The sequence below is a fragment of the Microcebus murinus genome, chromosome 3, assembly GCF_040939455.1.
Source record: "Microcebus murinus isolate Inina chromosome 3, M.murinus_Inina_mat1.0, whole genome shotgun sequence".
NCBI lineage: Eukaryota > Metazoa > Chordata > Mammalia > Primates > Cheirogaleidae > Microcebus > Microcebus murinus.
In genome coordinates, this window is record NC_134106.1 from 12,618,416 (window position 1) to 12,906,773 (window position 288,358).

Genomic DNA, 288,358 nt, shown 5'->3' on the forward strand with positions numbered 1-288,358 from the left:
GAGGCGGGTGTGCAAGTCCAGACGGGCTGCCTTGTAAAAGGATCAAAGCCCCGTGAGATCCCTCTGCCAAAGCTCTTGCAGCGTGTGACAGGAACCCAGGTGAAAGATGGGTGGGAGTAGAAATTGAAAGAGACCCCTGGATAATTTCCTGAGGAAACTCACCTGTTTGGCAATGGCTTTGCTCTGCAAGTTTTCCTCCTGCATCCACATGTCCTCATCAACTCAAACTCAAAGGAAAGTGTGATGGTTGTGAAATTGAAAAGCAACTCTTGGCATATGCAGATAACTCAAATTCAAAATGAGAGGTTATGCAGTGCTGTTTGGCGCCTGCATCGCCATGTTGGGCTCTGGGCCCCCATTTGCCCGGCTCTCAGGCATGACTCTGGTCTCCATCCTATCCGAACAACACCTCACAACCCATTTGATAATGATTCTGCTGCTGTTTTAGCATTCCTCTCTGCCCCCAACATCTGCATTCAGCCTTTTGCCTCCAATCTTTCCTGCTTGTTATGGCCAGCTAGGTTTGCTTAACGCAAACCTCTTGCCCTTTACTGCCTCTGCTCAAACACTTTCAGTGAGGGTCCATTGCCTACAGAATTAAATACTAATTCTAATCCTGAATGTCCACAGTCTGGCCAAGCGCAACACAGCTCTAAGTACTGGTCAGCAGTTTGGCCAATGCATACTGCACTTCTCCACTGCACCAGGCATCGGCAAGGTGTGAGAACTGCCGAACACAATTTTTCATCACCCTCCGTCCTACAACCTGCAGTGCAAGCCAAATCATTTCCATCCATCAAAGCCTGTAGGGGTGTTCTCTCCTTGGAGAACTTGGGTTGGAATTCTCTCACGACACCTGTGCTGTGTCTGTCTGTGTTCTCGCCAACGTCCCAACACCTTAGACGATGAGTCAGTCCTAGCTGAATGCTCTCATCTTCCTCTGATGGTCTATTAATAGCACCTGGTTCAATTTGTGGTAAAAAGTGTATATTCCCTGAGTCTCTCCTGTGTTTCTGGAACTACTACAAAATGTCATAGTCTGGCACTATCAAAAAGGGCTCCACCCCTCTGGTCTCTCCCCGGTTGAAAGGAAAAGAAATGGATTGTCCTCCTCACACACACATTTTATTTCTAATAAATCGCTTTTCAGTCTTTACGCTGATTTTCTTAATGTTTAACATTTCTTAAAGGAAAAAGCTCTTAGGCTCTCCTACTATTTTTTCCCCCTCACTGTAGATTCTGAACTCAGAATGCTACCAATCAGACAACAACTGTTACTCTTTTGGTATAGGTCCTTCAAGCTTTTTATCCTAATAGCTCAGAAACTGCATAGAGGATACACATTTCCATTTTGCTTGCTTTATTTAACATTACGCCATGATTTTCCTGCCCACAATATTTTCCAGGAATATTTTACTCACTGTCCTTTTTGTTCTCATAAGCAACAGTGTGATGAACATCTTTGTGTACAAAATACCTTTCTTATATTTATGATTATTTCCTAAAGATGTAATTGCTGAGTTGAAATTGCTGGGGCAAAAGAGCATAAGGTCTTTAAGACTCTAAATTCATACCTTGGCTTTGCTTTTCAATGTGTGTTTAAGGGGAACGTCATGCATAATGGTGACGGCTCAGCATAGATCCGAGGGGGCCTCCAAATTCTGCCATCTCGCCCTAAGTTATTTCATGGCTATGTTAATGTTTGCCTTCGCCATCCTCTCAATTTCAAGAAAAACTACAAAACACTAAAACTGGATTGAGAGCCAGCCTCTCCCTCTCACTTATGAAGTGTGCCTTCTTGATGTAAAAGGGTGAAAACCTTAAATCTGTCTCTGGAAAAACACGCAATGAAATTGGAGACGGTGGGACCCCAGACCCAGAGGCATCTTCAGATGGATGTGTTTTTCCAGTGCTCCGGGAGGACTGCAGACCTTAACAAAATACAATCAAGACCAACTCCACGCAGTTTACGTTCTTAGCCAAAAGCGCTTTGTTTCTCTATTACTGAGATAGAAACATGCAGATGCAAAACACAGACTGTCCTTGCTTTGAGCTCTAAAACAGCGATTTGTGTTGAAGGTCATCTTGCTTAGAGAGAGGGAAAAAAACGACGGATGTTTGGCAGGGAGGCAGGTGAGGCTGGTGCATGTCTGCCAAGGGCCCGCAATATGGGTGGCCTGGGGGAGCTGCCACCCAGCCCCGGAACAGGTCACGGCCCTGGCTGCTGAGGAAAGAAGAAGGAGGAGAACGGTGTGAATGAAATGAAAATGAAAAAGTTATCCTCTGAACCCTCTGAATCATGAAATTAGAGCCCTCCTAAAAAATTTTAATATTATAAGAAAGCACCTGGACCCTTGAAGTAGCGTAGCTTATTCTGTCTACACAACCCTCCCAAGAATAGGGTCTTTATTCTAAAAGTGGCATGTTTGAGGGGGCAATCATCAGCCCCATTCCAGACTTTGCAGGGAGCAGGGGCTGATTGGTAACCTCTCTGGTTCTAAGCAGCTTCAATGTGACTAACTCGGGGTGGGGAGCATAGTAGGGAAGAGTCCCTTCCTTCTCCCCACGCACCACAAACAGGAAATTCTGCAGGGAGTGGGAGCCCAGAAGGCAGGGATGACGCCTTTGGCCAGTTAGAAGGTTCAAGAAAGGCCACACATCTGTCTCTGGCTCTGACCTCGCGTCAGGCTCTGACGTGTCTTTATCTGTCCACATCTCCTCCCCACAGTCCTGCAAACGTCACACATCCAACATGTCCAGAGATGAACTTTCCTCCTGGGATGGCTTTTCCTCCTGCATTCTTTATCTCAGTCCATGGCTTTATGATGGGCCTCTTGACTCAACCCAGAAACCCAGGGGTTGCTCACCTCCTCTTCATGCCACCCAGCTTGTCAGCTCTCTTCCCGACATCTTTGTCTCTCCTTCTACTTCCAGTTGCCAGGCTCAGGCTGCTTCATTTCTTTGCAAAAGTCCCCTTTGGTTTCCCCCTGCAGTCTCTTCCCATCTCCCTGCCCCATCCTCTGTCCTGCTTTCATTGCCCTGCCCATTGCCCACCCTACAGCCGGCACCATCTTCCTGTAACAATCTCATCGGATTACTGCTCCGCTTCAAATAATTCAGGAGATTCCTGGTGTTCCCAGAAGGTCCAATCTCATAGCACAGCAAGCAGAGCCCTGCCTGGATTTCCTATGTCTTTTACATTCTACCTAAAATTGTATGTTCTGCTCATAATATATTTACCAAATACGCCAGGCTCTTTCAAACCTCCATCCTTTGAAATAGGTAATCCTTTTACCTGAAATGCCTTCTTCCATACTTTTTCACATAGCTGAGTCCACTGCCAGACTTATCCAAAAGATAAGGATCCCAAAAGAGCCTGTGCAGACCCCTGTGGTAGCATTTGTCAGCTACTGTTGTACTGACCACTCTCTAAGCCAGGTGTCCTCAAACTATGGCCTGCGGGCCACATGCCACCCGCTGAGGACATTTATCCTGCCCTCCGGGTGTTTTTGCCATCGCTGCCTGTCCTGCTTAGCAGCCGACTCGTCCCGGGACCACAGTGTGCACTCTCCAATGGTCTGAGGGACAGTGAACTGGCCCCCTGTTTAAAAAGTCTGAGGACCCCTGCTCTAAGCCTATCTTCCTCACTGCAGCGTGAGCTCCCCGAGGATAGGAATCGTTTCTTCCACATTTGCATTTCCCAAGAGTCTTAACTGGTTCTAGGCATGCAGTACATATTTAGTGAATCGAATGAAAGAATTTATTGTTAAGATACACAGTGGGAAAAAACTATGTGCTCTTGACAGCTCTTTGGCTGACCTATATTACTTGGGCCTTAGGTTCTCTCTATAAGAATACACTTCCCTAAGTTTTATAGCTATTTGAAAGCTGGGAATAGTTTGTGTGTAGATTTGTATATGAGTGTGTGCATGTGTGTGCGTGTGCATGTGTGGACACATGTGCCTGTGTAACCACATGTCCTAGGTTGTACTGATAATGGACATTGTCTGTTTGGGGGATAGTCTCATGATAGAGTGTTTAGGAAATAGAAGTGAATGCTTCATGACAAGCACACTTTCTGTGAAATGTGACACATCCTATGAAATAAGATCAAATTCAAATACAGTCGCTTCAGAATGAAGAATTTTGATTTGTAACCTGAGCCCATTGATGAATGTGATTCTGATGTGCAAAGCAGTATCAATTTGCAGTTTCTTTAGACTAGGTCTTGCCTGTTACATGAATTAATATTTAGGCTCACAGGATGACATCTCCAATACTGTATATTTAACAATTCAATTAGTCATTCCCAAGTGAAGCATTCTAATTGATTATTTTCCAGTCTCTGTTGGTGATAAAGATAATGGATGTTTTTGTGGAGTAAATTGGCTTCTTTGCCTAATATCTGTTTCTTGATGTCATTGCCCAGCAAACAAATGGTGAAGTGTATGGCTATAAATAGCATGATGGTTGACAGAGGAAAAAAAATACATCTGTGTTTCCTGACAGTGCAAATTTCACACTGTTTTAATTACCACAAACGTTCACTCCTATCTCGGAGAGCTGGGCAGGAAACCGGGAATAACTGAACATCCGTAGACACTGCTGCGACCTGCAGTCTGGGAAGCAGAGACCCCAGCGTGGCCCGGGGCGCTGCGAGGTCCGCTGGGTGCTCAAAGCGCAGGAGGTAAACGTGGGCCTTCTGAGAATCGGCCGGATGAAACTTGGAATCGTGTCCTGCTCTGTGTGCTCTTGATGCTCCGCATAAAAGGACAGACACCTGTCTCCCCGAAAAAAAACAGTTTGAATTTGAAAAAAACAAAAAGCAAAATGAAAGCACAGAGGGTTGGGATTTTGCTGTTCAGGCAAACACCTACACGCTTTCACAGTTCACACTTTAGGCCATGTTCGAAAAATAATAGGGATAAGTTTACCTTAAGATATTTTCTGAATGTTAGACTTTCTGTCTCCCTCCACTGAGTACTAAGGCTTTTTCTCTCCAGTGGCAACATCTCTTTCCATTTTCTCAACAATCGCCTGTCTTCCCTTCCACCACTCCCACTTTGCCCCATTACCTGGAACACCCCCCCCCCCCCGCAAACTCTGGAACCTTTCTGGCTCTCCTGGAATCCCACTTCCCATGAGAATGGTATGATAACATATTTGCTCCAGCACTAGAGATCCTATTCTTGGGCCTATGGCATATTTTGAATAGGGAGTGAGAAATCTCTGGCTCAAGCCCAGAAATGTGTACAATACTTTGCAGTAATGGGAAAGGCACACACGGGTGCAGGCATGTATACTGTGCTCCAACATCTTGTACACTTTTTCCCACATGAGGATAAATCTCATCGGATTTAAATCCAATCAAATTGGAAATGACAGTATCTTATGATTATTCAGAGAAGTTTCAAGGCTTAAGTAGGTGGTAGAGAAGAGGAAATTTTCATTTCCCATTACGATCATGATGTAATCTCTCATACAGAGTAGGAGGTGGGCCTCTAAGGCTTAGAAGAGGTCCAGGAGGGACCAAAGAACCCAGCCAGTGTGGCAGCTCTATAGATAGAGAGGAAGCAGTCTTTCTCACCTAGCAAAGAATAGGCACTCAAGAAATATTAACTGGGGCCGGGCGCGGTGGCTCACGCCTGTAATCCTAGCACTCTGGGAGGCCGAGGCGGGTGGATTGCTCAAGGTCAGGAGTTCAAAACCAGCCTGAACAAGAATGAGACCCCGTCTCTACTATAAATAGAAAGAAAATTAATTGGCCAACTAATACATACAGAAAAAATTAGCCGGGCATGGTGGCACATGCCTGTAGTCCCAGCTACTCGGGAGGCTGAGGCAGTAGGATCACTTGAGCCCAGGAGTCTGAGGTTGCTGTGAGCTAGGCTGCCGCCATGGCACTCACTCTAGCCTGGGCAACAAAGTGAGACTCTGTCTCAAAAAAAAAAAAAAAAAAAGAAAGAAATATTAATTGATTGAACAAATGAATGTCCAAGCTAAACAAACACCACAAAAGAGTGCAGTACAGGTTAAAAACAATAATACTCAAAGTTTTAGTTGGAAGTAAGCTTAATAAACATCACCAATGCGATATGGCAACCTAAGTCCATACTAGGACATCATGCTTTAGTACCATAGAAATGTCGTTCATACTAAGGAAATTGCTCCGTGTCCTACTCAGCTCTGTGTGTTTCAGTAAGCTTAAGCATCCTGGTGAACATCTTGTAGGAGACAAGCTCTTAGAAGTCCAAGAAGTCAACCCTAAAATCACAGTAATGGAAGTCACAGTCACACGACATCACTTTGACATAAAGAATTGCACGTGGAGGCTGAAGAGTCACAGGGTGGAGAGTGCTAGCTATCAATTTATTGTCTCTCAGTTCCAGATTTCTTCTTTTCACCTGCGCTTTGAAAACAGGGCTGGGCCCTTTCAATATTTTTCTCTTGCCAGCTGACAAAGCAAATGGATGTTAAATTTTTCCATCAGAGAGCAGCAAAGAGACATTAAAGGAGGGAAGTCTTGCTTCCTGGTCCCAGCGCCAAACTCCTGCCTTAGGGTGGCTTCCATAGCAGCGGGCTTCTGCGCCACACACAGCCTCTGCATGCACGGACGCCAGCAGCTCCCAGGGCTAGAAACCCCTGGCACTCCCAGCCTCAGATGGTTTTGTAGCAAAATGCCGCTCATGAGACACCTCCCCATGAACGGCTTCCCCGGCACCCAAGAGAGCAGTTTCCAGCAAATTTTTGCTTGTGTGGCTACACAGCGACTTCTTCTGTCTTGTGAGCCCTGGCTTCTCCAAAACGGTCCAGAACTCAGCTCTGGGGAACCTCTTGCTTCCATCCTAGTCCTGGGCATAATGGCCTCTCCTCATATTTGCTAGTCCCATGTCCTTTAATTTTCTCTTTACTTTTTCCTAGCCAGTCCTTCCCTACAGTTAATAATTCCTCCTAACAGGTTTTCCCTGTTCACATTGCTGTGTGGTTTTGCTCCACTGATTAGACCTTGACTGACACACCCAGCAACAGTACCTTGAGGACGGGACAGAATTTAGATAAGCAAAGAGGAAGGAGACCGGGATATTGAAGTTAAAATGGAAACATTAAGAGCCACATTTTTCATGTTTATATGACTTTGTCAGGATGAGAGACTAACAATAAATACTCTTAACCCGATTATACATTCTTTGAGGCAAAATTTATGTCTGATTCTTCCACAAGGCATATAATATTCTAATGCTTGATAAAAGACCAAAATCTTCTGGTCATTGGCTGGTCTATCAATTTAACCATAACTGAGATCTGAGGAGAAAGACCAGTCACTTTGGAAATAATAATAAATTAGTAATAAAATAATAATAACATTAAAAAAATTAAGTAAATATTATGTGCCAGGATTTATATACAACTGAGTGTGTAAGTAAGAACCTTTAAGGCCTCTATAAGGTAAATATTATTATATCTGAAGCACAGAAATGTCATGTAACTTGTCTAAGTTCAAACAACTATTATAAGTGGCCACACCAGGTTTTAAACCAAAGCAGTCTGTCTCCAGAGCAACTGTCTTTGGTTACTACATAATGCAACTTTCCAACTATACTTAGAGTTGTGGTTATACACCACAGCAATAAAGATCTTTCCTTTTAACATTCTAGGAAAGCCGAAGATGGTGGTCTTTGTGCATTAGCACAGAGCCCCTTTTCTTTGTAAATAGAAATGCTCTCTATTGAGATTCAGAAAAAGGATGGATTTCACAACTCTCCTGTTTGTATATTGGGGATTGAAACCCCCTGTATATTAATTGATATACCTTCTTAGAGAGGTCCCAGGGCTCCTAGCCTCCAGGATATTTATCACTTTATCCCCATTTTTAAGGGATTCCAGCCGTGAATATTTGGATCCCATTAAACAGATCCAGAGAATAGTAGGCAGAGCTCTTCTTCTGGAGCAAAGGTTCTTGTTGGATCCCCTGAAATGGCCACTTCTCCTTCCATTGAAGACCTGCCCTGATTGCCTTGTCACGTGACCAAGTCGCCGTAAATCCACGCTGGCTCACACCCATGTTTTCCATCTCAGCATGATGTGCTTTTATCCTGGGGAATTTGGTATCTAGGGCCCATCTTCTCCTACCTGGATACAATTGCTCCACAAGACCCCACTTTGGCTACTAATGCTTTTTTTTTTTTTTTTTTTTTTTTTTTTTTTTTTTTTTTGAGACAGAGTCTCGCTTTGTTATCCAGGCTAGAGTGAGTGCCGTGGCGTCAGCCTAGCTCACAGCAACCTCAAACTCCTGGGCTCAAGCAATCCTCCTGCCTCAGCCTCCCACGTAGCTGGGACTACAGGCATGTGCCACCATGCCCGGCTAATTTTTTATATATATATCAGTTGGCCAATTAATTTCTTTCTATTTATAGTAGAGACGGGGTCTCGCTCTTGCTCAGGCTGGTTTTGAACTCCTGACCTTTGAGCAATCCGCCCGCCTCGGCCTCCCAAGAGCTAGGATTACAGGCGTGAGCCACAGCGCCCGGCCTACTAATGCTTTTTAATTGCTTTGACCTATAAAATCCTGGATGTATTCTTTCTTTCACCTGAAATATTTATTTTCCCCTCTCCTTCTCATCCTTCATGACCCTGCTCAGATAGGATATCCTTTAGGAGGCATTCTCCAGCCCCTCAGAAGGAATAAAGTTCTCTGCTCTGCCCCGAGGACACTTGGCTCCCACTTCTGTGTTGGACTTCATTGCGTTGCACCTCCAGAGTGCAGACCGGAAGCTCGAGGAAGGCAGAAGATTACCATATCCCTATCTGTATTGCCATAGCCTGACGTGATGACCAAGACTGCAAATAAATAGGTGCTCAAAACCTATTTATTACTTAAATAAATAAATGGACAAGTGAATGGATTGGGGCCTGTCGCAGTCCATCCAGGATTTGTGGACTTGGGCAAATCACGTCACCTCCTTTATCATCTTTAAAATGAGTCCATGTGATTAAATGATGCCAAAGGTTCCTTCCAATTCTGCCACATTATAGGTATGTGATTCAATACCCACTTTTATGTGTTGTCCCTGAGTTTGACTAAGAAACTTTTATACATCCAATTTTTTTTTTTTATGATTTCAAATATTATGTACAACCTCAACTCTAAGATGTCAGGTAGAGGAACTCTGTCCATCTCCTCTTCAAAAGATTCATGGGTTCAAATACCAATGACATTCCTCTGACTGTGGGCAGAAGGGTCCACCATACCCTGTAAGAGAAAATTAACCATGTAAGCATCTTTCAGGGCATTCAGCCTGTTAGCCACAGCTTTGAAAGTTTTGACATCAACCTGTAAATCCAAGACGAGGGGTGAAACTGGCTTATTTGATACAGCTATAAACACCTACAACAGGTTGTCTTCATGCTCCTCGAGGAGTCTGGAGAGGGACCAGCTGCTCTGTCACTGCCCTTACTTAAATGTTTAGCTTAAACTTAAATAGAAAGCTTTAAGCTACAAAATCCAGCTGAAGCCCTGTCTTTTTTGTTGCACAGTGAGCCTAAGAAAGCAGACAAGAGTTTCTTAAAAGCTATAGAGGTTTGAGACATTTGTAAAAAGGACCAAATTATTATACAATTTTATGAGGAAATACAGTTGGAAAGGAGGCTGCATTCCTAGGCACTCCTGTATGTTATACACCTGGAGCAGGCAACCCAGACCCCCTAAGTCCTGGTATCTTAGGCACAATTGGAATTACATCTCTGGAGATCTTCTATCAGTGAGAGGAGATCTCCACTGTGGTTTCTTCCTTAATTTGAGACCAGTTATTGCATTATTTTAATTTTAACCTAATGAAAGTATGAAATGATTCTTTTTCTGGGGAGAACAATCTTTCTTTGTGTTTGATCGAGAAGTTAAATGTATAGTTCATAGAATAATCCTGCTACCTAGGAGGGAATTCTCTGCTCTTGAATTAGAACCTGGGTAACAGCCTCTCCCATGTCCAGATGCCAGGCTTTGCACAACTACAAATTATTGGCTGACTGATGCCAAGGGACACAACGCCCCCAACTGGCCACACGGAAGAAGCGAGTTGAAAATAATGATGAAGAAATTAAGAGTGTGTGTATTGACTTCCCTTTCTAGATGAAGAAATAGGCCCAGAGAGGTTAAGTAGCTAGCCCAGACTCACAAAACTAGTAAGCCTAATTCTAAGTGTGCATGTTTGTGTGTGTGTGTGTGTGTGTGTGTAAAACACAGATTACATTTAAAATTACAAAGTCCTAGACAGCTGTCTGTTCATTTATTTCAAAGATGAAGAAAGTTGAGGTAACACATGCAGTGCTCAAAGTCATATGTCATAAAAGAAGAACTAAAACCTAAGTCTCTTTAGCAATGGCACATTGGTTTCTGTAAATTACCCCACTAGGCAAAGACAATACGGCAAGTCTGCAGACAAACTGGCTTTCCCACTTTGGGACTATACGACCAATGAACCATCTGTATGTCGCCAATGAAATAGGCTCCGAGAAGACAGTAACCACACTGTCTTCATTGTATGATGGGCAAGCCAGGATGATGTGTGTATTGCCTATGTATCAGGACTTAGCAAATGTTACGTTCCTCCTTCCTTGAATAGAGTCATTCAATATTTTAATACTATTATTATTATCATTATGAAACTATTAATAATTCATGTACATGGTAAAAAATTTCAAAAGGTTCAGAGAGTTAGTGTAAGGAAAGGCAATTCTCTCCCCAAGGCCCTTCCTCAGTGGTAATCATTTTTAACCTTTTCTGACTTCTATTATTCTAGTAGTTAGTGTTATAATTCTAAATATTATGATTGTAGTTCTATTCATTTATTTATTGACTTAGTTGCTATAAACGATGTACTTCAACTTCTGTTTCTTATACCACCAACTTTTGGCAGTCTTTTCATTCATATGGTAGGATGAGAAAATTGTCACCCCCCCAGTCCCCCCACCCGCTATCTCTTATCCATTTAGCATTTTCCATAGTCAAATACGACAGCTCTGCAATTACTTTTACATTGTCAAGGTTTACAACATAATTACATTCTATCTGCTACTGTAATTAAATCTTTCAGTTTTTGTCTATAGGTTTATGCTATACATGTACACCAATAAACATTATTTTAAATGTTTTATTATATTAATATTATTCACTGTTACACCAAGTATTGTATTTGGACTAAGAAGGAAAGAAAATAGAATTCTTTGTCACTAGTAAAGTATAGTTAATAAAAGAATGATTCAAGTAACATATTCAGAGTGATTCTTTTTTCCTTTGCTTTATTAAATACTTCAAAATATCTCATATTTTATTTTGCTTTATGTTTGGTTCTTAAATTTGTAATACAGCTTTGTGTTTCTCCTAGTATTTCCGGGTGCTTTTTTTCTTGATTATCAAAGAAACATATCCCTTATTTATAACCTAAAAAATACATATTTTAAATCAGACATATTAATTATCTAATGGTCCCATTTGGACTGATTGCTTTCTTAACTGGTACATTGCACTCTAACCAGGATTATTATTATTATTATTATTTTTTAAATTTACTCCTGAACCAGTTTTATTTACTGTTTCTTGAATCTCATGTCTTCTTTTCTGATGTGTATGTGTTTATGGTATTGCTGCAATATACCCTCAAGTATTTTATCTCCAGAAATAGTGGATGAAAAGTGACTTTCTGAGTTTTTGCATATGTGAAAATGCCTTTATTCCATAATGTTTTAGGAATTCTCCATTTGCTTCTAATGATGATAATAAACTGATAATCAGCTAATAAACTGATTATCAGGTTTTGGCTTAATTTTTTTCAGTTCTTTTTAATTCAATTTTTTCTCTCTCTCTCCTTCTCTCTTCCTATAAGCATCTAAGCATGTCCCCTGAACATGGACAACACACAAACTTTCATAATACTATGTATTAATAGATCAAAGTGGGTCACGTTACGTTCATTCTGCTGGACCTTCAGTGGTCGTGGCAACCTAAGGACTTTGGCTCTGGAAATGTTTATTCTATGATTTAGTTGAACAATCTCCCTTTTTCTTTTCTCTCTCTCTCTCTCTTTTTTTTTTTTTCTGGAACATCTATTAGTTGTATTGTGGTTACCCTGGATTGGTCGTACCTTTTAATTTTTTTTCTTTCATTTACCTCTTTTTGACTTTTGTTCTACTTTTTGTGAGAAATTCCTGATTTTTGTCTTTCTGCCAATCATGTTTTTTCAAATAAATTTTTAATTTTTACTTATTTTCCAAGTGTTCTTCTTTTAGTGATTTTCATTTTGAAATACTTTTAATGTTATCTGAAATTCCTCTAACAATAATCATTCTATTTTTACATTCTCTTTTGTTCTCTGGATTGACTTTATTTCTTCTTCAAGACATGAGTTATTTTCATTTCTTATCTTGTTTCCCCCTGCCATTCCAGCTCTTGGGAGACATTTATGAAGGAAGAATTCACTGATTAGTACAGATAGCTGCAATGGGCTTCCTCCAGGGTTCTGTTGATTTGTTCTCCCAGCAAACCTTTTTCCCGACTGGGGGAACTGATGGTGAACTCTGTGTGTGTGTGTGTGTGTGTGTGTGTGTGTGTGTGTGTGTATGTGTGTGTGTGCGCACGTGTGTGTTGACTGGCAAGATTTAGATTAAATGTTGCGAGCAGACTGCTCTTTCCTGCCCCTTCCCACCTGCCACTAGCCTGTGATACAGGAAGAGTCTTACTCTGAGGGCAGCTCTATGTAGCACTTGACATGCAGGGCTTCCCCAGCAAGTGTTCAGTTTCTGCAGAATGGAGTATGGAGGGCTCTCTGCCTGGAGGAAAGTCACTGCAGGCTGCTCCGTATAGACTGGGCAGTTCAGATGGTCCATAGAGTCTTTTTATTGAATAGCATAGATACCACTCCTTCACTCTTGATTTTCCTTATGCACTGACTTCCAGTTTTGAACCTGTTTAGGGTTCCATTATTTCAAACAACTCCTACCTCTCAAGTTGTTTTATTCTCTGTTTTGGTCATCCACTTTCTCCACTGTGGGTTAGCCAATTTATTTGAATTAATCTGCTTTTCATCTCTTAGAAATTTGGTAAATTTCCCAGTATTCTAGTGTATCTATTTTGGTTCTCTATATTATTATGATTTTATGCTCTGATGTTTGTTTTTTCTGTTATTCCAACAGAAAATGGGAAGGGAGAGGAGGTTAATATGTATATTCAGGTCTCCATCATGAAATAGAAACCCCCAATTCTTAAAAAAATGACTGTAATCTTTTGAAGGAATTATATAAAGTCTTTGGCATTTTCTCATAGTTCTCTGTCTTAGTCTACTCAGGCTGCCAGAGCACAATATCACAGAGTAGGTGCCTTAAACAACATAGATTTATTTCTCAAAGTCTAGAGATTGGAAAGTCCAAGATCAAGGTGCCAGATGATTTGGTTCCTGATGAGGGCCCTCTTCCTGGCTTTCAGACGACTGCCTTGTCATCGTTTCCTTACATGATGGTAAGGAGAGAGAGAGAAAGAGAGAAAAAGAAAGAGAGAGTGAGAGAGAGAGAAAGAGGGAATCTTCTTATAACTCCACAGTCCCACGGGGTTAGGGCCCCACCCTTAGGACCTCATTTAACCTTAATTTTGAGGAGACATAATTTACTACATAGCAGCCACTAATTAGTTTATTATGAGGAAAGAACATTTTAAAATATGGGTTATAGTATTTAATCCCAAAGTGATGCTACATTTGGAAAAGACCTAAATTATAGTACCAAAAACATGTCTGAGTATAAACTACTGAGATCAGTTAAAACCAGTGATTTTTAAAAACGGAATATATAACCTAGAAGACAAAGAACCCAGCACAAGAAAATACAGATGGAGTCAGTTACACACACACACATGCACACAGCCATGTGCCACACACACACTCTCTCTTCTCTCCCCGGGGCTGACAGGCTTCTCTAAACCACTGCATGCAATGTCAAACCCATTTCTTTGGCTGCACACATTTGCAGCGAGATCTTGTTAGGCCTTATCTTATTGGCAAAGGCTTACGGCAATTAAAATGGCATTGGCAATCTTCTGATCTGCCCTTATATAATAGAAAATTCAGATTAAGGAAAGATTATGCTGGTGGGGGAGATGATCTTACAACGGGAAGGGCTTTTTGAAGACAGCTTGTTCAGTTCGCCAACCGACACATACTTTCTGTCTGTAACATCCTGCTTAATGGTCTTTTCTTGATCATCTCCAGTAACGAGAATCTCGGAACCTCCAGGGGCAGCATTTCTTTCTTCAGACAGCGCATTTAAAAGGCCTTTAAGCATAACCCTGATCCAGCTTTTTGTCCCTCCCAGTCGTGTGTACTAGCCATCTCCTTTTCTATGTATAGTACAAGTTGAAACCACTGTCATGTGGAGGAGGAATGTGATTTTTTTTTATATGTTTAACAGGGCAGGTAAGAAAAAGATCTTTTTCATATCAGAGAGTTGTCACTTCCCTATCTAAAGACGCTTGCATTCCTCAAGCAGGTCTTTTACAAAATGCAAGCTTGTTAAGTGAAAGCTTTAAAAATAATTCCATTACCCACCTTACAAAGACAGAGTGACAGCTTATCATTAGAAAAAGAAAGTCTTCACGGATGATGCACAACTTGCAAAGATGCGATTTCACCCATTATCAAAGGAGACGTACAGTAACATCCCACCAAGAGAGCTGTGCTTGCTGGTGGCCCACATCACTTTCATGGCCTCTGCTAGTAGATGAGATTCACCGCGAATATGCCTCAAAGACTGTTAAAGAACGTCTATGGGTGGGAAGAGTTTGGTGTCTTGAAATGCCACTTCTCGTCCTATAAAGAGAGTTCTGGACCACATGTACTCACCAGCAAATTGGTATTAATGGATCAACACCTAAGTGGACATATAGGAGTAACACTTATCGGGTGTTGGGAGGGTGGCAGGGGGGAGGAGGGGATGGGTGTATACAACCACAATGAGTAAGATGTGCAATGTTTGGGGGATGGACACGCTTGAAGCTCTTACTCGAGGAGGGGGGAAGGCATGGACAATATATGTAACCTTAACACTTGTATCCCCATAATACACTAAAATAAAAAAAAAGAGAGAGAGAAAGTTCTGGAAAGTTCTGGAAAGTTCTGGAAAGGAGCATGGCTAGCCCGTGCCGCAGTTCCTGGTACAAATTCACACCAAGGCTATGTGTCCATTGAGGGTCTCCCTGTCTGCCCTTGGGGTATGTCTGAAATGCATTAAAAAAAAGTCCACAGACCACAGGGCTGGGATGTCCTTTGAGTTATCACCTCCAATTCCCTCATCAGATAGGGAATTAGATGCTCAGAGTCATTCAGGAGGTTGGTGGCAGAGAATACACTATAATCTGAGGCTCCTGGTCCCTGGTCCAGAGATGTGTTTTTCTCTTTTACTCTCCTGTTGCAGCCGGAGTTTCTTCCTGACCTGGCACCCATGCCCGGTCTGACCCTCTCCTGAGACTCCCCGCTGTTCATCCTGCCCCAGCTGCGTGGGCTCCTTACCGTCCTCGACACACTCCACCTCAGGGCGGCTGCACTTCCCACCTGTCGGCCAGGTGTGCTCTCCCCGCCCCTCCCCCACTTCATTTAGGCCTCTGTTTAGATGTCACCTCTCAGGAAGATCTTCCCTGATTATTTTATTGAACACAAACTCCCCGTCTCACTGTCACTGTTTATCTCCTTTCCCGGATTCACTGATCTTCACAGCATTTACCAGTGTCCTGGCATGACAGTAGGTATCGAAATATGTATATATGTTGTATATGTATGTCCCCAAGAAGTGTAAGTTCCATGAAGACAGGGACCTTGTGAGTTTGTCCACTGCTATATCCCTAGCCATCTAGCTGGTGCAAATATATAGTTCTGAAGGCATAATTAAAAACCGTCTTTGAAAGCCCCTGCTGCTGTTTGCAGGGTGAGTCAAGCCAGAGTTCAGACGGCACGGCACACCGCCCCACCCCTGGGAGCTCGGTTCGGAATCTGCTGCCACCGCAGATGGTGCGGCTTCCTTGTCACTGATACCCTTTTCCAATTTATACTTGAACTCATGTATTCACTGAGCCCCTAGTATCTTGTGATAATAACTATTCAAGCCACTGGGAAATGACAGTTTGAAGTTCTTTACCTTTTAACGCAAAGTCCCGGGGCACCAAATGTAAGAACAGATAACTACGACTCACTTTGTAAATTCAGAGGCCGAAGATTAACAGTATATTAAGAGATATAAGAACACTGAGGGGAGGAGCCTAATTTGGCCTGGGAACTGACCCCTGGTGAATGAGAAGGAAAGGTTGACCGGGAAAGAGCACCCTCAGGTGGGGGCAATGGCACTGGGCAAAGCCAGAAGCAGCTGAAGAAACCAGACTCGGGAGGAGGCAACCCAGAAGGTGACAGGGAAGGATGAGTCATCAGCGCCGACAGTCATCGATGCTTAGAACGTTGGAGACACTTGCTGTCATAGGAGCCATAGGAGCTGCGGCCGAGCACCTTTCATTCTCGCTGTATGCACAACCACAAGCAGACAGGGACGGGGGCCCTTCATATCCGGCCCACGACCCCATACACTCAAGGAATGTTTGCTAAATTACGTAATGAATACAATAACTGATGTAAAGGCGCATTTCAATAGTAGAGTAAGCACAGGGGACTGGGCACCAGGCAGCCTAGGATGCTGACGCCAGCTGCATCTGTTTAGGCATAGCCCATCCTCCATCTGCACCTTCAATTAATCACCAAATCATTAATAAAGAGGGTAAAACAAATCAGTTCCAAGAGACCTTCCAACTCTGACATCCTAGAATATCATAAAGTATTCTCTTAGGCTATTTTCTTCTTGCCACTGGCCCGTGTTAATTGATTTTAGAAGCACCATTGTGTTTGCTGCCTTAGGAAAATTGCTCTTTGCCACAGTCATGGCCAAGGTCCTTTCAAATAACCAACATGCCAGACCACAATAAGACCCCATTTATCCCCAGGTCCATTTCCCAGCAATCTGACTCATTCAGGACCTTTTGATCCTGAACTCATCAAAAGGGTCCCCTGAGTCCCCACATTAGCTGCCAGAAAGTCCCTGCACTAAAGATTGTGTGCACTGCTGCTCGTGCCTCTCTCAAAGCCTCGTAGAGTCTGGGTTCTTGTTTTCCATCCATTACTCAAGCGCGCCGTTTCCCCTGCTAGAAGTTGTCTTCCAGTTTGTTCTTCCAGGTATCCTCCTGCATGTTCTTCGAGCTTATCTCAAACTTCCATGGCTCCTAAGCTGCTCCCACACCCTCCTGCTGCCCACAGAGTCCGTTGTTCTGGCTTCCAGTTGGCACCGTCCTCGCAGCCTTCGCCGTTCTGTACTGTGGCTACGCCGATCGAGTGTTCGAGCCCGTCGACGTCAGTGCCAGGCTTGCGTTACTCCATGCCCCAGGACAGAGCCTGGCACCAAGCAGGCATGCAGGGAGTCTTTTCCAGAGACTGCTAGCGATCCGGTTTCCTGGACCTTGGCAAAAGAAGCACAGCACCCAGGAAGTGGATGGTTGAAGAAGGCATTCGGGAGAGACAGATTTGCGAGTCCTAAGCAAAATCACAGGGGGCATCTCGAGGTATCGAAGGAAGGGACGAAAGACCTAAAACCAGATACAGAACTGCATCACTGTTCAGGATGCTAATGGGTATTTAGAATGACATCTCTGAGTGATTCTGAAAATTGCGTCGTTCTGTATGGCAGATGGGAATTCAGAATTTCTGGAAATGTCAAATTCATTTCAGAAAGACGTCTATTAAAAAGAGATCACTATGCTTGCTTGGTGTTTGACAAGCTCAACTTCAGTTATCTGGAAAAGGCCAAGATGCCAGACGAATGAGACATTATCTCAAATCATAAACTGACAGGATTGATTAAATGCTGTCGCGTGCCCAGCACTGTACAGTTTGCATCATGATGAGTCCAAGGCTGGACTCTGACGGAAGCAGAGACAAAGCCGGCAGCGCCAAAACGGTCAGGGTGCCAGTTGGCACCCAGCTGACTGGCACAGATCATAGGGTCTTATAGGCCCTTGGCGGGGGAAGAGGTCAGGCCAGTCTGCAAGAGACAGGGAAGGAAGACTTCCTGCAGGACGTAGGAGCTGGGCCAACCCTTGCAGACTGGGGGAGATCAAGAGTGGGCAAGGGGACGAGAAGGTTCTCTGGCTGACGGAGGCCACTCAGGCGAAGGACGTGGGGTGGAACCAAGAGTAAGTGACACCCGCAGAGTTCGGTAGAGTGGCAGGTAGAATACCATCACACAGAGCATCAGGGTATGGGACTGCGGACAGCTGCACAGAAGTATCCAGATCTAGTCATAGCAGGCAGGACAACGAAACAAACGAGCCGACAGGGCAGTGAGGCTATTACCTGGTCTAGTCTCCACCATATGGTCACGTGTGCTTCGAGCGAGGGTGAGGGCGAAGGTGCCAATGGCTGGAATCCCCCACCTCTCTTTGTCGCCTCCTCCAACGGCATCCTGAGAAGCAGGCAGCAGAGTGCACAGACTGCATTCCGCAGAGCGACTGGCTCTGGCCTTCCTCTCTGGGATCCTCCTCTGAATGCTTCATTTCAGAAAGGTCCGATTCGTTCATTTCACAGATGGAGAAACTAAGGCTTAGAGGAACAAGGTGACACAACGTGATTGATGGAGCTGAGACTGGAACCCTGGATGGCAGTCCCTAACTTCCAGTTTAGGGTCCCTGTTATCCTGTACCTTCCCATTTCCCCCTGTGCTTGCACACAATCTGCCCGTATCCCAGCAGGGTGGAGAGAGATGCGATATCTACAGACGTGCAAGGAGGGTGAAGGAAGTCACTTAGGGAGGTGAGGCCTGCCAGGACCACCAGCATTGGAAAGGTGATGCCATCTGTAGGCCTGAAAGCACAAAATGAGGGGTGGTCCGCCCCGCAATCCGAGAGCTGTAGCAACGGGAGAGGGATGGCCACAGCCGAGGGTAGAAGAACACAGGCAGCCTCACACCTGCAGCCCCGAGGTGGCGGCAGTGGGGGTGATAAAGACCCTGCTGTCACTCTCTTGGTGCTCACTAACTTCCTGACCCATCCAACTAGAAGCCTGCAGGCAAGAAAGTCAAACAGAACAGTGGTGTCCATCCCCAGGGAATACAGCAGAGACAGGAAGGTACAGAATCCATCTGGAGGGACAAATGGGGTGATTCATGGAGCAGTTCTGTGATGGTCCTGTCCACCAGCCTCACACCCGCACTCCTTGTTCCTGAGGCCAATGACAGGCTCTTCTTCCCTTCGTCCCCAGTGAGTGCATAAGGCTGGACACAGGAGAGGAAAGGTGACCTGCAGGAAACTCCCACAGACTTGCTGACCAAGAGCAAAGCCAGTGGGAGACAGGTTCACAATGCATAAATTTCTTCCAGGTCCAAGGACACAGAAGCAGTGAAAGAACACACTACACCCCTGGGTTAGGCCAAGGTATGGTAAAGTTCCAGAAAAGGCATAAATGACTTATCTACCTTCTTGGATGAGTAAATAAATAAAGCAAGGGCAGTGACAATAGTGACCCTGAGGACCTAAACCCCCTAAGCACAACTCCAGTGGCTTCTGCACTGGAACAGAAGGTTCATGTCCTCCTCTGCCTTCCCCACTTTTCACAGCCCTCAGAACACCAAACTTCCAACTGACCATACTTCCAAAGCTGACCATGCCCACATTTAGCTCACGCTCTAAGGACAATATCTCCCTCTCCCAGGGCCAGAAGATCCTGGAGGCATCCCGGATCTGCTCAGAAGAGCAGGAATGCATATTAAATGATGTCAGTGCCCCATCGATTGATTTTGTAATATGGCCTAAAAAAATTCTGGTAGCTACCTCCAGCAACATTGCCAAATAGGGATGGGTCATTAATAGAGAGTTTGACTTTGGCAAAATGAAGGCCAAGTAGAGACACCTTTGCCCATGCGGGGTGATCTGCACCTCTCAGCATTTGCTACTGAAAACACAGTGTCACTGAATGTCTTTTCAACAATCAGCTTCACACAAATCGTGTCTCTAAATGCTGTGTTCACCCAATCTGAATACAACATGAATTTCTGGGAGTTCACGGCATTTCGTTCCTTTCCAAAACCTCTCTATGGACCAGCAACCTCCCTCTGAGCTGCAGGCTGAAACAGGATCTCCTCTCAGACCTTACTGGAAGCTTCACATTGAGTCTGTGGGAAACAGTCACCCAGTACACCAGTTCAAAGTTGGCAAAAACATACTACAAGCAGCATGTGCCCATGCTCCTTATACTATGCCTTGGTCTGCTAAGCATTTTAGAGCCTGGGTTCAAGCGTTGACTTCCCTTTTATGGAATAAGTTCTGTCCTCCCACTGCATCTCAATAACAGGTGTTGGTGACAGTCCCTTCTGCCCGTGTCAGCCAGCCTCAGGGTCAGGGATTGGGTCTTTCATGCTCACACTGAGCTTTGGGCTTGGAACACACCAGGGAGGTGGGAAGTGCTTATCGAGGCAAAATGAAGGCCAAGTAGAGGCCTCTTTGCCTATGTGGACTGCTGTGCACCTCTCAGCATTTTCTACTGAAAACACACTGCCACTGAATGTCTCTCCAACCACCAGCTTCACACAAACCGTGTCTCTAAATGCTGTGTTCTTCCAAGGCAAGAAGTTTGAGTTCTCTAAAAATCAACCTTGGAATCCTACTTCCTTCTTCTTTTCTCTAATATTCCATCAGCAAGTCATGTTGCCTGAAATTTTGAGTCCCGTATTTCCAAACCAATTGCTCCTCGCACTATCCTCCACTGCTACCCCATCACCTCTCATCTGAGTTATTGCAACAGCCCCCAAATCCGTATCCCTGTGTTCAGCCTTGTCCTGACTCCACATGGAGCCAGGAAATCCTTTTAAGACTTCAGACACATCTTGTCCCTCCTCCCACCAGTGGCCTCCCCTTCTTACTCAGAGTGAAATACAATGTCACAGAGACCTACAGGACCCTTTATGATCTGGTCCTTTGTCCTTCCTCTCTGCCCTGCTTAGACACCAGCCACACTGGCCTCCACAGAGCTGAGCACCTGCCACCTCTGGGCCTTTGCACTTGCTTTTTCTTCTGCTTGGAATTCTTTTCTCCAAAATACCCACATACTTTGTTTCCCCTTTTCTTTCTAATTTCGCTCAAATGCCACCTCATCAGACAGGGCTCTTCTGATCATCTGTGCAAAATAAGACCTTCATGGAACTCTGCATTCCTCTCCTATTGATTCATTTTTATTCTTGGCACTTATCACCAGGATACTTTATATATTTATTTATTCATTTGGTGTTTACTAATCCTTTATGTATTTGTTTACCTTTTTACTATTTCCCACCCCACCCTACCTCCTGCCAGCCTCCAGATATTAGTTCTGTAAGTGCATTGACTGTAGTAGTGCCAGTGAGAAATTATCTGAGACTAAATGACGATGGTCACTGGGGAGATGGTGACAAAGGAGAAACAGGGATACTTTGAAGGGAAAAATGATAGAGGTTTGGGGACAAGTTTTTATTACTTAATAACTTCATTTATTCACTTCCTTTTCCTGAGCTCCTCCTGCTGGGCTCTTCCACATCCACTGGAAATGCAAGGATATGAACATCCTGAGAAGCTGCATTTGTTTTGTGACTCCCAGGAGCCAGCCATAATATTAGGAAGTGTAGACATCATTGCATCTGATGTTCAGAAAATCCCTGTGAGTAGGTGCTGTCCTTCCCACTCTAGAGTTAAAAAAAACTGGAGCTCCAAGACAGAGGGAAAACAGCTTGCTGAAGCCACACAGCAAGGCTGAGCTGGGGTCAAAAATTGTGGATTCTCGTGGATTGTGAAGCTGTGGATTCTAAGCCTGTGCTCTTTCTACTGCATCAGAGGTGACTAGGACATGGTTTACGTCGCCGAAGGGGTCAGGGTCTAGGGAGCTGAAAGTGGAGCCAGACATGACTCAAGGTTGTAACAGCAGCACACCCGAAGCCTCTGGAAACGAAAGGAAGAAAGAAAGGAGAAGGGAACCTCAAGATGTTTCAATAGTTGACTTTGAAGAATTTTCTTGCCACCAACTTTGTGAAAAGGCGTGCCCTGAGGGTCTGGCTTTTCTCATCTGCTGGGAGTATTGACAAAGTACTTCCCCAAAGTCCTTTCCCTCTCTAATCTGATGGTAAACTATGAGGAAACTGAATTCCAGTGGGCTGATTAGCAATGGGAAGTGAATAGGGGGAGGTTCATCTGGTCTTCTTTGATCTTTTTGCTTTTCTTCAATAGATGTTTCTTCCATTGCTTTCCTGTTCAACTCTAAAGTGCAAGACATAGAATCAAGAAGTTGGGGTCAAGAGAATAAGTTATTATATCAAAAAGACACTTGTACCCAAATGTTTATTCCAGGACAATTGACAATTGCAAAGATGTGGAATCAACCTAAGTGCCCATCAATTAACGAGTGGATAAATGTGACACACACACACACACACACACACACACACACACACACCATGGAGTACTACTCAGCATAAAAAGGAATGAAATAATGTCATTTACAGCAACATGGATGGAACTGGAGACCATTATCCTAAGTGAAGTATCTCAGCAATGGAAAAACAAACACCACATGTTTTCACCAATAAGCGTGAGCTAAACGATGGGTACACACGATCATAAAATGGTGTAAAGGACACTGGAAACTAAGAAGGGGAGAGTGGGAGAGGTGGTGAGAGAGAAAAATCTTACGTATCAGGTACAATGTACACTATTCTGGTGACAGACACACCAAAAGCCCTGACTACAGCATGATACAATTCATCCATGTAACAAGAACACTTGTACTCCCTAATATTTAAAAATAAAAATTATTTTTAAAAAGGTTGGAGTCTTCAGAGAGTATCTATGGGGAATTGGGAATCCAAGGGGAAAACCTCAGCAAGGCCTTTTTCTCTGGGGCCTATGACATCACTCACATCTCCCTGGAGTTTGAAGAGATGTCAAACATTATCCAGACAGAGAGAGGCTCCGTTGTGGCAGACAGAATGCTCGTGTGTATTAGTCTGTTTGTGCTGCTATAACAAAATGCCTGAGACTGGGTAATTTATAAACAATCTCACAGTTCTGGGAGCTGGAAGTCCAAGACTAAGGCTCTAGCAGGTCTCTGGAGAAGGCTTGCTCCTCATAGATGGCACTGTCGAGGTGTCTTCACATGGCAGAAGGGACAGAGGGGCAAAGAAATCCTAAGCTCGCTCCCTCCAGCCCTTTTATAAGACATCAATCTCATGTCTCTTGGCCTAATCCCCTCTGAAAGGCCCCACCTCTTAATGCTTTTGCACTGGGGATTAGATTTCAACATGAATTTTGGAGGGGACACAACATCCCAACCAGAGCACCATGGGTAAAGGATGGCAGCCTGGCCCTCTGTCCTCAGCCTTGGCAAGGGGACCGGAGGAGGCAGGAGATGGCAGTGGGGGCAGAGGTGGGTGGGAGGAAGCACACGCTTCTCCAGCTGGCATCCTGTGCCTTCCAGCCGGTTCCGAGCTGGCAAATGGGAAAGCCAGCACCCACCGTAGCCGGAGGCTGAGCTATTATACACGTCCGGGCAAAAGTAAAATTGGGGCATGGAATGGACTTCTGTTGAGGCAGGACTTTCAAAGTGTTTGGTGTCTACACCGATAGTTTCTGTTGGCACAAATGAGGTCTGTTCAGTTGAAGTTGAACCTGTCCGTAAACTCCCTTTCCTCCCACTTGCTTTCTTTGTCTCTCTCTTTCCTTATACTTTACTGAACAATGTCAAGAAATAGTACATTTATTTTTACCCAGTTCCCAGTGAAAATAAATTAGACTCTTGGCAGTGGTGTGCTCAAGTCAGCTCCTGAGCCGATTACTAAATTTTCAGAAATTTTGTGAGCTGATTATTAAACACAGCCATTATTAAAAATTAAATTACATAACTTACGATTTAATGATAGTGAAATAAACAGTCATAGATAGTCAAAATCATCACTTTCTAGTTATTTTTCTACAGTTAACTATTATCTATGCTCGAGACTACTTATATCACTGTATCTGGATGGTGAAAATACTATATAGTAGTGTGCAGAATCTTCCCGACTTTGTGTTCAGTGAAGTTACCTTGGTGGCTTTAAATTGGTTGAAAGTATTTACACCATGAAAATATCCACATATTACAGATCAGGGCTTGCTTTATTGCCTTGATAATTGTTTAGATGTAGGAGAGTGATGGATAAAATGTTAAAAAAAAAGCAAAGCAAATTTTAAAGTATGCCATGTCTGTAGTGGTGACATTGTGAATAACACACACACACACAAATTGAAGAAATATTATTTTAGTGTTCCAAAACAATTATCTGAGTCAACAAAGGAGTTGCTCACACCATTGACTAACAAGATTCTAACATACATCTTCATTATTTCACTTTCATCTTGTTCATTAACTAAAATGAGAATACCAACTAATATCCATGTCTAAACTACATGCATTCTTTGTCAATAGGTATCATAAGTTGACAACATATAGAACAGTTTGGCAAAAATAAATGAAAGTGTGTCACTTCTCTGTGACTCCTTTCCCCTTCCTGAACCCACCAAGCTTCCTGTTCTTACATTACAGCTCCTGCAAGCAAACAATCTGATTTTCAGTCTTGCCTGCTCTAGAGCATCACATAAGCAGAACCACACACTATGCACCCTTGTCTCTGGCTTCTTCCAGTCGACACGGTGTCTTGGGATTCACCCCCACTGTCACCTGCATCCATAGTTTGTTCCTTTTTATTGCTGAGTAATATTCCATTGCATGGACCTACCACAGTTTGCATGTTCATCTGTCAATAGTCACTTGGACTATTTTCAGTTTTTAATTATCACCAATAAAGATACAAAAAAAATCTAAGGAAAGCATCCTGTGAGCATCAATTGTCTATATGGAATTTATAATAAAGGATGTTATCTTTAAATAGTTGTTAATTGTGTACTACCCATACTTTATATTAGTAAAATCCATAATCTATCTATCCATCATCTATCTATATGCAAATTATATACATAAACATTTTTTTTTCTGGAAAAGTGGTTGGTAAATATTTACCAGCATACACTGGCTCTTGGGGTCATCATTTCCTTGATAGAAATATGAAGGCTTTTATATAATGTCACTATTTGTGACATTGGGCCCCCAGAGTAGATGCTATAGTTAAGTTATTTGAAGACTATGTTAATATTCCATAATATTATCAGATTATATTAAAGTACTTATGAGTTTTATTTCCAATACTTTTTACTCCCTTCCTAACATAGTTGCCATTTCTTATCTCCATATAAAAATTTCTGACTTTGGTCTTTGACATGAGGACTCCTAGCAGGGTAGAAACAGGGACATGGTAGGCGCCAGGAGGTAGAGCTCAGAAAGGATGGAGCAGGCCAGGAGAAGTGCCTTCCAGGAACAGCTCTCACTTTCTCACTTGAAGGCTTGGCTGTCCCAGGTATGAGATTCCATGCCAGGACAAGCAAGTGGACATTTTAAAGACTAGACTCTTGGAAACTCCCTTGCTCCAACCTAGTTTACCTCTATGTGGTATGCATTAAGCACTCTATAAATTCAGAGTCAACAATGAGTCAACATAAGACTGAGCAATCAAAAGTAGCTGCTACATAGTGAGAGCACACGCTATACCTTACTAAGTGCTTAAGGCTTCATATACAATAACTTTCACCTTAAACAGCTCTCTGCAGCTGTTATTATCTGACTCCATTTTACAGATAAGTAAACTGAAGAGCAAAGGTGTTAAGTAACTTAATACCCAACCCAACATTTGTCAGATCCAATTGTTAGCTGGCTTTCATTTACGGGCCTCTCTGATTCTGACACCTGTCTTCTCGCCCCAGTACTATCATGAGGGAGGCAGCATGAGAGAACTGGTACCCAAGGGATGGTGGTGTGTGTGTGTACCCATACCCTGTGGTTTGTAGGTGGCTATTAAGAAAAAGTCAGCACAGCTAGAGGCTCTTCTCAGGTATCAGAAAGACACAAAGAACCTGTTTTCTTCCAGCCAGCTTCCCCATCAGTACAGAAACAAAACATCTTAGGGAGAAGCTTAAGAAGCTTATGTGGCCATATTGTGCCTGAATTTGCTGGACTTTGACAAGGGAGGGTGTCCCAAAGCTTCCTAAACAATCCACTATAGCACTGGGTGGAACTCTAGTTGAGCGTCCCAGTTTATATCTTCAACAAACTCTTAAGGGACAAGAATAACAATAAAATTAATAACAGCAAATATTGAGGTAGTGTAGCTCATGTGCCAGGCACTATTCTAAGTACTTTATGAATATTAAATTAGTAACATTATCCTCAAAATAACTCTAGTACATTGTGACAGAGGCTGCTGGCTGATTTCTGTAATCCATCTGCCCCGTCTTCCTGAGCACACAGCTGAGACTCCATTTCCCAGCCTCCTCTGGGGTTGGGCATGTCATGTGACTTGGCACTGGCCAATGGAATGGGAGCAGAAGGTACATTGGCCTCTTCATGGAGGCACAAGCCATGGACCTCTCATGTTTCCCCTCCACATTCTTCTCCCTCAGAGGGTCTCTGGAAATCAAGTGTCACAATTGATAGAATGACTATTGGCCTGAGTCCCTTCAGTGACTGAAACAAAACCCTCAGCTCATCTGAAACTACCCTGGCCTATTTTATGAGTAAAAGATAAAGTTCTTTTACCTTGAGCTAATGCATGTTTGAATTTGTTACCACAAGTTAACCTAGTCTAGACAAATTTTACACTATTATTATTGTCATCATCCTACAGATGAGCAAACTGAGACACAGGTGACTTGCCCAAGATCACATACAAGTACAGGTGAAATTTAAACCCAGGCAGTCTGGCCCTAGAGTCCATCCATGCCCTTAACCATGTTACTATATGTAATGCCCTTAATCCTTACACTACACGTGCCCTTATGGAATGGAAAAGTGGTTTGTAAGAACACAGGTTTTGGGAGTGGGGTGGAGTGCCACCAGGTGTCTCATGCCCCGTGAATGTCTAGCTTGCATGGGTCAGTAAATCCAGTTGCTAAGAAGAAGAGTCTTCCCCAAGGCCCATCAGCTAGGTAATCAAACGAGTCAGAGTAGGATCCATGTTTCCTGATCCCCAAGTCTTTCTGCTGCACCATCTAGCTACAAAACATAACACAATATGTATCACTACGAATCTGCTGGCTCCACTAACAGCATAGCATTTTTTAACCTCCAGTTTTACAGCTGGGGGAATTGAGTCTTAGAGAGGTGAATTCACCTGCCCAGGGTCACCCAGTTAACAAGTGGGGTAGAGCTGGGGTTCGGATCCCATCCTGAGAGCTGTTCTTCTAACCAACACCCAATACCACTTGACCAGAGAGAAGCAGTGTGGTGTGAGAACCGGGAATACCAGCCCTGTACACTCAGAGTAGAAGGTGAGTCGTGAAGGGGGATTTAAAATGAAGCACACTCGCTCTCATTTGAGGGCAGTAATATCGTTCACAGCGGCCACACAATTTCCAGGGCATTTGCACAAGCGTTCCTTATCTTCCCTGGCCCTGGAGTGTCCCCTCTTGCCATCCACTCTGTCTGGGCACTCACCTGTCCCCTTCTGGCCCGTCCACTGAGCCTGCTGCAGGGCCAGGGCTGGACCTCATTCACCAGGGAAGTCCCAGAGCCCGGAGCTGTGAACAGGAGCGCAGGAAAGGTAGAGTGTAGAAGGGAAGAAGGAGGGACAGGCATCTTCATCCTCATTTTACAGGTGGGGAAACTGACGCTCATGGTCTTGAAAGGACCTCACAGCTGGCCATAGCTTCTTCCCTGAGTCACTGGGCTTGTCCCTTGCAGCCCAGATTCTGTGGGTCAATAATCGAGAAAACGGGGAAAGCTGGAGGAACCTGGGTTGGTGACTGGCACGAAGGGGCCTCCCAAGACACCGCCACCCCCAGGGCCTGGCATGAAGGAGGGTCACACTCCAGCTCCGCAGAGACTCTCCAGGGCTCAGCCCACCTGCTGCCCCGCAAGGCTGGTGGCAGAGCAGCGGGCAGGGAGTGACCGGGGTCCCCAGTCCCAGGCCCTCCCGCTCCTCCCCAGACAGGCGGTTCCCTTCACGGAGAAGCGCTGTTCTGCAGTGCTTGGGTCCCGGGTCCCCGCGGAGTGGCCGCGCCCCCGCCGCTCCTTCCTTTGTCCCGGCCGCGGTCACGGGTCCAGGGCGGCTGGGCGCGGGCAGTGGCCCGCGGGCGCGGCGTGGCCGGTGCAGCAGCGCCACCTAGGGGCCGGCCGGGGAGCCGCGCGGGGAGCGCTCCGCCGGGATCCGTGGGCAGCCTCGTGGCCTTGGGCAAGTCGCTGCTCCAGCCCTGGCCTCGGTTTCCCAGATTAGCGCGGAAGTGATAACCATGCCCGCCCCTGTCAGCTGTCCTCCCTTGTGATGTTTTAATCCCCAAGTTCGATGATCCTACAGCAGCTGACAGGCAAGGAGGGAAACTGAGGCTCTGAGGGGTGAAGTAACTTAAGGAACTTAAGTTCACCTAAGGAACACAACAGGTCTGGGGGCAGAACCGAGGATCAAAACCAGGTGCATTTGGCTAAATGCATTTAGCCCCTTGCTGCACTGCCCTGGGGGAGGGCAGTGTCTCCTGGTGTAGGAAAATGGCTGTGGGACAGCTTGTCTTTCTGCTTGTCCTCTGCTACCTGCTTTCTCTACGACCTTGGCCAAGTCATGTGGCCTCTTTGAACCTCTACTGTCTCTCTTAACCTTGGGGGTCATCCCAAGGCCTTCTTTTGTCTCTGCTCACAGGGAAGCGTGTGCCAACTGTGGGAAGGTTTCTAAGTTAAAATTCAGTCCAAGCAGGTAAATCAGACGGTATGAGTCATAGTCAGGATCAAAAAGAAAGGGCCTCCCTCCAAAAGAGAGCTCGCTCCATAAACTTGTCAAATTATCCTCCCCACAAACGCAGCTCCCTAAGCCTCCAGGCAGAGGCAAACTTCCTTTAGACCCTGGCTTTGAGGCCGCAGCCTGTGTCATTATCTCCATTTTACAGCTGAGAAAATTGAGGCACAAAGAAGCTTAAACGTTTTCTCAGAGCTGCAGTCCTAGGAGAACCACGACCTGTGGCATTGCACCACTGCCTTGCTGCTGTGCTACGGGGACCCCTTTCTGGTCAGGGATGCTCCCCAGGGGACCCTGGAACGGTCTGAAGCACCAGACCACCAAGCCCCAGTGGAGGTTGCCCCAGCCTGAGGCAGAAGGAGGTGAGAGGGTTTGTTCTGGAAAAGAGAAGATCCAGAGGCACAGGAATCCCGTCTCTAAATGCAAGGCTGACACATGCCTGGACAAGCAGAAGGATGGGGCAAAGGGGGTACGTGGAGGCGGCAGAGAGGCTGGGTTTTAGCAAAAAGAGCAGCGGAAGCTGAGACAGGTGAAGACACCCTGCTGCCGAGTGGCATGTGTGGTCATCTCCTCCCACAGTTGCCCTGTGTCCACCCCGTCTCGCTAAGGCCAGCCTCCTGGCAGTTCCATGGGCATCTCTGGCACCCCTGTTTACCCTGTTCTCAAAGGCATGCTGACAGTAAACCTGTAGCTGCTGAGACCTGTGAGAATATCTTGCCTCCCTCCCCTGCAAGGCGGGGTTGGCTTTGATGCACCCTGCAGCCCGGGCCCCCTTGGGACATGCTGGGCCCGTCACTGGTACAGGCTTCTGCAATGCTTCTCAGCTCTGAGACTCCCACATCACGTCGGGTAAACAAAGAGACCTTATTCCTTACAACCCAGCGGCCTAACTCATGCAGCCCACATCCATTTGTCCTTTCCCAGCGCCATGTCTTGAGGATAAGACTTGTCCCTAGATACTTTAAGCCTCTTGAGATCCTGGGTGGTTTTGCTCATTTTCTACCCTGCTCCTACCCCAGCACAATGCTGACAATGAGAGAATTTTCTAGAAACATTTTTGAAATGATAGCACCATTCTCTTTGGGCTTCAATTCTTCCCTTTGGTGTGTAGTTACTCTAGGGCCTCAATGCTGCTAACATTGGTTGAGGAATACCATGTGCCAGACCCTCTGCCAGAACCAGGTGATACACTGAGAAGTCGTCCCCATGCACCTGTACAGGTGGATTGCAGGAATCCCATTGCACATGGAACTGGTAGGAACTATTTCACCTGCTTGGGAATGTGTACAAATACATCTAATTTTTCCAGTTAATCATCTGACCTCCATTTGCCCACCTTAGTAGGATGTTCTTTATCTCTCTCTCAAAGCCAACTGTTGTCCCCCCTCTAGCTGTCCTACAACCTCTCAAAAAAACTCTTTTACTCTGGTCAAAGGGATTGGTCCTGCTTCAAATGCTAGATGAAGAGAGAGCTGAGTCCAGTCAGCTGCAGATGGACTTCCAAGGGACAGTGGCCCTGGACAGACTGAGTGCACAGTTTCTGTGATGCCCTTACTGGCCTGATCCTGCCTGGCCCAGTGCTCCCAGGCTTACAGCTCTTATAGTTTCTGCCCAAGCTCAGTCATTGTAACTAAATGTCATCTCCTCGGCCACCAAGGCTGGGTCCAGAGGGGTTCCATCCATCCTCAGCCACATGTCCTGCAAGATTTCACCTTTCCCTCACAACACACCTGGCATCGAGCCTGGGCCACCAGGATCCTCCTACAATCCTGAAAATTGACTGAGTAGGGGCTGCCTCATTTTCCCAGAGAGGATCTAGTAAGAGTAAATCCCCAAACAGAAGTTAAAATCCCAGGTTCTTTCTTTCCAGAAGGTTCTTTGGCCCTTGTGAAAATGTGTCCGCTGCTTTTTCATTAGTCAATTCTACTGACCAAGAATGTCAGGGAGGGGAAGCTTGGTAAGCCAGAAAATGTCCTCAAACTCCCTTCTCCCAGAGCAGTGGACGATAACTTACCTAGTTTTTACCTAACCAAAGGAAGCTGGTTGGGCAACCCAGGCAGAGAAGAGCCCTGGGCCATCTAGATAGAAAAGACCTGCCACTCTTCCCACCAAAATAAATAAACAAACAGTGAGCTTTGCTTCCCAGACAGGCTGTCACAGCAGACAGAAAAGTGTGGGGCAGCAGGCGGAGAGTCTTGTCCAAGGTCACACAGCTGGTGTGTGGGAGAGCTGGGATTGCAGCCTAGCTCTGCCTGGCTCTCAAATCTGTGTTTCTTTCATTATTATTCTTTCTCGTGGGGGAGTTTTGCCATCCCAAGTATGACCCACACTTTCAGCCTGTTGGAGATCTGGTGTTTTTAATTCTAGTACTATTTAAAGGACAGCTCTCTGCCCCACCCCATCCCCTCCACTCCCCCAAACTCTGGCAGATGTGTATTAGAGCCAATGGATCAGGTTTTGCTCCCTGATTTCCAAAAAAAAGTCTGTGGGCTTTGGTGGGAATTGTATCACCACCAACTGACCAGGTATACCCAAACTGGCTATTCAGTGAAACCAGCGAGACCCTCGACTTCCGTTCTCTGCACTGACGGATCCAATGGGAGAACTGATCCACCGTCTTCTTTGGAGGGTGTCCACATTTCTGCAGGGTGAATGGGCAAAATGTGGTGGGCCTTGCCAAAAAACCAGAGGTACATGATCCCCAAAACAAATTTGAATCACTCCCTCCATCATGCAGTTAAGAAGACTGGGGCCCAGGGAGGAAGGGTGATTTTCCTGGGGGCACCTAGAAATGTCAATGAAGCCAGGATTAGAAAAAAGAAATTGTATATATCACAGAACCTCTTTGATTAAGCAGTGCCCTCTCCAGATACTGTCTTTTGAATACATTGTCGCTGAGTAATATGTAGGACACAAACTAATGTCACTAATTTGTAAATAAGGACACTGGGACCCATGTGGTTGGAATGTCTTATTTAAGGACACTCGGTTGATGGTGGAGCCAGCATTAGACTCCACATCTCTTAGCAGAAAGTTGTTTATTATCATTGTTTTTCCTGGCCAGGAGTGAAGTGCTAAGAAGGTTTTCAGCCTTGCAGATGAGGCTGCCTCCTGACTCTTTCAAGAATGATGTTTCGGTACTATTATACTTCAAAGGAGCTTAGACCCCCAGGCACTGGCTCAGCAAGAACCCAACTTGCCCCATGCCTCAGTCCCACTTGCCTTGTGATTATAGATTGTGGCAAGGGAGAAAAAACTCAGGTTTGTTGTCATAAAGACTTAGTTTTAAACCCTGACCCCATATCTGACCATTTACATGATCTTAGCCACATTTCTCCAAACCAGAGTGTTGTTTCCAGTTCTCAGAAGCTAACAAATGTCTTTGGGTTTTGGCCTTTGCTGCTTAATGTCAGTTGCAATGGCTCCATGCAATGGGATTTGACTGTGCATATTTAGGCCTGCAGTTTGATGTCAAACCCAAGGTGCTGTCCTCTGGGTATGATATGTTTGGCCCACTAGGCACAGAGCCCAGGTTGGCATTGTTCCTAATTGTCACTGGGTACAGGGGTCTCTTCCTCCTGGCTGGCAATGAATGGATCAGGCCCTCATTAATTTAGATCTAAAGAGGCACATTAATTGTTCCCAGTAGGACAATTCCATTGGTCCAAACTTAAGATGACTGCTCAGCTATGAAGGCTACCACCTTGCCCCTGGCTTCAGTTAATGCCATTGATCCCTGGAGCCTTCTGGCCTGTGAGCTACCTGGATGCTATGCCTAGGTGGGGTTGAGTGCACCATACCATGCTCCTTTAGTACTAGGTCACCTGTACTCATGAACATTCTTTAAAAAAAAAAAAAAAAAACAGACATTTTCCGGACCTACATCAGTGAAAGTGTTAGTGTAGGCATAACGAGAAAAAGAGTCCAAAGAGCTGCTTCAATCTCTGTCCTTTGGGGTCCAGATTATTATTGCCCAGTGCAATTGCATCAAATGGTTCCTGCTGCCTACAAGATATGTACAAGACATCCCTTTCTGAATGCATCAATCTGCTCATCTGTGCAGTTGAACCTGAGAATGTCAGACCTAAGCACACTCTAAGGGTTCAAGCAGTGAAGTCTCCTCATTCTGCACAAGGCAAGCCGAAGCCGCAGAGGTGCAGTCACTTGCCTGAGTAGCTCCGGCAAGGCTCAGAGCCAGCTGTCCGGACTCCTGATTAGCCCCCTTTTCACCAGAGCACACTGGAGGGGAGGAGCGAACAGGTCTTCGCAAGCCCTGTTGGCAAAAATGGAATAGCGACCAGAATAGAGCAGAGAAGCTTGAACCAATTAGAAAAGGGACTGAGATGATGGCTCACGCTGTGGAGAGCTGGTCCCTCTGTAGTCAGGGGCTGCAGTGTTCACACACCGCCTTCTGCCACTGACTTGCTGGCTTCCTGCTCACGAAGCCATTGCAAGCCCCGGGGAGAGAGAACAGGTATGAGTTAATCATACCCAAGGAATCATGTATAATCTGTGTTCTTTCTGCTTCTGCCTTGTGAATGGAGGGTCAGAAAGGGCAGAAGCAGAGAGAAGGAGACGTGATATCATCCTTCCCCTGCCCTCTGCTCACTGCCTGCTTCTGTTGCCTGAGAGCCGAGGACCCTTTTAAAACTCAAATAAGGAAAACCCAGTGTGGTAGCTACCGGCTACTGAGGAAGGCCGATGACAGGCCTGCCAGAGCCAGTGGGATTTTTAAAGACATTTACAGCATTCCATTTACAATGTCAACAACAACAACAACAAATAGAAAAAAAAAAAAACTTCAATAAAAGGAGTGGAAGACTTGTACATTAAAAATTACAAAATTTTGCTTACAGAAATTAAAGAGTTAAATAAATGTGAAAACATTCTCTGTTTATGGATTAGACAACTTAATATTGTTAAGATGACAATTCTCCCCAAATTGACCTCTAGCTTCACTACAATTCCCACCAAAGTTCCAGTAGGTGCTTTTGCGGAACCTGAAGTGTATATGGAAATGCAAAGTACACGTAATAACCAGACGATTTTGAGAAAGAACAAAATGGTAAGACTTTCACTTTCTAATTCCAAAACTTTTATAAGGCTACAGTAATCAAGACCGTGTAGCACTCATAAAGACAGGCATAGTTCTAGATATAAATCAGTGGAATAGGAACTGAGGGTACAGAAAAAGACATTATGCTTTCAGTCAACTGATTTTTGACAAAGATGCAATGGCAATTCTTGGGGAAAGGACAGTCTATTTGAGAAATGATGATGGAACAATTGGATACGCACATAAAAGATGAACTTGGACCTTCATCGCAAACCATATGCAAAACTTAACTCTAAATGGATCATATATTTATAGGCAGGAGCTCAAACAATACAAACTTTTGGAAGAAAACATAGAAGAGCACATGAAAAGACATTCAGCATGAATCATCATTGGAGGCTTGCAAATACAACTGCACACCACTAGAATGGCTGTAACCTAGAAGACAGGCAATGGTGAGGTCACAGGCAAATTGGAAGGAAGAATGACACTTCAGCTTGGAGAAGAAACTGAGAGGATAAACAAGTGATGGACACTAGTGATTAACGACAAAGGAACTACATGGTACTTATTTTTTTTTTAACTTTACACAGTTAAAGAAAGTATCTACATAAATGAGAGAATTTAAAAAGTGTTGTGGCTAGCTATTTAAAAACAAATTCTGCTTTTTTTAAGGGAAGATAAGTATAAATTCTTTCATTCTGATTTAATCTCAAATTAGAGCATGGACCTTGAAATTTATAAAGCATATCAGCCAATTAAAGTAGGCAGATGCTTCTCTGTATTGAGCTTGTAAAGATAAGCATCTAATTACAAAAGTGCCACTGATGTGTTTAATAAACACCTTCGCATATGACTTTTCAATGTGGAGGGAAGGCAGGCTGCATTATATATGAAATAGACTAGGCAAGGCCTATCCCATGCGCTGATAGGAATCAGAGTAGAATAGCTAGGAAAGTCATTTGTTGAGCCTTTGTTTATGTTCCTTTGGGGAAAGGTCATCCTTTCTTAATTCAAGTAGAACTTTTGATATCCTGATCCTGGGTGTCAGTATGAGAAAAGTCTTGGCTGAGCCTTGGTCCCTCTTGAGCAAGGCAGGATGCTTGAACTTCAAACACCCATGCGCTCTGTCATCTTAGCCCCTTTATTGATTGTCCAGAAGCAAGTTTAATGAAGACGGAATGCCTCCTGTAAACAAATCATTATCCCTGATCAAGGAAGTGTAAACAGAACCTGGCCTGGGAAAGAGGCTTTTTGTCTCTCCCTACCACAGACATGTGAAACGTCTGGACTCTGGGGATTTACCGGAATCTGGAGTCAATAAGGAAACTTCCTGGAGCACCGGGCAAAGACCCCAGAACCAGAGACGCCGAGAGCCCCACCAGTATCTTCAACATCAGATCTTATTCTAAAAATTGAAAAGATGGAATTAAAACAGATGGAATTGAAGCTTGTTTAAAAAAAATATTGTAAGTTCATCTTAATTATAGTACAAAAACATTTACTACCTCAATATTTTAAATTATAGGACCTAAAGGTTACAGAGTAGGATTTAATTTACTTACCAAAAAAAAAAAAAAAATCAACATTTTACTTTCCCTATGCCCTTAGACAAATCATTAGGACCTTTTGATTCTTAATTTATAATACAGTCTCTATTTGTTTTATAAGATTTGTTTTGTTCTTATTTTTCTGATGAAGATAAAACTGCTTATATAATGATTAAAGTGCCAGGTAAATATAAAACGTTTAGCACATAGTGGGTTCCCAGTAAGTTGTAGCTCTTAGCAGTGTTGTCATAATGATCCTGATTGTCATTGTCCTCACCATGTCACACCTCTGTAGAGGGAAGGATACAAGAATGTCCTAATTATTAATGATGATAAAAAGGATGTACCTCCTTGAGGAAAAGTAATGTAAGCCTAGAAAAGTCTCTTGGAAAGCTCATAATTTTCCTTCCCATTTCGTCACTCTCGTTGTCATTCTCACACGCATGGACTCCAGCAGTATTTCTCGCACATTAAGGGTCTCAGCCACTCCTGAGCATTTTACGCATTAAACCCACCTTTCCCCCCTAGACCTGTCCACCAGTTGCCTGACAAACACCTTGCGGCTGCACCCTCCCCTTGCAGTGGTGAATAGTCAGGACGAGGGTGCGACGCTGCAGACATGCTTTCTCTGTGCCCCAGACTCAGGGAATGGCACAGTGCCCTCAGCTATGCTTGAACACCTCCAGTAACAAGAAGCTCACTACACACCCCAAGGAAGCCCGTTCCCTGACTGAGAAGCTCTGGTGATTTGGAAGTTGGGTGTAGGCGTTCCTATAAGAAGCATTAAGAGAACACAGATTGGTGCACTCTTTTTGGAGGACAAGTTATCAATATACATCAAGAGCTGTAAAATGGTTCGTACTCTTCAATCAGCTAATTTTTGCTCATTCGGTAAGCTAATTCCGTTCTTGGAAATTCATGCTACCAAAAGAATCCAAAATAGTTGGGAAAAAAATGTTATATTTTTGGATGTTAAAATGGCAACAGTATTTATAAGAGCTTAGTATTAATGAATATATGCATAATTAAGGATTTCAGTCGGCCTAACTCTTGCTTAGGCAGCATGTGCGTAGACGTTAAAAGGAGACGTCTAGAGTAATGTGTTTTCACCTTAACTCCCCAGTAGAACGCCTCAGACCAATGAATGAGAGACTCAGGGGATAACTATAATACTCCTTATGGAACAATAGCTCCTAGCTCTTTTTCTTCTTCTTCTTCTTTTTTTTTTTTTTTTCCAAAAACAGCTCTTCTTGTTGGACACCGTAGCTATGGGCATACTTCACAGCCTCTCTTCCTTCAGCATCTGTGCCCGTCCAAGTGGCAGGTTAAGACCAAGGTGAGAGATCTGGGAGCATGTCTGTCTCTGAGAATCAGCATCTAGATCCTTCCAGATCTGGTGCATCTGTCTGTTTGTTCATTTATTGAGCATTAAAAAAATTCCTGCCCTACTGTGCGACTTCAGGTACACAGCAGCATTCTTGGATGGGCGCTTGTCTGGAGTCTGACCTCAGGCAATGAGGAAGTAGAAGGCAGGATTCATCCGGAATCCAACCATTTCTCACCACTCCTGCTGCGAGTGCCCCAGTCCAAGCCACCACCACCTCTTACCTGGATGACTGCGGTGGCCTCCGAAGTCCCCTTGCCGCTTTCCTTCTTCCCCTTACCCCACCTCACAGGCTGGGCTCAAAGACATTAGAGTGTTCTCTTGAAAATGAAATTCATGCTAAAAAGAGGTACTTTTTACCTCTGCTCAAAACTCTGCAGCGACTCGCCATTTCACTCAGAGTAAAGGTCCCGGCTCCTGCGATGACCAGGAAGGCGCAGGCAGGCGGCTCTGCCCTGACCCAGCCCTCAATCCTCATTCTCCCACCTCCTGCCTTGCGTCCACCGTCCTCCAGCTCCAAACCTCGCCCCTCCCTCGCCCTGCAGCCCAGCAGGTCTCTCCTGCCGCAGGGGCCTTGGGTGGCCACTGCTCTCCCTCCCCTCCCCTCGTTCCTTACAATTCCAGTCTAGGGCACTTTTTTCTGCTGCCCATTTCGGAGTGTCGAGTTAGCTGCAGCCTCAGTACAGGAGACAACAGGGCGGTCTGGAGGTTAGACATGTTAAGAAACACTAGTCTGTTCATTAAGGAGTTCCTAGTCTGCTTCTACCTGAAGCCAAACATCTGGACGGAATATGCAAAAGCCAGCCCGCGTATTTGGGTGTTCCTCACATGGCAGCGTTTGCCAGAAGAATGCAGACCATCTGGTGACTGTTGCAGTTTTCACTTTTTATCCTTGGGTTAAGGTTCGGTTACTTTAAATTCAACAAACGTTTGTTTACACCAACATTTTACTAGACCCTGTGTTGGTGGCAGAGGATATAGAGACTAACGATTGCCACCGCGGAGGAACTCGAAGGCTAGACAGTGGGTGACGAGGTCACAAGTAATTATACCGAGGGCAGAAAGTGCTGGGTGGAGGCTCTGGAACCAGAGTTGCCTCATAGAAGGGTCCCAGACAGCCAGGTCACGGGAAACCATTGAGCTGGAACTTGGGAAGTAGCAGCCTCACAAGGCAATGGGACAGAGCCTAAACTCCCTGGTCCAGTCTCTAGAGTGTGGAAGCAGTCCTGGGTTATCCAAGGCTAGAGTGGATGGTGAGGAAAAGAATCTGAGGTCCAGGGTGTAGGGGTGATGCTATACTTATCAGCTAATGAGAGTATGTGCATGCAATTTTTAAAAATTCAGATTAATCCATGGGCTACTCAAATATAGGACTTGTTTACTGCTTCTGAAAATAGATCCTTCCACCACTCTCTCTGCTGGGTAAACATTCACTCACTGCTCGAGATCCAGCTTAACTTCCCCCACTCTCCAAGAGAAGTCTTTTCAGACTGTGGGTACCTGTCTGCAGCCACCTCTCAGCAGCTGAGCTCTGCCATGGTTTGCACCACACCGTGCTCTGCTGGTCTGTGCCCAGGACTCACGCAGATGAGATGGATGAGAATGCACGCCCCCTCCCCTCCCTGGATGCCTCGAAGCCCACCATCCTTCACACTCCAACATGGAGCCTTCCTTAGATGCTCTCTAGGAAGCCAGTCCTGGAGGGACAATTTGGAAAGGATCATAAGGACCCCGAGGGCTGGGGTGGGGAGGAACATTGCCTGGGGAAAATAGTGACAAGCCCTTTGGCTTTCTTTACACAGGGACATGGGGGACCCAAGAGAAACATTTTCTAGCATGCAACAATTTTTCCAAGGACCTATCATGAAGCAGGATTTCAGGGTCCTTGGGAGAGCTCTCTTTTATTGCACACCTTCCATTAACCCCATGTTGCTCTGTTTTTGTTTTCTCTTGCCTCCTCCTTTTTTATTCCTCATTAATTTAACCCTGCCTTTCTTTTTCTCTTTCTTTCTAGCTACCCATCTTAGTTCCTATGTCTTAGGCAGGCCTGAGCTCCTGCAGCCAAAGAGAAGCAAGAGGAAGTACCATTACTATGGGCTTAGCTTTGTGCTAAGTGGGTTCCGCACATTGATTTAATGCTCACCAGGGCAGATTTTCTTGTTCTTATTTTGCAGATGAGAACTATGAGGATGAAGAGATCAAAGAATGTTTCCAAGATCACAAGCCAAGTGAAGGGTCTCTACATCATTCTTTGAGTGCCAGCTGTATACTAGGTCCTGTGCAAACCCCAGGGGTCCAAAGATAAACAGGACATTTGCAGTCAAGGTCTCCTAATCCAGCAGCCGCAGAGATCCTGTGACTCTGCTGAGATTTTGCTGTAGCAGGTTGCCTGGCACAATCAAATCACAATCTGGGAAAAAAACACATAGCAAGTTGAAGTTTATAGGGAGTTATAGATGAAGCAAGAATGGGAAAATGTTGGTAAGTGTTTAAGTTCAGTGATAGGTACCTGGAGATTCACTGTACTACTTTCTTTTCATAGTTAACGTTTGAAAAACTCCATGTCATGTGGCTTATAATTGTGTCTTTTCAGAAATAAAGACTTTCAAGTTCAAAATGGAGCATCCCTTCTTAGAAATTAAGCACCCAGGACAGGGGTCCTGTACACTCTGTTCTTGCTCTCTGGCTTACACAGGGTCTATGGGCAAGCATGGCCTTGGAGAAAGGAGACCACATGTCATGAGCAACACACACCCCATCTGCCTGTGGACACAGTTGGAAGGAGAAGCTCTGTCCAACTGGGACATTATGAGGTACTCAATCCTGTTTTTCCAAGCCTTCTGTGACATACAGCCCCGTAATATGAAAAATAGAGACATTTATGGCTCGATACTTTACAGACAGCCGTTGTATGCAATATCTTTGATGATTATTTTAGAAGACACTAGAAAAACATTATATACTCCTAGACACACGAGCCATTGTTCTTCTAAGAAACCATTCTCCACGATATCGGAGTCTTCATTTTGGAGAAAGCAGTAGAATAATGAATTTCCTACCAGGTTGCTTTGTGCAAGAAAAAAGAGCTTGACTGGAACCAAAATAGATGATTCTACTTCCCATCTGCTCTGAGCAGGCTTTTCTTCCTGGTCCTTTGAGCTCTTTGGCCGTGATGGCTTGTTGGTAGCATGGCTTGTTGGTACCATCTCTACACTGGCAGTAGCAACAGGCAGGGGCCTGTGCTGGTGCCAGACCTCTTCCCACCCCAAATGCTGCCATGCGACAGTCTCAGACAGCTGCCCTCTGGATCTGTCTGCATTTAGAACATGGGTTTAGCTGCTGCCCCAGTGCTCCTGGGTCTGGCCATACTCAGCTTTCTTGGTGGGTCAATTCTGTCAGACCATCGGGAGTCGGGCGATGGTGCCAGTCTGTCAGTTCGGAGCTTTTCCTTGAGCACATTCTACATGCCGAGGCCGGTGCTAGGAGCCAGGGTGTGGGGGAAGGAGGGGAACAAAGAGGAGCGTGACTTCATCCGTCCATGTGGGAGCTGGAGCGACAGAAATAACAGCTCAGGCTGAACACATTCAAAAGCATTTTGCCGGCGGCTCAGTCCCACTTCGGTGAGTGATCCTGCTCCCCACCCAGCCACCCGGACCGCAGACAGGGATTCATCCTGGGTGGCTCCTGCCTTTTTCTCCCCACATATCATCCGTCACTAAGTCCCCTAGATTAGTCTCCCTCCCACCCTGCCAGCCTGTGCCACCCAGCGCCCTCTCTCCTGACCCCTCCCTGAGTCTTGCACGCTGTCCTGTTCCACTCTGAGGCCAGATGGTGGCTCACAGCACTTTCCTTTTCTTTCTTTCTTTCTTTTTTTTTTTTTTTTTTTTTGAGACAGAGTCTCACTTTGTTGCCCAGGCTAAGTGCCGTGGCGTCAGCCTAGCTCACAGCAACCTCAAACTCCTGGGCTCAGGCAATCCTCTTGCCTCAGCCTCCCAAGTAGCTGGGACTACGGGCATTCGCCACCATACCCGGCTCATTTTTTCTATATATATTAGTTGGCCAATTAATTTCTTTCTATTGATAGTAGAGACGGGGTCTCGCTCATGCTCAGGCTGGTTTCGAACTCCTGACCTCGAGCAATCCGCCCGCCTCAGCCTCCCAGAGTGCTAGGATTACAGGCCTGAGCCACCGTGCCTGGCCAGCACTTTCCTTTTCAAGGCTTGTCAATGAATCTCCGTGAATCAATGAATCTTCCTTCAGAGCAAGCCTGTCCAGTCTTCTGAAATCAGCTGCTGTCCATGCTGCAAGCTCAGGGACATTTCCTGTCACACTCCCCACTGCTCTCCTTCCAGGGTCAAAGCAGGCGCCTCGCTGCTTGCAGGATTCAGGTCTCATTTTCCTGAAGCCTCCCCTGACTCTGTCTAGAGTGTGTCTTCCTTTTTCCAAATCCTGCCTGCCCTTCACATCTTGCTCAGATGCCACCCCCTACATGAAGCCTTCCCTGATCTGCCAGTCTAAAGGCCATCTTTTTTTTTTCTTTAAATCCCTTTAAGACTGCTGTTTGTAGAAGCATTGTGGCTAGAGGGGAAGGTTTATATTAATATTAAACAGGCATGGCCTTGACATTTGATTAAGCCGCTAAATACCCGTGTGCTTTTAAGGAGTGAACATCTCGAGCCTCAGTGTTTTTATCTGTGAAACCGAGAATGACCATACCACCTACTTTGTTGTGAGGATCAGAGCTAATATGTGCAAAGCACTTCCACAGCACACACAGTAGGTGCTTTGTAAAGAGCAGGTATTGCTGTTGTCATGGATGCCACCATCATGTAGTACCTTCTAGTTACCTGGGCGTGGGCCACGGCTCCTACAGTCGGACACCCGAGTCCATCCTATAGGGCAGCTGCCCAGGGCCTGCCCCCTGGTGGGTGACGAGGGACCATGCCTGCTGGGGAGAGGGGGTCTAATCTGGACCTCGGAGGGCACAGGGCGGTCACAGAGAAGAGCCGGCCCAGGACCGACACTATCAAAGGCCCGCGGCCCCACCAGGACCCACCCGCTTGTTTTGTTAAAACAAAGGGAAGGGTTTCCTTGAAAATTCCACTCTCCCCCCCCATCTCCCTCTCGGCTGCTTCTGCGGCCACACATGTTTCCGATGAATCCACATACAAATGAATTTCGGCCGACAAATAACTCGATACAGCTCTTTGGTGGGAGAGATTCCATCAGGATGAGGTCATGGTTTGGCAACAGTAAAATTAAAAATAACCCAGAACCCCCCGCCGCCCAGCCTGGCACCGGCCCAGGACAGTGCATTTGGGAACCATTATCGGGTTTATCGGGGTAAGGTATCACAGAAAACCTGCTTCTGTTTATAGACCATTTTATTATTCCGTTTTGACATTTCCCTTTTTTCTTCAACCTTTCTCCCCCTTAAGCAAATATCTATTAGACCGAGTTGAAATGTGATCCAACCAAATATACTCTTTTTCAACTTCGGGCTAGAGCAGGTCTGACTCGAAGCAGAAATGCTTAAGTGAAAAGTTATGATTTACTTTCTTTCTAAAGGGAAACAGTGTCGGGAGGAGAATTTTATGTGACAAGGTAACTCACAGGCGCACAGCGCAGGGGCTGGCAGCTGACACAGCTTTCCTGGGAAAGTGCTGGCTGGTGCTCGGCAGGCCGGGCCCCGTCCCCACGCAGAGTCCCTGTGGCAGACTGGGACTGGCACGCCAGCCGAGCCAGAATGGGCTTGAAAATGACCACATCCCAGACTGGACTGTAGGTGTGTGGACGGTCAGGACGGGAAGAGAACATGGAGATAATGTCCATCCTCACCACCTCATTCTTACTGTTGGGTAAACTGAGGCCCCCAGGGCTGCTGTGCCTTGCGCAGGGTAATCGTGCCCAGGTGTGGTATTGGAGGGCTTGAGCCTGAGACTGTGAAGACATGAATTTGAGAACCAGCTCTGCCACGTGATGTCAGGCAAGACGTTGTTTTGTGCCTAAACTACACCATCCGTAAAATGAGATGTTAGAAAGTTCTAGTGTTCTATAGCACCGTAGGATGACTATAGTTAATGATAATCTGGGTTATAGTTTCAAATAGCTAGAAGGAGGATATTGAATGTTCCCAACATAAAGAAATGATAAATCTTTGACATAATGGATATGCTAATTACCCTGGTCTCAGTGCTGTACTGTATATGTATCAAAACATCACTGGGTATCCCATAAATATGTACAATTATTACGTGTCAATTAAAAGATAAAATAAAGTTCTAAAAGTGGGATAGTAATTACTGCCCTGCTTATATCAAACAGTTTCGGAAGGGTCTCTGTGTGCTACCCCTGTCCCAGGCTTTCACACGGCTCATCCGTACTCTCCGTAGTCCTGCCGGTTGGGTGCAATAATGTGATCCCGTTCTCAAGATGAGGGACATTAGGTAGCATGAGGGAATTATGCTGCTGCAAGAGAATAGAGACTTGACTTGAACCTGGAGTGTTCAATTCCGGAGCCTGTGCACTTAACCATGACGTTGTCTTGTCTCTGTGACCAATTAAATCAGAACCCAGATGCAAAGGTGAAAGGTAAGATCTGGGGTGAGCCGTAGCAGAGACCCGGGTCTCCTGACGGATGTTTCCGGATCCTTCTTCTCCAGGATGGAGGACTGCCGCAATTTCTGCAGAGGGAGGCTGTCGGCTGCTTTCCGGCACTTTCTGTCAGGCCTGGGCAGCAGATTAAATTATGAAAGGGAAAGATGGTTTGAATTCTCTTTGAATGCATCAAAGGGCAGACCTGAAAGGAATGTTTGCTGGTGAAGGTTGGGGGCGCGAGAGGCAGGGCCTCCCCTGAAGGCTGACGTGTATAACAGCATTTCACAGCACAGCTGGGAGGTCGTGAAGTCCCCGCCGCCGCTGAGTCAGGCTCCTACCCCTGCAAGTGCGGCCCTCCCTTCTCCCACCTTCCCCTGCATGTCTGGCTGTTCCCAGGCACCGTGTCCTCCAGGCCAGCCCTCCACCAGAGCCTGCAGTATCGGGCCCACCTTCCTCATTAGCTCCACGCCTTTCTCCCTTTTGCTGCGTGTGTCCTGCTCCCCCCACCCATACATGTGTGTGCATGTGTGTGTGTGTGCATGCGTGACTGTCATTTGTTGTTGTCCTTGTTGTTGTTGATGCTATGTTCCAACTTGGAATGCACCAAGCTTTTGCTTCCCTTAGAGCTGTTGCCTCCACCCAGAACACTCCATCCTCCCCTCTTTGTCTGGCTAACAGCTCCCTCTTCGGATCTTGGTTCAAATGTCCTTCCTCAGTCATAATTAATGTCTCCTAGCTCTCAGTCTCAATTAACCTCTGCCCCGGAACTGTTTCTTTTTGTTTGTGTCCTTCCGGCACTTTGTGCTCACGTATGTATTTATTTTTTATCTATTGCTTTGTCTAGACCAGGGATCAACAAGCTATTCATCAGTGTAGTAAACTGTTTATTACGCCCAACACTGCTCCCTAGTTAAGGGTGATTTCTACAATTTAAATGGTTATTTTTCAAATGTCTATATATAATAAGCACCTACATAAAAGCCTCGGTTTTCCTTCTTGGCCCTGCAACATCTAAAATATGAATATTTATGTTTATCCTTTAAGATAAAATTTGCTGACCCTGCTCTACACTGTAAGCTCCAGGAGAGCAGAGACCAGGTCTCTTTTATCTGCCCTGCATACTCCAGTGCCTGGCACATAGTGGGTCTTCAATAAATATTGGTCTAGTGAAATAATCAATGAATTCTCCGTTCCTCCTAGTCCCCCCAGGAGAAGGCAGTGAGTTCAGTAGGGAGAATCCATGTTGCATCCAAAAGTCTTGTTTGAATGCCAACTCTCCGTACTAGCTGTGGGACTCTGGATTAGTCAGCCCATTGGAACCTCACTTCCCTCCTCCTTTAAATGAAGTTAATAATTGAAGGAATTAAATAAGCTAATAAATATGTAGGTATTTGACAAAATGTAAAGACGATATAAAAAGTATTAAAATTTTATATAAAAGTATACAATTTTATATAAAAAGTAATATAAAATTATTATCAGGATGATTGATGCTATTGTACCAAATAGCAATCCATTGCCCCTGGGCTCCACATCCACTTTTCATTGCTTGCTCTGTGATAAAAGAGGGGGAGGGACCTTGTGCATGTCTCCTTTGCCAGTGTGTGCAATGTTTAGCTCTCTCAGTAGAGGGCGCTAAAGGGACACACACTAGGAGGAAGGGCTTCTTTCTTGATTCTGCTGTGCCATTTTTTGTTTCTAGTGTGCTGTTTCTTGTTCCTACCATACAACTGCCAGCATCGCATTTAGGGGACATCCACTGGTGCTCACACCCATCAAGTTCTGGTGGCATCCCTGTGAACAATGTCCTGTGGATTTCAGCGGTGCCCCTGTGGTGTATCCTCAGGGGTTCTCTCAGGCAGGCAGGACCCGGCTTCCCAGCCCTGCCTGCACCTGGCGGTTTCCAGCTAGCTGGTCACGGGTGTGGCTCACCGCCGGCCAGCTTTGGCTCACACTCACCCCAGAGGTGCAGTTCCTGTTTTCCAATTCTGTCTGTGGGTCTCTGCCCACTACCTCAGTCTACCTATCCTGGGAGGGGTATCTCTTTTTGCCATTTTCCCTCAGCCTGGTGTCTATGGACCAGTTCTGACCTGGGACAGCCCAGCGAACTCCCACGCCATCCTGTGACCTGCAAACCCCACCTTGTTCAAAGAGGTGAATCCATCCTGGGAGAGGCCGTCTGCCCTTCAAGCTTGTTTCTACAAGTTTATTCTGATACTCTCCATCAGTCTTAGGGACTTTCGTACAGTACCCTTTACTCCTTTATAGATTAACTATAACTGTTGTATATCAATAGCTATTAATTCCTTATATTAACTTTTCTCTGTTTCATTAACTGTATGGTTTCTGTTTCCTAATTCCTGACTGATACAGAATTGTTATTAGGAGTGGTCTCAGGAGATAGAGACACAAAGATGGGATTTTGAATTGGTTTGGTTGTGTTTTTAACTTTGAGTGTAGTGCTATGTTTTGTATTTTGTATTTTTTGCCAATAGGAAGCGAGATGTTAGTAATCAATGACATGCCATGGCTACTCGATTTATTGAGCTATCACCTGTGGTTGAAGGTGATGAAATGCCCACTGAAGACACACCTCTGGAGCTCAAGTGGCTACGCTGCTTGACCATGTGGCAGTCATGACGGCCACGTGGACGGTGATGTGGGATGGAATCTTCTGAGGGAACTTGAGAAATTACAGGGAAAAACACGACAAAGTTCTGGTTCTCTTAACTATCAGCTCAAGTCACAAATTGGGGATCAGAGAGCTTTCAAGACAACCCTAAAATATGCTTTTATTTCCTATATAGCCACAAGGATAATATTGCTAAAAATCAATAAAAATTTATTGTGTAAGTTGCTGAATTACAATGACAGTTGAATTCAGAGTCTTTCCAAATTTCTCATGTTAGGACATTAATTGGGAAAGGTTAGGATACTAAACCTTGGAATGAAAACATCTCATTGGACCATGATGAAACTGACAATCATAAACTTCCAAGTTTCTCTGGGTTTTCCTTGCTAATAAAATTAGTTTGCCCTGCTGTGTCTTAGGAGACTAGCCTTCTTTTCCCCGAAAAACCTTATTATAATCTTATCTGGGGTAAATACCTTAATAATGGATGATCAATCTTTTCAAAACCTACTACAACCACTGCCTGTTGCCACTAGACCCATAGCTAGGGCTGTATCTCTATTTGCTCCAGAGATACAGTTACATACTAAGGCCCAGGTATAAATAGCTTAGCATCAAAAAGGGTTGACATTGTGTTAGTAAATATCAGCAGAAACCCAGGGAATATGAGCGGCAGTGGATCATTTGAATGTTAAACCAAAGAAGGTACAATATAACAATAGACTGGGCCAAATTCTTTGTTCCTAGATATTCCAGATAATATGGTTGCTCATGCATCTACAGGTGGCTCTAATGGTTTACTTGATTTGTTGACCAAAACTTGGTCTCAAAATGGGCACTATTAGGGGTTGGTAAACTTCAGTTTGTGGGCAGATGCCTGCTTTTATAAGTAAAGTTTTATTGGAACACAGACACACATAACCATTTGAATATTGTCTATGGGTGTTTTCACCTACAACAAGAGTTCAGTAATTGTAACAGAGACCATATGGCCTATAAGCCTAAAATACTTACTCTGTGACCCTTCAGAAATGGTTTATTGACCCCTGGGCTACATTTTAATGAGGATGGGATGCCATAGTTTCCTATAGATTTTGTACTGAGTCTATTATGTGTGATCTGGACACCCATTTCCCAGCTATGTTCTGTGAGGAGGCCTAGAATATAATTCCTTCACTAAGATACTGACAAATGCGTTAGTAAGGGGAGCACCTCCCTCCTTGAAAACTCATGTTTACTGTCATTTAAAGGCCAGTTATGAATGGAGGGAATGTCACCACTGTAATGAGCTCTCTGATTTGAGTGAGGATGTAGGACTCTTGTGGAAACCAAGGGCATATGGCTGCACTTAACTGCCAAGGACAAGGTGGACCCCTCTACCATAAAGGGCAGCAGGATGCTCAGAATGCTTTGGCCCAGAGATCTGTGGTAGTGGCAGAGATGTAGTACAGCACCAGGTATTGCTTGGTGTGCAAGAGAGGAAAAGCTCTATTATGTCTGATTGCAAAGAAAGAAAAATAAAAGAAAGAAAAAAAAAAAAAAGGAAAAAGAAAACTTGACTTTCATTGCCATAGTGGGTGTTCATGGACTTTCATTAAGTTCTCATCCAGCTTCCAGACCTAAGTTAATTTACAGCTCCAGAAACTATTGATTGGAAAAAAAACAGGTATCCTTGAGAAAAGAACCTAAACTATTATTACTTCAAGTGCATCCCATAAATCTTCCTCCATGCATTTCTGAAAGGAACTGTGGCCATTTACTAGAGTGACTGTGCATATGTGAAATAGGAATATTCAGATTTCTGACAATTATTAGGCACTGGTTCTGAATTGATGCTAATTTCTGGGGATCCCCACAGCAACTGTGTCTCAACAGTTTAAAAAGGGCACTTATGATGAATAGGTGATTGATGGAGTCTTAGATCAAGTCTAACTCTCATTGGGCTTAATCGGTCCAGGATCTATCATGTGATTATTTCTCTTTTCTTGAATCTATAGTTGCCATAGACATATTTGGCAACTGGTGAATCCCCACGTTGGCTGTCTAACCCAAAGGATGAAGATGATTATGGTAGGAAGTGCTAAGTAGAAGGACCTGGAACTTCTCCTCCCTACCAAGACGGTAAATCAGAAGCAATACTGCACACCTGCAGAGATTAAGGACACCATCAAAGACCTGGGAGAAGAGAGGTGGCATTACCCATTACATATCCACTTAACTCAGCAATTTTGCCTCTACTGAACTCAGGTGGATCTTAGAGAACAACTGGATTATGTAAACTTAATCAGGTGTTGACTGCAACTTCAGCTGTTGTCCTCGTTATTGGAGGAAATCAACACAGATCCTAGCACTTGATATAAGTCTACTGAAGTAGATCATTCATTTATCTCTATATTAATTTGCAAGGAGCACTACGGCCAACTGACGTTACCTAGCAGTATGCCATCACAGTCTTGCCTTGAGGCTATGTTGGTTCTCCAGTCCACAGCATCATTTGACATTCCACAACACATCATACATATCCACTATACTGACAGCCTTCTATTGATTAGATCATATGAGCAGAAAGTGATAAGTATTTTAGATGCCTTAGGAAGACATATGTAAACTAATGAGTAGAGACAAACCCCGTGAGAATTCACAGGTCCACTATCTTAGACTCAATAAATTTTCTTTAACTATTATGGACCATGTGAAAATATCTCCTCAAAGGTAAAAAAGAAGTTGATGGACCTCATACTACCTAGGATGAAAAAGGAGGTTCAAATTTTAAAAGGCCACTTTGGATCATGGAGGCAGTCCACACAGTTTGATTGTGCTATATTGACCTATCATCAGAAGGCTGGGCGGCTACCAGATCTGAGAGTGGAAAAGAGCAGCGGGAAACTCATCAGCAAGTTCAGTTTGCCACAAGAGCTGTGCTACCACTTGTTCCTGATGATCCAACAGACCCAAGGATATTTGAAGTGTCTATGGGAAAATAGTGAATCTGTGTAGAACCTCTGGAAAACAGCTACAGGAGAATCACAGCACAGACTTCCAGAATTTGGGAACAGACCTTTTCCCTCTTCTGCATATAATTACTGTTCTTTTGAGAAACAGCTTCTGGCTTGCTACTGGATTTGGTTGAGACTGATTAACCAGCCATTGGATATCAGGAGACGAGAGACCTGAGTGTCCCACCATCAATTAAGTATTGTCTGGCATACCTAGCCACACGTTGGTCATGCACACAGCAATCTAATAACAAATGGAGACTGTATATGGTAGAAAGCCTGGGTAGGTCTAGAAGGCAAAATTAGGCTGCATGACCAGGCAGGTGGCCCAGACTCTTTCAAAATCGACTCCATTGCATTATCTTCTCTCTCTCAACTCGTGACTATGGCCTCCTGGAGTGTTTCTTATGATAAGTTGACTAAGGAGGAGACAATCCAAGACTGGTTTCCATATGTGTCCACACATGATGCTGGAACCACTCTAAAGTAGATGGCTGAAGCCCCACAGCCTCACTCAGGTGACTCTGAGACAGTGGGGAGGGAAATCCCCCCAGTGGGGGGAACATAGAGCAGCACATTTGGTTGTCCACGATGCCAGAAGTGAGCATTTTACACTGATTCATAAACAGTTGCCAACAGCTTAGCTGGAATGAAGACAGAAACAGGTGACAAGAAAGTTGGAAAAAAAGGTATGTGAATAGGCCGCTAAGAATCCACACAAGCTGTACAGTTGTCTCCCAGATGAATGTCTATGAAGGGCAACCCACTGGGAAGGGGGCTTTTAACAGCTGAGTGGAAGGGGACATGAGGCTATAAGAAAAGCAATTTGGTTTTCAGGCTCCAAAGACCCCACTGCCCACCCAAGAGAGTCAAGAACACCATTGGAAGCCCTGGGATGGTGGACCAGTGACAGAGCAACAGTTCCCCATTCCTGCAGACAAGGGACTCCAGTCTTCCATGTCCTGGTTGGTGACTCTGCATTACGAAGCACCCACCTTGGACAGGGCCTCTGTGAGTTGGCAGGAGAGGAGTGGTCTGCAATAGAAAGGAAATATAGAAAATTTGGGGCCTCATCTTCTCCCCCTAGAAGACTATAACTCTTCTAGGAAGCAAGACACAGAGATCCATGTGGAAAGGGAAACCAAAAATAATAACAACAAAAACAACAACAAACCCTCAGGAAGGCAGCTGCACTGGAGCAATAGGAAAATGAGCAACATAAAAACAGCTAGAACTGCAGCACTATGATGCTCAGGGGAGAAACAATTAGGGGATGGAGGAGAAGGAAAGCATTCCCGGAGGGAAGGGGGGGGGCTTTGGCTGGAGCTGGAGGGGTGCCTGGGTTTGAGGAGGCCAGGACAAGGCGGTGGGAGTGGGTGCCAGGGAGGAGCAGGCTTTAGATCAAGAGCAAAGGCCAGGCCACAGGTCAGGGATCCCGAGATCCGCAGAGCTTGACAAATGCCCCACAGATGTCTAAGGCAGCTCTGGGTCCCCACAGGGCACTGACTCCCAACAAAGTACAACCGAATGGTCTTCAGCCTGTGCCCAGTGTCTGGATTTAGGAAAATTCAGCCTCAGAATAGGAATCACTGCAGCTGCAAGTTAACCTCCCCCTTGTCAATTCTAGTTTCTTGTCTGAGGTGACTGCATTTTGAGAACAGCTGCCCTTTTCAGGAGAGAAGCTTCTCCCACCCATAGGGGTGTGGCCAACACTCACACCAATAGCTTGAACTCCATTTTAATAAGATGCAATAGCATTTTGACCAGGGGTTCTGCTCATGCCTTAGGCTCAGCCTGCCTCCCTGCCTGCAGATGGGAGATATTCACTGGGCAACCTGTAAGTTGCCTTTGAGCTCTGAGAGTTTAGGATTCCAGTGCCCATGTCCTTTAGCGCCAGTGCATACAAGGTGCCCTCTTGGAGAGTCTGGGAGACAGGGAGCTGGGGAGGGGTGCCAAGCTCTCTCAGAAGAGATCACTCATATGAAATCAGCATGGAAAGAAAAATCAGGGGGCTCTTTTTGAGTTTGTTTGTTTGTCTGGACCCTGGCAGTCACAGCATGGCCTTACTCTGGGCTTCTGACCGTTTGTATTAGTTGGTTAGTCAAAAAGGCTGCTAAAAGAACTGCAACTCTCGCAGAGCACAGTGCCTGGGAAGAGAAGGGTATGTGTTGTATTTGTACCCTGACTTGGGTACATTAAAAGCGACTCTGGGTCTATCCTCTGGGAGCTGAGCTGCTGTCCAGCTGGAGGGAGTCCAACAAGGACTCAATGGGACGGACGGGCTGAGGAGGCCAGCTGACATCCCCACGAGGAGATTCCCTTTCATTCTGTCCCCAGATGATCTGATAGATATTTTTAGTAATAAAGGAAGCTCCTTATAGCAGTATGCCATTTTGGAGACAGCTGAAAACAGGCAAGGATCTGGCTTTTAGCAGTAGGCGGGCCACCATCACAAACCGCAGGGAAAAGCCCAGGATGGCAGTGGCGCTGGACAGCACATCATGTGAGGGGGAACCAAAGAAAAAGTGTAGACAGGGCTTAAGCACCGTCCTCGGACGTCTGAGAGCAGAGGGTAACCTTGCTTGGTGTGGCTCCAGTGTATATCCTTTCTAGGATATAACACAGAGTAAATGAATGTTTGCATGAATGCATGAGTCGGTCTCAAAGTCAGATCTAGAATTAAACAAACACAAGGTAAGAACAAGAGGTATTTTGGCTGAATATAAACATTACAAGTCAATGTCAAACAGTTAATTAACCAGTGTCCCTTTAGAGGCCTAGGGTCCCCACCACTGTGCTGTGCAGACATCAGCAAAATGACCTCCTAAGAATGTCATCTAAGGGCATTTCTGACCAGCATAAAACCCAGGGAACACATGCCAAGCTGTCACTATCTGGATTTATGCTGATTAAGTTGTGAGATATATATGTGTGGTGGCCACTTGGGGTGACGTTACCCACATATCAAAGTGGGTAAAGGAGCTCCTCCTTTGTGGACCCATCTCTGAATTTCGTGGATGTAACTTTGTTCTATCAGTACCCCAAGCTGCCTCCTTAAGTAAAGCACAGATGTGTGAAAAGAAATAAGAGAAGACACAGAAAGCCTGGGTGACTGCCACAAGGCTAAATTGGATATGTCATGAAATGATAGAATAAAGATGAAATATTCCTTATTATTTGCAAATTTTAACTAAATCTATTAAAAATATTTAATTACAGCTATAAAAGTTGTCATCAAAATGGCCTACCCTAATATGAACATAAAAAGAGAAGATGCATGAAATCTTCATTAGTTAATTAAAATTTCTTAATTTAATGAAGTGTCATTCCGATAGATTAAGTAAATATGGTATGCCCTGTAGTTTACAAATGAAACCCCCCAAATAAGAAATAACTTAAAAGAATAACATTCTTCCTTTGTTTTGTTCATTCATTCAATGCTCTCACTTTAGCTTAATATGATATGCATGCTATTGAATGTCAGAGCTGGAAGGATCCAGAACAAAGGATGAAATTCAATAAACATCATTGTATGCATTGATGATCATCTACTCAAGTGTTCAACCATGGCACAACCATGGCACACCCAGAGGAAAAAGCACTCTGTGCCAAAAACACTTGCATTTTACTAAGGATGAAAGACTTTGTCTACAAAGATATTGCTGTAATGGCAGCATTATAGACATTATCTGACATATTTGGATGAGTTCCTCAGTGTAGCTGCCAATGACTCTGCGTTAAGCTGAGCCTAGGGTGTAAGAATGAGGAGGATCTGATGCCTGCCTTCCCCGGTTACTGTGTGGCAATGAGCCCTCACAGATTGCAAAGTAAGTTTAGAAACATTACTTCGTTAACCAATGAAAGTCCCAGCCCAGGGCTTGCTGGAGATTAATGCAATCATGTTGGCTCCCGTGGGAAGGTGGGCCAACCTCAGGAACGCAGCAAGAGGCATTATTCTGACCTGGGGCGGTGTGGCCTGCTACCTAGCCAGTATGTCGAGATGTAAAGGATTCTCTTTTCTTCTCCCGTGCAAACCTGCACCTTATTGAGGCGATGGTTGTATACACCACCTCAGCTGAAGTGTCTGCTGGATCCATTCGTCAAACATCACACATCAACTGAAGTCCCCACTTCCCAACCCTCTGTTCATGTCTCCTCACCACCTCATGAAGTTGTCTCTTCCCCTTTCTCTATGATATATCCGTATCTAGCCCGTTGATACCCCAGACTCCAAGAGATTACTTAGGGCCATAGCAGCTGCCCAAACCCAGCACGTTGAGAAGAACACCAGGACATGAGTGATGAGAACCATGTAGAACTGGAGACTGGGAGAGCACCAGTATAACTGATCTCTCACTTCCCAACAACACCAGGATGAGTCGCCATGGAGCCTGGCTTACTGTGGGGCACGTCTACCTTTCAACCTTTGCACATTAGTTGTTCAGACACCCATGTTCAAAATATGACCCATGTTTCCAAGTCCAGTTTATGGATCATAGGCTCTAGGGAGGTGGCTCTGACAGCCGTATCTTTGCATCATCAAGTCTCCCATTCTTTAGGGAGTTACAATCTCAGAGCTGCTGGGAAGTTCCCATAACTTCTCGACCAGTAGTTTTCAAAACATGAAGTTCAATGTCTTTGCTCTCTCGTGTTTCACGGAGATTTGGCAGTTAGTTAGGGATCCAAGCCCATCATCCCCACCACTCAAACCACTTCCATTTTTCTTTGTTTTACCTGCTGGAACCCTAGGTAACATTTTGCTTGAACAAAGGCTTTTTTAGGCAAAAATGTTGAAAATCAAAGATCTAGGCCAGCATTTCCTAAGAGAAACCATATAGATGAATATTAAAAATGCAAATTCCTTGGCTCTCTGCAAAGAAATTCTGATCAGCAGTTCTGGAATAGGACCCAGAAATCTGCTTTGTAGGAAGCTTTTCAGAGGATTTTAACACAGACATTGCAAGGGGAACTTTGCAAGGCTCTTAAGCAGGATTTTCTGGTGTGGTGGAAGTGTTCTCTGTCTGTGTTGTCCACTAGAGTAGCCATGACTTGTGGCCAGTGAGAATTTGAAACCTGGCTTGTATGACTGAGCAATTGAATTTAGAATTTCACTTGATTTTACCTAATTTAAATTTAATTAGCTATAGGTACTTGGTGGCTACTATCCTATATGGCATAGGTCCAACATTTTCTCTGTGACTCTGCCCTGTGGCATCCTTAATAGGCAGATACACTTTCTTTTCTTGTTCAGAGACCTTTTGGGATATGTTAGACCATTCCCAGGTTAAGAAGCATTAATTAATGTGCTTATATTACATTTATTAATATTTTGTATCTTGGAATATACAGATAAACAAATCAGAGTCCCTTTCTTTAAAAGCCTCAGAATCCAGTGAGGAAGATTCCAAAGAAATGGGCAGGTCCACTTACATCAAAGGAAGCAGAGAGATTCTGATCATGGCATACTTATTTTCATTCATTTTGGATCCTTAGGTTTCTAATCTCCATGCCGGTTTATTATCAGGTAAGTTTCAGCTTCTGTAATTAGAACCACTGTGTGATTATGAAGGGTCAAAATCCTCATTCTGGACTCATGTTGAACTCCCTTAGGAAACGCATCCAACCTCCCTGTACCTCACTTTCCTCATTTGTAAAATGAGATAATATGATTACCTACCCCCACTCATTGTTGTGAGGGGTAATTGGGATAATGCATGCCAAGTGGATAACATGCTGTCTACAGTGAGTGAATGCCCATAAAAATTCAGTTTTCTACAGCTCAGTGGTTGAGATCACATGCTTTGGAGCTCAGCTGCCTGCTTTAGAATCCCGGATCCTCCACTTACAGCTCTGAGAACTTGGAGAACTTAACTCACCATCTTTGTGCTGTTAAAAAAAATCATATTAAATGACACTTGTTGAAGATGATAAGACTGACTTTGTTCCTGGGGCAGAACTACCGCAGTAGGCAGAAGAGATTGGCCTCACTCTGAATGTGTCGGTAGATAGACAGTTACTTAGGGGGATTCTGGCTAAACCTAACAGAATTCTTGCTGGAGGCAGGCCAGGGTGACCAGACATCACCTGGGCGATGGCAGAGGGTAAGTAATCTGATACGATATCGAAGGTGATCAGAAATCGAAGGTTGGGGTTCTGATTAAACTGACTTAGCAGGATTCTTGCTAGAATCGAACAATGCAGAGAAAAACATGGAAGTCCAAAGTCAGAACTAGGTAAGCAGAGAGTTCAGAAGGAGTCCAAGTAGGGTTTGGTCAAGCACATAATCTTTATCAGAATCTCAATTTCCTCTTCTGTAAAAATGGGATTTATTAGATAGTAGGGATCACATGGAGAGGTTAATATACGTAATTCACGTCCTGGGTCTAACTCGTGGTAGGTGCTATATAAGCATTTGTCTTTAATTATTCTCTTATTCTTAACTGCTGGTTTGCTCTCTTCGAGCCATATTTTCCAAGTCATCCTCCAATCTAGTGGCCACAATAATCACTAAAGGCATAAATTTGCCCATGTCACTTTTCAGTTTAACATCTTTTCATATCTTCCTGTCACCCTTATATATCCTTTTACCAGATAGTCCAGCTTCACCTCTCACTGGGTTCCTACCATTTAACCTCTTCCCACCCTCCATAAAACAAAACAAAACAATGTGCTCCAGCCCTGAGGACTGTTTTTGCACATGCTGCTACCTCTGTCTGAAAGTCACCTCTCATTCTCCCTGCTTTGGACCTTTTCCCACATTCTTCAAAGCTTAGTTCAGCTTCCACAGCCTGGGCGAATTCTTTGACTTCCCCCCAACCTGCCCCAGGCTAGGTTAGGTTTCCCATATCCTTCCTATTACATGACTTTGTGTTTATCTCTAGTATAATCATTATCAAATTGAACCATACTTTTGTCCCACCTCCCAACTAGCACGCAAATCCTCTTTCATAACCATATTCTTGGCAACCAGCACATGATCTTATAGGGAGTATCAGCAACTCAGTAACTACACAGCGAATGCACAAGGGACTGAGGTCAGGAGAAGAAATGAAAGATGTTTCCACTGAGAGCTTCCTCCTTTTAGCCTGGATCTTCACCGACAACCGCAGGAATTCAGAGACGCTAATTTGACAACCCTTTGAGAAAATGGTGCACAGAAAACAGTATCTCTGCACACACAGCCTTGCTATCTTGAGGCTACGAGATGAGTTAATAACAGGTAGTTTAAGTCAACATGCCATGTATGGCTGTTTCTCAGACAACCTAGCTCTGTCTAAGGCTAGAATGGGACATTTATTAAAAACACTAGCAAAGTCTGTCAAAGTGAGACCTTTCATATCCATAATTCCTACCATCTGTAACATCTTATGTTACATAAGATCCCCTATTACCAGTAGCAGTGTTAATCCATCATCTGTCTTAAATATTTTTAGATGTTCTATATATACTCTACTTAGCTCCCCTTTCTGTTTTTCTAAGTGTATGTTTTTTACTTGCCACAATTAATTTTATGCTGGCTTTATCATAGTAAGGGACTATCCGAAATCTTTTGGGAATGACTTTTCAGAAGTAGAATAGGGTGTAATAATAATTTATATTGAAACCAAAGAACAAAATTACATGCGTGTTAATTAAGGAGAGGCAATCAAGTTTTCCCCACTCGTCATATAATATTACAAATATAATCCTCTTACGGAGTTATTACTTCTACCTAGATAAGAAGTTACTCGGTAAGATCAGTGTTATTATTTGTAATAAGAAGAAAGAAGACAGTACATTTTCAGGAAATTACTAATGCGAACGATTTCAGAATGCGTCTGTACTGTCTATTCTTATTTAATACTAAGGAGCTATTTACTCTTTGCATTCTAGTTTTACATAAAGAAATTCTTGGCCAAATACATGTGAACAATTATTTACCATTTTTTAAATAAAAAGAAAATTTTAGAACTATTCTTCTATTTCTTACAAAATGATAATGCTATTCTATACGCCCTAGAATTGTCTGCCTTGTGAAACATTGAGCTTCCTCTTAGTACAAGATTAAAAGCAAAAACTGGAAATCATGCCTCAAAGATCCTTAAAAAATAAAACACTGCCATTGGCAAAATTGAAAAATGGAGGTGATTTCATGTGTAGCATACGATACAGGTGCCCACGCCAGAATCCCTTGGGCTACCTTGGGTGTCAGCTGCAGCTGTGATGGACAGTCCCACGTGCACTGTCAGTGGCCTGCTGTCACAGTCCTTATATTGAAGTAAGGAGGTGGGGCCTTTGAGAGGTGATTAGGTCATGAGGGTGGGGCTCTCAGTGGTGGGATTAGTGCCCTCATAAAAGAGGCCCGAGGGAGCTCCTTTACCTCTTTGCCATTTTCCATGTGATATTAGAGTGAGAAGGCCTTCCCCAGACACTGAAAACACTGGTGCTTTCATCTTGGACTGACCAACCTCCAGAACTGTAAGAAATAAATTTCTGTTGTTTATAAGTCACCCAGTCTATGGTATTTTGTTACAACAGCCTGAATGGCATATGTGCATTGTTCTGCTCATGCACAAGTGGATCTCAGAAAGACAGGATGCCTATACCCACCAGGGTCAAGAAATAGGGGCTGAGAAGCAGTGGATAAATGCCCTAGTAGCAGTCGTTCAGAGGTGATGCTTTGGAGTTTCTACATGGTTCCTCAGAGGGTTTTGAGTGGACTGAGCCCTGGTTACCCACAGAAGTAACTTGCTCAATAATGCATCTATCAAGTGGTCCTCCTTCTCTCGCTCCTTCCCTCTGTCCTCTTGCCCCTGCTTCCTGGGTTCATCTCTTAAATAAACCACCTGTGCCTAAGTCCTAGTATGAGGCTATATTTTGGGGGGAATTCAAACTAAATTGTTAGGTTACAAAGAAAACCATGGTGAATTCCAAAATGGTTAGGGATGTATAGATCACACATTCTGATCATGACACAATAATGCTAACGTTAATGACAAAATTACAATGCGAAACCCAACAAAATCCTCAACTACTTGGATATTTAAAATCACTCTTAAATAAATGATACACAGAGTATAAAATAGCCTATTAAAAAGGATAATGAAGTGTAGCTAAAGGTATTGCCACAGAAAAACACATTTCCTGAGATTTTCCATGAACAGTGAAAAAAGCACTAAATAATCCACATAAGAAGTTACACAAATAGGAAATAAGAAAGCTCATAAATAAAAATAAAGTTAAAAAAGTAGGAAATAAAAATAAAAATTACTACAGCAGACATATTAATAATTACAACTATCAACTATTGATTTGTTACTGTATGCAGGAACCTCATGACATTTTTGTAATTAACATTTTACAGGTGATTACATTAAGGCACAAATAAAATTGCCCAAGATTGCACATTTAATAAATCATGGGACCTGAATGAAAACCCAGGGTGTCTCAAGTTATAGCCTCTTCCTCTCTAACATACTTACTGCTATTTAATGGCTACTTCTTACAACACACACACACACACACACACACACACACACACAGACATGAGTGCACATATACATATATACAAATAGTTAAATCCCTTATTTGTTTAATCAAGATAATAAAAAAGGAGGACAAATTTAAAAAATATTAGTTCCAAGGAACTGGATATAATCTGAGATAAAGAGAAAATAACAAAAATTAAAAAGGAATAATTTATAAAAGTTTTTACTATTTTAAAATATGGATAAATTAAATCATTTTTTGTAAAATTATAAATCATTAAAAATCAAAAGAAATGTGTACACTATATGAACAAGGTTCACAAATACAAAACAATTTGAGAATATGCACTGATAATACCTCTCCAAAAAAAATGAGGTTGAAAAGATTCCTTGTTTCAGATCTTCAAACAACATATAGTTCTATAGTTGTTTTTTTAATGAGAGAATTGATAGAAAACAATAAATCTCTCTGATTCTTTTAAAGAAGTAGCATAAACTCTGTAACAAAGATTGTGAACCTGTACACAGGCACAACAGAGTAGTCTCTCTGTTAATGTTGATAAAAATACTATATAAAGCTAAACCAAAGAGAAGCCAGTAGTATAAACAACTACACACAAAAAATTACATAGCATACTATATAGAAATCATCTCAGGATATAATAATGGTTCAACATTAAGAAATTTTTCCAAAACTATTTTTGATAATATTTTATCACACAGGAAGAAAAGTAAACGTGATCTTCTCATTAGAAACTTAAAAGGACATTTGGGTAAAATATTATTAATTTGCATAACAAAAAAATTTTGTAGGCTTACTATGGGCTGGATATTATTGGATGACGGTGACAGGGTAGTTAGCAACACAGAGAAGGACCCGACTTTATGAAGTTTATAGTCTGGCAGGAAAAGTTAATAATAATAGAGCAATTATAAGTAGGATGTGTGTCAATGAAAGGAAAAATGTAGTGGGTCATGCAACAGATACCTAGAAAGGATATAAAAATCTAAGGATTCAAAATGGGGCTTCCTAAGAAAGTGGTATTTAAGCTAATACAAGAAGATAGGGAAGGAGTTAGATAGTTGGAGGACTTTGGTGAAGGGTGAATTGTACTTGAATGCTTCCAGAAAATTGAAAAGGAGGGAGAGCTTCCTAACTTATTCTATGAGGTCAGCACTACTCTGATACCAAAACCAGAGAAACATACCACAAGAAAGTGACCAACATCTCTCATAAATATAGATGCAAAAATTATTGAAAAATTTTAAGAAAATCAAATAGAAAAACATATAAAAAGAATAACAAATTATGACTGAGTTTTACCTCGTTAATACAAGTATGGTTTAACATTCAAAAATCAATCAATATAATTTACCATATTAGTACACTAAGAAAGAAAAAAGATATGATCCTCTTAATAAAATTATAAAAAGTATTTTACAATAACCAGCATACATTCCTGACAAAGACTCAGCAAAACGAAAAGGAGATTTCTCAACCTGATAAAAGGCCTCCACATAAAACCCACAGATAACATCACCCTTAATGATGAAAGACTAAACATGTCCCCTAAATTCAGGCACTAGAGAGCAATGCCCACCCTCACCACTTCCATTCAATATCATGCTGGAGGTTTTCATTAGGGTTAGAGGTTAAAAATAAATAAAAGGATTCCAATTAAAAAGCAAAAAGTACAACTGTCTTTATTCACAGATCATGTATGTAGAACATCTTGAGAAAATTAAAGAAGACCTAAGCAAATGGAGGGATTTACCATCTTTGTGGGTCAGAAGATTCAATATTGTTAACATGCCCACTCTTCCCAAACTAGCATATATATTCTAAGTAACCTCACTAAAAATCTCAGAAGGATAATTTTTGGTAGAAATTGACAAACTGATTCCGAAATTTATATGGAAATGGAAAGGATCTAGAACAGCCAAAACTAAATTGAATAAGAACAAAATTGAAGGATTTGTATTACCTGAGTTCAAGATTTATTATAAAGTGACATTAATCAAGACAGTGTGGTATTAATGCTGAGTTAGACAAATAGGCCAATGGACTTGAATAGAATCTGGATTTAGATCCACACATACATAGTAAATTTATATTTGACAAAGGTGCAAAAGCAATTCAGTGGAGAAAAGACTGTCTTTTCAAGAGCTATGTTGGGGCTGGGCAGAGTGGCTCATGCCTATAATCCCAGCACTTTTAGGGGCTGAGATGGGAGGATTGCTTGAGGCCAAGAGTTCAAGACCAGCCTGGGCTACATAGTGAGACCCTGTCTCTACAAAAAAAATAAATAAATAAAAATTAGCTGAACATGGTGGTGAGCCTCTGTAGCTCTAGTTATTTGGGAGGCTGATGTGGGAGGATCACTGGAACCCAGGAGTTCAAGGCTGAAGTCAGCTATGATTATGCCACTGCACTCTAGCCTGGACAACAGAGTGAGATCCTGTCTCTAAAAATTTCTAAAAACCCAGTTATGTAGGAACTATTGGAATCTGTATGAAAATAATGGCATTCAAACCATTCCTAATATCAAATACAAACACTAACTCAAATAAATTATGGACCTAAATGTAAAATCTAAAATGCTAACATTTTTAGAATAAAACCTAGGGAAATATATTAGTGACTTTGGGTTAGACAAAATTTCTTAAATGCAACATCAAAAGTGCAATTCATAACAGAACAAGAATTGATAAATTGGACTTCATCAAAATCAAGAAAGTCTGCTTTTCTAAAACTACTTTAAAGAGAATGAAATGACAATTACAGACTGGGAGAAAATGTTTGAAAATTATATGTCTGATAAGTGAATTATATTAATTACACCAAAATAACTCTTAACCCAACAATAAGAAAACAATAAAGACAATAACAAAAGCAAAAAATATGAACAGACCCATCATCAAATAACCAGATATATGGATACCAAATAAAGCACATGAAAATATACTAAACATCGTTAGTGTTCAGGAAAATGCAAATTAAAGCCACAATGAGATATCACCTCAATTTATTAGAATGACTAAATTTAAAAAGGCTGGTTGCACCAATTGGTGGTGAGGATTTGTGGGCAACTGGAACATTCATACACTGTTAGTGGAAATTTAAAATGGTGAAGTCACTTTGGAAAACAGTTTGATAGTTTCTTAAATTATTTTAAATAGTTAAAATATTTTTGCTGTATGATCCAGCCATGGTATTCCAAGTAAATGAAGCATTTGTCCACACAAACACTTATGAAGGGGTGTTCATAACAGCTGTATTTGTGATAGCCAAACAAGTCAAATGTTCGATGAATGGATAAACTATTATGGATGCAATTGAATACTATTCAACAGTAAAAAGGAATAAACTATTGATATATTCAACAACATAGATGAATTCTGAAATGTCGACAATGAGTGTATGAAGACAAAAAATAATATATGCTGTATTGTTCTATTTATAAATATTCCATGAAATAAAAATTAATCTATAATGACAGCAAGCAGATCAGTGATTGCTTTAGGATGATGGGTTAGAGTGGGGGGGAAGTACTACCAAAGGGTGTGACGAAACATACAGTAAGTATAAGTTTATTATAATGATTGTGGTGATGCTTTCACATTGTGTGTGAGTGGGGGGGTCAAAACTAACAAATGTATAAAATAGATTCAGTATAATGTTTGTCAATTAAACTTCAAAGCTGTTTAAAAAGTAGACTAAAATAAATTGGATTGATAATATAGAAAAAAACAAATGCTATGTATAATGTCTATGTGTGTGTGTGTGTGTGTGTGTGTGTGTGTGTATACACCCTCACCACACTCATATACACACAACACACTGGCCTGGAAAGATGCTCATTATATATTTTAAATGAAAAATCAGGTTACACAATTGTATATAGTATGACCTTATTTTCATAAAAATAAGAATGATTCTATTCTCTGTAAACAAAAAATAGATTAAAAGATACCAAAATATTAAAACTTTAAGAAAATGAGAAACAACTATTTTTTAAAAAGATATTTTCTATACATCACTTACATGAAGCCTAAAGCTATTTATTCTAGGCTATTGGATGGGATCAATTCTTGAACGTGCCTTTGGTCCAGTGGCTAATCTTCCATTACCTTATTTGGTGCACCAGAAATTCATAGTTGTTGGCCCAGGACTTTGAAGGTGGTTGGATTTCACAGTAAGCAAAGAGAACTGATCTATAAATAAATGCACTTTCCACAGTGAAATCATATCTCCTCATTATCTCCTTATGTACTAGTGTGTTTATATCTCTCTCTCTCTTGTTAAGGACAATTTCTACCTTCTTAGACCAACCATCCCAAATGCTATGCCACCTGGTACACCTGGTAGTCACACCTCCGTGTCCATATAATCATGATTGCATTGGACTTTGACTCCATGATATATCAAGGACTTTAGAGGTGGATTAATTCTGACCCTCTGAGAATCTTAGTGTGGTCCAGATAGCTTTCAGCATTTAAGGCTGCTTACTCTTGCCTCCAACCTTGAGTTTGAGTAGTGCCAAGTAGATCAGTGATGAACATTTGTGATTAAGTTTCATTATTCTCTTGCCTAAATGTGTCATAAAATAATAGTCCATATCTGAGACCTACTTTAGCTTGAATGCCTTGGGGAAATGTTTCTACTGTAATAACCTATTGACATTGTATTGACAGATCCTGGGGAGATTTATTTAGGTGAGAGTAGCAGAGCTAAGGATAACCAAATACAATGGCAGGAGCAACCAGGACCTGATGGATTCTGGATGGCCTAGTGCATGGCTGTCACGGCTCATGCTTCCTACTGTGAGAACACAAAAAAGATGCTTCTTCTTCCAGGTTTTCACAGCCCATGCCAGGATCATGGCTTGGGGAGTAGAGCAAGAGGCAGACTACAGCCCTTATTGTAATGGCATCTATCTTGAACCATACATTGTGGTTCTGAGCTAGAGTCCTTGGCAAACTGAAGATGCCACCAGAGGAAGAATAGCAGGCAGAACTACATGTTTCCAAAAGCATATGAGGTCATCCTGCTTGGGGTGGTGGGATGGCCTGGGCTTCAGCTCTGGGCAAGAGGAGGAAATGCATTTAAATATGCCCCAAGCATGTATTGAGTGTCATGCATCCCATTATGTGATGTGACTAGAGAGATTAGAGAGAGAAATTAGATAAAGATACTGACTTTAAGTAATCCATTGTCCAGTGAGCAAGCTATAAATAAACACATAGGTAAAATATACTATGCTGGACATCCATATATAAGATGTAAATAAATATTATATTTAATATATTATATTTTAAGAAATATAAATATTATATACTATGTATATGGATGGAATGTTTATCATAATGTTTTGCATCTGTGTGTTTATTTTTTTATGTGTTTAATTATCCAATATCACCTTTAATAGAACGTTAAAATACTCTATATTATATATATATGGTGGGACACATAGGAAAGAGTAATTAACTTTTGGCTGGGCATAGAAAGGTTCAAAGAAGAAGAAACATTTGGGAAATTTCGTGAAGGATGAATAGAATTTCACAAGGCAGATGAGAAGAAATAAAATTTCATGTGGAAGAGGCAACATTATTAGCAACCTATAAATATGAAAAAATAGATGATATGTTAAAGAACTGTGAACAGTTTCATAGCATGTGAAAATGTGATTCATGTTTGGCGGAAGGTGAGTGAGATGGGAGAATTAAGTACAGATTATCTCACAGAAGGAAGGCCTTGCAACTCAAGCCATTAGGTTTGACTTAGCATTGTTTCTGCAGAGTGCTAATGTCCATAAGAAATTACAGATGTTCTGTGAAATACAACAGTCTATAGACAAATACATTTCAGAATTGATATATCATATGGTCCACCCTCCCATGGAGATTTATAATGTATAAAAAATATGATAGTAAAAAAATAAGTAAATAAAATTAACTCTTTAACCTTGTTTCACAAATACTTGAAAACTGACACCTTCTCTCCTCACCCCGACCCCCTCATTGAATGTCAATTAACGTCTCTGTGAACATTTGTCAGAAAACCTGCTGAAGACATGGATATGGTCAGATGTATGCCACAGAAACGTTGGCTGTGTGGAGAATGGACTGAAGGAGGAACAGTAAAGGCCAGGTGATCTTTTAGGGAGGACATGATGGTTGGAGGAAATAAAACCGACTAGGAAAAGTTAATATATTTTGAGAGATCTTTAGAAAGAATACATGTTAGGACTGGAGGTGTGGGGCTAAAGAAGAAGGAAGAGCCATTCCTATGACTTTGGCTTGAATCTAAAAACACCATGAATATGAAAACTCAAGAAGATTCTTGGGCATTTCCAAAACTACTTTTTGCCCATCTTATGTGACATTCAGAAGTCCCAGGAAGAAGAAAAATGCTTTTCCAGCTACCTGATAGCTTCACTTTTGGAAGGAACATATTATCTTTGATAACCAGAGTTCTAGAGACAAAGTTGAATCGACTGATAGGGCTTATAAAGGCAAGGATAAATGGCGGTGCAGTGTTAGGGCAAGATGCCTAGATCGCTATCCAAGGTGCTGAATTGATTTGTCTGGTTAATCTGAAACTCTGCTCCTGGTGCTCTTCTGCCTCTGAGTGTGTCAAACACAGCTCTCTGACAGAATAGCAGCCTTGTCCATGCCATCACCCCCAAATGTCATTTGACTAGCGTGTTGGCTGCATGCCCTTGCCAGCACTAGCTAACTTTGACTTTTGATCAGGACAAGAGCCTGATTTCTCATCTGGACTCCTGGCAGATGGGCCACAAGCTGCAAGCTCTACGTGTCCACAGAGGTTAAAATCATCCTGGCAGGTAGGTAAATACTTCCTCCAGGAATAAAACTGACCAGCCAAGGGAGTACATAATTTATTATTGTGAATTGTTGGTGAGCTTTAGAAATTAATTCTCAGAGTTTCATTTCAGCACACCAGGTTTCAGGACCCCGAAGTTTCTCTTTTGCAGGCAGCTTCTATTGGCCACTGGCCTATACTGAGCCCAGCCTTCTAAAGGACATATTTTGTGCCCTGAAGCACTCAAAATCTGGTGGGAAAACAGACACACATCTCAAATATTATAAAGTGGCCTATATCTAGTTTAAATAAATGAAATGCATGAGGGACCCAGAAGAGAGAGGATTAGCAGGGGATGAAGTAGTTATGAGAAGCTTCATGGAGGGCGTAGACAATGACCAGGGTGTACAGGTGGAATTCAGATAAACTTAGAGGAAGAGGCTGTGCATTAATGGCAGCATCATGGGAATGGAAATCCATGTGGGAGATAGTAAATACTCACCTGGCTCAGCCTAGGGCTCTCTACCTTTTCTGTGCACAGTGTAGCTCAGGCATCCTCAAACTACAGCCCGCGAGCCACATGCAAGCCGCCTAGCACATTTATCCAGCCCTCCTGGTGTTTTTGCCACCACTGCCTGTCCTGCTTAGCAGCCGACTCATCCCAGGCCCACAGTGCACACTCTCCAAAGGTCTGATGGACAATGAACTGGCCCCCTGTTTAAAAAGTTTGAGGACCCCTGTAGCTCATCCTCCCCACCCAGATTCACATATAAAACCACCACTCTTGTATCCTTCCCCACAGTGATTGTATTTTTTCTCTCATACAAAACAAATATCCTTTTCAAATATGTTGACATTTGGAAGAAAATAATTTGATAGCCTCTACCAAATACTTTTGACAAAAAAGAGACATGTTCGTAAAGGTGTAAGGAGCCTCTTAAAACTTCTGGTTCTCAAATCACAGCCCTGACAAGCTTAGCACTTAGGTGGCTTAGGAATGGTTCATAAAATATAGTTTTCAACTTGAAACAAAGCCTGTCATGATACAAACAAGGAAAATTTTAAAATAAACAAAAATGCAGGCAGAGAGGAAGAAGAATCTGAAAGTGTGAGATTTGATTGGGAAAACTGGAAGATTTCATAGAGAAAACAATTTTTAAAGTAAGTTTTCAGAAACTGTCCCTTGAAAACACTCTTTTAAAATTAATTTGTGAGATATATCTAAAATTGTACATAGTACAATTTCAAACAGTATTCCGATGGAGGTATTTTGCGCAATGTATTTTCAGGGCATCCATTTCTCACAGTTCTGGGATTTCCAGACTTTGGTGTAAGAGAAATAGGCAGGGGAAGAGCTACAGAACCACAGCCATAGCCTTGGAAACTTGATGGGACCATGGCAAAAAAAGTTGCCTTCTTTGGAGTTTGACTTCTGAGCTGAAGCAGCGTGGCCAAGACCTCCCTTTATTTACTCTGTGAGAGGTACCATGCAGGTGATGAGATCAGCACAGTTTTAGACTAGTCGTCACCAGTATTTGAATATTGATAGATTAATGTATTAATATTTAATGCATTTGAATAGTTTAAATCAATCAATATTATTTAGTATTAATCAGTCACTTAAGTTGTGATGGCCAAATATAATCTAGATCTTTCAAACAGCAAACATCTAGGAATTCTACCTACTCATTGATAAGCCAAAGTGTGAAATCAGGTGTAAATATGGATTGCAAATATTCACCAGGTTTCAGGAGCTCTTCATTCCTATCATTTCAAGAGAACCCTAAATAAATAACAGCCAACTTTGAAGGGTATGAAGCCAGTATGAAGGGTATTCTGAATCATACACCCCTCAGTTCCTTATGAGCTGTTTTCTTTTTGATAACCACAGACATACTCTCCTTTTCATTTTTCATGTCTGTTGACTCTCAACATTCATTTAATTAGGGACATGTACACACACTCAGAGGCCCCTTTCCTTCTCTCTCCTTCCAGTTTTTGTCTGTTTAAATTTGTCCAGTTGACAATTTATAGAAAAATTCCCATTTCTATTTATTTCCCTTTGTGCCCCCAAGTAATCCTAATGACTGTGCCTTTTGCACAGGGCATCATTGGAAAGTCTCTCTTGGGGATTCTGTCCCATTGAGAGCAAACACAATTAGGTCTCAGGCGATCAGCTTCAGAACTGCATGGATTAAAAGTAATTTACTAGAAAAGCCTCAATGATGAATAGTTAAAAGAGTTGTTTTAGTGCTTACATTGTGTGAAAAACGTACTTATGTGGAATAGGTTATTTGCTGATCTTGCCAAATCTATAAAGTGCTACTGCACTCAAAAGAAAATAAAAGAACATTTATTAGGGTTTCTCAGCATCCCTGGACAAGCAGGTCTCATGCATTTCTAGGTATCAATCATGTCTCTTTTCCTTTTCTGCCTTTTGTATAATGAAGGGCCTTTGCTAAAATGAGTAAGAGACACCTGGTACCAACAATAGCACATTTTGAGCATTAAATGTTCTATTTGAAGAAACTGAGGTATAGAAAGGCGAAGGGCAGCTGGTGTGATTTCCTCAGAGCAGGTATTTAGTAAATATCTATGTGGACTAATAATCATCATGTGTTTGTCACCCACTCAACCTTGAACATCATATAAAGTAGAGGGGTATTTTTAAATATATGTACCAAACTTTAATTTTCATTTCACACTCAAAACTTCTGTACAAAAAGAGGCAAAGCAGGCAAAAAAAAAATTACAATGACTTCAGCAAACAACATATAACAACTTTAAAACAGCTTCCGATGTGCAACAGCCTTTATAGATGTAGTAGGAAAACCGGGTTCCAGGGTTTGGGGCTCTTTAAGATGAAATTCCAATGTTTATTATTAACATTTAAAAAAATTCAGCTGTCCAGGATATGACATTGAATGAGATGTTTCTGAATTCTACTGCACAATTGGATCCCAAGATTGAGTAGACTTTTCTTTTGGAAAAGCAGGAAATTATTTTTACTTCAATGTGATGATGCATCAAAAACCTCAGGTTATCATTAATGACTTGACATAATGGTGATGACTAAGAGCAAATGTGGATGAACATGATATTAATTAATGAATAAAAGGTAACCTGCAAACCTTCCTTTCTGGTTCTTAACACTCCAGTCCTAAAGGGTTAGCACAACTTAAAATATTGATTTCTACTCGTTTTTTTTTTTTTTATTACTCATTCCTAGTGGCACATGAAGGGTTTCTGAGAACAGAGTTCTAATGCCAAAGTAGCAAGGTAACTGAGAAACATAATTTTCACTTTGCTGCTTGCCCCCAAATAAATATCTGAGTTATGGAAAACACTGTTCATTTAAAAACCATGAGACCTCAAATATGAAATATAGTTAACATTGACATTGACACTGTCGCTAGCACTTTCCCCTAAACCACCCATAAGTCTTGGACACGTGTGCTTGCAGCACGAGAAAAAACAACCCGTGATTGTTCAAGGACTCCTGATGCCTGGCGGACAGTCTGTTAAAAGAATTTGTCTCCCACAGTAGCTCTGGAGTGGACCCAAGGCCCATCCCCTGTTCGTGATCACAGACATTCAGTTAACTTGTCCTCTCGACAACCAGAAGCAACAATTCCCACCCTGGGCTTTTCAGTGTCCACGTACTGCTAAGTCTTGGCTTTGAGACAAGCTGGCCTGGCCAGCAGCCCCTCGTGTATGTTTGGTCCCATTGGATAGAATGTCTAATTTAAAATTATAACTGTGCTTAACTATTTACTCTGAGATAAATATATTTAATGACTTGACCGATTATCCTGAACATTTCCTCACTTAGCCGGCCGAGAGGCAGCTATGGTATAGACACATGACTTGAGTCCTGCGAGCCCTGTGCTGCATGGCAAGCCCTTCCTCCCTTCTAGCCTTAATCTCTGCACCTGCTAAAGGAAGAATATGGAACCAGTGATGACAAACATTGTGTGCTTCTATATTTCTAGTCTTGACAATTGTTGCTCAGCATAACACAGGGCTGCCGAATAGAACATTTCTTAAGCTAATTACTTAGTAACTTTGCTCACCTGGTGTTGCCAGCTTGTCTGGATTCCTCTAGGACATCAGAATCCCTAGGTTTGAAAAGGTCCTGAAGGCCACCTGACATACTTCTGTTCTGACAAGAACCTCCACCCATGCAGCTGTACTTCTTGAGCTTGAAAATCTCCAAGGAAAAGAGCCTTTCCTTTCTCTGTTGACCGACGCTTAGATATAGGGAATCTTTCCTGCCACTTGGCTGCATTTCTTTGTTCAAACAAAACAAAACAACTATTTGTCCCTTTCTCTTCGAGGATCCAAGGGAATTTCAGCTGGTCACTCAAGTCTAGAAAACAATGGCATCTTGCAGCTCATTTCTGGGACATTGCAAATGATGCCAAATCCTGGTGTTCCCCATTCCAACTTCCAAGATTATCATTCACTAACTATCTGGGTGACTTTTTCCTTCTAGTGAAAATAGGCAACTAATGATATAGGCCAATTGCAGATTGATGTACAAGCATGGAATCCCATCCCTTAGCATGTGTTCACAGGCCACTTGGTAAAAAGGAAGAGCATGGAGTTAAGAGTGAAGCACCTTGGGAGCCATCCTGTGTGACCACATCCTCTGGTCCCATTTTCCCACTGGAGGTCAGAATAGAAGATTTTCAAGATTCTATTCTAAGCTCTGATCTACATTCGGAATTACTGCAGATCTTTTAATATTGTTAATCAACAACACAAGGTGGGGCGATGTTTAGTGGACCGTACTTACTAAGGAAGAAGGGTAGAGTCAGTCATTTTATTGGCTCTGAGTCTTACTGGGTTGACACAGATTGTCTGTTTTAATTGCCCATGCTATACATGAGGAAGTTGAGATTCAGAGAGCTTACACAAATTTCCCACAATCACACTATGTATCATTAGTAGGGCCAGGACTAAATCCAGGTACTCAGACCGGAGCTTTTATAGTGCAATGATTCAGCAGAAGAGTTAGGGAAGAGTTGCCTTTTAAATATCAGGGAACCAGACCTCATGGATTCTTTTTCCCTCTACATGCCTCCAGTTTTCTGGTAACTAATGAGGTGCCCGAGACCTCTGTTCCCATTGAATGGTCCACAGAGAACAGGGCTCCTAGTAGGAGGGGCTGTGCACTCAGCGCTCTTCAGGCACATGGACAGTTGGCAAACTTACCTATAATTTCAAAGCCAGAGTTCCATTTCCCTGTCCCTGTAGGCAGAGGGTTAAAGCAGGGAGATGGCTGTCCTGTTGCCTGAGTGCCCCTCCTCTAACCTGTGCCCCATCTCCAAGACAACCACCGCCATCCGTCCAGCTGCTACAGTAACCTATCTATTCCTGATGCTCTCCCAGTAACTGATGAAAATACAGGCGGTTTTCCTCTTGCAAAATTAAAAGGGAATGTTAGAGGGTATAAATCCAGACAGAAAGGGAATATGCTGATTAATAAAACACGTGCAAACAGAAAAGTTGCACATGTGGTTTGCAGTCTGAGGACAGTGAGGGGATGTGCTGAATTCAAAACACTTGGGCTTGCCTCTCCACATGCATTTTTCTTTTCTTGGATTCCACTCTCCCTCTGTCAGGATAACAGTTGTGTTTCTTGTAGCTGAGCCGACACAGGAAATCAAATACTTTGTGTTTCTATAAACTATACTTCCCAGAGAGATAACACATCTAGAATTAAAACACTACCACAACCTATTAGGAATTTCTGATTGTTACAGGTGTCATTAAAGGACTCCGGTAGCAAAGATCAAAGCCTCCAAATTTTGCCTTTGGAGAAGGGGGTTTCATTTCAGACATCAAAGGTAAGGCTCTCAAGTCAATTTATGCTCTTCTGGGTTGAGTCAGTCAGGATACAAATTAAGGTCCATATATTTCAGTGACAAGAAGGAAACGGTTATGTAAATACGCAAGTATTAACATCAATCTGTATTAAATTATGTAAACATATACATCTTCTGAGGTCAGCACATAGATCCTCTTCTTGGAGCAGAGCTCTACTGGAGCATGGCTCGAATCTGTTTGGAAGTCGATTCATCATTCAAGTGCTTTGTAGTGAACCTGGATGGGGAGAGAATGACAGGGGTTAGCGTGCAAACAGCACTCTGCGAAAGTTTCAATAAAGACTCACTGGCCCATCTTTACCTCGGAAAACAACTGATATTTATAAATCAAATGCAGTTAGACAAAGAGCCACACTTCAATGCTCACAGTATTCTCAGACAGATTGAATATTTTATTCTTCTTTCCAGAGAAATTTTGTATTAGCGTTAATAAAACAAGCAGATTTTTTTTAATGGAGTCAAAGAATTATGCAGAGGAAGTAGAAGCAACCTCCTTTTCCAAGGAGGTAGACTTCACATGACCTAGTGCAGAGTCTGGACTGTTGAGGCTACCCTACTGAGTCCCGAATTTCAAAACTGGGGTTTGCAAAGCAACATTCCTGTGAGCTTGAATGTTTATTTCTCTCTACTTTCGTGGTGGCGCTTAACCTCATTGTCACCACAAGGGGGCAGAAATGCAGGTTAAACAAACGGACAAAAGTTGTGTAATCTGCAGCCTCCCATTAATTAACCTGGTGGAGAAATCCTTCAGGCAAAGGAAGGAAAAGGTAATTAACATGTAATAAAACTTTGACCATGTCCTAGGCATTCCGTGTACGTTTTTATCTTGCTCACAGTACCTCTTTGAAGGCAAGGTTATTGCCTTCATTTTACAGATGAGAAAACTGAGATTTGGAGAGGTTAAACGACCCACTCCAGATCACAAAGCTAACGATTCAAGACTTGGCTAAACAATTTGTGATTTCCGATGCAAACCTAGATCTGGCTATTTCGAAAACCTGTGCTCTTCTAACTTCATCCCAGTGTCTTCAGGAGATACAAATTCCGACCACTCAGAGGAGACCCACAACCTAACGCAGTGCTTTGCTTGATTCAATGAAGCTGATAAGTTCAAAAAAAATTCAGAAGTTAAAGTCCTCTTACTGTACATAGAAAGCCAGCCTGGTGTAACATGGACTGGTGGTTTACTGGCAGGCTCCGTAAGGCTCTTAAGTTAATAACACATCTGTTTTGAAGGATGATGACTTAGCAGCTCAGCAAGATGGCATCAACCTCATGTGTCTGGTTTGTTCATTTCATGTGTGTCTCAGTTTCTTTTATTTATTTATTTTTTAAAGGCTGGTCAAGTGGAGCAGTGGGAGTGAGCTTCATTTATTAAATGGAGATGAGAGATGACTTGTGATGATTAAGTGAGACAATGTGATTGTAAGTGGAGTATCAAATTAGAGTGTTGCACAGGGGCAGAGGATTATTGATCCGTTCCACTTATATTTATTAAACACTTACTGCATCCACAGCACTGAGTGGAATTGAGGGAAATCAGACATGAATAAGACGACAGGGACCATGCACCTTCCAGATTGCAGTCCAGTGCTGGAATGATTTACACAGCAGTATGATTCAACAAATTCGTGTAGATGTGGCATAGCCAAAAAATAAGAAGCCCCTCTCTGAAGTGAACTAAACACATGCATCCGTGGGGAGTGAGCTGCTGCCGGGGCAAAACTTGTTAGCAGTGAGGAGCTGGAGCACGCCACAGCTGGCCACATATTTAGGCATCCAGACAGTGGATTCTCAGTTATGGCTAATGCATTTGTGAATCGCCTAGGGAGCTTTTGAACAAATAAACAAACAATCACAAAGTGGCTGCCTGAGCCCCAGGCCCAGAAACTGGATCCATTTGGTCTGGGTCAGAGTGTTTTCAAAAGCTGCCCACACACCCCTCATGTGCACTCAGGTTTGGGGACCACTGGTGAAGGGGCCATGAGATCCTGGAAGCCTCTTGCTCTGGGGTATTTCCAGCGACCACAAAGCAGTGTGGCAGAGAATTAGGCCCATGACCTTTGGGGTCACCCAGCTTTGGGTTTAGTCCTAGGTTGGCTATTTACAGTGTGACCTTTGACAAGTTATTCGCCTTCTCTATTGTTTTATCCATCCAAAAGAGGATGATAAAAATGATGCTGACCTCAACAGGTTCTTACACAGGTTATAAGGTTAGAATATGCAGAGGGTTAAGCCTGGTCTTCTACTCGTTGGTCTCCAACAGCATCTAAATCTGCAATAGACCTGAAGGGCTGGCTGCCCCAGTGCGTCTACTGCAGAGCGGAAGCTCACCTGAGGGCATTCAGCAGCCCCTCCACGCTGTCTGGGGCCTGTTCCTTCAACACCTTTATGCAGCCTTTCATCTAAAGGGAGAAAGCACAGTCTTCTGTTAATATTTTGGTCATACTGCACATGCTAATATCCATCCATAATAACACCTGCCCATAATCACATTATTTCTGCTCGTAGAAGTCAAGCACAGAAATGACCAACTGGCTTTCCTGTGCCCTCGGGTTAGTAAGTTGCTCCTTTGGGCTTCTAGAGGGTTCTGTATGATCACAATCATTATTAATTCATACTATATTGCAATTGTATATTCTCCCTGCCAGACATTTAAGGACAAAGACTTGAGGCTTTGATCTTGTCTTGTTCTCCACAATCGAGTGCAGGGCTTTCCCTCTACTTGGTGCTTAGTAGAGATTTACTGAAAGTACTACACATCTAATAATTTTATGCCATCCTTCTGCCCAGAATGCTTTCTCTCCTTCCCTTGTCTGACTGGCAAATTACTTATATTAGGACTTAGCTGAAGATCAGCGACTCCAGGAAGCCTCTTCTGACCTCACTACCCTCACTAGATAGAAGTAACAAACACCTCTTTGTGTTCCCAAGACTACTCTGGCATTTGCCAGAGAACCCTGGGGAGTTTAGTGTCAGGATTAATTTGTCTCCCTCACTAGACCAGGAACTCCTGGAGGTTTAGGTCTGTGTCTCAACCATCTTTAAGGGGACTCATAAAGGGCAATTTTTAAGACTGTGAACCTCACGGAGGCTAAATGCCCAGGTTTGCTCCATGCTTGCTTGTTTGGTATCTGCATGAACCTAGTCAAGTATCCCAGCTTTTGTGCCCTTGGATACAACTTACTCATAATTTGGGAAGTGCAAGAAAACTAAATCTATATAGATCATATTATATGATGCATATCCTGCAGTCTTTTTTGGCAAGGCAAGAATCCTTCTGCAAAGAAGACAGTCATTCATTTTAAACTCAGATGTTCATGTGCTGTCTGTGTTGGATTTGGTTACATTAAGGGCCTCTCTTATAATGATCTCTGAGAAACATTTTCTGTGGTTATACTTCTAGTATGTCAAAAGTTATATCCGTAAGGACCAAGAGAAGCTGATAGACTGATGGAGGCAGCCCGGACACAGGGTCGAGAATCATCTGGGGCTCACATATAGGCTTGTCAAGAAAGAACGTCATGGCCAATTAGAGATGTCTGTCATGGGTACAGGATTGGGAGATGCCACAAGCATGCCAGGGACACGTGCCACCCCAGGCCTGGGATGCAGAGATTTCTGTCCTTCTCTTATAGTCCATTATCACAGTGTAAAAAGTATTCTTGTAAACCCTGTTTAAGAGGCAGTGAAAACACAGATGTGAAGAGGGGTGGAAGAGTAGTAGGTGCGGTTTGGGCATTTCTAGTTTCACCCCAGGATGAGTAGAGCCGTGAGAGTGAGTAATGAGCTGCCGCCAGGGTTGCAGGTAAGGCAGGATCCAGCGAGGGTTTAACAGCATGCCAGGGAGCTGGGGGCCTTTGCCTGCAGAAAACTCGCTAGGTAGGTGTCAGACAATCCAGTGATGTGGTCCACATGGAAAAGGACCAGAAGGAAGTGAGAATGGAGAGGGGGGCCAGTGGGAGCCGCTGGGGGTATTAGGCATGGGAGGCACAGTGGTCTAGGCAGAGGGTGGGAGAGATGGGGGTGAGCAGAGGGTGACTACATAGGGCTTGGGAACTTAGGATATAGGGGTAAAGAAGACAATCCTTAGAACTGTTCCCAAGGACAGTTCTAGGCTCTGGTCTATGAGACAGGGTTGGAGAATGGTGAAACACCGGAGACAGAAACCTGGGAGGAGGAATAGCTTTGTAGGAAAAGGAGAACCTTTGGTGTGGGGCTGGCCATAGTTCACGTGTCCACAGGAAATGGAGTCTGGAATTCTGGGTGAAGTCTGGGATGGGGACAGAGGTTAAGGAGCAATTCCTTATTGGGTCATTTCATAAGACACCAAGGAAATCTTCTGAAAACACTGCCTCACCCTAACCTGCCTGTGCTGGCACCCAAGATCAGCAGCTGTTCCCTGCATGGCCCATAGCCCTCTGGGCCTCATGACTGCTTCGGGGACTCCCTTCCTTCCCTGTGTCCATTGAGGGAAATCCCGCACCTTCCTCAGGGTCCACCTCAAACACCACCCTCTGTGTCTGCTTCTCAGCAGCATGAGTTTCTCCCCTCTGGGTTTCCCCTGGGTTTCCAGAGCTTTCTGCATCCCACGGTTGGCCCTTTGCATGTGCTTAAACAATGCCTCTTCCAGGGCCTCACATAGACACTTGTGTTTTCACAGTTGATGCCGGTGCCCTGATGATTTATAAGCCCACTTGCCTATAACTGCTGGCTTATAAGCAGACTGGTATCTGGAAGGAGTCCCTTTATGTCATCAAAAAAAAAAAAAAAAAAAAGAAAGAAATGATCCATCTTGATATGTTCTGTGCTTGGTAAACCTGAAACTTTCTTAGAGGAACACGCAACCTTCAATATGAACAAACCTTTCTTAGTGAGACCTGCACGAACAAAAATAGACTTCATCAAGACTATGTGCAAAGATTGAAGAAGATAAACTGTTTATGACCTCAATAGAAAGACTCAGTAAATGACATGTAAAGTCAAGGTTTTTAAAGGTTAAGGATACAAGGCATAATTGTACCCAGTGTATTTTTAATTATTGACTCTGTGACAAGTTAACAAATGGCTATGGTAAATGAGAATATCTTATGAGTACCAGGTAATAAACTCAATCTGTATTCAAACAATATTTATAGTTATTCACAGAGTTATTTATACTCGATCTATAGTATGAAAATGTTAAAACTTCACAAAGGATACAATAAAATTATTTATTGGTATAAAAAAATGCCCATAATATATTGTTATGCAAATAAAATATGTTTCAGAGTAGCATGCATAACAGGGCCCTGATTTGTTAGGTACATTTACACACACATTCACACAAACATCTATATAACAGGAAGGCACATATGTATCCTGACATATTAACAGTGGTCATCTCTTTATGGTGAGGTTATTACAGATACATGTAATTTTCTATCTCTCTCTATATATATATTTTAGGAGACAGAGTCTCACTCTATCATCCAGGCAGGAGTGCAGTGGCACAATCATAGCTCACTGCAGCCTCAAACTCCTGGGCTCTAGTGATTCTCCTGCCTCAGCCTCCCGAGTAGCTGGGACTACAGGTGCATGCTACCATGCCTGGCTAAAAATTTTTAAAATTCTTTCTAGAGTTGGGGTCTTGGTATGTTGTCTAGGCTGGCCTCAAACTTCTGGCCTCAACTGATCCTCTTGCCTTGGCTTCCCAAACTGCTGGGATTACAAGTGTGAGCCACCATGCCCAGCCTAGTTCCTATATTTTGATATTCTACATTTTAAAAGCTTTTTATAATAAATATTTACATTCTTGGCAAGTTGAAATAATTAAAATAAAAACCATGAATAGTCTATGAAGAACTCTGCCGCTAGGGACTCAGAACCTCAAAATGAGCAATCCGAGTTACATTTCTCATTGCTAATGTGTCCTGCATTCTTCAGACTCATGGTGCTCCAGGCATGCGGACTCTTTCCTGCACAGTGTGTGAGCATCAAGATGCTGCTCTGTGCAGATGAGTGGACACAGAGAGTGTCACCCAGATTTAGCCAGGTCAGCATAAGATAGCACCACAGAGGTCCTATTCTGCACTTGAAAGGCTTTAGCTTGACACATGGGGGCCACTATCAGGTTGGTGCTGCAGGCGCACCCTGGGCTAACAGAAGGTGTGCGTTGTCCCACAACCAACAGGGCACCTGCACACCAAGACCATGTGTTTTTCCATCCGATAAAGGGCTGATAACAAGAATCTATACAGAACTTACGAAAATCAACAAGAAAAAATCAAATAGCCCCATTGGTAAGTGTGCAAAGGACATGCACAGAAACTTGTTGAAAGAAGATAGACTAATGGCCAGCAAACATATAAAAAAGTGCTCAACATCTCTAATCATTAAGGAAATGCAAACCAAAACCACAATGAGGTATCAACTCAGAGAGATTGGCCTCTATCAAAAAGTCCCGAAATAACAGATGCTGGCGTGGATGTGGAGAGATAGGAGCACTCTTACACTGCTGGTGGGACTGCAAACGGTACAACCCCTATGGAAAGTAATTTGGAGATACCTCAAAGAGCTAAAAATAGAAACACCATTTGATCCAGCAATCCCGCTACTCGGCATTTATCCAAAGGAAAAAAAGACATTCTATAATAAAGACATCTGCACTCGAATGTTTATAGCAGCACCATTTACAATTGCAAAATGTGGAAACAAATGCCTATCAATACACGAGTGGATTAATAAAATGTGATATATGGATATCTTGGACTACTACTCAACTACAAAAAACAATGGTGATCTAGCACTTCTTATATATCCTAGATAGAGATTGAGCCCATCCTTTGAAGTGAGGCATCACAAGGATAGAAAAACAAGCACCACATCAAACTGGTACTAAATGATCAACACTAATGGTGCGCGCATGATAGTAATACTCACTGGGTGCCAGTCAAGTGGGGGGGGGAGAAGGTGGAGGGGGTGTGTGTGGGGGGTAAATTCACAGCTAATGGAAACGGGGCACACTGTATGGGGGAAGGACACACTTGTAGCCCTGGCTTGAGCGAGGCAAATGCATTTCATGTAACCAAAATGTTTGTACCCCCATAATATCCTGAATTAAAATAAATAAAATAAAATAAAATAAATTAAAAAAAGATCATGTGTTTTCCAATTATTTTCATTCATTCCCTCAGTAAAAACTCTGCAGGGCATCTACTGAGTGCCACCCACTATGTCTCAGGTAGTGTGCTAGGCAGCACGGCGGACACTGAGTGTATAGATCACGGTCTCCTTTCTTGTCAAAAAACTCTGTGGGAGAGTCAGAAAATACAAAAACAAAACGGTAAGTACACTGGGGACCAGAGGAGCAGAGACGCTGGACACACGCATGAAATGTGGTCCTAGAACACATGCACATGTGAAGAGTGTCTGAAAGGAACCCACCGTCAGAGAGGAAGAGGAAGGGCACTCTGGGCAGGGGAAAGGGCTCACACATATTCACCTGACAGGAAAGGCATGGAAATCGGGTGAGCAGCCGGTGGGGAGTGACAGGAGAGGGAGTTAGAGGTCATTTGGGATTTGGACATGGTGTCCTGTAACCCAGTATCTCCCAACTCTCTTCACCTTAAGATGCATGTAAAAAAGAAACGATCTATTTGTATAGCAAATAGGTAATGAAGGGGCAGCTTGCAGCTCAGTGGCTGTCATCCACTCCTCTCCCCTAGAGGCTGCGGGGATCAGCACTGCTCCACTGCAGGGATCCGCATCGCTGCGCTCCTGCTACGATTCTGAGGCTGGGTGTCCTGTCCTAAGCACATGCCGAAGTCTGGGCTTCTTCCCCTCAGGAGAGCTGCCACTATGGGCTCTGTGTCCCACAGAGATCGGGCACTGTGGGGACGGAGCCCAGAGGGAGAGAAGCAGGGGCTGTTAGGCAACATTCGAGTGCTCGTATCTGGAAAGCACATTTCACAGCTATTCTTACGTCAATCTTGGACGTCTTGCAGAAAGCTCCGACGGGGTGGACGTGGTCGTAGAGGATGATGACTCCCACCATAACCCTCATGCAGAACATCAGCGTCTCCTCGCTTGTAAACCTACTCCTGTACTCCCTGGAAGAGAGAGCAAACGGCGAGACGTCACTTCCTTGTCGGAGCATGTGCAGTTTCGGCTCCACAACTGGCTACTTTAGACACCTCCAATCCTCTCCTGAGAACAATTCCAGACCTGTAACAAGCAGTTAACATGCTCTTGAAGAAACCCGTGATGATAATTCTCCTTCCATCTATTCAACCAGCCATTCAGGGCAAAAACAGGGAAATTAAAGGGCAGTCAATTCTCTTCTCTCCGCCCTTCAGTGGGCCAGCTGGTCCAGTACATCACTCCCCCGCCCATCAATCTCGAATGTTTTATAGCATGTCCCTCTGGCTGTCCAAGATTATAGAGAGTAATGGCTTCATTACAGAGAAAAAGAACCAGGCTCATTTCTACAGAGCAGCTATCCTGTCTCCGGTCACAGTAACTTCCTTTGTTCAGACACAGGCTGCAGATTGAATTGGATTGACAAAGACACCTAAAAGAAATTATGTACCATTCACTGAACTGAGAGTATTTGTGAGGTCTGTATCTTGTTCACTTACCTCGACAGGGTCCCAGATGATTCCGGTAATTCAGACCAATTCTGGAGGCTTTCTTAGTGACTACTTCATTATGAATCGACCCCACTATGAAGATGACTACTCTTTCTGCCTTGGAATAAATCTTAGCTTTGGCATAAGTGAAATATTTGAAATTAATGCCATCGTGCATTGGAACACAGGATCAGATTTTATAAGGCGCTCTTGATGCCTCTGGACTTCCCAAACACTCTGCGGAATAGACGGCGTGTGGGAACGTCATGAGACTGGAAACCGAGGCTCAGGAGGTCAGGCTGGGTGTTTGCAGGCATCGAAGGGGCTACAGACGTAAGCGGAACCCAGGCTTCTGAGTGCAGATTTCCCCAGAACCACGCCGCTTCGTCCTCAGTGAGCTCAACTGTTTTTAAACCTAGCAACTAGTAACTAGTTTAGGTACAAGGAAATGGGAGGGAGCGAGAGAGCGAAAGACCCCTATTATCACAGTCTTACCACTTCTACTCTTGGTTCTAAATCTTCTCTCAAATCTTTTGTATAATAGATTTGTCACGGTACCCAGCCATTTAGCACATTCCCCCTTTTGCTCCTTGTACATCTTCTAAGAATATCTTTGATTTGAGTCTTGGTTCATATATGCTATGCAATCTTTGAGAGGTCAGTTGACCAGTTTGGGCCTCAGTTTGTTTCTTCCAGTATAAAATGGGGATAATGACACCTGACACCAGGAGTTATTTTTGAAATTAAAGCAGGTAATATACATGTCAGCTTTAGTGTGGTGATCCAATGGTACTCATCATCATCATCATCATCACCATCTTAACAGACCCTGGCTGGGTGAACTCTCAACCACAAATATATGTCTGATTTAACTTACGGAGTTTCCAGCATGACTTTACAGACACTTGTCATGGTACTGAGGCAGTCTGTGGTGTTCTCTATTGGCAGGGTTTTGTTCTAAAGGGGAAACACAAAATGTATGTTAGCCCTGCTAGTGGCTCTTCATGCAATTAAGAGAAAAAAAGCACCTTATTGCTCTGCTCCACTTACTTCGGAGACAAAGTGCATTGTGGCATTGCTAAGGGTTTTCAGCATTGGCGTGGCTTCTGCATAGAAGAGGGACATTCGATTGGCCATCTCGTTATTGACTTCGTTCTCAATGTCTAGCTGATGAAAATAAGAAGAGGAGATGCAATTATAAAGAGAAAGTCAAAATCCCCCATCACTCTCCTCTGGAAATTAAATTACAGACAGGGACTCTGTCTTCTCTCAGTGCTCTGCCTGATGCAGAAATCAAAAGAGCCATGGGGAAGGGTGCAAAGGCCGAGGACACCAGGGACTCACATGCATGTTGTTGATGCGGTTGCGACTTATTGTTCTTCTGTAGTAGCTGAAGTCATTCTGAATAGCCGGGTTCCTCATCTGAAATTCAGAAGAAGGGGAAGAAGGTCATCTCTCAGCATCAGGTGGGGACGTGATTAGAAGCCCAGACACTAGATTTTGTAAAATATGGCATGACTTCTCTTTGTTACACAAAAGTCAAAGCAACTTCTGGTTAAAAATAAGGACCTACAGCTTCGTTATTTTAAAATATGCCCTGTTTTTTACCATAGACTAGGTTTCAGGGAAAGTATGTTTGTTCTCAATGAGGAACAGACACTCTGTTTTCTCTGATTTCATTTGGCAGATTTTGTATTTCCATATACAAATCATCATCTTAAATTACTTTCACCACATGGAATGCAAATTCTCACCACATTATATGTCCCGCTAGGGAAGGAGGGGCTACATCTTACTCATTTCTCTATCCACCCACCCCACAGCATTAACAGAGTAGCTGTAAACAGTAGGTACTCAGAACAAGTTTGTTGAATATTCAGCCTAACCTTTAGTTCATCGAATCGAAGGGTAAAATGTAAAATTTCCGCAAACTCCTTGGCCAGGGCCTGCTCCCGTTCCAGGTGTTGGGTTGGTGTGTAGGGTGGGCAGGTCAGAGATTCCAATAAACTCTGAAGAGCTTTTTCTGAAAGCCAAAGGGATAAATAGATACGCTGGAGGTGGCCTTCAAAAAAGACAACCCTCGTGTCAGTTGACAATCTCAGGATAAGCTGCTTGGGTCTTTACTCTGCATGTCTTTCCCGATAACTGTGTGAGACGTGCCGCATGTGGGTGAGGCAGAGAGGAGACCCCATGCCCAAGCAGGCTGCCTCCCCTCTGAGAAGACTCCCACGGCCACAGTGTTTTGTGAATGTGTCTCTGAGCTCAGCAGGACCCTCGCATATTTAGTAGTCCCAGTTCCTGACACTGTGAGAAAACCACAAACATGTAGTTCTGGATCATGTGTGTGAGACAGCCATTCATGATACAAGATGAGCTGACATAGCAGCCCTAAACATGTGGGTTAGATTACTTGCTTTGCAGGGAAAGACTTCTTATCCTATTTTAGCTTTTCTCTGCATCTACATTCTCACCTAATCCCAGCAATATTCTTCTGCAAACCTACTGCCATATTTATCTCTATTATTATTCTTGCAGCAGTTTCACTACCCCCACTTGTCTATTTCTAAACATCCCCTATAGTTTTTTCTTCAATGTATTTTTCATGGCACAGAATCATTTAAGCAATCATCAGTAGCAGGAGTTGGCAAAGTGTGGTCCAAATCTGGTCCACCACTTGTTTTTGTAAATAAAGTTTTATTAAAACATAGACATGCTCATTCCTTTGTGTATTGACGAGGGCCACTTCTGTGCTGCAATGGCTGAGTTGAGTAGTTGTAAAAAAGAAAGGACAGACCACAAGTCTAAATATTAATATCTACTACCGGGCACTTTACAGAAAAGTTTGCTGATGCCTGCTCTACATAGCTCTTACATGCCTCATACAGCATCTTTACAAGGGGCGTCTCTAGCCATTTTAAAACATTTCCATCTATGGGAACACACTGTCTTCTGAGTCCGGCTGTTCTATGTAGGCCTGCCCTGGTTGATAAATCTTTTCCCTTCTGTTGAGCTAAAATTTGTCTGTTCATTGGATCCAGACATACCCACTGAGGAAACGTAAAGAGAACTTGCTCCCTATCCTACCTGAGAGTCTTCAGAATCCCTCTCTCCTTGTGAAATTGGTTTGGTTAATTCAGCAACTTCCCTTGGTATCAGCTTCTAGTCCTCTCAACATCCTAGTCATTATTCCTCAAAACATTTCAATGTCTTTGTTTTCCTATTAAACCGTGGCACTCATTTTACAGAAAAAGTACAGCAGAGCGTGACTACCCCCTTCCTCATTCTGGATGTACTATTTTAACTCATGACACCTCATACAGCTTTACTGTTGGGGACAGTCATTGTATCATATTGCTGGCCACGCTGAGCCTACTGTCAACCAGACTTGGCATTACTCTTACTTCTACAAAACCATCCTGTACCTGTACAGTTTTGATTCTTTTTTTTTTAAGCTTATGGAAAGAATGTTTTCCTTGTGTTTTACTATATTAAATTTATTGCATGACTCCAGCCAACTAAGTTCTTTTTGGGTCAGCAGGTAACCTCTGTCTTCTGCCTTCTCTGCTATTTCAGAAATGTGATCAGCTTACAGTAAAACTATTAAGATTTAGACGCAGATGAGAATAAGACCAAAGGGACATCCACTACTAGAGACACTCTAAATGTGCCAATAACTTCAGGAGAAGAAACTTTGCAGTAGATTGAAAGAAATAAAAGTGACAAGAGTTGTCCGTGAATGGCCTCTGTTAGTCACAGTGGGTTGATGTGGGGCATTTACCGATATGCTGAGATCTTCCTGCTACCATTTCAAACACCAACATAGAACTTCACATGTGGACATGGACACTATAAACGCATACTCACCTAGTCTTATGGAAAACTCGTAAAATCTCTTTAGCCTTACAACTAGAGGACACACTGCATTCCAAGCTTTTTCTTGAAGTTGAATATCATTTGGATTTTGAATTGCCTACAAAAACATAGTTAGCACTGTCTGATTATAAAGAAGCAATACCCTCCACATCAAAATGATTTTATGTAGTTAAAAAAATACAATCCCTGCTGTGCTTTGCTAATGTGTACTATTTAAATCAACATTGGTTCATTGGACTGTCCCCCAAGATGCTCATTTCAAATGGAAATTTTAGCACTTGAACATAAGCAAGTGGCTCTATGATTAGATACCATGTCATCTTGTTTCTGTTATCTCGAATACAAAAAGATGCACTTCTAGATTGGAACAAACTCAGCCCTCACCATCACCATTTGATTCTTCTAAAGTAGAGTTAGTGCTCATTATAAAGTGCCAATTCTATAGATATTTTCTTTTCTCTATAATATGTATTACCTTCCTGCCGGTCTGTAATGTTACCTAAATTACCCTAAATTAAATGGTGACCCCTAAGGAGAAAAACCACCTTTTAATAGACTGCTACATTCTCAGAAATGCTGTCTCATCTGGGTTTCAGCAGCTTGAGGATGATGACAGTAGTGGTGTTCTTTTCAGAAAGATGGGGGCAGTAGCAGTAGTGTGTGTGTATGTGTGTGCATATGTGTGTGTGCATAGGTGTGTGCTATTTCCACAAACCTAATGCTTTCAAACAAAAGGAGTGTGGAGTTTCTTGCTTTTAAGGCATTGTGAAGTCTCAAAAATTAACCTGATGATTTTTTTTTGTTTTCTTTTTCATTTATTTTTTTAAATCTCAGGAGACATTTAGGACGACAGACCTGTAGTCTACTGAAAGCAAGGTGGTTTTGGCTGTTGTGGGTGACACTGGTGGAACCTGCCAAAATCATTACAAAATGTTGGAAAGCACATGTCAACCCAGACTTCTTGATTCATATTTCAACTGCTGTTTATAGACTTTATATATATGTGTTTCCCTTAAATGAAGTCATATACTGACATGCTATTGTTTTAATGTGAGTCCTGTAATATCAAATGTATGTCTGAGAAGAAAATAACTAATATCTGACATGATCTATAGCACTATGTGCTCAGATTAATGCACTAGAACAAAAGGGACCACTCATACATTTTTTTTTTAAGGGCACATTACCCTCCTTATTCTTCCTAGTACTCTAGGAAATACTGGGACTATTACTTAATCTTGCTGTGTGTGTGCATGTGTGGTTTCCCTCCTCCCAGGGTGTTGTCAGTGCAGTATTCTCATTGGCATACATCTCGGATCTCTGGCCCGGCGCCTTTGTACGCCTGCAGATCTGCGAGGATGCTCTCAGAATCCTGAAGGACAGCGCTGATCTGGTTCCAGATTTCTCTCTCTCCTTCTGTAGGCTGGGCATCTGCGCAGCAGAGAAACCAAGAGACCCAGAGAGCTGGTGTTTACAGATAGGCTAGGAAGAGGAAGCATGTTCAGTTCTAACTGCTGGACAATCTCACCTTATTCCTCCAGTTTCGACATCTACCATTTAACCTAATAGGCTGCCACGGTGCTAGGAACGGAAAACTAACACAACTTCTGCCCATAACTCAGTTAAAAATAGTCAACGATCTTTCCATGCACATTAAAACAAGCATGTTGGAATTACTGTAGGCTCTCTCATTTATTTACGTACAACACATTTTTGTGCACACCTGCTATATGTAAAGCAGCGTGCTGGGTAATAGAAAGAATAAACATTATCTTTTGGGGTCTGCCTTTTTGTCTTTTTATTATTTCTTTAAAGATTAACATTTATATTGTTGTAAAATATGCATAAAACATATTATATTATAAACATAAAATTTGCCATCTTAACCATTTTTAAGTACACAGTTCAGTGGTATTAAATATTCATAATGTTGTGCAACCATCATTACCATCATCTTCAAAATTTCATCTTGAAAAACTAAAACTCTGGATTGGATCTGCTTTTTTGAAACAATTCCAACACTATATTTTATTTAACCCAATATGTCAAGAATATTATCATTTCATTAAGTAACCAACATGGGTCTGATTTTAACAGGGGAAGTGACTGAATATTTCTGTTATGATTGAAAATCTGTGACTCTGAGTATAGATGGGAAAAACAGCTCCCCTCCTCTTTCCATACAAAAATATATGCTGAAAAATTAGGTAATTTACCCTTCAGAGCCATGACAGAGGCATATCATTCATGAACATTGGGTATGTAGAAAGCACTGAGATTTCTCGTCGAACGTGATCTCATGCTCAAAAGTTTTCACAAAGACATTCACGGAGTTCATTTTAAAGACACCTATTCTGTTATCTTTGGTCTTGATCATATTATCCACAAAAACAAGTGACACATTCAAGCTTAAATAAATGAAGGCAATATTCTAACAGCCACAGAAGCACCACTTAGCTCTTCAGTGAATTCTCACTTGATTACATCCCTGGAGCCTGTACGTGTTTTTATACCCAAGAGTATTCCATGGAGGCTAGTGGGTGGAGGGAGAGAGGTGGTAAAAACTGGGTTTTATTTATCTCACAGTTCCTATAAAACAGGTTGGTTGCCTGGACTAGTAAGGAAGTTCATCGCTCTATCTAAAACAAAGGCTCGTGGAGCTGTCATCTCATAAAACTCTGTATTCAAATATCCAAATCCTAAGGCACTGAATGCGCTCAGCAGACTTTGCTAATGGGGGTGAGGGAAGAGTATGGTCTAACACTCCCCCGATCACATCCCAGTTTTGACTAATCTTTGTAAGCGTACAAAGGGCTGATCTCACAAAAGAGTAGCCATTTGCGTGTTACTCTGGGTATAAAAGACAGAATGCACAAGGCCAGTGTCAGGAAAGAGAAGCACTGGCCGTGCTGACCAGGTGTTCAGGAAGGCTGGGATCAAAGCAGGGGCTGAGGCAGGTGGCTCAGTCACCTGTGCTGCACCTGTACTCCATGGCTAGAGCCTCGAGAAGTGAAGCCCATGGAGATTTCTAAACTAGTTTACTCATCATGATGTCCTAACACCTAAGAAATTGTTAGGAAATGAATGGAGAAATTCATCATTCTATAGTAATTCTCTTTAAAAAAAAAAAAAAAAGAAAGAAAAAGAAAGAAAGAAAGAACATCATAGGCCCTCATAGGTTATCAGGAAACTTTGCAACTTTGCAAACTCTACCTTCAAGGAACCAGACAATTTCAGCTAGGGGCTAAGGAGGCACTGAAGGGCACTGCATCAGGATTCAGAGATGGAGGTGAGTGTGGTCTGGGAGGAGTGGAGAAGTTAAACCTTAGGGATGGGACTTGAGCAGGTCGATGGAAGGCAGAAGCAAGAGCGGCATGGGAAAAGGTTTGGCAGCTCAACAAAGCACAACTGGGCCAAGGAGAGGAAAGGACTTGCCAAGCTGGAAGACAGTCTACTAGGAAACAGTAGGGAAAAAGAAACTTATTACAGATTGAGCATCCCAAATCCAAAAATCTGAAATCCAAAATGTCCCAAAATATGGAAGTTTTTGAGCGCTGATATTATGCTCCAAAGAAATGCTCATTGGAGCATTTCAGATTTTGGAATTTTGGGATTTGGTATGCTCAATCAGTAAGAATAATGCAAATATTTCAAAATCTGAAAAAATCCAAAATCCAAAACGTTTCTGGTCCCAAGTATTTTGGATAAGGGATACTCACCCTTCACTCCTTGATCTTTTCATACCCATTCACTGCTTCCCTCAAACGTTTGGAGCATTTTCTCAGGTATAATATTATCCACAATATTAATCATTTTATATTTATCTTCTCCTGCTTTCCCAAACTTTTCTCTAATTGATACAGGCATCCTCAACAGAAACTTAAAAACCCACACACTTAAGATGGCTATAATTGGAGAAAGTGTTTCAGTGGAACAGAATCCCAGGGAAAGGCTGGCAGTTTCCAGGTTAAAAAAGTGTCAAGGAAGAAAACAAAAGAAAAAAAAATGCAAATCAAAGAACCTAGGAAACAAATAACAATCAAACACTCATTATCTCTTTCCCCTTTTGATGAATGTATCAAAAAATCACAAGCTAAACAAAAACAAACTCTTAAAGAAATATCTATTTGGAGAAGAAGAAAAGCGACCTAGAGTCCGTGACCAGGATTCTGAGGGTTAAGACTATTTGGATAGAATTGTAAAACAGCAGATGAAAGGAGAAGGCACTTGGGGGCCAGAAGAGAAAGCCTCTAATCTTGACTGTCACCTGGCTCCAGCATAGCAAGTCACCACTTGATAAGTTTTAGACGAAACAGAATTAAAACTAAATGGAGAAGAAGAGGAAAGCTGGAAAACAAACAAATAAGCAAATCCTGTTGATGATTACTCAAACACAAAAGGAGAAAGATTTCAAGTCAGTTTTTAAAATAGAGGTTATTCTTAAATGCTTCAGAAATAAGACTCTTTCTGCTAAGGTGGCCCCAAAATGGTGTTGGGACTAGAAACAGGCAAGCTTCACCCTCCATCTCAAGGGAAGGGACACTTTCTAGTACAAATGGACATGAACAGTTATATGACCACGGAGAGGCAACATGGGGCTGGTGCCACTTCAATCCCAGAGCAGGCAGAGCTGGGGGCTATGGTGGAGGGGTACCTTGCACCCCACTGCACACCTCTCCTGCCAACCTGGGTGATCTGGGAGACAGGACTCTCAGTCCCCAGCTTCCCTCTCTGGGAAATTGCTTCTTTTGGCAGATTTCCTGGTGTCCTATTGCAAATGTTTCTTGTGTGGTTTACCAGTGGTGGCATGGAGTGGGAGAAACCCAATCCATCAGTAGTTTCTTCACCTGGGCTTAAAAATGCATTGGCTCATTTTCTTCCATAATGTGTTGGTCTTACTGGATGTCCAACTTCTTCTTCCTTCCCTGTCATGGAACTGATGCCGGTTCCTCTTCCAGCTATAATTAGGCCCTTAGTGCTGGCAGCACGGTCCCCGCCTTCTGGGCCAGAGTGCAGTAAGACTCTCAGGGGACTCAGATCACAAGTGAAGTCAGCCTCCAAGGTGGACAGTGACCCCTGGAAGAAACTCTAGTCCGTCCATCTGTCTCTCTCTCTTTTCAAATGGGAAAAGGGCTGTGTAACCCCAGGTGACACTGAACATTGGCCCAAGTCCCTATGGAAAATTCCATGATTCATCCTACTTTCACCCCTTAGCTTAATGATCAGACAGGCAGAACTCATTAATAACAATCTTAATCTGTAGGACTCTGGCCATATTTGTTTCATTTGACATTATATTTCCACGATCTAACACAGTGCCAGGCACATAGTAGCTGCTCAAGAAAAATTCGCTGAATAAACATTTGAACACATTCTATATATATATATACTTCTCACACTGTGTTTTGTGATGGTTTTCCTGCTTGTCTTTGAATTCTGAGGTCTTTTGAGATAGCTGTTGGCACAGAATGGAAAAACAAGGACCACATGTACTCACCACCAAATTGGTATTAACTGATCAACACTTAAGTGCACGTACAGTAATAACATTCATTGGGTGTCAGGCAAGTGGGAGGGGGATGTGGGGGTGGGTATATTCACACCTAATGGGTGTGGTGCACACCATCTGGAGGATGGACACACTTGAAGCTCTGACTTGGATGGGGCAAAGGCAATATATGTAACCTAAATATTTGTATCACCGTAATAAGCTGCAATAATTATAATAAATAAATAAATAAAGTCTTATTACTTCTAGATCCTTTCCTCTGTCTCTTCCCCCTAAATGATTTTTATATGGTGACATCTCTCCCTGATACCATTAAGATATATGTATTCACCTATAATAAAATTGGCTATTCACACCTTCACCAACATTTGTTTTTAAATCATCCATTATTCATCTATGGCCTCAATGTCTCCTCAGTGTGGTTAATACACTAAGAGGGTATTTGTTGAGTCTGGAACAGTGAAAAATTGCACTTATGTTTACTCTTTGAATTCTAAAACTGTTACCATTTTGTCTTCTGGGAAATCCCTTTGAGAGACTTGAGTCTACACTTTTGGCATTCTCTATATTCAGATCCAAGCGGTGACCATGTTTTTAAAATTTATTGTGTTTTCAGATGTCAGAGAAAGACATCTTGAATGGGACCTTGAAGAATTAGTGATTGAAAAGGTTACTATATTTAACCTATCAGCAGTCCCTTAAAGCATTTGTTGAGTGAACAGGAACTCTGAACTATTGGCTTTGCTTTTCTATTTTTAACACAAAGATTGACCTTTAGTCAAAGAAAGGTACAAACATACGCACACACATACACACACCAATAATCTTACCGATGAAAACGGTTTTTATTTCCACTTGCAGCCAGTAAATTCTTTAGGAATGTTTCTTCTAAGAACCACATTGTAATTGTAAACTTCTATCATTGCCAATTATTTCATTGAGATGGAGGAGAATGGTTACATAAAGCTGGGGTTACTCCCGCCTAACAATGAAGCTGTTAAAAATCCTGGTGATTTACACAGGCAATTTCAGAAACCAATACTTCTAGAAGCCCTGGAACAAGTGTATCCAGGCCATTATCCCCACGATGATTTAAAGCTCTGTTGTGAATTTGCTATTGCAGAAAGTATGAAAATGTATCATGTGCCCTGCGACCTTGCACAGACGGAGCTATTGTCAAGAACTCACTAAATTCCAAGTGTTCAGAGTTTTTTAATAGAAAAAAAAACAGCTTCTTCTCATCAATTAAAATGGTTAAATAGCATTAATTCTGTTTGCAGGAAATACATCGCTCCTCCTGTGGCTCCATTTGCTAGTGATGGTGAGTGTGAGTTGGGACACTTTGGTGTCACTAGAGGCAGGGTGGAAGCTTGCCTTGCGGAGCACTGGGATATTTATTTAAAGCAAATGCTTGGCATTCCACTGCACTAATGGAGAGGAAAGTGGCTGTGTTTATCAGGAAGGTCTTTGGAGAACTCACCACAGGGCACAACAGCCAGCCTCAAAGGGAGAAGAGCCTTCAAATCAAAGTGTTCTTATCTTTGCAGATCAGCCAAGGACTCAGCCTATCTTCAAAAGCACCAGGAACGCCCTTACCCTTTCCTAACAAGCTATTTAGGACTGTATGGAAAATGTGACAGAGAATCAAATCGACCTAAGATAATGTGAGAAGACAAAATTTAGGTGGAGATGTTTTTGATTTGATTTTGAAGGAAGTCCTGCCATTTCATCAGTAAGATATACAGCTACCCCTGTGCCCCAATGACTGCTACATAAACACTGAAGAAAGGTCCAGCAAGAAGGATCTGCCTAAAGCCATAAATTAACTCTATGCCTCTCCTCCCCACCCACTTCCTCACTCCTTCATTCCCTCTCCCCTTCAGGATAAACCAAGAAACATAAATAATTGCCTATTATTAACATTTGGGGCTGGGAAAGGGTAATGATTTACAGCAGAATACTAACTGCTTATGGAAACAGCATAAAATTGCAATGGTCCATTGGAAAATATGTGTGACTAGGCTGACATATTTATTCATACAGGACATTAGTCATCTCACATCAGAGCCCAAAGCCCTTTCCTATGGAACAACCACGCCAGGGTTGAAAAGAGCTGGAGGTCAAGGCTTTTGAAGGGCTGTCTATTTCACTCACTTGCAATGGGATCCCTGTGGTAGGGGCATTCCAAAGATGGCATTACAGCCAGCTTTGCCACCCATTCTGTCTTGACAGAATGTGGCATTTGTCAAAGCTGATTGCAATGTGCACTTGCATTTTAGTGCAGGTACATTATGCCTTGATAATAAAAACACAAATTTTAATAAGTGGAGTAATCAGGCAAAGAAGCAAAATGGTATATTCTGGGAAAATAGAATAGTGTCTGCATTAACCAGGAGAAAAAAAGAATTGGATCTTCCAAAGGAATCTTCTTTATTTATTTTATTTTTTTTTTTTGAGACAGAGTCTTGCTTGTTGCCCAGGCTAGAGTGAGTGCCATGGCGTCAGCCTAGCTCACAGCAACCTCAAACTCCTGGGCTCAAGCAATCCTGCTGCCTCAGCCTCCCAAGTAGCTGGGACTACAGGCATGTGCCACCATGCCCAGCTAATTTTATATATATATATTAGTTGGCCAATTAATTTCTTTCTATTTATAGTAGAGACGGGGTCTCGCTCTTGCTCAGGCTGGTTTCGAACTCCTGACCTTGAGCAATCCGCCCGCCTCAGCCTCCCAGAGTGCTAGGATTACAGGCGTGAGCCACTGCGCCCGGCTTCTTTATTTTTTTAATAACAGCTTTGTTGAGATTTAATTCACATACTACACAATTCACCCATTTAAAATGTATAATTCAGTGGTTTTCAATATATTCCCAGTGCTAGGTAACCATCACCACAATAGTTTTACAACATTTATATTACTGTTCCCCCTACCCTGCCCAGCAAAAAAAAAAAAAAAAAAAGACCTTGTACCTGTTACTATGGCCACTCTCCATTTCTCTCCAACACTCTCCCCACCTCCCAGGCCTAGAGTCTACAGATTTGCCTATTCTAGACATTTTACATACATAGAATCTATAGTATGTGATCTTTGTGACTGGCTTCTTTCAATTAGCACAGTGATTTCAAAGTTCATATCAGTACTTCATTTTTCATTGCTCAATAACATCCCATCAAATGGGTATACCACATTTTGTCTGCCCATCCATTAGGTGATGGGTATTTGGGTTGTTCCCGCTTTTCAGCTATTATGAATCATGCTGCTATGACCGTTCATGTATAAGTTCTCATGTGGACATGTATTTTCATTTCTCTCGGCTATAAACTTAGGAGTGGAAGAGCTAGGTCATACAGTAACTTTATGTTTAACCTTGTGAGGAGCTTCCAGACTGTTTTTCAAAGCATATGTACCATTTTACATTCACATCCTCACCAATACTTTTTATTATCTCCTCTTTTGATTAGAACAATCCTAGTGGGTGTAAAATGATATCTCATTGTTTTTTTATCTGTATTTCCCTCATGACTAATGATAGTGATCCTCTTTTCATGTACTTATCGGCCATTTGTTTATCTTCTTGGGAGGAATGTCTACTCAGATCCCAAATGAATCATTAATAGGTCAAATTATTTGCTGATAGAAAAAAAGAAGAATTTCTTTGAAACAAGGTACTCTTGCAAAGGTTTTAGTCTACTTGAATTTCTATCGATCTTGGAGACCTCCCACTCCAAGCTTTTGGGTCCTGGAACTCAAAAAGGCTGCATGGCTTAGCACCCCTGTCCTAAACACTGGGGTGGGCTAGTGCCCCACTTGGATGTGTTACTTAAAGTTTCCCAAGCTGGCTGATCATTAGAAATACCTGGAAATGTGAGGAAAAGCAGATTCTAAGAGTAAACCACAAAAATTAGAAATTGTGGGTGAGGCTCAGGTAGCCATATAAAAAGAAGTTTCACTAGATGTTTGAATGATCATTGCCATATGGGAATCATGAGAACTATTATACTTCACTGGAAGATGAATGCCAGGTGCCCAGGTTGGGTGCCATGCGGCAATCTAACCGAGTAATCCTGGACAGAGCTTCAGGCAGACTTCTTCCTTACACTGTCCTTAAAACCATCACTCATGAAAGGTCAGGGACTTGCGTTAATCTTTCATTCCTCCCCTGTCTCCCAGCCCTCAAAGAGGAAATGGAGACATGGTGAGGCGGTAGAGTGAGAAAAAGAAAAAAGCAGAGGGAAGAAAAACAACAATGAAAAAAAAAAGGTGTTAAGTGGTTGTGGAGAAATGTGAGCATAAAGTGGAGAACTTGCTGCAAAGGCCAAACAAGAATTTCAATCAGATCTACTCAATGCCAAAACCTAAGGACAGATGTGTCTACTTTTGTATTATGTTTTGACCTGGCTTAATTATATCTATTTGACCCAGTTCAATTATATCCCATCACTGACTTCAAAAAGAATATTCAACACTCAAAGCAGAGGTGCCAAATGCATTTATGCTGTTACTACACGCTGTTCAGCTTTCCTTCCTCCCTCCACCCCTTCCTCCTTAACTCTTCACACTCCAGACTCTGCAGGCAAAGCAACAAATCTCGGATCTGCCCTCCCAGTGGCTGCCGCCAGGGATTAGGCAGCTCATTGCCCCTTTCCAAGCCTTATCCTTCCCGAATGTTCTGCAGCACTGAATCCATTTACACTCCCTCCTCCTGGAGCACCTGTGCTCTCCGGACTGCCTGGATTTAGCCTGCTCCAGTCTGTGCCCTCGGGTGACCAGCATCTGCTACTGAAGTTCATTGTGTGCTCAATGCTCCGTGCTCTACATAGGCTAAGTGCTGCACCACCCAAGTGAGTGGAGCTCACTCCCTGCCTTCAGGAATCTCAGTCTAGCAAGGCATCCTTCTTCCTGTCCAGGTGGCCTCTCTCGTGGATCCTCGGGCTGCTCAAGCCTTCTTTAGGCAAAGCACGCCCCTTGCTGCCATCTGCCCAGCTCTGTCTGCCCTCCAGCTTTCCCTCAGGGATGCCAGCGACTCTCTTTGGAGATGAGCCCTGATTGCGGACATCCAGCCCGAGCTTCTCAGCCTGGCGGCCGCGCCTGCCACTGCCGCACCCAAGCCAGGCTTCCACGTCGGTCCCCATTTCTCTCCAACAAGCATTTGGTGCTCTGTCTAAATCAAACCTCTTGCTGTTCTTCAGACATGCCCTTCCTATTCCAGTCCCTGCTTTTAATTATACTGTTTCCATCTGTTGGAAAACTCTCTCCATCTGTGTGCTATAGAAAAACCACTCATTCTTTAAAGCCTATTCCAAATCCCACCTCTTACAAGAAGACTTCTCTGATTCTTTCTACGGTCTTCTGTTTCGAGAAACCAGGTGTACACTTTTTCCTTGTCTACTCCCATGCCACACCGTGCCTCCCTGGAGTCATTTGTTTTATTTTGTCTTGGACTGTGCGCCTGTATTGTCCTCCACTCTAGCCTGGGTCTTCATTAGGCCGCGACTGCTCTCACTTAGCTCTGCACCCCTGATGTCTCGTGGCTTACGTGTATGGTTGTGATCCTACTCAACACAGCCTTACTGGATGGAGCTGAAATCTGCAGGTGCAAGGAGAGGCCATGACAGCAGCCCACCTTCCTGATCCTTCCAGCCCATCAGCAATCTTTCTTGAAAACCACTTTAGGAAACAGGGTTTTCAGGATTAAGAGATCAAAATCAAATTTTTTCTATGCGATGACTTAGTTTGTGGACAACGAAGACGTCCCTCTCTCGTCAGGGATAGAATGATGCTGTGGCCCCTCTAGGAAGCTGCTGGTGACAAGCGCTTCAGGGAAGCAAAGCAGCAGGACGAGGACAGCCAAAGACACCTGTGCTCCCTGGTCACTCCTGTGTGACGTCAACCCAATTATTTACCTTCTCAGAGTCTCAGTAGAATAAAGGTGATCTTCACTTTAGAATCAATGAGGAAATAAACAACATTTTATATATATTTTTATTTATTTAAATTTAATTAATTAATTTATTTAGAGATAGAATCTCACTGTGTCTCCCACGCTGGAGTGCAGTGGTGGTGTGATTACAGCTCACTGCAACCCAGAACTCCTGGGCTCAAGTAATTCTCCCACCTTAGCCTCCCCAGTGGCAGGGACTGTAGGCACATGCCACCACACCTCACTGATTTCTCAAGAAAATTTTTTAGCAATGGGCTCTTACTATGTTGCCCAGCCTGGTCTTGAAATTTTGCGCTCAAGTGATAACTCATGACTCTGCCTCCTGAGTTGTTCGGATTATAGTTGTGAGCCACCATACCAGGCAGTTTTTATAAATTTATAGTTTTATATTTTCCTTAAATATTATAGCTCTAGCCCTAGTAATGAATCATCAGATATGGGGATTCAGTCCTCACTTCTTCCTTTAGAAGAAACTATAATATATCGACAAATGAAGTTTTTATACCATAAACTATTATCACAATTCAAGATTTCTAAGTGCTTTATTTAACCACCATGACCTTTCTTTAAATAAAATGCTAATAAAATGTCCAAAGAACGAGACTGGTCAGGACATCGAGCTCTGGTCACAAGAGGAAAGGAACAGAGGCCCCTCTCCGCCCATCCCTGGCTGCTGTCGTGGCGGGGGACGGGTCCCCAGGCACAGCCTCCGAAATCTGGAACCCCGTAGGCCGCTAGTTGAAAACTACTGTTCTAAATCCCTGTAAAATTTACTTTTGTCATTTTAAGGCTTTTTGAGATTAGACCTGACCGATAACTCAACACTGGTCTTTGTGGAAGCATGGAAAGCCAAGTATCCAAGAACAGCTTGCTTAATAGGCAAGTGGAGTCCCTGAACTCTGGGAGGCACACGTGAGCGTGCACAGGTACGCGTGGGATTCAGGGCTCCCAGAAAGAACAAGCATGTAACTCTCTTAGGTGCTTACATCCCCGACACTTGTGAATGAGTGGGGTATTTCACCACTACTTTGGCCTTTGTACATGCTGAATGCAGCAACGTAAAATGCATGTGACAAGAAATGGAAGGGAGCAATGAAAAACGTAAATAGTAAAATAAGGGTTTATCACTATAGACAATTTAGTTTGTAAAAAAGTTTTAAAGTTATTAATCATTCTTTTAAAAACAACTACATATACACACATACATATATACACATATACACATATGCATTTTAGAGACATTTCTTTCAAAATATCAAATCAATCTGGCTATAGCTGCAGCCCTTACCAAACCAAACCAAGCTAAGCCAAATAGCAGCAGCAGCAACAAGACAGCCCAATGAGTTAAATCCGAAGTGAGGCATCTTTCATTGAACTTAATGTAGATTAAATTTTTTTCAGAACGTATGAGCCTTGGGGACACCTTTACTTTTCTTTTTTTTTTTTTTTTGAGACAGAGTCTTGCTTTATTGCCCAGGCTAGAGTGAATGCCGTGGCGTCAGCCTAGCTCACAGCAACCTCAAACTCCTGGGCTCAAGCAATCCTACTGCCTGAGCCTCCCAAGTAGCTGGGACTACAGGCATGTGCCACCATGCCCGGCTAATTTTTTCTATATATATTAGTTGGCCAATTAATTTCTTTCTATTTATAGTAGAGACGGGGTCTCGCTCTTGCTCAGGCTGGTTTCGAACTCCTGACACTGAGCAATCCGCCCGCCTCGGCCTCCCAGAGTGCTAGGATTATAGGTGTGAGCCACCTTGCCCAGCCACTTTTCAAGCAGCTATTTTGAACACACATAAGACGCTAAAAAGATACACCTAGGGGAACTTTCACCTTTCAGTCTAGTGCATCTTGGAAGGGTCTTCTAGAATTTACTTAGCAAATCTTTGTTAGAAGGTTTCATCTATATGTAAGGAAATTCTAACTATTATTTATAATATAGGTAAAATACTTGAAAAAGTAAAATTAAAAGCAGATTAAAAGGTGCAACAGATAGTGAATGCTAGGGAAAAGGGCATTTAACTGTGCTTGCTGTTGTGGAATTATATTAATAATAAAAAAGAGAGAATACAAAAGTAAAAGTGGAAACATAAGCTTAATTTGATTAAGAATGAATGTGCCACTTATTTGTAAATATGTTTAATCAACAAATAAGAAAGAATTTCTGGGCCTATTCAGTCATGATTCTTAAGCCACTTTAACTGGAAAAAAAAGTTAAGAGTTTTTGATAAAAGAAACATAACCTTTTGGATAAAAGGGATATATCTCAAAAATCCTGAAATGGTTCATACAATCAAATAATATGTAAAGAACAAATGGAAATGACTAAAAAAATCCTTAAGCCTTATTTCTGGTATTAATCATTTTTTCTTTCATATATAGTGATAATCTGTATAAATTACTGTTTATTACTTTCATTTGCAATATGAAACAATAATTCATAAAAGTCTTTAGAAAAAATACATGATGATGATTTATGCTAGGCCTACAAAAGCTGATCACTTCTAAAATCAAAGAAAACCACAGATACATTAAAAATATTTTCCATTATGTTTCTAAAACAATAGAAAAATAAAGAAGTAAAATGACATTAGAAATAATCTCAGAAAGAAATGCACAGTGGCATTTGGATATAGTTTAAAATATCATATAAAATGTTTATAACTTCTTTATCAATAAGCTATAAAGAATGTGAAAAGTTTCCATTATTATGTTATCATTTTTGGCACTTACTTTCAAAATCCAGGAAAAAATGCGGATAGTTTTCAATTTCTCTGGTAAGGACTTTGAGCAGGTTTCCCATCCCAGCAAACCTAGGAAAGACAACACAAAACCAAATGTCATTAGAAAGATAAAAAATAGACTTACACGAACAGCACTGGAATCCCTATAGCTACCTCTGAAGAGGAGAAAGCATGTACCTCCATCCCAGAGGATGGGTAATAACACAGCAAGTCATTTCTGAATTCATGGCAAATAAATATCCTTGAGGCACTGGGTCTCTAAAACCTAGGGACATCTGGCCTAAACCATACAAAGTATGACAGCGATAAAAGTGTCACAAGCTTTCCATTGACGCGGAACATACCATGTCAATAAACAAGTACAACACAGTGGGAATTATTAAAATATCTGTCCAGAAAGGTAAGTTTCTTAAAGCTCACGAGGAATGGAGTTTAGACAACAGAGATTTACAGTTGCCGGGATTCTTTTAACATGTATAGGAGGAGCAATTTTTCAAAGGTCTACCTCACAGGAAAGTTAGAGACTCTCGTAATTTAGCATTTATTTCAATGGTCACGAGATTGGGTACTTCACATGAAGCATAAAAATGAGAAGGCATAATATCCAAAAAGTTACTCTCAATGAAACTGCAGCCTAAGACATTTGCAAAGGTGAGTCAAATCAGAGAGAAATACAAATTGGTTACATATCTGCCAGTCACAACCTGAAAAAAAATAGTTAAAATGTAAATATTTTTAAAGTAAACAGCAAAATTTCTACTGCTTTCAGCTCTAGATGTCAAACTACCTTTTTAGAGAAGTCACTGATCTACCAATTCATTCAACAGGTATTTGCGGAACAGCACTTAGATGTCGGGCACTGAGCTTTCGGGAAAGCATTCATTCCTCTAACTCTGCTATACGTGAACTCTCGTGACCCAGGTACCTCAGCTTGTGAAGGACCAATTTGAAATTTCACTGGACCAGTGCAAGGGAACTGCAGGGCTGCAGTTTTCTGTGCTTATAGCTTCCAACAGCTTTTATGTTGATACAATGAATTTTTTAAAAATATACCACTCTAAGAAAGATGTGGTGAGACAACAGAGATGACTCTGTGCACAAGAATATGTAGCAAGTGGTGGAATCTGGCCTCTGGAATCCTCTGCTGAGAAGATACTCCTGCATTTGCAGATGTGCTCCACTGTATAACTCACTAATGGAAAACCAGAGAACAGACTCTTAAAGCAAGGGTCCTCAAACTTTTTAAACAGACCCTCAGATAGTTGGAGGGCCGTTGGAGAGTGCGGCACACATTCCACACATGCGCACTGTGGGCCTGGGATGAGTCCACTGCTAAGCAGGACAGGCAGCGGCGGCAAAAGCACCTGGTGGGCCGGATAAATGTCCTTGGTGGGCCGCATGTGGCCCGTGGACCGTAGTTCGAGGACCCCTGGATAAAGAGTTTAACCTGAGTCACACTGCCTGAGCCTAATCCCAGCTGTTTCCTGCTGCCTGGTATCCAGGACAAGCAACTTCACCTCTGTAAGCCTCAGTTTCCTCACCTGTAAAATGAATTTCTAAAAAGTATCTGTTTCATCAAGTTGTGAGAATTTATGAGATAAAAATGTAAAATGCTTACCACAGCACTTACAGGAAGTGTCAAGAAATGTTACGTGCTCTTACTAATTATTGATGGTGGTGGTGACAGTTACCACCACCACCATCATTGTCATGATTGTCCTAATAGCCTTCACATGCTCACTTAGGATTAGCTTTTGGAGGATGGATTAGATAGACTGTATGTGGCTCTAAGAAAGATAACTAAGACTTATGGAGAAATAACAAAGAAAAATTTTCTAACCACTGGAGCTGTCTGAATATTGAGTGGTTTTTCTCGTGGCATAGAGAGCTTTCTCTCACTGGTGATGTCGAAGTAGAAATATGCTATATCAGCACTTAACAATGTTATAAAAATGAGTTGTGTGTTGGGCAGAAGGTTGGACTAGATACTTCTTAGACATCTCCCACCTTGAGGTATATGAATATTTTTAGACACACACATGTGTGCACACACACATATACACAAATGGGAGGCAAACACCATATTTTTCTCTTCCAAAAGAATCTTCTCTGTCCCTTTTGTCATTTTTCCTTTTCTCCCCTGCCTTTATGCACGTTTCCTTTCAAGATATAAGATATTTCTGAGCAAAGCCCTGGTGAGGTATGTTATGCCAAATTAAACCTTGGATGGGGTATATTCAGCCCCTGCCACTGAGCAGCACCCACAGACCCTCCTGGGTCTCTAGGAAAGAACCTATTTCCAGCTGAATGGACCAGTCCAGCTTAGACCTGGAGGCACTTCTTGTAGGAAGACGATTTTACTGTTTAGTAGCATCCCTGACTTTCATACAAAGTGCCTTCATGGAAGTTAAATATTCTTAATTTCCACAGTTTTGTGCTATGAATGTATCACAAGAGACCTGCATGGATTCAGCCTCTTCCTAAAATTCTCTCTTATGTGTGAATTTACTGACAGAGCGCCTGGGTGAAAAATATGCCAAGCCTTATGAAATTCATAACAGACTAAAACAAACATACATGGAAATATATCCAAATATTAGCTGTAGAATTCGATCTCTTTAAAAGGTTATCTGAGTGGATTGGCTGATATGGTCAAGTATTTTGGAACGTCATTCTAACATCAACCAAGGTCCATTACTTGGAACTTCCAGGATTCTGGATAAATCACTTCTCAAACAGGAATGTCTGGAACAATGACTATGGGACATTATGCATAATAATATTAGAGTTCAAGTCTAGTCCTATGGAACCTAGAAAATGTGTTTCAAATCCAATACAGGCTCCCCAAATTAGTACAGAGATATTTAACCTCATCTTCTTCATGGTAAAAACTTGGATGCCTTTTCCAAGGTCAGTAAGAATTATGGGAGTATCTTCTGGTCTAGGGAAGTCTGCAAAGTGACTTGGTACATCACTGCATAAAAGGCCACCAGGTAGGGACCACGGTTACTTTTAACTGGACCCAGAGTTCCACTTGGAAAGGTTCCTCACCCATGTTCTTCAAGACACAGACTCTCCAATCTTTTCAAGCAGCTCCTAAGTGAATGCAAAATAGATTGCCATGTACCATAGTACTAGGGAGATGCCTTAGTTAATTAATAGAGATTATCTTTTATTATTTTATCTCATTCAATAAAAGAGTGTCAGACAAGTTATTATACACTATTAGAGAATGCAAACACATACTGGAAGTGGGGGGAATAGAAGAACAAAAAATAGAACAGTAAGGCGATGGTAGACAGGCAAGAAGTGCAGGAGTTACAGGCTGCCCAGGCCGGCTGTCGGAGACAATGCATCAGTGTGGAGGTGAGTTTCTGGAAGCCAAAGCAAAGAGGCAAGAAAACGGTCTCTTTCAAAATTTGGTATTCAGAAAATAAAATGGGAAAAGGAAACATAGCTGAGAGAGTGAATACAAAGAAAAACCTCTTCTGGCTAAGAGAAGAGGATGCTCTGCATCGAAAGTCAAACCTGAGGACAAGCTGAGTCTCAGCGCTCCTGTGGGCAAAGCAGTGGTTTAGCCGAGAAATGGGTGGCAGAGCAGTCTGGCAGGGGGTGTACTCTGGAAAGCTGGGAGTTCTGGTTTCTACATTCCATTCAGAAATTCCATGGCTACATGCCTAATGCAGCTGCCACGTTTGTCTCATTGGATGCCAGCTACCTGCCACATTTCCCTGTGGTGTGGGAAAATAGGGCTATGTCAATCCAGCGGGAGCTCTGAGCCTTAAGTCAGAGGACCTTAACTCGAATTTCTTAAAATGATGCTAATTCTTGGCAGTTTCCATTCATAAGGAAGCTGCTTATTTAAGTTCAGGGCATAGGAAAGGTCTTTTCAACAATAAGGGGGGAAGGAGAATGATTTGAAAGAGAGAAGCAAAAAAAAAAAAAAAAAACACAGGTGCAAAAATACTAAAATCTTAGAAATAGAATCCATAAAGGAGGATGATAACAGGTATTCCAGGCATAAAACAGTCCAAGTAGTAATTTGTAGAGCATTATTATTTGTAGAGTTTATTACAGTATTATTTGTAGAGTTTATTATTTAAAACTAGTATATTGTTTATGTCATAGAGTTTAAGCTTAATTTAAACACACACACACAGACTTTCTTGGCATCTTCAGAGATTATTTGTAAAGTGAAGTCCTCCTGGGAAATGATGTAGTTTCACTGGTGTATATGATGGCTCCAACATCTAAGTTCCTTTGTGGAGGGAGAATAAGGTAGAGGTGGAGCTAGGACCGAGAGTATAGGACGAGTATTCCAAATCCCAAAACCTGAAATCTGAAATGCTCCAAAATCTCAAACTTTTTGAGCATGAATAAATATGCCATTCAAAGGAAGTGCATTCAAAGGATTTTAGATTTTTGGATTTGGGATGCTTAACCAGTAAACATAACGCAAATATTTCAAAATCTGAAAAAAATCTGAAATCTCAAACACTTCTGTTCCCAAGCGTTTTAGATAAAGGGTACTCAACATTTACAAGGTCTTGGTTACCAGAAGAAGAGACAGGAAAGGACACACCAGTTGGATACGTAGTCGTGAAGGGATGGGGCCCCCAAAATACTGTCTGAGCCCCTTACTTGGGATGTACCCTGCTTTGAAGAATGGCACTGGAAGGCCGTCCTCCTTGTATCTGTGCCCACTCTGGACAAGCTCTGACTCTTATAAGCACCAGTCTTCCATGCCTGGATTTTCCAGGACTCTGCTCCTTCTCCACCAAAATAAAGGTGGGTGGGTCACTGGGTCCTGGGCATGGTGGCTTCAGCTCTTGGCTGGGTCTATTTTCCCATGGCATTGCAAGCTGTGACTGACTTAGAAAGATTAAGACAGTTTTGAGAAACTAAAGCATGGAGTAGAGGTTAAAATAACAATATGGTCAACTGATATTTTCAAAAGATGCATAGTGTGGGTAGTAAATGAATCAGATCATAGAAAAACGTGCTTGAAAGAGCCTCACAAACATAAGGCACCATCTAACCGACCCGTTATTCTAGAGCTAGTCATTGTAGCTGTGAGTCTGGGGTTCCTCATCTGCAAAACAGTAACATTACAGAATCTTCTGCATGCTCCTCTTGCAAGGACTAACTGAACGAGTCTGAAAACACCGTGCATGCTATAAAATGCTGTGCAAATATTAGCTATAATTATTCAACATTACAACTCATCTTATGGTTTCAGATAGGCAGGACATCAAATAAATGTACGCCACATCTCCAGAATCACATGACTCGCATTTATCTTTACCTTTCAGGTTCGATCTCCCAGGATCCATGATCCTTTATATTCATCTCTTTCACACTGAGCTATAATCAGGTAAACACTTATAGGTATTAATAGTTAAAAGAGGTTTTTCTATATGCAAGACACTGTAGTTTAGATACATTTTCTTGGTTTATATTCAAAATATACCTGAGGGAAGATTTTTTTTAGGGATTGGAAAACTTAAAATTATTAAAATTAAGCATAGAATCTGACTGAAGAAAATATAAGTTCTTATGAAAGAAAACTAAATTTTCAAAAGAATAATATTCATATAATTCTGTGATAATTAGAGATTGGGGTCTTCAGATAATTCTATATACATACCCATTTTCAATGCAAAATTCTCAAGCATAAACAAGTGAATTTGTAAATATTACTAGCAAGGACACTCTTTTTAGTAAATGCTCAATATGACCATCAAAGATTTTAATTTTTAACCAAACAGCTGTATTCTGTTTACCCTATTTTAATAAATAAAGGATAAAGGCTAAGGAAAACACAAACATCTAATGAAGAAAACCCAACGTGATTCATAAAATATTAATACCTCTATCAAAAAGAAATAAAATGCCAAAGAGCAAAGAGTTAACACATGGATTTGCCAGTGTCCTAAAGAAAAGGGGGCTTGGGATCGCCATCCACTCCGGTCCCAAGAGGTCTGGGACCAAATCTGGTTCACCTTCTTCAACACTGACTCTCTTAGTGACATGACCTACCTGAATAAAAGGACAAAGCAATGCCTATCCCAGAAAAAGGTAATCCCATAATAGTTTGGTGGCAAGTTTCTTCTTCCTTTTTCAGTTTTCTCACAAAAATGTCATGCTTAACAATTACCCTGAGAGAATTAATTAATCACTTGTTGTATACCTGCAATATACAAGGTGCTTGGGAGCAGGGGGTACAGTGAGGGAAGCCATGCTTAGTGCTCAGGTGATGCACATTCTATTTAGGGGGACAGCACATCTTTAATTAAACCATGTAATCTCTCTAAAAGTACATAGCAAATTCCTGATAAACAGTAGCTGCTCAAAGATGTTAACTGGATGTGAAAGTAATAGTAAGTACCTGGTACATATTAAGTACCAATCAGAGTGATTATAGTTATTATTCATACCTGTGAGAGAAATAAGAACATCAGCGTTTTATTGAGTGCCCACTGTGTGCCTGGCACCACACTTGCAGCATTTACACACTTTATTTCATTCAAACCCTACAGCAACCTTCAGGTAGCTGTGACTATTATATCTTTCACATTGATTGGAGGGGAAAAAGAGGCTCAAAATGGCTAACCATCTTCCCAAAGACTACAAGAGGATACAAGATAGAGTCACATTTGACTTTGAAAGTCTGCGAATTCAAAGTCTATGTTCCTTTCCGCACAGAAGGAGACCTAGGGCTCCAGACCCCTAGAAAGTCCCTCGTGGGGACTTCACAGGGTGGTCTGCTGAGAGCACTTGTAGGATATCGTACTGTTGAATGCAGACGCTTATTATTCTGGGGAGAGTCTAGAGCTTCCCTTAGATTCCAAAGGGGCTTGCTCTCCACTGGTGCTGCTCCAAGGCAGGTAGATGGGGCAGAGGTGGTTCTCCAGGGATTGAGAGAAGAAAGAAAACCACATGGGGTGAAGACTTCTGGAAAAGTTTGCTTCATAGAAGAAGTGAGCTACCACCCAGACCTGAAGGATATTGGGGATTTGGGTTGGCTGAGAGAAGCTCTCCCGCTGGGGGAGGTCAGGAGTGTGAAGGGAACAAAAGGGACAAGTTGGGTGACTCATCAAGTCCTTCACAAACAGAAGATCTATTCCTCAAGATTCATTTACTACACTAGTATTTTGAAGTAAGTCTTTTTATTTTTTTCCCCTAAATAGTCTAGAAGAAGGGTGTTTCTCTAGTCACTTTAGGAGTGGTGGCTCTGCCTCTGCAGGCCGCCCGCATGTCCTTGCCAAGGGAGGCACTCATCGTCAGGGGTGACAATTTTGGATGTGCACATGGTCTTTCCTATGACCACTTTCCTGGCTCTCGGCTCAAAACTACTTCTACGGGAGGTGGCTCCAAGGCCACTCAGTGGGAAACAATGACTCTCTTAAAGGAACGATTCTCTGGTAACATTTCCAGTTTGAAAAAAGGGGAGAGAATTAGAACACACACACTTCTTTCCCTTGTTTGGAACTCTATTTTCGTTTAAAAAGAAAGAAATTAAATGATAGCTGCCTTCCCAGAGTTAAAAAAAACAAAACAAAACAAAAAAAACAAGTGAAATCAAACAGGTCTTGTTTTAAAAAGATGTGACCATAGTTTATGGAGAAAAAAAATTTTTTTTTCTGTAATCAAGACACAACAAACAACGGAGGCACAGGGTGTACTCAAAATTTCAATGCCCAGTTTTCATGATTAGCTAACAAGCTCCTAGAAGATTTCTTTTTTGGCTATGACTATTTGAAAGGACAATTCCTAAGCCAATACCACTTTTTATCAATAAAGAACAGAAGGTGAGAAAATAAATAAGTAAATAAATAAATAAAACAGCAGCCCCTCCAGAGTTTATATTCTACTATTTTTCCTTAAGGTCTACGTAAGACAATAGTATTTGTCTTAGGCCTTAAGTTTTCTTAGCATTTTAAATGACCCAACAGAACCTTCCAGAATCTACAATAATTAGTAACTGGTGATAGGACTTTAAGCAATTAAAGACTCACATTACCTATAACTCAATGTTTTGGGAATTAAGAAGTCCTGGCAGATCCGATTATTTTGGGCAACACACCATATAAACCACAGAATGATCATGACATTCATTTCACAGATTTTACAGATAAGAACTCCATGACACAGATGTACTAAGTTTCTTCCCAAGATCTTCCAGGTGAGTCCTGGTAGTCCCACTACACTCCTAAATTTCATCAGAATACACTCCACATCAGAACTGGGCTCATCTTTTTAAATCCCTTATTTTACAATAAAAGACTGCCCAAGGACCCACAGCACATTAGGGCCAAAGAAGGGATTAGAATAGAGGTATTGTGGCTCTCAATCTCGTGCTCTGTCCACTAACACAAAAAGCAAGTGGGACGTCAACTCCATTTTAAGACGTAAAAATACAAGGTGAACTGCTGTCAGTAGGCGTTGCCACTCCCTGTTGGAAGGGCCTCGCTGCATTGAACTGAGAATGCCCACTGCTCCATGAGGACACCCTCACAGGTGGTTCAGAACCATCTTGGACACTTCTCTCCCTCCCCACCTGGAATCTCCTGATTGAGACGCTCAGCAGAGCTTGCTTCGTCCTGCAAGCAACCTCTGATCCTCAGACTCCACTCATTTCCGCACCACTGGCAGAGCCATCTTTCTAAACAGGAACCTGATTTTGTTTCATCCTTGCTCGATACGCTTCCATGGCTCCCCAGTGCCTAAAGGATAAAATTTGTCCAAAGGCGTGCACAGAAAGCCTGGCCTCTGCTGTCCTCCTCCGGCCCCTCTCTCCCTCCCTTCCTGCCACACGCTTCTGCTTAACATTTTTAATGAGCTGCAGGTCAGAAGGGATGAGGGCATTTCCTATATTACACTATTTTCATTTTTACAACAACCATATGAGGTAGGAACTGTTAATATCACAATTTTTAGAGAGAAAGACATAATCTTAGAGATTTAGAAACTTCCAGATGCTCGCAAGTGATAGAGCAGGGTCTGGAATTCAGGTCTATCTGACCTCTAAGCACTGGCTCCTCATAGCCGCAGTCTGCAGCACATTTCCTGGAAATCGGGATCTTCAGATGGAACCCCCCCACCCCTCGCCTTCTCGACCTTTCTATTCCATGCCAACCAAAATAAAACCCACTCCCTTGAGTGAGCTGCTCTTTTCTGTCACCTAACACGCTGTGTTTGCCATGTACAATGCCTATCAGAGCAAATCATAATTATATACAAGATCTCCTTGAGCAGGGCTGTTTTCACACCTCGCTGTATTGCCAGCCCTCGGAGCCAGGCCCGGAGTGTAGGAAGCATTGGAAAAGAAAGTCCTTAGGATTGTTCTATCCATCTGTCCATCCGCCCATCTGTTATCAAGCATCAGCCCCTCCAAGGTAAAATGAGAAAAATAAAGCCTACATGAAGAGCCTTTTGGAAAGCTGGTTATTCAAACATTTCTATGTTGCAGAGTGTTTTTATTTATTTTATAAAATGATGGTGACAGCTGTATTCTAAACTCACAAAGTTTACTGTGAAATTTTACCAGTTGATGACATCTAGAAGTCAAGGAACTACTTGCCTAGTCAGTGACTTGCCCAGGAGTGGGAGCCGAGCTACAAGTGCGACCTGGTCTCTTCAGGCCCGGGCCGGCGCCTTCGGGGCACCCGCTACCTGCTCACTTATTGTCCCCAGAATTCTCACCTCCTGCCTACAATGAGACCCCAACATTTTCCCAGAAGAGGGCAGGGAAGCAGTCCAGTGCTGGCCTTACCAATGTTTCTGGGACTGGAGGCGACTTTAGGAAGGTGCTCATGATAATCTACCTTTCAAGCTGATCAACGAGGTTCAGAATTGGAGAAACCCTGACAGGTGGCCAGGACGGCCACTGCTGTCAGTGACGCCAGCAGCTTCCAGACTCTCCACGCTGCTCTGCAAGCTGGCAACAGCGCTGGCTCCTCCCATGCTCTCCATCAGATGGCATCCAGGGGGTGGCCCTGACACACCCAGTACCCAGACACACTTTCTCCTGGTGACCGCAGAGCCCCTTATACAACATTTATACTACCAGACTGTTTTGAATTATAAGCAAGAAAAGCTGCCAGCTTCCAGTCAGCCATCAACCTATAATATATCAGATACAAAATATGTGGTGTTAAAAAAATATTAATACTTCTCAACTAAAGCAAAGTATTTTCTTAAATGATATAAGCAGCTGCTTTTCTGGGGGTAAAAATGTACCAGTGGAATGAAGTAGCTCAGCTTATAAGTTTCAGGAGCCTGAATTTGCTGAACAAGGTTAGCAGCTTTTGGTAGCTGGGCTGAGCCACAGGCCCCTGCTCCATCTGCCATTTCTGCAATGAAGTCATGAGGTTTTCTGTTCCGTTGTCGAACGTGTTGCCAAGAATCCAACAGATGATTTCATTCCAAGATGAAGGAGGAAAACTGAAGTGGAGTGAGTCTATTAAGCACTTTCATCTGACAATAAAAATGAGTTAATGGCTAAAATGTGTTTTCAAAACGTTTTAACACTACAAGTAATGGCACTCAAATGGGAAAATGCCTTGAATATTCTCATCGATCATTAATACCATGGTGTCCCTCAAAAGGGCTTGGCATTCCCTGTGGAATACAAGCTGCTAGAGTCCAATTGTAAGGCAATCCATGGGAATTCTCAAAAAAAAAAAAAAAGAGTACAGGTTTAAAATAGCTCCTTCAATATCTCAGTTCAGTTTTTTAAAATAGACTATTAGCTCATCATAGCTAATTTTCCCATAAACATCAATATCACAGCAGCAAAAGTATCCAAGAAATTAGATTTTTTTTTTTAGGGAATGTGTATTCCCCCGATTTCACATGCCAGTGAATATGGAAGCAATCAAACTGGGACTTAGCTCCGGCCCAGCCCAGCGCTGGGAAGTCATTAGTGGATTTGTTCCCTGTCACTTGTGAAATCAAGAACACACTTATGAGCAAACGGCTTGGTGAGTCTGCTTCTCACCTACGAGGCTGACGGTCTCAGCCCACCCGGGCGACTTCTGCCCAATTTCAAAGGGAAAGAGACCCCAGGGACACAAGCGCTTGTCTTGGAAATGACGTTCACTGTTTTGTAATGTCGGGCAGGCGGTGGTCCCACCTCTCTTGCATGGCTTCAACTTCAGGCTAGAAAATGAATGGGAACGCCTAAGAAGCTACCTCAAATTTGGGCTGCTCTGACAGTCAGTGAATTAGATTAACAGACTGTCAGTTCTCTTGGATTGTAAACCTCTGAGTTCTCCAGAATTCTTTCCCGGGTATTTAAATAAACAACAGCCAGGACCTCTTGCTCAGACAGAAGGGCTGCAGTGGCTTGCCACATGCACAGTTGATCACGCCCTCCTCCCTGAGACGCTTGGGACCTGCTTCCTTGCTCACTCTCATCCCCCTGCGTGCTCCTCCTTACGTTTCTACTTTCTCCACCTGACTTTTACCTGCTGGTCTCCGTGTTCCTTCTTCATGCCATTTCTCACCCTCTCTGCTGAGACCCTCCTGAGTCCAACTTCCACCCATATGCTGATGACCCATACTTCTGTCCCCAGCTCCAGGACCGTAAATCTAGGTGAAGAGCCCATGAGTACAGCAACCCTCACTTTCTTCCCTTCCCCCAAATCCTCCTCCTCCTCCCTAGTCCAACGAAAAGCACCATCATCCAATTGCATGAGCCCAAAACCTGAGCATCATCTGATGTTTTTCCACCTGCCTCTCCCCTTAGATCCATTCTCCCACCAAACCCTCAGTTTAGCTTTCCACACCTCCCCTCATCCCCTCCTCTTCCCCTGGGCCTTCCTCTCAGTGCCATTGGTCCTCATCACCCCCAGTCCATGCCCTCATCTCTCCCTCTCCCCTCCCTCCACGCCCCACTGGATACTTTAGGCCCTCAGATCATTCACCCATCTCAGAACACGTTACTGAGAATGTCTTGTATAAAATGAATGCTGGTGAATTAAATCTCTTCCATTCTGTTATTGTCCAACAGAAACAAAAAAAAAAAAAGAAAAAAAAGGGGGGCATCCTCTTTATCTCTTCCATGGGCAACTGCATCATGCATTTGTTCTTGAAGTTTCTCTGCCTCTATAGTTCTCTGTCAGGCAGTAAAATACAACCCAGCAGGCCAAGGCACAGGGAGGGGAGGTGCCATTGAATGTCCCCCTAGGGAGCGAAAGCCCCTGAAGAATCCAACAGCCCCAGGACCATGGACTGACTTGGTTCCTAGATCAAGGTTTTCAGGTGCTGAGTTTTCTTACACGGGGGCCCACCTGGGAACCTAGGGAAGCCTTGGAATTGCATGGCAAAACATCAAGGGAATTCGTTCCTAGGTCAAATTTATCTGGGGAGTGGGGGATGTGAAAAATTATATAAGCATGAAAAAATAATAATCCAACAAAAGCCAGTTCGCATGCCGAAAACCTGAAGAAACTGAGGCCAAGGGAGGCTGGCATGCTCTGTGAAATCTCCAGCATCAAGAATGTCCAAAGTGCCAACACCTCACTAGAAGTCGCAGAGACATGTGTGGCTCTGCCTTTGTTTCTAGTTTCTGAAGGGCGCAATTGCCTTGATTTCAAGGTACGCTTCTCTGCAAACAAAACGAATGTTCTAAAACAAAAGCCCCGGCTTGAACTCCAAGCAAGCTGTGAAGACCATCAACCTAGGGCTGGGGACAAGAAAGGTGGGCGGGTTTGTCGTGCAGGGGGAGGCGGTGCTGCAGCTGACACAGACGGGGGAGGGCGAGGAGGACATGGGGTTCGCTGGAAGAAGAAAGGCATGTTTAGCACAAACACTTCCTAAGGTGGTTGCAAAATAAAGGTGAGTAAAATTTTTTACTTGGTATCCCAGACTCTAAACCCTGGCCCAAGGCTCTCGTTTCAAGTTTCAGCCCCTCTGGTGAAACTCCCATGAGCACCTTGAACTTGAGTCACACCAGAACGTGGACAGTGCCAAGGGCTCTCGCCGGCTTCTTGCTTCCGTATTTTCCCTCACGCTGCTTCCTTAGCGGGGAACGCCTTTTCCCTCTCTGCCTGTGGGTGCCTGCCTACCTTTCAACCAAATCAAACAGCACTTCCTGCCAGTGACCCCCCTTGCTTGCTGTGTGTTCTTTCCAGGGCTGTGTGTGACTCATGTCATCGTGTTGGCCGTTTCGACCACCCTTCCTCACTCCTCCCCACGCAGGCACCACGCACGGGCCGGACACATGGCACTTTGCGTGCATGGCCACTGCTGGAAAGGGGTCGCCACTGCTGGATGGGTAGTCACTGCACAGACGTCGCTACTGAGCAGAGAAGACAGTCATTGGTATGAGGAACAGGCCAGAGAAAAATGCACATTTCCCAAAACATAAACATTTTGGTGTGCTTTGACCCTTTTGTTTTAGGATCACAGACTACTTTGAGAATCTGATAAAATCTGGCTTTCTCAGAAAAATGCACACATGTACAATCAACACGCTGAATTCCGAGAACAGAAACCCCCCATCTATTTTAAAATCACAAATTTCAGTTTATAGATGGCCAAGCAGAAAGAGGGAGGCGTTTCCAAGTGTGTGGGCCACAGAGTAAACCACTCTGAAAAGGAAAGGGAATCGTTTAGTGGAAACGGCATGAGCTTTAGAGACCTTGGCAGAGTCATTCTACTCCTTGAAACTGAGTCTTGCTTGTTGCTAAAAATGCAGATCATAATATATCTTTTTTAGTGTTGTTATTAAGTAAGATAATGTAAGTAAAGTACTTGGTGTAATATCTGGCATGCTGTAGCCCCCCACCCCCCACCACACACACACACAACAAATACTAGTTATCTGCACTCCCTGCCTTGCATCTAAAAGATTGCAACCACAGAGCAAATAAGCTACTTCCCTTTTAGCAATAAATTCTGCACTGTCGCTTTGGAGCAGACTCAGACCACCGCCTCAGTGAAGAGGTGAAGCTGGGTGCTGAACGGCTGCTGTGGGTTCATTCGCATGGCTATTAATCATACAAGAGCCCATTTATGACAAACACAGGTCACTCCCTTTGCATGACAAGGCGCATGGGTCCACAGAGCCCCATTATCCAAAAAAAACAGAGCATTGTGGGCGACGCGGGCGAAGCCCAGTGCACACACACAAGCGGACATTGTAAGGCTGTTTGCACAACCCCGCCGTGCTCCTCGCGGATTTCCTGCCAAGGAGACATTTAGATCTCACAGAGTTGGTTGCAGACATTTGCTCATTCAACATGGCTTCAAGCAGAGGGTTGCAGAAACCTGGTGCATGGTCCCCTCTGCTGGTCATCCCTGGAACTGCATGCCAGGGAAACAGCAGATAAAGCAGAGCAGCCTCAGGACCCCAGGCTCTTCTTCCCCTTCCCTGTCTTTCTACAGAGTGCAGTGCCATAGGCATGAGCTCAGGAGTCTGCAAAGCTGGATCTTGGATAAGTGATCTTGTCCTTCAGACTTTAGGTTTACCTGGAGATTGACGTATGTTTCTGCCACAGGACCTTTGTGTTTGCTAGTCCAGCTGTCTGGAATCATCTTCCGCAATATATCTACATGGCTTTTCTTTATATCTCCCTTCAGTATTTATTTTCCAGTGGAGCCCAACCTAACTATTCTGTCCAAAGTAGTTCTTCACTGCACCCCCAGTGAGTGTCTTTATTAGCCTTTTTAGTATCTATCACCATGGATTTCTGCACCCCCTCCAGCTTCTAGAATAGGGCCTGACATATCATAGGAATGCCGTACATACATGCGAGATGAAGACATCCATTCATGAAGACGTCTTCTATGACTCCTCTGTTGCTTCTCCTCTTAAAACGTAAGTTTCTCTCTCCATATCACAGGACAGGAGAGGTTCTCAGACCATCCTGATATTTTGGTCACACACTCTCACTGGTCAAAGTATTTACTACTGTGCAGCATCCAGAACTGTTTCCAAGCCCCTGAGTGTGGTCTGACCAGCAGGACTCCATCTGCCTTCCATCTGGGCACTGCACCTCTACTGATGCAACCCAAGATGGTACTGGGGAATTTTGGCAGACATAACATGTTGCCAGTATGTATTGATTTACAGCCAACAAAATATGAAATTGAATACTTATTGCCTACTTAGCGAGCCGGATAATGATAACTGCCATAAAGAGTGTATGTATTCCGTGCTAGGCATTGTGCTACATACTTTACATACATTGCCACATTCAATGCCCAAATCGACCTCATGCATATGTGCTATCACTATCTCCGTTGTACAAAGGAGTACACAGAAGCAAGTTGAAGAACTTGCCCAAGGTTACTCAGTTAATTACCAGCAGAGCTGGGATTTGAACACAGCCCATCATACCAGAAAACTCCTGCTGTAAGCCACTATGTTATCCACTTGTCAGATACTCCAGAGCTATTATTAGATGTTTTGGGGAAACAAAATTGCTTAAGACATGGCCTGTGGCCTCTGGTTAGGGCAGAGGGTGGTGTTGCAGAAGCCACACCCATGGAACTATTAAACAGCTTGGGCGTTGGACTGCCTGGTATTGAGCAAGGTTTCTAAGAGCAAATCAGCATAGGGGATGCCAGGGAACGCTTCCCGGAGAAGCTGAAATGGGAATTGGGCTTTAAGGAACTCATAGGAGGCTCATTTGGATAAGAATGGGAGAGAAGTAGTAATTTCAGGGGACGAGAGCACTGTCCTAATGAGGGACAGAGTCAAATCATAAAATAGAAGGTGTGCTTTGGGGGCCAGTGATGGGAGAGAGTCAGGAAAATTGGCTACGGGTTATTGTAAAACCTTTCAACCAAAGGACACTCCCAACCAGAAATGAGGCTTGGCCCTTTAGGCGGGTTGGAAGGTAATTGTGTAACCCCATCCTGAAGGACACAGAAGATACCAGTGGCTATAAAGCCACTGGATACACAGGGAGTCACAGGCTCTGTGTCCTATCCCACTGCAGCCACTTATTTGCTATGGGACTTTAGGCAAAGTCATTCCCTTGATCTCAGTCTCATCATCTGTAACCCAACAGGACTGGGCTAGATGATCAGGAAAACTCCTCCCTGTCCCAACAGCCTAGGCTTTTATATAATGAGAACATCAACAATCCCCAAATATATATTCATGCCATATAATGCAAACCATGAGCTAAGTAAATTAGAAATGAGATGCAACTCTGATTTAAGAAATAGAACTGCACAACAACAGCATTTCTGATGAGCATCTGAGGTCTTGTTCCTTAAAGCTCTTTGGATTTCAAGTGATTGAGAAAGACCAAGATGATAGAGTGATAGCACTTTGAGTATACCATGCAATATCAAAATCAGCCACTGCTACAATCAGGGAATGCTACATAGTTCATCTCTGTGAAAAAAGTAGTAATTCAGCTGGGTGGCTGAGGCAGGAGGATTGTTTGAGCCTGAGCAAGAGCAAGACCCAGTCTCTATTAAACATATAAAAATTAGCTGGGTGTTGTGATACACACCTGTAGTCCCAGCTACTCAGGAGGCTAAGGCAGGAGGATTGCTGGAGCCCAGGAGTTTGAGGTTGCTGTGAGCTACAAGGATGCCATTTTTGAACTCTACCTGGGGCATCAAAGCAAGATTCTTCTCAAAAAAAAAAAAAAGTAGTAATTCAGAAATCAGGTTGAATGGATAAACTACAAAAGAGAAGTTGCTCTCAAGTCCTTTTGTACTGGTAAAGCATTAAATGTCATGAAATGCACCAATATGCTAACTACAAATCATTTTCACATGTACAATAAAGCAGGCCCCCATGGTACCCATATAAAGCAATACTTGGACAGCCTGGTTTAATCTATCATGTGTACTCAAAAATCTAATATGATATTTCTCCAATTCACACTCTTACCCTTGGGAATTTCAGAAGCAATTAAGGACCTGCCACATTCTCTGCCCTAGGAGCCCAAATTAGTTCTCACTGCAACTAGAGTAACAGTAAAATTGTAATATCAAGGCACTAGGTTGAAGACAGTTTGCAAATACCGAAGCTATATCCAATGGCTTTCAAAAAATTCCATGAGATGACTAGACAGTGCTGATCCTAAAGATCCCACAGCTTTGGAAGCCTACTTACACTGCAGCATTTGGTCGGAACACATTATAACCTTTGTCAAAAAATTTCCAGAAATTATAAGTATAATCAAAAATTCTGTACAGTTGGCAAAACTGTATTGGTTCTGCTTCGTTCTGTCTACCCCCATTTCACTTCCCATTAATTCAGTTCAGCTGGTCCCCTCCCCCACCCAAATCCAACACCCCCTTCACCCTGGCCATTTGCTCGCAAAGCAGGACTGACTCTTCTTTCTTTTGGCCCTAACATGCATACCCTGTATATCCTGCATATATTTCTACCAAAAATATAGTATTTGCATAGTTCTGCTGTGCTCCTGAGGGCAGGTCTCAGGCACTGCTCATCCTCCACACCCAGCACCGTCCCGGATACGGCACAGAAAGCCGGAGACTAGGCGAAGAGAGAAACACAGGGGCGCCGCCCTCCTCGGAGACTAGAGCTAAAGAGAACATGGTCCCTGCGGCCCAGAACCGTAAGGGTGAGAAGTCATGTTCAAAGACAACTGGGACGGGAGGAAGGATCCAGTGAAGACCTTCCACAGGTAAAGGCAAAGTGTTTGGGGAAGGGATGACTCAGCAGGACTGGAATAACCTGGGACATTTCTTGCAGGAGACGGGAGCGCACCCAGCGGGCATCCCACCGCTGTGAAGTCCAAGACTATGAGCCTGAGGCCCTTCACTTCTTTGGGTCCTGCTGAGATCATGCCTGCATGGGGGTGGGCGGGGACAAGGGACCCTTGGAGTGACAGTGGTAGGAGGCTTGGCTCTGAGCTCAGTTGGCAGCTCCCAGTCTTCCGGTTATGAAGAAGCAGTGGCAGCAGTTTCCTTGTGTGGCTCTTAAATGTGCTCTTAAGGTGCAGGCAGCACTGCCAGGCCATGAGGCCCATCCCAGACCTGCTTGTGGGGAGAACTCCCGGCGCTCTGGCCCTCGCCACAGCCCCACAAGTCCTCTCAGCACATTTCTCTGTTCTTGGCCACACCTATCTACTGCCTGCCTCTCCTAGAAGGCAAAGACTCCCTAGATGGGAGCTGGGACTTTCTTATGATTGAATCCATAGCAGGCTGCCCAGGGCGTGTGTGTTTGCAGAGAGAAGGAGGGAACAGTGACGGTGTGAATGCCCAAATCGGTATCCAAGTACCTTCTGTCTGAGGCCCTTCAATGCAATTACCTAGAAAGAGAGAAAGAGGGAAGGAAGCAAGGGAGGGTGAGTGGAAGAGGAGAAAAGAGTGAGAGGACAGGAGGAAGGAAGGGAGAAAGGAAGAAAGGAAAAAAGGAAGAAAGGAAAAAAGGAAGAAAGGAGAAAAGGAAGGAGGGAGAAAGAGAGAAGGAAGTAGGAAGAAAAATTGTTCCACCACGTCCTCACCTAGTTTAATAAAGACACAGCTAGTTTCAAGCACATAAAGAAGCAGGTAGAGATTCCACACAGTGCTTCAAAGTTAAAAGAAAGAAAACCTGAGTCATCAGAAAAGTGAAATATGTTCTCCATGATGCACAAATTAACCTCTGAAAACAGACAGAGCAAGATTTGAGAAGAGCCTGCCTCCCACTGCTGGGATGAGATGGCCGGAGACTGACTTTCACAAAGAGGAGCCCACAAAACCGCCTCAGCGCGGGCTCCCGCTCTGGAAACTGCCAGTCAGCTCCAGTAGGCCGAGCTGCGCGGAGTCCAACTCCAAGGACGAGCACGGCAAAATAGCAATGTTCCCCTGCCAAGCGGAGGCGGATCCACAGTGTGTGGATGCACCTTCAAACCAACATCCCTGCCCCGTGAGAGTGATGAAGGCTGGGAGACCTCTGTGCATTTTCAAGAGTGGCACTTACGACCTTCCGCCTCTGGGCAGGAGGGCCAGCGGAGAGCCCCGTCCCAGGTGAGGACACTGTACTCTTCAGGCCCCTTCCCTAATGCATCCCAGAGCTGACACGGGGGCCCAGACACTGAAATGGCGAAGAGACTCATTCCCTCTCTTCCATGCAGGCCTTCAGCTGTGCAATTCTCTTTGTCAGATGAACATGCTAGCAGCAGGCATCTGCTGAACAGTCAAGTAGTTTAGTTTTAAGGGCATATTTCTGCTACAATGGAGAGCTTTTCTTTGGGCAAATGTAAGAGCTTGCAGTTAAGTACTTTATCCACTAAGGGGCATTATCGTCTCATATTAAAAATGCCCAGACCTGGTCAGGTAAGGTACTTAGCTCAAAAGCAAAAGTTTGTAAAAAAAGCACAGAGCAGAGGGATCAATTTCAACATCCTGAATATTTTCTAAACATTTATTCTCCTCAGTAGCAAAAAGTGTTTGAAGTCACCGTTGTAATAGCCAATGCTTACTTCATGCAGTAACTCAATTCCTGCTTCAAGGTCATTCCAAAAGCATTAGTCTTGGCCACTTTGCCAGAAATGGAGCCATGACATTTGAGAAGGAAAAAATTAATAGATTCAGCCATTTGGCTTAGTAATTACCCTCTCCAGCCCTCTCAACTTAATTTCTTAAGTGGTGTTTTCCAAGGAGGAAAACATCTTTGTGGTGGGTGAATCAACTTTTCACCAGTTGCAAAGTGTTACGAGTCAAAAAAGGTTGATGTCCTATCACAAGCTTATCGAAATGAGTTCCTATAGCTCACTTTAACAAAACTTCCACTTAAAGTTACATTTTGGGTCTGGAAAATACTCTGGAAATGGAAATTAAGGATAGTTGGAGATCCTCAATTTCTGATCTGCACCCTAAAGCTGTGTCCACAGAGGACGCCCGAGCAGGAAACTTGCGATACACAGGAGAAGGCAGCCAAGTCCCTGCAAAACTTCCCTGTTTGGATAAACCAACGCCACAATCAAACCAAACACTCACAAAGTTTATCTCTGAATTCATGCTGAAGGTCGGTCCTGGGAGCACGGGATGACTCAGCCGTGCTCTATCCTGACTTAAACTTTCCCCTGGAGCCGGGGTTCCCAGGCTGCTGTCTGTGGCCACACGGGCCTCTGCATCAGAACGCTTTGCTCTTCATCCTCTAGGGGCTGGCGAGCCTCACAGACAGATCAAGCACTGTTTAGGCTATTTCTTCATTCCACTTGAAGACAGCAAACCATTATTCAAACACCAGGCCTGGAGCTGCTCCTCGGTTTGCAGCATGTCAGAACCCAGCTCCCAACAAAACCCCAGGTCATCCGGCGCTCAGTGGAGGACGGAAGACACACAGAAGAGGGGCGTGGGGACACGGGCTCACCTGCCACTTGCAGGCCGTATGGCCTTGGCAAGGTGCCATATCCCGTTCCACACAACTGCCCTGTCGCCTGAGTGCCTACTGATGCTCGCCCTTTGCTGGCTCTTCCTAATCCTCAAAACCCCGCTGCAAAGTTTCTTCAGAGAAGGAAACAGAGGACAGTGGGATTCTGGAACTTGTCAAGACCACGCACTTTGTGTGGCTCCATTACACAGACTGCATCAGGAGCTCAGACCTGGTCCCCGTCATTCTTATTCATTAAGGATCCCTGGCAATGAATTTTCCATAATTTCTTAATTTCCAATCATGAAATGTAAAGTTGCTTTTTTTTTTCAGTGAGTTTTCTGGGCTCTTGCTGCTCTAAGTGTGGTCTGGGCACTGCCACCGTCAGCAGCCTCCTGGGAACTTGCAGACGCTCAGGCCCCACCTCAGAATCTGAGTCTGCACTTTAACAGAACCTGCAGGTGCCCCAAGCTGGGGAACCACTGCACTCGACTGAGGATCTGAAATTCCACTATCAGGCCCCCTTTTCTTCCTGCATCTCACAAGCATGAAGAAAGTTGTTTTAGGATTGGGCACTACATCAGGAGTTCCTCACCTACCGGTTCAGTATGCATTTTGTTTTATAAGTGGGATCATTTATTGATCCCACCTGGCACAGATGAAGTTTGAAGTGTAACCAGGCATAGGACTTACAGTGGGCCAGGCCTGGTGCTAAATGCTTTCCATACAGGATCTCAATCCTTGAGCCTGGGGCTAGCCGGCTATAAAGTCTTCACTCGTTCCATGAGCACTGTGGTCTCCCGCTCTCCCAGCCTCGGTTTCCTCACCGGATAAAAGGATCACACAGACCCTAGACCAGATGATCCCTCAGATCCCTCTAAAAGTGAGCCCTATGAAATTTCCAAGGCACGACTCTCCACATAAATCTTTGTTATAATAGAAAATCTGGCTTGTAAAATGCAATGCAAAAGCAGAAAACAATCCACCCATTGTATGCGGCTATTAACGAATCTGACCCTACTATTTTGTCGCTCGCTGCCCAGGCAGCAGGCCTCTCTGTACTGCCAACAGCACAGCCACTCGGGCTGCCCCGGTACAAACCGGGAGAGCAGAGGGCGCAGGCGGCAGGAGCCACCTTCCTCCCTCCGCCGGCCTGGCGGGTTGGCATGGTGACGCCTGGGACAGTCTTCACTTGATTCCTCTCTTCCCTGTCACTCTATTATCGCTGTGTGAGATCTTGCCCCAGAAGGACAGAGAAATCCCGAGGGCGAGGTCTGATGTCAGGGGAGAACAAGCCCGTCTTTGTCGGCCCTTCAAGGGGATGAGGCTGGCCGGGCTCGGGCCGCACAGAGGAGGCCTGTGAGCTCAGCCTGGGAGCCCCGGGGCCTGCTCCGTCCCTCATGGTGGCAGTGGGGACCCTCCACTTGCACGTCCCATGTCCTCACCCTCCCCTGACTCCAGAGCTGGGCAGAGAGGAGGAATCTGCTCCTGGGGCTTGCAGGCATTTTCACTGAGAAGGCTTCAAGCGGAACTTACTGCCCACACCAGCACCAAAAAAAAAAAAAAAAAAAAAAATCACTGTTGAACGATCCCTCTCTCCCCAGCTGGTCTCCCTCCCATCCACGATGGCACCCTCTCCCTAAGTCCCCCTTCACCGACTCCTCAGCCCATGGGCTCTCCCAGGCTTCTGTTTCCATCCTGACCCTGGGCCTCCTTGCCTCCTCTGCGAACCGTCCTCGTTCAGAGAGCTTTCCTGCCCCTGCGTCCTAAGATAGTTCTTCGGTTGTTCTAAGGGCACAGATAGTGTCAGATCCTAGTGATGCCTGACGTGTGTTCACCACTGTTTATCGCTGACTTCAGCTTAGTAGCTCCATTGTCTGAGACTAGTTCTGCACCCAGGAGATGCTCTCTAAATACTCATTAAAGGATTGGATCTACATCCTACCCCAGAAGCTAACGTCTAATAGAAAATTGAACGGAGGCTTTAGTTCAAAATAAAAATAGCTAACACGTACTGACTCCTCACAATGCGCCGGGGCCCTGTTTTAAACACTTACGTGCATGTAATTACCATAGCAACCTTAGGAGGCTGGTGCTATTAGTTTCCTCATTTTATAGACGAGGAAACTGCGGAATGGAGAGTTTTGACAACTTGTTCAAGTGCATCAGCCGGTAGCGGACAGAAGAGAATTCAAACCCAGGCAACTGGCTCTAGATTCTATGCTCCTAACCACGCTACGCAGAATCACATGATGACCACAGTTAAAGCAAATCTCACCTGACTGCACTAAGATGCACAACACTTGTTGTGTGGGATTCCTTGAGCTAGGTGTGTGTCGCTCTGCAACTGTCACCAAACTGCTGGGCTCCTTGCATTCCACGTTACAGCAACTGAAGACAACTGTTCCAGAATAGATGCCCACACCCTTCTTCCCCGACCAGCAGCATAGTCAGGGCTCCAGGCCTGGAGACAAGCAAGAGCTCACGTACTGGGAAGGAGGCCTTGGGAGGGGCGCTGATGGCCAAGCAGGGGTCCTTAGTGGCAACACTGGCCAAGCTGCTTTCGGCAGTCACGATTCCACGTAACTCTTCCGCCAGTGTGCACCTAGCCCCGTCCCTGGACCTGCGTCCAGGCCAGTGCAGTCCTGCTGCTAGGGCCAGTGGGCCAGCAGCTCCCAGCAAACACTGAGAAAGGCAGACTCACCCTGAGACCTGGGCCAAACCCCTCCAAGCTGGTTCTCCTAGTTTCCAACCCAAAGAAGGAGCAGAGACAGAGCTGCAAGGAAAAGAGAGGACTGAAACCAAGGAACTGAACAGGGGCTGTGGCTGCACAGGGCTGGCAGCTGTCTCCATGAAGGCCTCAAGCAGGAGGGTGGGGTGCAGGCTTAGCCCCTTGCACTCCGTGAGCCAGCTGTTCCCTACGGAGGGCTTATAGGGGCCCTCCATGTCACGAAGAGGCAAGAGGTCATTTCTCTCTTTGCAGGGGGGCTTCCTGGTGGTGGAGGTGTGAATGTGAACCCCTCACTGGGGTCCTGGCAGGCCGCATGGGATTCAGCAGGACTCAAGGAGTCTTCTGGGGGCTGTGCATCTGAAAGACTAGTTCAGAGATGGAAGCTGGACAATGCAGCCCAATTCCTGCACATTACCATGGAGAAGGGAAGAGGGTTGTCCAAGGTCAAATGGTGAGTCAGTGCCAGAGTGTGGGCTAGAACCCAAGTTAACCCCAGATACCATGGTCATTTTTTCTCCCTCCCTTCCTTCTTCTTTTTAAAATCTGTATCCCTGTTAGATTGAGAAGTGCCAAAGAGAGGCAGCACTGCGGGCTTTGGAGGAGAAAGGGACTTTTTCCAGCTGGGCTATCAAGGCAGGCTTCCTTGAGGAGGTGGCCCTTTTGTGGGTTCGGAGGACACAAGGCACGCCAGCAGGTCTGAGCAGGATGAGCGCATGTTCGTGCAGGGGAGCGGGCCAGCGTGCGGGCGCAGGGGCAGACGGTGCTGCCCCTGGAGAACACTGTCACCTCTCCCTTCACTGCCTCTTCCCAGCACCTTCTCTTTCTGTTTCGTTTTTAAAAATCCTTTTGAACTTCACCTTATATGAAAGGAAGTGCTCACTCCCCTTGAGCACAGCTAGAGTTTTAAAGAAAAAGTCAGAGGAAGTTCTTCAAGGGAAAAGAGAAGAAGCCCAGGGAATAATAAGTCTCGCTCCCAGCCCATTCGGATGAACAAAGAGGCCCCTCCAAGAACAAAAACAAGCAGCCCTGGCTGTGGTAAAGGCAACTGGATCTCCAAGAGGACAAACACAGGGGAGGGCATGTCACGGGGCTGCCTCTGTTTCCAAAAGGCTCCATGAGAGCAAAGCACCCACCTAGAAGCCCCTCACTGCTGAGATGCTTATCCCAGCCAGAAATGGGACCTGGCTAGGCTCAGAAATGACCATGTAAGGAGGGATAGCTGTCCAGTATCTGGCAATAGAACCAGTTTCCTTGCAAAGTAATGAGTTCCCTGTCTCTGGGAGCATGCAAGCAGACAGCTGCAAGGCAAGATGTAGCTTTCAAAGGGCTTCCGGACATACGCCTGTCTGACTCCATAACAGGATGTCACTGCTCTGCCCAGTTCTGCATTTTTGGAGTTAAGGTGTGAGAACCACGTCCAAGGACAATTCTTAGTTTCAGACTCTCCTCCTTGGTCCACCTGAGGCCCCACCTCTATGTAAAGATACACAGCACACACAATCAGAAAAGAGATTGAATCCTGACCTCCTGAGAGCTGGGGGCCTGGGCAAGCCACTTCATCTCTCTGCACTGGTTTCATCTTCCGTGCCTGGTCCCAAGGCTCCCTCCTGGTGTGATTATGAATATCCGACACCATGAAGGGCACAGGCCTTGGCACATCTGAGGAAGTGTGCAGGTAGCAAGGTTGGTCCTAACCCATCCATTCAACTTCCGGCCAGCAAGAGGGACAGGGGTAGACTGTATCAGGCTCTGTGCTAGGTTCTAGAATGAATTCTATATAATATACACATACACACAGACACTCATATATATACATGTGTTTAGATGTATATATACACATACCTGTACCCACATCTGTGTGTGTATGTTGTGTATGTATGTATATATATATATGACAATGCGTGCGTATGTATGTCCCCCCCCCCCTTCTAAGAGGAAGGCAGCAAGACAGATGCAGTTTCATCGGGAAGAAGCAGACCCAGTTCTCTGTAGAGCTGCATTTTGCCACCAGAGAGCTGCAGAGCAATCCATGGGCTTCCGCATGATGGAGACTGATTCCTCCCCCTCTTCTTTCTACTTCTTTTCTTGGTCCCCTTGTCCTATTCTGCCCACTAACACTTTCCTGGGGTCACAGAAGAGATAACTCAAATTAGTTAATTTGTTTCTCATTAGTCACTGCTGGGAACAAAGTGGGCGGATGAGGAGGTGGCTACTAATGGATTTTTGAAAAGCAGAGTTGAGGCACTATCTGTGCACGATGAGCACTCTGGCTATTTCCTCCTCACCCATCCCAGAGAATTGAACGTTGGCCCCTATTTATAGAGCGTGGTTCTGTACCAGGAGTGCCTCTCTTTCAGCTCCCAACTCCTACTCATCCTGCAATGCCCAGCTCACATGGCTCCTCCTCTTGGAGCCATCCCTGACTTTCCTGGGCAGAGAACATGCTCTCTCCTCTGTGTCTAATCACTTTACTCGTGCTGGGGCTCTTGCCTACTGTCTTCTCCTCTGAGTGGTGGCTCATCTGTCTTTGCCACATGATTATGAACCCCTCGAGGCGCTGACCGTGTCGGACCTGTCTTGGTGTTCACAGGCCCAGCACTGTCTGCCACACGGGAGGTACTCGGGTTCCACCTGCCTGCTCCCCTCTGCCCTCTGCCGCCCTGGCCTCCTTCCACAGGCCCCCCTTTCCTTCTGCTGCAGCCCTGCCAGGCACTTGTGGCTGGCAAAGCCCAAGCACGCTCCACCCTGGGAGCCTTTGCCCCAGCCTTGTTCACTCACTTCCTTCATACCCTGCTCCAGTAAGGCCTTGTCCAGAAGACCCTCCCTGGGACTCTGCATAAAACAGCCATGCCCGTTTCCCTCAACTCCTAGCTCTCTGGCTTGGTTTTCTTTCTTTCTTTCTTTCTTTCTTTTCTTTCTTTCTTTCTTTTCTTTCTTTCTTTCTTTCTTTCTTTCTTTCTTTCTTTCTTTCTTTCTTTCTTTCTTTCTTTCTCTCTCTCTCTCTCTCTCTCTCTCTCTTTCTTTCTCTCTCTCTCTCTCTCTCTCTCTCTCTCTCTCTCTCTCTCTTTCTTCCTTCCTTTCTTCCTTTCTTCCTTTCTTCCTTTCTTCCTTTCTTCCTTTCTTCCTTTCTTCCTTTCTTCCTTTCTTCCTTCCTTCCTTCCTTCCTTCCTTCCTTCCTTTCTTCCTTTCTTCCTTCCTTCCTTCCTTCCTTCCTTCCTTCCTTCCTTCCTTCCTTCCTTCCTTCCTTCCTTTCTTCCTTCCTTCCTTCCTTCCTTCCTTCCTTCCTTCCTTCCTTCCTTCCTTCCTTCCTTTCTTCCTTCCTTCCTTCCTTCCTTCCTTCCTTCCTTCCTTCCTTCCTTCCTTCCTTCCTTCCTTTCTTTCTTTCTCTCTCTCTTTCTCTCTCTCTCTCTCTCTCTTTCTCTCTCTCTCTTTCTTTCTCTCTCTCTCTTTCTCTTTCTCTCTCTTTCCTTCCTTTCCTTCCCTTCCCTTCCCCTTCCTTCCTTCCTTCCTTCCTTCCTTCCTTCCTTCCTTCCTTCCTTAACACCTTCCACTACCTGATGTCACGTAGGTACCGGTAAGGGAGAAAGCCCTGGATGCACACGAGCTTGAGCCCTAACCGTCTGGCTGAGTGCTGGGCCACGGTGCCTGCCCCGGATCAACTGGCCCATTTCTCTGGGTCTTGGAAGTATGCTAGTCTCAAGCGAAAAAGCCACAGGGAGGGAGTTAGTTTTTAGCTAATAACTCATGGGCCAAAGGATGGTGTCAAGGGGTTAGGGGAGCAGTGGCCTAAATTTGGATATCACAGAGCAAACCTTCCAACACCAGGCCAGAGAGACAAGCTGACCAAGCCCGGGTGAGGAAAGGCTGCTGGTGAAGGGGGCTCTGAAATCAAAGGCCTGTTAACAGTTTCTCTCCTCTTTAACTTGCTGGGACTAACGGTGTTTATGGACAAGGCCTGGCACTGGATTTTAGGCACAAGGTTCCAGTGGAATCCGGATATGAGATCAAAGCTATATTTAAGTAGCTCTGAAAAAGGCAGGGTGGGGAAGGAGCTAACAGTTGCTGAGGGCTCCTATAAGTAAGAAACTATACTCAGGTTTGCTCTCATCTAATCTCCACCACCATAGAATGTGGCGTCCTGTCGCAGAATGTCCTGTCCCCATCTTACAGGCAGGGAAACAGAAGCTCAGGAATTTAAAACAATGTAAGCAGTATCACTGAACCAATAAATAGCAGAGCTGAAATTTGAAGTAAGGTCTGTCTAATTCCCAAAGCATTTCCCCTTCCTCCTAAGGGAGATGTGTTAATACACTTGAGTCCAGAGAGGTGAACCCTCAACAGATCTTTAATCACCTGGAAAAAATGTCAGCCTACACCAAGTGCAAGTCCAGTGAAGACATTCATGTAGATGTGGCCATATTCTTGCACATAAGAAGAAAAATGTCCATACCTGATTAGGAGAAGGTGGACAGTACCAAGACAGAACCAATGTGTTAGTGGTCAGGGAAGAGGGCAATGGAGTGGTTCACTGTAGCCTGCCCACTGCAAGTGCTCTTGGTTGATAATTTTATAAACTGAATTTGTCTTTAAACATGGGATAGCAAGCGGGGTGCAAGTAAGGTCTCTAACATGAGACCTACATTCTGTCTCAGGTTGGCTACCAAAGGACTTCTCCTCTTGCTTATTTAAATCTGGCTGGCCAGGATGGGCAGGAAGGAGCACTGACTGGCTCTATCTTAAGTGGATTCTGCAAGGAAAAAGGAACCTGGATCTACAGCTCCAATCTGCTCCTCCCCTGCATGTACTTCTAAGCTACTTTATTTTATCCCTAAACACCCAAAAGACTCAAGATGGCACAGATCCCACTGAAAATACAGCTACAGAACCCAGGGGCCTTTACTTCAAAATGACAATCAACTTAAAGTGCTTGTCAATTATTATGTATGTCTTTTCTTTTGCTTGTCTTTCTTTAGATGTACGTGATGTTGGGAGGTATGGCTTCTAATCAATGAAGACAAATTGGGTCAAATGAACATCTTTAACAGTTTCAAGTCTTCTGTAAGTGTGCACATTACGTCCCCGCTTCATTACAGTGATGGTTATTATTGTGCCATATAGGCTACAACCAAAGTCAGTTGCTTCTTACCTGGAAATAGCTCTTAAGGGTTCAGTTTCACCAATCCAGGCTGATGGGACGAACCAGCTGAGCCTCTGTCTGGCCAAGGCACGTCCGGCTCCCCAAATTAGGACTGTGGCCTCCGGGAGTCCCACAGCTTCTCTGTCCTAAAGCTGGCCCTGCTAAGAGAGAGCGCAAGTCATGTTACCAAGAGAGGCAACTTCCTGTTCTCCTGCAATCACAATGTATTTTTTAAAGGAGAGCAGAGAAAGTCACAAGATCATAGATTGCCAGGGCTGGGAGATATCTATGAGATAATTTTATCTAATTCTTTCATTTTACAGTTGGGGAAGTCGAGGCTCAGAGAACAAAGCGGCCTCACCCGTGGCTTCAGCAGTTTGGGAGCAGAATCCACACTGAAACATGACTCTGACTCTTTGGCCTGTGGAATTTTTTAAAATGCAGACACATGGTCAGGCTGACTTCTCAAACAAGTGGTCATTGACCTTGAATGAGAAGGGTTTTTTGTTGTTGTTGTTTTTATCGGTTTTTTAAAACAGATTTTCAAACAGGGAGGTGACACTTTTTCCAGATTGCTGTTTTTGCAGTTTTACCCCTGGGAGCTAAATTAGTAAAACAGTTCACCTCAGGCATGTGGTTGGGATGCTTCTCCCTGTTTTCCATTAGAAAAATATTGTTGTGGAATACCACGACCCAGGCACTCGGTGACGCGGCCATGGGTGGGCTGTTTTTCAGTGACAAGCATGTGTGCACCCAGGTGTCTCTCTCGCCACCTCCCCGTGTTTCAGGGAAACAGTAACAGACACGGGCTCCCCTTCCATGAGTGTCATTTACCACGAGATTTTTTTCTGGCTATTGTACATCTGAACGGCCACTCCTCTGTGTAGAAACTCATAGAAAAACAGAAGAGAGTTCACATTTATTAAACAACTATCTGCCAGGCATACCATGAGAATTTTAAAGATACGTTTTCCTCATTTGTCCTCAAAAAAATCCCCGTGAGATACCATTAACTTCATTTTTTCCAAAGAGGTAGAAAACAAGGCATTCAAGAGCTGGAATGATGCACAGAGTCATAAAGAGAAGACAGGGCAGAACCAAAAACGAACCCGAGTCTAACTCCTAAATCTTTCTGTCATCTAAACTGGACTATGGTGAGTTATTAGGCCACAACACTCAGAATGGTCTAATTTTTCCAATGTTTTAGCTCAAATGCTTGAGAACAGCTCAAATGCATGAGAAATGCAGCTTCTTCGGAAGCTGGTACTGTTACACGGACGTGAGGGATTATTCTTATTATCTCCTCCTTCTGACAGGGGGCTCTACAGACCGCGCTTCCTGCCCGGCTCCCAGCCGGGGCGCGCAGGCCCCCAGAGCCTGGGCTGGCAGCAAGAGGCCACCTCAGGAAGTCAGGACTATCAATGCTCCCTGGCTCTGGGCTCTGTTCCTGTTCTCGGACAACAGGGGACATGCCAGGAGAGATGGGGTGGGGGTGGAGAAAGAGGAAGAAAAAACAGGAAGTGGGGGGGGGAGGAGGGAAGGAAATGATACAGAAAACACAGCAACTCTGAGACGTCCTTGGCCCGCTGAGAAAGTGACTTTGGAGGGGACATTTGTGGAGCCCAGCCTTGCAGTTTGGGAAAGCGGGTCACAGTGATAACGGGGAGTAGGGGGAGAGAGAAGTTGCTTTCCTGGGGACTCAGGGTGGGCGCCCATAAATTCCACTTCGCGCCACAGAGCTGGCCTGGCACGGGGCTGCTTCCCACACACGCAGGTGCGGCCTGGCACCCAGGGAGGAGAATTTCCAAAGGAGGAGCCTGGGGTAAGAGCACATCCCTCATCTCTTGGCTGTGAGGCACAGGTGTGTCACAGAAGGATCTGGAAGCCAGAGAGAAGCTGCTGACGTGACCAGGTATCAGGGGGAGTTATCCCAGCCCCATTGCTTTCCTCTCTCAAATGTTCTCAGAATGATAACCCGTTTTCAGCGTGTGCCGATTTGGGACTGATTTGCCCAACCGGGCTCAGCAAGAATGCAGCCATCCTCTACTGCAAAACCAGGAGGGTCAGTTCTGCAGAACGCTGAGTCTCCTCCAGATGGTGAACCTAAGATCCTTCCTGCATGCTTTTTATCCACTGTGTCTACTCTACTTACTTACAGATGCTTACGTGGGTTCCCAAACTCCACATATACAGCATTAAGGATGGCAGTCACCTGGTAAGTTGAACAACTACACAAATAGCAACTCAGTACTTTAATACTAATACTAATAGTGCTTTACATCCCCAGTGGGCACCAGGAGGGGGCAGAGCACGTAGAGCCCCCCAGCAGACAAGGCCCCGGGACCACCCCACCCCTCCAGCGCTTCCCCCAAACGCGCTGTGCATCTGGGAAGCTAATAATAAGGACAGACCCAACCCACAGTAGGGGACAGGAGATTTGTATGGTTAAAAATCTTCTGGGAGGGGTTTAGTGCCCCCGACCTGGCTCTGGTCCAAGGACTGGCATTTGGATAGCACGTGTCCTGATTCAGCCCTCACCACCCTCCTCCTCCCAGCCCCAGAGGCAGCCGCAGAGGCCCCATGAGGGCAGGGCTCCCTCGAGGTCCCGCAGGGAACAGCCACCCTGGGATCAGCCCTGATGCTGTAAATTACCCCCACTCCCAATCCAAACAAACACAGAGAAGCAAAAAGTAAAGTGTATGTTTGAGAGGAGTCCAAGGTTTTTGAAGTGACTGCTGGTGGTTTCTGTTGTGTGAGTCACCCACGGGCCAAATGTCCCGCAGTGAAAACAGAGATCAAGTAGGGAAGGAAACTTCCAGCTCCCACGGGGATCTCCGCAGGCAGCATCGCCTCACCCAGCACCGCAGCCGTGGCCAGCGCCCCCACGGCCCCTCTCCCTGTGCCGGGCAGCACCAGCACCGCCTCTGCGGCGCGTGGAGAACAGCAAAGAGCTTGTCAATATCTCGTCTTCTCTGGCCATTTCGAGAGAGATACAAAGCAGGAGAGATCGCCTTGTTTTAAAAGCAGAGAAGCTGACATGAGATGACATATCCAGGGTCACAGAACCGAACCAGGACTTGAACAGGTGTCACCTCACGTCCACTCTTGTGACCTTTTTCACTAAGTCATGTGCCCCCCACCCCAGTCAGCGGAGGGGCTGAGAAACAGCTTAAAAAGTTGCCCGGCTTCTACTTCTGAATGGTCCCAGCAACAGGAAGGCAGGGCTGGGGCAAACAGAAGAGGAGGCAAAACAGACGGCAGGAGGATGAAAGTGACCCCATTCCCACCCTCCGGCTGGGTGGACAAGGGGCCTGACCCCGGCATGGGATCGAGCTTGTGCAAAGTCCCACAGCTCACCAGTGGCAGAGCTTAGACTGAATCAGTGGCCTCTTTCTAATGATACCTGGAGCAGGACCAACATTAAGAAATATCAGCCGGGCGCTGTGGCTCACGCCTGTAATCCTAGCTCTTGGGAGGCCGAGGCGGGCGGATTGCTCGAGGTCAGGAGTTCAAAACCAGCCTGAGCGAGACCCCGTCTCTACTATAAATAGAAAGAAATTAATTGGCCAACTGATATATATATATATAAAATTAGCCGGGCATGGTGGCGCATGCCTGTAGTCCCAGCTACCTGGGAGGCTGAGGCAGAAGGATCACTCGAGCCCAGGAGTTTGAGGTTGCTGTGAGCTAGGCTGACGCCACGGCACTCACTCTAGCCCGGGCAACAAAGCGAGACTCTGTCTCAAAAAAAAAAAAAAAAAAAAAAAAAAAAAAAAAAAAAAAAAAAAAGAAATATCAGAAGGGGCAGGTGTTTAGATAATAAAAATAGCTAATGCTTATCAAGTACCTACTGTGTGTCGGGCTTTGATTAACACCGTGCATCTAGTAACTTCCCGAAAGTTCACAGCAACCATACAAGGTAGGCATTGCTATTGCCCCCTTTGCAGATGAGGGAACTGAGGCACAGACTGGTTAAGTCACTTGTCCAAGGGATTCAGCTTTTGTAAGATGGAGCCAAGGTGTGCATTTAGGTAGTCTGGCTCGAACTTTGTGAGTGGAAAGAAAGAGAAAGCAGCACTAGGACCAGCTGACACCGTCATTCCCAAGGAGAGCAGGGAGACAGGGAAGTCCCCAGGCAGGGACTGTTGAGATGGTGTGTGCAGGCAGGACCCCAAAGTTGGTCTCTGGTGCCCTCTGGGTGGCAGCCCACCAGTGTCAGCTGACACCAGTAAATGGCATCCTGGTCCCGGTGTTTACACAGCACTACTTGTGGGAGGAGGGAGTGGCTGGGCTGGAGAGGGGACAGAGGGAGGGCCTGAGATGGGACAGTCATTGAGGTGGGTGGAGGGGATGATGTCTTGGGAACCCGGTTCCCATCTCCCAGAGGGACGGACCGGCTGGGCGGGCGGGTGGCACTCTGCCGACAGTCCCCGGCCCTGCCAGCACACACACTCCTGGGACACAGGCTTCTGGGATGCAGCCTGGTTCCAGCCTCTTGCAGCCTGGGAAGCAGGGAAAGACAGGACTCATCTCTCACCAGTTCCCGGATGAACGGACTAAAGCCCAAACGGTCACAGTCCTGGAATAACAATAATAACAATAACGGCAGCCACCATGTGCTGGCGGCCCTATTACACGTCAGGAAATAAGTTGCACGTTTTACATAGATTATTTAATAACTATTAACTATACCAACTCTGAGAGGTTCATATGTTATTCAAAAAGCTGAATAATTTTGTAAAGGTCAAAGCTAGCAGGCTGTGAGAGAGGATCTGAGCCACTACTTATAGGAGTTTGGGGCCCAAGATCTCACCTCAAAGCCGCGTGGGCTGTGAAATGCTTAAGTGACTTAGCCATGACCATGCGACGGTGCTAACCCACAGCCAAGGTCTGAAAGCACAGCACGGGCCCAGGTTTGCACTGAAACGTTCTGTCCACACTGCACGTCCGTGCTCAGTGCCGCTAACCACTTCCACGTACACAGTGAATTAGGGTGACTTAACGGCTTGTCATCCAAACCTGGATACTCCTGAGAGTGAAAGGGGGTCCTTTTAATAATATCACTGGGACAGCAGGCGCACACCTGGACTGAACCGGGCACACAAGGACACATGGTCACCCGAACACGATCCACAGTCCCAGGGGGCGTTACCCCGGGCCCAGTTGTGTTGGCAGAGAACTCTCCCGGACCATGCGCTGCTTTCCAATTACACAAACGCTCCTTTGTAACAATTCATTCTCCCTTTGTTCACCAGGCTGTCTGCTAAATTTGTTGAGCTTGTAGGCCTCATAGATAAAACTGGCTGATGCAACTTGGTTATAAAGCAGTCGTGCTATGATGTGAGAAAGGAGGGTAATGACTAGTTTTAAAAATATATTTTAGAAGACTGGTGGGTTCCTTGTGCCCTGACAGCCCAGAACCTGAATGCCTGGCTGTTCTGATAACCAGCTAGCCCCCCGGCAGTGGGGACTCTGCAGCTCGCCCATCTAGGGCAGCCTAGGGCCACTGGACGGGCACCCGGGCTGGGGCGTAGCAGCGGCTGCCGCTGCCCAGACCCGCTGGAGAAACTGCGTCCACTGGGAGGACACAGACCCGGTTTCCTCGGCGCCTGGCGCATCTCTGGGACAAGGCCCGGCCTTTGTCCACTGCCAGCAGGCACCAACCCTGCCTGGAGGGTGAGCAGCTCTGGCATTTTTGACTAGGGGTCCTCCCCTTTCCCCCCACTAGGCCTGGGGAGGACGGAGGCTGCGTTTAAAGCCTGCTTTTGTTTTACTCGTTCCCTAAGAATCTGCCTTCTTATGAATCTCTGGCCAAGAGGAAGAAAGAATCTGGTGTTCTTTTAAAATCAGGAAATCGGTCTTGAATCAAACTCACACATCAATACAGGTAAAGCGCAGTGCTGACAAGAAGGCAAAGGGCATCAGTCTATTCTCTGAACAGACTGTTGCTGGCATTTATTTAATTACGGAGCATCGCAGGGCTTCTAGGCCAGGGATTTTCTGAGGCCCCAGAGAAGCCCGCAGGCTCTGAGCAACCCCAGAGACCCCGGACACGGCTCTTGCAGGTACCAGCCAGCAGGGCTCTGGGCCCTCATCCTGAATGACTAACACGACCGCAGAGGTGAGACCCTTTTTCCAAACTGAGTCACGTGCAAAGGTTGCAGAAATTAGGGCATGGCCTTCCTTTCTCCAGGCCTGCCATGCAGCCCCCCACCGCTGTTTTATTACTACTATGAGTGTGCACAGCAGTGGCAGTCAGTGGATACCTGAGACCCATACAAGGAAAGGGCTCGTCTAATACCGCCCAGCAGGGAGGCGGGAAAGCCAGGACAAGCACCGTTCCCTGACTCACTGTTAGGTCTCTTCCATCTCGGCATGTGGCCTCCTGCACTGGGGAACCAGGGTGGGAACCCGAGCGTGAGACCAGAAACCAGATGGTGACCGACAGGGGTGACCCTGGCTCAGGCAATCCTGCACAGTCAGAGGTCAATGACCCGATGGTGATGGTGATGGGGCAGAAGAACGCCACTGGCTACACGCCAGGCACCAAACTAGGCACCACTTGAGTGTTTCCCCCAGTCCTCGTGTCAGTCCCGCTGGACATGTGGTCTCAAGTCACCCTCCTCTCACAGAATGGAACTGGGAGCAACTCAGAGAGGCTGAGTGACTAGCCTGCGTTAACGGCAAGCAGACGGTGACGTGTGCGTTTGGACCCACGTCTGATGGCGCCCCCGGCCCCAGCCCTGACCGCTGCGCTCCACTGCAAGGTGATCCAGGCCATCCCCACAGATGGCGGCTCTGGCGCCCCCCCCCAGGGCGGGGAGGGCGGTCGCAGGTGATAAATGGTAGTAGAACCAGAACAAGAGCCCAGGTCTCTGCTCCTGGGCCCATGTTTGTTCCATTTCCCAAGGCTGTGGTTTAACATCTGTCTGTGATCTTTGCCACACCTACACAGCCATCAAGGTGAGCGCACTGGGACGCAGACAGGACACCTGTCCAACTGGCTGGAGGATTCAGGAAACTCCACCCAGCTTTTCAAGGAGCTCAACAAGCCCACAGGCGTGGACCCCTTCACCTTGAGACAGCATCCCAGCATGTCAGCTCCTCCAGCCCTCCTCTGGGTCCGGGGGGGGGGCATTGGGGGGAGACACACTGGAAACCCAGCGAGATCAGCCTCCCCCTGTCTGACAGCCGTGAGCATCAGTACAACCAAACCCTTGACATGGGAGCATTTGCACCTTCTCTCTACCCTCCCCAGGCTGCAATCACAGGAGCGTCACCTCTAGGGACGGGTAAGGGGCACAACTCAAGCAGGTCTGAGACATCGGCAGCTGACAGCCTGCCTTGCTTGCAGCAGGAAAGCAGCAGTAAGACAGAAACAGTCAGATGGTGGAGTCTGAGTCTGACCACTCCAGGGTGACACCAGCCAGAGGATGCCTTGATGGAGCATGACTGCTTTTTGGGAGGAGAAGACAACTTGGGTCTCCCCCGCCCCCTTGGTCTTGGCTGGGCTGTGTGACCTTCAGTCAGCCACTTCTCTCTGATCTTCAGATACAATGCCTGTTAAATGCAGATCATATGGAGATATACACCAGCAAGCCTCTTTGGACCACTTTGAAAAGCAAATGAGCTATTTGTGCTCATGTTTCATCTCCACCATTGGGTGGAAAGTTTCTTAAGAGGAAGGGCCATGTGTTATTCATTTTACAGGTATTGTAACTAGCCCAGAGCCCTGCACAAATGAGAAATATCGGTGGCTGAATTTGTAAGATTCAGCTTCTTTGAGGGCAAGGAACAGCTCAGTGCAACTGGGGAGGAAGGAAAGAGGTGGCGGAGACACAGCGAGCAGAAAAAGAGGCTAGTGCCACGCTGTGGAGGACTTACACACACTGATGTTTCTAAATTCAGTCTGTGGCTGAACAGTAAGCTGATACCTCAGAGGCTTTCATAAGTGTCAGGGGGAGGATGGGGCTGTAGAAGGAGCCTGGGGTCTCACACCCAGCAGTTGTGAACTCCAGTCTCAACTCTGTGAGTTCTTTGAATCTCGGTGGCCTTATTTGCGCAATGGGAACAACAGCCCCGTTTCAGGGTCATTAGGGTCACCAAGCACTTAAAGTAACCAGTGTAGTCCTTGCACCTATTTGAACTTCGGCAAATATGAACGCCCTAAAGAAGTGGGGCCAAGCTTCCCTGGACCGGTGGATGTAAGTGGATGCCACAGAGGTTCCAGGCCAGTGCTACGTTGGAGTGAGCAACTAAGAGATGGCGCCATGGCCATCCTGCAGTGAGCACAACCTAGAGCCAGTGTGGCCAGAGACACCTGTTGTCCAGGTTTCCAGCAACTCTGGTATGGTCTAGCATATCCTACAAACACCTGCAGTACTCATGTACCCCAAAGCCACCTGGTCTCACAAGACAACAAACACTACCTAAGTCCCACAGACCACCTCAAAACTCCCCAGTGGCCCCAGCCTACAGTACCATCTATAAGCAGCACTGGGAGGTGACACATGCTGGGTGCTCCACAGAGACCCCACTTACGCCATAAGGCTGGGTGAAAGCCAAGCTCTCAGGGCTGAGAAGCAGAAGATCTGAGCTGGCTCCAGTTTCAGCTTTGACCCTAGGTCTGCTGAAGACATTGGGGCAAGTCGCTCGCTACCACCTGCCCAATGAAGGGGTTTCGGCTGGGCAGTCTTTGGAACTTCAGACTGTCGACGCCCTAGAGCAGCCCTGCCATGAGTGTTTCTATAAGAGCGTAACCTGTCATACATACTGCCACTTAAGAAAGTGATTTTATTATGCTAAAAATACCACAGCAATGGAGCCCCTCCTGCAGAACGCCCCAGTCCAAAACCAACAGGCGCGCACTGACGTCCAGAGGGGGTCCGGTTTCTAGTCCTCGCCTGACCCATTCCTGTCTGTGTTGCCTACAGTGAGTCATTTCACACTTCTGAGCCTCAGTGTCTCCATGTGAGCCGCAGAGGCAATGATTGCAGCCCGCACCATTCCCCAGCACTGTTGCATAATACTTCACGGAAAGTGCCAATCTCATTGCAGCTGGGCACCTGCAGCTGGCCATCCTTCACCTTTGTGGACAGAGCTGGACACACTCTCACTAAGCAGGCACGGGGGACACGGGACACTGCCATCCTTCTTAGAAATGGGGAGAGCGTCAGAGTCAACAGGATGCGGAATGACTGAGGACATACCTGTGACAGCTGGGAGCCGGCTTATCTACAATGCAGACAACGGTCACCCTTGGCCCCGGGAAACACTGGCAAGTGATCCACAGAGCAGCACAGCTGCGGTGCGTGCTGGGCTCCCTGCTGCGGGAAAGGCAGGAGTCACGTGATCGGCACTCAGGTTGCAATCATCCTGAAAATGCAAGGGGACCCTGCCTTCCCCAACGGCACAGGGCTGCAGGGCTGCAGGCCCCCATCAGGGCCTCAGGCACCCCACAGCTTGTCACGGGAGAAAGGGAAGCGGGGGCAGTGGACAGGGGAATGAATAAGGACAAGATCCCCAGAGACACGGACACAGAAAAATGTACTTTCCACGTGAGAACCACCGGCTTCTAATGAAATCCATATTCCTAAGCCTAGGGTTCGACTCCCTCCATAAATGAGAATACACTAATTGAGACCCATCCTTTACATAAGCTCCCAGCTTAAACCCAGTGTGATTTACTGCAGTGTTGTGTGCACTCACCCTATCCCACAGCCTAGACTTTGACCTCCCTTCTTTCTGCCATCACTCAAGGCCACCAGCAGTCTCTCGTCCTCCACGTGTCTTCTCCAGTATCCCGCTATTCATTGTGGTCCACACTGGCCTCTCCCTTGCTAACACTCACAGCACTTTCTATCTGTGCCACTCAGCAGTTAGCACCCAGGGGTTGCCTCATCCCTTTTTTTAATTTCAAAGTATTACGGGGGTACAAATATTTTTGGTTACATGGGTCACTTTTATAATGCTTCAGTCATGGTTATAAGTGTGCTCATCACCCAGATAGTGTTCATTGTGTTCACTGTACCAATCTCATCCCTTTTCAACTAGACTGTGGCACCACCCTCCTAACTGGCTGCATCCTGCCAGGGCCGGGGCCCTGTACCCTGCAGAACTGTCTAAAGCACAGATCTGATGACGTGTCTTCCCTCCTTAAAACCCTTCAAGCACCTCCTACTGCCTTTGTGATCAAATCCAAATGCCACACCATGTTGCCACCCTCCCCTGGGGCTACCCGCCTTCCAGTCACACCAACCACTGCCCAAGGTTCTGTAATGAGGTGACACCAAAGGCAGAATGGGAACCCAGATTTCCTAACACCCGGCTGGGGGTTCCTCCCTCAGTCCCAGGTCTAATGCTGGACCACAGGTAAGATAACTAGGAGCAAATGCAACTGAACTACAGCCAGAGTGAAAAAGCCAAGACCAAGTAAGTCCTTAGGCTTGATGAGCTTACACTGCTATGACCAGCAGCCCATCCACTGAGCAAGGAGTCTGAGGCAGAAAGGCATCTGAGTCTTGGGCATAAGGTAGTTCATCTGCTCTTTTCGTCAACAGTGGGAAGGGGAATAGTACTTCTCCTCTGACAGGTGTGGAAACTAAGGCTCAGAGTAGTCACAGCTCCTATCTGGACTAAAACTCTAGCCAAGACCTTTCTCCTACATCTTCAAGCACCTCCCACTACCTTTGTGATCAAATCCAAATGCCACACCATGTTGCCACCCTCCCCTGGGGCTACCCGCCTTCCAGTCACACCAACCACTGCCCAAGGTTCTGTAATGTGGATGTTATCCACAATGGCACACCCAACAGCCCACTGGCCATTGTCACTTTGATGTCTTCCAAGCATCTCACACTCCACAGGTCTGATGCTCAGGCTGAGTCCCTGCACAGGAGCTCATCAGTCCGCGAGAGCCACGGTGAAATCCCCGAAGGTCTACTCTAACTAAGGCCAGAGCTGTCCCACTCCTTCGACAACTCTTTCCATGGAAAGGTCATGAGAAGAAACTTTCTAACAGAAAGGAGAGAAAATTACACTCTATGCTTACCCAAAGAGGTGATCAAACACCCTTACCAGGCTCACGGTCTCCCCACAGAACATCACAGTGACAAGTACAGACATTTGGAGGTGGAAGAACAAGGTCCAGAAGAGAGTAAGACTACTACGTGAACAGCAGCACACAGGAACCCAGGGAGACCCTGGAGCCAGTGAGCACCAGCTCACCAGAGCCAACTGTACGTATTTCTTCCCAACTTCACATTCAGGCAAGTCACGGAAGCAGTGTGAAACCAGCCATGGTGGGAGTATTTACACCATAGAAATTGGCACCTGCTCCTAATCAAGTCTGTTCTGTTTTTGTTTATCCCAGAGAATTAATTACTAAATATTTACCAGCACATCAATGAATGGATCTAAATTATAGCTATAGCTCTGTCCCCAAATCACTGTTTGACTTGGGCAAGTTTCTTCCTGGCCTTATCTGTAAAGGACATGAGGGCACTTTGGAAAATGTAAAGTGGTGAGGAGACGTTTGGCAATGTCTGCTGACATTTCTGGTTGTCACAACTGAGGTGTGTCTGGTGCTACTAGCCAGGGATGTGGCTAAACATCCTACCACACACAGGAGAGACCCCCATAGCAGAGACCTGCTTGGCCCAATGTGTTAGTAGCACTGAGGTTGAGAAATCCTGATGCAAAGGCATCCAAACACAAAGACCCATTCAAGTACCTTGAACCCATAAGCATCCAGAAGGAAATTAAGAGAAACTGGGGTCATCTCGCAAGAACCCTGGAAGGTGCAGAACGCCATGATGTATGCTACAGGTTGACAATGCACGTGTAAGATAGAGCTCTTGCCCTAATGTGGGACTGGGCACACCATAGGTGCCTACTAGTAGTTTATGGGAAAAGGAAATGTATCTAGTTGAAACCATAATGCAGTCTCTCTAGCAAGCCCACACTCTACCGTGTGCACCTCCCAACCCCCTGCCCAGTGACACCACGTAGAAGAATGTGACAAGTGTGATTTCACCTCCTCTGGGAGGGTAGCAAGAGAGAAATGTTGTGAAGTTCTAGCCCTGGAGACTCAGGCTAGACAAACAGTCACTAGCCTGGAAACCACAACAGCAATGGTCAGAAGAGCAGTTTTATTTAAGTCACTTTCTAATAGGAGTTGAAACATCTTGAAAGGTGAGGTTTTCAAAGGCTCCTCTAGGGAGGCAATTGTTAAAAACACGCAGCAGGCAAGCTTGCTTTCAACACATCCAAAGCCACTTTTTTTTTAGACAATCCTTTTATTCTCTGTACCACTTGGGATTGAAAATGCATTTAGCACAAACCACCCAAAGAGGAAACAGCATTGGGTAAGAAACACCACTGGCATTGTGGCTACAGGGGTAACCGCACCAGAATCTCACTAGGTTGGCCCGGCTCAGACACTCACAAGGAAAAAAGCGATGACGTGCAACATGCCTACTGTCCCCGAGCCTCGGGGGCCTGGAGTCAGCGAAAGTGGGGAGCGTAGCTCAACCACAAGCCATTCCTGGAAGTCCCCTGCAAGACTCCAGACTCTGAGTCCTGGTGCTGGGAGAAGCAGCTGATTTCTCAACAAGTAGATGACAGAACAGAGGACCTCCCTCTGTGTCTCCCCAAAGACCTGAACCTGACCATGAACGCTCTGACTCACAAAGCCCTTTAATTAAAAGCCCAAGGGCTCAGAGCTAATTCTAGATGTGGCAAGACCCAGTGGCTTCTCTTGCACCAGAACTGCAAGCAGATTAATGAGGATGATTTTGCACTGCCTGGTCTATGAGTGACAACTTGCTCAACTATATGTCAGACTCACTCAGTGCCAGAGCTGGAAGCCACCTGAGCAACTGTCTGCCGCCCTTCGCTTGGTGGGTGAGGGGCCTGTGGCCTGGGAAAGGGGCAGGCTGCCCAGGCCTGGTACCACATTTCTTACTCATTCTCATTTGGGTGTCCAGTATTGAGTCACATCTGGTCAGACAGCGGGTTTCTGTTGAATTGTCTACACTCCCTGTAGAGGCTCATGGGGAGTCAGAACGAGCTGGTTCCAATCCATCATAGACCCATGGTCACAGGACGGATGTAAGACAGCTTCAGGTAAAGAAATTTTGAGAACCACCACGTCCTAAGAGCCAGCTCCCCACCCCTCCTCTCCCAGTCTATCCTCACATCCACACTCCGGCAAGGCAGGTCTTGAGATGCCCAGGCTAAGAGACATAAAGGAATATGCTTGGTCAAACAGCTAATGGATTTCTTTGATTTCAATGCTCATGCCTTAAACATATTCTCATCTTTTTAATTGAAAATTGTAATACCTAAGGCAACAATTTGATGGTGATTAGGGACAGAATGTTTGTAACCCCCCAAATTCATATGTTGAAGCTGAAATCCCCAATGGAATGGGTATTTAGAGGTAAGGACTTTGGGAGGAATAAGGTCATGAGAACAGAGCTTCATGAATGACATTGGTGACCTTACAAGAACAGCCATGAGAGAAATGAACTTTCTGCGTCTCCACCATGTGAGGACACAAATAGGAAAGAACCATCTGCAAACCAGGAAGTGGGTCCTCACCAGACACCAGATCCGCCCAACCTTGACCTTGGACTTCCCTGCCTCCAGAATTACAAGAAATTAATTTCTGTTATTTACGTCACCCAGCCTACACCTGCTGTTATAGCACCCCGAACTAAGACAATGACTTCTTCAGTAATGACAAATCATTTTGCTGTATTATTAATAATCCTCTGATTCACTGGATTGCAAACTTAAATTTGTTCATACTAAGGATGGCCAATATTTATGCATATCCTTTATGTACGAAGCACTATACAAAATAATCTCTCATTATCAAAGTAGCTTCACGTAGAATCTACCTCTACTTGTTTTACTGATGCAGACACAAGAAGGCCCAGAGTGTTTAGGTGAATTTCCTGAGATCACACGGCGGGTCAATGCCAGAAGGGTGTCTGATTCTGAATCCTGTATTTGTTCTCCCATGACAACCTGCCTCTGCACTGGGGCTGTGTTGGCTCAGTGACGAATGAGACAGGGATGAGACAGACAGCACAGGCTCTGGAAATCAAGCTCCTTCTCCAAGTGTCAGCTGAGCGTGGTGCTGAGGCCGGGGTCAGTGGGGTGATGAATGAGGCAGCAGTTGTGGCCTCATCTTGGGTCTGGATGTAGCCACACACCTGAACGGCACACAGGACAGTCACCAGACTGTCCCCTGTGAGTCCAGTCTTTGTCTGGGATACATTCAGACAGAAGGACAGGGAGGAGGAATCTCACCAAGCCCACCTTGCAGATGCCCTTCCACCTCTGGGGATGAAGATTGTGAGAACGAAGTGTGACCTCTCACTCCTGTTGGCTGACAGCTCATGAGCTACCAGAAACATAAACATATGAGACGACATGTAAATACAGTGGGGCGGGTGACAGGCTGATGTGGAAGCGCTGGGGATGGCACTGGACTCCACCTGGGTGGTGGGGTCTGGCCGGAAGAGGCTTCCTGGAGGGGTCAGGGCCTGAGCCAAGCCTGGACACCACGTGGCACCAAGCCAGGCAAGTGGGGGACATGAGAGTGGAAGGGGGGTGCTCAGGCAGAGGGCACAGGAACTAAAAACGGATGAGAGTGATGAAGCTCCTGGTGTGAGGAACCACGTGTCACTGGGTACGGCTGAGATGTAAGAAAATGATGGGATGGCCTGGGAGAGAGGCCTCTCTGCAACGTGAGGCCAGGCTGGGAAGGCCAGAAGGCCAGGCACACCCTCAAAAGGAGCTTACTCTCTGGATGTCAGGTTTTACCTTTTATTATTTGGTAGGGACAGAGTGACATTGTCATGTTTGCATTTTATACCATGTGTGTGTGTATGTGTCGGTGTGTGCTGATCTGCATCTATATGCATGTAGTATCACTACTGTAGCAGCAGTGACCTTAGTCATGTTACTTCTCCACTTTGTCAATTATTTTATCTCTAAAATGGGAAAAACATGTGCCTTCCATACCCCCAAAGTATTATAATAAAGTGAGATAATTAATAAAAAGATTATTAAAGACTAAATAATGGGAAGCCCATATAAAGAATTATATCTGGATTCTCTCAAGGCTGTAAACAGGAGAACTCAGAACTTTTAAAACATCCACATCAGAAGGATGCATTGGGAGGTGATTATGGTGCATGGAGCAGAGAAGGCCACTTCCTGCAGCTGTAGCTGTCAGTCTCTGGAAGGCCCTACCCAGCACTCTAGCCTGGTCACAGCTTGTCCTCGGCTCCTGTGCTCTGGGCTAACTCTGACCCATGCAACAGTGCAAGGAAGCAAAGAACCAAAATCCCCAAACCCACCTTTCCAATTTAGCCAATGAATTATGCTTCCAATTTTAGATAAAAGAAGGATTTCTCACAAAGCTCTTCTTGACTCTTACTGAATAATAAACAGGTAGACAAAGGATATTTGATAGTCAAATGAAACGGCAGGGTCTTTGCCTTAAAGGGTGAGCACGGAAGGGCCCAGTTGACTTCAGTTCCCCTCTCTCCATCCGCCTTAACCCTGGATGTCTTTGACTCCTGCTTAAATAAGGCAAGACAAGCGCAAGCAACCTAAGGGGCTGGAGCACAGGGGCAGCGTGTGGAGGGTAAAAGCCAGAACGTTTCTAACCATTGCACAATTCCCTTTATTAGCATAACGTCTCTTTGTGCATTTGCAAAACTCTCTCCCATTCCATCTCAGGAAGACTGCAGTGACAGAAAGCGCTGCCACTGGGGGGGGGGGGGCGGGGGGGCGGGGGGAAGATGTCTGTAACATTTAAACCATGGGGCATTTGTTCAAGACTCCTGGGAAATGATGTCCCTTGATATATAATTCATGATAGCCTTAAAGCATGGCCTACTTCTGACACAGAGATGATGTATTTGGGAGAAGGTGGGGTGGGGTAGGGGGAGCAGAAAAATCACTTTCAAACGGCTCTGCTGTGCTCGCCTTTTGAGTAAAGCCCAGCAATATTTTGGATCACTCTTTCCTACCATAAGGGCTTCCCTTGAAGAGCTTTTCTTTTTTATTTTTTCTCTCTTGAAAATTGAAGAGGCAGCATATCATGCAGTTGGAGCTTTATCTTCTGCAGCACCGGAACCCATCTGTTAGCACATGCAGGCTGCGAGCCGTGTGAAGGCAGGCGCGCCGCACGCACACGCACACGCGCACACACACACAGCCTTGCAGAGACAGGGAAAAATCCACACTTTTAAAAAATTTATCATCAGCAATCCTACCAATGCCGACCAGATAGCAGCACTTTTATCCTTTTATGGGCAGATTCAGGAGGAAGCCAACCTCGCCCCCACACAGGCTCTTCCCCCTGCGCTGCCACAGGAATTGGGATGCTGGGACTGGTAGCCGGCCCTGCCCCCACCACACTGGGAACCCAGCCTTCTACGGACACCAGTGCCGACCCCCCTGGGGCCATGACCTGCCGTGCCCCAGACTGCCTGGGCGCACTGAGAGGGTTTCCATCCTCTGGCACGATGGCCATGCCCCTGTGGCTGGTTTTCTAGGGACAGGAGCAGGCGGGATGCCTGGGCCCAGTGTTATTGAGGAGGAGCAGAGAGCCCCACCTGGTGGCCTGGCCTTTCCTATGGTGCTGCTGGCGGGTGGCACCCTGTATCGCCCTCTCTGGGCCTCGGCGCTGCCTGTGCTCAACAACTCCTGACAATGCTGCGTGCAGCCGATCGGATCCGATACAAGGGAAGAGCAGAGCTTGCAAGCCAGACGTGACCCGGATGGGCCAGCTCTCACCTCTTTAAAGCGGGCACAGTGCCAGTGCAGAGTCCTGAAACGCACAGGGCTCTTTTGTTTCCCAAACTTGGAAACCTCGTTAATCATGGAGTTCCTAAAATAAGCAGCTTCGTTTCATGAATGAGGAGAAGCTTGAGCACGCACAGGCTCGGAAGAGGATGGGGTGGGTCGGGGTGAAGGGCAGGAGGCAGGCAAGGCCACTGCCCTCAGAGGCTGACGAGGGTCTCAGGACAGGAGAGCACCCCAGCTCCACCCCGTAATGCACTTTACTCTGGGTACTGGGCCCAGAGCCTGCTCCCTGCACCTCGCAGCTGCCCCCCTCTTTGCTCCCCCTGCCGCTGCCTAATTTAGGCCCCTTATTATCTCGCTCCTGGACGGTTCTGCACGTGCAGCCAGATGACTCTTCCTGAAACAGCACAGCTATCACCGCGTCACTCCATGGCTCAAAAACCTTTAACGATCCCCCCATTGACTAAGAAATAAAGCCCAGCCTCTAATTTCTAGGCCTTCTCATCAGGCCCCAAGCCAAACCCTCACCTCCCCCTCCACCCCTCCTCCCCTGCACCCAGGGCCCTGCTGAGCCTCCTGTCTGCATATCCTGGCCCCCACGCCTCCCTCTATCTAACATGTTATCCTCTCCCCTCCACCTCCTTAATTCCAAGTCCAGTCCACCCTTCAATACCAAATTCAAAGGCCACTTCAGCCATGCACTCAATCTTGACCCCCAGAGACAATTTCTTTGTCCTGTCAACGCTCATCATTTCACTCTACCTGAACCACTTTCTCCTACCGTAAGAGTCTGTGCACCCTGTTTTTCTCCTTGGACTGTTAGATATCCACGGGCGGAAGAGCACCCAGTTCATTCACCCTTGCGTGCTCGCTCCACCTAGCACAGTGCCGGTACAGAGCAGGAGCACCCGCGTCGGTCTGTCTGCAGGACAGCACACAGGAAGCGACTATGTGCGAGGTGCAGCTGATGAGCCGGTCGGGTCAGGACGGCATGCAGAGGTGCAGGCTGGGTGGGCTGGGGACCAGAGCCGGGGATACGATGACCTCCATGATGCTAAAGGCGACGGTCAACTCTCAGTGTTCATCTTTGTTAAACCCATTAGCAATATTTAATGCAGTGATGTCACTGTCCCTTCTATAAAGTCTTTGTTTACTTTGTCTCTAGGAGATCGTAGGCCCTCGATTTTCCTGTCCTCGGTTGCTTCCTTGTCCTCCTCTTCCTCCCAATTCTTAGCATTGGCATTTCCCAGGACTCAGCCTTCAGCCTCTCTCTCCTCTGTCAGGACTCGCTCCTTGGGACTCTCTCCTTAGTTTCACAGCTTTAAATATCAACTCTATTTTGATAATTCCCGAATTTATATTTCCAGCTTTGACCTCTCCTCTGTTCAGACCTACACTCAGATGCCGAACTCAAACTCAGCGAGGCGCCAAGCATAGCTCCTCGTCGTCCCTCCCATCCTGTTTACTCACAGCCTTTCTCGGCTCGGCTAATGGCAATTCCATCCTTCCAGTTTCTCAGGACAAAAATACTGAGACATCTTAGCCTCCTCTTAATTTCGCACCCCACGTCCAGTCCTTCAGGAAATTCTTTGCCTTTTCCTTTAAAATACACGAGGCATCTTTCCTCACCCTCCATCCCAGCGTCCAGCTAGAACACCCACCCCCAGTCTCCCTGAGTCCATCCTTGAACCCAGTTACCAAACAGTAGCCAGAGTGATGTCCCCACAATACAAGTCCCACCGTGACTGTCCTCTGTCCCAAACTCTGCAGCAGCTGCCCCTTCCCCTCACACTCAGTCACCTGGCCCCATTCTCTGCCCAGGTAGTGTATGCTCACTCCCTCACCTTTTAATACTTCTTGCTCAAATGTCACCTTTTGGATGAAAACCACCCTGACCACCTTTTCCAATGGCAACTGTCTCCCCTTTCTTTACTCAGCTCCATTTTTTCCCAGAGATCCTTTTACCTTCTAATACACAAGAAGGTACAAAATATTCCTGTATTACCTTTACCTTAAAGTTATTATTACTAACATGTTATTATAATGATTATTATAATTATTTATAATATAAATACAAATATATTACCATTATCTTAATGTATTACTATAATATTATTATTAACATTAATTTATTATTAATGCTATTATTATTATCTACTTTTTTTTCACTAATGTGTCAGTATCATATCCATGCTGCTCCTAGACCCATGCCTGGCAGAAAGCAGGTATTCAATAAATATTTGTCAAATGCATGAGTGAATGATTTTCCCTGACCTATAGCTTAAACAATGAATGCCACTGAGCCACTGAGCCACTGAGGCAGGCAGCCAAAAGGCATCTGCAGGCAGGGGAAGCTTGAGGTACAAGGGACTGGAAATAGAGTTTTCTTCAACATTTTAAGGTGAACAGTGTTGCAAAAACCCACCCTAGTTATATACAGTACCACTAAAGATGCACCACAGAGCAGTTTCAAATTTGCCCAGACCAGCCTAGGAAAGTTTCAAGGGACTTCAACGTGTAGCTACGCTTAAAAAAATACATACAGTCAAAATGCAAAGGAAATACACCAGAGCAGGTAAAGATTTGTGTATAAACATTCCCTCTACAATTCTGTTTGCATTACACATTTTTTCACACCTTTTCCCCTAAAATATTACAAAAAACTATATCCTTCATTCTGTATCTATCTGCCCACAATTAGATACCCCCGGGCACACTTTCAGGGGCAGATGTCAGTCTTGCTCACTTTTAAGTCCTCAGCACCCACCCTGTAAAAAGATATAGTGGTTTCAATGTCTTTGTTCAATGAATGAAGAAATGAATGAATGCCTCTGAACGCCTCCCACCAGGACCAGTCCCGAGATACAAGAATACATCCTGAGAGGCAGCTCTCCATTAGCCTTGGCCTCCAGGCAGACAGAGCATCAGCCCTCACATCTCTCCCTGCACCTAGCACAGTGCCTGCAGCAGACGTTTAATAAGTATCTGATGACTAAAAGTCAAGTTCATCTGTCTGCAGGCCTGGATGTGGTAAAGGGCACAGCTCAACTTTTTGTGCCAGCATCTCAGGACTCTCTACTGCACTGTTGAGGCTCGATCCCAGGAACATACGACACAAGTGAAGTCAATCACCCCACTTGGCTGGGGTGTCCTCCCTTCCATGCAGGAAGTCCCTTTAGTGGACAGGCTGAGTCATGGAAACTTCAGTGTTTGCACTGATAGACAGGGTGTCATCACACCTCGTGCCACACAGCTGTGGCAAGGATTCATGAGACCCTGTGAGGACCGACCCCCACTGTGTTCTGGCCTCAGATGGCCATTGCTCCCAGGGACACTCCTTGTCATGTCCTCCCATGAGCTGGAGCCTATCATGCTGTTCAAGAGGCATCTGTCAAATGGCTGCTCTGGCTTAACTACTGTTTTCTATCAAAGGCTTCCTCTATGCATGCTTGCTTCCCAGATGTGTGTGCAGAGACTTGCCATTACCAAATTCAGAAGCGTGATTGGGGCTTTCGGGCTCTCATTAAGTCAGGAATTAACTGGCCTCCAGAAGTAACTTCCTTGGAGGCCACACTCAGATAATCACATGAAGATGATTCCAGCATCACTGGGCAAGCTTTCTTCTACCTTTGGGGAGTCTTTAACATGGAAGGGGGTCAATTATTGCTATGAGAAATAAGAAAAAAGTAGAACAGGAAACTGTGTGTGCATGTGCACACATACACATACACGTACACACACACATACACATGTACACACACGCTGAGCCACAACCACCCAGACCCTCAGAGGTCAGCAGCTGATTGGATTTACCTCATTCATAAATAAAAGACTTATCAGAAAAACTTATTAGCATTAAAATGAAAAAAAAAAGTGTATATTTCTGCTTTCACTGTGATAGAAATCAGGGCTAAAAGGCTGGGGCCAGTGACAGCATTCTTTCATGTGAAAGTCACATTTCAATTGAACTTGCAGATGTTCCAGGGCACAACCCGCAGGCAAACAGAACGGATCCTTGAGAACCAACATTCTTTTCATTTTTTCCAATAGGAGGGTATTTTCACAACCACTCAAAAAAAATCATAAATGACTTGCGATGGGCATTTGTTATCCTCTAAAAGAATTAACTCGCCTATGCTTGGCTTTTATATTTATTCCACAAACATTTGCCTAGGTAAGCAAGGAGGTATGCGGAGCTAGCACAGAGTGTGGCGTTTAGAACCAGTGGGTTTCACCTAAAACAGTCTGGAGCAAGGCACCTTCCCTCTTGAAACCTTAGTTCCTAATGTAATAAAATAATGCTCATACACAGTACCTACCCCATCTAGCTGCTGGGGAGTTTCAAGGAACTCTTGCAATAACTGAGCTAGTGCAGTATCTGATTCATAATAGACCTTCAGAAAATGCTGAGTCAGAATGAAATCCCAGTTAAGTAAATGCCACTCTATTAGGTAAGGTATTCTACCTTAAAGGTGGCTATATTATTGGAAAGAGAGGTGGAATACGCTCACCTACAACACTAAAATAAGGTGGAAAGTGGTAAAAGCTCTAAGAGGTCACAAACAAAATGCTTTGGAAGGTAAGACAAGGCAGAAATCATTTACAGCCAGGGACATCAGCAAATACTTTCTGGAAGAAAGGAAACGTGAAGTAGGAGGATGTGACAGTTTATTTTAAGGGAAAATGGTGGATGATCATGTATTTATTCATTAATACTTAGAAAAGTCCAGTCTGATATGCTTGGTGATCTGGAAGGTATAAGAAGAGAAAGAGAACATGACACAGACCCTGTCCCCAGATACTGTATGACTAATTGGAAAGAGATTATACATGTATACATATGTGTGCACGCGCGCACACACACACACACAGACACAGTCAGCTGTCTCTGATAGTTAGTGACAAATGCCCAATGAATAATTCACAAATTACAAGTGACCAAAGTGGTAAGGCAGCTACGCAGTATGACCAGAAGTGCGCAGAAAGGTCTCAGGTAGCTCCAGTTTTTCCCTCTGGGCCTCAGTATCCCCCTCTGTACAACGTATGGTTTGACTTAAATCAGCTTTTTCTAACCATGTAGCAAAGGTCCCCTAATTTATTCACTCAGCCTAGGAGACAGCTGGTGGCATCAGGGTGTCCAGAGCCCGTCTCCCCCAGGCCACTACCCTGGGGCCACAGGCGGCTTCATCCATTTCCTCTGTGTGCTGTACAAATAGGACCGTTTTCCACTTGGCCATGACACAGAACATGTTGAAAATTCCTGGTCAAGATCATCTCAAAGAATCCTGTCTGTTTGCTCAACCTATGGGGTGGGGCTTCGGTGTTTCCCTGAGAATGCAGAGGGCTTGAGTAGGCAAAGGAAGAGTCCCAGGAATGCAGAGACGCTGGTGAGTGTGAGGAGCAGCGATGAGGCCACAGGGTGGGTGGCTCAGGCCTCCCTGCAAGACCTAAGAAGCCACGCTGCAGTGTCAGAGCCTCCTCATAGTAACTTCTGCTTCCTTTAATCCTATTTGCATTCATAACAGTGGTCTCTGTGATGGTTAATTTTATGTGGCAACTTGACTGGGGCATGGGGTACCCAGATATTTAACATTATTCTGAGTGTGTCTGTGAGGGTGTTTCTGGATGAGATGAACATTTGAATCAGCAGACAGAGTGAAGTGGACTGCCCTGCCCCACCCCGAATCTGGGTAGGCCTCATCCAATCCGCTGAAGGCCTGAATAGAATAACACAGGAGTAAGGGAGAATTTTCTCTCTCTGCCTGACTGTCTTTAAGCTGGAACATGGGTCTTCTCCTGCACTTGGACTTAGACTCAGACCAGGACTTACACCGTCAGCTCTCCTGGTTCTCGGGCTTCAGACTGAGACTGAAACTATACCATCAGCTTTCCTGGTCTCCAACTTGCCAACTGCACATCTGGGGACTTCTGAGCCTCTGTAACCATGTGAGTTAATTCCTTAAATAAATTTCTATACATCTAGACCTCTCCATGTATCTCCTATTGATTCTATTTCTCTGAAGAGCCCTGAGTAGTGCATGCCACATAACAGGGGATATATTAATTTGCTCAAGCAACCAAGCCATATCTGGCACAGTCTTCCTTCCTAAAAGATGTTTTACAGCCACTAATTGTGTTAATGCAAATTAGTGAGTGGCAATTTAGCCTCCCTGTATCATTGCAGTTGATACGAAGCAGAGAAATGAACATGCATGTTCAAATACTAAATAATTAACAAGTCCCTGAATCTGAAGCAGGTCTGAGGTACACTCTGAAACCCAAGACCTTGTCTAAACCCTTTGTTTGCATTTGTGAGCTGCCTGAAACAGACAAGTACAGAGCTCAGCTCTCTCACCTATTCCACCTGTACCAGCTGCTCTGGGAGAATTAAAAAGGTTAGAACCAGCCCGAGCTTAGCACATAATGTGTCCTCACTAAATGCTAGTTTCCTTTCTTCTGGCTCAAAACCCATCTTCCAAGGCCCCGCAGGTTCTGTGCAGCCTCCCTCTGGCCCCTGGCCACCGCTGGCTTCACCCACTCCTCCCCACACACATCGAATTAGCAAAGTGCATTCTCGACTCCGGCTCACCCCACTTTCTCTTCTGCCTTGAACCATCCACACTGTTCCTTCTGATATTGACAGTGCTCCCCCACCCTGCCTTTCACACACACACACACACACACACACACACACACACACACACACACTCGCTTCTTTCAGGTGTCTGTTCATCAGACTGCTTTCCCTGAGCCAACTGTATCAAGGTGGCCCTGTCCACTCTCTGCCTCCACTACCTAGCTTTATGCTTTGTTTAGTTGTACTCATAGTACTCATTGCTGCCTAGCATTATATATACACACACACATAGTCATACACATGTACACACATATTACATATATATTAATATGTATGAACATAAAAGCTGGGGCATTGTTCTATCCAGTGCCAGGAACATAGTGGATGCCCAGTAAGTATTTGTTGACTGAATGGGGAACTGAATGAATGAAAGAACCGGGCCCAGTCACCATCACAGCCCAGATGCTACCGCACATGCTCAGAAGTGGGAGGGCAGACATTCAGTGTTGGGGGGAAGCTGACCACCAGGTGTGATGGGAAGACCTCACCCACTGAGGCCAGGCTGGATTAACCCAGAGTTGCCTGTGCTCCCAACACTACTGCACCGTTAGTGGGCGTGGGCGGGGGAGGGGCTCTGTATAGTGGACGTGTCCTGACCACCAGGACCATCCTCACACAATCTCCTTGAGTCACATCATAAAGGTTTTCATAAACTCAAGGCCTCACCCACTTTGGCCCAGGCATCTGGGAAAATACGGCAGCCTCAGAAAGCTAGCTCAGATCATCACGTAACAGACCACTAGCCTATGCAATGCCAAGAGCACGTGCTCTGGATGGCACACACTCAGGAGTTCAAATCCTGGCCCCTCCACTCACCAGCTATAGAGCCTCGGCCAAGCACACATGCCCCTGGGCCTTAGTTCTCTCTTCCACAAAATAGGCACAGGCAGTGAGATGCAATTCCCAGGACTGTTGTGAAGATTGAGGGAGGCAAGGTAGGCAGAGAACAAACCCGAAAACCAGTCTCCTCCCGCCCTTGAACAACACATGTTTTCGGAGCTGTATACAAAACGTTTTCCCCACTAATGCTAGCAGAAGGGGCAAATGCTTAACGTGTAAATAAGGGCTACATTTCCCTTATTATTACTAAAACACACCATTTTCTCTAGCAAATGTGTTAAAGAAAAGGTAAATCTCAATTATAGAATAAAAATCAGAATGACTGCTTGTTATTTTCAAGTTCACATTGCAGTTCATGCCGGCCTTTTAGCACATTATCTAATCAAGGTCTTAGAGGGACATAGCTAATGACGGTGTGCAATGACCCCTGAGGACATTACACGTGTAGAAGGTGCCCCTACTGTGTGGGTCATCTGGGAAGACCATGCTTGTCTGCGCTGTTCCCCCTGTACTCCCACAAGTCCGCTAACCTGAGAGGTAGCTCTGGACATGTTTCCTGAGTTTCACTTCCCACCCAGAGGCCCCCACACCTCTGCCGGACTGGCCTGGCACTGTCTGACCCAGTCTGCCACGTGAGGTCCAATGCAGAGGCTCAGGACAAAGACAACATCCCTGTGAAGGCTCCTTCCTGAGCCACCATCACGCCATTTGAGCCCCACAGCCAGACTGACTAGAAGCCCTGCCCAACCAGGAAGCCCACTTGGTCCTTGAGCACCCAGGCTCCAAACACTTTACAGGCATCACCTCTTTAAATCTTCACAGCATCCCTAAGAGGAAATGCTATTCTTCTTCTTCTCATTTCATTGATATGAATAACGAGGCACAGAGTGATTGAGTAACTTGCCCAAGGTCACACAGCTATTGAGTGGAGAAGAGGTGGCCCAGGTGGTCTTACCTTGCTGGAAGAAACACCCACTGCATGGCTTTTGGCCCTGTCCTCACATCTCAGTGCCTTAGTTTTCTTTTCTCTAAATTTAAGGGGTTATCACTGCTCCCAGAAATACAGAGTAGGAACAAAAACAGCAAGAAGAATGTAAAGAATAACAAGCGGTTGGGACATCCCCAAAGAAAGAGGCAATGATGGTCAAAAGCACTGTGTGGTTACTGTCCCTGTCAAGGATGCTGCTCATCAACAACACTGGGGACCTTGAGTTCTTGAGTTCTTGGGCCACCAGAGTTCTTTGATGTTATGACATGAGTTCCAAGAGAAGGCGGGAAAAGGGCTTCATGGATGTGAGTACATTTAAATTTAAGAAATAAACTGATAAGCCTCTTTCTCTCTCCAGCACCCGGTTGAAATCCACACTTTGCCAAATTTTCTAATCTTGAATAGAGTACAGAGACTTTAATCACATTTTACTTTCTTGGGTTCCCAGAGTGTTGGAGTAGCTGCGACCTCATGAATTTACGCAGAACAACCAGTGTGTGCTGAATGCCTGCTCCTTGCCAGGCAGAGTCCAGCTTTAGCCCGAAGATATAGGAGTAAAGGACACAAAAATCCTTCCATCATGGAGCTGCTACATTTTAATGTGCTATTTTTCGCTAAAATATCAATACCAGATATAAACTCCATTCCTAGTATGTCATCAAATATTATTTTACTAAGAACATAATGTTCACATCTTGTGTAACAGATTTATACTGTATGGGTTAGACTGTAATATTTCTTCCTTTGTAAACGATTATACAATCAGCCCTCCATATCCATGGGTTCTGCATCCACAGATTCAACCAACTGCAGATCAAAATGTTTTTAATTGGAAAAAGGGCCCAGGTGTGGTGGCTCATGCCTGCAATTCTAACACTTTGGGAGGCCAAAGCAGCAAGTTCGCTTGAGACCAGGTGTTTGAGAACAGCCTGAGCAACACAGGAAGACTGTTTCTACAATAGAAAAATTAGCCAGGCGTGGTGGTGCGCAGCTGTAATTGGAGGCGCTCAGGAGGCTGAGGCAGGAGGCTCACTGGAGCCCAGGAATTTGAGGTTGCAGCGAGCTATGATGGCACCACTGCACTCTAACCCGAGTAACAGAGTGAGAGCCTGTCTCGGGCTCTCAAAATATTAGAAAAAAATGATACAATAAAAAATAATATAAATAATAATACAATATAGTATAACAACTACTTACACAGCATTTACATTGTATGGGGGGATGGGCATATGTTACCTGCAAATATCCCACCATTGTATATAAGGAATTTCGCATACTGGGATTTTGGTATTCTGGGAGTGGGGATCCTGAGACAAATCCATGACAGATACTGAGGGATGACTGTTTAGCACAGCCTTGCTGGTTGCCATGTGACTTGCATGTACCACCTCCCCTCCCTTAGGGGATACAATTGATTCAGGCCTTGGGCATTTGCCTGTATAGCAAACTGAATGTGAGTAGAATGGAGAATGCCACATCCCAGCAGAAGCTTCCAGAAGAGCCTCAAGTTTCTGCCACCTTGCTTGCTCTCTTCTCTCTGTCATGAGCATGTGTTCCAGGAAGCAGCTGCCCCTTCAGCCCAGGTTCCACAATGAGGAGATATATGGAGCAGTGCCACCGAGGCCAAGCCTGCAGTCCCTGATCTGGGACACAGCGAGATGCTTGTTGCTATCAAACACTGAGATTCGGAGGTTATTTCTTACTGCAGCAAAACTGCCTAAAACATATGCCACATTTTCTCAGATTAAATCATTCGATATTCACAGGCACTATGTTGAGCTCAGTAAGGAAAGAAGTATGTGCATTTTATGGATGATGTTCCTAAGACCTAAGAATGGTTAAGTGATGTTCCAGAATCAAACAGCAAAGAGATTGAAAGCAAGCGGAAGAAAACTGTATATACTTTACCACAGCTAAGTGGGATTAAAAACAAGACTGCCTCACCTTTAATGCAAAAATCCTTTCTGCAAAGTGCAAATGGATTAAAACACTAGCAAATTGTAAAGGTTTCACTGGTCTCTCGGCCACTTCCAGATATCAGAGATGATGCACCAAAAAAAAAAAAAAAAAAAAAAAATAAGAGGTATACAGTAAAATGAAATGCACAAGGAAAGGACAGCACGTCCATCCCATTAAACTGAATGAACGAGCCGGTAGCCTCAGCTCTTGTATCCCAAGGCTGAGGGGTTCCACGAGGTCCCACTGAAGCATCTCAGAGAGAATGCATGCTCCTCTCCGGCCACAGAAGGCTTGCTGCTATCAACAGACTAGCTTTCTAGCAGCTCCATGACAAATATTCCCAGGAAACCCATCACATGCCTGGAGCTGGCACTGGGAATGGCAACAATCGAAGGGTGTGTCATTTCACCAGCAAATTCAAACATAAAGCGACCCTGACCTTAACGCCCAGTCAGGGAGACAGCAAATCAAGACAGAGGCTCACAGGATCTGGACATGAGTGACTCGAATTCAATTTCCTTGCTCTTATTGTTTTCAATTCAAATCTTATTGTTCTTTCGCTTTGCTTTATTCTCTTCCTCCCCTCTTACTTTTATTTTATATATAAAAAAAAAAAACTCCTTTCAATGGGAGTGAGTGAGTCACCTTAATCATTTATTTAGACACATTTCATGCTCGCTGTGTGCCATCTGCCCCAGCTTGCTGACATATATGGAAGGCTTTCTGCAGCAGCTGATCTTTTTACCAGAAAGCTCGATTTTCAACAGCCATTTCTGGGGGGCCTGAGCACCACCCTGCATGTGGCTTTCCACGACAATTCACACCATGCGTTTCCTACCCCACCCACGCTAGGCTGCCTTCTGACACCTCCTGCCCCTGCATACCCACAGATGCTTTTTTCATTCAACCCTCCAGCCTCCTGGTATCTGGAGCAACAATCCTAGCCACAGCCTCCCCTTGCTGCCACAGCAATTAAATTAAACAATTGCCTTCTAGTAATTAGGTAAACATATACATGTGTACATTTTCAAAGCATTGAACTGGATTGCAGAAATCAAATACTCATTTAAGAAAATCAGGAAAATTAATTCTGAAAGCTGGAAGAAAAATCCAAACAGACAGTCGGGGACAACCCAGGAGAAGCAAAAAGTTGATGACAATTGAGCTGTGAACAAATGTTCGCCTTCATGGAAACCTCTCACCAGGTACCACCTTGTGAACAGAGGTCCCTCATAGGCATGTTATTCACACCCTGCAATGTGTACGGAGCTTTTAACGTGTTTTCAAAGCTTGTTAACTTCAAAATACCCCTGAGAGGGAAAGAGACAGGAAAGGTTAGCGCTGCCAGAGGACGAGGAGATTCAGGCCCAGGAAGGCTGCTGATTTGCTTTAAGCAGGTCACTGGGAGTCACAAAATTAACTCTTCATTCTTTTAATATTAGGCACTGCGACTTTTTTTTTTTCTTCATTTCTCCACTTTAAAACTTGCAACATGCACTCTGGGAGGGCGAGGCGGGCGGACTGCTCAAGGTCAGAAGTTCAAAACCAGCCTGAGCAAGAGTGAGACCCCGTCTCTACTATAAATAGAAAGAAATTAATTGGCCAACTAAAAAAAAAATATATATATATATATATATATATATACAAAAAATTAGCCGGGCATGGTGGTGCATGCCTGTAGTCCCAGCTACTCAGAAGGCTGAGGCAGAAGGATTGCTTGAGCCCAGGAGTTGGAGGTTGCTGTGAGCTAGGCTGATGCCATGGCACTCACTCTAGCCTGGGCAACAAAGTGAGACTCTGTCTCAAAAAAAAAAAAAAAAAAAAAACTTGCAACATGCATTTGAATCCAGGAAATTTCAGTGATCCTATCCCAAGCACCTTCTAATAAGATTTTTTAAGAAGCCCCATAAGGGCAGGTTTTCCAGGTGGACTGACGCCAGCACCCTATCATGGTGCCTGCAAACGCTCAGTTCTCAAAAAACAGTTGCTAAAAAAGGAAAAGACAAATCTTTGCTTTTTCCCTTTTTATTATGTTTAAGCAACCCCCCTCCACCTGACTCACCAGCTGAAAATAAATTACTTCCCTCCCCAACTATCGCTAACGAACACTCCACAGTTTTATACCTAAGGCGTACACACTTTGACACACACACACGCCCCTCTGGCTGGAAATCCAAGTTCATCATTCCCTTGTGCAAATGCCCTAACAGTTTCCCCAGACTTCAGGATGTCCTCCAGCTTCAACCCTCACTAATCGCTACCTCACCCTGCTGAGCAACTAGTCCCACCTACTACTCCAAGTTGGTACAGATTGCTCTAAGTCCCTTTCACCTATGAACGCAGGATTCAGCTGTGGAGGGGACATAAGGCGGGAGCCAGAAGATTCTAGAGGCCACTAACTTTGGCATGGCAACAGGGACAATGCTCACTTTAGCCCTCTTCCCTCCCTTGCTCTAGCAATGCTAGGGCTCTGCATTTCCTAGGATTTTTTTCCCCCTCACACATTAGGAGAAACTCAAACTTCTCAGAGATCACCATCTCTGGGAAGGGGAAACACCCTGCCAGGGGAAAAGGCGTTTTTTTTTCTGGAAAGGTCTCCAGAGACACTGCCCTCCAGGTCCCGTGGGCTGCCCCTGCTCTACGTCAGCAAAGTGGAGAGGGGAGCTGAAATCCTGGCTGAAATCCCGACACGCTTTGAGGGTTTCTTGAGAGCCTCCTTGTTCCAGCCTGCGGTCACTTTTCATAAACACCAGTCCCCAGCAGGGTTCCGGGGCCTGCTATTAATCCTTGGGGACTCAGAGAAACCCTCTTCCTCTGGACTCCAATTAACATTCCCCTCTCCACAACTTTCACTTTGAGCTTTTTCCTGGCACCATCTTCTTTCCTTAGCAATTCCACCCATCTGATGGTTGTCCAGAAAGGCACTGGGTAATTGGGATTTAGAGCCAGCGTTCCTTCAAACTTCCCATGTGTATCCATCTTTAACTAGGACTATTGGCCTTAGAAGAAAAAAAGCAGAAAAGGAGCAGAGGTGTTCATAAAAGCTGAGCCCTCTTTGTGTCCTGGGCCCTGTGCTATGTGCTGGGGGTGTGAAGACCAAGGCTAAGCCCTGGCCTGCCCTGCAGAGTGCACAGGCCAGCGTGATACAGGGCAGTGGCCCAGAGACAGTCGGATGCAGCACATGCTCTCGGTCAGAGGTTGCACCAGCAGGGCCCTGAAGGCACAGGCTGGCCCGAGATGTCTCCCTGACCTCACTGCCTGCCACCGGACACTTGTACAATCAGCTACACCCCCTGGGCACCTTGCTGTTCCTTCGACAGGCCAGGCACACTCCGCCCCTGCTTCAGCACTTGTGAGCCTCTGCTTGGAACACGGTGTTCCCTGACTATCCACACAGTTTCTTCTCCCACTGCCTTCCTGTGAGGCTTTCCCTGACCACCCTACTGAAAACAGCAACCCCTTCCCCAAACATCCCCCTACTTACATCCCTGCTCCCTTTTTCTTCCTGGAACTCATCACCACCTAACATGATATACATTTAACTTGTGTATGTGTTTGTGGTCCCTCTTTCTGCAATAGAATATAAGTTCCGTAGGGGTAGGGAGTCTTGCCTGTTTGGTTCACTGGTGAATCCCAAGAATCTGGCCCAGGGGAGACATGCCTGACTCATTATGGGTGCTTGATAAGTATTTGTTGAGTAAATGGATGGAAGGATGGATGGATGAATTTGGTGGGGACTCAGGGAAGGTTTCCAGGAGAATGCCACCCAGAAGTGAACCTTAAAGGATCTGTCCAAATAAAAAAGGACATTTTGGAAAGAGGATGCAGCTCATGTGCGATCGTGGGTAACTCACATTTTCTCTTCCGTAGTATCAAGCTAATGCATAGTATTCCCAAGTCTATGATGAGCCATGAAACCGAAAAAGGAGTTTCGGCAAGCTAAAATGAGCCAGCGGTGGTGCAGGCTGACACAACATGGGAAGAGACAAGAGGAAGCTGCCTTTCCCCACAACCACCAGACTGAGTTATGACCACCAGAGAGAAACTGGGGAAGCCCAGCCCCATGAAGTAGGAGCTGATGGGGCAGCTGGACTCAATCTCCTGGCTCAACAAGGGGTATTTCAGTTCCAGGCCAAGGCAAAATCCCAAACACCATATAGAACCGAGCTCTGTGAATCATTAATTCACAAAGCAAGCCACAACTTTTCATCAGCTATCTGACTTTGGGTACATAATTATATCTCTCTGAGTCTTAGTTTTGCTCTATCTATAATGTGGACCACAACTTCTCCCATTAGATAACACATGTGGAAGTCTCTAGAAGAGTGCCCAGCACTTTGGAAGCACATAGTAAAAGTTTGCTAAATATAAATAGAATATACTATTTGCATGAAATTTGCATTAAGGTAGAGAGAGCTGTAGGACTCCATTCTGGAAAAAGGCAAAGAAATAAAGCTATGATTATATTTCCTGAGGCTTAAGAGACTCTAGCCATGGCGGGAAAAAGGATTTTATTTCTTAAAAAAATAAAATTGTGGCCTGGAAGCAGTGTGAGCTCTGTTGTGTGGGAACATGTAGAACTTTCAGAGCCAGGCAGACTTCAACCAAATCCTGGTGCCCCACTTTCAGTCCTATGACTTAAAGCAAATTTTTAAAACATTCTTAGCTTCAGTGTCTTTAACATCAAAAGAGGAATAATAATATCAGTCTGCAAGGTTGTCTGTGGGGTGATAAATGTATATAAAAAGATTATAAAACACAATTAATAAATGATAAATGCATGTTGGCTAGCATACTTCACTGCTATTAATATAATTAAAAATTTAGAAACACTTTGAAAAATTAGAGACCACTTTGGGACTGGGTGACCTATAAATTACTGGTTAGAAAAAAAAAAGAATTCACAAGAATATGCCACAAAATAGCAAGTGCACTGTATCTATATTAGTTTATATGTGCTACTCAAACTATTTCCTGAATTTGAGGTTTAACAGATAAATTTACACAACCCACGGCCGCACCAGTAGATGACTGACTGCATGTGCAACGTGCAAGAGAGAGGGAGGATGGGGCCTTGACACACAGGTGGTTTAAAAGGAGGAACAAACAGGGGATATGCACACAGTGCTGCATCCCCAAGGCCAGGAGCTCACACACTCATCCCCAGTCGTGGGGGAGGAAACCCCAATTTGGGTGTACGGGGAAGGGAGCTCTTGGCTACAGTAACTGCAGCCAGAGACGAGCAATCTCCTCCCCATCCCAAGAGAGCCTCTGGGTCTCTAGTGTGGGGCCAGGCTTTCCCCCAGGAATTGCTTTAGGCTTCATCTAGTCAATCCCACTCATTAAAGATGCAGGAACTGAGGCTCAGAGAGAGAAGCAGGCTCACAGGCAGGCAGGTAGTCAGGGGCAAGGGTCTCTCTCCACCACCACGTGGTCTTCCTGCCCTCAGCAGCTTAGCAAGCAAAACCATGCAACAATCCCTAAGGCGTCTCTTTCATTCCTTCTCCTCCCTCTCGTCCAGTCTCCCTTCTCTGCTAAGCCCTGTCTGGGTTGGACCTGAAAGAACTTGAACTTCAAGGGGGATAAACCCAAGGGAACGAGAGTGTCAGGATGACACAGGGGCTGAGGGAACTGCAACACAGTTTCTCCTTTCGTGTTTCTCCTCCCTCTCTTTCTTTTCTTCCTCACCATCTCTTCCTCCTTTCCACCAACTGACTATTAAATAGAATTGAATATATTCTTAGTCCATTTTTTTAAACCTACACTAGGTTTTTCTTTCATTTATTTTTATTTTTAAAGTAGCATACTCAAATGATTTGCGTGCTTTTGAATATGCATAGAGTAAGATTTTACACGCTCTGTGTTTCTGAAGCAGAAGGATGAGACATCTCTCCCTAAGAAACGTCACTTATTTAGTTGCTTTCTGCCAGTTAACTTCAGAATCACCTTTCTTGGTGGTCACTGGTCCCTGGAAGACAAAAAGTCTTTGGGACAGAAGGGGCACTTGAGCAGTCGGTCTGCTCCACTCATGAGCTACGCAAAGGCCAGAGGTCAGCCTGAGGCAGAGCCTTGTCCAGAGGGTGCCTGGAAGGGCCCTGCCCTGGGCAGCACCTTTCCTGGATCTGGAAGGATCCTCCCCACACACGCATGCGCACGCACACGCACATGCTCACACACACCTAGACACATGCACATCTCACACTGGCCTTCACACCCACCCACACGGCACACGCACACACTCTCACACTCACACCCACTCGCAAACCACACGCAAACACCACACATCTCACTCTCACATACTCAGGAGTCCCGGCCTCTCGAATTGGTAGGGACCAGCCATGCCCAGGGGTACCCCCAGCCCAGTGCGCCCTGATGTGAACCATGTTTACAGCTCCCGGGTAGCTCCCACAGTCTGTGCAAACCAAAGGCCTCAGGATCTTAAAAGTCAAGGTCGCTTCTCAGTCGTGGAAACCACCTGTCTGTGGTCAAGCCCCTGGTTCCCATCTGGAGTTACTGCAGGGTGAGAAAGGTGAGACTCTCCTCTAAAGGAGGAGGCAGGGTGCTCAGGGAGAGGCAGAGCCCCTGACTTGCTCAGCCTCACTGGATTCTGGAAGAATTGTTGCGCTTTCAACCTGCCAAGAGTCAGAAGTATGACGCATTAAGCACAAATCCAAAAGACAAAGAGATAAAGAAAGAGAAAAGGAGACAGAAGAGAGAGGTGGAGAGGTAGATCAGTGGGTTGGTCCCCACTCCCGTTTACCTAAATGCTCTATATTTAAATACCTAATTCATACGGACACGGGAACAATAACAAACTATTCTGTTTCCCTGGGCTCATCTTACATGGGTCTTGTGCTCTTCAACGGAGAACTCTCACCCTCCCCTCAACAATGTTTAGCATCAGCTATATATATATATATATATACATATATATATATACACACACACACACACACACACACACACACACACAAGCCCTCAAATGCAGAGCAACCACTAAGGTGACCACCGCTGTCAGGGCCACGGCCACAGACAAAGCTTGGTCCAGCAGCTAACAACCTCCCACCCCTCCCCCACCGACTGGGCATCAGTGAAATGATGGCAGTCGGGGCTCTAGGGCCAGAATGCACCCGCCACAGACCAGATGCAGGCATGGCAAGCTCCGTGCTGTGAGGGTGGCAAAGGCAGGGCCAGGAGGGGCCCGAGGCAGAGCACAGGGGGTCTTCCCACACCCCTCCAGGCTACACGGCACAGCCAGGCAGGCTGCTCTGCACCTCCCACCCTGTCTGTCTCTTTTGGGCCCCTGGTTCCATGCTCGGACCCTCAGAGAGAGAAAAAGTTAGAAGTCATAACTTAGAAACTCAGTGCCTAGGGGCTGGGGAAGGAAAGTAACAAGCCCAAGCTCGCTCAGCAAGTCAAGAGCAGACCCAAGGTAAGAACCAAGACCTTCTCACGCTCCGTGGGGCTTTTCACTTCCCCATGCTCGCTCTCCAACCCTGGTTCCCCCTCACACGACTGAAATGATGAGTCAGAGTTAAAAATTCCCTCTACCCTCCCCTCCAGGGCCACTGACAAAATTTGATTATAAGCCACACTCAGTCAAAAATTCCCAGCTTATTTTTACTTCTCAGCAAGTTTCCTTTTAAAATTACCTTGTCCCAGTGAAATGCTGAAACCCCATGCTTTTAAAAGTGTTTGTTGTTGTTTTGTTTTTGTGCCAAGATAGGTCACTTAATTCATTTCCTATTATTTAAATTGACAAAATATAAAAATGGCCCCTAATGCTTTCGATAAGCATGAGATGAACCATATCACCACACCACCCAAAGGTGGGATGTTCATTCGTGTCTCTGGACCTTTTGGGCTCAGTGAGTTCCTTTAATCTTCTTGCAACAGAAGTTCACAAATCCTTCTTTCAAACCCTTTGCTCAGATGTGCTTCCAAATTCATAATTTTTTCAATTTCAGAAAGGTAAGGAGTATATAAACCATTTATTATATATCCCCATCAGGGTATGGAGCACTCATCTTTCTACCAAAAACTCATTCATCTTGAGAGTGATAAATAAACGCTATAAATAGCTTCATGTAAGATTGGGCCAGCTTTAGCTTCCAAATGAGTGATAAAAATATCTTTCCATTTTCAGAGCTTTTTGAATTTTGGACTTAAAAATAAGGGAATGTGTATGTGTCAGAAAATAGCTTATGACCCATTTATTACTTCTGAAGGTATTTGAGGGCCCAGATTTAAAACCTCAACACTCCAGAAAAAAAAATACAAATTTAAAGGACAAGAAAAAGACTTGGGATTGGGAGATCGATCACAGAGTATGTGCAGTGCTTTATGCCACCTAGAATGTCATCCTTGCTACAGCCCCACGAGTAACATAGCCGGGTTCATTTCAGGTACAAAATGAAGGCTCGCAAGCTAGAAACAGAAGCCCAGAGGAGTGAACTTCTTGGGGCTTTGACAGGGGCAATTCAGAATGTGTTGTCAGAAAAAGGAGAAGTTCCACGTCATTACCCACCCAACAACAAATAAAGGGGAACCTACAGGACATAGCAAAAGCTATCAAACAAATTTTATTCAAGGCTCAGGCAAAAAAGGAGAAACACATATATTAAATTCATATATCCCTCACAATATCCCTGAGACACAAACATCATTAACTTGAGTTCACAAATTGGAAAATTTAGCAAGCTTAAGCAATTTGTCCAAGGGAAGAGCCAAGATTCCAACCAAGATCTGTTTGCTTCCAAACATGTGCTCCAGAACTTTCAGGAGCACATGTCACTTGTCCAGATTTCAAAGAGCTGTGACAACTGAGTCCTTGTCCCAGCCTTGGAAAGGCCACCAGTCTTAGTTTCCCTTCTTTCTTTCCTTCATTCTATCCTTCCTTCCTTCCTTCCTTCCTTCCTTCCTTCCTTCCTTCCTTCCTTCCTTCCTTCCTTCCTTTCTTTTCTTTCCACCCAACCAGCCAGCCAGCCAGCTATCTAATCCCTCTCAGTTTCTGTAGAACAGAGGAGTTACAGCAGAGGTGTTCATCCACATGAGAATCTGTCATTCTGTAAGCTGATAACATAGTTCTCTTGTATTCGCAAGCTGTCCCAGGGAAGGGTCTAAAAAAGTAAGACATACACCACCTGCCTCGACTGGGAGGGAGCCACAGCTCAGCAAGGCCATATGCTGCACGCTCTGCAGGCTCAATTCCTTACTGATGGGTGGCATCCTCCAAGGAAGTGGGCTGAGCAAAGGACACCCTGAAGGACACTAGCAAAACACAGAGATGCCAGGCACAGGAAAGCACTTAAAACACAAACTATATTTTAGTTCATTTTATTCAATTTTAAGGTATGGAGGCCCTTCTGGCTAGCATGAACTTACGACTTCTTTGTGATAAGTATTCTAGCCAAGACATATGCTTATTAATTTCACGCCCATCACATATGCATGCCTTTTATTAACAGTGCAGGTGGTAGAGAGAGACCAGGCTTCACAGGCACACACACATGGCTTCAGACACCAGCTATACCACCGTCCTAATAAGATGACATTATGCAAGTTCCTTAACACCTCTGGACTTCAGTTTCCCCACCCTTAGAATGGGGACAATGTCTGTTTCAAAAGCTCTTCAGAAGATTGTTAAAAGTGGGTATGAAATGCTTATTACTCTGCTGCTGACAATACCCTATATTGCTCAGTAGGTGCTGCTGCCCATATTTTACCAAGGGGAACACAAGCTCAGAGAGATGAGACAACTTGCCAAAGCCCAGCTGCTAGTGAGTGGGCCACATGGGCACAAGACCCCAGGTGTTCTCGGACCCTCTGGCTGTTCTCGCCCTGACCACCCCACGGGCCTCTCTGCACGAGGTGACTGGCATCCAGCCTCATCATTGCTACTGGAAGAACCTGCATCTGGAGGCCAGAGGGAATGAGAGCGTTGAAGGATGCTGGGATAGGTGTGTGCCCGTCATTGCTCATGATCACAAAACGATTGTGTGTTTTAATCTATTTTGAAACCTGGGAATCATCAAACAAAATGAAGCTTTATTTTTTTAAAAAAAGGACATTAACTTAACATGTAAGGACTCACTGCAGTAACCAAGGCACCTGTGAACTCACCCCTTCCACATTCACATTAGTGAATATTCTGGAACATGGGAGCAAGCCGGGCCCTCTCCTCCACTCCTGCATCTCTTCTCCTCTCTCCCCGTTGTCCTCAGCTTTGCCTTTCAGTCCTCTGTCAGGGTGCTCAGTCAGAACGCAGTTCCCTTGCTGGGCTGGGAAGTAAGGTTTCCCGGCTCTTTGCGAGGATTCTCTGACAACACGCTTGGCTCTCCCCTCCCACCCTGCTCTAGGCCACCTGCTAGCCAAGACTGCCAGGGGTTGCTTCTTCACCTGTCGCCAGGCAAAAGGACCCAGGAGCTTATTAGAATCATCGGGCTGGATGTGGAAAGGCCCTTTCAAGTCATCAAATCCAACCTTCCTAGTTCACCAAGAGTGAAACTGAAGCTCAGAGACTTTCTCCTCCCTTCCCAAGAAGTGAGAAGCACAGCTGAGAGCTGAACCCCGGTCGGCAGTTTTCCAGGACAGGTGCTTCTCACGCTCCCTCTCTATGCAACATGTCAGATGGAACTCAGGTGCTCACGGATTTAGCATCCACATGGAAGGAAATGGGCTCCGCTGCGGCAAGAGTTGAAACAATGACGTTGCCCTCCTCCCTGGCACACTGTGTAATGCCGGCCAAGCTCCACTTGGGCATGTTTCCTCCCCCGACTTCCCCTGTGGAGGGAGAGCCACCTGAGGGCAAGGACAATGCCGTATTGGTCACTGTAGCCTGGTGCAGCACAGGGCAGGAACCCACCCAGCACACATTTGTTAAAGGAATGAATGATCTCATTTTTATGCTTGATCCATCATAAAACTGCAATTAAACTCTTTGGGGCACTGCATTTCCCCAGTTTCATTTTAAAAATCTAATTATCTATGCCATACAGAATTTTTATTAGAAAGTGAAGTCATTAAATAAGCAGACACCAGACTCAGGCCCTGAGATAATTGCAAATAGAAACGCATCTGTCTGCAGTGCTAAGCTGGACCTGGTAAACACGCTGCTAAGAAACATGGTCCCCATTTCCAGCACTTGCATTCACTGGGGCAATGGGGTTCTTAAACCAGGGAAATTAGTCTCCTAAATTACCCAAAAAAAGCTAGTGAGCACTTCTATAACTGCTTTTCAATACCTCCACCTTCCTAGATGTGAGTTATACTGATAGATTTAATCCAAATCACCCTTGCATTTGAAGAGCCACCCACCCATATGTTGTGACCTCGTTTCTCCTGTTTCCGTATCCCTGGGAGGTACTTGTCTTGCTTTCCACTCAGAAGTTCAATCATAAAATCTTGGCCTGTCGAGAGGTTCAGTTTATCTCAATGACAAGCCAGCAATCCATTCTTGTGCAAAGGAAGCTACTTCTAGCATCATCAAACATTTTCCCTTAACTCAGATGTATGAAACTCGTCTTCTATTCATCACTCATAGGAAGACAACCTCAGCCAACTGCAGAAACCCTTGTTAAGGCTGTGCTGAGAGTAAACCCCTCATAAAGTCTCTAAATATTTACTATGAGTCTGAGTTACAACACTGACCAGTTCCACCCCATTAAAATCTGCCTGCATTCTCCAAACACAATTATTTTAGGTCATGGACGTGGCAGCCAAGGAAATGACAAGAGTGTGTACTACGGCACAAACAGCAAGCAGAAACTACTTTTAAATTCTGGTCCTGCCACTTAGTAGCTGCCAGACACTGGGCAAGTGACTTTACTTGCCCAGTTTTCTTAACTGTAAAATGGGGACAATCACATTAATGTGACACAGTTGTGGTAACAATGTGGGGAAATGTATATACATATTCTATATAATAACTCTAAGAAAAAGAAGTTAAACGTGCCCAGAATAGAAAATATGAAGCATTCATCTTAAAATAGTCTCTCGTAGACAGAATATGTTTCTGAAAATCAGGGTGTTTGTTGCCGTTTCAAATTTGTTCCCCTTTGAGAAAACAAAAGTGGTGGTGCGTGGCGTGCTGTTGTGCTATTGTAGAACACAGCTTGTCTGGTGAGAGATAACTTGAAGATTAACCAGCAGTGCTAGGAGCCTGAGCATGGGCAATTTTTAACCCTCCCAGATAATGAATGGATCTCCAAAGGCCAGAATTCATCCAAAGAGCTCTCTCTACCACAGTTTTAAGAGGACCCAGAGGCCCAGTAACCAAGAACTCTTTTCTAATCAATATAACTAAATAACAGCAAGTCTACTGTGAGGTAGGCACCATGCCAGACCCTATAAATACATAAAATCATTTAATTCTTAGAAGACAAGTATAATTATCACAATTTTACAGACGTAAGAATTGAGTCTCAGAGAGGTTAGATAAACCTTCAGCCACAGCTAAGACACAGCTGTAGTGGAGTTTGAACTCTTGCCTGACTCCTAAGCCCACTTTCTTTCCAATCACTATGATGCTTTGTCAGGTAATTCATGCAGTTCCCGAGAAAGGATTTTAACCAAGATGAAGTAGGAATCAGAGGCTACTATGAGTAGATGAATCAAAACTCAAGGAACAAGGCAGGACTGGCTCCCTGCCACGTGTCTGTCCCTTGCCTGCTCACAAGAGCTGATGTGGGGCGCTCCAGCAATCTCTCCACTGCTGGGAGGGCCAGACTAGAGCTCGCCAAGTGAGCAATGGAAGGACAACTGTATTTCAGCCACAAAGCACAGGCCACCTGATTCAACCCTAATGGTAGCCTCATCAAGTGGCTCTCTCTGGGTCCCGCACCAGCCTGCCCTTCCTTTTATCACTCCACCTCCTTGACTGTATTACCAGGTCTCTTTCCATGTTTATCTTTGCCACCAGGCCATAGTCTTTGGCAACAGGAATAGGGTTCATTTTTTTAAATCCCCAGTTCCCAAAACTGTATTTGATACAGAGTAGGTGATCAATAAATATAAGGTGCATAAATGAATTTGTGGATTCCTTGTCATGGCTGGAAAAGATGACTTTGGAGAATGTCTCTAAGAGTTTATGGCTTACTTATGCCTAAATCAGTTCTCAGTCTCTGGACAGTGGCTCAGGGGTCTCTTAAACACTAAGATCTCCCATCAGGACTGACATTATGGGTTCTTCAGCCTTTCAAAACATTCAGAGCAACCCCTGAGGCTATTCCATTCCATTCTAAAAGAACAAGCAAACATAGGACAGATGCTGTCAACTTCATTTTAAAGACTGATAAACTGAGGTCCACATGAGTGAACTGACCTCCCCAGGGCCAATATTTGACATTGAGGCTGCTGATTCTCTCATCTTTCCATGGTGCCAGAATACTTTTTCAGCTTATTAGTAACAAACCTGGAGCATGGCAACATAAAGGGAGAGAAAGAGAGAAGAGAGGAGAGTGCAATGAAGGAAACAACAGCAGGGAAGGGAGGGGACAGCTTCACTGGAGAGTGTCACTGACAGCTGACAGTGGGTAACCCTATGTCCCTAGTGAGCTCTGAACTCCTTGTCCAGGGCTAGCCTGGGAGGTTCTACTCAGCTCAGCGTCCCTGACTTATCCAGTTGCATCTAGGCCCTGGGAGTAAAAGCAAACTGAATTCTTTTTGGTGCAGAGTGAAAACAGGAAGTCACAAGTGGCTCTGCTCTGCTCTCAACTTGAGTCCCCTGCAGTTCGGTCAAGGGTGCCCCCGGGAGAGGGAGAGGACACAGCTCCCTGGCAGTTCGCCTCCACAGCAGACAGTGGTGCTCCCAAGGGGCAGGGAAACTGGGGACCCCCTCTGAGGAGCCTCCTGGAACGTGGGTTTAGGGGGCTGAACTAAGGCAGGCTCTGTGGTCCCTCTGGGACAGGACCAGGTGTGTATGCCAGCTCCATCCCTCTCCCATTCATTCAACAAACACCAGGGGCTGACTGTGTGACCCTAGGGGAAAAGGCCACTCGCTCTGGGCCTAGTTTCCTCATCTGCAAAGTGGGGACAGGCCCTGCCCCACAGGGCTATTGTGAGGATGAAAGGAAATAGCATCAGTGAGGTCCTCCGCCACATTTGGCATCCAGGATTAGCACTGAGGCAGTACTCACCCACTGCGTCCCCCTTCCCAGAGCCCAGAGGAAGGGGGCAGTGTGGGCAGGTCTGTTCCCGCCTCACTGTCCTAGTCTCCTCTCATAGGAGCCCAGGGCCAGCAGGAGGTGAAGCCCTGCCAGCCCCCAGCCTGGGCCCAGTGCCCATGTTTATGACTGTTTATTTCAGAGCAAGTAGAAAGGAGAAATTAGAGCCATAAAAGACAGGACAACAGACCAATAAAAACCAGCTCCCAGAAGAGTCAGAAGGAGGAAGACAGGCAAAACTGTCACCATAGCAACACAAGACAGTCAGAAACACGCAGGAAAAACAGCCCCTGCTCTGCCTCCTGTCTTCCACTGCAAACCAAGCCCTCGAACCCCATTTGGAGCTCAGCGAAAGCCACGACGACCCACCCTAAGACCTGCGGCCCCCAAGCCCAGGCCTGGCTAGCAGCCACGCTCCTCATGCAGCCCCAGCACAGGTCCCAGCCCTGCAGGGTCCCAGCCCAGCTTTCTGTGCCCTGGGGACTTGATGCCTCGCAGATGGTCCAGGCTCCATCTAGAGGAGATGGTGGCTGGTGGCAGAGGGGAAAGTTTCTAACAGGGAAAAAAGGAGGGCCACAGAGCTGCAGGGGCCCAAGGACCTGAACTCCAGACCCCTGACCCTGCCCTGGTTCCCTGGGGGACAGGGGTGGGGGGGTGGGGGGCTGGGGGGGATGGGGCAGGGTGGTAAACAGGGTATGGGAAAGGACACCAAGCCCAGAGCCCAGAGAGATGGCCCCATCGGTTCTGGACCTGGTACCTCAAACTCAGTGGCTGGGGTAATTATGAGCATCTGGGGATGGGTGGGGAAATAGCTTTGGAGAACTTAAATGACAAAGGTCTTGGCCCTGGTCTCTGGGGATATTGGCCAGCAAGTCAGGACAGCTTGGAGAAGGACCTAGGGACCGCCTGGCTCATTTTGACAGAAGTGTTCTTGGCCCTTCAACTGGAAGACAAGACAGGTGTCTCCACCAAAAAGCATGGCTGGCCTGGGACCAGCCTTTTGGGAAGTGGGTCAAATTGTTCCCAAAGCTCAGTATCGGGAAGTCCCTTTTGCCAGCCTCGGGTTCCGGCTTCTGGAGGAGGGAGAGGGTGATGGCAAGGAAGGCTGGGTCCCAGGCACAGCAGCTGGCTGGCTGGCTAGGAACCTCTAAGGCAGGTGGCAGCAAAAGGGTCCAGGTGTGCAGGGCTGGGGAGGGGGTCACCCTGCCCGTGGGGCTGTAGAGAGCGGCGAGGAGCCGGGGCCTCTGGCGGTGGGAAGGGCAGCGGAGGGTCGGGGGCTCCTGCAAGAATGGCTTTGGAGCTGAAGATACCTGGGGGCCGGGGTGAGCGGTTGCGAGACTAGAGAGGGTGACCTGGGAAAGGAACACAATCAGGAGGCAGTTCTCCGAGAGAGGGGGCAACGGGGCACAAAGACGGACTTCTGGCCGGCGATCGCAGGAGAAGGGCTCAAGGATCCGGCGCTCCGCTCTCCCTCCCTCGCCCGAAGGCTGCAGGGGTGTCGGGAGCAGGGAAGGGCGGCCCGGAGCGCCGGCCCCGGCCCCACCGCGCCCCGGCCCGCAGCCCCCCGCCCGCGCTCCCGCCGCGCCCCCGGCCGCGTCCGCGCCGCGCTCACCGAGCCGCCGCCGCCCTGCTCGTCCGCCCGCTCCGCCGCCGCTGTGGACGCCTCTCCGCGGCCGCCGCAGCCTGCGAGACGGCCCCGCAGCCCCGCCCCGCCCCGCCCCGCCCCGCCCCGCCCCCAGCCGGCCTGCGCCGCCCCGCCCCGGCCCCAGGGGACCCCACCCCCGCTGTCACCCGCGCCTCCTCACACTGGCAGGGCCACCCCCTTTCCTCGCCCGATCTGCTCCCTTCGCCCGGGGACTGGCACTGACCCTCCCCAGCATGGCAACGCTGGCCCTTCTCACCCTTGGCCACTTGGCCTTGCCCTGCCACAGGCAGCCTGGGCCAGCCCTTGCCATTTCCACCACATTCCTCCATACCCACTATTCCCCTCCAAGAAAAAGAAGAAAAAGGGACAAAGTCCCCCCGCAATCTGCAGACACACAGGCACCCTCAAATCAGTGCCCATGCACCCAGCCAGATCACCCCAAGCCCTAGCCCTTCTCCCAGGTTACTCTGCATTCCGAGCCCAATCCTACTCCCAGTCCCCCCACCTTAACAGATTCCCAGCCCTGGGGGGCCGCAATTATGTGATGGGACCACAAAGGCTTAGTCTGAAAAACGTAATTACCCTACAGAGTAAGTCTGCAAAAACACTTTAAAAAATTCTGTGATGCAGGAGAAAGTAGTGGATTACAGCATCATTGTCATGATCATTGTTTTAAAACATCTGCCATGGAGGCTTTTGGCATTAGAGAGAGGGAGATTCAGGAAACCAGAGAAGACTGAGCAGTGCCAAACAGGTTGTGAGTCAGAGCTCCTGTGGAGGGGAGGGAGGGCTCTTGCAGAGGGCTTGGGCTGCTTCCTTTCCCAGTCAATCAGCCAGAACATCATGAAACATTTATGAAATCCCCTTAATGTGCCAAGCAATGTGCCAGTAGCTGCACTGGTTGGGGAGTGTGTGGGTTGGCAGCATAAGGAGGCAAAACCCAGGTCTCTGAGTGCAGGAGGCATCAGGAGAACTGTGCAGGTCCCTTCCCTTTCTGAGATCCATCGTGTCCCCACGGAGGACTTGATGCTGCCCAAGCCCCATTAGGGTTCTGAAACGCTTTCATGAACTGCCTAGCTAGACTCTTGGTCTGGGCTTTGGCAAAAATTCACAGGGGGCAGGAGGACACAGCCTAGTTAGAGAGAGGTAGTCTCCCGACTGGAAGGGGACCTCAGGACCAGAAGGAACACTTTCCCATTTTTCATTTGAGTTTCCACCATGCTCTGGCCCAGCCTCTATGGTCAACCCCTGCAAAGACAGTTTATTTCATCTTTGAGTGGCTCTATTAGAAAACCCTGTTGTCAAGAGCCAAACGACACTTCTTCCCCCCCACCCCCAAAACATACATGCACACACCCCTTCCAAAATGTCTGACTTAATCTATCCACCTTGAACTTGGCCTGGCTTTGGGAAGGGCAGGGACAAGTCAGCCACAGACGCCATTCAACCCATAAAACACTATCATTTCAGACATAGAAGGACTTTATGCTTCACACCCGTCTGTCTCTAATAATACAGCTGAAGTCGGTGAGTAGACCATTTGATGTATGAGATTTCACTTCCACACACTTAGCGATGACTTCTGTGTCAGTAATTGAGGGATACCTACATGGTATTGCCTCACCCATTATAAAATAATAGGGTTTTCTAATTATTAGTGTGGAATTTAATAATTAAGTGTTTCCTAAGACACAATAACCAGATGAAAGTCTTTTGACTTTATCAGTAATACTAATAACAAGTTTAGAGGTTATTATAATAAAGATTACAGTGAAATTAAACTGTCATTTGGGGGCAGGTAAGTTTAGATTGAATTTCAGATGGTTTTCATTCACAATATGTTTGCTAAAATGGACCTTAATATCTTAATTAAATTCAATGTAAACTGAAATGTTCTAGTTTCAAGGGCATCCTCTTTATGCATTTATTTTATTGATTGAGTGTGGACAAAGTGCCAGGCACTGTGCTGAATGATAGACTAAGGACACATGTTCCCTGGCCTTGAGGAGGACACAGACAGGCTGCCAGCCCCAGTCTACGACAAGACAGACTAGGAAACAGGCTAAAATAGAGCTATTTGTTGTGTGGACCCAGAAAAAGAAGGAATTCATTGTGATGGGGGAAAATAGGGGCAGATTCTCCAGGAGGACAGCTTTTAAGCTAAACCCTAGGGGGTGAGCTAGACTTCAATAGGCAGGAAATGGGGACAAGGGCACCCCAGGTAGAGGAACAAAGTGGAAGCCCTGGTGGGGAGTGGCCTAGTGTGGCCACAGTGTCAGGAGGACTGTACTACATGAGGCTGAGAGTGGAGAACTGGACCATCAGGTCCACTTGATCCTGGGAGCCCCAGGGCTCAGATGATAGGTTAAGAGTCCTTAGGGACAGGGGATAGAGACAGAAGAGGAGGCAGCAGAGAAAATGGTAAGCAGAGAACTTCCATCATTGCCCGGGAGCTGTGGGCACCCCCCCCCCCCAGGAACCAGGCTCATTTAAAAAACGTATTCTCTGAGGGGTTCCCAGTGCTGAGAACAATACTTGGCACAAACTGGTGCCCACTAATATTACTGAATGAATGATAGGGTCGTGGAAGATGGACTTGCCCTCTGGGGACACAGCCGTAAGGGCTGATCCCATCCGGGGCTCCTCTTCACCCACTGAACCCATCCTAGAGCAGTTGGAGCATTCCCTCTAAATCCCTCAACAAATTCTATTTCCCTTTCTCCCCTAGTTCCCACATTCCTTGGGAGGATCATTTATGCTTCTTGAACTTTTGCTGGCGTACCCACCAGGGATGGCATCCCCCCCCCCATCGTCAGCTACCAAAGTTCGTCTGTTCCAATGCTAATCACGCCTGGGGGACAGTGTGGCACTATGGCCTCAGGGTTCTGTCCTCTGAGTAGTCCGAGAAACCTGACAGTCTGAGCCACTCACTCCTCTGATGCATCATGCGTGACAACCATGTCTCAGTACAAACATTGGGGATTTTTCACCTCTACAAGTTTCTCAAGAGCAGGGATACATTTTGAGACACAGATAAAACCCCCACAAGATTTGGAGTCAAAGCTGAAGCTAAGCATAATCTTGACTCTGCCCCTCATTAGCAGTGTGCACTTAAACAGATTACTTAATTGTTTGGAGTTTTGGCTTTCTCTTCCATAAAATGGGAGGAAGAAAACCTACCTGGGAAGGTTGATGTGAAGGTTAATATAAACTGCTTTGTAGCTGTGAAAGAAAAGGTGTGTAAAATGTTACAGATCCGTGTGTGTGTGTGTGTGTGTATGTGTGTGCGCATATGTAGCTTCGTGGTGCCTTGAATTGTGCGGGGCACATGGGAAGTGCTCATTTCAGACTTGCTTTCGTGTTTGCCCTCACAGCTCACTGATCTCCAGCAGGAATTATATAGTGTTTTCCCCTTGGCATTACTATAATGGTCTCCAAAGGTGGTGGGTTTTCTTGCCAATTACTGGCCAGAGTCCCTTTATGTAACTAGGGGTTTCTACGGAAACATGGCCCAGGCTTCAGAGGGAGCATAATAGATTTGATTATGAATATTGAGCCAATTTTCACAGCTGACATGCTGCACACTTCCTTGTTGCAAAAATCACAGCCCAAACTATATAGAGAAACTTTGTAATGGCTCAAACTCCTTGCCCGTGGCTGAGTTGGAGCACATGACTTAAGAGCTCTGACTTTAATCGCTTTTAATCACTGAGGGTGTCAGGCTTTTTCAGACCTCCTTTCCTTTGCACATGGTTCCCCACTGCCTTGAGTGACCTTCCCTCCTGGCCCATTCTTTGAGTTTCACTCATTTTTTTTGAAACCCAGCTCAAAAGCAACTCTTCTCTAATGACTCTTTCAACTCTCCAAGGCCAGTCAATTGCTGTTTCCTGTGTGCTCTCATAGTGTAGCATTCACACATGCCGGTAGCACTCTCCAAGCTGTGTGGATTGGATCGGGTTAAATACAGTCGATTCTTGTTATATGCAGTAGCTGTGTTCTATAAAGTCATCATGAACACGGAATTAGCATATAATGAACCATAACTTCCAGGGGAAATACAGGGTTAGGTTCCTGCAAGGTTACATTCTCCTCAACTGATCAACACATAACCTTGCTTATGTATGTTTCTGTTTAAAGACACCTTCCTTAATATACATTTTTGATTCATTAACATTGAATTCACAGTCAACAGCACTGTGACTCATGCCTGAATGCAGCTTCTCTAAGACACATATTTTCTCTGTAAGGAGTACCACAGCCTACTCGCACTTAGGAACACCAGACAGCACTTCAGCATTGTGCTTGAGGGCCATTTTAAACAGCGAAATCATCAACAAAAAGCACAAAAATGAGGAAAAAATAAAGCACAAATAGATCCCAAAGAGGAACAAAAAGGCAGAACATGGCCTTGTTGGACCTCAGCGGGGAACATGCATGTCCGGGTGACTCAAGTGTTTTGCATTTTGGTGCATGTCGGTTAAGGACCATACGAGCCCCGAGAGCATTGATTTTAGGGTTACAAATAAATTTTAGCAAGTAGGCGAATTCACAAATATGGAATCCTTGAATAATGAACATCAACTCTATGTACCTTCCGACGGGAGCACTAGACTATGAGCTCTTTGAAGCCAGAATCTGTGCTTGTTGGTGTTTATGTCTTCGCAGCACTTTGAAGAGCACCTGATACGTAGAAAACTAATGTTTGATAAATGTCAGTTACATGAGTGAACCTTCGATCCAGCCTTGCGTTTCTTTAGATATTTACCAACAATTTACAAACTGACATTAAGCAGGAAGAATGTTGCTGGTTCTTCTCCCATATGAATATTAAAGACCTGATTTGCTTCTTGTCAGTTATTTGGCGAAAGCTCTGAACTCTGATGCAAAGAGCACTCCATGTGGAGTAAATTCCTCACCTGTAACAAATCTGGATAATATAGACGTTGGCTGTGACATGGGGGTAAAAGAGTAGAAACAGCACCATCCTCCCCTCATCTCGCCCAAAAAGAGAAGTGGGGACAATGAATTTCTGAGATCTGGAAAAACAGAGTCAAATGGCAGCCTACAAGGAGAAAGGTGACAGAGCCCAGAAACTGAAAGGGACACTGATGACACAGTGGTGATAGGAAAGTGGACAACTGGAGACAAGGAAGTCAGGGTGACCATGCAGGGGCTCTGCAGTGACGCCCAGATGTAACTCCAGGACTCTTTTTTTTTTTTTTTTTTTTTTTTTGAGACAGAGTCTCACTCTGTTGCCCAGGCTAGAGTGAGTGCCATCGCGTCAGCCTAGCTCACAGCAACCTCAAACTCCTGGGCTCAAGCAATCTTGCTGCCTCAGCCTCCCGAGTAGCTGGGACTACATGCATGCGCCACCATGCCCGGCTAATTTTTTCTATATATATTAGTTGGCCAATTAATTTCTTTCTATTTATAGTAGAGACGGGGTCTCACTCTTGCTCAGGCTGGTTTTGAACTCCTGACCTTGAGCAATTCGCCCGCCTAGGCCTCCCAGAGTGCTAGGACTACAGGCGTGAGCCACTTCACCTGGCCTGAGTAGGTTTCTCTATTTCCCTGAGCCTTGTTTCTCACATATGTAAAAAGGAGTTATAGGACTTGCCACAAAGGGTTGTTTATACAGCTGATGTTTATTGAGTGCCTACTGTGTCCTAGACAGAAACGTACATGAGATCATGAATGTGAAGGTAATTCATGAGTACCTGGCCCAGGGCCTGATGCAACCCAGCTACCAAATTTAAAAAGTCATTGTAGTTATTTTTATCCATCAATTTCTCTCTCTCTCTCTTTCTGTCTCTCATCCTCCCCCTTCCCCCACCTATTTGCAAGGTTTCAACATATGACTTCTATTCTCTTTTAAGTCCACATCCATTGATACTTTCTCATAGGTCGGTTGATCTCAATCTTTGGCTGCCCAGGGAAATCCAGAATCTGCTGACTGCATCAATTTTTGGCACCTTTGACAAAATGAGTCAGCTCCTTTAGGGGACTCAAACTCACCACCTGCAAAGCTCATCTAGTCTCCAAAATCACTACTCACAAAGTAATGACACGTATGTGGAAGCCTTTGGGCAAAGGCTTAGAGCATTTTATAGGCATATCCTAGTCATCTACGCAGCTACACAAACAGGTAGAGGTCACTTATGACTATACCCATTTTATAGCCCAGAAATTAAGGCTTGATGTAACTTGTTCAATTCATCAACTGAGTTACAGTCACAGCTAAGAAAATAAAACAAAAGTGTCAAGATTCACAGTTTAGGACTAAACTTTGAATTCCTTGGACAACCAGATATTCTTCCTTTTCTTTGCAAATAGTTCCTTTGCCTTTCAGGAAATATATTAGTAAGCATGTGGGCAGGTATGATTCAGACATAGGCCAAGATTCTTTCACTTGCTATCACAGATTTTGTCCAATTTAGGTAGCTGAAAAAAAAAAAAAAAACTTTGGATACTAAGACAGTGTTAAAATTTTCATCCAGCAGAATGATCGACTCTATAGAGCTTCTTTACAAGCTGTGCTAATAATACATGGATGTTTCATGTTTAAATACACATTATTAAAAAAAAAAAAAAGAAAAGAAAAAAAGAAAAAATAAAATAAAATAAAAAAAATTCATCTGCAAAATGGAAAAAAAAAGAAAAAAAGAAAATAAAATAAATACACATTATTACATGTGACAATTACATAAATGGCCATTTTAATGGTTTTCAACCTATTGTGTTTGCCTTTTAACACTTAAATCACTTGAGAAACACCTTAGGATGGTGATGCTTGCAAGAAACTTGGTATCTTTGGAATTCATATTTATCTTCTTTGTTATCTTCTCTTCAGCCACTGCCCAGATCAACCCCTGGTCAGCTTTCACCTGAGTTATTTCCACAGCTTTCTGCTTGGTCCTCCTGCCTTCGTATTTAGCCCACCCAATTCACTGTCCACCCTGCAGTCCCAGTGATCTTTCTACAAGACAACTGTCATCACGGAAGCCCCTTATTCAAACTTTCGTGATCCCATCACACTAGGACAAGTTTTGCATTCTCTGCAGGCATTTATAAATGGCCACTCATGTGGCCATTTATAATCTGCCTTCTCTTGTTCTTTATGTTGAGTTTCTTTCGCTCTTTTTTTTTTTTTTTTTTTTTTTGAGACAGAGTCTCGCTTTGTTGTCCAGGCTAGAGTGAGTGCCGTGGCGTCAGCCTAGCTCACAGCAACCTCAAACTCCTGGGCTCGAGCGATCCTTCTGCCTCAGCCTCCCGAGTAGCTGGGACTACAGGCATGCGCCACCATGCCCGGCTAATTTTTTATATATATATATCAGTTGGCCAATTAATTTCTTTCTATTTATAGTAGAGACGGGGTCTCGCTCTTGCTCAGGCTGGTTTTGAACTCCTGACCTTGAGCAATCCGCCCGCCTCGGCCTCCCAAGAGCTAGGATTACAGGCGTGAGCCACCGCGCCCGGCCTTCTTTCGCTCTTTAACTCAAAATATTATTTTCCTCCTCTCTGCCTTTGTACCTGCTTTCCTCTCCCTGGAGTGCCCCCCTCCCCATTATCAAATAGATCATTCCAAGTTTTCCTTCAGGCAGCTGTACTATCACCTTGCAAGGAAGTCTTTTCTAAACTCTGACCCCGGCACACCAGGCCCAGTGACTCACATGCTTTATCTCATGGTGTTTTAATTCTGCCAACCACTTTCTGAGTTCCTAGAATGTAGCAATTCTATTATACACAAACACACACAAACACAATGCTTGTGTTCTCGATGCTCGACATCTAATGTACACTCAGTAAATATCCACTGAGTCCCTCTGAGTTACGCTGAATCCCTCTGAATCTCCCACAATCCAGAAATTAGAAAAATTGTCCTCTAAAATTATTTCTGGAGAAATAAAGTATAATCAAGCCTGGAAGAGCAATATAAGAATGTTTTAATAGAAGAATGGTGTTAGGATGCATTTTATTATTATTATTATTATTATTTGGTGAATAAAACAAAACTCCCACGATGTTGTGTGATCTTAAAATAAAATCCACATTAATGATTATTAATCAAATCCAACAAATAGTTCTTGGCTTCTGATGTTGAAACACTTCCTTTTCTCATATGCCAACACCTCTACATTTTCTTTGTTTTAATTAATCTAAGCATCCTTTTGTTCTTCCTGGGACACTTGCCTGGGAGGCTGGGGCAAGCTATAAATAATAGTCATCACCATTATAAGAAACAGTATTTACACAGTCTATTTTTAGAGAATAACCCCCAAGCATGCCCAATATGACCCTGGCAGGACTGCTGTGGTTTCTTGAGGAGAGTCTTGGGCTCTTGAATATTTCACCTGTCTCATTAGTGTCAGTCATGTAGTGTGATGCTAGGATGGCAGCTGCTTCATCTGATAAAACTGCTTCCCATCTGTTAATGGGAGAGAAAATGGGAGATTGTAGAAAATCTGGTGAATTTTATGTTTTAATACATAAATGCAGTTAATTTTCTGATTTCTATACTTCATCTATGTCTAGAATTCAGCGGATCTAATGTGGGCTTATTTTTCTAGAAATAAAATGAACATTACCTTTTATTATACATATTTAAGCATTTCAAGGTCTTAAAAGAATCTCAGAGCAGAAGAGGCCTTAAAGATAATCTAATCCAATTTGTACATTTGACACATGGTCAAATTGAGGCCCAGAGAGGGAAGGTGATTTTCCAAAGCCATGAGGTAAGTCAACGGTAGAGCTGGGATTCAAAACATGGTGTGCTGGTTCCCAGGCTAGTGCTTTTTCCACTCCCTGATGCTGGAAAAACATTCACCCCACCTTCTGATTTGAGCACTGAAGTTTACCACTTGTTGCATATCTAGAATGCTAATCTCATGTTTACAAATTGTCAAGTTTCCTCCTCATTTTCTCACAGATTCCGCTGGCCTGCATTGGTTCTTGTCCCCAGAAGAGACGAGTGCACGTAATGCAAGGCCCTGGTCAACTCTGAGGACAAGAATCAGAAATTGGCATTCTAAACAGGTGGAGTGATCTGATAGGAAGAGTTTACAGTCCAAAGACCTGGGTTCTAGGAACAGCTCTGCTTTCACTTCATTATATGGTATTGGGCAGGTCTGCAAACTTCTCAATGTTTTCATTTGTTCGCCGTGGACAATAAATGCCTCTCCTGCCTACTTTACAAGAATGTTGAGAGAATCACATCAAATGACACATGTGCAAAGACTGTAAAAAGCCAAACAACAACAAAAAATAATTATTTCACATAGCATCAGAACACAGAAGAATACTTATGCCTTTGTTTGTTGCCAAAGTGGCATGCATGCTAATTTCCCGCAGGTGGTCAGATTTTATTTGGTCCTGTTTTTTTTTCCCCTACCAAATATTACTGATGTTTGGAACACATTTTGTATTTTCACATATTTAGGCTGAGTAGAACTGATCCAGGGGGAAAAGAGGGAAAGTTAAAAATAACAACAAATGTATCCGGATGTTGGTTTACTCAGGACATTGTGAATCTTTTGCTTTGACTGAAGTGGTGGAAGATTTAGACGGTGGTCATTCTAGTGAAATTTTCTGATTTTCTAAGAAGTTTATACTAGTCATTGAAGGTGATTGGGAAGTTTTCAGTAACTAAGGTTTGATTTCAACATACTTCCATTTCCTCTTTATTATCTTTTGTCCTGATCCAAGCACTGATAGTTTAATTCACACTAAGGAGTAAAGACTGATAGGTTCTCACCCATTCCAAAAAATACATAGACAAAGATTAACATAATAAGCATCCATGTTCTTGTCATCCAATATATTAATATTTTGTTATTTGTGCTTCAATTTTTTATATTAAATAATAAGATATGAATGATCAACTAAAATTCCTAATGCTCCCTCTGGGTAGTAGAAACTTGCTATGCTGAATTACTCTGGTTCTTTTCTTCTTCTGAGATGGGGAGGACTACATTTCCCTGCATCCTTTGCAGGATCATGTGACCAGTTCTGACCACTGGTTTGTGGGCAGACCTAACTCACTGCTGTGCTGGTCCAGTGTGAAACCCTCCAACATTTTGCATTTTAGAGTTGTTATAACCTTACTTAACTCAACTGACACAGCTTCCAGCCCCATTCCCAATCAGAGAATTACTATCATGAGGTTGCCAGGAATCTTTCCATTCACAATCCTGATGAAATCTTTTATTAATTTTAATTATTTGGTTTTTCTTTGTTTATTTTTTTTTCTATATAAACCAAGGGTTGGTGAACTATGACCTGTGGATCAAATCTAGCCCACCATCTGTTTTTATAAATAAAGTTTTATTGGAACACAGCCACATTCATTTGTTTATGTATTATTTATTCTGTATTTATGCTTCAGTGGCAGAATTGAGTAGTAGTGACAGAGACCATATGGTCTACAAAGTCTAAAATATTTGCTTCGTGTTCTTTACTGATAAGGTTTTTCAACCTTTGATGTAGACAATCATATCAATTACAGCCAAGGCTAGCTGTGATTCTATCTTTCAAATCCTTATGCCTCTTAATTTCTTTTTCTTATCTTACTGCATGGGCTAAGACTTTCAGTATAATGTTGAATAATGGTGCATATATGGATTACCCTTGTGTCATTTCTGAGTTTATTGAGAATATGTTTAGAGTTTTATTATTAGTCATAGTAGTTCAATAAGTTCTTAGAAGCTGTTCTTTATAAAATTAAGAAATTTTCTTTTATTCTTGGTTTGCTAAGGAAATAATAGATGATGGTAAATTTCATCTAAACTTTCTCTACATCTTATATGACTTTTCTCCTTTATCTCTCTAATGTGATAAAGCATACTGGTGGATTTTCTGTCATTGAATTATCTTTGAATTTCTGGGGGAAACTCTAATTTAAGCTATTGATTTGAATTGCTTACATATTTATTTAAATTTTTGCTATTATCTCCAGGATTATTTATTGTTTCTCTGCATTGTCTTTTTTTGCTCTTTCATTTTATTACATGCTTTATAATTTTGGCAATGAGCTCATTGCCAGTGAGGATATTTTCTATTAGAAATCCATGTGCCTTGCTTTGGGTGACAGTATCTCATTTGCTTCTGCTAGGACTTTATGAGTATAAGTGTGGTGGACTAATGTTTATGTTAATTTATTTTTGGGATGATCTGAACTACTCAGGTGGCTTAAATTAGGACCCCTTCCTATGTTCTGATTTCTTATAAGTGTGTTTATTTCCATCCACTGGCCTGGGTGGATAGGAAGCTTCCTTATAGCTTTCTTGAATTAGGTAGGCAGTGATTTTCTTACAAATGGCAATACTAGTGGCTGCAGAATCATTTCAGGCCACTCAGTTTCGGCTGCCCACACACATGGGGCTGTTGGATGAATTTCCATCTCTGTGTGGCATTGATCTCTAGTCCCAGCTGTTAAGGCTTATAACAGGTTCCAATTCCCCTGTAATACTTTTCAGTTTTAATTCTTACTTACCATATTTTGAGATTCCCTTATTTTTTCTCAATGGGGAATTTTCCTTTCCTGGTCTCAAATCAGGCCATGAATTTGCAATTGCTAGCTGATTTGTTGTTTTATTTTTAATCCAGCATTTCTATGGTGTTTTGAGTAAAGCATGTGTCTTCCACATCAGCTCAGTTTGCCTTACTTTTCAGAGGACACAAAGGCATATATATTCTCAGAGGAACACACAAAATCTTAGCAGAAAAGAAGACTCTCCGGTGGGCAGGCCAGACACTGTAGGTGCATAGGAATCACTGGGATGAAAGTGGCTTATTTGTGACTCTCAAATAGTTCCACATATTCAGCAAAGGACCAGCCCTGCCTGATTACACAACTAACCCTTCCACTACATCTTCTTTCTTGTGGCTTCTAAAGTCACTAAAGTCACTGCGTCTGACTTTCCAGGGTCAGTCCAGCTAATGTCTGCTCTGGGTGGTACCCAGGAGGATTCTTAGGTGATGCCTCAGGCTGTAGTTTGTGCTTGGCATCCCTGTGTGAAGCTCTCTGTCCATCCTACAGGAAAGGATGCCACCTCCATTTCAAGCTGTGGCCACAATTATTGTCCTAAATGTTCATGCCTTTATCATTGATATTCTCTTTTTCTCAATCTGGGTCAGTTCCTGGGCATAATGATTTTAGCTAGACTGTGTGATTGTAGTTAAAGATAGATGAAGCTATAAAAGACTGTTTTCATGTTTCAAAATTCACAAACTTGAAATAAAAAGTTATCACTGTAGTTTGGTGACTTCAGGCTTTTAACAATATGTGTCCCTTAATCCACATTTTAAAAATTTGTTTAAAGAAAATTATTCATACCCTGAGGTTCCTAAGTGATGAAAATAGCACTATATGAGTTCATTAGTCTCTAATATGATTTTTCTCCTCATTTTATTACCCAATAAGGGAAGCTTTTTCAAGTGATGTATTTCAGAGGCTGCAGAGAAGGAATGATGATTGGTTTCTTCATGGCTATTATCAACCATCAGAGAAAAAAATTCAGCTAGCTTGCAATTTTCAAAATGGAGAGATTAGTTTGTTAATGTCTATTCAGTACATTTTCTATTTGAGGATTTGAAAATTTGAGTGTGGTTGCAGAGAAATGAGTGGAGAAAGCTTACATTGGAATATAGTGGCATTCTCTATCTGCTGAATCTCTTTGAAGTTGCTTGTAGTGAATGTGGGAGTGTGAGTAGGAACTGTAGCCTTGTTCCCTGTTACTGTTCATTTATCCTAAATGAAGGCTTTTGGTAAAATCACTGTTATCATCAAAAAAATAATTTATTAAGTGATCATCTATACATAGTTCTTTACAAAATCTAAAAAAAAAGTCAATTAGAGATGATGTATGAATTTGTTGATGTTATTAAAAGTAGTCAGGGAGTAATCATGTTGCTCAGAGGACATGCAAACACTCAAACAGGTAAGCAATTTACATAAAGAATTTGTGAATTGAAATTCTATAGGCCAAGGGGATATATTGGACAAAAGCATGAGAATGGGAGTCAGGAGACCTAGGTTTCAGTTCTGGTTTTTTTAGCTCTCAGCCAAGGGAACTTTGGGGTCCCTTAATCTCCCTGGGCTTTGCTTTCCTCATGTGATGTCAGACATAATTAAGAAAGTAGAAGATAGTTATTGAAGAAAAAGTTCAAATATGGTTTCTTTACAGATGGGCAATAAAATATGGTCCTACCTCCAAGAAGCTCAGTCTATTCAAGAAAAACAAAGAGCCACAAGTCACGTGGCAAGACCATGGCAATGGCAGAAAGACTTCTAGTCACCTTTATGGAACTGCTGAAAAATAAAGTAGCAGTAGTAGGAGACGGGTTATTATATATGGCTCCCAGAAAGAGGCACTGAAACTGTATCTGGAAAGAAGGGCTAAATATGAACCAGTAGAAAAAGTCATCCAGGTTGGGTCAAGACATGTATAAAAACCTGGGAGTGGTCGCTGTCAAGTTATGGATCAATCACAGGGGCGCGACCCTGAGGAAGAGAAAGTTCCAGGAACCCATCAGAGCAGTTGTGTGATGTCCCCTGTGGCCCCAGAGGACAGCAATAAGACCAGAAGTGGACACCGTGGGGAGGTGGGGCAGAGCTCAGCTAGACCTTAGGAAGGCTGTGCAGCATGGCATGCTCCTTGATGGGGAGGGAGTGTGGCTGCTCTAGCCTTGAACTTGCCCTGACTGGCTGTGTGACTTTGGAGGGTTCACTGTAGCTCTCCAGCCCAGTTTTGTTCATACACCATGATAGATTTATTAACATATCCCAGTAACTTTATGAGGCCATTTTTAGTTTTCTTTGATTTTAAGGAAGAACTTTCTGTTAGAGATGCGTAAATTTGAGAGGAATAGTTAGTGTGCCAGGGCGTCTGCTGTCACTGGCCACAGCCAGGGCTGCGTAGCCACCTTTCAAGGCTGTTGAAGGAGATAATTTCTATACCAGATCAACTCCTTTCATTGTTGAGGTTCTCTGGTTCTCAGTGACAGAGAGAAGGGGCCGGTTGAGGAGGGCTGGCGCAGAAAGGAGATGGACCCCTGGGAACACTGAAGTGGCCAACCTGTGGCTGCCTCATCAGATGAGAGAAGGTGGACTCTTGTGAGGCAGTGATGGGAGAGACAGCCAACTGGCCAGAAACTCACAGAGAGAAGGAAAAGGAGAGGATGATGGGGCCATTCCGGAAATGGGAGGAGAGACTTGTGTGGGCGAATGCAACACAGGGAAGATGAACTCTTCTGTCTCTGCCAAGTTCACTGGGCAGTGGGATAGAACTTCTGGTTTATGATTTAATTTCATACATCTTGGAAGAAGCTGTCCAGGGCATCGCTGAGAGAGCACAGCCCACCCAGTCCCGGCACATGGAGCTCAGCTGTATAAGTGGACATGGCTCGTATACTCAAGGTAGTCAGGAATCAGGCCCTGAAGTCCCAAAGCAGCCACAAGGACCAGGCCCCAATCTGCAAACGGAAGCAGGATATTCTGATGCAGCCAATTTGGTATGTCCCTTAGACCTGAAAGACTAAGAATGTGCACCTGCATTCTGATGTCAACCCTGAAACTCCCTGGAGGCTCAGGGATGGATAATCGTTGGGAAGAGGTGACGCTGAAGGTTGGATGAAAGCATTTTTTTCTGCCATTACTTGGTAAGAAAAAACAATTTACATTTTGATGGTTTTCAAAATAGCTTTTCAAGTGACCACATTCATATTCTTGAGAATCTCAAAAACAGCTTCATAATCCTCAAGACAAAATACTACAGACCCAGTAGAGGAATGAGCACACTTCCATGGGGGCACAAAGGAAAGACGAGGGTGGGAGTGGCAGGATCTAGGCAGAGCCTGTGCAGTATTTGCTCCTGGAGACTTGTGTTGATAGTAATTCAGAAGGAGCTTCATGGAAACTCCACTGAGCTAGGAAATCACTGTAATGACAGTGGCATATGAGCCATTGTTAGTTGATACTGATCTGGGCATATAAATGCATCCCACCCCATGTGCACACTCACTGGCCCAGGTGCCTTCTGATGAAACCTCCTTCTGTCTGAATCTCCTAGCACGTGGCCAGGCACTCAGCGGCCAACAAGCAGAGGTTTCTTGAGTTGTTTTAATAATGAAGCTTGTTTCATGATCAAATTTCTTCTCCCCATTATAGGCACCTGTTGTTGAGACCCTAGCCCACGCGGGCCTGAAGCCTGACACCTGGGAACAGAGAAAGCTGAGAAACAAACAAAGCCGGAGGCCATTGATAGGATGTTCTGGAATTCCCAAAAATGGCCCAGCCAGGCTACTTCCTCAACTCCCAGTAGTGGCTGTTCCACACAAAGGCCATTTTTGTGTCACTTGTAGAGAGTCCCTTCTCTTTGTTTCTGCTTTCTGGTTCTTATCTGATCCCTTGTCTCTGCCGGGCTGGTGCTCTAGTTTCTCTTCATCTCCGCTTTCAGTCTCATTCTCTGTGTCCACTGAGGCTCAGCGCCGGACACTGAGAGTCCATGAGCTCAGAACAAAGAGGGAAGAACACAGACTTCCGAGAGTCATTCAGACAGGTGGGGGGTGGGGGCCCTGCTCAAGTAAAAGAGCAATTTTCTACTTAGGAAGCTGCGGCACACTTTCAGACAGACTCTAAATTTGGAAGAAATTATCTTTGCGATGCAGTTGGGTGGATTAAAGGAATAAATGAGAAATAAAATTTGAAGGTAGATAGGTTGAGACAGATCAAGTAGTCACTTCAATGTCAGGATAAGTAATTTCTTGGGATTGTATCCCAGTTTTCTTCCTTTTCAACATTCTCCTCACTACAATTTATTAGAAGGCCATGACAGAAGGAAGACACAAAGCCAACTCTCACAACAACTTGGATTTGCAGAGAAAATGATAATGAATACTATTTTTTTTAAAATATGTGTCATCAAATGGCCTTCCCCTGAGTCTCTACATGTTGCTTAGCCAGAATACAACAGAACATACTCCTGCACACAGCAAACACGCACATACACACACATGAAATAAAACAAAAACTACAGAAAAACCTCAATTTCAATCCAGTGTAAAGCTTGTCTGATCTTGAAATTTAAATCATCTCTTGAGGCATTATTCAATCTCTCAGTGGATAAAAACTGTTCCATCATTTGGGGAGGACCCTTTCTCCCTGCCCCACTCCGCTGCCCAAGACGGAGTCTGAGTATAAGGGAATGAAGGTTAGCATAGCCCCTTGGCCTTGGGTGGGAAGAGGCCCCTGGGATTCTTTGGGTTCTCAGAGTCGCACTGGGTTGCACCTCTTGGTGTCAGAACCATGTCTGTTGGCTACCTGGCTGTCAGGAGCTCTGGTGACCACCATAGTGCAGCTGCTACTGATGGACTCTCCTCAGCTTTGGCTTCAGCAATGCTCCCAAGGGGACAGTGGTCACTCCTCTTTGCAGAATTAGCCTCCTTTAGCTCTTGCAGGAAGCAGAGCCATGCACCTCTGCCTTCCTCTGTCAAAGCCCCATCCAGTTCCCACCCACCCCACCCCCCAACCCCCCGCCACCTCCTTCTGGGGTTTAATTTTTTTCTGCCACAATGGGTCCCTGGATCTGAGGCCATCAACCCCCTGGAACAGAGGGCAGCCTAGAAAAGTTACACTGGGTTGGACTTTTCTTCTCCTTCTGTGTCAGAGGCTCCTTCTTCCTGATTGCAGTAAACCTTAGTGGGGAGAGAAGAGTGTTTTCCTCTGTACCTCGGAGGAAAACTATGAACATAGTTATCCAAATTTGGGTTTTAATATGCCAACATAAAAGAAAAACACATTCAGAAAAATTCTCTGAAGACAATAGTCTGGCTTGGGGGACTACTGTCAATTCTGTTCTTTTTGCTTTCCTTCTGTCAAAAACTCACTCTGCAACCTGGTGTCTCTCTGTCTCTCTCTCTCACACACATATATGCACAAATCCCTGGAGCATATTAAAGGATACATGGAAAGGTCAAAGAACAAGCATATTGGTAATGTTCAATACTTCCCTTTTCCCAATTTCCTGTGCCTGACACCTTACTAGCTGGGTCTTGAGTCTCATTGCATCCCCGAAAGATGAGAGGGAGATGTTATGTCCATCTTCCTGGGCTGAAAGGGTTAGAGCAACACCAGGCGCACATAGACAGGAAGTACAGTCACTGGCCTGGATCGGGGGACAAGGCTGGAGTACAAAGGCTGGAGTCTAGGAGGCCAGGGCAGAGGCTGTGGCAATAACTGAGGACTCTAGACCTCTCAGAGAGGTTCAAGCTGGCCCAGGGCCACAACAGGCAGAGAGTAGATGTTATTGGAGTTGGGAGTCGTGAGGAAACAATAGAGAGGCACGATCTCTGTGCCTTCATAACCAGGGCTTTTGAGAGGACAGGGAGAAAAGAAGGGGAAGGGGGAGAGGGAATGGAGACACTAAAGACAAATCCATGGCTTTGAGTCTGTGTGACTGAGGGCTGCAGAGGGGATAGTCGAAGAGGGAGCATATTGGGGGAAGGGGATGAGGCTAGTTTCTGAGTAAATTCTGTTAAGGATGCAGAGGAAAGGAAAAAAACATAGACCTTCGAGGAGACAGCATATAAACAAGTGAGATACTAACAACAATGCAATAAAGAAACAGTATTCTGTGATGGTACAACATGCAAACAACAAAATCAGTACATTATTATTGACATTATAATAATCAAGTGAGTGTCATTCACAAATTGGCAATCATAAGAAAGGTGATAAGAACCATAATCAAGACAGCTATTTGCATTTCTAAAGCGCAAGCCAGTCTCTCTTTCTGGAACACTTCCTCACTTGGTCTAGTCCCCTCTGACTTGTCTATTAAGATTCAGATTTGGCACTGATCTGCCCTGGGGAATCTCCCCTAACTCCTCCCCTGACTTCCAGCTTCCCCTGGGGGAGGGAAGGATGTCTGCTCTGTGAGGTCAGACTCCTACTGGCCTCATCCTCTCTCCTCACCAATTTCATTGTTGGTGTCCAGTGTCAGACCATGATCTCTTTGAGAATAACAACCCGGCCTTCCTCAGACTCTAGTGCCCGGAACATCACGGGTATGCAGGGAAGGCTGTGTCTGTGGTACATGAATGAAGGAGTCCAGCTTTTAGGAGTTCCCACATACATTCCTAGCACCACATTTCCTGTGCTCACTTCTCATTTTTAGGAAGTTGGCTTCTAACATCCCCATCTAACCCATGAGGAAGTGGAGAGCTGTAGGTCAACACACATGATCTCCTGAGGTTTCATCTGTAATGATGTCCTTGAACTAAAAGGACAATCCATTTTGGATGCAGAGCTACAGTATTTTCAAAATAACTCTTCTGTTATTTAAAATGAGATGTTTGAATTTTTTATAGTTGCTAATCTGGGTGAAGGACTATAGATTGAAGGGACAGCTAAGGGACAGCTGTGCCAGGAGCTGTGCGGGCCCTCTTAGGCACTCAGGCACCCAGGCACAGCCAGTGGGCATTCATTGGCTGGCTCTTCTTATCACTGTCCCTGATGGTCCAGACATCAGGCTCAATTGGGAGAGCCCCTCAGTCCAGACGAGCCACCAGCCTACCAACGAGGGGCAAATACCGCATGTGCAGTGGACAGTATTAGCAAGCGAAGTGCGTATGGACGTAAGTGGAGGGGACTCTTTAAATCATCCTAAAACGCATTCAGAGCTCTGCGTTAGCCCGAGTTCAGCATCAAATCAGACAACAGGTGACAGTTAATGCTTTCAGGCTATTTTGATGTGAAATGTATCACATAGCAACATATAATGCATGTTTTCTTTCCATTCAATTGCTCATTTTCTCAGTTATCCATTAGTTAATGAATTAATTTATTTATTCACTCATTTATTGAATAATAATCACTGAGCAACTCCTTTTTTGCCAGACTATTTACTAAGTGCTGGGGCTACAGAGAAGACCTCTATCCTCATGGAGACACTGCCTCAGGGACTTAGGGAGAACTTTCTAAAATGAGAACTTAAGCTGAGACTTTTGGGATAAATAATTTCTCACTGGGCAGGCAGACAAGGGGAAGAAAGCTAATATTACAGAACAAGGGAGTGGGAATTCTGAGGCAGAAAGAAACGGGAGAGTATGAAGTGCCCTGAGACATTCATAAAGAGAACTAATGCTGGAAACTTGGGTGGGACAAGATCAAGGAAGGAATTACATGGAGACACAGCCAGAAGGCACAGGTTCAGCTTAGCAGGGAGGGAAAGAAGCCAGGGGAAAGGGTTTCTTAGTTGAGGCGCTATTGGCATTTAGGGCAAGACAGTTCTTCATTATGTGAACAGACCCACAAGTTGTTGGAATTGTAGATTTGAGTCACTGGGCATCCCTGAGTTCATGTGACAATTAAGAAAGGACATGCATATATTTACAAATGTCCTCTCCTCCCATCTCAGGAGGGGATGGAGTATGGTCCTAGTTTCAGAATCAGAGGAAAAAGTGTAGAGGGACTAGTTCTTTGAGGCTTAAGCAGAGCACACAGCTGGATGCAATGTTTAGAGCCATAGGTAGGGCCGTTGGAGGGCCTGGGTGGTTAAGACCACAGGCTTCCATATTGATCTTAATGAGGAAGTGGGATTCTCTGTGTTAGTCCGGTCTGAACAGAACAAGATGCAGATCTCAAGCGAAGGAGGTAGCAGGACCCAGGCAGGGTCAGGGAACCTGGGGCTCAGAAAAGAGCTATCTGATCCTCTGAACTGGAGTGTTAGGTATGAATGAACGAATGTCCAGGGGTTCAGAACAAGAGACAGACTTTGATCTAAATCCTGGCTCCACCATGACTATCAATGTAGATCTGAGCAAGTCACTTCATCTTTATGAGCCACGGTCTCCTAATTTTAAACAAGGGAAATAATATCTACCTAACGAGGTTGTTGTAAATATTAAACGAAGCTAAACACACACACACACCATCATCATCATCGTCATCATCATCATCATCATCATCATCTCACTTGTGAGAACTGTTTATTATCTCACAGTTCTAGTCTGAGTAGCTATGGGTGGGTTCTCTGCTTAGTGTCTCACAGGCTCAAAATTAAATTGTTGAGTGGCTGGGTCCTTACCAGGAAGCCCTGGGAAAACTCCACAGGGTCCTTCAGGTTGTTGGCAGAAGCCAGTTCCTTGTAGTTGTAGGTATGGGGCACTTGTTTCCTCATTCACCGTCAGCCTGGACCTCCTTCAGCTCCTCAGCTCCTCAAGTCACGCACGTTTCTTTAAATGTTGTCCCTCCATCGTCAAAGTTGTAATGGCACATTAGTCCTTCTATGCATCCAGTGTTTCCAACTTCCCCTTCCACCTCCATCCGGAGAGAGCATTCGGCTCTTAAGAGCTCATGAGATTAGATCAGGCCCACCTAGATAATTCCCTCATCTTACAGCCTGCTATACCACGTAATCATGGCAGTCATACCTCAACATACTCACAGGTTCTGGGTATTAGAATAGGATATTTCTGAGTGGCCATTCTGTCTACCACATCTTCTAACTATCAATTTCCTGTACAACAACCTGCCCTCTCTCAAGGTGATTGACAGTAGAAATGTCCATCTTTTGAGAAGAGATAAGTCACATCTTACCTCCAGAAGAGAGTGAGAGGTTTGGGGTAGAGTATTCAAACCTAAAGCCCCCAGAAGTGGCTAATTTGGCTTAATTTAAATAGATAAATAAATATTGACATCCAGATGTGCTGGTAAAAGCACATCTTTCTTAGAAGAAAGAAATCTTTCAAGGTTCCAGAGAAAGAAAAGAAATAAGAAGTAATCAAAAAAGATTAGATTACCACCTACCTTCTTCTTGACAATGGTGGGTGCTAAAAATAATGGAACACGTTTTTTCAGAGTTATGAGGAAAAAAATCATTTCAAAACAAGAATCCTAGAATTGACCAAACTAACATTCAAATGAGAGGGCAAAGTAAAGATGTTCTCAGTAATGCGAGGAATCATAAAATTCACAACTCAAAGAACTTTCCCAAAGACTTGCTTGAGCATATATTCTAGCAAAATAAATACTAAATTCAAGAAAGAGGATGATATAGTTTTTTAAGAAAAATTGCCTTGCAAAGAAAAATAATCAAAACAAAATCATAGCAAAACCATACCACAAAAACCCTAGCAACCAATAAAACAAATAGTTGAAGTGATTATTTTTGCATAATTTAAAAATATTGTAGGACTAATATGAATCTTATTATGGAAGGAAGGTAGGGTTAGAGAGAGGAAGAAAATGAAACTTCACTAAGGATTATATCTTGCTGAATTAAAGATATGAATACTGATTGACTCTAGTGATTTATATGTAGTACAATGATTTAAGGGTTTTCGCCTGTAAAATTTAAATAGGATGTGCAAACATTAAAATAGTAGAGGAATAAAATGAACAAAGAAAACTCAATTAAAAAAAACAGGATGGGGAAATAAAAATAAACAAAAAGAAAGCCTATTAAAAAAAACTATAAGTGTGAAAATAAGTCCAAAAGAAATATTAATAATTAAAATGAACATGAAGGAAAGAGATCCTGAAATTGGGTGATGCTCCTATACTGTTTACAAAGTGGCACACCACAAACAGAATGAAACATAAAATGCAAAATTTAAATTGACTCTGTGTATACTAGGCACATTGTTACAGTACAAAAGCCAAAATAGCAATATTAATTTTAGGGGCGAGAGAATTTAAAGTGAGAATTTCTAAATAAGATCTCATAGAGATAAAATATTAATAAAAATTATAATCCTTAAGAATCATGGAATCCATAGGAGTCATAGATTTTTAGAGCTCTAGCAATCTTGCTTCAAATCTTGTAAAGAAAAGGTTGACAAATTATAATAAGGGAAACAGACAAATACACATTCATGTAGGGTAATTTAATATACGTTTTTCTGAAATCAGAGGATTAAGTAAACAATAAAGGATTGAGAGCAGAGTTCCCACAGTGGTGTGCCGCAGATGGCTCACTGAAGTGCTGAGATATTGATCCATGTGGCCATCGGGTGGCCTGGTGGGACCTGAGGGAGCCACAGCCTAAAACCAATTACCTCAGGCTTCAAGCAGCTTTGTTCATTTTCTGAGCCTTCCATACAAATAAATTTCTATGTGAGCTGGGCTCTGACATGAAAGAATTTTGGAACCACTAAGGATAATTAAATATGATTTGATATATGATATGATAGTGTATGTATGATATCATATACATATATTTATATATATATTTATATTATATGTATTTGCATGTGTTTTCTATGAAACTTTGACCCAAAAAAGAAGAGCACATTTTATTTTAAAAACATAAATATTCCAAATGACAGTGTATTACATCTTAAAGAAAAACCTTAATGAAACATTTCCAAAAATTATATAAATCTAATTCTCTGGCTATAACATAATAAAATCAGAAAATACGTTAAAGGGTGGCTTGCAATTTAAAAACATTATTGACTTCCAATTAAAAAATAACTCCTGGTACTTTTTGTCCACCTTTTTGTATGTATGTTACACTTCAATAAAAAAGGCAAAATAAAATATTTTTAAATAAATTTTGAATTAAGGAGGACATTTAAATGTTTATTTCAAAATGAATTACAATTAATGTACCACATTTTAAAAGCTGTAGAATGTTGGCTTAGTAGTAGTCATAGGCAGTCTTACTTTCATAGAAGAGAAAAAGAAACATTGAGAGTAAAAGAAACATACAATTAACAAAAGTAGGGAAAAAAATCAAAATGAGTTTACAAAAAGAGAAGGTTATTTTGATAAAGATAAAAGCAAAATATGGGAATTTTACAAAGTAACAAACTTGAGCAATAAAATGAAAATGGAAAAAAAATAATAAGATAGAAATTCTATGACAAATTAATCCCCCAAAATAAAAATGGAAAAATATGAAAAAGAACAAATATAGGGATTAGAAAATGATCATCAAAATGATTTAAAATGATGGAGGAATAATGCATTCATTTTGGGGGCAAAGTTGAAAAACTAGAAAACATGGGTGAGTTTTCTACTAATACATAATTTAGGCAACTCAAGTCAATAAAAGGTAGCATACTGGTCTAGTAACATGGGAGAAATGAAAAAAAGTAGCCAAGGCCTAGAAAAGACTCCTATCCAGGCTGCTTTTTTAAATGAAGTAGTTTCTGTGTTATATTAAGTGTTCTAAAGCACATTAAAAGATAAACACTTCACATCCAATTAAACGTTACCCTGACACTAAAACCTGAACAAAGCTAACACACATGCCTGTGGACAAACACACAAATCCTGGACAATGTCACAAAATTCAGAAGTAGCACACTTATAAAATTTTACGGTGAATTAAAAGCATAATGCATCATGAATATCTAAGATTTCTTCCTCTCTATTCTTGCCCTATAAAAATGGTTCCTCATCAGGAAGTGAATTAATGAAATTCACTATTAACACATAGAAGAACTAGAGCCATGGGATCATCTTAACAGATGTCAGAACACATTCCTGGTTGACCACACATAAACACACGGGAGGGCATGCACACACGCACACACTCTTCAGTACAGAAAACATCCTGACTCTGATAATGTGAATCTACATAGTTACACAATTCACCCACTAAAACTCATTAAATCAAAAAAAGAGTCATAAATATTAGAAAAGAAAAAAAAATATTTCCAGGCCATTAATTATGTAGATGATAAAATTAACATAAGAATGAAGAATTTTGTTAGGTGTCTGGAGTCAAGACCAACAAAAAAGCTCGATCAATTCCAATATATAGTAACTGTTACTTGGAAATTATAAGGGAAAAACACGCGCTTCTATGGCTACAAAAATGAATTAAAAATATCTGGGGAAAACCTTTACAAAAATATGCATTAGCCTATGTGAAGTAAAATAAAAAACTACTACAGGATATATAAAGAACACTTGAGTAGAAAAGACCTAATGTTATAAAAATGTAACTTTACCACAGATCAATTTATAAATTAAAGGCAACTCTACTTGGCTTTTCTCAGCAGGGTTTTTTGTTTTTTTTTAAAGTTACTTGACAAGCTGATTCAAATGTTCACATGGAATTGAAAAGAAATGTAACCAGGACAATTAACTAAGCATGACTCATGACATAGTAAAAACCCAAATCCCTTTGAATGTCTGAGAGGAGGCAATTTTCCTCTGTTCTTGGATGAAAACTCCAGCAGACACATAATTTTCTCCTCACTCTTAGATAACAGATAGTCTTATGGTCAATTTAAACTGCAAACAATCTCAATCCAAAAATTAGAAATTTGAAGTCCAAGATATTAAGTGAAACTCCAAACTTGATCTTCTCCCCTGCCCCAGCTGGAATGTGTTTCAGACAAGAAGGCTTCCACACACATGATTTTTAATTCCCTACCTTACATCATCCCTCCTCTGCACTCCTCTACCCCTACACTGGCTTGTTTTCTAAATCATCAAGTCCAGAGGTTGGGAGTGAGAAATAGTGAAAAGATAAAGTTGTTACTCAAACTGATCACTCAGCAGCTTGGGTCTGGGAGATGATCATTGTTCAATCCCTTGGCTCACACATTATTGGAGATCCTTATCCCCTAAGGACCTCTCACTTGTGGTTCCCAAGTAGATGACATTTAGAAATAGCTTTCTAACTCCATTTTGAAAAGATGTCTTGTTTTATTTAGGAATGGATATTAATTTTTATCTATGGAGATTATCATACAGTTTTTCCTTCATCTTGTTGATGTAGTTAAATAACTTTGACTTCCTAATGCTGAATTCCCTTGGCATAACTAAAATGTACCCTACTTGTTCCATTTGCTAAGATTATTCACTAAATAATATCCATTCTGCCCTGCATAAACTTACAGAGCAGCTCTGTTTTTAAATCTTGAAATACAGGGTCTGATTTGCAATCGGTTATTTATCTATGTACTTTTTTCAAATGCGTTAAATTTATGGTTTTATTTTTGAGTACCTTCATAACATGCTGATATCAGCATTAAGCTATAAAAATAATTGGGAAATTTTCTTTCTCTTTCCATGCTCTAAAACCATAAGTAGTATAGGGATCCCTAGGGGTCTGCTTTTAAAATATTTTGCTCTAGTGCCATTTTTCGAGACTAGGTTTAGTGGCTGAGTTTTAAGTGTTTTTCAAAATTATTAGTTCATCAGATTTTGTTTTTCCTCATAAGCTAGTTTTGGTGATTTATATTTTCATTAAACTGAAAGAGATTTTCAAATATATTAGCATTCTGTTAAACATGAAACTCTCTCATAATTGTTAAATCCCTTTTTAAATGCTTTTGGTTGCTATTTATTTCTGCCTGATCTCTTCTTTATCTGCTATAATTTCCTAGAGAATTGTTATTGCTTTTTTCTATCAATTCTGCTTCTTTTTTATATGCATTTTTAATTTTATATTTGTATCCTTTTTTAAAAAAATTTTAGCATATTATAGGGGTACAAATGTTTGGGTTACACATACTGCCTTTGTCCCACCTGAGTCAGAGATTAGAGTGTGTCCATCCCTTAGATGTGTACACCACACCCATTAGGAATATACCCATCCCCTCCTCCCAGCTCCCGCCTGCCCAACACAATAGCAACAAAGAAAATAAAATAACTAGGAATATATTTAACTAAGGAGGTAAAAGACCTCTACAGGGAGAACTACAAAACACCAAGGAAGGAAATAGTGGAGGACCTAAACAGGTGGAAAACCAAACTATGCTCCCATGTTGGTAGAATCAACATTGTTAATATGTCCACACTACTCAAAGTGATCTACAGATTCAATGCAATCTCTATTAAAATACCAACATAATTTTTTGAAGATCTAGAAAAAATAATTCTATGCTTTGTATAGAACCAGAAAAGACACTGTATAGCAAATGCAATCTTAAGCAAAAAGAACAAATAGGGAAGCATCAACTTACAGACTTTAAGCTATACTACAAGGCTATAGTAACTAAAACAGCATGATACTGGCACAAGAACAACAATATAAACCAATGGAACAGAACTGAGAACCCAGATAGAAAATCATTCTCTTATAGCCAACTAATCTTTGACAAAGCAGATAAAATCATACACTAGGGAAAATAATTCTTATTCAATAAATAGTGCTAGGAAAATTGGATATCACATGTAAAATACTGAAACAGAAACCACACCTTTCACCTCTCACAAAAATCAACTCACAGTGGATAACAGACTTAAATGTAAGACATAAAACTATAAGAATTCTAGAAGAAAATGTTGGAAAAACTCTCACAGACATTGGCCTAGGAAAAGAATTTATGAAGATGACCCCAAAGGCAATCACAGCAACCATAAAAATAATTAAGTGGGACATGATCAAATGAAAAACTTCTACACAGCCGAGGAAACTATCACGAGAACAAACAGACAACTTATAGAATGGGAGAAAATATTCGCATGCTATACATATGATAAAGAGCTAATAACTAGAGTCTATATAGAATGTAGGAAAATTAGCAAGAAAAAATTAAACAACCCTATCAAAAAGTGGGCAAAAGACATGAACATAAACTTTTCTAAAGAAGATAGACTGATAGCCAACAAACATGAAAAAATGCTCAACGTCACTAATCATCAGGGAAATGCAAATCAAAACCACAATGAGATATTGCTTAACTCCAGTGAGCATGGCCTTTATCAAAAAGTCCCCAAACAATAAATGTTGGCATGGATGCAGAGATATAGGAACACTTATACACTGCTGGTGGGACTGCAAACTAGTACAACCTCTATGGAAAATAATATGGAGATACTTCAAAGAGCTACAAGTGGGACTACCACTTGATCTAGCAATCCCATTACTGGGCATCTTTCCAAAGGAAAAAAAGACATAATATATAAAAGACATCTGCACTATGTTTATAGCAGCACAATTCACAATTGCAAAGATATGGAATCAACCCAAGTGCCCATCAATACATGAGTGGATTAATTAAATGTGGCATATGTATTCCATAGAGTTCTACTCAGCTACAAAAAGCAATGGTGCCATAATACCTCTTGTCTTATCCTGGATAGAGCTGGAACCCATTCTACCAAGTGAAGTATCACAAGAACTGAAAAATAAGCACCACATGTACTGACCATCAAATTGGTATAAACTAATCAACACTTATGTGCATATATAGTAGTAACATTCTGCTTCTTTTGTAATTTGTAAAAATATTTTTTTATTGATTTCTAATTCACAAGATTTTATGATTTTATTTTATTTTATCTTTATAAATTTATTCCAAGTTTATTTTGTTTTCTTTCAGTTAACTTTTTTAGCTTTATACTTACTTCATTTCTTCTCAGTCTTTTTTATTTAGTAATGAAAAACCTTTAAGATTATGGAGTTCCTCTAGATATGTAAATTTCATAAGTTTTTTTTAATGTCGTGCTTTTATTGTAGTTAATTCATTGGTAATATGTGAGGTCAATTTTAATTTTCTCCTTAAACCAAAAGTTATTTAACAGGGCGATGTTTAATTTATTTTTTAAATTTAAGTGTGTTATTTTTGCTAGTAATTTCCTGTTTTTTTGTAGGATGATCAGTACAAAAAACAAACAAAGAAACCGAGGGGATCTGGATGGTGCACAGTGTCTGCCATAAAAAAATTACAAAACTGATTTGGTTTAATTTCCTTGCTTCATTGGGTGTCATTTGTTTTGTCAATGTGTCGAGTTGACCACTTTGAGGCATCTCTCTTTTCTATAAGCAAGGACAAGAGTGGCCATTTCAGAAAGACCCACATGTCTGCTGTTGGTGGATGCTGAGTCAAGCACAGAGAATGCTTACATGTACATCCTTCCTTCTGGAAGGTTACCTGGAGTGTCCTGATGGCCACCTGCCACCATCACTTTCTCATGGAGACCTCTGGCCACTGAGAGAAGCAAAGGCTTTATTCAGGGAAGCAGCACTACAGACACATTCATCAGCTTTCCTTTTGGCCTAGGCTTTGCATGGACTTTCCCCTGACAAACTCACTTTTTAAAAAATGCCTAGGACTCAGTGGTGGTCTATGTCCACACTACCTGATAATCAGATTTGGGTACAGAGTAGTCCCCAGGCCTGGAACTTTATTTAGTCAGCATCTTTCTGTCTCTTCTCTTATAGGATCATTGACTTTCTTGCTTGAATTAAGACATGGAATTGCAAAAATAAGTGATTTATTCAGCATGAATAAAAAGCAAAATATATGCTCCCTAAAATATAGCATGTAATGCAATTAATATTATAATTCTTATTCAGTTTTACTCAATTCCACAAACTCACAGAATCTCTATTATGTCAGGCACGATGTTAGGCTATAGAAAAAAAAAACAGTTAAAAAGGTATATCCATTTCACTTGTGAGACTTAGAATTTGGTGGGGCAAGGCTGGGAAAGGTGTGTAGAAGAGGGTGGAAACTGAGTACTCTGCAGGTGGCAGTGCTTTTCCAACCTCACTGGTTACCTAGGGTGATGAAGGGGCAGTGAGAGGCCAGGAGAGAGAGGGGGATATAAGAACTAATCATAAAAATCTTTATGAGCCTTGATTAAAATACTGGATTTAAAGCATTGGGAAGTTATTAACATTTTAAATGAGGAAGTCTCATGACCAACTGTGTATTAATCTGCTTGGGCTGCCATACAAAATACCACAGGTTGGGTGGCTTAAGAACAGAAATTTATTTCTGTTCTCACACTTGTGGATGATGGAAGTCCAGATGAGGGGGTCAGTATGGTGGGTTCTGGTGAGGGCTCTCTTCCTGGCTTACAGATGGCAGCCTTCTCCCTGTATCCTCACATGGTGGGGAGAGAACACTCTCTGGATTCTCTTCTTACAGGACACTAATCTTATAGATCAGGGCCCTGCTCTTATAACTTCACTTAACCTTAATTATTTCCATAAAAGTTCTGTCTCCATATACAATTTGGTGGTCAGGGCTTCAACCTATGAATTTTGGGGGGACAAAATTCAGTTCATGGCAAATTGTGGAAAAATTTTTAACAGCTTTGTGGACAATGAATTTAAAAAGGGCAGCACTGTTGACAGGAAGATTAATGACTCTATTGCGACAATCTGGGTAGAAATGATGGATAGATTTCTGATAGTGGCAGCAGGAATGGGAACAGAAAAAGTACAGATCTAATAGGATTTTGAAAAATAGACTAAAAAATTCAAGGCCAAATTGGGCTGGTGTAAAATGGGGGAAAGATGGAGAGGTAGAGGATTGATTATTCTCAAGTTTCTGATGTGATTGATTCAGTGTATGAATTTTTTAGCAAGGTTCCCATAAATTTTAACTATGGAAAGTCATTATTTTATGACAAGCACATTTCAAAATAATCTTTTTCAAAATGTACTATGAGACAAATTCATGAAATTAACTATTAAAAGAAAAATAAATTAAATAAGAATTCATAAACATATTAGGAAAAGGAGAACAAAATTAAATGAAGAAAGAAAATAAAATAATAAAGACAAAGGGAGAGGCTGAAAAATGAAGAACAGAAATAAAGAAACTTGATGAATAAATCCAAGAGATAATTTTAAAGATCACTCAAATAGATTAATGATGCTGATCCAATTAAAAAGAGAGAACACATAAATAAAAAACGAGTAATAGACGTAGAAGAGATTTGAAAATTATAATAATAAAACAATATTTTACTTTGTGTTAATAATTAAAATATTAATAATATAAGTTATTTTTCTTAAAAATATAAATATACAATATTGAATCAAGAAACAGAAAATCTATATAGAACAATAAGCATGAAATATATTAAAGATTTATTAAATATACTTTTACTAAAAGCCCTAGGACAAGTTGGTTTCACACATGATTTATTTCAAAATTAAAAAACACACAATTACCATGATTGATAAACTGTTCTGAAGCATAGATGAATCTGGAAAATATCTGAATTAATTTATAAAACTATTGTAATCCTGGCTTTAATAAAAGGAAAACTAACAAAGATAATACACCAACAGGAAACCACAGATCTCTCTCACTTTTAAGTTGTAGATGTAAAATTCCCAGATACAATACCCACAAACCAAAATCAATGGTATTTTTAAAAAATGCACAATGGCCTTGACAATATTCTCACTGAGTTAGTTTTTATCACTTCTACATTTCTAAAAAATTTTCTATTTTATTTAAATTCAAATTTCCTGATGCATAGTTATTCCTGTTCTCTTACAATTAAAAGTCACCACAATATCTATGGTACCTTCTATTTTTTTGCAATAATTTTAGGCTTCAACTTTTTTCCCTAGATGATTTTTTCCTATTTTATTAGATTTTGGAAAGAATAACCATTACTGATATTTTGGTTCCTTGTCTTCTATTACTGTTTTGTTTGTTTAAAATTGTTACTTACCTGTGTTCTTATTTCACTCTTCCTCATTGGTAGCTCATTTGTTCTCAGTCATTCTCGTTTTCTAATTAATGCATTTAGCCTCGTATTTTTTTTTCAGCATATTATGGGGGTATACATGTTTAGGTTACATGTGTTGCCTTTCACCCCGCTTCTCCCCCATCCCCAGAGTCAGAGCTTCAAGCGTGTCCATCCCCCAGATGGTGTGCATAGCATTCATTATGTATATACCTATCCCCACCTCCCCTCCCATCTGCCGCACACCCGACAAATGTTATTCCTATTATGTCCATTTAGGTGTTGATCAGTTAATACCAATTTACTGGTGAGTACATGTGGTGCCTTTTTTCCCATTCTTGGAATACTTCAATTAGTTGAATGGGTTCCAACTCTATCCAGAAAAATACAAGAGGTGCTATATCACCATTGTTTTTTATAGCTGAATAGTACTCCATGGTATACATATACCACATTTTATTAATCCACTAATGTCTTGATGTTAACCTTGTATTTTTAAGTATTGTTTTAATTATGTCTCACAAAGTGTAGTGATTTATTCTATTCATTTAAAAATATTAAGTTATTTCCAATTTAGTTTTTCTTTAACACATAAATTATTTAAAATGAGTTCATAATATCCAATTGCATATCCTTTTTGACATTTAGGTTTTAATATTTATAATCAATAACATTTAGACATGAAAATATTTTATAAACTTAACTCACTGTTGCTTTTTTTGGCTTTGTCTTTTTGCTGAATTACATTTGATAGTATATGTATTATTTAGTATGTATTACCATTTAGAAACTGTGTTGTTTTACCTTTTAAATTTAGGTAAGCAGTTCAGCTGAAATTAATGTTTGTATATGATGTGTATAATATAAAGTAGAGCCATTTATTAAAAAGGCTGCCTTCTTCCCATGGCTGTGAGAAACACTTTGTCATAAATAAATTCTTATATTCATGAGGGTCTGTTGTTGAAACCTCTATTGCTCCACTAGCTTCTTTGTTCTATACTTTCATATTAAATGTGATGCTTGCAGACATATTTTAGCAGAATACCTTTATCAGATTAAGACTACTTCAGATTCTAGGTTACTGAGCTTTTTTTTTCAATATTATGAGTATTGGATTTTATCATATGTGCACTTAAAATGAATTAATCAACTTTATGCCGATGACTGAAGTGGACAAACTTTAAAGCAAAATATAAAAACGACAAGTGACTCAAGAAGAAATAAAAACTCTAAAAAGTTACCATCAAATAACTTTCATTTTCAGTTAAAGTGCCCAACCACTTACACCTCGACTCTGTACACTACCCTGCCCATATAGCTAAAGATAGACATTTTACCAACTGCCAAGGAACAGATAACTCCTAAATTATGGAAAATATTCCATACAATAGAGAACAAAGGGAAACTGAACAACACATTTTGTAAGGTTATTACAACCTTGAAACCAAAATTGGTCATAGCTCATTCAAGACAGCAAATACCTATTCGATCATGGAATTTCAGGTCTTAGCCTCCATGTCTTAGGATCATGGTCTGGTCTGCATATCTCTTCTGCATTCTGGGTGGGTTTTTTTGGGGGGGTGGGGGAGTTGGGTTAATCAATTACTAAGCCAAGCCATTGAATTCCCCCAACCCCTCAGTTTTGGACCCCTATTTTTCTCTTCTAGAATTTATTTTTTCTCTTTGAAATTTGCCCAATATGTTTTCACTGCATTTTGTTTTTACTTTGTGTCTTCCCTTCCTTAATTTTCTCCTCAGAACACTTTAAACATTCTTGATTTAGGTCCCTTTTTAACATAAAAATTTCCATCTTTCTTGCAATTGCTGATTATGTCACATGGCAGTTTTTTCACGTGGTTTGTAATATTCAATAGAGTTCCTTATTGTGGGAGTCCAGATTATAGATTGATTTATGGAAGCAGTAGTCGGGAGATCTATGAGATTAACCAGAACCAAGTGCCTTTTGACAATAGTTTCCCAACTCAGAAAATTTTACACCCTCTAAAAAGTGTTCATGAGAGCTACATGGTAGCATCCTTTGTAGCCTTTTAATTTCTGCCTCTATCTCCTCCTTGGTTAAGTCATCCTGCTTCTTGTCCAACAGGTAGAACATTTCTAGCCTTAGTCCACATTACTTTATGCAATGAGGCCACTTCTAAATCCCCTCCAAACACATGGTCATATTTTTTTCAGTTTTTTTTACAGGTATTCAAATCTTAGCTCCTGAGTTACATATTCAATACAACTACTCATAGGAATTTAGCTTGCCTTACTCTTACTGACAGCTGTGAAAATTTCATTTCTCTTTTTCCTTCTATTAAAAAAATATACAATATATTTCTCCCAATTTTAAAATGTCAGTTGTTTATTTTGCAAATGGGTGAATTAACTAATGGATAGCACCATCTCTGAACAAGATAATGAAATTGTTTTCGATTCAATTTATAGTTTATTAGGTGCTTAGTGCATTTAGCATGTCAGATGCATCACGTTAAAAGGAATAACAGCAAATTCAGCGCCATCAATGCCTTCCTAATCCACTTGTCCCATTAAAGCTCATAGAAGAGGCCTTTGAAGTGAAAATTAATGGTGACTTTGTTTGGTTCTGGATGTTTAAAATCAATGCTCCAAGAAAAGTTTCTTAAGTTGAAGGAATGAAAGCAGCTTTTTTTCACTTAGCTCCTTCTGAAATGAGTTTTGCACTTGCACCGAGTAGAGTATACTGGGCTCAGGGTCTTTGTTCTCGATGGAATACTCATGCGCTTCCTGCGATATCTAGGGTTAGGTGCATGTCTTCCTGGTATTAATAATTAGTGGATCTGATTAGTGTCTGGGGAGCCATGCAGATGGCCTGCAACCCAGGAAGAGATGTCTGGAGTATAAAGTATTGGCTTTTAATGTAGAAAAAAACAAAGTCAATACGTAAACCATGTTTTTTCTGTCTTGCGTGTGTGCATGTGGGCGTGTGTATGTGCACTCATGCCAGCTATCATGCACTTATTAAGGGAGCTGGCATCTGCAATAGAGTAAGAGCTTCCTGGTCCAACTGAGACTCGTCTCAGTATACCTAAGGCTAAACTTGTCTCTAAATGCTTCAGTTGGACATCACAGACTCTGCAAATTGGAAATGACCTTAGAGATCAACTCATTTATTAATCTCTCCATTACATATGGGGAAACTGAGGAACAGAGAGGGAGTAGCTCTATAGTTCCCAGGGGATCGACATCTAAAAGAAAAGGTTATTCTGAAAGAAAAGGGAGTGGCTTCCTGAGTACTGAGATCCTACTTTGCATGTGTGCTTAGGAAAATAGCAGCTGGAAAGGTTCTTTGTTAATCTCTTTCTTTGTGTCTCACTGTTAGTTACCTTTTCTGTTCACTGCTCACCCAGAGAAAGAAAAGCAAACCCTTATTAGAGCTCCCTTGCCTTGCAATGAGACCAGTTTAAAAAAGAACAGCTGTCTCAGGCTGACATTGTCCACGCCCCGGGGAAGCGGATCCAGGGTTTCCAGTTCATCTGCATGTGCCATACTAAGCTCTGTATTTTTTCTCATGGGACAAAAGATTCCATGTTCCCAGAAAAGTCCAGCAAGATCAAAGAGTAAATTCCAACTTCTATGTGCCTGAGGAGACACGTCTTGGAAAGCTGGTTTTGATGAAGAGAAAAGGGAGAGTCTTCGAGCTCTGAATGCCAAGCAGTGGGCTCCACGGCAGAGCCGAGCGACTCTGGACCACCCCTCCCTGCCCCTCCTTCCTTACTCCAGCAAGCATCTTAAGCATTTTGATACCTTTTTTTTTGTCCTGACCAACTATTTTAAAATATACCTGCTTAATTTGCTTCAATCAGGTATGGCAGAACATGTAGACAGGTAACTGACTGCCAGGAAGGAAGAAGTTCTGCTTCCAGTTCCCTAGAGATGGAAGACATGGATGTCACTTGGTGGGGCAGGGAGGGCCCACACGATGGGTCTGAGTCAGAAGCAGCAAGGAAAGCCTCTGCCAGAGTTTTTTTGTGTGGCTTCTGAGGGAAAGGCAAGGCACAGCAGATTTAGGATTGGTGACTTTGAATGATGTCAGAGGCCTGGGTGCAATGGGGCTGTCCTTAGTTGTCTGGTACCTGGCCATGGGGCGGGTAGAGGAGAGGAATACCGCCTCTTGCGCTGTAAGGCATGGGTGGATAGAGATGTTTGGGAGCCCGTGCTCTGGCTTGGTTAGAATGCATATGAAAGGTGCTCCCCCAGGCAAATCTTCTGCTGTCTCTAAGAATTCGCCAGCCCTAGAAGGAGCAGTCTCTGCTCAGTTAGCAAAACTCAGTTAAGCAGACTTTGAATAACATGGAAGGTAAGACCATGTGGTTAGTACACCAGCATCACCACTCTTGACCTTGCTCAAGCACCACTCTCCCTTCCCAGCCCTCACACCTGCTCTAGCGTCTTCCCCTCTTGGTCTGAAGCCGAAGTTTCTGTCTCTGGCATGTGCTCCAGCTAACTTGCTCTCTGGGTGGTGAGGACCCTGGGTCTCCCTCTACTGCCTGCCCTGGCTCCTTCCTCTCTGGCACCAGTGCCAAGACAGTGGGGCTCCTGAGAGTGTTGAGAGGAATGAAGGACTCGGGAAGCCTCTGGGGAGAAAGGATGGGCTGGGGCTGCAACGTCACTGCCCAGATGCCTCATCATTTGCCTCTAGCAGAGAAAAGGGTCCTGGGATAAGAGGCAAAAGGCGTAGAGTAGAAGATACTAATGAATCAGGGAAGATGGGGGAGGAAGGCTACTGTACCTTTTACTTTCCTTTTTCTACTAAAAGAATGCTGAGATCCTTGTTGAAGAATCTCAGAATTATTCCAGTGAAGCAAATTTTCTTAGCCCCAGTTCCCCTTTTGTAAAATTAGACCAATAATATCACCTTGGCACAGTTTTATGAGCATTAAATTAACTTTGTGAATACATTTGGTAACATAGGTCCTGGCACATAGTAGGTACTTGGGAAATACTTTTTTTTTTTTCAAATTCAAAGAACTACATTTTCAAGACCATCTCTTTTCTTTGTCTTGGGAGGAGTCCAACATGGAAACAACTATTCCAGCCACTGCAGCAACCTTATACTCCATGTTCCCAGGGAGAAGCATGGACGTTTCCAAACCTAACAATCTGGGTCCTGGTAATTCAGTCCACTAATGAAATTTCCATCATATTCTGCTATCCTAGCATTTTTGTTCAAACTAAAGCATTCAAGACCTGAGCTGTGCTTCCCACGCAGCTGAGGCGTGCTAGAGGCTGCTGGATCACAGCACACTGTGGGCTGTGCAGCAGTCTTGCTCTAGAAAGAGCTGAGCCTGGGCAAACAGAATATTGGCATTACAATGAGTTAATTAACAGATAGTGAGTTAATGGAGGAATCAACTTTATTTTCATATCAGTACAGGAGTGCATAACCAAAGTAAAAATTTCAACAATTTAAAAGTACACTAAATTAAAAGGCCAGCACACTCATAGCTGTACCCAACCCACTCTATTCCCCAGAATTAACCACAATTAACTGTTTGGTGGTACACTTCCACCAAAGTGTGCAACTTCTGCTATACATTTACCTACAACTTTGTATACATATGCAGATATGTTGATATTAAAAACATACATATGTGATTATAAGTAATGTTTTGTAACTTGTTTTATTTAATAAGTTGATTCTTTTTTATGTTAACACACATAGATATATAGTACCTAAATTTTTTTAAATGTTACCCTTTTATTCCATGAAAGGGATGTATCATTCACAGTTTAATTCCCTTTTGAGGAAAAACTAGTTCTGCTTCCAAATGTCTCCTACTCCTAAAAAATGCTTTAAAGGACATATACATTTCTTTGTGTGATTTTTTTTCCTCTTTAAAAATTTTTTTTTTACCTAGGATAGTCTTTGTGTTAGTTTTCTAGGGCTTCCATAACAAAATACCACAGACTGGGTGGCTTAACCAACAAAAATTAATTTCCTCACAATTCTGGAGCCAATAAGTCCAAGATCAGGTGCCAAAGAATTGGTTTCTGAGGAAGCCTCTCTTCTCAGCTTGCAGACAACCACCTTCTTGCCGTGTCCTCACATGGTCTTGCCTCTGCGTGTGCACACATCTGTGTCCTAATCTCCTCCTCTTATAAGGACAGAGCCATATTACATGACAGCCCACCCTAAAGACCTCATTGTAACGTAATTACCTTTCTAAAGACCTTATCTCCGAAATGTGAATACATTCTGAGGTACCAGGGATTAGCATTTCAACATATGAGTTTTGGGGGTGAGATACCATTCAGCCCATAACAACATTCTCATTACTATTGCTGATCAAGGAATTGCCATACGACTCAGCACCTTAAAACATTTATTTGCTTAAGCTTGCCGATTGCTTAGTGCACGGTAGGAGCTGCTTGTCTCTGTTCCACGAGGTCTGAGGCTGGAGGTTGGAATCATCTGAAAACCCCTGCGGTAGTAATTTCCCACACAGTCTTCCAGAACCTTACCTCCTTCCATCAAGAACAGAGTCTATTCCGTCTCCTCCTGAAGCTCGTGAGGACTTCATGACCAGTTCTACAGAAGAGAAGACGGCCAAAGTGCCGTTGTGTAACTTTTGAGGTTGGTCTGAAAAGGGAATGTGATATCTGGCTTTCTCTCTCTCTTTCTCTTGTCTTCCCTTGGGACACCTCCTCGGAAGTCAGTGACCGCATTTTTAGGGAGTCCACACAGCCCAGATGAAGACAAACTGAGGCCCCCAAATGACAGCCAGTATCAACCTCCAGACATGTGAGCACATGGGCTTCAGACTACACCAGTCACAGGTACGCCTGCCAGGCACGTCATGACCCAGGATCTGTGGTCATAATAAATGGTTGTTTTATATCATTGAATTTTCAAGTAATTTGTTGTAAGTCATAGTAGTTGGAACAGATTATTTTCTCATGTGGCTAGTCTGGAGGATTTGAAGTCTGAGACTTCTGATTGGAGTGCCTGCATGTAGCCTCTCAGTGTGGTTTGACTTCCTCCCAGAATGGAGGCCTCTGGGTCGTTGGACCTCGGACAGGGAGCTTTAGGGGTTCAGACACCAGTGTCATAGTGAACGAGGAAGGAGCTCCATTGAGATCCATGACCTAGCCTCAGAACTCACACAGTGTCACTTTCACTCAACTTTTCTGACTGCGAGCAAATAAATCTAAGGTCAGCCTTGATTTAAAGGGAGGAGACAGAGGCCCACCTTTCAATGAAAGAAGTGTCAAAAATTTGCAGGCATGTTCTAAAACTGCTACCCATCCTGTAGCAGAGACTGGCTGACTATGCACCCAGCCCATTTCTTCTTCTTCTGGAGCCAATTCTTCCTCTGCATGCTGAGACATTTTCTCAACTTTATCTTCTAGTGACTGATTTTGTTATTGTCCATGTTCATTCCTTTCCATTACTCTGTCCTTATATTGGAATTTTAATTTCAGGAATCATGTTTTTAATTTCCCCCAAACCCTTTCTTATTTTCCAATAGGTTCTTTTTCATAGTGCTGGTTCTTACTTTATAAATGCAATGCCTTCTGAGGATACAATTTATCTCTTTGCATAAGTTCTCTTCTCTTTCTTAAATTATCTGTTTTCTCTAGAGTTACTGTGTGCTTGTTCTTAGACTTTCCTTTCATGATGTCCATCAGCTGATCTTTGATTTGCCATTTTGAAATATGAACAAAAGTCTAGGTAGGTTATTTTGTTTTGTAGATGCCATGGGCTTTCTCTGCAGATTGGAGGAGGTCAGGTTCTCCAGCGGACTTCTCCCTGGGATGAGAGGCATGACCGGAGGCCATGAGTGTCGTTTCAGGTGCCTGGGAGTCCTCAATGCCTGGGGATCCAAAGTAAGGAGGACTTACTTCTGGAAAAGAATTAGCAATTTTACATCAATTGATGTGGACCTGCTTGATTTCCTTCCTTCCCTATATGTTTGGTTGGGTATAAAATTTCTGGTTGGAAACATTGTTTCCCTCCCAAGTTTGAAGACATTGCTTAACTGTTATCTTTTTTCCAGTCATTGTGTCATAAAGGTTTGAATTTTGACATTGGATTAAACATGTTTTCCCCATTCCCCTCACCTTTCTTGATGCTTTTAGGATTGTGTTCATGTCCAGTCTGGTAAAGTTCATGATCCTACACATTGGTCTTGGTCCTTTTAGATTTATTGTGCTGGATATACAGTCAACTCTTTCAAAACTCAAGGCTGTTCTGGAGAATGTTAAAATTACGTTTTGATAATTTTTTATATCTAACTTTCTCTTGAAATCTTATACTTCATATATTGAACTCTCTGAACTAATCCTCTAATTTATCTCCCTCTCTTTTTATTCTTCATTCAAAATTGTTATCAAAATTCTTATTTTATAAGGTTTTCCTTGATTTTTCATTTTCATTATTATGTGTTTAATTTCTAATACCTGTTTGGAGAATATGCCTTTTTATAGTGTTTTCATTGTATTCTTAGAATGTAACATCTTTTATTCTCCTTCTGGGGATATTGGTTTATTTATTTCAAAATATTATAGGGTAAAAATACTTTTGGTATTTTGGTTACATGAATAGATTTTATGATGCTTGAGTCATGGTTATAAGAGTACCTGTCACCCAGATATTATTCATTGTACCTATTAGAGAGGTTTCTGCCTGTCCACTCCTCACTCATGCCCAGGTTGATTTCCATTGAGTTTTACTTCCCTGTATGTACATGTGTGCTCAGTGGTTAGTTCCAATTTAGTAGTGAGTACATGTGTTTTGTGTTTTTTTCCTGCTCTTTAGGTACTTCACTTAGTGCAGTGGTCTCCATTTCCATCCAAATTGCTGCAAAAGGCATTAATTCATCCTTTTTTATAGCTTAGTAGTACTCCATAGTATACATCTACCACATTTTGTTAATCCAGTCATGAATTGATGGGCACTTAGGTTGATTCCGCATCTTTGTGATTGTTATAGATATTCCCATCCCCAAAAGCAGAAAGTGGAAGGAAAAAATGGTTCTCGGCTTCCAAATAATTTCAAAATCCAGCAAGGCAAATTCCATTAGGTTTTAAGTTCTGGAAATAATCCTCTGTGGGTTAAGGCTCCACCCTCTGGGCCTGTGGTTAATCCTTTCTACAGCCTTTCCTGAGATAGGTATTGAGAACGAATGAATGACCAATATCTTTTTATTCTGATTTTCTCATGTAAAAATGCAGGGATTGTGAATTGGAATTCACAGACTGATAGATTAATAGACTCCATATGATCCAGGAAACATCCCCAATGCTTGTCCTGTTTTTCATTCAACATCTGCTTAAAAAATTACAGAGATGTAGTACTCACCATTCATTTATTTGTTTGATACTTGCTGAGTAAGTCCTGTGTGCCATAGAGGAGGATATTATTGGTAAGGTTTAGGATACTCTACAGACGATGAGGGGGATATGGACAGCTACTAGTAAACAAAGCATAGTTTTAGATATTGGTAAGTATTATGAAATCGAACGGAATAATATGATAAGAGTGTCGGGGAGAATATGCCTTTAGATTTAATGGTGAATCAAAGCCCATCTTAGGTCAGGGCATTTGGCTTGAGGTCCAAGAGATAAGAAATAACCATCCCTACAAGAATAAGGGGGAAAGATCTTGCACACAGAAGGGACAGCAAGTAAAAATTCCTTGGAGCGCTACAGGGAGGGACAGAAGCAAGCTTGACTGGAGACCCGTGGGTGACAGAGACAGTGACGCAGAATGAGGCCAATGCAAGGGAGAAATCCTAAGACAAGGGAAGGAGTTTGGATTTTATTCTAAATTCAGTTGAAAGCCATTGGAATATTTTCAAAGAATAGAGTTGATTTACATTTTAGGAAAATCACTCTGCTTGCTTTGGAAAGCAAGAGTGGAAAGCAAGAGAACAATGATGGAACTTTGAAGTGATCTGGGAGGCTCACCATCATGGCTTGGGCAGGGTGATAAGTAGCATCAGCAGAAAACGGTGGAGAGATTCAGGGTGTATTTCAAGGGTAGAGCCATTATGACTTATGAGAGGTCAGACTTGTGGACTAAGGAGAATGGTGTAGGTTTTGGCTTTAAGTAACTGGATGGATTGTAAGGTCATTGAATGGGATATAGAATCCTCTTTAGGGAGAACTGAGATGGAATTATAGGGTGTTTTGAGGGAGATGAGAATCACAAGACTTATTTATTTGTTATATTTTAAATGTTTGTTAGAGATTTAAGTGAACACATTGAGTAGATATAGTCCGATAAGTGAGTCCAGGGGCCAGGGCTGGAAATACAAATTCATAAGAGCCAACAATTAGATATCAAATACACAAAGCCATAAGACTAGAAAGAGCTTAATTACGGGGAAGATGTGGATAAAGAAGAAAATATGCCCCAGAAAGAGCACAGGACACTCAAAGTCTTAGAGAATAGAGAGGGGAGAAAGGAGACCAGGAAAGGAGATGCCAAAAAAATAGGAGGAAGAGTTTCCAGCATGGTGACACAGGAAGAAAGTGTTTTTAGAAGAAAGTTAAGTAACTATAGAAATTCTTTCTCACATCTAAAATTAAATCTGATTCCATATTACTTCTACATACTGGTATCAGCTCTTAATTCTGGAAAACATGCAAAAAAATTAAAAATTTTACAAATTTTGCAAATAGGTTGCATAGTGGAAAGAAAACACATTTTGCAGGTGCCCTGCCCCCAGTTTGAAACCTGGGACCACCAGTTGTATCTGTGTGACTGTGAAAAAAATGCCTTGGCCTCTGTGAGCTTCATTTTCCTCATTACGGAACGACATAGTGACACTTTTCAGGGTTATTGTGAAGTTTAGTGAAAATGCACATTGCACACCTAGCCTGTATATATACTTGAAAAATTGAAAAATTGAAGTGGTCCCCTTTTGAAGCCCATATTTTCTAGGCTACCATTTCTCTCTCAACCTTTTCTTCTCTCCCTCCTTTGGCTTCCTCTTCCTACACCTGGCCAGTTTTCCAGCTCTCAGAGAATTATAAAGCAAACAAGAGATATTGCTCACATAGGCAAAACCTTTCTATAAATACAATGGCATGGGCTGCTGTGTGAAGTAGGGGGTTACAATACTTTGAGAAAGTAAAATGCTGTGATCAAGAGCTTAGGTTCTTGAGTCATATTACGTGGGATTTAATTCCATTTTGACCACTTAGAAGCCATGTGGACTTGGGCAATGTGCTTAAACTTTGTATGTATATTTTTCCTCATTTTTATAATGGGGGAATAATACCTACTTCCTTGGGTTGTCACGAGGATCACATGAATTAAAATGGGGAAAGTACTTAGAAGTATGTCTTGTGTCCAATACTGAGTTAGCAATCAATAAATATGAGCTACTATCTATATTCAGGATTGCAGGCAGATGGCTAGAAGACTTTCCTCCCAGGATGTGGTCCCAGGAATTCCTGACTCAAGGAAGTGGGTGAGGTGGATTCTGAGGTCCCCTCTGGCTCTGACATTTTAGGATTTGATAACTAGTGAGACAACAATTTTTGAGGTGAGCTATCTCCAGGGATAAAGCGGGAACAGAAGTATTTGTTCTTGACTCACAGAAAGCTGAGGCATATTCAGGAAGGCTATAAATCTGGGTTAAATAATCCAAACCACTTCAATTTTGAATAATGCCTTTTGAAAAAAAAATGTCAAAACTTCTGCTTTTTTGGCTCATATTTTTAATTCAGATTTTAAATTTTTCTCTCATAATTCATCTTAGGTTATACAAGCAGTGTGATAATAGAGAAAAAAGCATGAATTCAGAGTTAAATCTACATTCAACCTTCAGCCCTTCTATTTACTACAGAGTGGCTGAATACCTTTTGAGCCTCAGTTTCCCAAATTTAAAAAGAGAAATAATAACAGCTGCCTTGCAGGATTATTGTGAGAATTAAGTAAACTAATGCACATAAAAGATTCAGCAAGGTGAAAATAATCCTCCTTTACCTAACCTGACGCACTGCAATCCCTACTGCAGTTTGTTCCTACTTCCTCCCAGATTCCAAAAATATCAATGCAGATGGCTTTTTTGGAACCTGGGGAAAGCATATCTATGTCTTTGCAGTAAGTAGGTCCTGTTATTAGTTGATATTTATAGCCCCACCGAAACTAAACTTATTACTTGAATTAATAAAAAAAAGAGTACAGTAGTTTCTACAAGTTCTAAAAATATTAATATTGCTCAGAAACAATGCTCTTCCCAGACCCCTCCTGCTGAGTAAGGTAAACCTAACCTCTCAGTTTAATAGGCTGCTGCTAATTCCCTTTATGCCAATGGGGAAATTAGCTAGTGCCGGGATATTTTTAACTGGTCTGAACAAACACATCTTCATTTGCATCCAGCAAGATGTAGCCTTAGCAACAGTGTGTATTTTTGGACTCCTTTTCATTTAATGCAAATGAAGCACCACTGATACACCCGGAATCTGATGACAGAATTCAACGTGACCAATTCGGGTGTCTGAGGCCTCCAAGTGCCTTGCCAGCCCTGCCAGCTTCTGATTTCCTGTCACCAGTATGAATCAGTAGGGCCCAACCCAAAATTATTTGAGAGCACAGATTTTTCATGTTTACTTTCTTTTATGTCATGTTTGACTGTCACTCCTGTTATAAATGACCCAAAGCGTGGGGAAAACTGTATGTTGTTGTGTAACGAGTTTAGGTTTCACATTGTGGCAGAGAATTAAAAACCCGGCCATGCTCCTTCTGAACCACAACCTGAGGGCAGTTCCCTGCGGTCTCTGAGCCAGTGTCTTTTATAAAATAGAGGTGATCCTTACTTTTGACGAACTTCTTCTCTTGTAAAGTTGTATTAAGTAGCATATAATATTTGAAAGTGATTTGAGTTTTGGATTATTAGTATTATTTTTGATTGGGCATGTTACCTATGTGTGAGACACTATGTGATATTTTGATATATGTTTACACTGCGGAATGATTAAATCAAGCTTGTTAACAAACCCACAACCTCATATTCATATATATATATATATTTTTTTTTTGTAGTGAAAATATTTAAAATCTACTCTCTCAGCATTTCTAACACGGTAAGAGGGACGTCAGTTGGAGAGCGTGCTTTTACAGCCTGCTGCCTCCCGTCGTGCCTACCATGATGCCTTTCACATTATCCTGGTGCTACTCTGAACTGAGCCAGGGTTTCTTTCATGGGGCTGGAAGTGGGGAAGAAGGAGACTGGTCTACCTGAACACTGTTCTCTTCTGCCCTTTGTAGTCGACACCTGGTTTGTATCCCTGTGTTGGAGCAATTTAAAGGTGGTCATACATGCAATTGTTTGTATGTGCCATTGAACAAAATATTCTCGTTTTCCACCTAAAGTAGAGCAACAAAACAACCTGAGTGACACAGGGCTTTGACAGTGATCTTTGAAGAGTTGCAGTTTCCCCTGGCACTGGTTTCTCAGTCTTTTGCCTGCCATCTGCATGGCCAGCTCTTCTTCAGCCTTGCTCAACTGTTGTGTGCGAGAGTAACGAATATACCAATGCATGGCCACCACTTTGTCGTCATGACTCCCTGGTCCTAGGGTCACACTTGATTAAACTGACCCATAGAGCATGGATTGGGACAGAGGGTTCACAAGTAGAAATTTGTGTGTGAGTATCTTCGTGGGTGTGTGTGCGTGCATGTGTGCTAGCATGTCTAGGTTCATGAGTCTGTGAGTGTGACCCTGTGGGCTAGGATTTGTAGGCATGTATGGAAGTTGGTGAGTTCATATGATGCGTCTGCGTGTGGGCGTGCTAGTACAGTTAGGCATATGCATTTAATAGTTTCTGTATGTTTGTTGTTTTGCAGGAAGAAGGAAGCAACTGAGGATTAAGAGATCATTTATTCATGCATTCAAGAAATATTCACTTAGGACATGAGAGAACCAGACTTGAGTCTGTTGAGGTCATTGGTTCAGCTGATGGAGGGTGGATACCAAGTGGAGAAGGGGAAATGCTGGCCTTGCTTAAGTGCTTTGAGCAGCACTGTGGCAAAATCCTCTGTCTGTAGAGGCCCAGGTGGCAGCTCTGGGGATCGACGAAGTCCTTCACTGTCCTTCAAGGTCGGGCACATTAAGCCAGAGAGCACAGACTGCTCTGTCTTTCCCTTTCTGTCTTCTGCCCTGTTCCCGTCTTTGCACATCCAAGTCCCTTCTGGGAGGTCCTGCTTCACCCTGATGAGGAGAGGCACCTTCCAATACAGCGCACGATGGCACGTCCCTGTCCAATGGGCTGAGCTTCTGTTGCTCACCGTGAAGGGCCTACAATGTGTGCTGGGCTTAGAGCAGTCTCACTCATTTCACATTGTGTTTTTAAAGTCAGGAAACTCAGTTAGGAAGATCGGTAACCTCCCACTTGTGACCAGAGTAGCGTTTTTGAGTGTTCTAAAGAACACAAAGAAAGCTCATTATTTCTATTTGCTTCGGGAATGATGGCAGGAATGATACCTTCATCTGTCTTTCCAGATAGGAGAAACGAGGGCAGCACATCCCAGGAAGAAAACATGGCCCACCAAGGCCGGGCACGGATGAGCTGTGAAGGGAACCCTACAGCTCAAGATCTTCCCAAACTTTCCCCCCACTCTGTGAAGCCTCCCTAATCTCTCTTTTCCCAAAAGATGCCAAGCAGATTGAACATCTCCTGACCTGCTTGTGTGTGCTCTGGAGCATTCTGCTCATGAGCCACCTGTGTGCTCCTGGAGCAGTGCTCTCCTGACCTGCCTGTCCACTCCTGCTCCACCTGTGTGCTCTGGAGCACTCTACTCCTGAACTATCTGTCCTGGGGCATTCCACTCCTGACCTGCCTGTGTGCTCCTGGAGCACCCCACTCCTGATCTGCCCGTGTGCTCCTGGAGCACCCCACTCCTGATCTGCCTGTGTGCTCCTGGAGCACCCCACTCCTGATCTGCCTGTGTGCTCCTGGAGCACCCCACTCCTGACCTGCCTGTGTGCTCCTGGAGCACCCCACTCCTGAACTATCTGTCCTGGAACACTCCAGTCCTGACCTGCCTGTGTGCTCCTGGAGCACCCCACTCCTGACCTGCCTGTGTGCTCCTGGAGCACCCCACTCCTGAACTATCTGTCCTGGAACACTCCAGTCCTTACCTGCCTGTGTGCTCCTGGAGCACCCCACTCCTGATCTGCCTGTGTGCTCCTGGAGCACCCCACTCCTGAACTATCTGTCCGGGAACACTCCAGTCCTGACCTACCTGTGTGCTCCTGGAGCACCCCACTCCTGATCTGCCTGTGTGCTCCTGGAGCACCCCACTCCTGAACTATCTGTCCTGGAACACTCCAGTCCTGACCTGCCTGTGTGCTCCTGGAGCACCCCACTCCTGATCTGCCTGTGTGCTCCTGGAGCACCCCGCTCCTGAGCCCCCTCCTTGTGCTCCTGGAACTCTCCAGGCTCGCCTCCACCGCACATGCTGCGGCACTCTGCAGCTCACCAGGCACTTGGACGTGTGCTTACTCTTTTGTGTGATATGCACATGCCCCACGCAAGGCACGTTGTTAACACTATTCTAAAGATAGAGAAATTGGAGCTTCAGGGGGTGGATAGTAAGATGCAAAACCAGAACTAAAGGTTCAAATCCAGGTTTTTCCTAACTTGAGTACAGTTAACTTTTCACACTCCTGCCTCCCCGCAGAGGAGGCGTTCCCGAAGGGCGGAAGCTACACTGTTGCTTGGTGCGTCCTCACCACTGAGCTGGGGGCCTGGCTTGGTGTGTAGGGGTGGCCTCCCCAGGATCCAGCCTCTGAAACCAGAACCGGAAGCTCACTGGGGAATCCTTCCAGGCCCAACACCTGCGGGGGCATGTGGGCAGCAGGGCCGTGCAGGCGAACTGCTGCCATGCAGTCGCAGAAAGGCCTCAGCTGGTGGCATGGGAGCACTGGAGCTGGGCCGGCCTGCGGACTTGTGTTAACTAGAGGGAAGGGGTCCCAGCCTTTTTGCCCTCTTACTGACCAGTCAGTGGATGTGAGCTGCCTCCAGGAAAGGGTGTGGCCTTGGGCAAGGTGATTCTCTTGAAAGAGATGCAATTCAGGGATTCAGGGACAGGAACTCAGCTGAGCTCAGAGGAACTCAGAGCTGCCTGCTGCCAACACTCCCAGCAGCTGGGGAAGTGAGTGACTCAGCCCCCCGGGGGACCTGGGTGACACACCACAGAACAGTCAGGGAGGGTTTGTGAAATCGATTTTCTCTGCGACTTGCTTCCCTGTTTCTTGCCAGTGTGTAGTCCTGCCGTGTTTGGTTTCTCTGCCCTGAAGGCCCTAGATCGTGGGATGCTTCTGCCTGCTCTGCCCCACTTCTTCCTGGGCTTGTGTTCTGAACGTTCCCTCTGTGTGTGTGTGTTCACGCGTGTGTGGGCTGTGTGTACAGGGGGCGCATGTGCCCGTGTGTGCAGACACTCTTGTGCTCACAGGTTCATGTGTGTTTCCCATCAGCATCCATGAATGCTCATTTCTGTGTTGGTTTCCCAGGCAGGCAACTCAGTCTTCGAGTGTACGCCTTCCGTGTAAAGCTCCTGGCTCTGCTCTGTTTCTGCATTCAGGGCATTTCTGGGCCCCAAACTTGTGACTTTGGGAACCTGCCCAACACTCACGAGAGCAGAGCCCCCACCCAGTGGGACAGTGGGTTCAGTGGGGCTGGCTGAGACTCCTGGTGCCCCTCTGGGATCTCTCACGAGGAAGGCCCCCGCTGTGGGGGTGAAAAGGGCGATTTGACATCGAGGGATTCAGAGGGCAGAAGCTGGGGCTGGGGCCTGTTCTAGAACAGAGGCTCCATTCTCCACAGAGGGCTCAGCAGTCACGCTGTTCCAAGCTCACTACGACACTCCCTGAGCCCCTGAATTCAGACTCTGTGGAACGTGATGAACCAGGCATGAGACAGGACACCCCTCCTCAAATAGCTCTGTCACTGGACAGTCTCTTCCCATGTTCCCGAGGTCACGCAGAGGGCCTGGGGTGAAAGGTCTCCCCTCTCTGCCACGCCAGGAGCTCACCCTTGACCACTGCCTGGGGGGCTGGGCTCCACCCTCCAGCTGGACCTCAGAGTCTGGGGACTTTGGCCACTCTCTGAGGCTGCCTTCCAGGCTGCTGGGCTACAGGAGGAGGTGGCTGCATACTTGGGCAATTTCAGGGTGTCCAGAAAGCCCTTCTGGTTCCTTTGCCCCCAACTCCTGCCTCGTGGAGTCAGAGAGGCGGCCCTTCCTGGGAGCTGGATATTTTGAGGATGGGAGAAAAGGAGTGAGGAGAGGCTGAGGACCTGAAACAGGGAAGGCTATGGAACGTGCTGGAACCCCGAGGCTGGGAGCGGCATTAAGACCAAGGCTGTGGGAGTTGCCAGGTTGCCAGCACTGTCTCAACCTGGCTTGCAGGTGACCTTGAGAAGGTCAGACAGACAGAATATTGGCCCAATTTCACAGACAGGCTCCTGCGTGGGCTTGGCGTTGGCTGTGGGCTGGCGGTGCTGTGTGTTTCCCGGTGCTCAGGCAACCCTGTGGAGTGGACGTGTCCCCGAGGTTCCTTATGAGGAAGCTGGCCTGGGATACAATGTGGATGCTCATTTGTTAAAAGGAGTCAAACAAAGCTTCCCAGGGCAGGCGACATCTGAGAGGGCGCTTACGAAACAGGTCTGGGGCGCTACAAACAGGCTTCTGTCCCAGGCTTGCCCCGAGCAGGAGGGGGCAGTGCTGTCATGTTAGGGTCTCCCGGGGGCTGAGTTGTGAGCCATGTTCCTCTTCGCTGCATAGATCCATAACGGGTGGGAACTTCAGAAGCAAGAGGAGTCAGAGAAACAGCCTCTGGGAAAGTTACCATGGAGATGAGGGAGACTGAGGCAAAGAGACAGAATTTTTACAAAGCTGAACACAAAGATGTGTTCGTTAGAAACAAATGATGGTTTTGTTTTACAGATTTTTCTTTTTCTGTGCAGAATCAGAAACCTCACGGGAAGCGATCAAGGGAAGGGCAGCCTGGAGTGGCTGTGATTCCTCGACAGAGGCACCTATTTTCTTTCACAAAGAAAACCGAGACGGGGTGCAGCTCCCGGGACAGAGCCCCGGGCTGGGCCGCGTGTGCTTCCCAGCTGCTCTGCGAGCTCCTCACCGTGTGTCCTTGGCCAAATCCTTGGCGTTCTCTGGGTCTCTTATTGCAAAGTCATTAACCAAAAGGCTGAAAGGTACCTTTAAATTCTGACCCTCTCTGGATCTATTTTTAACAACAGCAACAAAAAAAATCACACCTTCTCCCACACTGTGAGCTTGCCATAACGACATTTGTAGCTACACAAACTTCCCAGAATCAGAAAGAAACAGCATTTGTGAAGTGTCAGCTCATCAGAAATGACTGGCAACCGGGGAGTTCCAAGCCCATCCCCAAAACCTGCTCCGCGATGCGAACGCTGGCCAGGCTGAGCCGGCGCGCAGCCTCTCGGGCCGTGTTCTTGCTGACTGCGCCGCGCGTTCTCAGGAACAGAAATAGCATCCGTCTGCCACACAGCAAGTGCACTCCTGGGAGGATGGAGTGTGCAAGTGTGTGCATGTGTATGTGTGTATTTTTTTTTAATTTAATTTTTTTCCAGATAATTCTCTGTCAAAGAAAATAATTTCGGAAGTGGGGGTAGGAGCCCTGGAAAGCTGTCAGCTCCCTGCTAGACAAGTCACTTATCACAGCATCTTGACATCTTCCACTAGAGACAGTGCCAAGAATGCTCAGCACACACCCCGCGGGGGTGTCGTGGGCCAGTGTGGGAGGCTCATAGACCTCTCGGATGTGAAACTGCACTGCAATGCAAAGTGTCACTGCTGGATCATTAGGACGTGCTGGCTGCCTTCTCTGAGGGCCAGATTCAGGATTCCCATGAGCTAAACTAAGCTGGTAGCTCTGAGCTCATGCGGTCTTTAGATCAGAGACCAATTGCTCTGAGGTCACCCTTTCCACTGGTACAGAGATGTCCTCCTCAGCCTCTCTGACGAGGGACATCCAGCTGCCTAATTTGCCATCTGAACTCTGTACAGTGCCCAGCGGAGTTTCTTGTATCCTAATCTGATCTCACTGTTGAAAAACTATCAGCAATTTGAGAACCTCTTGATAGGAGGTAGGATCAGGAGATTGGGTTCAAGGCCCCACTCCCCCCAAAATAAGTAGCACAACCTTGGGAGGACTTTTTAGAGCTTTGTGTCCATTAGTGTCACCTGTAAGTTGGAGATAATGAAAGCATTTGTCTTACCAGTCCTGTGGGCTCTTGTCAATAGCCCCTGTAACACCAGGCGTCAAATTGTTTTAAGTGTCACATCCTGGGCTGAGCAAGAACCCATTGGTGCCCTGTAAGCGCCACGTGTCAAAACCTACAGCTGAGCAAGAGGGATAAAAATAGGGCCCAGATGACAATTGCCAGGCAGAAAGCATTTCTAAATGAGAGTGCAGGATATTGGGAGCGTGAGAAATAAGAGGAGGCAAAGTCACTTGCAAGAGTTTCTTGAAGGTGTCCCACATCTAGGCAGTCCCCTCTGCCCTGCCAGAGCACCCTCTCAGACACCTCTAGGTCCAAGGGATTGTTATTGTCCTCACACACGTGGGTTATGTCATCCAGCCTCCTGGCAGGTCCCTGAGGAAGACCAGGGATGCCTGTTTCCTTGTTCTTCCCTCAGGACCATCCAGCTTAGCACAGGCGCATTGCAGGTGCCTTGGAGCCCATTCGGGGCTGTTCCCAGCCTCTTGGACCGTGGGGCACACCTGGCCTGCTGTCCTGTGATGCTTCGCCAAGCCAGGTCCTGGTGCTACAAGCCTCTCTGCACCCTCCTCTCTGCATGAGCCTCTGGGGACACTGAGCCTCAACTTGCCAACTGGCTCCATCTTTCCTTCCTTTGGGCCCTTCTTTCCTTGCTCATTTAACGGGAATTGGTACATTTTAGACCCCAGGTGGGCACTGGAGAATTCAGAGGTGAGGAGGTCTCGTCCCTTCTCACGTGGATCTTGGGACACTCCTTAATGAACAAATCCCCTGCTAGGCCTGAGGAGTCCTGATGGGCTCAGCCCAGAGCTGAGGAAGGGACAGCCACATTTTAACTGGGTTCATGCCAGCAGCGAGCACCAAGAGCAACTAGCCGTTTCCTTTTGTCCACACAGAAGCCTCGGTGAGGATTTTCATACCCATTTCCCTGATGAGAAAACTGTGGTTCAGAGTAGGCTAGTAAGAGGTAAAGCCAGGATTAGAAATGATGTCTTCTAGCCCCAGATGATGTATGTTCCTAATAAACCCAGATGCCTGGGCTCTGTGAGAAACTCGGGATACATTTTGGGGTGAGAATGCTGGAAAGAGTGCTAAAATAGCTCCTGTCCTGCCTGGGATAAATGAACATGAGTCAGTGGGGAGGCAGCATTTTCTCCTTGGAAAACATATGTGTAATTCTGCAATTAGAGGTTCCAGTAAAAGTGGGTGTGCAGCTCTCTGGAAATATAAGGCATTACCCATAGGCAAAGATGAGCAGCTGTCGCTACACAGGCGGGGGCCGGAAGTTCAGGAACTTGGGCTTTGTGTCATGACCCCCTTGGTGCCCACCCCCGACTTTGGCCACGAATCTCTGAGATTGGGGTTCCTTCTTCTGCCTTTATAATTCCTCCCCCTCCCAGCAATTTCCATGACATCTATTTAAAAAATATGTATATTGTATATGTGTGTGTGTAACCACGTCACTCCTCTAATTAAAATTTTTCATTGGTTTCCTAGCTCTGCAAGGTAGAATTGAAACTCTCCAGTATGGCTTATGGAGTTGTCTTAGCTTAGGTTGTCCCCAAAGAAGACCACAAGGTAAGGCTTTGAGTTCAAAAACTGCCAACCAAAAGGCAAGACAGCTAAGGCATCCATCCTCCAGTGCTCGTTCCTCCTTGGTGAAGGCTTGTTTCTGGGTACTAACTTCCCGCCATGTCTGCTTTGCTCCTGGCCCAGCTGGCTCACTCCTTGCGGGGAGGGAGGGGTCTCAGATGGAGACGTGAAGATGCTCAAGGTAGGAAATACTTTGCATGTGAGGAACCGGCCACCAAGCTGCTGACACCCTCCTGGGCTGAGCTCAGGGACGCGGGGGTCAGCGTGGCTTCCACCACAGGGACTACGTGGGCTGCCTTGTCTGCTCATACTCTGCTCCTCCACGTGCTCCAAGATTCCACAGAGGACTCACTCTGTGAGTAAGAAAAACACACCCTCTCAGTACCTTCGTAAGAACCTGTTTATGTAAAGAAGCAGGCAGTTAATCTCTCTGTAGTTACTTGGCCAGGCTGTGAACTTCGGACTCTTCTTTTTGAGTATAAGTTCCCATATCTCCATTAACCAGCACAAGAAGGAACCCAACAGCAATAAGAAAACTCCTAGGTGTCAAGAACACGACTCGCCATGTGACTGGCGGGAGGTAGGAGGCAAGGCTGTGTGCAGCTCTCTCCCTGGGCCTGGACGAAAACACTTTATAAACCTCTTCTACCACTGCAGGATTCTGCATTACAGAGGAGCAATTTAAGTGCATTCTTGAGACTCTCTTTAATAGGGCAGAACAAAGGATCCAAGCAGTTGTGTAGAAATTTAACCTGAGTTTCTGTTAAATGAAGTTTGAAAACTGTTCCCAAATAGGCAGTATTTTCTGGGACTCTCACATTTTACACACGCAGGTCCCTTGCTGAGGTGAACCTCAGGGATGTGAGTGGGTCAACTTGGCTTCTGCTACAGGGATGGCATGGGCTTCCCATGTTGTCCATCACCACCCCTGTGACATCTTCTCTGACCACCACATGACATGCAGACTCAATCGCCCCCACCCTTGTCTCTACATCATACCTTGTAAATGCTTTATAATAATCCTTGCAATCATTAGCCTCTTCCTGGACCTCATTTTATTTATCTGTAAGATAAAGTATTCACAATAATGAGCTTTGAGGCCTACATTTTTTTTATCTGTTATAATTTCCATTATTTTAATAGCATAATCTCCCAATTTGTAGGATGATATGTATGTTTTTCTTTCTCTTAAAAAATCTATTTTAGACTGGTTGTCAAAAAACTTGTCAAAGGCAGTTGCTAAGCGTCTTCTATGTGCCAGGCCTGGAGGGACACACCTATAATTTATTATCCCTATCCTGGAGAAATTTATTAGCTTGCTAAAAAGCTAATGTATAAGCCCAGGAAATAACTAAGAAATAATTCCACCAGGCAAACCAGCAGGGATTCACGCCATGGGGAAGTTCACCAGGTACGAGTTGGGGCTACATCTTGTGGTTATGAGGCTCTAGCTGAGCCTTGGAGGAAGACTAGGATATGGCACATCTGATGACAGGAGGACATCCTGACATAGCACAGCACGGGTTGCACGGAACCTCAAGGGGCACAGACATGGTGTGTGGGTGAGGGCAATGGGGACCCTGATGAACATTCCCAGAACACCTGATTTGTGCTGGTCGGACGGCTGACAGGGGAGGACTCGGCTGTCACCCAATGGGATTTAACATCCAGCCAACATGAAACCAGCAATTTTAAGAAAGAGAAGGGCAATATGACGTGTGTGTTTGAGGAAAGTCAGTGTGGCAGCCCACGGATTGGGTGAAGATGAGAGACAGACTGAAAGAGCACCAAAAGAGGGTGGTGGCCAGGTAGGAGCTGTCCCACTGAGACCTTCAGGACAACGACTCTCGAGGTGGGGAAAGGGGAACAAGATGCATGCTTGCTGGGCACTGGTCTGGACAGCAAGAGGGAGGAATGCGACGGTGAGAACAGCAAGGGTTGGCTCTGCGCCAGGAGAATGGTGGCGATGGGGTGGTGGGCGAGAAGAATTACCCAAACAGAGATGAGACTTGTCGAGGACACAAGAGTGGTGTGTGTGTGTGTGTGTGTGTGTGTGCGCGCGCGCGTGTGTGTAATGGGCACAGACAGAGTCTGGCTGTGAGAAGAAGACACTGCAGCAGAGAAGAAGATAGAGGCAGTCAGAGGCTGGGGTTAAAGCCGGTCTTTGCATACAGCTTGGTTTCCGGCACATCTACTACTCGAGCCATTCTTGGGGGCAGGCGGGGTCTGCCTTCTCGGAGCATCGGCAATGCAGCCTGGGAATTGCAGGTCTGTCCCTGAATAAAGACACTGGGATTAGGAACATAAGCCAGTTAAGAAGCTCTTCCTTTATCTCTGTAATTACAAACATAGCCTGCGCTTGGGACCTGGCGTGGGATGCCATGCCTGACTTCTCAGTACACGACCACACAGTTCCCGTGTTCTTTCATTCTGGCTGATGACTCTGCTGAGTTTTGTATGTAGATAAAACTGGAGCCCTTCATAGCGTATGCAGAAACACATTCACAGAGGTTTTGCGCAAGAAATCACACACAGTGGCTCTCACAATATTGTCACCGTTTCAACACTCCCGAAGGGTATAATGCACTTGGATCAGTAGCAGAGAGTTAAATTCTGTGTCTCACGTGTCAGTGGGAGAATGGGAGGTTATAACATCCCCAAATGCCCAAGTCAGAAGCCGGGGAAGGGAGAGTGAAAGGCCCTCCGGGAGGCAGGCCCCCCGGGGGTGGGGGTGGGGCTCACTGTCTTCTAGTTCAAGTGCAGCCTGGACTCGCCATTCTGTATAAACTGTGTTTTCTGCCCTGCCTCTGCCCTTCTAACCCTAAACCTAGTCTCAACCCTTACACACCCTTCAAGAGCCAGTTGTAGATTTTTCTACGTGAGACATTACCCGGCCTCGTGCAGCTGAGGTTATAATGTCCTCAACATGCCGAGCTCGCCCTTGCATTCAGTATTTGATTGTTTGTCTGTCTCCTCCACGGGAGTGTGAGCTCCCTGAGAACACGTGGCATGTTTTCGTCATCTCTGAAGCTCAGGATCTAGCACGGTGCTTGGCAGAAGGTAGATGGTAAAAGCCTACAGACTGAATTAATAAGTGAATGAAGGGGTTTATGATTCTGTGATGCATGAGTTGCTGCATGCTGTGGTGGTTTTTCCACAGTTCCTCCTGTGTTTGGAGCATTTCACAGTTCCTGGCTGTCACATTCTTTATCATATCCTGACTGCACTGCCATCCTGGGAGGCTAACAGGGGAGGTGTCCTTATTCTCCTGTTACACACAAGAAGCTGGGGTACTCGAGAGTAAAGTGACATGACTGAGGTTGCCATTAGCAGGTGAAGGGGGTAGGAGCAGTAGCCAGGTACTCTCACTCCAAGTTTGGGCTTTTTCTATTTCATCACATTTTGTCTTTTCCAGCCAGTATATATTCCCCTTCTATCTTTGGGGACTAGTCCAGTATTTCTTCTGCTGAAGCCCAGTGGAGGATGCCACGGCTAATACCTGACCCCTGCTTCTTATGATTCTTCTGGAAGCAGTCCGCTTTCCCTGCCTGAAAAACCCCAAAGGAGCTGTTGTTTCTGAGACGCCCAGTGCCTGACCTCCCATGCCCCACATTTCCCAACTCTCTCCCGGAAGTCACGCTGACCCCAGATGACTTTGTTGCCTCCTTCCGAGGCTTGGAGCAAGAATAATTGGCAAGCACTGTTTGGCATCCGCCTTCTTAAAATAGAATACTGGAATATACATCCTTCTATTTTTTTTAAGTTTTTTTCTTCTTCTCCTTTTCCTCCTTCTTCTCCTCCTTCTCTTTTTCCTCCTCCTCCTTATCCTCATCCTTCTACTCCTTCTTCTGGCCTGTCCATTACTTGAAGCATTCTAAAGCTCTTCACAGATACTAGCAATTACATTTCTTCACTAAGTCACTTTTGCTTTATCATAGTGAAAACTAGTATGTTTGGGTTTTTTTCCCCCCTGCACAACCTTGCTAAAGTCCCTGGCTAGGATACAAGAAACCTGGATTCTAGTTATTTTCTCTTAGCAACTGGCTTTGTGACTTCAGAGAAGTCACATAATCTTTCAGTTTTCTTGTTGGTCATGCTGCATTTTTAATTATTTGTTTTTGTGATTGCCTCCCCTACTAAACCGTGAAGAGCCAGAAAGCAGGTGACTATCTTGTTCAAATTTGTGTTCTCAAGACTCAGTACCGTTTCCGGCAAAGACCAGTTGAATTCAGTGGAGCACTGAATGCCAGAGGAAGGATGGGAAGCGATGAGCTGCAGAAAATGGGCACCAAGAAGCCCTGCGTATCTGTCTGATGCTCTCCTTGATACTGAAGAAGGAAAGCAGCAGGGTCTAAGGGGTGGAAGGTGTGATAATGATGATGATGATGATGCGCATGTGTGTGTGTGTGTGTGTGTGTGTGAGAGAGAGAGAGAGAGAGAGAGAGAGAGCGCGAGACCAATAACTGATGTGCCTATACGGAGTTCACTGCACATGGAGGACATAGAGGTATTAGTAGCAGGGAGGGGAGGGACCCATGAATGACAAAAATCCAGACAGTGGATCATTTAACATCAGGACTAATGAAAACTGAGTCAAAACTCGCTAGTCCAAAACTCAACAGATACCTAGTCATTTGACCCGTGATCTTAGCACCACTGTGTGGCAATCTCTGGGAGTCAAGAGTTCTTCTAACTCGTTGGTGACATAAGGAAAGTTACTTCTTAGGGTGACCTCTAACTCTCCAAGAATGCAGAGACAATGAAAGCCATCGGCTGGATTTTGCTGGATACAAACACACACAGGTTGTGGAGTGTATTGTGATATTTTCTGGGAACAGGGAGCCATACCAGGATTTGCTTTGTTTTGGAATTGCTTCATGCCAACATTGCCAAGGGAAAGATCATAAACTGCCAAAAAAATCAAAATAGGAGTACTCTGGATTATCAAGCTAGGAATAAGGAATGCCCAGAAGACAGAAGGTAGGAATTTGTCCAAGAGAAAGAGTGTGAAATAATTACGAAGGTGGAGAATGGAAGTGAGAGTGACCACATGTGATTACTAATTGGGACCAAGACATTCTGGAGAAGGCAATCCTGCTCAATTATTTAAAAGCACAAGAGATTCTACAAATGAATCCTAGGAAAGAACTCAGCTCGGGAAGTCAGCAAGTGTGTGAGGAATATAAGAAAGTACTTGTATCAACGGGGAGAGGAGAGTAGAATGTATTTTCTAAAAATGCTTCATACATCTTATGCTTTTTAGGATTAATTTTAACATTAAATTAATATTCAAGATAATACAAATAATTGCATTTATATAAGAAAATACCTAGTGCCAAAAGGCCTGGAATTGCAGCCATCTTTGAAATGCTTATGCATTCTGTGGCCGTCCCAGCAGCACTGTTGTTGGGATTAAGCAGCCATCTGTTCACAGACTCTCAAATGCTTTTCCGGGGACAATGGCCAGTGTGAGTGTCTGAGACAGACGTCTCCATCTCTACACAAGAACTCGAGGGGCACTTCAACAACTAAGCTAACTGTGTTTCTTCTCAAAGTACTTCTGTTTTGATCATTTTTTCTTATGGAATAGGGAAAATAAATCAGCAAAAAACCAAAACCACACGTTTTCTGTGAGATTCACACCTTGTAAGTATGTGTAAATACCGCAAAGACTTTCTACGAGCATCAACTTTTCCATAAAACCTGAGGTTTTGTTTGTTTTTCTTAAACTTCAGAAGCAGGTTCTTTCCTGTCATGATTTTGAGATGTTCGAGGCAATAGAAGTGTCTGTTTCCTGTATGTTTACTTACTGCGGAGCACCGGGTTCTTTTGTCTGGGAGTCGTTCCATTCTTTGTGACTTTGTCTCACCGGGGTTTCACTCTGAGTCGATAATCTGTTTTAAGGATCACTATTTGACTCTGTTGCATTTGAGGACCTACCGCAGAATGATGCAGCAGTAAATGCTAGTTCTGCATCAGCATGGGGGTGGGGAGCTCTCTTTTGCACATGTAGCCACCTTTCTTGTAACATAAAGAACTATAGACATCAAAGCCAGAACAGATCTGAGACCACCTGTGGCCCAGATAGGAGAGAAAAATTCAGCTCAGGGCATCCTTAGTTTGAACACAAGTGAATGTGATTCCTGGGCAGAATGTCTAGAAGGAAAATAAATGGGCACTGCATCTTTATTTGCCCATAGAGTGAAGGCACATTCAACATTGAAATATACTTACTTATTACTAAGGTGCCAGAAGAAAGTTGATCATGGGTTGTCCAAATGGGTAAATTGGAGAAAGTTGCTTTCACAGGTGCTGCACAATGATCCCAAACTCTCTTTAAGGCAATTGGTGCCTTAGACCCTTTAAGAGATTGGTGTTTGATCATTTTCCACTTAGAAAGACTATGAGCCATGTCATGTTCTCTCCCAATCTTCTCTTCTTATGGGACCCTTTTTCCTTCCTCCTTTAAGTCACTCTATAATGTGGACTCCATGTATGACAAGCGCCAGTGATCACAGAATGAAAGATCTGCCTCTCTCTGCCCACAACCTCACAGTGCAGACAGGGTCAGCCCTAATGTTCACACTCAACATTTCTTGACGTTTGTTTTAAAGATTCTTAATCTATCCGAGAGCTTCTGAGAGAGTCCTGAGTTCTAGTTAACTGTGAATGATAACAGGTAATTTCCTTGGCCACAATTTCTCCATCTGAATTTTAAGCATCAAATAAGATGCTGCACTTGAAAGCAGAAATGCATTTTAAGTATAAGGACTTAATATTGTCATGATAATTTTCCAGCTCTAGGGAAAAAGGTTTTGTATGCTTGTTTTTGCTGAAATGCTGGCAGTGTGTCTATTGAGACATTCGTCTCCTTCCTACCCAAGAGCCCCTTCCCATCCCCTCCAGATCGCTGCTCATATCCTCTCCTGCAGCAAGAGAGTGCTGTGAGGCTGTTCAGAATAAAGATTTATGTGCGCTTCACTTAAAATGAATCTCATCCCTGTCACCCACATAAAATATTACATCTCAGGCCGTCACTGAGAGGAAATTCCAAGTCTGCTAAATGCCTTCCTGCTCGTGACACAAGAACATGACCAGGGCTCCAAGCAAGCTCCGGCGCCTGCCTCGCTCTCCAGCCTTGCCTCCCCCGGGCTCCTCGAGCACCCCAGGCTGCAGACAGACACAGTCACTTGTACTTTTCCACTGGCCATGTTCTGAAGTGCCCTGAGCTGGGTCCACTCGATCTGGAGATCTTCCATTCATCCTTCAAAAAGAGGCATCCTGTCCCCTGGGAAACCCAGATAACAGTGCTGCTTAGTAAGGATGAGATTCCCACATTTTCCCCCTTGGCATTCTTGGCATTCATTTTTCCTCCCATTCCCTTTATTTTATTGTTTTTAAAAAAACATTTCAAAACTTATAATATATCTATATACTTTAAAAAACTGGTGCCTGGTTTCCAAAACGGTTAGGGACCACTGCTTTAAGTAATCTTTGCTAAGTATATGTTAAGTTCTGTATCTTTTGTGGTAAATTTTTGTTTTATATGCCTCTTGGTGGTTATTAATAAAAACCAACTCTGTCCCAATTTAATTCACTCAAAGTGACTCATAATAATAATAAATAATAATAAAATGAACACCCAGATACCCATCATCTGGCTGAAGTGCCAAACTTTGGAAACATTTGTGTGCTTTTTCTCTAATTCATTCCCTTCCTCTCCTCCAAAAAGCCACCACTTTCTGAATTTTTAAATCATCTCTTTTGTTTCCATAGAGTTTGACCACATTTGTGTCATACACATTACATACTTTTGTCTATATTTGAACTTTATATACATGAATGAAATGATTTGACTTCTTCTGACCTTTTTTCGCACTCAACATTATATTTTTGAGATTCATCCATGATGATGGATTAGGACAAAGTCCGTGAGTTCTTTCATTTCTACATAGGACTCCACTGTATACGTCATCACAATTTATGTGTCCAGTCTCCCAGTGATAGAGTATTTTTGCTGTTTTTATAAGAGAGGCTCATAAACATTTTTGAACATTTCTCCTAGTATACATTGCAAGTGTTTTTTAACTGTAAACTTGGAAATGACAGTGGTGTGTCAAAAAAATGCACATTTCAATCCTCTAGGTGATGCAAAATTGTTTTCAAAAATGAATATACCAGTTTATCCTTCCTTCACGACTATTCGTAGTATTCAGGTTTTTTGCCTTTTTGCTTGTTTCTTGCCTTCTTTTGGATTGATTTACATCTTTCCCACATACTTCAATTTTCTTCAACTACTGTGGAAGTTATACATAAACGTATATATGTATTGAATTTAAAGTCTAAACTTAGTTAATATCTTTAACTTCTTCCAAACAATAAGGTAATTCTGTGATACATTAACTCTGACCATCCCTATTCTAAATAACATGCTATTGTCCTGGTTTTGTCTCTCTCCTGTTTAACTAGCTGCACAAATGACACATATTATTATAGTTGAATGCAATAAATGTTTTCATATTTACTCATGTGTTTAACGTTTTCTTTGTTTACTATTCCATTTTTATTCTCCAATTTTCCTTTTGGGATATTTGTAATTGTTCTTAAAGAACTAGATAGAGAATTTTAGGCTGGCAAGAATATTTTAATCAGAACATTGAAGATACTGTTCTGATTTTAAATATTACTATTGAAAACTTAAATTTAATCTAATTGAATTCCTTTATTAGTATTTTGGCTTTTCATTATATCTCTTCTTAGGGTTTTGCCTTTGTCTTTATTGTTCTGTAATTTGACTGAAAAATATCTGAGTGTGGATTTTTGCTTATTTATGGTGCTTAGAATTTGTTTGGTTTCTTGAATCTGAGAATTGTTGCTTCTCATCAATTATGAGAAATTCTAAGTCATTTTTTTAAACCTCAGTCTTTCTCCTTTCTATTTTGGGGACTCTATTTAGACATATTAATACCATCTCATTCTCATATTGTTCATATTTCTTAACTTTCCTTTTCTTCCCTATCATCTTTTTGGGTACATATTCTAGATCATTTTTTCAGATAAATATACTTATGAATTTTCTCTTCAATACAATCTTCAATTAAATGTAGCCATTTGTTTAAACACATATATACATTTTAGCTCCAGAAGTCAAATTTGCTTATTTTTTTCTATTTTGCATCTGCCTGATCAGTTTTGATAGTATCTTATTTCTTCATCATACTTTTGATCCCTTCTGTATTTTTGGAAACATTAAAGATATTTGGTTCATACTCCCTTGTTATAATTGAAATTCCTACAGCTTTTTGTTGGTCTGATTCTATATTATTTATGCTTACCCCAATGGCAGCATCTCTCCTCGTCTGATCAGTGAGTTTCGATGGTGAACTCATTCTCTTCAGTTCTTTATCTGTGTGAATTCTTTGAGGACTTGGTTTAAGATACATTTCTCCAGAGAGGATTTGCCCTTTGCTTCTTCAGAACTGTAACAATCTAGGACCATTAAAAGCTAAAGCCTGGAGCTTTTTGTTTTTGTTTCTTCCAGAATTTATTTATTTATTTGCTACAGAGATAAGTTAACTTTGATCACAAATCTATAGAAGCATAAGCTCAAGTTTAGGTATTATAGAAGAAGTGTTTTTTAAAATTAATTTTAATTTTTTTCCTGTTTAATCAGAACATGTTCTTACTATATACTTTTGTAGGGTGGGCTTTATCTCTTTGTTTTCTCACTTAACATGTTTTTTCTCAAAAGGGTCTGGATTTTGTGGATATCTTTGATTTAGTTAACTTGTTAGAGGCCAGGTTTGTCTTCTATCTCATTTGTTGCTCATTAAAACCCAGGTTCTAAGCTCCCAGAAATCATCATACACCCCCGAGTGCTCTGGCTCTTGGACTGGGGTAGCCTATGGATTTCATGCTTCATGCTTCCTGGTCATTTATGGCTCCTGAGGAATTTCCTTTCCCTCTACCCCAGGCATGCATCAAAATATGTTTTTAAGTTCACTGAAACTATGCCTTACTGTAGATTATTCTATAAGCGCCTACTCTATCATATTGTCAGAAATAGAATCTCCACCCTGAAAATTCTTCAGTCTTAGCACACATCACTACAATTGTCATGTTGTGTTTACTTGTATGATTCTTCTCAAGAGCTTCTTAAAAAGCAAGAGCTATGATATCTTCATCCTTTAATTCCAGTGCCTGACACAAATAGGGACTTGATCAAAGCTGGCTGCATGAACAAAACAATATACTGTTAAAACCAGTCATCCAGCAACTAGAGATTCCCCCCATCCCCAACAGAATCAACATATCTAACTTGGTTATCCTGGTATCCTGGGCAGACTACTGTAAATTGGATACTTAAAGCAGTGACAGTGTCCTTCTTTCAGAGATTCAGAAATTGCTAGCAGATTTATGGGGTCGGGAAGGGTAGTTGGTTTGGCTATTGGGTGCCCTGAGGGACTATGCAGACAGCGTGGCAAGGGCTGTTCCCAAGAGGCAGGGAGGTGGGGAGGCCGGGAGCTGGGGAGATGGGGAGGTGGGGAGGCAGGGAGGTGAGGAGGCAGGAGGATCTGCTGTCACCAGGCAGGTGCTGGTCTCTGCTGGAGTGGTGCTAGCAGGGGTCGGGCCTCCCTGTGAGATGGCACTGGGGGAAGCCTGGTGCAAGGGGGAGCCCTGGCTGGATCCCGCCCACACTGCTGGTGTTGTCCTGGGGTGCGGGATGGAACTGCCTCCGCTGCTGGCCTCCCTTCCTCTGCAGTCTCATCCGAGGACTCTGAGCTGGCAGACAGAATCGATGTGTGGACTGTGGAGCAGTTCTGCCTGAGACTGTCCTGGGGGCATTAATCCCAGAACTACTGGCCACAAAAGGACCCCAGTGGAGCTACAAGCCCCCTCCGCCTGATTTCACGTTGTAATAACCAGAAACAGCTTTCTACACTCCCATAGCTACCCTCAGCCGAAAGAATCTAAACGGCTTAAAACTTCAAAAGGGAAATGAACATTTGCATGATCCCTCTCTCATTTCCACTGTATGGACTTGCAGCGTGACACGGGGTCGCTGCACAGGCGCTCAGGGACTGAAGCCACCACGCTCACTCTCAGCTCTGCCACGCTGGGTGCCTGCTGGCAACCCCGGGCCAGTTGCTCCCCACTGGAGACTCCTGAGTCTCCATCTGTACCGTGGGAAGGGTGTAGAATGTTCTTTCTCTAAGGTGCCCACTAGCGTAAAAGTCTAGGATCCTGTGATGGGGAACTTTTTACTTCCTGATTTTACCATAGGCTACGATTTATCTCCCCGGCGAAAAGGAATGCAGTTGTGTCTTTTGCATCTGTTATTGAGCGGTTTGCCTGTAGACAGCAGGAGGACTTTGATGACTGGTGATGATTATTCCAGGAGCCACACATTTGAAAAATCACGTCAAAATAGAAATGTCTCTCCCAATATTCATGTTTCCTGTGGACATACAGGCTTGCGTCATTTGCTCAGTCTACTAGGATTGCCTTAGGAATGGTGGATGTATTTCCAGGTGATTATTTTTGGAGACCCAGCGAGAACGAATTCTTCCACGTAATCACAATCTAGAATGGTTCGATTGACTCTGAGGCCCAGGAACAGACTAAGTCTAGACACCTGTTGTATTGAGACGTCCCCCAATATTTCAGATTGTCCTCAGTTCTCCCTCAGCTCTTATAAATAGAGTGTTAGGGTCACAGGGATTGATTTCCTGGAACTTCATGCCCATATGGAGATGCTGAGGGAAGCTTTTCCCTCCTTCCCCTCTCACAGACAGCCCAGTTTCTTCAACACACCTGTGCTGGGCACACGCCCAGGGGCTGAGCTGGGTGCTGGGGGAAAATGGAGCTACCAGAACAGGGTCTCCAGGACCTCATGGTCTTGTAGGGAGGGGAGGCAATGCCCTAGGCACTTTGCCTTCATGAGCTCCTTCTCCTGTTAAAATGAACATTTAAAAATGGAAAATTACCATCATCTATATCATGGCTGCATTGGCACAAAGATGAAAACAATCTGGGCTGCATTCATTACTACACATTCATTATCACTCTGTTCAGTTTGTCTTTTGATTTTAAAGGCGATTAAAACATTTTTATCAGTCCCTGAAAGTATCATGGGCCCAGGCACGGTATCTAGTGGAAAAGTCATCCCTGGGCGAGGGGGGAGGGGCTGTATGAGCAGAAGCCGTGAGGCACTGTGGGCGCACAGTGCTCGCGGGAACCTGGAGGAGGGTTTCTTGGTTCAACAAGGCCTGGCAGTCAGTGAGTAGCGCTACCCTGCCCAGGGAAGGCAGTTAAAGGTGAAGCTTGAGCCAAGTGTTGGGGCCAAGCAGGAGTTGAACAGGCAGAGGTGGGAAGGTGCTTTAGGGAAGAGCAGGAAACACGGGAAATGGCGAAGGAAGAAGTGGGCTCCTGCGTGCAGGAAACTAGAAGCTGTGCGTGTGAGAGCAGGAAGTCCCAGGCAGAAGTCAGAGATGGGCTGGGGAGCTGGATGGAGGCAGGGGACAACAAGTCTCAGAGGGGGGTCAAGTGGCGAGGGCATTTTCCTGGATGGACAGCAGGGAGCTACTGAGGGACTTTAAAATGAGAACAGCGTGATACAATTTCAGATTAGAAAGATAGGGAATACATGCATAAATCGAACCAGGCAAGGAAGAGATGTGTGTGTGTGTGTGTGTGTGTGTGTGTGTGTGTGTGTGTGTGAACCCAGGAGAGGCTAGAGGGCTTATTCTCTCCACTGGCATCTCTCTGAAGACCAGCAGACTTTCTTCCAGGGATGTCCCATGGGTCTGAAAGGCACAACCTCCAACAAAGTCAGTTTTAGGAGCGGAGGCTGCACAGTACAGCCTCTCAAAACTCCTATGAAAAAAAAACACACAGTTCAAAGATTTTCATCCTGTGACATCGTATGTGGCAATGTTAGGCACTGTTCTCAAGAGAGCAGAGAACGAGCAACTTCATATAGGAGCCCCGGCTTTCCCATCCTGCTAAATAGCATATGGTTCCCTGAAGTGGCTCTGCTGTCCTCTGCCCCTACATGCCTTTGTGCATACTGTTCCCTTTTCCCCAAATGCTTTTCCCTCCTTGGTTTGTGTGTTGAGTTGCCCAGGATGCAATTCAAGGGACTTCTATAAAGGTTCTCCCACTTCTCTTCCCTCTGGCGGTTACTCAGCCCCTCCTTTGGGTCACAGCTGTGGCGAGGCTCATCTCCTATGAGAGCTCCCTTGCTGGGCCCCCCACCGTGAGCACAGCTGGGCCTCTACGGAAGGCAGGTCCCTCAGGACGCGTGGAAGTGTCCCCCAGGATCCAGGCCAGCGCCAGCACACGGGATTCAGGCTAAGCTCAACGCAATAAAGCATTTATTCCTGTGCACGGTTCGCTTCAACAAGGTGGATTCATTCCTCCTGGTTTTAAGCAAAATGCCCCAAATCTGAAAAAATACAAACGAAGCAGGGTTTTTGAACTTTGAGCTGAATTTCAATTTCTTTTACAGAAATGTCTATGCTTTCGTACCTCATCTTCCCTGCATTATCTCACTTCATCAGGGGCTGTGTAAATCTCATATTATAGGGGCAAAGGCATCACCACTGGGTGATACTTCTTTGTTTGCATGTAAAATAGCTTCAGGCGCACTATTCTTGTCAATATATTCTACTATAGAGGCTTTTCTAATAGAAGAAAATGGAATCGTGCGTGTCTTTAATTAGAGTTCAGTTTTCTGGCTTGATTTGTCTGCCTCGCACAGAGGAAGGCATTTAGGAGTGAGCTGAATGCCCGTGATTCACATGGTGAGCCTGGGTGCGGACATGCCCAGGCCTGCAGAGGAAGTAGAGATGGGCACACTCTCGGCCTCTCAAGATCAAGGCGCTCTTCTGCTTCCTAAGGAAGGAGGCAGGGTGCAAAGTCTTGGGAATTCTTAAATATGTGCTCACGTCTGCTCGTGGGCAGGTGCCCAGATGCATAGCGCTCTCTCCTTTGGTGGCTCAGCCTTGTCCTCTGGCCCCAGAGCAGGAGGCACAGGCTGGGCTCAGTGGGGACAGGCTAGCAGAGGCCACTGAGAAATAGCTGCTACTATCAGCTGAGTGTGCCCGGCTCTGTGCTGGGAGTCTACAGACACAATCTCATGCAATCTTCACAGTTCATTCATTCAAGAAATATTTAATAAACAGCTACATTGTGGGCAATGTAGATACAGAGATTATTAAAATGATTAAAACACAAGGTCCTAGTTTTCCACAGTCTACATGTATGTTTGGGATGAAAAACAGACATTAATTGAGCAAGTAAACAAACAAATAAATGTTGAGTGTTGGTAAGCACAATGAAGAAAGGAAACAGGGCAAGGAGATAGAGTGTGATAGTGGAGTATATGCTATTTTATATAAAATCATAAAGGAAGGCCTCTCCGATCAGATGGCATCTTGGCCAAGACCTCCCTGGAATGAGAGAATGGGCTACACAGATAAACGGAGGAACTGTGTGTTAGGCAGGAGGAGCAGCAGGTACAAAGGTCCTGAGGCAGGAGTGTGAGTAAATATGCTTGAAAAATAATCATCATTCCGCGAAGTATAATAATTGCTATCATTCTCATTTTACAGATAAGACATTGGAGGCCCTGTAAGGCAAAGCAATTTGTCCAAGGTCACAGGACTGGTGAATGGTAGAGCTGTAATTTTAATCTGAGTCTCTTTGACTCCAAAGCTTTTGTTTTTTTCATCACTCTGCCATGTTTAAAGGCAGCTTTAGGTGGTATAAAAAGTGAGAATAGGGCCCTTTGAACTTCTCATCCCACCTCGTTCTCTCAGGGAGGATTCCTGGATCTTTCCACCATCCATATATCAAGCAGTTTGTATGATTAAACAACTACTATGTGCTCACATGTGCTAGGTGCCCAGGGAAATACAACATTTGGACCCACCTGACAGCCTTGCTCAGAGACAGCTAACAGAGGGGTCAAATCAAGCCTGGAGAAGGCCAGAGAATCAGAATCATGTTTCAACCTGGGTGGCCAGGGAAGGCTTGCCAGAGAGGGTAGAGTATGGGTGGATGTGGAAGAATGAGAAAAGTAGAAGAGCTTCACCCTCATCTTCACCTGTGCTAGGTAGTACTATTTCTTGACCGGTCTTCCTTTCTCTATTTCTATTGCCAAGTCTTCCCCAAGGGCAGAATGCTGTCTGTCTCGCTAACTTTGACCTTGGCCATATGAAGTGCCTGGGTCAATGGAATGTGGGTACAAGTGACCAGAGCCAGTTTGATATGAGGCTTTGAGAGTCCTGGCAAGGCCCTGGTCTTCTTCAGCTCTGCTTTTCACCATGAGAGGGAAAACACCATGGAGAGATGCTGGTCTAGGATGTACAGACATGTGGGGTAGACCTAAACCCAATCCGTTGTCCAGGGTCAAGTTCAGCCAATCCCAGCAGATGCTAGCTGTGTCTTAGCTGGTCTGTCTACCTATGAAGGTGACGTGATGTTTGTTTCAATAAGCCAGTGGGAAATTTGGGGTTGCATGTACCCAGTGTGCTTGCAGCAGTGTCTGAATAATACATTGCTGCTCTCAATCATAGATAAACTCAGGGAAGTCCTTTAACTTCTCTTGGAGGGACAGGCTCATGACAGAAACCAGCCTGAAAACACATCAGTCACTCAGGTTCAAAGACTCTACAGCTCAAGATTCAGTCTCTGACTTTATAAAGATCCTAGGGATTGGGTTTTCTGTGTTTTTTATTTGTTTGTTTTTTGTAGAGACTGGGTCTTGCTATGTTGCCCAGGCTGGCCAGACTGGCCTTGAACTCCTGGCCTCAAGCAATCCTCCCTCCTCAGCCTCCCAAAGAGCTGGGATTACAGGCATGAGCCACCTTGCTCACCCTGGATTGGATTTTTGTAGGGTCCTCTGTAATTGATAATATTGTAGTGTCGATCTGTAAATTTCAACATCTATTGAGTACCTACTGAAGACAGGCATTGATAAGCACTTTACATGAATTAATTCAGGGTATGTTACAATAGTTTCGAGCTGTGTACTATTATTCTTTCCCTTTTCCAGGTGAGCAAACAGAAGCCCGGAGAGGTTAGGTAACTTGCTGAAGGTCACACAGTGAGTTAGTACATCTTCAGTGTCTGAATTTACACAGGCTCCAGAGTCTGCATTTTAACCTTTCCAAAATATTGCCCCTCATTTTATAATTGAAGAAACTATGCCCCTGAGTGAAAAGAGCCTTGCTTAAGGCCACACAGCTGGTTTACGGCAAGTAGGCCAGTGCCCAGGTCTCCTGGAGCCAGCCCAGTCTCCACTCAACCCTGGCTGTGGCATGTGGAGGTGCAGAGCTGGTGGCAGAGTGAGGGGTGTGTTTGCCACAGTGCCTCCCGCCAGCTGGCCCACCTGTGTGTGGCTCACGCTGGCCCTTTCCTCCTGCTCTCAAGATCCATCTCATTCGCTTTTAGAATCACAGTGCCGGGAGGCATCTTGGAGCACCGCTGGGCTGGTGGGTTTAACCTGATGACCCATTAAACTCACCTGGGAAAGTTTGACAGCTACTGCTAAGCTGCTCTCTCAGGGAGCCTGGTTTAATGGTTCAGCCAGGATATTGCTACTTTTCACGCACTCCCAGGTGGTTCTGGCCGGGATGCTCTGCTATAATCCAACATCCTACCACCTCAGCCCATTTCACAGAAAGAGAAATGGTCAGTGCAAGTCCCCAAGTAGTCAGGACAAAGCCTCGCCTGGAGGTGAAGCCCTTCTCATTCTGAGGCTCACACTCAATCCCGCCGTACAGAAGTTCTGGTCACATCAGGATCCACATTCTCCCTCCTCCTGTGGCATCTGAGCCCAAAGCACAGTGATGCACACTTAGTTCAGGCTGCTATCACAAAGTACCCTAGACTGGGGGGTTATCAACAACTGAAATTTATTTCTCACAGTTCTACAGGCTGAAAGTCTGAGATCGGGGGCCCAGCATGGTCGGGTTCTTCTGAGCCACAGAGCCAAGCCGACCTCTCACTGTGTCCTCACGTGCCGAGAAGATCGTGTCAGCTCTCTGGCTTCTTATAAAAGCACTAGTCTCACTCGTGAGGCCTCCATCCTCAGGACCTGATCACCTCCCGGAGGCCTCACCTCCTAACACCATCACATTGGGATTAGGGGTTCATCATATACATTTGCAGGGGGCAGATACAACATTCAGTCCACGGCAGGTACAGAATCTGAGGGTGTCATTGAAGCTCTTCTGAGTTGCACAATCAGATGGTTGAGGATCAGGCATTGTAAACATCAAATGCTTTTTTGATTGTCCTTTGTATTGAATTCATCCCCTTCCCCGCTCTCTGGCCCTACCTGGACCCTAGATTGTCACAGCTCTGCCACCTTTCGTGGGGTGTGGCCTGATATCTGGCCCCCACGTTCCCATCATCCACACTGTTCACACCTAAATTTCAGTTGGAGAACATCCTAAGTATTGTTTTTTCTTTTTTTAAAAAAAAATATAGTCATAGTGAGTTACCCAAGAATATCCTATTTTATCTTTTTGTCTAAAAAAGGACTTTAAAATCTGACATGTCACTTCAAAATAATAATAATAATCTCCTGAGTATGGGCATGCCAGTGTAACTGGGGGTTAAAAACCCCTCCTTTTACAGCCTCTTGCTATATAGTCGTCCCTGGTTACTGTTCTGCCTCTGTCTCCAAAGAGACCACTCTGGGCCCAGTAACCATGGCGATAGGAGGCGACGTGAACAGATGGGAGCTCCACTTGCAGAATTTAAACATCCTTGTGTTGTGGGGAGGTAGGTGGGGAATGAGAAGAGGAGAGGGAAGCAAGCTAGAGAGGAGGGAAAAGTTACACAATCCTTAACCTAGGAGGGGTTAACTGTCGGGGACAAACTGCCAAGCATGTTGTTTTGCTAACGAGCCAAGCTCATCTTGACTTTAAGAGTGATTTATTCCCCCTCTTCTCCTTGCAGTCAAGCACTTTGCGACAACAGCATTCCTACAGAAATGGAGACAAAAGCTTTCTGCAACACAGAGTTGGAGGCGTTTCTTTAAACATAAGCTTTTGCGTTAATATATTTTTAACGATGTATTATTCAACTTGTAAAGCAAGGGCCTGAAACTGTCAGTTTCGTTATAATATAATTGTGGGTATTGGGAAAACCACAGCCAGCCTGGGGGGTCTGACAAATATGACATCGGGACTGTCAACTGGCTTCAGTCACTCACCTCCTGGAGGCCTCTGGCCAGGCCCTTCTCCCCGAGACTTGGCTTATGTCTATAGGATTGTCTGAAATGGCCGTGGGCTCTGAAATTATGCAGAGAAATACAGTCCTAAAGGATGTTAAACTGAGACTTTCTGTGTCAGTTTCTGTGGAGGCCCCAGAGGATGACACCAATAAACTAGGTGGCAGACAATCACACAAGGTGTGTGAACAAACTGCAGAATCAAATCTTCAGTCCGTAGGCTGAAAGTAGGTAGTGGAGGGGTCAGGTCAGGGATGATTTCTTTGGAGAGAACTTAGGTGTGCGGAGTGTCACTGCAGCATGCGGGGGCTGGGGGGGGGGGTGGGAGTTGCTGGGAGGAGGAGGAAGGTGGAGGGGAGGAGAGAAGCTTGAAATTGAGCAGACTCTGGGGGCTTTTATTTTAGACTGCAATGGACTATTCTGTTGATTTATTGAGGGAGACTACACAAGTTGAGACCAGCTTGATACTTCACCCAGGGTGGCAGGGAAGCCGGAGATGCTAAATGCCATGGCTCGTAGCATCTAGGGAGGAGTGATGAGAAGGAAGGAAGAGGCTTTCTGTTTGTGCCCTGCTGTGCCAGCTCGTTCCGCAAACTGATGATGGCATGTCAGGGCATGAACTGTGTCCCCTCAAAAGTTATACCCCGAGCCCCCCGGAATGGGAGTGTGTTTGGAGATATGGCATTGAATGCTGGAATTAAGGTAAAAGGAGGTCATATCCATGGGCCTTAGTTCAATGCAACTGGTACCCTTATGAGCAAAGGAGACAAGGACATGGACACACTCACAGGGAAGACCGTGTGAGGAACCACAAGAAGACGGCCACCTACGAGCCAGGTAGAAAGGCCTCTGGAGAAACCAACCCTGCTGACACCTTGATGTCGGCCTTCTGGCCTCTGGAATTGAGGGAAAATTGCTGGTGTCTAATCCACCCAGTCTGCAGTACTTGCTGCGGCAGCCGGAGCAAACTGCTATATGGCTATGGCCGTTTTGAGAGTCCGGCTTCCTGTATCATTGCCCTGGAGCGAGCGTGGGCTCCGCAGTAGTCTCTTCAAAGATTACTTCTCGAGTACACAAAGGAGCTTGGAGTTTTGCTGTTTCTCTGCATCCTCCTCCATCCGCTCCTCAATCTTGATCCATTGTTGAATCGGAGCTGGTCACAGTCAACTCCCGTTTCTCAGCATCATGGGTTCTGGGACCCTGGGTGTTCTGGTACCTTGAGTTCAGACACGTAGGGGTTCATGGTTTTCCCCTCGGGATCTCAGGACTGGAAGTCAGTGCTCAGGCAGGTCCTGGTGGCAGGCGACTCAGGAGGCTGCCTGCGCTGTGGTAGTTCAGGGAAGATAGACACCAACCCTGACCAAAGCCAAACCAAGCAGAACCTGAAACAAAGTCTTTCTTCATTTGCTCGCTGATTCTGAAAATGCCTTTCCTGGAGTTTCTTCATGTCTCTGCACAATGCTCGGAGCTGGGAGGAGCCACAGAGCCTCTCTGTCCCTCACCACGACATCTGGTACAAGATCCCCACTCCTTCCTCTACTCACCCAACAACTGCGAATAAACCCATGACATGAGGCTGAGATGTGCAAATGGATGGTATTTCTATCTTTGCATGAGCTCTCGCAAGCAATTCCTTTCTAGCCCCCAAAAACTGCTTCTAAAGGGAAAGAGTTTCTAGGAAAAATAATCTGCATTCCCAAGTGATGGGCATGAGGCTTGGTCTGGGTGATTGCAAAAGTGCCTTGCAATAAACTTGTTCTGCTCAGAGACCAGGCCAACCTGAGGCCGGTACAGAAGTCCAGTGAGGACCACACCCACGGCCACCTGTGTGGTGGGAGAGCACTTTCTTCCGTCCAACATTTAAGGATTGTGGAGCTATTTGATGATTCAGAGATTTGTTCACTCACAAATACTGGAGACAAGTTCACATGCTGCAAATAGAAAAATTATAATAAACCCCCAAACACCTGCAGTTTGCCCACTCTCATGCCTCTCCCCATACCTGGCTGGGCTCCAGGGGCATGAAATGCACTGGATTGATACCTCCAATGACACTCTTGTCATTTGGTGTACTGTGGGCTTCTCAGGCCAACTTCTTGCCTCCTCTGAATACCTGGACTAGAACACAGATCTTCAGCCGTCTAACTCGACCCTGGAAAGATAGCCCTGCCTGAGCTCGGCTGGAGAAATGGGCTGGGAAGTAGGGTAGATGGATTGTGAGCAGTAGCTTCCTTTGTGTGGCCTGAGCCATCTGGAAGACACAGCCTTCCTCCAGAGAACTGTGTCCCGGCATAAGAAAGTTGTTGGTCCAGGCTGGAGGGTCAGGCTCTAGAGTGGTCCTTAGCAACAAAACATCATGGGCGGCAGTTCTGGGACCAATCCCTCAATTTATTGTCCTGCCCACCAGTGTGAGGGGTCCCTCCCTCAGAGTATGACCCAGCTGGGGTGCAGAGACGTCTTCACAGAGGGCCTGTCCCCTTCCCCCACCAGGTCTGGCCAGGCTGGATTCAGCCCGAGACCTTGCAGCAGACAGACCGGCAGGCCCTTCTAGCTCTATGCTCCTTATCTAAGCTCAAAGCCTCGGAGTTACCTGCCCTCTCTCAGACGCACCCCCTACTCTGGGCTTCCGTTGTCCTGACACGTGGTCTGAGTCCTCCCACCCTCCGGCCAATCTCTCTCCTATTAGACTGTGTCCCTCTGCCTTCGGGAGTTACTGCTTTGCGGGAAAAAAATTCCTGGATTCTCCATGGAAAATTCCACCTCCTGAAGTGGTGGAAACCTGACTAAGCCTAAGACACAACAGCCCGAGCTGCTTTCTTTTGTGCCAGTGCTGACTGTTTCCGAAGCCACCTGCCTCGGGTTGGGAGGTGGGGCTGTTACCATGCAGGGTAGATGCTACCGGGGCCTGACCTAGTTCCCCCGTCCACACTGGGCGACAGTCCCCAAGTGTGTACGGGTGGGCCACCGACTGCTCACAGCTGTCCTTTCTCTCTAGAAATTCCTTTGACCAAACGGGGCCACCTTGTGCCTGTGGCCAGCAGACTGGCACAGGGCTACACAAGGCTGGCCCCTGCCTCAGTGCCAACCGTGCCCGTTTCAAGACACAACCTGTGCTCCGGAGAGCCCTCGGACCAGGCCGAAGCAAGTGTCCAGGCAAGGCCACACGCGTGCTTAGCTTTCTCGCCTGAGACCACTCCCTCTGTAAATCACTCTAGCTGGCGAGCTGGTCTCCGGCTCTGCCTCTAGGAAACCTGGCTAAGACAGCATCCTCCCTGCTCCTCAGGGCCACAGCGTGTCACACTTGGATGTTGCCATCGTCCAGAGCTGCCGTCCCTGATTCATAGTTTGCACACACCCAGCTCTCAGCCCACGGACTCCGGAGCTCCCTCTCCTCCCAGCCTCACCCCTGCCTGCAGCGAACCCACCCAGGCCCTGGCGCTGCTACAACCCCATCAAGCCCGCCTCTGTCTTTCCTGCCTTCCTCCCGCAACCTGGCTTTAGGGCCCATCTCAACAGCCTTCTTTGTCATGTCCTCAAGTCTCTTCCTTGTCATCTTTTTGTCGTATTTTCTCCAGGGTCCCTGACTCGGCACTGATGTCACCGTCTCTGAGCCGCAGGGACCACTGGGGGAGAGTCACACACTGTGCAGACTGCTGCCTGAGCTCACGCCCCGTCTCAGCCCGGAGCTGCCAGGCAATCTGCTTCCGGAGTCAGCTTTCTTAGCCATAGCAGCTATTTAAAACCTTCCTGACGATTCGATCCTCAAAGCTCCCACCCACCGCTTCCCACTCCGTCCCGCAGATATCCTTCTCTCCTGCTGCACAGAGAAAAGAGGTGCCACCAGATACCATCTTTCTCTGCTTCCTGCCTTCACACCTACAAACTGCTCGCACCCATCCTCATCCTTCTGAAACTCCCTCTCCACACCGAAAAGAAAGCCTTGTTCTTCTGGTGCCGTAAGTCTAGAACCTCGGCCTGAGGTCCCATCCCCTCGCTCTCGCTTGCACTTTCTCAAAGGCTGTCCTTTGAACCTTTTCCCTCCCTTCAGCTCAAATTATGTCCATCTTTTGTCCACCTCTGCACACACCCTGCCTCTCTTCCCTTTGTCTGTGCCACGTGGGTTTCGCCCAACCCTCATCTGAAACCGTGCTCACTAACGTCCCAGACGTCTCAGGGAAGCTAAATCCTGCAGCCACTTCTCCGGACGTCTCCCACTGGCTGCCCTGTGGCTTTTGTCACCAAGTTCACTCCTTTGTTCCCGGTCCCCTCTCTTCCTTTGTGTCACTCCAGGGCTAGTCTCAACCCACTTGGGCCATTTCTTCTCAGATTTTTATAAGCTCCTTGTTCTTCTCCTGGCCCTACAGTTATGTGTCTATTTTGCCCTAATCCTCTTTTCTTTGTCCCCACATGTGTGTGCTCCGGGGCGAGTCCTCCACCCCCTTACTGAAGTATTGTGACTCCCAGCACTGGTTCCTCACCTAAGGCTGTAGAGTCACACATCTAACACCCACCAGGCATTTCTATTCAGAAATGGCACAAACACTCCAATCCCAGCACACTGAAAACAGGACTCATCATAGTTTGCCCACGACATCTTTCTCTGCCTGTGTTCTCCACGTCGGTGGGTGTAGTGGTTGAGCCATGCACCCCTAAAACACATCTACCTGAGTCTGCGAATATGACCTTATTTGGAAAACCGGTCATCGCAGTTGTAATCACAGTGAAGATCTCAAGATGAGATTGTCCTGGATGAGGGTGGGCCCTAAATCCAATGACAAGTGTCATGAGAGAAGAGAGGGGGAGAGAGCTACACAAAGATGGAGGCCGAGGCTGAAATGATGTGACCACAAGCCAAGGTGCACCGAGGTCTCTGTCAGCTTCCCCGAGCCGGGAGGGGCCTGGAATGGACTCTTCTTCGGTGTCCCCAGAAGGAACCAACCCTTATGTCACCTTGATTTGGGACTTCTGGTCTCCAGAACTGCGAGAGAATAAACTTGGGCTGTTTCAGTGTGCTGCAGCTGCCTTAGCTGCTATAGCACAGTGGGTGCCACCAGCGCCCACCCCACGGCCAAGGCCTGCAGCTGTGCCCTGTGCAGGACTCCAGCACGTCTCCTTGGCTCTCTGGGCTTTTCCTCAGGCTCATCTGCTCTCTCTAGCCACAGTGACTTGTTCCCACCTTTGGCACAGAGCATTATTATATCACAGTTCCAGGTCCAAGGGCTGAGTTCTAGAGTTAGCGATCCTGGGTGGCCAGCACTCAGTCCAGCAAGTTATTTAACTTCGCAGTGTTTAGTCTCCTTGTCCTTTAATAGTTGCACCAACATAGGTTGTTGAAAGGTAAACAGGTAATACATGTGCAACACTTAAGCTGGTGTGTTAGCACAGTAAGTGGTCACAAAGCGTCAGTTGTCACTACCAGCCATCTCATGTGGGTTACAGAGGGAGCCTGCACTTGCACCAGTTTGCCCCACCTTTCAGCTGCAGTAAGGATCCCAAGGAGCAGGTATTTCCCTGTCTCCCCCACTTACATTTCCTCAATCAGGCACTACTGTTTGAGGATAAGCTCATCCCTCCTGAATGTGGTGCGCAGGTTTTTCACGGGCTGATCACTGCTTCTCTCCCCAGGATCGCCTCTTGCCACTCACAAGTTGTCTCCCAACCGTACTGAGCTGTACCACCAGTGACCACTTGCCCCAGATGCCAGTCTCTGGCCATGGCGAGTGCTGAGTGTTCTGGCTGCTTCTGGAACTTAGAGTTCCGGAGTTCTGGGATCCAGCCATGTGACCACTGGTTAAAGCACTCCTGGTATAGGCTCAGGACTCTCCCGCCCCCAGTCCTCCGGAGCCGGACTGGGAAGACAGTCGGGAGAGGCCCTGCACACTCACTGATGTCCTCATCGCTACCTGGCCTGGAGCTGCGGCTGCTCGTCTCTACAAAAGGGAATTTCTGAGCGGAAACTAAGCCTTAGCCCAGTTCCTCACTAAGTTTGCGCCTGCACGTGGAGGAGGCTGTCGCTCGTGGACACGTGGGACCTACACGTCCGATTGTTTCTGGCAGAATCGGGTGCTGGTGCTGAACTTGTCAGTATGATGTTCAAGGTCCTTTATGGTCTTTGACTCTGCCTAAAATTTCAGGCATTATTTCACCCCACCTTCCCTTTTGCCCTCAAGGCCCAAGTCAATAAGTCGTCAGTTTTCAGACACTAGGTTCTTTCCTGTGTCCCTGTCGTTGCATCTCCTCTGCCTGCTATGTCTTACCTGTGTCCGTCAGAAACCTCCTCAGCCTACGGAGCGGGGCCTGCAGGCCACAGCCTCTGTGGTGCATTTGCTGTCATTTGTGCACTTTCCCTCCTGGACGGGGTAGCCTCGTGGACACGGGCTGATTATTTTCCGGGTTGACGCTTCTGTCCTCAGCCCAGCAATCACACTGAATCGGTAAGTTGTAATCCTCCTGAGGGAATCAGGGAGTCCTACGCTAGAAGGAGTCCAGAGACCATCCACTTACACCCCCTCATCTGCACGGGGGAAGGGGTAACAACAAGCCCGAGCCTCAGAGAATTTGAGTACCAGGTTGAGTCTGCACAGCTGGTTGGCAATCCATACCAGGCGACAGGCGTGACTCCCAGCCCATGACAGGGACCCCCCCCCGAGGCTCAAACTAGTGCCCTCATCAGGCCTTTCAAAGACCACATTCTCCTCTTCTTGTCACATAGTTTTGGGGGGCTTTTATCAGTGGCATGTGACCCATAAACACCTCTGGGTCCCTGCCAAGAACAGAGCCAGGTGGCAGGGGCCAGGCCCAGCTCTTTGTCCCTTCCTGAGCTGTGGATGTGGCCACGCACGATGGGGCCACAGAGAGAGGCAGGTGTCACCGTCCGTCCTGCAGGACGGGCACTCCCTCCCCCCCGGAAGGGCTCTGCTGGCGGGGGAGCCGCCGTGGCCGGTGCAGTGGTCTTGTGAAGGGCTCCGCCCAGATGGCTCCAGCAGACGCAGAGCAGAGGGACTGGGAAGGAGCCCTTCCCAAGCACCCCGGGCTTGGCTTGCCTCCCTGTGTCCGAGCTGTCTCTGGTGACGACGAGCGTGGGCGGGAGGGGAGCGATCCACACTGCTTGCAGAATTGGTGTAAACAGTAAGCAGAAACAACTGTGAAGGGAAACTGGTCCCATGACCCACGCTGCTTCATAATCACATTTTTTCTGCCTTTTGATTCTGGCTTCATCTCATCTGTTTGTTTTTGATGCTTCGTTGAGGCCAAGCTACTCCTGAGAAATGGGAAATGACGAGACACACAGAGCTGAGGTTTGGACAATCCTGAGTCATATTAAACTTGGGATTTTCAAACAATTTCATCAGAAAAAAAAAATCAGTGAACAAAGAACGAGGATGACAAGATCTTCAAATATCCTCTGCTGCTAGCCAGTGAAAACACAAGCTGATTTACACATAAATTACATCTTGAGGATTCCTCTCCTGTGGCTCTATCGAAAGGAGGATTTGGACCCACCAAGGGGGCTTGCTTTTCTTTGGCCGACATCGCTGCCAGGCGGTGGTCTCCCTTCACTGCCTCCTTTCTGTCTGAGCCCACAGCCCTGAGCCGGACTTTGCAGCCACCTTGCTGCAAGGCTCCTACCTGTGAGCCGGGCTCGGGGCTGGCCCCACGCAGCCGGCCAGCGATCCCAGCATCCGGCCGCAGCCGAGGCTGTTCTGCTCAACCGTCCGACCGCTCTGGTCAGCTGCAAAAGCCCTGCCCAGCCACGCATGGCTCTCGCATGATGCAGAGCTGCTCACCCAAGTCTCGTCTGCCTCTCCCGCACCTCCCACTTCTGTGTTACCCGCCTCTTCCCTTAAAACCGAAGCCCAGGTATGCCAGCATCCTTCCAGCCCTCCACACCAGGCTCTCTTCCGGCCCCTCTGCTCCTGCTTTCCCCCTGCCTGGAGCCTCAGCTTCCTGGTGACTTCCTGCAGTGTCAGCCCACGACTGCTCTGTGAGCCCTTCCTGCACAGCCTGTGCCCCTCTCGGAATTAGGGTGAGCTGCTGTCCCCTCAGTAGACCAGGTGTCCCGTCACCTGCAGAGCCCTGTCCCCCCTTTCTGCGTATTTATCCATCTGCCTGCCTGCTGGACGGGTCAGCGCTGTCTCAGGGAGAACTGGCACAGATGGAGGGTTCAGGGGATGTTTGTTGAATTTGTCAGAGAACGAGAACGAATCTCAGATGAGATGGTCCCGGTTCAGCGCTGTCTCCAGCCCCTGCCTGCTCCGCCTCATGTGGAGACAGCTGCAGGGCCCACAGGCCAAAGCCCCTGGGTCAGGGAAACAACTGTCTTGTGTTTTCTCCAGAAAAGAAGATTGCAACATCTTCATGGCCTTGAGTTCACAGCTGTGGGAGAAGGCTGCATGGGGTAACAGTGGGGCCGAGGAGGCATGGGTGGGGACGTGGGGACCACTGAGCCAGGGTAGAGCCCAGAGGGGGTGTCCCAGCTCCCATCGCCCACCCCCTGCCCAGAAAGAGGCCTGCTCTCCTCAGCTCTTTTCTCACGTTTCACTTTTTCTCTGTATCCAGTTATGTGTCAATTCCTTCTCATCCCTGGGGAGCCAGCACCCCGGCATATTTACTAAACATCAGCCCGGGTTATTTTTTTGCAAGTGGTTGAGCTCCAAGGGCGTTCAAATGACCTTCTAGTCTAGTGCATGCACAGTACCTTGGAGAATGGCGCCACCTGGTGGCCACATGGAGTTACTAGCCACAATCTCAGACCAGGGAAGCAGGGAGTGCGCTGGCCTCCTGCAGGGTCTGCTTCCCAGGTGAGGCTCTGAATAGGCCTGGCTGTCCCTGAGACACCTGTTCCATGGTGGCAGGGCTCAGTGTGCGTGTCCACAGCCAGAGGCAGTGACTGGGCAAGGATGCTGAAAGGCGGCTTAGAGACCAATAAAGTCCCACCCACTGGTTTCTCAGATGGGCAAACTGCAGTCGAGAGGGAGGAGGGGAGTTTCCCAATGTCCTGCAATAAATTGGGTGGAGAGACAGGACAAGACGCAGGTTTCTGGCCTCCTTGATGACACTCATCCATTCTAGCACCTCAGAGCACCTCACAGTAATGTCTTTGTTTTTTTTTTTTTTTTTTTAAATCGAATTGCTGTTTTAAAGGAAAAGAGCACCAATCTCCACTCCAGTATGACTCTTCTTCCTCTTTGCCAAGTTTGTGTCCATTGGGTCCCTGTGCCAGTCCTCCTTCCTCCACGGGGTCTTCCCCGAGCGACTGGACATCTCCCTGCTGGCGGTCCTGGGCAGCGTCCTCCACCTAGGGCTGACAGAGGGTCTGACCACGTCCTGGGACACAGCCTGAATGGCACAGCCCTGCCCCGGGAGCTTACACTGCGGAGGGGGAGACAGACAGACGGACAGGTGCACAGACGATGGGTGGAGAGTTTCAGGTACTAGCAAGTCTTTGAAGATGCTGAGTAGGGCAACACAAAAAACAGTGAGTGTGCGTGGGGCTCGCGCAGGGCTGCTCTGAAGAGGGTTAGCTGCCACGAGATGAGATGAGAAAGAGGCAATTAGGAGGGGAGAAGATTGCAAGCGGGGGGAGCAGTGAGTGCAGAGACCCTGAGTCGGGAGCAAGGTAGGCAGGTCCGGGGTGCAGAAAGACCAGAGAGGTGGCCGACTAGTGGACGAGGGAGGAGCAGAAAATCATGGGGACACTGAGGAGAGAGGGGGTCCCGTTAGAAATCAAGGTAAGGGCTGGGCTGGAGGAGGCATGAATGAAGAAAAAAGGATGATTTGGTTACTTGATCATTAATTTAGCCAACATCAGTAAAGAAGACTAAATCTCCTGTCATCTTTCAAGGCCTCAGGCTGTTCATCTGCGAAATGTAGCAGTGGCTCCTGCACTGATGGTCTCAGAGAGCTGCGGAGGGACCCAAGATTATAATCAGGGCAATGACTTGCAACCTGTTGGGTGTCTGCCTCTTCACTGCTGAGGCCACCCTGTGCAGTGCCCCGCTGCTGACCCGCCTCTCTGTGGTTCCCTTGGCCATCAGCTATGAGGCAGCCAGCTCAGGTGGCAGGCCCAGGCTTCTACCCACACAGGTGTGCACATCCAATCCTGGCCCCTCTAGAGGGGAAGTAAATCCCTTTTCAAGTACCCTGCATCCTGAATTCTGTATTGTGGATTTTTGTCTACGCCTTTGAGTTTGGCACCATTTATGTGCTGTAGATACTAAATCCAGTTGATTCTACCAACTAAATATCTAACAAATGCCTTCCTTCCCCTCTACCTCTATTGCTACCTCCTTAATTTGAGAACTCCTCTAACCTTTCCTGGTTTCCTGATTGTTGGTTTGGCTTTCCAAGCCCCATACTGCTGCCAAAGGATCTTCCCAACATGAAAATGTGACAATGTTCTCCGTCCTGCTTACAACTCTTCTTCAGAGATTCACGTTGTTCACAGGAGAAAGATGAAGCTAGCTATCCAAGGCTCTCTGTGCCCTGGATTCACATCTCCCTTTGTGACTTTCCCCATTTCACACTTCCTGCTCCAACCCTGAGTGGCTCCCTTGTCTTTGAACACACACTTTATTTTCCTACTTATCCTGTTGGGAGGAGGTAGCTAGCATTTGCTGAATATTTTTTGCATGCCAAATCTGTGAATATTTTATGCATACAATATTGAAATCTCAAAATATTATTATTCTAAGCGTACTCATTAGAAAGGCTTAGAGAAGGTAACTAACACTCTATCTAGGAGGTTCAGTAACTCAGTGAAAGCCAGATAGCTAGAAAGATCTGGAGCCAGGCTTCCAACCTCATGCATTTGCCCCAAACCCTTTGCCACTTTTGGATTCTGATGAGTAGGGTTTTTCTCCCCACATCCGAAGGTGTAAGAGAGTCACTGATACAAATCAGTGGAGAGTCACTGATACAAATCAGTGGAGAGTCACTGATACAAATCAGTGGCTCATGACTGTTCTGAGCATCCTCACTGCTTTGTTTATCCCATTTCTCGACACCAGCCCCTTTCCACCTGCACTATCACCAAGCACATGTGTCAGTCGAACACAGTCTGGAGGGAAGAGCCGCCACGAGTTTGATGGAAACTGGGGCTGATAAGAACGTCAGAGGAGCTGAGGGAGGCGGGTCTGCAGAGCTGCAGATGAAGGATGGGAGAGATAGGAACGGCAGAGAGACAGGTAGAGGAACCACTGTCCCTGGAAAGTCTGATGAGCTGCCGTATCTGAGAGCCTGTGGGAGTGGTGGAGAGGCTTGTGCGGCCATCCTGTCTGACTCCACGACCTCCCGAATGGTGGCTTCCGCTTCTCCTTCACGTCCCAAGTCTCATGTGATTGCTTCGCTGTCAAACTCAGGCGTTCCTAGACAGGGACGGTGTCCCAGCCTTGGAAGAAAGAAGCGGTGGGACAAACAGTACACATTCAAGCCCACCTCTCAGCAGACAGAAGAGGCAGGGGGTGCTGTCGTCTAAATGTCAGAGGTGGGCTCAGAGCGGGGAATCTGCACAGTGACCCAGGTAGCGCTTGTTGAACACAGGATTAAACACAAGTCTGTTTGACTCTCAAATCAGTGTTGTTCTTTCTAGTTTTGTTTATTTTATTTTGATTTCCACCCACGGCACCATGCATGGGTAGCAGCTGGCCTCATCATAGCAAAGTTATTGCCCTAAGTGATCACGTTGGTGTCTGAAGTCCTCCCATCAGCCATTGGCCTGCTCCACGTCAGGCTCAGCTTCCTGCTGGGGGACCAGTTTCCGGGGTGCACAGGTGCGGACTGTAAGCTCTTGGTGGCAACACTGCAAAGATGGGATTATGATGTCCTTTTTGGACCCTGACCCCAAATAAAGTAACTGTCCCCACTACCTTCCAGAGAGCTAAGTCCCTGGAGCTGTTAACAATGATCAAACAGGTTCTGGTGGATGCTCTCAGATCAGAAAAGAACCTGGGCACCCTCGAGCCTTTTAAATTTAGAATGTGACAGGGATAAATACCAAAAAAGAAAAAAGCAGTTGAAAAAGAAATATTTTCGGAAACAGATTGAAGACTGAATTCAATTCACATTGTAGTTTTGTCTGTCAAGCTGTCCCTTCTTGTGTTCAAACTAGAGCTTGTTTATACTTTTTCAATGTATAATTTGACCTCTTCACAATTACAAGTATGCAGACGCCGGCAGGTTTGTGTTGGAAGGTGACAGGCCCTGCAGTTTCAGGGGTTGGCTGTGACCCCTAGTACTCCGTCAACAGATCTGTGACCTCATACAAGTTCTTTAACTGTCTGTGCCCATTTGCTCTTTGTAGGGTGAGCACCATGATAGCACCTGGGTTACCAGCACTGCTTACAAGAGCACTTGGCCAGCAGTTTTTGTTAAGGATTGTTGTTGTTTTTGTCATCATTATTACTCCAAAGAGTGATTTGAAACCTTATGAAGAAAGAGAAGAAATTATGCCAGGGGACAAGTGAGGAAAGAGTCTTTGAGGAAAGCGAAAATAAAACAAACATTAAAAAAAAATAAGTGAAGTAAAGAAGAAACAGTATTTCATCACTACACATTATAGCGCCAGCTAGTTTGTTAGAAGTGTTGGATGTTATCTCAACAATAAAGTGGTCCGGAAACCCCAAAAGTAAAGCCCTTGCTCATGCCCACATAGCTCCTGAGTTTAAATTATACGCTAGGGTCTCTGCCTTGAAAATACAACCCCAGGTGGCCCCGTCTCCCTGCCTCTGATTGGTTTCTGGGGTCCAGTGACCGTCGCGCCCACCTGGGCTGTTCCTCAGCCTGCCAACTGTCTCCCCGTGTCCCTTGCCTCTCTGCGGCTTCTTCTCCTCTCAAGGGCTGAGGAAAGTTCCAGGCCCTCGCAGGCTTGGTTAGGGTTAGGGTGACCTGACTCTGGGGAATTATCAGATTTCTTCATTCTTCCCTCCTTGCTCACTCCATCCCCCTCCATAAGGGTTAAGAACCTCTGCAAAAAAGAGAGGGTCCCAGGATTTCCCGGGAGCAGGAACCATTTGCTCCTTCTCTTTCCCTTTCCTAAGCTTTCTCTTTCTGTTTCCTCCTCTTCTGTCTGTCATATTGACCCCTCAGTTACTCAACAACTGCATTTCTGCACCAAAATGAAGATTGTTTCCTTGGAGTGGCAAATAGCTACACCCATTCTTCTCCGCGTTGAAAGCGTGTCACTTAAACGTGATTCAGAGAGAACCTTACCAAAAGGTTAAAGCTTGTTAAATAGAATTTCTGAACACTTTAGGTATGAGCTTTATATTTTTATTTCAAAAAAATTTGCTGAAAGAATAGAGACCCCCCCCCCCCCAGTAGCCCTGTTGAAAGAGTTCACGTTGACGGGGCCATGTTACTGGAACATGCAAGTGGTTAGCTAGTTATTGTCAAACTGGATTGAAGAAAAAAGAATCCTTGGTTAAAGATCATTTGGTTCATAGTCCTGTGAAAGTTTACCGGAAAATTATTTAGCCATTTACCAGAAATTCTAATTTTTTTCCTAGAAGGAAGTTGTAAATAATCTGCTTATAAAAATATTCCTTCCCAGGCCAGCTTTGGTTGAATTTTTGGTGAGAACAGTTTAAATGGAATTTTACCAAAGCCCTGATCTTCATCTTGTGACAAAGTTCCCCAGATTGAAAGAGTTGTCACTGAGTCTGAATCAGACGTTAATTTGTTCGTGATCTGCACACAGGGCCCAGGGGGATTCAGTTAGAAGTTCCCCGGGAACTGCACCAACGCTCTGTCACGGCAGAGGGAGCAGACATCTGCCTCCAGGCCCAGGGGGAAGACGGCACCGTCCTGTCACACATAATCATTTCAGAATGAAGCCAATCTTGGGTGACTGGCTCTGCCCTAAATATTCTGATCTGTCCCTTGGGTGATCGTAGTAGCCTGGGCTCTCTCTCAGGCCATAGATATTTTGCAACCTAGATTTTCTGGTTATAAGAAAAGAAAATTTTATTGAATAACAAAATTTAGAGACTTCTAATAAGTACAAAAATGAGAAAATAAACTACTTTATGAAACCTACAAAATAAAATTCTTTGATCTTCAGAAAAGATTAACATAAAAAACTATAACTTGAACATCATAGATCATTTCTTCCTTGTATTTTGTGAGTTTGTTTTTATATAGTAAATTCAGTTTTTTTCTCTGCATGTTGAAAATTTTTGTATTTATCTTTTCAAAAATTTATTATTTTAAATTTACTTAAAATTAAAAAAAAATACAGTTGCATCCAAAGCTCTGGGCCTTGTAAAGCTTATTCTTTATAAAGATTATTTTTCTTTGTTTTATTTAAAAATAAATAGTACATGGATTTTTTTGCTTAAGTCTAGTAGCATCTAAAGGAATTTATGGTGAATAAGGTATTAATGGTGAACGATGCTAAAATGGGGTCTTTGTCAATTTGAGCAGAGGTGCCAAGCTGATAGCAGTACCGTAGGTGCAGAATACCTCTCCACCTAAAATCAGGTGTGAGATCACTGTGTAAGGCGTGCTGAGAGAGGGTGAAACTGCTTCTGCCAAGGCAGGCCAGTGCCAACCTCCAGTCCCCGAGAAGACTTGCACTGGGCCTGTGCAGGGGTGGAGAGAGTTGTCAGAGAGCTACAAGCACCACCCTCCCCTCTTGCCCCAGTGACAGGAAAGGGGGCAAATTTCCCTGCCCTCATTTGAGAAGCTTTGCCTTCAGCGTCTAACTGAAGAACTGTATTTGTGTTCCCTGAGGTTTGAGGGACAGGAGGGGCCTGGGGTCTGAAACATGCCCGAGAAGCTAAGAGCCAAGGTGACAGTCTGTGCCTGAAGGAGCATGGGTGAGAAAGCCGAGGCTGCCGGGAGCAGGCTGCTCCCCACCTTAGCAAGGGTGCAGGTGGGTGAACTAGCCAAGGTGCCAGCTGGACTCATGGGACAGAGAAGCTTGGTCCTTCGGAAGATCTACGTGCAGGGAAGATGCCTGGTGGATTGAGGTGGGGGCTGTGTGGCTCAGGACAGCGTTGGGGACAGAAGTGTCTCCCACATCCAGACAACCATGGGTGGAAGTCCTAATCACTAAGAACCAAAGAGGGAGGGGCCCTTGCTCAGCACAGAGGGCTCAACACCAGGTCACAACCTGCTAAGACCTTTCCTTCCCCTTCTCCTCTCCACGGCCTCCTGCCCCAGTGGGCCTGACATAGCAGCCTGCGGGAGGTGCAAGAGCTAGAGAAGGGAACACAATAAAACAAAACATACATGCATCTACACCTATATCCACATAAGCCTATTGTGACCCTTTTTCATACATACACACATACATACACATGTGCACATATATGTATATGTGTGTGTATATGTATGTATGTATATATGTCTATGGCCCTTCTTCACCCAGTTAAGGTTTCTAAGTCTGGGTCAGATCTGCACAGGGACACAAGGACATATCAAGCGTGGATAAGAATTTGATGTTTTCATTAGTACTTGGGATGAGCTTTTTAATGATCAAAATGAGGCTGCTCTCATGTGTGAAAGTGACCTGAGGGCACTTCCTTCTGTGAATGTGACCAGAAAAGCTTTGGGATCTGCCTGAGTTTTCATCCAGGGACAGGGAGAGACCTCACCCACAGGGCAGATGGAAGGGACAATGGAGAGAAAACATAATTGCCCACCTTATCCCATTGAGTCCTGCCCATTCAATAAGACCAGTTCCTTTTGTATTCTTCCAGAAATATTGATTGCAGGTATGTGAGGGGAGATGGGGACAGTTCTACTCTCTTCATCCCTTTCCTTGCAGTGTCTGTACTGTGTGCTTCGTCCTGCTAACAGAGGAGGCAGGGAGCACTTGCAGTCTTCTTGTCTGTCACATGGCAGAGGCCGCTGGTGGGTGGGTGTGGAGCTGGGGTGGGGGGTGGAGTCGGGGGTGGGAACACAGGTTCTCTCGTTTCAGGGCTGGCTTGTGTAGCTCCCGTGGCATCTGCGGTCCCCTGGAGAGACGGGTGTGAATTGTCAGTCTGAGTCCCACCCGGCTGCACAGTGCCAGCTTCCCTCTGACCTGGCAAAGTGCAGACCTCCACACCCTTCTACCCAGGCTCCAGAACCCTAGAGCAGCAGTGCCCAACCCTTTTAGGACCAGGAACTATTTTCATGGAAGACAATTTTTTTACAGCCTGTGGGGTGGAGGAATGGCTTGGGGATGTTTCAAGCACATTCCATTTATTGTGCAGTCAAACCTCTGCAAAAGATCATCTGTATTTGCAGCTGCTCCCCAGCGCTGGCATCACCGCCTCAGCTCCACCTCAGATCATCAGGCGTTAGAGTCTCATGAGGAGAGTGCAACCTAGATCCCTCACACGCGCAGTTTACAGTAGGGTTCGTGATCCTGTGAGAATCTAACGCCACCACTGACCTGGCAGGAGGCGGAGCTTATGCGGTGATGGGTGTGGTGGGGAGCAGCTGTAAATGCAGATGAAGTTTCCCTGGCTGTCTGGCCCCTCTGTCACCTGCTGTGCAGCCCAGTTCCTAACAGGCCACAGACTGGTGCTGGTCCACGACCCAGGAGTTGGGGACTGCAGATCTAGAGCTTCTGTCTGCCATTCCACATTTCAATCAAGAACCGCAGAAACGTGATGGTTTGTTGTTGCCCACTCCTGTCTGGAAGGCCACTTCCTTCTGTGATCCTGTGCCCGAGAACCAGTGGCACCATGTGGTTCAGCAAGCATGGAAAGTCCAGGCACCAAGAGATGTCCCTCTGCACTCACACTCCATGGGCGACTGCCGTCTGCCCAGTCATGCGTGGCTCTCTCGGCACAGCCTCCCTCAGCCTTCCTGTTGGGGATCTGGGTGGACTGGGAAGGAAACAACGGCCTCAAGTCCCCATCACAGTGGATGCTTGCCCTCGCCCTGCTCTATGTAGATGTGCACCGCCCTGCTCTACGTAGATGTGCACGATATTAATATTATTACCATACACTTAATTAAGTCATGCTGTTCAAAATACATAAATTCTTGGCCCAAGACATTTCATAATTAGGAATTTATACTCCACATAAAGCTCATTTGAAATGGTGTTTGTGAAAGCTGAAGACTGAGAATAACCAATGTATTTAATTATTTAAGTGTTAGGTTAAGTAATTACATAATATTTATACAGACAAGTGTTAACTAACATTTGTATAGATATTATAATAATAAGGCTGAGATAATTAGCAAGACTTAAGTAGGCCTATGTGTTCCTCTGTATGACTATCCCTAAGATATATAGCTCAGTGAATAAAGCTCATTTTCAGTTCCTCGATAACATCCCCAAATTTAAACATAGTTTTACTTACCTTGAACCTTAGTGGGAGTCAGTTACGTTGTTTCCTAGGTTCCATCTCTCCAAATAGGGCCCTAATTAAGATCTCTGTACTCAGGTTTTTGCTATGTATCTCTGACCATGTCTTTAGGATAGTCTCAGCATTATAATATTTGGATGCTAAAATATTATTATGCACATTTGTCATGTGAACACATATTGCCAAGTAGCTTTGCAAAGGAGTTGTGCACACTTACAATTTTATCAGCAGAATATGAGGGGTTCCATCTTATCAGAGCCTTTTTTTGTGTGTTCAGAAGACTCATAATGTGGCCAAAATATCCTTGCCTCTTGGCACTCATGCATGCGTCTTCATAGTACTCGTGAAGGTAAGGAGACTCTTGACCTTTTGTGGGACTGCCTCTACCTTCAAGTGTAAGCTGGATCTAGTGATTTGTTTCTAAGCAAATAGAACAAGGCAAAAGTGCTGGGATGCCATTTCCATGACTATGCTAAAAATGACTATGATTTAGTCTTCCTAAGGTTCCTTCTCTTTCTGCACTCTTTCTTGCCTTCTCAGCTTGCATTCTTTTGATGAAATAAAGTATCATATTAGAAAATCCTCCCTGCCCAGGAACTGAGGGCAACCTCCAGACTACAGCTAGCAAGGAACTGAGGTTTTTAACCCAAAGCCACAAGGACACAAAGAACTGAACCTTGCCAACTGCCCCATAAGTGAGCTTGGCTGGGATCCTCCACAGATGAACCTTCAGATGAGACCACAGGCATAGCTGACAACTTGATTACAACCTTGCAAACGACCCTGAAGTAAAAGATCTAGCTAAGCCAAGCATGGATTTGTGACCCCCAGAATCTGTGAGACAATAAGTGTGTGTTTTTTAAGCCTCTAAGTTTTGGGGTAATGTCTTATGTAGTAGTAGGTAATTATTAATAATATGCTTTTGAAACTTTTCCTTTTAGGTAAATTATTTCTACTTTATGAGTTTGTTTAATAAACCTAACACATCCTTCTACAGGCATGGGGTGATATAGAAGTGAAAAATATTACCATTTCCTCAAATGAGAAACGAAGGAGCTGCCATAATGTTTTCAACTTTTGTTGCATGGTTCCTCCTTCAGTCCACAGCTGGAGCAAAGTGTTGCATAAGTGGATCTTTGCTTGTGGTCCCCCTCCCACCTGGACATCTCCTCTTCTCTGTGGTTTCCACTCAGATCATTCTTTCATCAGTGACTTGGGTTCCTAGTATGAGCTTAAGACCACGGAGAATTAGGACATCTGGTGACTTGAGACCCATATCTCCTGCCCTCAGAAGATCATTCCCACCTCCATTCCACTTCTCATGTTGTGATCCCTCTTTGGGAGTCCCTTCTTTTTTCATTCTGACTTTCAAAATTTTGCTCACTTTTCAAAGCCCACATTCTCCACGATGTCTTCTTCCCAATCCTCTGAGGTCCATCCTTTTCCTCAAACGTCTAGGACAGCAAAACCAATCAAAGCCTGGTTTTGCCAATTTTCTTCGAGTTAACCTCTGACTTGGTAAAGTCTGGGCCCTAATCAGTTGTGAACAGGGAATGAGTCAAACCAAGTTATAGTTCCTAAGACAGTTAGATGACCCTTAGGCAGGCTTGTTATAAAATGCTCTAAGATGGCATTGAAAGGTCACACAATTATCGTTTTTCCTTATTAGCCAAATTTGGAACTACGCTTAACACGTTTTAGCTCTTAATTATATTTGGTTCCATAATACTCAAGGTTTTCAATGAATAGTAACTTAAAACTGGGCATTAAACATTCAACTGTGGACTAAATGTAAACTGTCTGACCCTAGTCAAACAGAATTTAATTAAAAAATGTGGAAATCTAATTAGCTATCATACTTAGGCCCCATGGGGCCACTCATAATGTGTAACTGACACTTCCAGGTGTCCTGCTGGTGGCTTGAATCAATTAGTGATCTTTATTGAAGCTGAATATAATTAATTACACAACTTTGAGATGTTCAAGTCTAATTTCACTAAAATTACATCATAAAACTAGGGCATTTGCTATAATTCTGACAGAAGGGAAACAAGCATGAATAATTACTCAATGTTAAGCTCACAGCATACATTCATACGACAAAATTGGACTCCTTTCACTTAACCATTGTCAGAGATAAAAATGCCCTGGGGCTACACACATATGGATTGTTGAACAGGTGTTCACTATTAAAGAAACATGTGTGTTATTGATCTAAACTGTAAGCCTATTATACGACTATGCACACAGTTATTTGCTTTTCAAACATATAAGTTAATTGCCCATTCATTAGGGTGACACTACTGTGACCCACTTCTGGTATGAGGTGGGTTTTCTGGAGGCCTGAGCATGAAGGATTATTCCAGAAGGCCAAATCCAACACATATAAAAACTTGGGACACATAAAAAATGCTTGAGAATTAAAACAGATTCTTATCTTGTCTCCTCTTCTAATCTCCCTAATGTTATCTTAAGTTATATCTGGGACAAAATATCAGAGAAAGCCAATAGCATTTCTCAGCATCTGTATTAGCTATCTATTGCTACACAAATGCTGTGTAACAAACCACCACAGAGGTCAATGTTTTGAAATAATACCCATCTATTATTGCTCACGAGTCTACATCTTGAGGGAGCGATCTGGTTCTGCTGATCTTGGTGAGCTTTTGGGGAAGTTATTCCAGTTTGAACCAGAAGTTGGCAGGATATTGATCTAGGATGACTTTGGCTCAAAAAGCGCAGATCCAAAGGGTGGGGAAATAGACCCTACCTCTTGGAGGAAGAACCTGCAAAGTCACATCTTAAAGGAAGGGGGTAAATTAGATTCATTTCCCAATAAATCTATTAGAAATATGTAGACATACATATGTACATTAAAAAATATAATCAATTTTCACTATTCATGGTAGTTATGTTTGATACAGTCACCGCGACCAGTGACCACTGAATTAGTGAATATTGAATTACTACTTCAAGGGGAAACTTGCTTTATGTAGGTTCACTTGCCAACATCATTCCTGTGAAACAAGCCAGTCTCATCAGCACTGAAAATCTGCTCTTTCACTTAACCCTTTTCCTGTGTAATACTTAGCAGATATTTTAAAAATTCTTCCAAGTCTCCTGCTCTGTAGAACCCATCTCCTCTTCAAGTTTAACATTTTCCACATTGTATTATTGCCTTTTGAATAGTGTGAGTCAGGTAGCATTAGCCAAGAAGATTTTAATGTTTTCCTGACCATGATTCATCTGACTATACATTTCTTTGGTATTCAATCTCACACTTTTTAATTTTATTAAAAAATCATTTGTCATCTCATGAATCCATACATTGAGTCACTTCTCCATTTCTTTCCATAGCTTCGTCATACACCATAGGTGTTAATTGAACACCTCTGGAGTGGCCTCATATACGGATTGGCGAATTTCCTCTTCCTTTTCCTGAATGTATCTTGTTGGTTCATTCACATTGAACTTGCAGCCAACAGCACCCTAACTCACGCCTGGAGGGAGCTTCTTTAACACGTGCATTTTCTCTGTGACTTACACCACAGCCTCCTCATGCTTGGGAACCCCAGACAGCGCTTCAGCACTCTTCTTGGGGCCATTTGCAACGGCAAAATCACCAACAAAGAGCACAGAAATACAAAAAGCACTGCACTAAATAGATCACCAAAAAAAGACACTTGTTTATAGTTTGAGGGCTGAAACTAGAAGATGGAGTGTGCCTTGTTCAGCCTCCGCTGGGAACAGACACATTGAGAGACCCAAATTTTTGTTGTTCTGCACTTGTCCATGAATGAGCATGAAATCACCTAAAGTATTGATTTTGGGGGGGGCGTTATAAGTAAATTTGAACAAGTTGACAAAATTGCAAATATGAAATCTGCGAATAATGAGGATGAACTGTATTTGGCAAACCTGCTGTGTGACGGTCACCAGGTCCAGCCCCGGGGAGGCAGCTGCTTGGGGACCAGCCCTGTCCTCAAAGCACTCACGGCACGTCAGAGTCAGGGCAAGCCGAAAGAGGTTGCAGCTCAGCCTCATAAGGGCTCACATTCTGGAAGGAGAAAATGTTGGGGGAGCACGGAAGTGGCTTCCCATAAGCTTTTTAGTTCTAGCTGTGGTTCAGCGTCACTGTTCCAGCCTTTACTTTCAGTCTCTGCAGAGCGATGAGTGAGGTTGGGCGCCCAAGACGTCCTGGGTGGAGACAACACAACTTTGAGGTTGTTGTTTGGATTTAACCAAATAATTTTTTTTCTCAGCAGTGGGCACAACTCAGAAGAAAAGGAGGTTACATGTTCAAGTCACCCACTTGTTATGACTGCTTGCTGTATACAAAGCGTGCTGAGTGCTGTGGGTGTGCAACACTGAGACAAATGCAGCTCCTGCTTCCTGGGGCTGAAGGGGAGACAGAAGCCCCAGCAACACTGCTCTCACGACTGGAGGTGACAGAGCCCTGGGGCTCCGGAAGAGGAGGGCTTGGTTCTAGATGGGGATGTCTGGGAAGGTTTCAGGCTGGAGGTTGTGTTCGAGCTGGGGCTTTAATATGGGAAATGCTTTCAAGTGTTGTAGGGAGTAAAGGAATATTTCAGATGGAGAGAACACAAGGTATGTCGTTCCGTGTTTCTCATACTATTTAAAACATGGCCCTATAATTTTAACTCATCTTTTTCCTCTTTAATTATCAAAGCACTGTTGAGCTTGCTTTCTATAGTTTATATTAGGAAAGCAACAACTGCACTGAATGTTTGCTTCATGCTCCCTCTCCCCAGCACCTCTCTCCCATGGCAGTGACACTGCCTCAGCCCATCCCAAGACCAGCCACAGCATGCAGCGAGTTTCTGGAGAGCAGGGGTGACATCAGATTCAGCTCTCTGCTCCCGGAACTGAGCACAGGTCCTGGCCTAGAGCTGATGTGTAGGAAGTATTTGTTGATGGAAAAGAAAAGATAAAAGGAAAGGAGGGAAGGAGGGAGGGAGGGAAGGAAGGAAGGAAGGAAGGAAGGAAGGAAGGAAGGAAGGAGGGAGGATGAGCATGACCATTTTAGATTTCATATATAAGGGAAATCATGCAGTATTCATCTTTCTGTGCCTGGTTTATGTCATGTAACGCAATGTCATCCATGTTGTCACAAGTGACAGGATTTTCTTTCTTTTTTAAGGCTGAATAGTATTCCATTGTGTGTATATATCACATTTTCCTTATCCATTCATCCATTGACAGATAATATTTAATCAAAGGAATAACTTTCCCTATGCCTGGGTATATGATTTCCAATGTTACCTGCTGTCATGATTTATTGGGGTGTGGAATGAAAATAATAGAACTTCTAATTACATATTTCTTTTATCTCATCCACTGATGGTTTTCAAGTTTTAATTCTTGGTATGGCATCACCACAGCAATCCTCATTCTCTGCGCCCCTCTGCTCCTCTCCTGGATAGACTCAGTGGCTCCTGGTGGACTCTGCTTCTGCCCTTGGCCTTGCCCCAACATACTAGTCTCCTCTCGGCAACTTGAATGATACTATTAAAATGTCAGTAAGGTCAAGTCACATCTTTCCTAAAGCCTTCCAATGATTTTCCATTTCACCCAGTTAAAGTCAAAGTCCTTAAGGTCCAACTGGACATGCCCCTGAGTTTTCTCTCTGATTTCCTGCCCTTCCACTCTCCATAGCTCACTCTGCTCCTGCCATAGAAGCTTTCTCTGCTCTGCAAACATGCTAGGCACAACCCTACCTCAGGGCCTTTGCACTGGCTGTTCCCTATGATCCAGGTGCCTGAACCCCAGACATTGTCCTGCCCAACTCTCTTACCTCCTCGGCTCTCCTTTAAGTGTTGTCTCATCAACCTGCCCTCACTACCCAATCCCCCTCGCATAGTGCCTTGCACATCACAAGAACTCAATCAATTCGATGCATATATGTTGAAGAATTGATTGAATGAATGGCTATATTTTACATCAAGTGAAGAATACCATACTGAAGTTATATGTCCATGTTTTAGCAACATAATAGGCATACTTTCAGGTAGATACTCATCTTTTTTTGTTTCTTGGATCTCTATAATGCTGTCATGATCCAATGGGGTGTAGAGAGAAAATATTAGAACTTCCAATTACATATATTAATATTTTTCATCTCATCCATTAATGAAGAGTGCTGGAGAAAGATATTTAATGAACATTGGCTTAGATGTCTGGGATACAATGATTTTAAGATAATCTTCAAAGTATCTCTAATAATATCCAGGAGATGGCGCTCATTCCCAACAAGTCACTCAAGAGCAGGTGCAGTGCAGAACATCTCAGATTCTGGGTACTTTCAGAATGCTGCTGCTTCCATCGTGTGAGCAATTGCTGATGGCCCTGGTACTACCGTGTGACACAGCTGTGCTGCCACTTGGATGATCCTGCCCCTGAAATTCCTACCTGTGGAGAAGGACTTGAGATCATCAGTCTGCAGACATCAGCTGCCCATCCCAGGCCAGAATGTGCACTGGGGGGATGCTCAGAGCCCCAGCTGCTCTGCAGGCCCCTTCTGTTGGAGACCTGTTCCCAGCGTAATGCCACAAACCTTCTCGGGGCTTTCCCTGCAGGCAGGACCCATCACCCTTGTAAAAGCTGTTGTTTGCTGAGTACCGGTTACAAGCCAGGCATAGGAAGAGGCCCTCGCTGTGCATAATCTAATTCTCTCAACGCCTGGAGGAAAGGCATTTGGAGCCCCATTTTACAAAGGAGGAAACCAAGGCTTCAAAAGAATCACAGCAAGTGGTAGAGAGGGATTTCTCACCCAGTAAAGCAAACAAATTCTCTGTGCCACTCTTTCCCTGTGTGTGGAAGCAACTGAGAACTCAGAGGAGGACAAGTTCAGGTCCCCTGTCCCCCAAGGAATCCACCATCTATAGAGAAGGAGAGAAGAGAGAGAGACAGAGAGACACATGCAGAGAAACTTTACCACAGGGCAGATTGTAACACATGGATAATTTGCTGAAGGGGAACTTAAATACCTACAGGTTTCCATGATTTTATTTTATTTTATTTTTTTGTTTCTTGTTTTTGCTATTAGAAAAAAAAGAAAAGACACTTGTTCCCAACTCCTCATGTGAAATTTTCCATATTGGTGCTTCTCAAACTTCACTTGAGTTCAAGTTAAAAATGCAGATTCTGCTTCAGTAGGTTTGGAACGGGGCCTTGGACTCTGAATTCCTGATCACCTGTCCCGTGATGCTGCTGCTGCTGGTTCCTCAGCTGTAGAATTTGCTTTGCTTGTGACATTCTTCTACCTGCTGCAGCTACTGTGACAGGGGTTCACCAGGAGAAAGATTTTCAGGGGCACCAGCAGAGCAATGAAAGAACTGAACTCAAGAAAATGCACTTTGAGTAGCAAGAGGCTAGTGGAAAGATTGGCCCAAGGCTTATTTTTGCGTGGCTAGGGAGCTAGGAATGTTTGTTTTAACATGTTTAATGGGATGTGGGAGGAACAAAGAGAAGAATATGCCACAGATCACATGTGGCCTACAAAATCTAAAATATTTAGTATCTGACCTATACAGAAAAGTTTGCAGACTCCTGGATTAAAGTGAAACTGTGGAGCTCTTACTAAACACCATTGGTAGAACAAGTTCTCCCCAGTGTTGAGTGTGGAAGACAGAGGTAGACATATTCAACTCCACCTCTTCTCTCTGCTTGGATTGCTGCCCACAGGGAGCTGCTTGTTAGGAGTCTCTGACCTGCAGGAAGGGGCCTGTGGTCTCCAGTCGTTACAGTGATGACATCAGTCTGTCTAAGGATATATTGGCCGGCCCACATTTCTGTAGACCTAAGTCAAACTTTCAAACCATTTCATCAAAAAAAAAGTAATATCTTGCTTTTTGTCTGTTTGATTCTTATTTCTGTATCTTAGTGATTCTGAGATTGAAGGGGGAAGAAGGTGAGTGTTCTTTTTGAGCCCCCAAAGCCCCAGCTTTTCCTGTTTCCTTCTTGCATTTGCTCTGTGCATCTGTGACCTTGTTGGACTCCCGGGCAGGTGCCCTGAGTGGCCGGAGCTTGCATTCTGGGCCCGGCTAATGGACATTTGCACGGCTTCTGCTTCACCATTCCCATGCTACTAAATGACTCTGCATCGGAACATGCCATTAACTGATTGGCATATCAGAAGGCTCACTGCAAGTCAGAGCTCAATCTCTGAGCTAGGGGGCTGTTGTGAGTCCTGGGACCAGGCACGCCCTCCTCGTCTCCAGTCCCTCTCGTGCCATCTCAGCGAGCTCCTCTGGGGAGCAGCCGTCAGCCACTTTGCAGCAAGGGGCTGCAATCACAGGAAAGTGGGCCTGATTTGACAAAAGCTGTAGCCATGTATTTCTTGCTCTTGGAAATGTAACCATGGTAATGAGATCAGATGAAAAACGTTTCTTAATGCAGGCGACACTCAAATGCACAAGGCAGTTTGGGGTACTGGAGATGGGGTTTAATTTTAGAATCTGAGCCTTGCTTCATGGAACAAAGAACATTAGATCAGGGCTTGTCATAGACTTCTCTACCTTCCTCTCTTTCCTTCCAGGACTGCACAAACCAATTCAGGCAAAGTTTGTATTCATCAGTTGTAGAATCTGCTTTGCTTGTGACATTCTCCTGCCTGTTGCAGCTATTGTGACAGGGGTGTGCTGTCAGAAAGTCATTCTGTTGTGGCAATTTTCAGGGGTATCAATAGAGCAATAATGGAACTGAACTTGAGAAAATGCAGCAGTTCTAATCATTGCATATTCAAACTAGGCACTTTATTTGCTCTCTTAATCTTTACCATAAGCTCTACAGGGTAAGTCCCACTATATCTCCATTTACAGATGAGGAAACTGAAGTGCAGGATCATATAACCTGCCCAGGAGTCAGGGGGTGAGTAACTGGTGCTGGCAGTATTGGATCCAAGCCATCTGGCCACGAGCCTGCACTCTTAACCCTCACATGCACACCAGGATCTAGCATCAGCTATGCAACCACAGAGAGGCCCCTGGGGACAAAGGATGGCTGGCAGGGTGGGGAGCAGTGACTTAGGAATTTTAAGTCAATGCCCTTGTCCACGCATCTGGAAGGGCCAGTCTCCACTCCCTGGAAAAGACAAGGCTCTTGGTTACGGTTTCCAAATGCAGATATTAACATATGTCCTCCCAAAGCTGCAGGGCTGGGGGAGAGGTAGCCAAAAGGGAACTTTAAACCCTGCCAGGGGTAGGGAGAGGATGTAAAATCAATATCACTTCTCTGAAAATAAGTTTCCAATATGTATAAACAGTCTTCGAATGTTTGTATGTGTGAAGCCACTAATTCAATGTCTATGAGTCATCCAAAGGAAATAATAAAAGCTTAAGAAGCTTTTTTCAATTTGTTTATAACAGAAAATTTTCAAAAGAGCTTCCATAGTCAACAATTGGGATTGATGGAGTACATTCGTAAATCTATTAGGTAGAATAATATATAGCTGAAAGTCTTATTTTTGAGAAACTTTTAGTAACACTGGGACAATTTGTGATATAATGCTATGTGGCAAAATTAGGAAAAAAATTATATACAGTATGAATTTTTAAATTTGTGTATAGATATTTTTAAATATGTGATCAAGGAAATGAACAGAATATTTTGGAGAGATAGAATTTTGGGGGCATATTGATTTTCTTCCCTAATATTCATAATAAGCAAAGGTTTCTAGAAATAATAGCAATTTTGTTAATGAAATAAAAATTAGAACTGCTTCTGTTTATTAAGTGTTGACAGTATGCTTGGTGATATAAGAACAATATTTACCTATATTTAGAGCACTTTTCCTCACAAAGCCTGACAAGATAGGTGTTACCAAAAAGGAAACAGACTGAGAGATTAATTGACTTGCCTAAAATTTGCTAAATGAACAGGTGGTTAAAGGTGGCTGCATTTTTGACATGCTCAAGCAATGAGGTGAAGGCTATTCAGCTGCTGGACAGAGCTAGGGGAGACGGGCATGGGAGGAGAGTAGGGCTGAACCCTGGGAAGCTTTGAATGCCATACTAAGGAGGGAGATGCTACCCTACAGGCAGTGTGGAACCAGTTGCACAAATTAAAACAGAGAGAGAGAACATTATAGGGGCGTGTGTGAGATAAAGTCCCAAGGACTAGTGATCAGAAGGACTTACTAATATTGCACATGCCTTCTAGCCTTCGTTAGGCATTGCATTTCCATACACTCCCTCCAACCTAAACATTACAGCATTTTGGAGCATGTTCTCAGAGTTTCCCTGGATGTCAAAGCCAGAGGCAGCCCAGCCCTCCAGGGCAGCTCGCTGCAAATGAACATAGTACTCAGGGGATTATCTTTGAATCTGCGTTCTTTGTTCCTTTCTTTTATAGCATCAAGTCACAGAGTCATTTGTGCCACAGGGGCTCCATTGTCCTGTGTGACTAATTGCATCATTCTCTCTAGGGTTTGGTCCAGGCTGCAGGCCCAGTAGGACTCAGCCCCCGCCTGCAGCCCACACACTCCACGTGAGTTGCCTTATTCGTGCCACGTGATCCCTCCCGATGACACTGTGGTCCCACTCCTCACTCAGCGTGCACATGCCTCGAGTCCCTGAGTCCCTGTCTGTTCAAACCCTCTGATTAGAACGTCATTTGTATAGTCAACAATCCTGGCCATTTTTACCAAAACTGTTCATTATGTGGCACAACGTTCCAATCATTTTCTTTCCATCTGGGTGTGCATATCTATAAATACAAACATCTAATACTTTCACAGTGCTCATTCTGTGTCAGGTACTGCTGGTCTTAGGACCTAACTCAGAACACCAGCATCCTGAGGATGACCTGCAAGGCAGGGGCTGTCCCCACTGTAAACCCAAGGAACCCAGGAGGGGTTCAGTGATTTGCCTGAGCTCATGGACTCAATGAGGTGCAGCCAAGATTTGCATCCACAGTTTTGATTTCAAAGTCAGTGTTCCTAATCATTGCACCACACTGCCACTCACACCCAGAAGAGAACATACTCTGAAAACTGTGATGTAGGAAATGATCATTACAATGCAGTCACAGTTAACCTACGACTTTCTCTACTCATGATGCCCAACGTGGAGCTTTTGATGTACAATTAGGGCTGACTTTAGACAGTTGTGTTATGATGATGCCACTAACTACTCTAATTAGTGTTCTTTCTCCCCTTTTCCCTCTCCTCTGCTACTTCAAGGATTTCATATTTCCCATTTTCTCTTTTTGGTAAATCTTCTCCTCCCTGGTAATCTTCAGCCATCCTCCTTGTTGAAGATTCTTCTTCCAGCCTCCATCTTTCCTCCACGGTCCTGGTCTAAATGTCCAACACCATACTAGATTTGTACAAAGACATCAACACATCCCAACCAGCCTCACTGCCTCATTGTCCTGCCTTGTCACTGGCTTCCCCACCCTTCTATTTCCAAGCAAGAAGGCTCAGAGTCAGCTTTGACTCTTGCTGTTCTCTGCATCCAACATCTCCTAAGTATCCCTTTCTGTGGACTTTTACCTCTTCCTTAATGGAAGCCACATTTTCCTGGCTTGGACACCTTGCTCTGGTTCCTTCTCCTGAGATGATCTTACTGCATCTAGGCCATAGTTAGAAACTCAGGGATCAGCGGTTTTCTTAAAATATGGTACACATCCTTCCTTCCAAATTCCCACTAACTCATTCCCTGGAAAACACCCCAGATGCCAAGATAATGGAGCTGGAAAGTGGAACAAGAACAATTTCTACAAAGAACAGAGCTCTAGAAATTTGCAGGGTCTAAAACAGGATAATGTTTTATAAGTTTGTAAAGCCATTAAACCTACGGGGAAATGAGAGCTCGGTCCCCACGTTCATCCAAGGGGCTGGCTGGCAGCGTCCTGACACTACACTTTCTCTCACACATCCGAGTGTGGACAACCCCATCCACCCATCACTGTCCAGATTAAACGTCACCTCCTTCATTAAGTTTTTCTTGCTGTAAATTCCTGGCTCTCTAGGATACTTGGGTACTTTATTTACCCCCTTGCTATGGTCTGAATGCTTGTGTTTCCCCCAAATTCATACGTTACAATCCTAATCCTCAGGTGGTGATATTAGGTCATGAGCCTTTGAGGAGGTGATTAGGACATGCGGTTAGAGTCCTTATGATGGGATTCATGCCCTTAAAAAAGAGGCCCCAGACAGCCGCCCTGCCCCTTCTGCCATATGGGGGCACAGTGAGAAGGTGCCATCCATGAGCCAGAGGGCAGGTCCCTCACCAGACACAAGATCTGTCTGTGCCTTGACCTTGGACTTCTGACTCCAGAACTGTGAGTAATACATCTCTTCTGTTTCTAAGCCACCCAGTCTGGGGTAATTTGTTACAGCAGCTTGAACTGACTAAGACACCCCCCCCTACATGTAATACTTACTACTTACCACATTGTCCATATTTTTGTGTACTTATCTCTCTTGTTAAGTTAAAAACTACAGATCAAAGTCTGCTTTATTTATTTATTTATTTTTCTTGCCAGTCCAGAATAAGTCCAACCATAAAGGCACTTAATGAAGTTGGCTGAGTAAATGAACATAGGAACAGAGTCTGCCAAGAGCAGTGTGCTAGACCGCGTGAAAGGACAGCCACCGTAATTCCCTTCCTAGCACCCTTGCTCTTGGGTAGTTTTGCCCACACTGACCCTGGGTCTGGCCATGCAGCTCGCTTGGGTTGTGTGATAACAAGGAGCATGACACAATGTGGACGTTGAGGCTTCCCCTCTCCTGCTTCTCTCAGAACCCTGAGATCACCTTGGGTGTGGCCCAAGCTTCCCTGTTAGATGCTGAGTGGCAGAACAGAGGACCAAGAGGCCCTGATCTGCCTGCTGACCCAGGCACATGTCAGTGCCTGGCGTGGAGATCAGCCTAGCTGGCACAGGCCCTGGGAACCTCCAGCCGGGGCACAGAATCATGAGATGGACAAAACATCAGGGCTTTAAGCTTCTTAGTTTTGGGGAGTTATTTTAGGCAGCAAAAGCTAACTGAACAGTCATGGATTGCTAGTTTTCAAAAAAATGGAGTGCAGTCAAATGACTAGCACTGATATACATGGAACAATTTTTGCTCTGGTAAATGGGAGAAAAGTCCCCATAGACTTTCTGGTCAAATGGCCCTGAACTCAAGTCTAGACTGTCGTTTACTAGCTTTGTGACATTGGGCAAGCTATATTGCCTCTTGGATAATGGAAACTATCTTTCAGAGTTGGCAAAAGAATTTAGTGGAATTATCTTTATAAAGCAGCTAATACAGACTACTACATAGTACATGGTCAGCATATGTTGACTATTTCTCTTGGTTGGTCTATGATTTGGGAATAAAGTTCTGACTCCCTTTCTACACATAATCACTTCTCTCTCTCCGGCTTTTCTTCTTTTAAGTGTAGGCAATTGTTTGCTATCTGAATGTATTTACCAAACTGATTAAGCCAGTTAGTACCAAATCCCCCCAAATTAAGTCCTGGATTGGTTTCTGAAGAGTTAATTACTTACACATAAGTGTGAGTCAGCCCTGGAATTTCTAATCTAATAGGTGCTCCTGCTCAGTTAATTCTTCCCATTAGTTAATTAGTTAATTCTTCCCATTCCAAAGACTGGAAAATAAATAAATTAGGACTCTCTAATTACTGCCAATGTGGGGTCCCTTCCTGTCACATACTCCAAATGTCCATGAAAAATCTTAGATGGAAAGATTTGGGGCATCTACTCCTGACTCTTCCTTTCTTCCCAGGCACTCTGGGGCCCCAGAGTTAGCACCTTTCAGGGGAGGGGGAGAATGAGCTGCAACACTTCACCAGCCATTCATGATTTCTAGGCTGATTAGCCATGGCCTGTGCCCTCATAGAGTTACAGAAAACATGGCACTTGTCCACTAGGCCAAATCAGAAGAATGAGGACAAGTGTTTTGGGGGGTGAGGAAAGAGATTTTACTTTGCCAGCTAAGAAGGAAAAATGGTAGACCTTCTTGTCTCAAAATTACCTGAACATAAGCAGAAATACAGAGCTTTTAAGGGATGGGTTCTCAGCTTCAGGCAATTACTGTGCTTAATGATTCTAATCATCCCATCTCTGCCAAAGCAAAGCCTGTGAACTTAGCCAGCCACCCACCTGGGGGCAGGTGGCACCACCTGAGATAAGAACAAAAGGACCCTTCCCTGCTCCTCCCTGACACTGGGCTAAGGCAGGGACGCAGGCTTCAGTTCTCAGAAAAAGAGTGGGGGAAGCTTCAAAGAGATAGAAAACATTCTTGCTGCTTTTGCTTTTTCCCCCCTCCTTTACAGGCCATTCCCTGTTACATATTCCCCACTTCAATTTCGTGCTCCCGTATCTATGGGAGGAGGGGTGACTACTCTGTTACAATAGTGTCCTTACTCTAGGAGGAGACAGTTATCCGAGGGGTCACCGTATCAGGCCAGCTATCGTGAACGTTCCACGTTGTATATAGAATGAATATAAAGCATATAATGTGTTTCAAGCACTAGGCTAAGCGTGTAATGTTCTTTAAGGACCCAGGAAACTTAAAAATAGTGTAGCTATCACTGCCAAAGAGAGAACGTCCCTGACCACATCATCTAGAATAGACCCCCCAGCTCATTTTATCCAGGCCCCTGGCCACCATGGCCCCTTGCTCTGATTTTTCTCCTTCATACTACTTATGGCTCTCTGAGATCAAATTATTCGTGTGCTTATTTACATCTTTATTCTCAGCCTCCCCGTGGGGATGTAAGTCCCACCGGGGAAAGAACTGCATCTGTCTTGCCTGCTCCTGCCTAGAACAGCACCTGGCACACACGGGCTCTCACTTGTTAGAGGGTGTGAGAAGGACAACAGAGCGACGGGTGAGGAGTTCACTGTGTCTCTTTTGCCAAATAGAATGAGAAGCTCTCCAGGGTCGGGACTGCATTGTCCACGTAACACAAGCTCCCAGCATTGTGCCGGGAACGTCACAGTATCCAGTATCCATCAATACTGGATAATAGCTGAGTCAGGAAATGCCACTGGAAAATAGTAATATCCTCTGCAAATGCTGATATCAGAGTTTTTCAGAATATTGGAGGAACTCAGCAATTAAGTTCCCTTGGATCAATATATTTTAAGGAGCAATTGCAAAGAAAATTAAATAGATGTAAAATGTGTCTTTTTATTTATTTATTTGCATTCCTGAAATAATTTGGGTTAATACAACCTAACTTTGCTAATTCAAAGTCATCACTGAGAATATAATTCTTAGCATTATCATATTATGCTGCATCTAACAACTGTCATATTTTTCTTCCCCAAGAGACTCGAAGCCGTTGGAAGGCAGGGAACTTTCTATCTATTGGGACCAGCTCAGTGCTTCATTTGTGGTGGGTGGTCAGGACGTGCTGCTAAGTTGAATAAGTAGATGGATGAGTGTCCCTTATTGCCCTGTGTGCTATGATGGTTCATGCCCTCAAGGACTGCTCAGCCTCTTGGCTAGCTGACCTTAGGGCATGTTAGCTCCCGGTTGTTATCCCTTTTTAATTACTATGTCACCATCTGATGTTTTTCTTGGTTCTCCCATGATAGTTCCAGTCATGTCTTTTTTTTTCTGTGCAGTTTGCTTGCCTGCTAGGAGTAATGATCAAAATATTTAATGGCTTTGCCTGTGACAGTATCTTTTTCCTTTCTGACTGTCTGCTTTTGATTGCTTGTGGATAGAGAACAAAGAACACAAGTTTTTAAGCATTTGCGGCAGATTAAAGAAAGCTGAACATTCCGTGACACCTCTCACGTGGAGAAATGGGTCTCTCTTCCCACCTGTTAAGTCTGGGCAGCCTCCATGAGTGCTTCGGCCAATGGAATACGGTGGACCTGGCCATGCCAGTTTTCAGGCACGGGCTTGAAACTGGAGGAGATTTCTGCTCCGTGTGGCTCTCCTGGAGCCCTGAATGCCAGGTAAGAAGCCCACCTACCTGCCTGAGAGACAGGAGGAGAGCATCTGAGACTGCCTGGGGGGTGAGAGGGTCCTAGCTGAGCCCAGCCTATCAGTCGCCTCACCATGGCCTCTGGCCAGAGAACGAGGCTGTCCTGGACCCGGCCAGGCAGGCAGGCTGCCAGCTGGACGCTGCCCAGGGAGTCCAGTGGGTGGCACGCGTAGCAGAACTGGCCAGTCACACCCTGCCAGGATGCCTGGCCTATAAAATCATGCAATATGACAAAACAATTGTTATTGTAGATCACTAAGTTTTAGGGTAGTTTGTTATGTGGCAATAAAAAAGCAAAACATCATAGATTATGAAGCAGGATTAAATAAGTCTCAAATGGTCACTTAAATACATTCTCGGGATAAAATGCATGGAAATTGTCGTCCACATTGTGGCTCTTTAGTGGCTGTGTTCCTTTCTCTTCTGATTCTCCACTGTGTTTGGAAGTGGTGAGCTTGCTGGTGACTTCCGTAGACAAGAGTGCCTACTGTTTACAAATGAACAAAAACAAAGTCCTTGCTAGCATCAAAGTCCTTGCTAGTCCTTGCTAGTATACATCAGCCAAATCAACAAATTTTTATGGAATCTTTATATTGCTTTTGTTACATTATTTCGAGTGTATAGAGAATAAATACATTAAAGATATAACAGTATATTAATTTACTGAATACTTGTGTTTCTAATCTGTACATGTTCATACTATAAGATATAGGATAGTTAGGAGGTACAGAAATGAATGCTATAAACATCTGTGATTGGTTGTGCCTTATATCTGTGGTGGCCCTGATATCCACAATGCTTTTATACTGAATATGTTATTTGATCCGTATAGGAGCCCTGCATGATTGTCAGGAAGACTATTAGTTCGCATTTTACAGATTCACAAACAAAGGCCTAGAAACATCAAGTGGCTATTACAGGTGAATTTTGCTCCCCCACCCCGATTCTTAGGACTTGTACATATGTTACATTATATGGTAAAAGAGACTAAGAGACTTTGAGGATGTAATTACCTTAAGGGTTTGGGATGAGGAAATCATCCTGCATTATGTGGATGGGCCTGATAAAATTTCAATCCTAAGAAATGACAGTGAGCTAGCACCATTTATGCTATCTGGATTAAGCTTAAGCCCGTTATCCAAAGTGAGGCAACACAAGACGTGGAAAATGGGCTCCACATCTACTCGCCATCAAATTGGTACTGACTGATTTAAACTTCGATTTTCAAATGGTGGCAATACCCACCAGAGGTTCGGTGGGGGGGACCCAATCTTAGGGATGGGATGAACATTCTGGAGGGGGAGGGCATAACTCTAACCCTTCTTAGGGAGAGGCAAAGATATACAATGTAACCAAAATGTTAAAAAAAAATTTTTTTTAGCAGGTGGTGGGCAGGCAGGAGTGGGGAGGAGGAGAGGGGTGTATGTTTCCATAACGCCTGTGATGCACACCACCAGGGGATTGGACATTTCGGGGGGAGGGAGAGGGCAGGAGCAATATTTGTAACCCTAACAATATTTGTACCTACATAATATGATGAAATAAAAAAAAAATTGCAGGGTCCCTGTGAGGCAGGAGCAGCAGGGCCAGGCAAAGGGAGGTGACAGGACAATGGGAGCAGTGATTAACATTATGCAAACAGAGGTCACCAGCCAAGGAATGTAGGTACTTCCAGATGCTGGGAATGGCACAGAAGCAGACCCCACCCTAGAGCCTGCAGAGGGCAACGCAGCCCTGCCAACGCGTTGATCGTAGCCCTAGTTGTGGGCTGAATTATGTCTCCCCACGATTCATATGTTGAAGTCCTGAGCCCCAGTGCTCAGAATGTGACTGTATTTGAAGACATCTTTAAAGAGATAATTAAGTTTAAATGAGGTCATTAGGGTGGGCTCTAACCCTACGTGCGTGGTGTCCTTGTAAGAAGAAGAAATGTGGACAAAGACAGAGACATGCACAGAGGGATGCCCATGTGAAAACCCAGGGAGAAGGCGGCCATCCCCAAGCTAAGCAAAGAGGCCTCAGAATGAAACTGACTCTGCCGAGACTTTGATCTTGGACTTCCAGCCTCCAGAAGATAAATTTCTGTTGCTTAAGTCACCGATCTGTGGTGCTTGGTTACAGCAGCCTGAGCAACCTGGTGCAGTGGTGCGCCCCTTACTCTTTTAGGTTATCAGTGAGATGGATCCAGGAGTTCTGGCTCCTAGCTCTCTCCCTGTCCCTCCTGTTGGACATGGGTGCAATGGTTATGAATTTCTTACAGTCTTATCTCAGCCTCCATCAATCTCTAGCAATGCAGTTTTAGAAATGTTCGACTTTCTGTGCTATAGTGTGGACCACGCATAGCAGGTAGTACCTGCTCAGTAACTCTCAGATATTGTTTCTGGTCTCTGTCCTGGATTAAGAGAGGATGAATAGAATTTCTATCAATTTTCCTGAGAGACATTCCCTAAATATTGATCACTTAATAGAATAAAGAAAATGAAATGCAGGAATAAGGTATAAGATCATGAATGTACAAACTGCATATAAGGGAGAGTGTTTCTTTCCTATTGTAAAGTGTTAAATTTTGCAGCAATATCTCTCTGCTATATCAACTATAGAATCTGTAATCATTTACAGGGGTGGAAACTATTATGCATTAATGTCACAGCCATCAAATAAAATATAAATGCCTACAGAGACACAGTGTGGTCTAAGGAGGTTTGCAAAGAACCCATAATTGGTACCCTGCTATTCAAATTGGCAAGAGAGTAGGTGCTCAAAGCAGGAGCGCCTGGCTATAGATTTTGTCCATGATTCTCATGAACCTTGAAATGTCAGACAGAAGCCCTCCTCCCCCTCCCTAATCCAACTTCTTAAGGGGGTGTTCTTCTTCTGTCATGAACAATCAGAATTGTGCCAGGATGTTCTCAGCTCCCAGAAAGCTGCAGGGAGTTTCTTACAGCCACTACGAATCTGTGATTTTAGCCCCAGAACCCTGAGTGACAAGGCCAGGGAGGCTTGTCTGTGCAGCTCAGGAAGCGAGGCCAGTCCTCTTCTGTCTCTATGTTTTGTCTTTTCTGAAATAAACCGCAGCACTCACTGTAATGAGACCGTGAAACAAGTGCACGGGCTTATGGACCCCACTCAGCTGCTGTGACAAATCCTCGAAACCCAGCCATGTGTGGACACTCTGTTGCTATGTGTCAGAGCAGGTTAGTACTAAAATCCAGGAAATCCTGTGTCAAAAATACATATTTTAGAATAACAGAATATAAAATAGTCATTAGTTCTGTCTTCTGGTGATTTTCATTTTTTTCCATATTTAACTAAAAACAAGATAATGAAACCTAATATTTTTCTAATAAAATTAGAAATTTAAACAAGATAGAAATTAGAAATAAAAATAAATAAATAGATTTATAAATAAATCTATAATAAATAAATATATTTATAAATATATTTATATAAATATACATCTATATAAATAGATTTATAAATAAATTTAAAAATAAATAAATAAATTGGAGATAAAAACAATGTAATGAAACCTAATATTTTTCTAATAAAATTAAAACAAAACTCCCCAGTATAGCTTCATGAGCCCATCCTTCACACCACACCCATGGACCATTGTCATCATACAGGTCTTTGAATGCCAGGCTAAGTGTTCAAGTGCATTTAAATCCTATTGATTACTCATGACTCATGCTAGTTGTTAACTCGTTGTGCTCTCATTCACTCATTCATTCCACATATGTTTTAAGTATGATTTACTCTGATCCAGGGGCTCTGCTAAGTCCTAAGGGTTCAAAATTTAATCAGCTAAATGTCAAACTTGCAAAGAGGTTTATAGTTTAGTGGAACAATAATAGTGACATTGTACTTGGTTAGCAGTCTACGATGTACCTTGACAAGTATCTCATTATGTAAAGGTTTCTCAGAAATGCCAAAAGGTGTGTGGGCGTGTTTCCAACAGCAGCTTCATACCTCCTCTGTGCTATGGAGAGCTCCTTCCTGCTCAGCCTGTCTCCTCCTGGACACTGAAGGTAAGATCACAGATCAACGATGAGGTACCTCTTAGTAAAAGCCAGCAGACAGCCCTCTGTATGTCTGAGGGTTCATTCCAGAGCCCAGAAGGCCCCAGTGGAACCAGAACTGCTCAAGGCACAGCTCGCTCCTGGGGCACTGGCTACTGCTGCTGGGTGACTTCCAGGCTGGGTGTGGGGAGCCTGGGGAGAGACAAGAAGGAGAGAAAAGAGAGGGACTGCGGGGAACAGGGAGGGAAGAAGAAGAAGAAGAAGAAGAAGAAGAAGAAGAAGAAGAAGAAGAAGAAGAAGAAGAAGAAGAAGAAGAAATAGAAGAAGAAGGAGGAGGAGGAGAAGGAGGAGGAGGAGGAGAGGAAAGGGTGGAAGAGAGAGAGAGGAGATACTTAAGTGAGGAAAGAGCTGGGAATGGGAGGAAGAGTGTGAGGTGGGAGGGAGTAAAGTGAGGAGTCCCAGCATGGCCTTGTAAAAATCTTCTAATGAAGTTATAGTTGCTATGCTTATTTCTCAATAGTTCCTATTGCAGGTGCATAATAACAATCCCCATAGTATATAAATACTATTCACTCATCACTATAAATGCTATGTTATTTCATTTAATAATCCGGATAGAGTCTTATCTGAGGACAGGACTTCATTATGTATTGTATTATGCATGAAGGATTTAGGAAGACAACTGCCAGGCTTTAGCAAGAACGACACAGAAATGAATGTTTCTTCATGCATGACATGGATTCATTCACTCATTTAAGCAAGCAAACTTTTAAAGGAATAGACACTGGGGGAATAAAGATGGGAAGACACAGCCCTGTACTACTACTAGGGGTCCATAGTCGTAGTGAGACAGACAAGGAAATGGATCTTCATGCTTCATGTGAAGAGTGCCAAGGGCTGGAAGCCCAGAGTCTACGGGGATTCAGAGCAGCCTGAGCTGAGAAATGAAAGTCCACTGGTCGTGATCAGATGAACACTGCAAGGGATCAGCATGTGAAGAAGCCAGGAGGTAAGGTCTACTTTAGCCTCTGCCAGTAGAGGAGAAGAGGGAATATTGTATGCAGGAGATGAAATCAGAGAGCAAAACAAGGCCCAGAAGACAAGAGGATTTGCAGGCTCAGTTCCCACTGAAACTCTTCTGCAAAAGTCCCAACATTTGGCAACATTTTCTTAGAGGTACCTAATCTCCTCACCTCTCTATTCCTTCCTTTTGTTTTAAATCCCAGCTCAACTACTTGTTAGCTGTGTAGCTTTGTGCTTGTGTACAGCATAGTCTGAACCTCAGTTTCTTAAAGTACAAAATAGGAGTATTAAAAAAAAAACTTTACACAAATTAAATTTAGCACAGTTTAATTAAGCAAAGAATGATTCATGAATCAGGCAGCACTAAGAACCAGAAGACGTTTAGAGATCTCCCCTGCATAAATCTTGGGCAGGCAGGAAGGCAGCTTGACCTGACATGGTCTGATCAGTTGGCCTCTTATGATTGACTGAAGCTTGGCTACTGTAATCTGTTACAATTTGTTACAAAATTATACTCCTAATTCAGCCTGACAGCTTATGTACTAAGTTAGGTTGCAGTTGGCTATGTATTCAAAGCATAGAAGGATCCTCAGGCCAAATTTAGTTTATTTTAACAGGAGCAATAATCACTATCTACCTCATAGAATTGTTGTGATATCAAACAAAAAATGAGGTATAAAATATTATATTTGAGAAAATTATTATTCATACACTATATAAAAACCTAATTTAATGAGTAAGTGTTTAATTCAGTCAAATCAGATAATAAGGTAAGCATAGATTAATATTGAGTAGATATTCCACAGTGCACGATGGCTAAGAAGGTAGGAATGCCACAATGATTAGCTTTGTTCTGTCTGTATTTAATAAATAATTCATCAAGTGGCCACTCTGTGGCAGGTAAATGTTAAACATCTAAACACTGAGACAGAATAGAATTTGCATAGTCCCAAATCCTAAATTTATTAGCTCTTTTCTGACAATATTGTTTTGCTCAAGATTGATATTAATTTATTCATTAGTATCCTTTGGAAGCAGTGGTTGAGATTGTACCAGCACCTGCCTATATATCTTTGTCTTTTCGTCAAGGGTCTCATGTGAGACATTGTCATATGATTCCTGTACCTATTTTTGTCACCCTCTAATCATTTGGTGTTCACTTTCCTTCATTGAAAAGACAATTGCAAAATGGAAGGCAAGTTTTCTACTTTGCCTGCAGGATCCAGCCATCAAACTTGACAACGATCTTGCTCCTAATATAAAGTAATGCACCTTATTTGTCATCCTTATCATCCTTCGGAAGCATTATTTCTAATTTCCTCCTGATGGGGTTCAGGACATGCTACCCCAAAATATGATCCGTTGGCATTTGAGAAAACCACAGAAGCAGGAAGACTCTCTCTCATCTTCCCTGCCCTACTCCCCTGAAGTAGGCCACAAAATTCTAGGAAAGGATTTCCTGACCTTCCCTTAAAGTAGGTTATAAGACCCTCATGGGAGAGGTGCTCCGTCTATACCAGAGAAAAGGAAAGTCCTAACTCTGAAGGTACAGGAACCCAAAGGGAGAATAGGAACTAACAGGCCTTGCTAAGTTTCCCCTCAGTGTATCATCATTAGATCATACGCACTTTGTCCAATCATACTTCTCCATAACTATCCACTTCTCTAACATATTTAGCATAAAATACACAGGTTTCGTGTTTCTGTGGATTTTCATTGCCGACGGCTCTCATGTCATATAAAACTTACATATAGGCTGGGCGAGGTGGCTCACGCCTGTAATCCTAGCACTCGGCGGAGGCGGGAGGATCACTCAAGGTTAGGAGTTCGAAACCAGCCTGAGCAAGAGCGAGACCCCGTCTCTATTAAAAATAGAAAGAAATTAATTGGCCAACTAAAAATATATAGAAAAAATTAGCTGGTCATGGTGGTGCATGCCTGTAGTCCCAGCTACTCGGGAAGCTGAGGCAGAAGGATTGCTTGAGCCCAGGAGTTTGAGGTTGCTGTGAGCTAGGCTGATTCCACAGCACTCTAGCATGGGCAACAGAGCGAGACTGTGTCTCAAAAAAACAAAACAAAACAAAACAAAACCTTATGTATATTTGTATGCTTTTGTTGTTGTTGTTCATTTGAATCTTGTTATGGGTGTCTCAGCCATGAACCTAATGGTAGGTGAGAAAAGTAATACTTCCACCCCTGCACTTCTCTCTGGGAGTTCCCCTTCTGAATTCTATTCCTGTGGATGTCTGCTCACCTCCGTGGTCTGCTTTGTGTTACAGATATCTTATTCTCCATTCTTTATTATACCTTTTTAAAGAAAGTGGAACTGAGGCCCTCACACTCTTCTCACACAGCAACATGCTTAATGGAATATAGGACTCAAGTAAAGAAAATAAGCTGAGAAATTCACATGCATTTTAAAGTGAAGTTTAATAAACTCATATTTAGGGTTTGAACTAAGAACTTCAGTTAAAAGAGAAAGACAGTATCTAACGACTCTGGTGTATCAGGATTTCTTTTCTTAAAGTGAAGGAGTTTAAAAGTCAAGTACTATACGCTGCAAGGAAAACATGCACACACAAAAGAGCCCTTAGTTGTGTCGCTGGGTCAGCAAACTTTGTGATTAAAATTGCTGCTGTCAAGTGAAAAGTTCTTAATGAATGAATCCTGTCTCCCAGCTCTTGTAATCAAAATCTTTCATCTTGATGTCCTCTCATTGTCAGCGTGTCTCCTGCTCCAGTCTAAAAAATAGCCTGCACTCTTATCACCTTTGCAATCAGTTTCTCTTGTGGCAGAAGGGAGAGGCAGAACCAGGGACTGGCACACCTTCCAAACTCTCCTTTCTTTAAAATACTTTCATTTCAAGACTCATCCTTTGCTTCCTTTGTTAAGTTTATTTCTAAGTATTTTATTCTTTTAGATGCTATTGTAAATGATACTGTTTTCTTAATTTACTTTCAAATTATTTATTGTTAGTTTATAGAAACACAATTGAGTTTTGTAATGATATCCTGGATTAGACATCTAAAACATAGCCAAAAAAAGCAAACATAGGCAAAGCAAACATAGGCAAGTTGGACTATATCAAACTAAAATCTCTCTGTCCAGCAAAGGAAACAATTAACAGAAAGAAAATGCAACCTGCTAAATGGGAGAAAGTATTTGTAAACCATATATTTGATAAGGGATTAATATACAAAATATATAAGGAACTTCTACAACTCCATAGCAAAAAACATATGGCCTGGTTAAAAAAATATGCATAGGGCTTGAACAGACATTTATCCAAAGAAGACATACAAGTGGCCAACAGGTATATGAAAAGATACTTTACAGCACTAATAATCAGGGAAATGCAAATCAAAACTACAATGAGCTATCACCTTATACCTTTAGGATGGGCATAAAAAATAAAAAAACAAACCAAAGCAAAATAACAAGTGTTGTCAAGGATGTAGAGAAATTGGCACCTTTGTGTATTATTGATGGGAATGTAAAATGGCACAGCCAGTATGGAAAATGATATGGAGCTTTCTCAAAAATTAAAAAAAACAGAATCATCATATGATCCAGCAATCTCACTTCTGGGTATTTATCCAAAATAATTGAAAACAGAATCTCAAAGATATACGTGTAATTCCACATTCATTGAAGTATTATTCTCAATAGCCAAGACATGGAAATGACCTAAATGTTCCTTGACAGATGAATGGATAAAGAAAATGTGGTACATACAGAAAATGAAGTATATGGACTATATACAATATATACTGGGAGTGCCAGAAGAGAAAGAGGCAGAAATAAGATTTAAAGGCGTAATGGCTGAAAATTTCCAAAATTTGATGAAAAATAGTAATCCATAGATTTAAGCAGCACCATGAACCCCAAGTCAGATAAAGATAAGGAGATCCACACCTAGACATGTCATGAGCAATTGCTGACAACCAAAGACAGAAAATTTTGAAAGCAGCAAGAGAAAAATTACCCACCATATATAGGGGAACAAAAATGTGATTAATGTTTGATTTCTCATCAGAAACCATAAAAGTCCTAAGAAAATGAAATGTTATGGCTCAAGAACTGAAAGAAAAAAATAAAAATTTTATATTTTTGTTGTAAAGGCAAAATAATGAGATTTCTAGAATTTCAAACAAATAAATAACAGCAACAGCACAAAAAAACCCAAGAAACTAACAACTTGTTGCTAATGAAGTTGCCTTAAGAGAAATCGTAAAGAGAATTATTGAGGCAAAAGTTATCAGATGATAACATAAATCTATGGAAAGAAATGAAGTGTCCCTCAAATGATAAATATGTGTAAATATTTGTAAAGATTTTTTTCTCTTGAAAGCATTCCCACTTAGAACTGGAACAAGAGAAGGTTGCCCACTATCTCCACTTCTATTCAACATAGTGCTGGAAGTCCTTGCTATAGCAATCAGGCAAGAGAGAAGAATTAAGGGGATCCAAATGGGAGCAGAAGAGATCAAACTCTCACTCTTTGCTGATGACATGATATTATACCTAGAAAACCCCAAGGATTCAACCAAGAGACTCCTTGATCTGATAAACGAATTTGGTAAAGTCTTAGGATACAAAATCAATACACAGAAATCAGAGGCATTCATATACGCCAACAACAGTAAAAGTGAGAACCAAATCAAAGACTCAATTCCCTTCAAAATAGCAACAAAGAAAATAAAGTACCTTGGAATATATTTAACTAAGGAGGTAAAAGACCTCTACAGGGAGAACTATGGAACACTGAAGAAGAAAATAGCAGAGAATGTAAACAGGTGGAAGAATATACCATGCTCATGGGTTGGCAGAATCAACATTGTTAAAATGTCTATACTACCCAAAGTGACCTAGAGAGTCAATGCAACCCCTATTAAAATACCATCATCATTTTTCTCAGATATAGAAAAAATAATTTTATGCTTCGTATGGAACCAGAGAAGACCCTATATAGCAAAATCAATCCTAGGCAATAAGAACAAAATAGGAGGTATCAATTTACCAGACCTCATACTATACTATAAGGCTATAGTAATTAAAACAGCTTTTTACTGGCACAAGAACAGGGACATTGATCAGTGGAACAGAACAGAGAACCCAGATATAAAACCATCCTCTATATGGCCAACCATATAGCCAACTAATCTTTCTCTAATTTTTTAAAAGAAATAGATTATATAAAGCACTAATTATAACTCTATATTGTTGGGGTTTTCACACAGGTATGTTTATGTATATATAAAAATAATAGCACAAAGGAGGGTAGAGAAAATAGAGCTATATTGGGGCAAAATTGCTATATTTAACTGGAGTTAATACGTATTAACCTTAATTAGATTTTGATAATTTAGGAGGCATATTATAACCCCCAGGGCAACCAGTAAGAAAATAACTCAAAAGTATGGTAAAAAAAATCAACAGATTTCCACTCCTGGCCAAAAGGGAATAATTGGGACCAAATTTTCTCTCCCATTTTAAATGACAAAACGAAGCAAAACAGGTTTTCTTCTCAGATCCTGATAATGCCCACCTTACCTGCCCTAGGTCCCCCACTTCCCTTCTCTTCTCTTCTCTGGGCCATATATATAAAGCAACTGTTTTCAAGATACCAGAGAATATGCACTGAAGGACAGTGATACCTCAGAGATGGGGCACAATTTAGATGAGTTTTGCAACTGTTCTATTTTCCTGCCTTGGGAGAGTGTCTGGACCCCAGCACAGAGAAGGGGAACCCAAGACTGAGGTAGAAAGAGTGCACAGCATAAAGTATTAGAAAACAAGGGAATAAACAGAAAGAAAACCCTGGAAACCAACAGAGCACCCCCCTCAAATATTCCACATAATGACAATCAGTGACATTATTTGAGGAAACAACCTGAGACTGGATAAAGAACAGCTAAAAGGGATTAGAGGAAACAGTGTTCAGCACTCACATAAGACCAGAAATAATGCCTTGTTTTCACCATCCGATCTCAAAACCCTCAAAATTTATGGGATATTGGCTGAAGTACCTAGAGTTCTCTTGCTCCACCCAATCTTTAAAGTAAGAAGCAAAAACTAAAACTGTTTCCAAATGACTTAAAGGAAGCCTAGAATGAAACTCAGGGATATTTGTAGAAATACAAAAATATCCATTACCCCAAAAGGTAAAAATACATAATATAAAAATTCAATAAAAAATAAAAGATATACAGAAAAGCAGGAAAATATGACTGTCATAAGGAAGAAAAAAAAGAAACCAATCAAAACCACTCCAGAGCAGATAAAACATCAGAATTAGCAGAAGTTTGAAATGAGTCTGAAATCTGTGTGCAGGACAAATTTCTTCTGAAGCTCCAGGGAAGAATTTCTTTTCTTGATTTTTCTAGCTTCTGGGAGTTGCGTTCATTCCTTGGCCTGCCCCTTCCTTGCCTCATGTTGTCTTTTACCCCTCTGCTTCCATGTTCGCAATGCCTTCTTCTGTAGTAAGATCTTCCACTGCCTCTCTTTTTAAAGGCCTTTTGTGATTACACTGGCCCCACCTAAAGAATCCAGGGTAATAATCCCCTCATCTCAAAATTGTTAACTTACTCCCATCTGCAAAGTCCCTGTTGCCAAGGTCACATGCCCAAGTTCCAGGGTTTAGGACCTGGATATTTTGGGGACCGTTAGTCAACCTACCACATTTTTGTGCTGCTCTCAGCAGGTTTATGGGAGCCCATGAATCTTGTAAGAGTGCCACCCATCACGAGTGGTGGGAGTCAGACAGGCTAATTGCCCGAGAAGATCCACAGGATGAAAAATCGCAATGGCATGGTCTAGAGAGCATAGCAGGAGAGGGTGCGGATTATTGCAGGAAAGGGTGCTATGGAGCAATAGCAAAGTTAAGGCCTGACTCGTAGTCAAAGACTGCCTTCCAACAAGGGGTCTGAGGAGGCTGAGCATAAACTCTAATTGTCCTTGCTCTGCAGGGCCACATCACGCGGGCTTCCTCTCAGACCAAGAGCTACTGACAAGTCTACACAGCACCATAGTGAATTTTTATAATTTTATGCCTCTTCCAACTTTCTCACACCAGAACCAGAGCTGAGTCACCCTTGACAGAATTTCCAGCTCTTCCTTCCTCCCAGTTCCTCTGAGTGGCAGACTCAGACATCTGCCTTGAACAGTTGCCTCCTGGTGACCTCCTCCACGGGGGACAGCTGAGCACAGCCTCCCTGACTGTCCCACTGCCCCCTACGCCCCTCGTGGCCTATGCAGATGCACCACAGTGGTCACCTCCTGGTCACAGTGTGACCTCCTGGAGCTCACTCACGCCTGTTTGTTTCAAACCCACCAGTTAGAACTGCCTGAGGGAACCTGCTTGGGTAATGCCCTGAGCCCCAAAAAGGTTTTGGCTCACAGGTCCTTCACTTTCAAAGCTTTTCTCTGTCCTTCTAGAGCTCAGTCTGTCATTGATAAATTCATCTACATAACTATCTTCTAGGAACCTTCTCTTCACTTTCTTACTGCACTTGAAATATGATATATCCAAATTACTCTTCCCTTTCCCAGAAGTCTTCTCATGTGAGTCCTGTTTTTTCTTGTATGAATTGGGAGGTCTAGAGTTAGAATAAGTGTGTTCTTAAGTTTTCATTGTCACTTTTGATCATTGTTATATCCTCCACACTAAATATTTCTATATTCATTTAAATGTCTTCCATCTCCACTCTAGTTGCAGTTTTCTTCCCAGGTCCTGATAATGCCCACCTTACCTGCCCTAGGTCTCCTCTGCCCCCCCCCTTCCCATTTCCCTTCTCTTCTCTACAAACTCCCTATGTGATCTCATCCACTCCTAAATCTATATCTTTTTTCAAGACCTCACATCTTCAATTTTTCATTTGACATTTCTGCTTACATCTCTATTGGGCATTTCAAACTTGATTTGCTTAAACAGAACTTTTGATCTCCCTTCCTCACTCATTTCCCCCCCAAATTTCCCCACTAGATAAAGTGCTATTGCTACTTAATAAATTCCTTAATAAATTGCTGAAACCCTTAAAGTAATCTTTGATTCCTCACCCCTCATCTCCCACATCTGTGAGGAAGCACTATTGGCTTTATGAGGAAGCACTGTTGGCTTTATCTCCAAAACACATCCCATAACCCTTGACTTCTCTCCCTCCCCTTTGCCACTGTCGCAGTGAGATTCATCATCACCGCCTCCCTATATCATTGCAAAGGCATTTTAAGGTCTTATTACAGCAGCTTCCACTCTTGACCTCTCAGAATCCATTCCCCACATACTTGGCAAAATTATTTTTCTAAAATTGAAATCAGATCATAGATTCCTTGCTCAACATCTTACAGTAGATTCATATTACACTCAGAATAAAATCCAAATGACTTTTGAAGTTCTGTGGGTCACAATATGCCCTGACCTTTGTTTAAATTTACCAGGCTTATCTTTTGCTACTTTCCAACACACTTACTGGTCTCCTTGCTGTGCCTTGAATATATTGTATATGTTTCTCTCTCAGAACTTTTTCATTTGCTGTTCCTCTTCCTGGGATGTTCTTTCACCAGAACTGTGTATGACTGGATTTTCATTTTATTCAGGTTTCTGTTTACCTGTTTAGAGAAGTCTTCCCCTGCCCACCCTCAACAATCCTGATCTACTTTGTTATAGTTTTCTTCATAGCACCTATTAACACTTTATTTATTGTATATGCATTGTATGCTTAGTTTGTTTGCATGCATACATTTTTTCCTTTCTAGAATATAAGCTTCACCTGAGCAGGATCTTAGTTTTCTTCAGGATCCCAGAAAGCTTCCTGGAACATAGTAAATGCTAAATTACCATTTGTCAAAGGAAGAAAGAATATATGAATATTTGGGAATTCTTTATATTTCCTGGATAAAAATCCCATGCTTGTTATGAGAAAGTCTGCAATATCTTTTTCTAGGCTGGGGTTTTAATTTTCACTTTGGTTATGGCATACTCTGAAACATAAAAGTTCTTAATTTTAATGTGATCATATTACCTATTTTGGTCCACATGGTTTTATTCTTTGGGAGCCATTTAATAAGCTTTCCCTTTATCAACAACACCTTGCACTTTGGGTGTATATTTGGAACAGTTTGCCTGGGTGCTGCACCTGCTTCTTCTCACAGTATCAGTGCATCAGAGCAGGACTGGTGCTGAGACACATCGGAGTGTTTTCATTGCTTTTAGGATGTCAGAGCCAACTTCCGTAAGTGCATATGGCCTCACACACACAGCATAAACGCACAAGTGTCAGAGGCAGCATAGTACAGTAATAGTAGATACAATTTGTTGAATACTTCCATGAACTGGCCAGTACCTAGATTTCATAGCAAAATCTTTATAGGAACTTTATCTGATAGATCATTTTATCACCCCCATTCTAATGATGAAGGAACTGAGGGCAGAAACGTTAAATGACTTGGTCAATGTCAAGTGGCTAAGAGAGAAAGAGCCAGAAACTGAACTCAGTTGTTGGGTGACAGAGAGTCCAAGCTTTTCAACACCAAACCAGATCACCTTTTCAGGGCCCAAGAGTTCAGGTGTTGACCCAGACATTTATCATAAGAGGTAAGTTGCTAATTTTCTCTTAGTTTTTCTTACTGGAAAAGCGGAGATAATGATCTGTGTGTTACACATCACAAGGTTTTCCTGAGGATCAAACCAAAATGATATGGTGTATATGATAGGGCTTTATAACTTGTAAGGTACTACGTAAATGTTGGGCGATCATTCTTATTACAAAAGCCCCAAACATAAATACACAATAAGGTGACTAAATTATAGCAAAGGCACTTAAATGTATTATTGTTTAGGTCAATTCAATACTTTTGGAAGGCTATATAATTATTCCAATGATCCTACCTGTCTTTAGTAAATATATCCTTTTGAATACTTTTGAATATCATCGGTGGAATAGTTGGTAGACAGTGAGTTGATTTAAGTTAAACAAACAGCTAAATGTTATTTAAAGTCGAGTCCAGTGGTTAAGCAAGAGAAAGCTAGCAAAGAGAAATAGGAATAACTGGAGTAATGAAAGTACTTCCTGGTGTCACTATTAAATAGGCTCTGAAGCCTTTCTCCAAATGTAACCCAAATACTGAGTCCCAAAGATCTGCCGCTCTCCCCGTGTGGCTAGCTTGTCCACATCTATTTAACTTACTGTCATGGGCCACTTAGTTCAACTTCATTTTCACTGAAGAGATCTTCTGACCTTTGTGTGTGTCTCCAGCTTTATGAGCAAGTCATCTGAAGAAATAGTATGCTCTGCCTTGGGACAGCTCGGATATTTGGAATTAGCTTCTATATATTAAGCAAAATTTGTATTCTTGCAAGTTCCATAATTGCTCTGAGTTTTTTCATTTGGGTTACATAGAGTAAGATATATATATATATCTCTTTATATTTACTTATAGCTTTATACATATATAATAAATTAAAAATAAAAATATATTTATATATAACACTATATTCGATATATTTAGTATATATATTATATACAGTATTCTATTAATATATGTGGTATATATAATATAGTATTATTCATATATATTTCTTTCTTTTTTTTCCCACCCAACAGTTCTTCAAAGAGTTGAAGGTGTTAAATAAAATTTATGGGAGGCTATTGATTTGGACTGAGTTTCTGACCCAACAGACCAACTCAAAATGAATTCACTCATGCTAAGTTTGCACGTCACCAAACTGAAACCTAAGCTGTTTACTTGTCAGATCTGACCTTCTGAGAAATCAGGAGAGAGATGATGGCCAAATCCCCGAACAGGCCAGTTTTCAAAACAAAACAAAACAAAAACTAGGAGATTCTCAGCAACCAATAAAAAGGGGCCCAGTCTGAGCTGACATGATATGGAAGTCCCCTCTGCTTTAGCCCACAGAAGAAAAGTAACCTGCAGTAACCTGGTATTAACCAATCTGGTTTTTGTTGCTTGTTTATATTTTCTTCAGCCTTTTTCTGCTTATAAAGTCCATTACCTCTGCTCAGCAAGAGAAATAGTGCTAGATTCATGACACACTAATGAAACCTAGTAGTTGGATCTTTGAACTTAATTTGTTGAAATTTTGTTATTTAAAAAAGGCAGGCCAAGATTTTTCTTTAGTCCATCGAACATCCTCATCTACCTCACTATTTCTTAAGTGATCATATTCTAGGCTTTTCTCTTAACCTGCTTTAGTTCCAGTGTCTGGTTCCTGGACTCTAGGACAATTCATTTCTATCTATGTCTTCATTTTGTTGGAA

General features: G+C 44.2%; 1 protein-coding gene and 1 long non-coding RNA gene across 3 annotated transcripts; one reads left to right on the top strand and one right to left on the bottom strand.

Moving 5' to 3' along the window:
• Positions 1-68,220: 68,220 nt before the first annotated feature.
• CYRIA (CYFIP related Rac1 interactor A) lies at positions 68,221-169,312 on the bottom strand. Of its 2 annotated transcripts, none has more exons than XM_076000564.1 (12): positions 169,225-169,312; positions 126,206-126,354; positions 98,016-98,095; positions 85,144-85,265; positions 83,826-83,931; positions 81,848-81,984; positions 81,306-81,383; positions 81,012-81,128; positions 80,839-80,918; positions 79,316-79,442; positions 73,687-73,757; positions 68,221-71,569 (listed from the first exon to the last, which is right to left on the bottom strand). In XM_076000564.1, exons 3-12 carry the CDS (start codon positions 98,083-98,085, stop codon positions 71,506-71,508), a joined length of 972 nt encoding a protein of 323 aa, XP_075856679.1. In that variant the 5' UTR covers positions 98,086-98,095; positions 126,206-126,354; positions 169,225-169,312; the 3' UTR covers positions 68,221-71,505. The 2 variants fall into 2 exon arrangements, with proteins under 2 accessions (XP_075856679.1, XP_075856678.1); XM_076000563.1 differs by having other exon boundaries at positions 126,206-126,357; positions 169,225-169,299.
• LOC142870014 (uncharacterized) lies at positions 127,762-129,969 on the top strand. The gene is made up of 3 exons (XR_012918532.1): positions 127,762-128,018; positions 128,182-128,411; positions 128,980-129,969. It is a non-coding gene; the product is annotated as an uncharacterized LOC142870014 (long non-coding RNA).
• Positions 169,313-288,358: the final 119,046 nt, after the last annotated feature.

Excerpts from the sequence above, each read along its gene's own strand:
- CYRIA (XM_076000564.1), bottom strand. The coding sequence starts at position 98,085 with ATGGGAAACCTGCTCAAAGTCCTTACCAGAGAAATTGAAAACTATCCG. Across the intron at positions 83,932-85,143 it reads CCGGGCCAGAGATCCGAGAT|GCAATTCAAAATCCAAATGA; the intron begins GTATGCCAATGA and ends ATGTTTTTGTAG. Across the intron at positions 81,129-81,305 it reads ACCGCATCAACAACATGCAT|CTAGACATTGAGAACGAAGT; the intron begins GTGAGTCCCTGG and ends TATTTTCATCAG.